Here is a 288,358-nt window from a genome sequence, read left to right on the forward strand (position 1 = left end):
AATGACATAAAAGGGCCACCTCCTATCCCTTAGCCAGGACAATTGCAAGAGTTTTGATATGCTACCCACACTTCTACTAAGTTCTGAAAAATTATAGATGTCTACCTAAAGAAAAACTAGAAATTTTGGGGCATATGTCTAATCCTTAAAGATAAAAATCATAAAGTTTGCTATCAGCTTTGCAAATATAAGAAGAGAGATACATAGCTAAAAAACAGCTAGTAGGAAAAAGATTGGAAGGATTTAGTGGACTGGAAGCTCAATATAAATCAGTGTTGTAAAAGCTAATGAAATCTTAAATGCTTTAATAGAGACATAAAGTTGAAAAATGACTTGATAATACCCAAGTACTATGCTTTGGTCAAACTACATCTGGGATATTATGTTCAGTTATAAGTATCACATTTTTAAAAAGACATTAAAAATTTAGAAAGTACCCAGAGAAAAGTAAACTGAATGTTGAAGGACTTTGAATTCTTAGCCTATAGAGTTTGGTGGGAGGAAATGGGGATGTCTAACCTAGAGAAGAGAAGATCAAGAATGGCCTTCTGGCCTTTGAAGGACTGTGTCTTGGAAGAGGAAATAGATTTGATTCTGTTTGGTCTCAGAGAGTAGAAATAGGCATCATGAGCAATAACTGTATAGAGACAGATTTCAGATTGATAGAAGGAAATACTTTCAGAACCCTTTAAGGGTGGAATGGAACACAGAAATAAAAAAGTGAATGGAAGGTATTAATTTAACATTGAATCCAATAAGTAAATAACCTATTAATTGTAAAATTTTGGTTCTTCTTAGGGTCTTTTCCCCTCGTATTCCATAAATAGTCCCTAATTTATTACCTCAGCTTGTTATTTTCCCATGTGAGATCTAATTAAGTGAGAAATGAAGGAGAACTGCCTAAAACTGCATTGCCACAAGGAGCTTTAAGCTGTCAGAAGCCTTTATTTCCTCAGTTTCTCCACGATATCCTCATTTGTCTTCTCTCTCTATATATATATCTCATTTTGTTGTTCAATTATAAAAATCACTCTAAATGATTCAAGAAAGTAGCCTAGTCTTCCTCTTTGCACATTTTATTTTAGTCACTTATTGGCACCAGTTTTCTTCTCTTGATCTGGTTGTTGAAATGTGGTTATGACTTGCCTTTTAGGACACTGGATTTAGATTCAGGAAGATGAATTTCAAATATCATCTCACACACTGACTATGGGATTCTAGGTAAGTCCCCTAACCTTTTCCTATCTCAGTTTCTCTATTTCTTAAATGAGATGATTAGGACTGGATAGACCTCTAAAATCTTTTCTAGTTCTAAGAATTTGAATCAGTCACACATATACCTATGTGTATACATATATACATATATACCCATATATAAACATATATACATACATATACATATACACACACATACATACACATATATACTATTGCATATACAACTTTTTTTTCACTTTTATTTTTTTAAATAACTTTTTATTGACAGAACTCATGCCAGGGTAGTTTTTTATAGCATTATCCCTTGCACTCATTTCTGTTCCGATTTTTCCCCTCCCTCCCTCCACTCCTTCCTTCAGATGGCAAGCAGTCCTTTACATCTTAAATAGGTTACAGTATATCCTAGATACACTATATGTGTGCAGAACTGAACAGTTCTCTTATTGCACAGGGAGAATTGGATTCAGAAGGTATAAATAACCCGGAAGAAAAACAAAAATGCAAGCAGTTTATATTCATTTCCCAGTGTTCTTTCTTTGGGTGTAGCTGCTTCTGTCCATCCTTGATCAATTGAAACTGAATTAGCTCTCTTTATTGAAGAGATCCACTTCCATCAGAATACATCCTCATACAGTATCGTTGTTGAGGTATATAATGATCTCCTGGTTCTGCTCATTTCACTTAGCATCAGTTCATATAAGTCTCTCCAAGCCTCTCTGTATTCATCCTGCTGGTCATTCCTTACAGAGCAATAATATTCCATAACATTCATATACCATAATTTACTCAACCATTCTCCAATTGATGGGCATCCATTCATTTTCCAGCTTCTAGCCACTACAACCACAAACATTCTTATAGATTAGGGTCAGTTCTCTATATATTTTGGAAATGAGGCCTTTATCAGAACCTTTGATTGTAAAAATGTTTTCCCAGTTTATTGTTTCCCTTCTAATCTTGTTTGCATTTGTTTTGTTTGTATAAAAACTTTTCAGTTTGATATAATCAAAATTTTCTATGTTGTGGTCAATAGTGATCTCTAGTTCTTCTTTGGTCATAAATTCCTCCTTCTTCCACAGGTCTGACAGGTAAACTATCCTATGCTCTTCCAATTTATTTATCATCTCATTCTTTATGCCTAGATCATGAACCCATTTTGACCTTATCTTGATGTACGATGTTAAGTGTAGGTCAATGCCTAGTTTCTGCCATACTAATTTCCAATTTTCCCAGCAATTTTTGTCAAATAATGCGTTCTTATCCCCCAAACTGGGGTCTTTGGGTTTGTCAAACACTAGATTATTAAAGTTATTGGCTGTTTTGTCCTTTGAACCTAACCTATTCCATTGATCAACTAGTCTATTTCTTAGCCAATACCAGATGGTTTTAGTAACTGCTGCTTTATAATATAATTTTAGATCTGGCACAGCTAGGTATTGCATATACAACTGACCAAAACTACCTGATATAATGTTGCTGGTGAACCCTGGCCTCTGAAGCTACTGCTACTCAATTTTTTTTCCCTGTGTACCTTGAATGTCACCTATAAAGATCTGCAGATTTGTGGGTTCATATTATAATTTCATATGGGGAGCTTATCAAATTGTAATGACTCCAAATAGAGAAGAACCCCAGGCCATGAATTTATATCTTCAAATAATGCTTTAGTATAATTAAGATTGGGGAATAATCTCTGCTATAGTGCCCAGCATAGAGTAGGAATTTAATACATTCTTGCTTACTCAATAAACTTAAAAAATGGAAATAGTAGACCTGAAGAATAAGATTTTCTCAATTACATTCAACAATGTGTTAAAGTTCAAGCTGGAAATTTTAGGCTTAACCCTGAGTTTATTGTCTTAGGAGATATAATAGTAGTTCAATTAATAAAAAAAAAAAAAGTAATTATGCCCAGAGCTAGTACTGGGCAATACTTTCTGTGTCATGCCTCTCCTAAAGCAGATGATAAAGGAAGGTAAGAAAATTGAAGACAAGTCATACTGGCCTGTCAAGGGTCCCACCTAATTCCTTATGACGCGTCCTATGCAGGTGACATGTTCTTGAAGGCGTGGATAGGCAGTTAATTTCATGGAGTGTAGGAGGTGTGTTTTGCTTTTTTTTTTTTTTTTTTTTTTTTTTTTAACAGTGAGAACATTATCTGAATGATATTCATTCTCTTTGGAGCCTCACATAATGCAACTCACAGCAACTGAATATTATTCTTGAATGAGCAAAAGCCACTTAAGCCTCTGATTTTGCCTCTTTCTGGAAGAAAAGTCCATTAAGAATTTCTATTGGATGAAAATTCAGCATAAGAAGAGAATAAACCCAGAAGAACAGTACTGTGGATTTCTGTCCTGTCTCCTTGCCCCTAAAGCTATGCCTTGAAGAGGATTCAATCCTGCTGGACACTGCAAGTGGGACAGTGAATCCATTTTATATATCACTTTCCAGGAGTAGTGGAAAAGAAAGGATTGTTTCATTTGATTGTTTGAAAGATGGCTTCACACTTCCATCAACTACGGATTCTGGTGTGGAAAAATTGGCTAGGTGTCAAAAGACAGCCGGTGAGTAGAAGTTGGGGTATTTTATTTTAGTCAATCACAAAACCTATTATCAGGAGGTCCAAAGGAAAAAAAATGTGTGAGGAAAACTCTAAGAAGAGTAGCAAGTTCTTTAGAATTCATTTTTGTATTGCTTTGTAGTCAGTAGAACAAGCCTAAACATGGAAATGGAAAAAAAAAAAAAAGTTTGGCTTTCCATAGACTCAAAGAATTAGCCAATGTATTATCTCAGCAAAGAAAAACATTATTCATTTTATTACTATTTATTATAGTGTAGCTAGAAACCCAGAATGTAGAGCAAGGGATAATTTCTAGTTTCAGGCCAAATGCTTTTGAATATTTTCTTTACAAATTCAGTTAGAATTGAAAACAAATGGAGAATAATATTCAGTGGAGAATTGATAGATAGAAAAATGGGGGTAAAATATAGGCAAATTAAAATCAATACTTTCATAATAGGACATCTGAGGACTTTAAAATCAGGAATTCATTCTAAGGAAATGGCAAATTAAAAAAAAATCAAGATGGTGTTACTGAGTTGTTACCATAGTTATGTCTTCCTCATGATGATTGCAAAATCCTTTTTTGTTCTGACACTAATGTTTTCTTTTCAAATTGTAGAGTAGGCTATTAGATTCTTACCAGATAGTATCCCTGGAGATTGGGAGTGGAAATGACTTATGCTTATTACATGTCATAAATTCAGAAGAGAATTTGAAAACTTGAGAAATTCAAAATGGGAATTTTATGTGCTCTGGTTAAGTACATATTTTAAAAATTTTGTTGAACAGGTAAAATAATAGCTAAATAGTTTATGGAGTATGAAAAGCCAACATTTATGTGTCCCTTTTTTATTTCTAGTTTTTTTTTGTGATAGTCAACATATTACCTAGGAACTTGGACATAAATATGAAATATATCAAGAGAAAGAAGTAACTGTCAATAAGATTATAAATGTAACAATATAAACTCATTAGAAGTTGGGTGACTTCTTTGCAATGGAATAAGCATGAATGAATAATTCCATCAAATAACAGCTAGGTTGAAAGGTTATTTAAGAGCAAGTTTTAATTTTTCAAAGGTGTTGTGACAAGTTATTTAGAACAATTGTGTTTATGTGGGAGTGTGTTTGGAGGGAGGTTTGCATAAAACAAAGTTCTTAAAGAAAAGATGAAATACCTAGGTAAGGGCCTTCTTTAGTTCAATGCCATTGTCTTAATGTTGGACACTGCCATTAATAAACAGATTATAAATCTAGATTCTTTCTTATGACCCAGGGATCCATGAGTATTATCCACTGGTAAGAAAATCCTATAAAAAATTTCTCCTGATTATTGCACTTTTTGTCATTTTAATAAAAATATTCTTCCTTATCTGGGAAGTTATTGCAATCTTTCTTTACTGTAGGACCAACAGTTATTTAGGCAGCGCAGATTGCAGCTTGCCTGATATGATTTCAGCAGTGACCCAAAGGATGAAAGGAGTAAAGGAATCATAGGTGAATAGGAGGGGAGATTGAATTTGGAAACAAGTGGATGTAGTAAGGTTTGGTAGAGAGGTGAGAGGTTCAAGGGGGAAAAAGGGTAAGAGATAGAGAAACAAAATGTATAGTGCTGCTGCCTCCAAATAATTCTCTCATTAATCTACCTCAAATACCTGCCTTAAAGCAGCAGTGTGGTTTTGGGAGAGTCTTTGAAAAATCCAATTACTTAAGAAAGAAAAATACATCAGTATCAGAAATTCATTAGCTTGAATAAGTTTATGTGATGGAATGAGTGTCACATGGAAAGTGTCTTAGGGGAATGTGAGCAGTTTTGATGACAAAAAGGATACTAAGGAAAGACATAAAACATGAAATACTGCCAGTGAAAAAAAGGCCTCCGTGAATCACCTAAGGGAAGGTCCTTAGTGAAATAGGGGACAACAGTAGAGAATTAGGTACTTGAAGGAAGGAGCAGGAATATCTTTCAGAGGAGGAATGCTAAAGGGAGATAACTTTATATTTGAAATTTTAAAAATTTTAATTTGAAAATTAAGGCAAACTGTGCTACAGTGGTATGATCATGATGAATTTATTAGTTAGGCTAATAGGAATTGATTTATTTTTTTGGGTCAGTGGCTTTTTTCAATGACCAAGCACCCAAGTTTAGAACTTACCAGTCTTTTTTAAGATATGAGGGTTTTAAATTTTATTTAATTTTATTTTCAAAAAATTTCCTCAATTGCAATTTTTCATTTTTTAATTAAAGCTTTTTATTTTCAAAACATATGCATAGATAATTTTCAACATTCACCCTTGCAAAACCTTGTATTCTAAATTTTTTCCCTCCCTTCCTCCCACCCTTACAGAGCAAGTAATTCAATATAGGTTAAACAAGTGCAATACTTATATATGTGTGTGTATGTGTGTGTGTGTGTGTATTCACAATTATCATGCTGTACGAGAAAAATCAAATCAAAAAGGAAAAAATGAGAAAGCAAAATGCAAGCAAACAACAACAAAAAGAGTTAAAATACTATATTTTCCCACAGCCCCCTCTCTGGGTATAGATAGTCTCTTCATCACAAGATCATTGGAACTGACCTGAATCATCTCATTGTTGAAACCAGCCATGTGCATCACAATTGATCATTGTATAATCTTGCTGTTGCCATGTACAATGATCTCCTGGTTCTTCTCACTTCACTTAACATCAGTTTATGTAGATCTCTCCAAGCTTCTCCATCATCCTGCTGATAATTTCTTATAGAACAATAATATTTCATAATATTCATATACCATAACTTATTTAGCCATTCTCCAATTGATGGGTATCCACTCAGTTTATGTTTTCTTACCACTACGAAAGGGGCTGCCACAGACATTTTTGCACATGTGGGTCCATTGCTTTCTTTATGATCTCTTTGGACTACAGACCCAGTAGAAACACTGCTGAATCCAAGAGTATGCACAATTTGGTAGCCCATTGGGCATAGTTCCAAATTGCTCTCCAGAATGGTTGAATCAGTTCACAATTCCACCAGCAATGTATTAGAGGATTTATCAGTCTTAATACAGTTTTGGGGAGTACAGAGTTGTGTTGTTGGGGGAGACAATACAATCAGTTATGGGGTAGAAATCTCCATGAGAGTAGATACGTAATTGATTATATCAAAAAAAGTGGGGCTATGATAAGGTTAAATTGTTTCTATTCTTATATAGGAAAATATTTATAAGTTCTAAAAACTTTCTCATTATCAGGACAATTAGAAGGAGATTACCTAGAAAGAAAGTAGAGGTATGAGTTGAATGTGATGGTATGATTATCTAAAACAATGCAATTAAGAAATGAAAAAGAAGAATGTACTTGGGAAAGGGTTAACAGAAAAGTAGAAAGATATAAATTATCTTACTTAGGGGCCTGAAAGAGATTTTAACAATGGAAGAAAAATGGAGAAAGTGGGGAGAGAAACACTTTCTATACCCAACTGAATGTGCATATTATTCTCATTAGAATTAGCTCAAAGTGAGAATAATATGCACATTCAGTTGGGTATAGAAATCTGTCTTACCATGTAGAAAATAAGGAAGAGAAAGAGAGAAAAGAAGGAAAAGATAGAAATATGGGAGAAGTGAAAGTCAGAAGCAAAATATTTTTGAGACCAGACAGGGTAAAAGTAGAGAAAAATAGGTTAGCAGGGGATATAAGATGGATGAAAATACATACTAGGTAATCATTACTGTAGAAAATATGTACAGTGAATTTCTCTGATAAATACTTCATTTTTCAAACATATAAAAAATTGACTCAAATTTATAAAAATGAATCCTTCCTCAGTTGATAAATGGTCAAAAGATCTGAACAGTTTTCAGACAAAATAATCAAAGCTACCTATAATCATATGAAAAAAATACTCTAACTCACTATTCATGAGAAAAATGCAAATTAAAACAGTTCTGAACTACTACCTCACACCTGTCAGATTGGCTAATATGATAGAAAAGGAAAAAAATGATAAATGTTGAAGGGAATGTTGGAAAATCAAAACAGTAATGTAGAATTGGTGATGTTGTATACTTCCAACCACTCTGGAGAGCAATTTGGAACTTAACCCAAAGGATTAAAAAAACCATGCATACTCTTTGACCAAGCAATACCACTACTAGGTCTGTATTCCAAAGAGATTAAAAAAAAAAAAAGAAAGAAAAAGAAAAAGGACTATATGTACAAAAATATTCAGAGCAACTTTTTTGGCAAAGAATTGGAAATAGAAGAGATTTCCATCAGTTCGAGGATGGTTGAACAAATTGTTGTTTATGATTGTGATGGAAAACTATTGTGCTTTAAGGAATGATGAACAGGGTGCTCTCAGAAACCTGGAAAGATTTACATTAATGCAAAGTTAAGTGAGCAGAACCAGGAGAAAACTGTACAGAGTAAAAGCAATATTGTATGATGATCTACTTTGAATAACAGCTATCATCAGTAATATAATAACCCAAGACAGTTTTGTAGGACTTATGATGAAAGGTACTGTCCATCTCCAGAGAAAAATACTGTAGAAACTAAATGAAGATCAAAGATGCTCGTTTTACTTTATTTTTCTTGTGTTTTTTTTTGTCTGAGTTTTTTTTTTTTTGCCAGAATAACATACTTGGACATACAAGTGACTACATATGTATAACCTATGTCAAATTGCTTGCCTATTCAATGTGGGGGAAGGAGGGAGATAGAATTTGGAGATTTCAAAATTTCGAGAGAATTTCAAAAAAATTTTTTATTATAAGCTTTTTATTGACAGAACATATGCATGGGTAATTTTTCAACGTTGACCCTTGCAATCACTTCTGTTTCAACTTCTTCCTTCCATTCCTTCCCTTAGATGGCAGGCAGTCTCATACATATTAAACATGTTAAAGTATATTTTAAATACAATATATGTGTACATATTTATACAGTTTTCATGTCGCACAAGAAAAATCAGATTTAGAAAGAATATAAAAATAACCTGGGAAGAAAAACAAAAATCAAGCAGTCCACACTCATTTTCCAGTGTTCTTTTGCTGGGTATAGCTAGTTCTGTTCATCACTGATCAATTGGAAATGAATTGGATCCTCTCATTGTTGAAGAGAGCCACGTCCATCGGAATCGATCCTCATATAGTATGGTTGCTGAAGTGTGTAATGATCTCCTGGTTCTGCTCATTTCACTTAGCATCACTTCATGTAAGTCTCTCCAGGCCTCTCTATATTCATCATGCTTGTCATTTCTTACAGAACAATAATATTCCATAATATTGATGTACCATAATTTACTCAGCCATTCTCCAATTGATGGGCATCCATTCAATTTCCAGTTTCTAGGCACTACAAACAGGGCTGTCACAAACATTTTTGCACATGTGGGTCCCTTTCCCTTCTTTAGTATCTCTTTGGGGTATAAGCCCAGTAGAAACACTGCTGTATCAAAGGGTATGCACTGTTTGATAAGTTTTTAAGCATAGTTCCAAATTGTTCTCCAGAATGGTTGGATCTATTCACAACTCCATCAACAATGCATCAGTGTTCCAGTTTTCCCTCATCCCCTCCAACAATCATCTTTGTCTTTTCCTGTCATCTTAGCCAATCTGACAGGTATGTAGTGGTATCTCAGAGTTGTCTTAATTTGCATTTCTCTGATCAATAATGATTTGGAACACCTTTTCATATGAGTAGAAATAGTTTCAATTTCATCATCTGAAAATTGTCTTTCATATCCTTTGACCATTTATCAATTGGAGAATGGCTTGACTTCTTATAAATTAGTTAGAGAATTTCAAAATTTGAAAATGAATGTTAAAATTGTTTTTACATGTAGTTGGGAAGAATAAAATATTAAATAAGATTTAAAAATGAAAGTGGGCTAACATACACATTGTGATCACCTCCTCTAACAATTAAGAATTGTTCATTGTTTTATGGGATCCATCAGCATCTTGCAAGCCTTTTTAGTAGACTTAAATTATCAGACTTCCTGATGTTTAGAAGGGTTTATAAGGACAGGCAAGGATAGGCAATATACTGTTTTAAAATATTAACTTTTTACATTTGACTAAATAATAAAATTAACTTGTAATTTTAAACTAACTCAAAGGAAAATTTGCGTTCCTTAACTTAACTCAGGAAGGAGAAATATGGCTTGAATGATTAGACAAAATAGGGCAGTAACACAGAACGGGCAGCCAGTATTATAGTAGACAAATTATTGGACCTAAAATCAAGAAGACTCATCTTCCTGAATTCAAATTTGGTCTCAGACCTTAGCTATATGACTTTGAGTAAGTCACTCAATCATGTTTTCTTCAGTTTCCTCATCTGTAAAATGAGTTGGAGAAAGAAATGGGAAACTATTCCAGTGTCTCTGCCAAGAAGACCCCAATTGGGATCACAAAGAGTTAGACAAGATTAAAGAAACAAACAAGCAAACAAAAAATAACTGAATATAGAATAAGTCTGATTACAGTAGAATCAATACTTAAATGGTACAGAATAATTTTAATTTACTCACTCTATCTTCCTCATGGTCTTAAACTTCATCTTGGAGGATAAAGCATTCTACCATTTTGGTAATATATGTTTATATCTGTTGGATGAGTTATAGGGACTGCTTTATCAATGAGAGAATTGATTACTTATTTTCCAGTTAACAATACTATACAGTCTGGTTCAGTAGTCTTTCCATTGATTCTAGAATCAAAGGAAATTAATTCATATCCATTTTCTGGCTCTAACTATGTGATTATAAGCAAATCATTCAATCTCACGAGTCTCAATGTTCTCATCTGTAAAATGAGGACATTGGACTAAAGATGACTTCTCAGCTTCCTTCGATTTCTACATCTTTGGTCCAGTATCTCCATTTCCCCTCCCCAACACCCCCAAAGACTGATGATTTGGTGCATCTTCTGTGCCAAATTCTATACTTGTTCTTGACACACTTTGGGCTTATAATGAAGGAGCAATAGGACTAAAATATAGAAAAGCATTTTACAAGTTCTCTTCCAGAGACTGGAATGAAATTTAGATACATAGAGGTGAAATAGGATTTTTCTCTTTTCTTGTAAGTTGTAAAGTTGGTCTAGTGGTATATACAAAATCTCCTTTTCTTTTGTATTTGATATCAGAGAATATCAAGTGTTCTTTTAGGATGGTGGGATCAAATGCAAATAGAAAAGATGCCACTATACTAAATATAAGGCTCCCTTTAGGCTGCATATTAACTTAGAAAACCACATTTGTTTTATTGTATTTTTATTTATTTTCTTAAATATTTCCCAATTACAATCTAATATGGTTTGGGCCACATTCAGTACTATTGTAAGATGCCTTGTGTCCTTTAAACCATATGTTTGAAACCTCTTTTCTAAATCTTTGGTCAGATCTATAATATTCAATATGTTGTTTAAGACATATTCCCCATATCTTCCCCATATCTGAATATATAGTGATCCTTGGTGATCAGTGGGAAAGATCAACTAACTAAAACTCTTTCTAGTCTTGTAAGCTGTCAAGCATTGCATGTGGAAGAACATGACAGGAAAATTGGCAACTAGGTCATAGCATCAACCCATCAAGAGTATTTTATTGAGCACCTGCTATGTGCCAGGCACTAGGATTAAAGCTGATCTCTCCTGATCTGAGGGAGTCTAGTGAGAATAAAGGAAAGTCTTGGTGCTGCTATCATGCTTTATAATCTATCAGGTATCATGTTAAAACAAATTAAGCCCTATTCCAGGAGGGTACTGAATTTGTTACTCCAAACTGAATATCAGGGAGCTAATTTTTAGCATCCAAGCAATGATGAATTTGGGCTATAGCTGACAACAAAGAATTATATGTGCTCTTACTTCATTTTCCCATTACAATTCTGTGATTTAGGTATTTGCAGGTACATAAACTGAGGCTTGCCAATAGTTACACTGATAGAAAATGTCAGAGTCAAGATTTGAATCCAGACCTTTCTTGACTCCAGATTCAGTACTTTTTCTACTATGAAATTGTTCATTTTGTCTTAAACGCTGTTATTTTTCAGAGAAGAAAGTTGGAGAAAACACAAAATGCAGGCATAGGGAATATAATCAGGAGGACAAGGAGGGAAAAGAGAGAAAAGGGACCAAACTATTAAAAGAGAGAGAGAAAAAAAAAACATGCCTTCATTGAAACTTCTTGAGGGCAGAAACAGTGTTGTTATTGCTTCTGTATCCCTAATCCCTAGTCTGGCCCCTGATATATGGTAGGAACTTAATTTATGCTAATTAAATTGAATCAACTTCTCCTATTCAATCAACAATTATTGAGCCCAAACTAATTTTTTTAAAGGTAGTCACTCTTAGGTTCTGTACAGATAGAATAAAATATCAAAAGTGAAGAAGCAAATTTAATCATAATAAAAATGTTCCCATAAATTGAGGATGATTAAACTATTGGGCCTGGAATCAGAAGACCAGAGTTCAGATCTGCCTTCAGAAACTTACTAATTGTATGATCCTGGAAAAATCACTTTAAATCCTCAGTTTCCTCATCTGTAAATCACCTACCTCCCATTTTATGATGGAAACATAAAACCCTTTGTATACTTTAAAGTGCCATATTATCACTAGCTATTTTTATTATGTTATATTACAAATACAAATATAATACAAATCTATACTTAGGTATAGCAATAAAGAAAGGATAATAGACATTTATATAGATTGTCAAATAGATGTTCAGTGGTTATATTTGGCTGGTAATATTAGTAGTTCAGGTTTATATAATATATACAATTTAACAAAATGATTTCCTCACAATGACTTTATGGTTTAGATAAATTAGATGTTGTTATCTCTATTTTATAGGAAACCAGGAATCAGAAAAGTTATTCATTTAATTAAGAGATAGGAGCAGGCTTTCTGACTTAGCTCAGGGCTTCCTCCACCATACCATGTCACCAATAAAAAAGAATTGGCCAGATCAAAAGGGCACAAAGATTAGAGAAATATTTACCCTCCAATTCTTCTTTTTTATTATTATAACTTTTTATTTACAAGATATATGCATGGGTAATTTTTCGGCATTGACAATTGCAAAACTGTTTGTTCTAATTTTTCCCCTTCTTCCCCCAATCCCTTCCCTCAGATGGCAAGTTGACCAATACATGTTAAATATGTTAAAGTATAAGTTAAATACAATACATGTATACATGTCCATACAGTTATTTTGCTGCACACACAAAAAAAAAATCAGACTTTGAAATAGTGTACAATTAGCCTGTGAAGGAAATAAAAAATGCAGATGGACAAAAATATAGGGATTGGGAATTCTACATAGTGGTTCATACTCATTTCCCAGAGTTCTTTCTCTGGGTGTAGTTGGTTCAGTTCATTCCTGCTCTATTGGAACTGATTTGGTTCATCTCATTGTTGAAGATGGCCAGGTCCATCAGAATTGATCATTATATAATATTGTTGTTGAAGTGTATAATGATCTCCTGGGCCTGCTCATTTCACTCAGCATCAGCCCAATTCTTCTTAACCAGATGACTTTTTCTTCTTGTGTTAGTCATCAAGGATGTACTTTTACCTGTTGGAAAATCTACAAAGATTACAGTCTGCCAGTATTAGTTGTAAGGGCGATTAATAACTTATGTCACCATTCATTCTAAAATGCTGGTAAAAATGCATCAAACATCAGCAGTATTCTAGAAGCTTTAGAATATCAGTTAGGCACAGCCCCTGTCTGGTTGGAATTAATAGCCAGGCAGAAAAACAATAGGAGAGTAGAAATGCATTCCAGGAGGAGGTGGGTAGCAATAAGGAGGCTTATTTAATGAGGTGCTTATTAAAAACAGGAAACAGTCATGGAGATGGTAGAGTTTGCAAGCTGAAAGACAACAAGAATGAGGCACAAGGTAGTCATCCTTAAGGATGTGGCTTTAAATTGTTTTTGAGTTTTTTACCTGTTCTATATCATCTTTGATAGCTACGATTCTCCCTTGTCTTTTCCTTCAATCTTGGTGATCAATTGGAAAACAAGAGGACCTAGGCCCAGGTTTTTATTGTTGATTGATAAAGGCCTAAACCACAGGGGAGTTAAAATGAATTAGGGTCTTTATATGTAGGGACCCTCTCTTTCTTGTATCGATTATAAGCCTCCACTTCCTTAGCTCCAACTCACTCAGTCTATTAGTACTTTTTAATTACCACCCAAATTTAAATCTACTCCTATGGTGACAAGGAAAAAAATTATGGATGTTGGTTTTTTAGGGAGTGTGCACCAGTTAAGGGTAAATTGTTTAAGTATTTGGGAGAAATTTGATGACTTCATGTGAATCAAAGTAGAGCATATAGTTTCTAGCAATTTAGGATCCTGACTTGTTTTTTAAGCTGGTCATTATGATTGGTAGAAAAAATCAAAGAAAAAAGTCTTAGCTATGCTAGAATGTAATATGAACAAAGGAGTAGAGTAAACTAGAATCCAAAGACCTAGCAGCTACAAATTTTAACGAAACTCCAAACATATTATGCCAAACCTTCATAACTAAATTTTTTTTTGTATCTGATTTTTTTCCCATTCAATTCAACAAAAAAATTTTAAGTATAGGTGATTTATTAAGAATAGGCTATCCCACAGGGTATACAAAGACAAAATGAAATAGTCCCAGCTCTCACAAAGTTTACATTTTACTTAGAGGAAATCAACTAGATCATAAGATGCTATGATCACAAAATATATATCTGGAAGAAATTTGAAAGATCATCTGGTCAAAATACCTCTCATTATAGGTGAGGAAACTGTGAATGAGAGGTGGAATTATTTAGGAGTAATAATATTTATCTTTTCAAAAGTGCTTTAAGATTTTAAAAGAAAACAAATCCAACACTTCACATGTGTTATCTCATTTCATTTTCACAACAACCCTTAGAGGAAGGTAATTTTATTATAAGTTTACAAATAAAATAACTGAGTCTGAGAGAGATTGAATGACTTTCCTAGAGTTACATAGCCAGGTAGTGTGTGAGGTGAGCTTTGAACTCAAGCCTTTCTAATGACAGTCTTACACATAGCACAATTTAGCTATCACCAATAGTGTGGGATAGTAGTAAAAATATTGGTCCAGGAGTTGAGACTTTGTTGTCCATATCACTATGGACTAGTCAGTCAATCTCTAAGGGCCTCCATTTCCTCACCAGTAAAATTTTAGAAAGTAATATTGCTGTTATTGGGAATGAATGGGAAGCATTTATTTATTGGGGGAAAGGCATATTAAGTACACATAATATAAAAGTTGATACGCTTTGTATTTTAAAAATCATTATTTTCTAAGACATACACAGTATGATAAAAGAAAGTTTTAATTTTTTTTAAATAAAAAAAGGGAAAAAGAGGATTGAGCCAGATAATCTTTGAAGTACATTTCAACCAAAAAAGCCTTTGTGATTTCAATTTTTATAATGTAGAGTTTGCATTACATAAATCTTGAAGTATCTTGTTTTCATCTGACAGGGATATCATACCCATAGTTGCCTTTCAAGATGATTTTGTTCAGGGTAAACAAGAGGAAGGCAAAGAAGGAATAAAGAATATATTTCCTATGGGAAACTTTGAACATTTTTTTTCAAAGTATAAATCAAAAGTATTCCTTATCTGTTAGAGGAAGGCAAAAATTGAAGTTTGACAACTTATTATTGTCAATATTGTACTTATTCCATTTTAGGTTATATTAATGGTGGTAGTAGATAAAGAGCTAACCTCAAAGCTAAGAAGATTCAAGTACAACTCTAATACATTCTGGGTAATGGGGCAAGTCAGTCACATAAGTTCTTAGTGTTTCAGATTGGAATTTACAGACTGTAAATTGCTGAGAAGGTACCAGCCTACATTGATAGAGGGAGTTCCCTCATCTGGGAGTTCCTTATAACAATGAAATCATAGGTTCAGTCCATATCCCTCTTAATGAAATATAGTTTCCAGATCAAAGGAGGTTATGTTGTATCCTGTTCTTGCTAGAGCACATCTACAAAATTACATTCAATTTTGAGTATCAAAAATTAAGGAGATGTTGATGGACCCTAGATATCTGAGACATAGAAATTTTCCTTTAGTGATCACTGATGCATTTTGAATTGATAATTTGTGAAATTATGAAATGATGTCATGCATACTAGCTCTTTGGGTACTTGCTGGGAAAGACCATACTGGAAAAATTAAGGGGCAATAATTTTAATTAAGCACAGAAAGTATGGAGGCAAAAAAAAAATCACAGAAAACACAGATAAGCAGGATACTGTGGCAAATGGAGTGGAGACAGGAGGTGGGATGACAAAGAAGGCAGTGTGAGGAAGAGTATAAAAAAGGGAAGAGGTAGAGAGTATCACTTATGTAACCATAGATTAAGTTCATTGGAAACTCACTGGAAAGTAAAGAAATAAGATAAAGGAGTCTAGAAACTGTCATGTGAAGACAAAGGAATTGAGTATATCTATGAAAAAGAGAACATAGGGAGACTATGAGAGTTTTCCAATAATAGAATAAAGGATCTTGTTGAGTGGTGGGCTTCCTACCACTGGAAAGGATACTTTGGAATTTTTGAAGAGAGAAGTTTAATAATGTTGTATTTAAATGAAAATATTAATTTTCCCACAAGAAAAGATTAAGCAGAGGCTGGATGATCAAATATTTTTGAAGGGATATAAACATTGGGGTGGAAATCAGGTTAGTTGATATCTAAGATTCATCACAATTCTAAAATATTATTATTTTAATGAGAAGTAAGATGTATAAACCTTTTACTTTTTAAAATAGTTGGGGAAAGGCATGCATACTAGAATTTATAAATATCAATTGAAATGCATATTCCCATATATTAACCAAAATTTACATCCTGGTAGTATGTGCTGACACACAGAATACAACTAGATTCTTTTGTTAGGGCCTAGACTGTAAATCTCAGACTAGTTCTAGACATCCGTAGTAAGACCAGTAGAACACCAAATTTCATAATTTTGACATGATGTGGTTATGTTAACTTCAAATTTTTACTGAAAAACTTTGAAATGATATGGATATGTTAATGAACTAACTCACCAAATTTTATCAAAATGAGACCTTAAATCCCTATCTTCCCCCACCCCAGGCCCTCTTCCATCTCCATTGGGTCCATGCTGTCTTGTGCTCCCAACTAATACTCTCTACCAATCCCCTTCCCCATTGGGGTTCTTGGTACCACATAGGTTTCCAGGTTGTATGTCAGCTTGTTTGGGGAACAATGCTGCTGCTAGGAAAACATTAATTTTTTTTTAATTTCTCAATTACACATTTAAATTTCTGGCCTTCACATCTGCAAGATCATTATGTGGAGGGCTATATATTTATTATATTCATATATACTCTTCCTCATACTGCCTTCTTTGCCATTCCATCTCTTGTCTCCACTCCATTTGCCACTGTACCTTGCTTATGTCTGTGTTTTTGGTGATTTTTTTTTTTTGCCCAGATTCCTTCTGTGCTTAATTTAAATATTGCCCCTTAGTTTTTTCCAGTTATGGTCTTTCCCAGCAAATATCCAAACACTAATGTGTATGACATTATTTTATAATTTCACAAATTATCAATTTAGAATGTACCAGTCATCACAAAAGAAAAATTTACATGTCTCATATATCCAGAATAATGTCAGGGCAAGGGTCACGATGATTATTTAAGTATACAAATAATATTCCCTTTTAATTTTATAATTGATTGGAAGTTTTCCAACAAACTTGATTGATTAATCTGAATTCTCTTTCTATTTCCCTTTCAAACTCTATTCCCAATCTTGACTCTATTCATGTGTAGTACAATTGCTAAGGCCTAATTGGTAAGTACAGAATAGAAGAATCAGGGAAATTACCGTAGAAAGAACACCTCTGGGGAGACAGCACAATAGATAGGAAAACCATTATACCCAGAGTCTAAGAAACTAGGTTCAAAGCTTGATGCTGAAACTATTGGCTTTGACTTATATATATATATATATAATATATATATATATATATATATATATATATATATATCATAAAATGAAGAGAGTTCATTAAAGTACTTCTAAATATCCTCTCAGGACTAAGTCTATGATTCCATCAGCCTAAGTCACAGAATTCTCTTGATCCTTTTCCAAGTTTAGGTAAGAACAAGAATTCTATGGCTGGCTTAAAATCCCAGTATTGATATCCACACTGTCAAACTCATAGTGCCAATACAATAGGTCGCACTAGGAATTTCTGTGGAAGACTTATTGATCTCATTTTAAAATGTAATGTTATCTAAGTTTTTTTTGTATTTTTTAAACTTTGTTAAATATTTCCTAATTATATTTTAATCTGGTTTGAGCTGTATTCAGTAGTGTTATTGAATGAATGGGCATATTTGACACTTCCAGACTTAAACTTGACCCAAATTACCAAATTGTTGACCTATGGCATTATTGACCCAAAGGTTATCACAATGACTGGAACATTAGAAAGTGCTTAATAAATGTCTATTGATTGGCTGGCTGACTCTTCATAGAAATGAAGTCAGTCAAACTTTATTTTCCCATATCTGGGTAGAGTATACTGGATGATGCCCTAGTGCATTGTTTATCTCCCTAGCTGCTCCTTTTTCAAATCTTTCCCCATATTTTATTCTTCCTTCATTTTCAAAAAAGTGGAGAATCTTTTGAAATGGGACAGGAGGGAACCAAACCTTAGAGAAATAAAAAGATGCAATAGATACTTTTCAAAAAAAATAACAAAATGTTTACACATGCCTTGAAGTTATATGCCAAGGGACTGTGGGTTTGGAAAGTTATATGAGAAATCCCTAGGAGTGATGTGAAAGAATTACTTTTAGTTCAATTATAACATTAATTAACTACTTCCTCCAAAAATTCTGAAGTAACCCTGATTTCAAAAAATTTAATACCAGAGCCTTTATCATCCACAAAATATATCATCCAAACACACAGCTCATAGATTTAATATTTGAATGCCTATAGGGTTCTTGGTACCACATAGGTTTCCAGGTTGTTTATGATTAAGGTCAGCTTGTTTGGGGAACAATGCGGCTGCTAGGAAAACATCAATTTTTTTTTATTTCTAAATTTCACATTTACATTTCTAGCCTTCACATTTGCAAGCACATTATGTGGAGGGCTATATATTTATTATATACATAGCATACTCAGGTATGAACAGGTTCATCTGAACTTACAATCCTAAGGGAAATCTCTCAATGACAAGTTTTAAGAGATTTTTGATGGTTCTTGACATTAACATAGTCCAAAATAAATCAAATCAGTTTAATCGTGAATAATGGTTGATTTTTAAGATAACATCTAAAACGAATTTAGGATTTATCAAAAATGACCAAATTCAGCTCTTTTCGTAGTGGCTAGAAACTGGAAATTGGATGGATGCCCACCAATTGGAGAATAAATTGTGGTATATGAATTTTATGGAATATTATTGTTCTATAAAATATGACCAGCAGGATGAATATAGAGAGGCTTGGACAGACTTACATGAAGTGATGTTAAGTGAAATGAAATCATTATACACTTCAACAACAATATTATATGATGATCAATTTTGATGGATGTGGCTCTCTTCAACAATGAAAGGACCCAAATCTGTAATGAACAGAACCAGCTATACCCAGAGAAAAAAACACTGGGAAATAAGTATGGGCCCAACATAGCATTTCCACTCTTTCTGTTACTGTTTGCTTGCATTTTTGTTTTTTCTTCTCAGGTTATTTTTACCTTCTTTCTAAATCCGATCTTTCTTGTGAAGTAATATAACTGTATATCTTGTATATAACTGTATACATATTTATACATATATTGTATTTAACATACACTTTAATATATTTAACATGTATTGGACTACCTGCCATCTAGGGGAGGGGGCGGAGGGAAGAAGGGGAAAAGTTTAAACAAGTTTTTGCAAGGGTCAGTATTAAAAAATTACCCATGCATATGTTTTGTATATAAAAAGCTATAATAAAAATGTATTAAAAATTTTTTTTTAAATGACCAAATTAACAACCCAAACCAGTCAAAATGATGGCTTAATTGGTGTGTCCTACAAAATTTGGGTCCTGTCTGTATCTGAAACAAAATTTTAGTTGATGTCTAACTGATCTGAATTAACTTTGTTCATTATCAATATGAAGTTATCATTGCTTGGAAAATCAAGGAGAAAATATTAATATTATTAAATGAGTTCCCTGAGAAGTTTAATGAATTGTCCATAATCATGCAGCTAGTCTGTGTCAAAGGACTTGAATCCAGGTTAACATAACTCCCAAAATCAGCTCAATATCCATTAAACTATGTTGCCTCTTAGATTCATTACAGTGAGATCATTGAAACTGTTCAGGCAAGGGTGTTCTTAAATAAAAGGAGATACTATTCATGATAGAAAACTAAAAAAAAATCCCACAACACCCAAGTTAAAAAAAGTTAAACATTTCAATGTTAAAGGAATGACTATATGTCAAACATCCTTGTGGAGTAAGTACAAATTTCTTACTAAAATGGAAGGCAGGCAAGAATGAATGAACAAATGAATGAATGAATGAATGAAGCATTTTGTAATAATTTACTATATGAAAAGAATTGTTCTAAGTGCTGGAGATACAAATAGAAGAGTAAAAGTTCAGTCCCTGCTCTTAAAGAGCTCACATTCCATTGAGGAGACAAAACACGGAAGATTTCATTTGCAGATCAGATGGAAAGATTTTATGTATGCAAAAAATAAAAATGCACAAAAACAAAACAAAGTTTTCATTTATATAAATATTTAAGCATATAATTAATATCCCCATTTCATTTTATAATTGATTGAAAATTTGCTAACAAACTTGACAGATTAGACTGAATTCTTTATTTCCACATTAATATCCCATTTACCCCCAATCCTGACTCTATTTGCCTGTGCTTTCTTTTGTCATTTTCACTGATAAACTCCTCTCCATTTCTGATGTTGAGGCACTTGACATTGGGCTGGAAGCACTGATATTCCAAAGATTCTTTGACCTATCTCCATTGACTGGGCTCTGAGCAGAGATGGTCATCAAGATAATATTATACCTTATAGTTTTCTAGTACTTAAAAACTATGTATTTATTAAGTACCCACAACAGACTAGTAGCTAGGTGGCATAGTGGATAGAGTGTCAGGTCTAAAGTCAGGAAGACATCTTCATCCGTTTGCCTCAGTTTCCTCACCTATAAAATGATATGGAGAGGAAATGGCAAAGTACCCAGTATCTTTGTAAAGTAAACCCCAAATGAGGTCAGAAATAGCTGAATGGCAATAATAATATTCTGGGAACAACACTAGACACTTAAGATGCTTAAGAACCTTGCCTCTCATGGCTTTTCAAGGCTCCTTTCTATATTACATCACATTTTAGCTCTTTGAGAATATTTCTCTTTGAACCTAATTCAGAGTATAACTTTGGTCAAGTGAATTAGAATCAGAGAATGTTATATCTGCAAAGAACTTTGGGTGCTAATTAGCTATTTTTAATCCCTCATTTTATAGATGAAGAAAATGAACCAAGGTTATATAGTTAATTGGTTGTATAACCTAAACTAGAATTAAGTTTTCTTGTTTCTCAGTTGAACCTTCTCACAACCATATAACTTCTATGTCATTAATTATGAAGTAGAAATATTGTGACTCTAAAGATAGTTTGGCACTAGATTGTGGAAGGCCTTGAATGGTAGGATAAGGAATTTTTATTTATTTACTAGGCCATGGATGGTGACTGAAGGATTTTGTATGAGAGAGTAATGTGATCAAAACTATACATTAGAAATATTTCTGAAGAGAAGTATTTGTTGTAGAATAGAGAAAGAGCAGAGGCAGAGAGACCCATTAGCAGATTATTATACTAGTTCAAAATAGTATTTTTTATGGTTCCCCTATGTTTCTATATCTGCTGATGCATTGCAGCTAATCTTTTTGTAAATATATTTTTCTACTCTCCTTGTTTTTAATTTTATAGGTCTATAAAAATCACATGCCATTAGTGTTTTTCTAAGAGAATCTTCTTGGTATGGGGAGAAAAAAATGACTCATCCCCCTTGACTTTGAAGTAATTTTCTCTAGAGAATTTCATTGTCCTAGATAGGATTGTGATCATACACATATCCTTTTTTTTTAAAAAGCATAATTTACATGTATTAGGACCTCCAACTATTTACCATTAATAATTCATTACAGATTGGAGGCAGATAGATGTCTAGCCCATGCTACTATATACCTTTTCTTACTCGGGTTTTGTGCTCAATCGATATAATTAACATATTTAAAATATTATTTTACAGCTTTGGTCACTTGTCCTGATTTTATGGCCTGTCATTATTTTCATAATTTTGGCTATTACCCGGACGAAATTCCCTCCAATAGCAAAACCAACCTGTAAGTATCTCATCTAGATTTTTCTTTTTTATCTTCTGGATTTGATTTCAAATTCTCATGACTTCTATACCATCTTGGTGTATTGTTCTCCAATTGACTTCTTAGGAAATTAATTTTCACTTGAGCCTTTTTTTGTGGTCTTCATTGTGTTATTTCAAATAGAAATTTGCCAAATAGAAAGTTGCCTTAGATTTATTGTTCTGGGGGTAGGAAGAGAGAAAATACAAAGATTCAAGCTGCTTTCTTATTTTTAGTTATAAAATTTTGACTCACTTATTATATATGTGCAATTGAAATTCAACTTGGCCTATACAACATGAATCAGAATTCCTGAGAATTATTCCCTACATTTTGCAGTAAATAACATAATATTTAGAAAGGTTCAGCATTAGATTTCCTCAGTAGCTTCTTGGTTTTGTAGTCATAATTAAGGATACAGTACAAATGGTGAAAATTCAGTGTGTAGGCTGGGAGGAGGAGGTGAAGAGGGATGGGGGTAGCGTGTATACTAATTTGTACTAGAAATATAGACACACTGATTGTTCCTTATACCCTGAGGAGGAAGCAAAGTGATGAGATTGAACCTGCAAGAGGGGTACCATGGAGCTGCAATTCTGGGTGTGTTGGTTTATGGAAGCGTGAAGGACTGGGAGGATAGTTGCATCACATAGTGAGGAATAGTGGAGGACAATAAAATGCAGGTTTGTCAAGCTGAAAGGTGGTTCTGTTGAGCAATTGCCTAAACTCTTCTATGCCAGTGCCCTGAGGCAAAGCTCTGATCACTACATCCTAGTTACATCTCTCTTTGCTGTAAATGAAGTTTTGAGAAGCATAAAATATATTTAAGTTATCAAAGGTCTCAGTTGCCTCATCAGGGCTTTTTCCCTATTTATGGCTGGGTTATAAAGTGGATGATTTATCTGTTCTAGTTCTTTATAAACATTTTAAAAGAAAATATAGAGAAAAAGAATTCATAAAACTGTTAGCTAATGCCAAGAGAAAAATAACATTTTTAAAATAATGTTTACCACTCAGGCTTTTCCTGGTGTTGATCTTCTGTCTTAGATACTTAGTAGTAAAATTCAACCAATTCCCTTATAAGACTTCAAAGAATATAAAGAAAATTGTGCCTTACTTCATATTAACCTAATTATAATTGAGCTATAAGGAAATTTTGGAGATCATCCCGTCCAATCCCCTTATTTTATAGCTAGATTAAGTGACTTACTGAAGATCAAAGTAGTAGCAGATTCAGAATTTGATTTTAAGACTCCAGGTTCTCTATCTTCAAATCAAGGATGCTGTGTAATGTGCCATATGGTCTTTTCAATGGCTGTGACCCCAAAATGTTGTAGAATAAAAACATTGTGAGTAAAGCAAATTGTGTTTCAAATAGACAGAACTTGTAATTTAATGGAATCTCTTTGTCCGATAAATCACCATCTTCTCTGTGTGTGTTTGTGTGTGTGTGTGTGTGTGTGTGTTTGTGTGTATGTGTGAATATATGCAGACTGACCAAGATCATGTTAATATGGAAAGTTCAATGGAATTGGGAATGCATTTTTTAAATTTGTTTTTACTATTTGTCAAGTAAAAAAAAATTGGAATCACCTACTAAGCTATTTCAATGGGATGTGGAAATCAGGACAAAAATCTATGCTATTTTATAACAAATACAGTGCATCTTAGCCATTGTTTACCAAAAATCATTCAAGTTTTTTAATGAAAATATAAATAAGAGGAAACATGTTATGCTGGGAAAAGGCACTGAACTTTGAGTCACAAGTCTTGATTTCAGCTCTTTGTCCTGACACTTATTGGCTCTGTGATTTTGGGTAAATAACTTAAGTTAATGTAGCTTCATTTTCCTCATGTTTAAAGTGAAGGAGCTGGTCTACAAGAACTCTGAGATGTTTTTCTAGATAGAAATATATAATCCTGTGAATCTGTATTTTATTAATGACATCATTTACATAGATTTGAAAATCAATAGCACATATATGTGCAATTCAGAATGCTTGTTTATTTATAGGTTTGTAGGCCCTCTGTTTAGTGCATGGTTCCCTAAAGTTTATAACATATAATTTGGGGCCTAGTTCATTGAACAGTATTAAATAAGATGACTTTTATGTCTCTAAACCCTGAATTTAATAGGCAAGAATATCATTTGCTTCCCCCCCTTTTTTTTTTAAGAATAAAAAGTCCTTATCTTTAGGAATATAAATGAATGGAATTATCATTTGACTTTCTGTATACTTTGGCAAATTGTTGGAAAATATTTTAATACTTAAATGGGTTGGAATTAGCTTGGTTTGTTATGGCAAATAATATAAAACTATTGTCTGTTGTATTTGCTGATTCACTTTTTTTAGCTAATTAGTATCATTGTATACTGCTTGGATTTTAAATACTATGTTGTACTTTTAAATTCACATTAACAATTTAAAATTTGTATTTTCAATATAGGTAACAAATAAACATGGCAAATGATTCCCTTAAATACTATATATATTTACTAATAAGCTAATTTCACAATTTGTTAATTAAATGAAGGCCAAAGGAACTTGAACCAATTTGTTGTTTCTGCTTTTCTTGGTTTTTAGGGAGAATTTTTAATTGTATAGAATTCAGTTTATAAGTCAAAAAAGAAAGATAATATGTGTGAGTGAAGAGTTTAAAATTAGTCTGTCTCATTTAGAAGTTTTGAGAAGTGTGTGGAGAGAAACAGGGAAAGAAAATGATACCTTACTGAAGTAATTACTTTTAGGAATGAAAAAATTGGGTAATATTTTTATAAGACATTGAAGTCCTTCAATTAATATGAATTACCAGTGTATATATACGGCATCTAGAAATGTAAAGAAAATAATCCCCATTTCTCATCATGCAACTTTTATAATCTAGTGATCATCACTTGTGTGGCCATTATTTCTCTTTGAAAGTAGGAAGCTACAAAATTATAAGGTAATCAATCACCAAATGGGACTTGACAATAATCATAAAATACTTTATAAACTTTAAAGCACTAAATAAATGCTAGATATCTTATTATTAATATAAATTATGTTTTGAGTTTGGGACTCATCAAGGAACTCATAAATTAAATGCTAATATGTAGACAATTTTCATTTAATTTTATTACTGGAGATTCTCTTTTGTGGAAGTGCTGGCTAAGGAAGACAACTAGGTGGTATAGTAGATAAGAGTCCTAGGCCTGGGATCATGAAAATTCCTCTTCTAGATTTCAAATGTAGCCTTAGACACTTATTAATTCTGGGACCCTGGGCAAGTCATGTAACCCTATTTGCCTGAATTTCCTCATTTGTAAAATGAATCAGGAGAAAAAAAATGGTCAACCACTCCTTTATCTCTGCCAAGAAAACCTTAAAGGAAATCATGAAGACTTGAACATAACTGAAAATGATTGAACAAAAACCTGGTATGATTCAGAATAATATAGAAAAGCTTTTTTTTTTTTAATCACTAGCTAGGAAAAGGTAATGAAAATGGATCCAGTTTAGATTGAGAAACCCATACTCTGATTCCTAACACCACACTATAGAATCTATTCTATTTACAATTATGGTCTGTAAAATCCAGTGAGATAAGTAATGATTACTCATCTTGTCTAGCTTAAAGTATTACATTATAAAGGTTAAGAACTAAAAATAAGGGATGTAATACCATATTTTTCTCACTGTCTTTATGGTGAAATGACATGAAAGAGGAAAGAGGTATGTCTTTTGGAACTTCACAGAGCTTTGCCAAACTTTGGTATACTTTGCAGGATTCTATTTTATCTTAATTTCTCTTTAAACTGAATATAGCTATAGGACCAAGTGCCTCAATTATAAACTTGGGGTAGTTAAACTAGATTTTGGGGGGAGCCAACTGGGAAAATAGATAAAATGAATACCTTGCATTAATGGCCCAGAAAATGTAAGAAGGGAGAACAATTTATATTCTGTTGCAGAAGTAGCCAGCCTGAAAAGTTATTTTGCATAAATAAAATCTATGACTTATTTTTTCATTGAACATTCTGTGTGCTGATAGTAGAGCTCTTATTTGCATCAGAAGGATATAAATTCAAACATGATGCTTCCTAGGTGACACTGGGCAAGTCCCTTGACCTGTATAGATCTGTTTCTCTGTCTGTAAAATGAAGACTAGATGATCTCTAAGGTCTTTCTAGTTCTTATTCAATGATTTTGGGATCTGAAACAAAAAAATCAGATAGTTGAAGTGTACAGTTGCTGGTTGAAATTATTTCTACTACATGGGATATAGATATTGAACTAGTCAAAGAGATAAAGAGCAGAGACAAGATTTGAACTAAGATTCTCTTACTTTGAAGCTGGTCTTGGCTATCACATTGCCTCCCTTAACTTCTTCTCAGAACAGGATCTTTATTCTGTGTATCCTGTGCTTACTCCCCTCTGGATTATGAGAGATGCTTTGGAAGCTAGTACCAGCAAGCAATAAATCCAAGTCATATATCCATAAATCCATAGCACATCAGCTTTCCAAACCTGGCCAAGCAGGCTTTGAATGCCTGCTTAGGCATAGGGAAGAAATTGGCAGAGTCACTGAGTTTGAAAACGTCCCAACCACATGCGATGACTTGTCAACAATTAAAATCCATACTATAAGAGCTGATACAGCAGGCTAGGGAAGTGGAGGCAGCTACTGCCTTCCTTGAGTCCCAGAATCCTTCTTAGAGTAAAAACAGCAACTTGAGATAAGCTCAGCTACACCCTAAGGCTGGGAGATTTCCCCCAAATTGTACTTATGTCTGAACAACAAGTATGTCCACACAAAAAGGTATTTAAGAAATTCTTAATTATTCAGAGGTTGATAGTCTCTTTGTGGTAGGTTGCCACCCATCCTGGTATGACTCAACAGTTTGGGGAATTGTGAGATTTCCCCATGTTTCTGCCATAACCTTTGCCCCATAATGTTCTGGCCTTTGTTCTTAGGGATTTATGCGATGCAGAAGTTTGGGTACTTATGATGACACTCATGATTTGAGAATTAGTCAGGCTTTTTCTATCCTTTTTTCTCTTTTTCCTGGCAATCTTTGGTTGGTTTCATATTTCATTAAGATGTCCAACCCTGAGTGGGCACCAGGAAGAAGAACTTAATCTATTGATTTTGCTTTTTGTTAGTAGCAAATAAAAAGTGTCAAGTTGAGGGGACAGGAAGGGAGAACCCAACTATTAGCTAACTGGAAGTTTGGGGATCCAAAAAATGTTATCTTGCCCACATCATCATGGATGATTAAAAAGTAGTTACCAACTCTTTTTATATTAAATTAGCTAATGAGGTGCCTACACCTTAATAGGGTTGAGAAAGTTAGAAAAACCACATCAGAGAGGTTGTTTGGCTATGTTATTGCTATGACCTTTTCTGTGCTACTTAGTGATAGAAAAAAAGAGAGGAAGATGGAGATTCATGGAAACCAGTTCCAAAAAGTTCTGACCCCTCTCCTGGCAGATAGTCAACAATTTTTATCTTTATCACTGAAAGTGGAGTAAAGGCAATAGTTTTTTTTTTTAATTTTCAACAATAATAATATTACTGCAATAATGTTATTTTTAATATAATATATTAATATTATATGTAATTAATATAATAATAAGCTGCTACATATATAGTAATATGGCACCTTAAGGTTTGCATAGTGCTTTACAAATATTACAAATATTATCCCATTTGATCCTTACAATAGCCTTGGGAGGTAGTGGATAATCTTATCTACATTTTACAGATGAGAAAACTGAGGCAGAAATAATTAAGAGCTTTACCCAGGGTTACATAGCTAGTAAATATCTGAGATTGGATTCAAATTCAGGTCTTTCTGATTCCAAATTCCACATTATAGCTACTGTATCGTCTAGTTCATAGTAGTTCCCCATCCCCATCCTGTGAATGTTCCCAAGTGGGGGAGAAAACGAGAGAGAGAGAGACAGAGAGACAGAGAGACAGAGAGAGAGAGAGAGAAAGAAACTGCATGCCAGCTTTTACTTTGACTTCTTGAAATTGTAGGGATAAAAGATAGGGAATTGGATTTGAATCTGAGCTCTTGGAGCAAATCATTTTACATCTTTGGATCTCAAATTCCCCATCCTCAAAATGATAAGCATGGACTAGATTGCTGGAGGGAGCTTCCCAAAGCCAATGAATTCACACTGAAATTTTCTGGACTGTATTACTTCTGCAGTCTCATCCAATTCTAAATCTATGATCCTATCACAGGCCTCCTGCTTGTATTTCTGCAATAGCTTCTTAGGACATCTCTTTAGCAATCTTTCTCTGATGTAATCCATCATCTCTATTGTTTTCAGTTTCATTCAACTAGTATTGAATAAATACTTACTATGTGCTTAATAAATATGTGCTTATTAAGCACAGATATGTAGTGACTGCACTTAGTCCTAGGGATAGAAAGAAAAAAAAAATAAGACTAATCTTCCTCAAATGCTTTTTTTTTTTTTTAAATCATGTTATCTACCCTGCTTCAGAATTCAAAAGGGTCACATCTTGCCTACACCAAGGCTTCTTTCTTTCTTTCTTTCTTTCTTTCTTTCTTTCTTTCTTTCTTTCTTTCTTTCTTTTTTTTTTTTACACCAGGGCTTCTTAAACTGTTTTTTTTTTTTTTAAATTCATGATCCTTTTTTTACCTGAGAAATTTTTTCCTGACCCCAGCTATATAGGTATATTAAAAAGGAATACAAATCAAACATTTATTGATGGTAAGTCATAATTTTGCAACCTCCACATTCAACTATTTGACCCCCACATAGGATCACAATCCATAGTTTAAGAAATTTTGGCCTACAGCACCAAATTTAAACTCCCTGGACTGGCTTTTTTAGGCCTTTATACTCTGCATCCAACACACCTATCTATTTTTGTTTCCTACAACTCCTCAGTGTTTACCCTTCAGTTTGACCTGCCTCCTCGATATTCCAAACACATACAATGTTAAGTCTAAACTGTCTTCTTTTCCTCCTGTTACCTCAGCTCTCCTATTTTCTGTTTTTCTAAATCCTAAGTAACCTTTCAGGCAATTCCATGAAGTTTTTCCTAATTATTTTCCTTTCTCCTCCCTCTTTAAATTTGTATTATACTTGGGTGTTCTTATAGTACACATCGAACTATATAATTTTAAGTAGAAGTATTGTTACTTCCATTTTTTAAATAAGGAAATTGAATCAGGTAAAGGGACTTTCCCAGAGCAATTGAGTGAGCTGTCAAGTCTCTTGATCCCAATACCTATGCCCCTTCTACTACACTATGGTTTTTGACATAATATTTTTTGTCCCTCGATTATTTTCTCTTTTATGTTATTCTTCTTCTGATTGTCTTTGACATATCAGTTTCATCTTTTCAAATAGACCATTAGCTTCTTTTTTTAAAAAAAGTATATATTTATTTTAACATTAATTTTTTGAAAGTTTTCAGTTCTAAATTTTATCCTTCCCTCCAACCTCTACCTATCTATTAAGAAGACAAGCAATATAATACTAATTATACATATGATGTTTGTAAAACATAATTCTACATTAACTATGTTGCAAGAATAAAAGTAAGAAAAATAAAGTAAAGGGGGAGAGAAAGTATGTTTCAAATTTGTACTCAGAATTCATCGTGGACTATTATTTTCTTGGCTCACAAAAGATCTAAGTTGAAGCAGCTGGGTGATGTACACTGGATAGAATGCTTGATCTAAATTCATGAAGATCTGACCTCAAATCTGGCCTTAAATAGCTGTGTGATCCAGAGCAAGTGACTTTACCAGTTTACCTTGGCTGCTTTATCTGTAAAATGGTTCTAGAGAATTTACCTTCCAGGCTCAGTGCTCTATCCATTGTCTGCCTGTGAGTACAAAGAATAGCTCAATTAAGTTCTGGTTGTTGATCATTATGGACCATAATTTTGGGGTTCTGATTAGAGTTATGACCATTTCTAGGAACCCACCCAGTAGGTGAGACCTAATCTGGATCTGAGAGAGAGAATGAGCAGAGAGTGAATTGCTGATATTACTTTGGATTCGATCTTTACTTCCTTGATACACATAAAGCCTTACTGTATCTTCTGAGGCCTTTGTGATGTCATTGTGTAAGTAAAGGGAACAGCAAGCAAACCCATTAGGAATTCCTCTTATGAGTATTTGTGCATGCAAGATTTTTGTGTGGGAGAGACTTTACCTTCTGGCTCTTGTCGATGAGAATTCAAAAGACACTTCACTATCTGGGACTCTTGTCTGTGAGAATCCAGAAGATGTTGGAACAGTGGGTTCTAATGGGTAAGATTAGCACATTCTGTCAGCAACAGTGCTGCAGGTAGCAGATTTGGTGCTAATGATACCAGTAGTCTCTTATAATAATATGGAGCTTGTTGAAATCGAGGATAGACAGAGACAGGATCTGTGATTTTATAAGAATAAGAAACTGCCAGCTAAGGAAATTTGCTCTACAATGGCGATTCCTCTTCAACTTTAAGATGTTACAGTTATCTAGTTAAGAAACAAAGCTTTTTAACCCCTACTCCTGTAGTGTGGGGTGTCACATAACTGAATTTGGGAGTTGCTAAAATTTTGTTGACAATAACAGGTTTCTGAATGCAATGACCAAAATTAATTCAAAATCAAACACAACAAATCCAAGGTATTTCTGGCAATGTTGGCCCATATTGCATCATGTGACTTCATTGCAACCTTGGTTTTTAAAACCACGCCATGGACACTTTGCACTGTATATGCATGAATGCTGCCTCAGCTCAGATTTGAGTTGGGTTGCCTAAAAATTTCTTCAGCCATAAAGAGTGGCAAAAATCTGGCTTAGAGCACTAGGCAGGGGTTACATAGTCAAGACATGTCAGAAAATGCCTCATTTCCAGAGATGAAACTTAAAACACTTAAAACTTTCTCCACGTATCCATGAAACAAGGAAGAGTATGGAAACATGGAATGCATGATAGGACCCAAGATATCTAACCATCAATGAAATTGTTTCTGGAAGAGTTACCTTGCCTTGTCCAACAATTGTTTCATTGAAATTCTTGCCTTCGTTTAGATAGTATCACACCCAATATTAGTTGCCAAGTCCAAAAGATTACTCAATTAATGTTCTCCTAAAACCCAATTGAGAATGCAAACTATTTGCATTTTTGTTTTTCTTCCTGGGTTATTTTTACCTTCTGAATCCAATTCTCCCTGTGCAATAAGAGAACTGTTCGGTTCTGCACACATATATTGTACCTAGGATATACAGTAGGATATACTGTAACATATTTAACATATATAGGTCTGCTTGCCATCTAGGGGAGGAGGGTGGAGGGAGGGAGGGAGGGAGGGAAAAATCGGAATAGAAGTGAGTGCAAGGGATAATGTTGTAAAAAATTACCTTGGCATGGGTTCTGTCAATAAAAAGTTATTATAAAATAAATTAATTAATTAAAAAAAAAAACAATTGAATACTAACATCATCACTCAGTTATGTCCAAGAGAAATACATAACTTGATGGGCTGTTATTATTCAGTTGTTCAGTTGTATACAACTCTTTGTGATCCCATTTGGGGTTTTCTTGGCAGAGATAGTAGAATGGTTTACCATTTGCTTCTTCAGCTCATTTTATAGAGGAGAATTCTGAGGCAAACATAATTAAGTTATTTACTCAGGGTCACACAGTTAGGAAGTGTCTGGGGCCAGATTTGAACTCAAGAAGATGAGTTTTCCTGACTTCAGGTCCTCTGTACTGTGGTACCACCTAGCACCTAACTTGAAGGACAATGGTAATGCTAAAGATAAAAAAAAAAAAACAAAACCTTAAGATAAAATTAAGAACTAAGGAGTACAGAATAGTTCATAGGACCATAGATTTAGAGCTGTAAGCTGTAAAGGAATGTAGAAACCATTTACTCTAACCTTTACACTTTACAAATCAGGAAACTGATTTTTGGAGAAGTTAAAGAATTTGTCCAGGGTTACACACATGTAGTAAGCAGAACACAAGCACAGATTTCTGTTTCCAGATCCAATATACTTTCTTTCCCCTTACTCCTGAGACATGTTCATCTCCACTGCTCTCCTTGGCATTTCCTTATTCTGGCTAATGTCTGACAGAGTCCTCAGAAATGGTGGCCTTGATGTTGCTGACCATAGGTGATATGTTTTCATACTTAATGCTGTCAAGATACTGAGTAGGATTCTAGGACATTCTCCGACCTATTTTTCTGTTAACGGATAGAGATTCTTGAAAATACTTATGCTATCTGAAAAGAGGGGGAAATCACATTATGTTAAAAATTTTAGCCTTTCATCTGTGCTTTTGAATATAGGTGTTAATGAATTTTAAAATAAAATAGGTGATAACATAATACACATATCTATCCATCCATCTCTCTCTCTGAACAACATAAAAATCAACAGTAATTTGCAATGTTCTACTAACGCTATTAATGCATTTGTGGAAGAGGGTGATATTTTTCTAGAATCTAGGAGCTTGAGGTTAATGAGAACTCTGTCAGCTTAGGAAACACTCTGATGGTTCTTAGCTGGTTGGAAAAATTTTAAATATGACATAGTGGAAAGAGCATTGTCTTTTGAGTGGGAGTAGTAATCTGTAAATGTGTTTAATGTAAAAACAAAAGATGTGAATAAAACTTTTTTTTTAACCACATCTGTTTTTACTTCAGTTGCCTCAGTTCTTTGCTTCCTTTCAGCTAAGTGATGATCTTTAGAAATAGAGCTCGTTAGCAGATTCTACCAGGTGTGTTGATGATTCCATACTACCAGAAAACGGCATCCTAGAAGAGAGTGGTCAAAATTACCTAGCTTGTCCGTACCAAAGGTTAGTTCCCCCTCTATCCTGGGAAGACATCATGACCATAGTAGACATTCAGGGAAATCTTTTTTCATTTAAGGAAGTTTTCACATTCTTCAGATAAAGATGCAGAAGTGAGTATGTCTCAGCTTAGCTTATTGCATATTTCCCTCAGTTTAATGAAGAAATAGCCAAATTCTTCCTAATTTGAATCACTTGCCAATTTGGAACTTCTGTTCTCAATGAAGAAGGTTGCTACTAGTTTAGTGATTCATTCTTGTGTTTTATAAGTAAATACTAAGTAGTATGGAAATACAGAGAATAACCCTCTTCAGATCTCAAGAAATTTATAATCAATCTTTTTGGATTTATAAGAAAGATACATGTCAAAAATTAAATATTATTGCTTCATGGTTGTATCATTTCAATATTATTGAGCCATTTTGGAACTTAACATTTGAATGTCAGAGATACATACATAAATTATACAGACATCATAAATATAGAGTTAATGAATACAAACATGTACAAAATAGTTAAACACAAATTGGTTTTGTGAGGAGGATATCAATGTTTGGAGGTATCAAAAGACTTCATGCATAACTTTATAAGTAGATACTATTTTGCCGATGAGGAAATAGAAACCTGCAAATGTTAAATGACTTACCTCTGGTAATATAGATTACTACAAAGTATCAACTTAACACAAACTTAATAGAACTTAATACTAAATATCAGAAAAATGATTTGAATTCATATCTTTCATACTTCAAGTCTAAAGCTCTAGTCACCATGCTAAACTGCTTTATAATGAGTTAATATTTACATAAAATACAAAGTATTTTATGGAATGTAAAATGTAATATAAATGTGAGTTATAATGACTTATAACATTGCAGTTCAGTATCCTACTCTCAAACCATTTATCCTGGTAAAAATTTCTGTAAACTTTGAACACCTTCAAGAGAAACTGCTTATCTCCGATGAATCCAATTAGCTCTTATTAGCTACTTTTGAAATAGCTTGCTAAACACATCCACCCCCAAAAAAGCTGTGAAAAATTCAGTTTTGTATAGATAACCAAGCTTAATTCAAGGCATGCAAAAACTTAATGTCTTTACTGATTTATTTTTAGTTTTACGTAGAAAATTGGCATTAAATATCTAATCCAGAAAGTATATGATCTAAGACAGTGAATTTCATAGGCAAATTTCTTGAATTATTGCATGCTCTGTGATAACTCTGAATAATAACACTAACCTCCCAGAATAATGAATAATCAGTTTTTCTTCAATGTTTACATATGGTCTCTAGTAGATTTTACCTCAAGTCCAAAACAAATGAGTAAGATTGAGATTCCAACTACTAGTTTTATGACACCTCAGTTGCTACTTATCTTAAATGATGGATATAAAGCTCTAAAAATAAATTAATTTTATATTACTTTATTTTTTATAGAATATGCCATATAATCTTTTTTTTTTTTGGAGGAAGAAGATAATGTCAAAAGAAAATGCAATATACTATTCCCATAGTTTAGGCATCATTAAATTGGGGGGGGGGGGAAAGGCTGATAAATACTGGGAAATAGAATAACTGATCAATAGATTCCTATTACATATTTTGCAGAATTATTCAGAAGCTTTCATCTTAAGATCTGAAAATAGCAGTTTTTAGGAACATTAGTTTATTAATTTAACACTCAAACATAACTGTTATTTCACACCTAGTGGAGATAGGATTTATTAAACAATGACATGTTGGACTTGTAGCCCAACTGGTACACATCATAAACAGGAAATCCTTACCAACATTCAGTTCTGAGGGACACAGTGTTGACAAGTAGAAAACTCTGTAGGCAGTACCTGGAGCTGAAAATTCAGCAAATATTTTTGCTTGTAGCCAGGGTTCATCATTATGTGTCTGTCTTTAAAGGTCCATATGCACAGACATGCTTTAATCATGGTCATTCATGATGGAGGTTTCATATATCTGAAAGGGACTTTAGAGATCATTTAGACCAAATTTCTTATTTTACAGCTGAAGAACCTGAGACTTAGAAAGAACTGGTTGATACTGGGCCTGAATATTGTAACCACATTTAATATCTTTTCTCATCTTCTTTTGTCTGTATCTTTGAGCTGCATTTGATATTATATACTATTATTCTTTCTCTGTTGGCAATCTCTCCTGCACAGTTTTTTCCTGGTTTTCCTTTTATCTGTTTTTCCCCTCCTTTCCTGTCCTTGAACTGTTGGGGTCCTTTATTGCTCAGTTCTTGACTTTCTCTATTTCTTTCTCTACACTCACTTCCTTGGAGATAGCATTCTTTCTTTCTTTTGATCATCATCCATAATTATTTCTCTGATGCTAACTTTAAGAATTACAATTCTTCATTTTTATTCTCTCATCATCAGAATCAGTGTCCCATTTTTTTCAGTGAAAAACTAAAGGATGTTTCTATTACTTTGAACTCATCATGTTTAAAACCAAACTTTCTTAAAAGAACTGATACCATGATTCTCTTTGTTTTCCAATCTCCAAATTTATGAGGGCATTTTAAAAAATGTTCTTCCTTTCCCATGTTTTCTATATCCAGTAGACCAGAAAATACTCTTATTTCTTCTTTCCCAATATTTATCCCTTCTTTATTCCTACTACATACAATTCAAGTCAGGGCCTTAATCTCCCTAATCCTGTAGTAGCCTTCTAAAATATGGTCTCCATCTTGCTTGTTGCTACTGTATTAGTTTTTCCAAAGATATTGTTTTCATTGTCTATCTCCCTTTTCCTCATTGTCTATCCCATTAAGTCCACATTGCTTAATTTGGTCTTCTACTTTACCTATCCAATCTCTATTGCTCCCTTTTCATATCAGTTGATTTTATCAAACAGAATCCTTGATTTTACTCATATTATTTCTTTTTCTGAATGCCTTTGCTCACCTTTCTGTAAATTCTATTTTCCTGCTTCTTCAAGATTTAACTGAATATCTTTATTCACTATAAAGTTTCCCAAAATTTCCTCAGTCAAAAACATTTTTTTCTTTTCTGAATTTCTATAATATTTATATCCTGTATAGTTGATTAAATAATACATTATGTTGGTCTCTAATTATTCTGGCTATATATAACTTATTTCCCTGTAAATATCTATAAGGTAAGTATCCTCTATTTTATTTCTCCATATTTGACATGTTGTTCAGTCTCCCTAGTTATGACTAAGCAAGTCATAAGTATTTAATTGAATTTATAATGATTGCATGTTCTAGGAAGTATACATGTCTCTGCTTCTGGTTGTCTTGCAGCATTAAAAAATGGATATAGAATATTGGAGTTGGAGTAAGGAACATATGGATTTCACTCCCGCTGTTTTAACTAGCAATATGATCACGAACAAATCTCTAATGCTGTTGGTTCTTGGTTTATTCAGAAATGCAGATACATATAATATCTACCTCACAAGGAGTCATCAGGCTCAGTGAAATGATGTATATAAAGTGCTTTGAAAGCCATAAAGTGCTACATAAATGTCAGTTAATATTTATGTTTTCATGGGAACTGTATTGCATTAAAACCTTTCCCCATTTGTTGCACTCAAGTAACTCTATGATGCTTAACTTTCTAAAGAGGAAAATGGACATGCATTTTGAATTCAAACTCATTTTCCCTAATGAAAAGTAATTCTTTGAGAGACAGCATAGAAATGTGCTACAGCTTTGCTTGTCCCAAGGCTCTAACCCTTCCATCCTCCAACCCATTCTGTTGTCCAACAAAAATATTCTGTTGTGCACTTCTGGTCCTGAATAGAGGATCATAAACTGTTATTGTGCTTATCTTTGGCTCCTTACTAGAGAAAGGCTAACATTTTTAGTGGAGTTTATTGCATGCAATTAAAGTAAAAAAGACATTAATTTTTGTAAATGCTTATTATAAGTCCTTTATAATCTTTCATTCTTCTCTGTCCCAATCTTTCCAGTCTTCTTATACCTTATTATGCCTACCTGCTATAAACTTTTCAATAGAGTGACATTGGCCTCCTTTCTGTTCCACGAACAAGATGCTATATCTCTTAACTCTGGATATTTTCTCTAACTGTCCCCCACGTTTAGAATGTTCACTCTCCTTGTTTCCTCCTTCTAGCTTCTTTCAAGTCTGAACTAAAATCTTAACTTTTACAGAAGACTTTCCCTCTTAATATATAGCTTGTTTGTACATGTTTGTTTGCCTGTTAACTTCTTTTCTGTTATGTTGTGAACTCCTTATGCCTGAATATATATTGACTAATTGACTGGCAGCATTTAAAAAACATACTAGAAAGTATCCCTATTTTCATACATGGCTAAAACTTCTCTCTTTTCATAACTTAGACATATTTATAAATGCTGCTTGTAATAACTAATATTCTCGAACACCAAAGAGCACAGTAATCCACAAGGATGCAATTTTTAAGCTAAATATCAAAGGCAAACTAGGTTCATGTCTATAGTGACCAATTTAAGATGAGAAGCTTATTGAACTAAATTATTCTGGAAAATAATAAAGCAAAGTGAATCATAGATTTAGATCTTTCCAGGAAACTTAGACATGATAGAGTCGAGCCTTTTCATTTTACAGGTGAGAAAACTGAGGCAAAGTAACAAAATTATTTACTCAGGGTCTCATGGGTAGTAAGAGAAAGAGCTGGATTTAAACCTCTTACTTTAGAGAGCCAGCATTTATAATCACTTTAAAGTTTGCTAAACACCTTACAATCACTTTACATATGTTACCTTATTTAATCCTCAAAATAGGTAGGTATTATTATCCCCATTATGCAGATGAGAAAAGTGAGACTGAAAGTTGTTAAATGGTTTATTTAGGGGCTCATAGATAGTGTTTGAAGCAGGTTTCAAATTCAGGTCTTCCTGACTCCAAATTTAACATTCTATCCACAGCAACATTTAACTGATCCAAATATGGCATTTTTTCCCATAGCATTAACCTGGTCTTAACATCACTTTAAAAATAAGTAAATTTCAATTTTTAAAAAGCAGTGTTTTAAGGGCTCCACTGATAGTGACTGAAAGCTAATAGTAGGTGTTTGGACAGAAAGGGTCATAAGAAGCCAAAGGAACAAATGATCACCAATATTGAAGAATGCAAAAGATAAAATGAAGGAAATGTTATAATAGAAAATATTTGAATTTAGTCAAGAGATCATCAGAAATTAGAGGGGAAGAAGTTGTAATGGTTGGGGAAAAAAAGGATCTAGATAATAAGAAATCTAGAACTAAATGAAATTGTTAGATAAAAGCACATTTTAGATCCCTTAAGTCATAGTGTTGTGTGTATGTGTTTGTTGCTTTAATAATATATACAGCTAGGTGATAAGAAAACACAAGTGAAGGGTGATCCTGAAATGATTGTTTTCTGAGCATTTTTGGTGGTTTTTGCTGAGTCAGATACTGGAATTCTCAGGATTATTGCTCCTGGGTTTGTTGAAACACAGTTAATAATGGCTATCATCTAGTTTCTGTTGTTGCATCTATACTCAATATATTCACTGATAATGCACAATCTTGAAAAGAAAGAGCAGTTAGAAAATTAAGAGCTATACAGCACCATGATCCCACATGAAGACTTAGGAAGATATTTTGTTTTTCTGAGGCATATGTCTAGAATGAGAAAGAGAAAAAGAGAGAGAGAGAGAGAGAGAGAGAGAGAGAGAGAGAGAGAGAGAGAGAGAGAGAGAGAGAGAGAGAGAGAGAGAGATTCCTTAAATATATCAGACTTGATAATCTCTATCTACTTCTGGTGATTCATATATGGATGAATGATATTCTAAGGAAACTAAAAACTCATTCATAGGAATTATGAGACCTTTGGCAAGAAATTGAACCTGGTGTTGATTGAAGGAAGGAGGTGTAGAAGGCATACACAAATTTAAGAAGTAAACAGCTAGATAAGAAGATGGAGTCTAAGATTTGGATTTCAGGTCCACAATTTGAAATGTAGAAATAATTGATTTGTGATCGGTGAGTGCATCTCATGATATCTAGCGATGTATATTTTTCTGGAGACACAAATATTGTAAAGAGAGTTTTGAAGTGAGTTAAGAGAGGGAGGGAGAAATGTGCCTATGAATACTGTCAAGCCAGTAATTCTGGATATGATATTCAAGAATATGGGCAATAATAAACCCCAACACTTCATATGTCTAGATGCTATTTTTATAGACTATGGATACTATTATTTCATTTTCGACACAAGGAGGTAAATTTGACCTATTAAGTGTCAGCTTTGTTGCTTCTGCATGACATTGAGGTAGTCCTGAGGCCCTTCACTAGAGGAGATTTGAAGGCCATAAGAGAGAAATGTATTCTTTAAGACTATGCCAGAAAGCTCTGATGAACCTTATCAACTCAGACTGTGAGTAATATGTCATCCAAGGACAAGGTTAGCTGATTTCAAGGATGTTCATCAGCAGATTAAATACTAGATGTTGAAATTTTGATCCATTACAATTCATAAAACTCTCTAGTACATGAAGAAGGGCTGTGAAAGCATTTGAAATAAGGCACCATTGAGATTTTGTGGAATATGACTCATGACTGCAATTTAGTTATGTATCGAAGTGTATCCATTATTCCAAAACAACAGAATCTATCACTATTTCCTCTGATACTGCTACTACTCTAAATAATTGTATTAGGAATATTAAAATTAAATATAAACTAAAGAAAAACAGTAAGGACTAAAGACAATTAAAATGTCAATAAGACTAATATTTCTTTTAAAGAAGAATGGAAGGAAGCAGATAAAAGAGACAAATCAGAACTACATAACTATTATTTGACTTTATTTTTATTTTTATTTTATTTTATTTTATTTTGTTTACCAAAGAAGCAATATTCAAGTCAGGACAAACATGGTTAACAAGCAGTTGAAAATTTAGAAAAATGAGGAGGTGGCAAGTGAGCACATAGCCATCTTCAGGGAAATGAAATCATTAGGCCAATGTGAACTACATCCTCAGGCACTAAAAGTCTTGGTAGATATGATTACTGAGCCACTGAGTCAGTATTCTTTAAATAATCATGAAGAATCTGAGTGATGCCAATGGGCTGACAATAGGGAAAATGCTGCCCTTATTCTCCAAAAAACAAAGCATATGTAATCTCCAAACTATTCAAAATATGGTCCAGTGAGCTTAACCTAAATTTCTGTCAGGATTCTAGAACTAAATGGTGAAGACATGCTTCTTTAATAATTAGAAAGGGATGTAGTAATCACCTGGAGTCATCATGGCCTGTTCAAAAACAGGGAATGACATGTTAAATTCTTTTCCTAGAATTCTGGGTCAGGAAGATATGAGTTCAAATTATACTTCTAACTCTTCATAGCTGTGTGACCATACTTTAAACAACTCTATGGAATATATCCACCAGATTACATACAGTTTATGCTTTTTATTGTCAGAGGGAATTCTAATACCAAGAATTTCCTTTGTGTGTTATTATATTCATTGTATGGTAAATCAGGGAGATGCTATAAACCAGGAAGCCCTACAATCCAAATGTAGCCCTAACCAGATTTATATATAATGGAGAAACATTTAACAAAATAAATAAAAATACAATAAAACATAGATAACATTACCTATTTAAAATACATGAACTGATGTTAAGTGAATTGAGTAGAACCAAGAGAACATTGTACACAGCAACAAGAAGATTAATGGATGTGGCTCTTTCCAATAGTGAAGTGATTCTGGCCAATTCCAATAGATTTGTGATGAATAGATTCATCTGCATCCAGAAAGAGGACTTTGGGGACTGGGTGTGGATCTCAACATAGTATTTTCACCTATTTTGTGGTTTGCTTTTTGTTTTCTTTCTCATTTTATCCTTTTTTGATCTGTTTGTGTGTGTGTGTGCAGCATGATAAATATGGAAAAATGTATAGAAGAATTACACATGCTTAACATATATTGTATTAATTGCTGCCTCCGGGAGGGAATTGGGGGAAAGGAGGAAGAAAAACTTGGAATATGAGATTTTGTAACAGTGAATGTTGAAAACTATTTTTGCATAGATTTTTTTATTATAGCTTTTTATTTACAAGATATATGCATAAGTAATTTTTCAGCATTGACAATTGCAAAATCTTTTGTTCCAATTTTCCCCTCCTTCCCTTCCTCCCCTCCCCCAGATGTCAGGTAGACCAATACATGTTAAATATGTTAAAGTATATATTAAATACAATATATTTTGCATATATTTTGAAAATAAAAAGCTATTATTAAAAAAAGAAGTAGAAAATGCTACAAAGATCAACTACACACATACACACACATACAATTAAGTCAATATGTGACCTGCAGGGATCCTCATGTGAATTAGTCACCCTATTTCTAATTAGGTTTGACGCCTCTGGAGTAGATTTTGTATTTGATTATATTTCAGAAAGGTTCCAAAACAAGTGTTAGCCAAAACAATAATGTCCTTATGAATAAAACAAAAGATAACAATAGCTAACTGGTCTGTGGAACATATGAAAAAAGCACTTTACAAATATAATATTTATATTCTTAACAACCTAGCTAGAATTAGGGGCTATTGTTATTCATTTTTTGGTGAAGAATCTGAGCCACCTATCTCAAGTTAAATGACTTTCCTTCAGTCACCCAGCTAGTACCCAAGGTATATTTGAACTCAAGTCTTTCTAGTTTCTGGGAGTGTGGAAAGGGGAGCAGATACATGACACAATGGATAGAGCATCAGACTAGAGTCAGGAAGATCTAAGTTCAAATTATGAGTCAGACATTTACTAGCATGTGACCCTGGGAAAATCATAACTCCTATTTGCCTCAGTTTCTCATCTGTAAAATGGGGACATATTGGAGAAGGAAAGCCATTCCAGTGTCTTTGCCAATAAAACCCCATGGACAACTACTTGTGGTCATGAAGAGTCAGTTACAACTGAACTATAACAACTTTCTGATTCCAATTGCAGGTTCTAACTATTAGGCCATGTAGATGCCTAGATTAAGCTACTAGATTCCTAAAAACCGTTTTGATTGATATTTCATGATTCTGTGACATTGTGGAGAGATGTATTGTTTTTTATTGGGGGAATGTGGAGGAATCACTAAAAGTCTGGTGGAAGAGTACCCTTGAAGTGTCTTGAAGAAAGACTTTTTTTTTTTTTAAAGAAGTTCACCTGCATAAGGAATTCAATTTGCCTGTAGGCAAATGCCCAAAATTAGGAGACAGCCAGGATACAATGAAGTTTGGGATTGTGCTAGAACTAACTCTAACCTGTTTATATATCTTCAGAATCAGCCTTTATACATCAAAAATCAGCAAACCGAATCATGGCTTGATATTTTGTTTTGTTGATTATCTAGACTTAAGAAAATGATGGTGAAAATATAGATTAAATAAAAATGTGTGATGGATATATTTCTCTTTTTTGGAGAATAAATGGTTAAACATTTACCAGCACACCACTGGAGTAGTTCGATTTGGATGCAAAGAAGAAAATGAAATTAAAGAGTGTGAAGACAGAAAAAGTAGAGTTAGAATAGGATGGACTATGAATGCTTGGAGAAGAAGATTATACTTTAGGAGCATTAGGTGGTGCAGTAGGTAGAGCATGAATTTTGGGGTCAGGAAGACCTGAATTCAAATCTGACCTCAGATATTTACTAGCTGTGTGGGCGTGGGCAAGTCACTTAACCTTGATTGTCTCTAAAAAAACAAAGATTTTTTTTTAATCGTTTAGGCAATGGGAAGTCATTAAATATCTTGGAGTAGGGTAGTGACCTGATCAGAGATATATGTTTTTTTTAAAATTACTTTGGCAATGGTATGGAAGATAGATTTAAGAGGGGAAAGACAAGACTGAGGCAATGAGACCAATAGAGCATCTATTATAATATGTATGTGAACTAATGATAGACTGAATTAGAGTGGTGTTGGTGGGGATGGGAAGGAGTGTCAGAGAGCAGGCATATTCCAGAGATTTAGAATCTGACAACTGACCTGAGGCAGGGTTGGAGAAGTGTGTGCATCAAGAATTCCTGTATTTGCTAGAAATTCCTAATTGTTTCATGCTCTGCAAGAATATTATCCCTTTGATATTTATGTTTATGAGTGTCTGATAACTTTTACTTTCCTCTAACTCCCTAACTTCTCACCTCCCCCTTTTCTGTTTCATTAAATTACTTCTTTGTGTTTCATTTTAATCTTTTTATGAGGGACTAATATTGCTTGGCTTCAGAGGGCAGTCCTGGCTGTAATGGGTAGCTTCATTGCCAAATCCTCCTACTCAACCTATGTGGTTAATTTAAAAATAGTTCTTGCAACTAAAACCTTATTACTCTTCTATACAAAATAAAGCAACCCAAGTGTATTAGCTAGAAAAACAATTAAGGACATGGAGACAATAATGCAGCCTATGTGGGCTTGGTAAAACCTAACGGTGCCATATTGTTCTAAAATAAAGGCACCATATCAAGAACCCTTGATATTATTCTTGAAATATTAGGAGAATATGCTTACTGTATGTTCAATTATCTAGAAATGATATTAGACACCGCTAATATTCATGGATAGTGATTAGAGAACTGTTCTTAGACTTAAGAAAATCTAGGTTCAAGTCCTTTTTTTCTCATATACATTTTCTTTAAGACCACAAGCATGTTATTTAATTTCTCAATTAGTAAATGTTCCTGTATAGTAGTCAGGTAGCACAAAGTTTAAATCTAGTCTTAGATGCATACAATTAGGCAGTTGTATGACTATGGGCAAGTCACTTACCCACTATTTGACTAAGTTTCCTCATCTATAAAATGAGGATAATAATAGCTCCTATCTTCCAGGGTTGTTGTGAGAATCAATTGAGATGATAATTATAAAATGCTTAGCACAGTGACAGCGACATAGTAAGCACTATATAAATCTTAGTGTTAACTATTATTACTAAATATATGTGTGTTGCTGTTGTTGTATGTGTTTGTGTTAAAATAATGATATAGTCTACCATGACTTCCTGGTTCAATAGTCAGCATTTCCCTTATAATGACAAGTAAACATGTTAGACCACTTACTCCCCTGAAGGAATTCTCTGTGAAGCCTTTTCCATCACCCCTGGCTGTTTCTCTCTTGAAATTATGTTGTATGTATTTTGCATTTATTTACTTATGCTTTTGTGTTGCCTTAGTAGAAGGCAAGCTTCTTGAGGGAAGGAACTCGTGCTTATTTATCTTTGCAAGACCAGTATCTATCACAAGGTATATCACAGTGTTTTTATTTTTATTCAATTCGACAAAAATTGACATTGTTCAGTAGTTTCAATTGTCTCTAATCATTCCTGACCCCATTTGGGATTTTCTTGGCAGAAGTGTTGGAGTGTTTTGACATTTTCTCCTCCAGTTCATTTTGCAAATGAGGAAATTGAAGCACATAAGGTTTAATGACTTGCCCAGGATCATACAGCTTGTTTAAGTGTCTGAAGCCATATTTGAACTCCAGAAGATGTCTCACCACTGTCTATCCACTGCACCACCAATTAAAACTAAGATTAGTAATTTAAATACTTGCACAATTCCACCCTTTGGGGTTTGCTAGCTATCTCATGACTCTACTAATGCTCCACTAATATACGTTTTATCCTTATCTCACCAATGAGGTGCTCATACCAAATGAGGAATGCAGGGTGACTCCATTTTTCAAAGCTTAGGTGTTCACCCAACAATTCAGTCTTTTACTTTCTACTCTTCTTTGAACATTTCTGATTTCTTTGTTCTCTCACCATCCCCATCTTCCCTTATGGTTCTTCTGCCTTCCCTCCCAATGTCCTGACTTCTTCCTCTTTTGTAATTAGATCCCATTGCTTTCAACTGCACCAGAGTATGCTCTGATTTTCTTTGCATTGGGTGTCAGCCAATTCACAACTACTCTATAATGCCTTTAGATATAATTAAATCACTTAGGGAAGTTGTTTGGAGCTTTGTTTGGCACTCCAGCTGTATCATAAAGGCCTCATGGAATGGGAGAGATAATATGATAACATAGGGAATAGGTCGATGGGGACAAGTATAATCTAAGACATGTATTTCTTGGGCATTTATAGACTCTTGGTTCAAGTATTTCTTGGTTCACTGTAATTCTAACTAAATATAAAAATTTCCATTCAATGATAACAGCATCAGTCAATCATATTTATTGTGAGCCTGTTTATGAAGAAAAATACATATTCAAATTTGAGCTTACAAACAAACAATTTTTTTGGCAGCATTTCTGTTTTACAGTATCAATCAAACAACAAAGATTTATTGAGAACCTACTGAATTAGGCCCTGAGGGAACAAAGTCAGAAGTCTAACAGGGCCTGTCCTTAAGGAGCTTACAATCTAGTTAGAAGAGACAACATGTACATATACAAATGTATTTAAAATATATACAAGAAGATACAAGATAAATTTGTGGGAAAGACATTAGAAGCTGAAAGACATCTGTAACAGTTTTCTATAGAAGCTGAGCTCTGAAGAAAGCTAAAGATTTTAAGAAATGGTGTAAGGAGGTAACATATTCCAGAAATGAGAGACATCTGTTGCAAAGACGAAGAGTTGGGCATGGAGTATCATGATTGAGGCATTATAACACTATTTTGACTGGATTATCATGTTTATGAAGAGAAATAATAAGTGATAATGTAAGAAATGAAGTTTGGTCCCATGCTGACTAATGCCTAAAAAAAGGAATTTTTTTATTTGACCCTTGAAGCAAATAGGGAGGAATTGGTGTTTATAGAGTTCATAAATGAGATCATTGTTTGATTCTTTGCTTCCCCACTTATTTTGGAAAAATACAGAATGTTACATTAGACAAACTCAATTATCCTCTTAGATGGACCTTAAAGTGCCATAGTTGTTCTAATCACTTAATCTTTGCATCTCTTGTGTCTCTTTTCCCTTTTTCTCCTGTCTCTAACTCCATGTTCTATGAATAATTCTATTATGATGCAAATGAGGAAATAGATGTAGACAGAAAGTCATAGAGCTTTTAATTCTCTGAGACAAGATTTGAATTCTTGTCTTCCTGACTCTTAAGTACAAGATGCTCTCCCTTAGCTCTCTACAGTTATTCGTGTATAAATCTTAATTGCTTGCTTAGGTCAACAGTGCTCAAAAGTCTAATCTAAGAATCCCACAAAGATCTCCATGACTCTTTTAGGGTCAAATTATTTTTATAATAACATTGACATTTAACTTTCAATACAGAAATATTGATAGAATATTTCACATAAATAAAACCTCCAACTCAAGAGGTCTTTAACAATTTTTAAGAGTATAAAGGAGTCTTAAGGCCCCAAAAGTTTGAGAACTGCTGACCTAGATTATGAGCAGTACATTTCTATACATATTAGGCTTTGTAAATATTTATTTAATGAGTAAACAAATGAATAATCCAAAAAATTTTTTTCTTCCCAAGTTTATGACGTGAGAAATACAAAATAATAGCACATGAAAACAAATTCATATTGGTTATATCCTATTGAAACAAATACCATTGAAATGGAAATCTGTATCATAATAAAGATCTAAGTCTAAGCTATAAGTTCACTTATTTCAGCCAATACTTCATAGCATAAGATTTTAGTCTTTACAAAATCTTTGGAATTCCCCTGGAATTTTATGGGATAAAGTTTGATCTTTATAGCACAACTACAGTGCATGAATACTTAGACCCAAGAATACCTGGGCACCATGAGAGTACAGAACATTTATTTGCTATGTGCTATTTATAGAAAGCCTATATTAAATTGGATTCAGGAATGTTCCATTTCATTTATGTGCCAAATTTGATTTAGTCATTTCCCAATTGTGGTCATTTTTGTGTTGTTTTTTTTTTTAATTTCATTTTATTGATATCTTTTGTTTTTACATTACACATGACTTTAGAGATTTGGGGAAGGGATCTCATAAAGTCACCCTATGAGTTTGGACACATTTGTCATGATCTGAAATAGAGCTTCTATTGTTCAGTCTTTGTCACATTTATAACAAAGGGATAGAGACTAAATATGGTATTTCATGAGGATAGGGTACTCTAACAAAAGAAAAAAAGCCAAACAAGCAAGAGGGGAAAAATAGTTCAGCAAACTGACAACCTTCTCAAAAAGTATAATAATAATAGCTAGCAATATATATATATATATATATATATATATATATATGTATATATATATATAATGTATATATGTGTGTGTGTTTGTGTATGTATACATATATATTTATTTGTGTATACATATATATGTATGTGCATTTGTATGCATATATATACATGTGCATCCATATGTGGTTTTAATGTTTATAAATGCTTTATATGTGTGATTTCATTAATTCTCACAATAACCTTTTGAGGAAGGTGCAATTATTATTGCCATTTTATAGAAGGGGAAACTGAAGCTGAGAAATGTCTTTACCTGCCCAGGACCACATAGCTAGTAACTGAGGAAGGATTTGAACTGAGGTGTTCTTGATTCTAAACACAAAGTTCTATCCACCGTCTCTTATTTATGGTATACCACATTTACATTTCCCTATTTCTGCAAAGAAGGAAGGGAGGTGCTGTTTCATATTTCTTTGAGGTCAAACTTGGTTAGTCAGCCAAGAAGCATTTATTAAATGTTTATTATGTACTAGGTACTCTGCTTAGCACTAGGGATACAAAGAAAGGAAAAAAAGAAAATACAATACTTGCCCTTAAGGAGGGCATGCTAATTGGAGAAATAATATATAAAAGACCATGTACATATAAAATATATAAACAGTTCAAACTGGAAAAATATCATTGGGAAAGGGAGGGACAGGAAAGACTTCTTGCATAAGATGTGATTTGACCTGATTCTTGTAAGAAGCCAGAAGGTAGAGATGAGGAAAGAGAGCATTCCAAGCATGGGAAACAGGCAGTGAAAAGGAATAGAGTTGGGAGATTCAATTTAAAAAGCAGCATGGTGACCAATATAAATGATCCTAGGAGATTTTACATATATACATATATATGAAAATCATTTAAAATCATTTAAAAATATATAGGAAGTTAGGAAGAGACCAAATTTGGCTTTTAAAGCCAAAGAGGCTTTTATATTTGGTTCCAGATGTAATGGGAGGCACTGGAGTTTGTTGACTGACGGGATGACACAGTCAGACTTGTACTTGAGGATGATGATTTTGATAGCTGAGTGAAAAATATATTGGAGTGGGGAGAGGCTTGAGTCAAGGACATCAACCACCAGTCTATAACAGCAGTCTATGTGTGAGTAATTAGGATTCACACCAGTGTGACAATTGTGTGAATAGAGTGGGAAAAGAAACATAAAATATTTTTTGAAGGTAGAAATGATGACTTTGCAACAGGTTTGATATGTGGGGTGGGGGTAAGTAAGGTTGCAAGCCTGAGTAGGATTGGTGGTATCCTTAACAGAAATGAAGGATTTTGGAAGATGAGAGGTTTTTGGGGGGAGATAAGGAATTCTGGAAATTTGAATTTGATTCAATTCAAAATATCCAAATGGCATTTGGAGATAGGAGATAGGCAGTCAGGAGAGAGGTTAGGTTTTGATAAGCAGATCTGAGAATTGTCAACATAGAAATAATTGAACCATCATTCAGTTTCAGTTTTGATATTATTGTTTTTGTTTTTCTTTTTACATTGTCATATTCACTGTGTCTATTCTTTTTTTGTATATTTTACTTTGCATCAATTCATATAAATTTCCTTGTTTTTCTCTGTATTTAATTCATCATTTCTTATATCAAGGTAAAACTCCATTACTTTCATATACCACACTTTGTTTAGTCATCCTCCCATTGACACATCTCTATTTTTCATCTGGCCTTTTGCTAATAAACAAACAAATGAATGAATGAATGGATAAATAAAGATTAAATCTGCTACAAATATTTTGGTGTACACAGGGTGCCTTTATTTATTTTTGTAGTCATTTGGTTTCCTTGAAATATATACTTACCAGTGGAATCACTAAATCAAAGTATATGTATATTTTATTCCTTCTCTTTGCCTAATTCCAAATTGATTTTCAGAATGATTAGTCCAATTCAGAGCTCTGCCAACTGGTCATTAGTAGAGCTGTCTTTCTACAACACCCTCCAACATTTAGCCCTTCATCTTTTTTGTTATCATCAATTTTCTATATGGGAGGTAAAACCTCACAGTTCTTTAGATTTTCATTTTCTCATCATTAGTGGTTTGGAGCAGCCTTTCATATGGTTTTAATAGTTCTCACAAGAAATGCAAGTATTTGAATATATATATGTATATATATATTCACACACAATATAATATATATATTCACACACACAAATATTTTACTATTTACTCATTGGCAAATGGTAATTATTCTTATGTATTTATTAGTTACATATATATCTTAAATATAGGTCTAGAGATTTTAGTTATTTGCCAAAGTGGCTAAATCAAACTCAAGGTTTGGTGATTCCAAATTCAAGATTCAAAATTCAGCTCTCTTTCCACTATGCCATATTTGAATTAACAGAAGAAAGAAAATGCAAAGTAATTTCATGGAAGAGTATTAACACCAAGGTCAGGAAAGACCTCATGTAATTGGTAAGAACTAAATTAAATCTTGATGGGAGTTAAAGATGACAAAGGGCAGAGATGAGAAGAGGGAACCCTTCCTATATGAAGAAGAATTGGAAGAAGGAGATGGAGCGTTGTTTATGAGAAGTAGCAATAGAATAGTCTCTTTAGCTATTTGGTTTTGCCTCTTCCCTTTGTCCCTGAAGAAAATGGAAGCCATCATCCATCAGGCTAGCTCCACGGGATAATTAGAAACCACCTGTTCTCATGTAGATCAACAGTTGATAAATTTTATCATGACAATTTTTACGGTGTATGAGCCAGTGTGAATTGTAAATGTGAACCAATGATTCATGTATGATTCATGTGGAAAATTGCAGATTGGTTTCTTGAGGATCCATATGTAGAGAGTGTGGGAAGGGAGAAAAACTATAATTATATATAGGAAAATTACAAAACATCACACAGGGACACAAACATCCAAGAGTCTCACAGGGTGTGGATATAAAAGAACAGGTGAATAAAATGTCCCTACTAGAGAAGTGAGATTGAGGAATGACTACTGCATGGGATGACTATTAATGTCAAAGTGATTGGGTTGTACAGCAGGTTTTTCTCTTCCCTTTTAGAAACAGGGTGGGGAGGATAAAGGAAAAAGCATTTCTGAAGCACCTACTGTATACTATACAATGCTAAGAGCTTTACAAATACAACGTCACATACAGTGCAACCTGAACCTCTCTGCCTCAAAGCCCCTATCTGAGGTCAAGGCACTTTCAGTACTAGAATTAGAATTGGTAGGAAGCAGGAAAAACAAGAGTTTGACATTTCTGGCAACCCAGGGGCTTTCCATAATCAAGACAATATCCAGCTCTTCTGAGAGGTGCTTAAAAGTCCTCATCTTCATTTTAATCAATGCTTCCTGATCATTCAATATCCCTTTCCCTCTCCTTTGGACTTTTCTAAGCCACCCCGGTCAATTTGGTTGCCCCTGGTCTGATGTAGTATAAAGTGCTCTGATATTGTTATCAGAAGACCTCTGTTCAAATCCTGCTTTTTAAGATCTAACAAGACATTCAAATTTCTTGGTCCTCAGTTTCTTCATCTCTATAATAAGAGAGTTGAGCTAGTTGAATTCTGAGATTCTTTTGCACTCTAAAATTAGGTTGAAAGGATTCCTATTTGACAGTCTTAGACAAAGCCCAATGCCCTGATATTTTCCCTATCTTCTTTTCTCATCAGAACTTTATTGTCCCCTGCTTCATTATTTCATTAATGTCTGGTAAGTAATAATAGAAATTAATGACCAAGAATCAATTAACATACATCCCTTCCCCCTGAATTGTTAGGTAGCTAAGGTGTCATAGTACCAAGCAACACTATGCAGTAAATTGGTTCAACTGTATCTGAATCAAGGCAATATAGAGGAAAATATGGACTGGGAGTCTGCAGAATCCTAGATCCACTTTCTTGCTATGTGATCCTAGGTAAGACAGAAATTCTCTAAGCCTCAGTTTCTCCCTTTGTAAAATAAGTTAGCTGGATTATATGACCTTTAAAATCCTTTCTAGAGCACCAGCTCTGAAGTCAGAAGGACTTGAGTTCAAATTCAGTCTCTGATACTTAATACTTCCTGGCTATGTGATCCTGGGCAAGTCATTTAACCCTAATTGTCTCAGCAAAAAAATAAATAAATAAATAAAGTCCTTTCCAGCTTTAGCTTTCTGTGATAGAACTTTAAAAGCTTCTTAAGAAGCCACTGCTATGTTGGAAATTTAAGCTCTATGGCAAGTTAGTAAGGGAGGTATTGTTAATTAGGTAGGCCTTCTAGCAACCTGAAAATCATACCATGGAGACAGGTGTTAACTGTAACTCTTTTCATTATAGTGATGCTGCAATGAAAAATAGCATGGATGGCATATATATTGTGCTCAATTCCAGTAATAGGTTCCAATCTTTCAACAGTTTGCCCAAAGCAAACTGGACTTTTCCTGAGAGTATTGATGTAGGTGATGAGAGCATACTATTGCTCTATTACAGGAAAAACAAGCAAACAAACAAACAAACCCCCAAATTTTCGAGATGCTGTTCTGATTTCAATGAAGGGTAATGTGTTCAGATAGGGGAATTGTAGTTTGGGTACCTAAATTCCAAAAGCAGATGGTTCCCTTAATAAAGCCTTATTATTTTGTTGTAGAAAGTAGAAGGATATAATTCAGGAGGTCCTTGAAGACTGGGTTTAACTGGAGTTTTTGAATCTCAATTAAGGCAATCTTACTTAAAACAGATGCAGAGAAAATGGGAGAACCCTGTCCCCAACAGAAATCTAAACCAGTGAAGATTACTATGGAATACCAAAGATGGATGAGAGATAACTAAGTGATCATTTTCTCTGGTTAAATGGTGAGAGGCAGAGCAATAGGATAGATTTCTTTATTTTAGTATTCATCAAGTCTTTTTAAAGATAAATCTTTTTTTATCTTTAAAGATAAATTTTTTTAAAGATAAATTACCAAATAAATAAATGTGACTTACTAAAGGTAATGGATTTCAATTCCCCTAAAACTAAACATGGTATCTGTGTGAAATCTATTTGGGTGTGAATATTAGGAATGGAAATTCATATTATATATGAAAGAATAGACACTGTAGTAAGAGCAAAATGGAGGCACTGAAGATCAGAGTATGGTCTCCTATAAAAAAAGTTGGTCCTATTTTGGGGTTTGTGTGGCATGTGACCTTGGGCATATCGTCTTATTTTTGTGTCTTTCAGTCTATAAAATGTATATGAATCATTTTTCTTGCTTTCCTGCTCAGGGCAAGTACTGCCCAGACTTAACAATCATTGTGCTTTGAGAGAAAAGTGAATGGAAGCAACTTTATTTTGGATGGGAAAAAGACATTCTCATAAAGTAATTGACATCAACTTTTTTGAGGGGAAGATCAGGAGATTAAAGACTCAAATTTTTTAGGAGCATTTTAAAATTTATTAATATAGCAAAGTAGATGTAGAGCCACAAGAGACTTTAGAAGTCATCTAATCCAACTTATTCATTCTATAGATGAAGAAACTGGGGATGAAAAAGGTTAAGTGATCTAATTCTAGAAATCAAACCATAAATCTACGTATTCTATACTAAACACTATAAAGCAGCAGTCATTAAAACCTTTGTTTAAAATTGAAAAATAAAGCAGAATAAACAAAAGAGAATCAAAAATAGTGGAATTCATTCAATAAACTTGAAAATATAAGTTATTTAGAAAAAATACTCTATTTGATAAATATTGTTATAAAATAGGAAAGCATTCTGGAAGAAATAAAGCTTAGGCCAGCAACTTGCACCCTATTCCAAAATGGATACATGTTAATGATGATGCCATAAAAATTAGAAGAGAAACAGATCATATTTTTTCATAGTTCTAAGTAGGAGATAAATTTATAACCAAAAAAAGGGATAGACACAATTACAAAATATAAATTTGATGACATGAAATTGAAAAACCTTTGTCCAAACAAAATTAATGTAAAAGGAAGTGTTACCGGGGGGAAAGAATTTTTATATCAAATATCTCTAGCAAGAGTTTGCTCTTCTTACTATATAGACAAATAACAAAAATACATAAAAACAAAAGCCATTTTCTAATAAATGAATGGTCAAACCCAAAACCTGGTAAGAAAAATTGCAAACTTTAGACCCCATATGAAAGAATTCTCCAAATCACTAATAATAAGAGAACTATAAATTAAAACAACCTAGAAGTTTCGCTTCTTTTCTGTAAATGATAAAGATAATATGATGGGAATATCAAGGTTGAAAGGCTTGTGTAAAGAGATAAACATGAATGCATTGTTGGTGAAGTTGTGTATTAGGATAACCATTCTGGAAAGCAATTCAGAATTCTGTAAATAAAGTGATTAAAATACTTATTCCCTTTTAGTCCAGAAATTCCACTGTGAAGCACACACCTAAAAACAAAGGCTCCATACACATCAAAACATCACATCAGAAGTGGTAGAATTTGAACCCAAATTTCTCCCAGGTTTAAAACTTGGGGTCCTGACTGAAAATGGAATCTGATGACTGAAAGTGGGGGGATCATAAAATTATGATTTATTACCAACAAATGTTGGATTCATATATCTATTTTATATACTTATAGATCTGAATTCAGAGAATGATACATTCAGATCTTGATCCATTTTGGAATATGGTGTAAATTGCTGGCCTAAGCCTTATTTCTGCCAGAATGCTTTTCTGTTTTCTCAACAGTTTCTATTAAGTAAAGAGTTCTTTCCTAAGTATTTACTGAAGTAAACATTTCTTGGGCAAAAAAGGTTCACAACTTGAAAAAGTTTAAGAAGCCCTGCCAGAGGTAGAGTTTCTCCCAGAGGTTGTTGAGATAAAGCAAAGACTATTCTACTCCTTGATTGATATACTTGGTGGTAAGGGACAGTAGGAATTACATGTGTGAGGGAAGAGTTATGAATTGGCTGAGTTAGATTAATGAACTCAGAGATCTCTTTTTAACTTGTGGATTTTCAGATTTTAGTTCTCCCATCCTCACTACTAGAAAAGTTTTCTCTTATTAAAGAATGTTGCTTAATTGTGGCTGAATGTGAAAGGAGAAAGATATTTAATGAGGATTAAAAAAAATATTACTACATACAAAGTCTCAAACCAAAATAATGCTATTCTAGGCACTGAAGTAATTTCTCTACTTTGACTGTAGGCCAGTGAGATTCAAATTAGAACTAGTGAGACTGAAGCTAACTGGCGGGTTGTTTCTGGAGGCATCCTGTTCCATTTGCTTTTGGTTGTTCAGTTTTTTAAGCTGTGTCAGAATCTTTGTGACTTATTTGGGCGTTTTCTGGGCAAAGAACAGGAGGACTTTGGCATTTCTTTTTCTGGCTCATTTCATAGATAAGAGACTGAGGCAAATAGGGTTCATGACTTTCCCAGGTTCACAAAACTAGTAAGGATCTGAGCCTAGATTTGAACTCAGGAAGATGAGCCTGATTTCAAGTTACTGTGCTACCTAGCTACCCATTTGTTGGAAAGCTCTAATTGAGCTTTAAAAATGATCTTTTTGAGGGGAAGGGAAGGAGGAATATAAAAAAGGAGGAATTCAAAAATCTTGTAAAAAATAAATGATAAAAACTTTCTTGTTATGCATCTGGGGAAAAAATAAAATACTATTATGTTAAAAAATTATCTTTTTGTAACTTCCAGTCATTGGTCCCAGTTGTGCTGTTTGGGTTCAAGAAGCTTTTCTTCCATGTGGCAGATTTTCAAATAAGGAAAAATATCCATTGTTTTCTCCCTCTCTCCCCAACCTTCCTTTTCAGTAGTCTAGGAAACCCCAGTTCCTTCAGTGTACCCTCATCAGTCTGGTCACCCACTTCTGGCCATGTCATCTCTCAGTTTTGGGAAGTATTTTGGGATTCAATCAGCCTTCACTTGTTCCTACTTTTTTATTTAACTTTTGATTCCAATTCTCATGGGGTTTAATTAAGCTTGACTTAATGTTCACATGGCCAAAGACCTGGAAGAAAACTCAGCAGCTACCTAATCCAATCCCCTCATTTTAGCAATGTGAAAATGAGAGTCAATAGGATTAGTTTACTTTTCCTAAATGTTGACAATATTATAGGAATAATTTGAAATCACCAGGTTCTTTGATTCAAGGGCAGGGACTCTTTTCACTATGACACACTGCCTGGATTTCAGATAGATGGCAATCAAAAATCACAACCCATTTTATAGGACAACTTTACTTCAAACAATGTGCTGTGCATGAGGCTGACATGAATATGAACATGAATAGATATTTATTGAGATGTCTTGGTGGGAAAAGCTTGTGATTTATAAAATTGCACAGAGCAAGAAGAAAAAAAGATCATGAAAATTAAAATGAAAAAATGAGCATGGTCACCCTCAATTAAGCTGCTTCTCTTGATCCTTGAAGCAGTCAATCCTAAAGCCAATGAGAGGTCATCATTGAAATTGCAGGTTAGTTTTTAGAGGCTCACCCATGCCTTATTTCCATTATTTACCAATATGCCAAAGTGTTGGCATTAAAGCTTTGTTGATTAATGTTTTAACAAGGCTATATCCCTCATTTACAGGTCAAGATATCTCATAAAAAGTAAGAAGGGGGCAAATATTTTCTCCCCCTGGAACTTAGAATTTCATAGCCCTTAGTTTTAGAGCACCTATACTAGCTAATGTTTAATAGCTATTTTTTGGTTATCTCACTACCCCAGATTTTGTGATACTTTATTATAGTCAGTTGTGATTTTACCTTAAAGAAACCAATTATTTTATATTTTTAAAAAATTTTGTTGCCTTTTTTTTTGTTTTTGCAAACTGGCAAATGACATTGCCATTCCATACCATACTATTTTTTACAAGGAGTATAATCGTGGATAGAAAGCTGACCTCAGAGCTAAGATGACCTAAATTCAAGTCCCATTTCTGACCCATCTTGGCTAATCTTAAGCAAGGCAAATCTCTTAACCCCTCAGTTTCCTAGATAGTGGTGACCTGTATTGGCTGAGGTAATTTTCTTTTCTCCAAGGCCCTTATATCAGTATTTCTTAGACTTTTCCCCCACATGTAACTCTCTTTTGCCTGAGAAATTTTTATGCAAGCCCAGATATATGGCTACATAAAATAAGTATACAAATCAACAATTTACTGATAATAAACCATAATTTCACAATCCTCACATTCAGTTACATGATCCCATGTGGAGTCTTGACCCACAGTTTAAGAAGCATGGCCTTATATTAGTAATATCACAGGTCCAGTTTGATCACCTTCATTTACAAATACATCCCATGTTTCCCTTACTCAGTGAGTTCTTTTGTAACAAAAAAAAAGTTTGACAAAAACTAGGGAACACATTTATGTAATGTTATATGCAATATTCATACTAATTAATAGCCCCCCATCTCTGCTGTGAAGGGAAAATTAGGCAGAAAGCAATCACTTTTTCATGTGTGCTAATAGTTTTATTCTTCCAATTTGGTCTAGGACATGTCAGACACTGAAAAGAAAGAAAATAATAGAGGAGCTAGTGGGAAGATTGTAATTTCAGTTCTTCTCTAGACCTGAAAGCAGAGTATCTAAAACTGATGAATTTCCTTCTTTTACTCTTCATACCATTAGGCTGAGACTCAGAATTCTTGCTTTCCTTAGGTCACCCCAGAGTGCCCAAATAAAAACAAAGTCCATTAAATTTGGAAGAAAAAAGAAAAAGAAAGAAGTCAAATGTACTCAATTTCTCATTTAATCCATTTCCTATCTCTATCCCCACTTTCAGCTCCTCTTAGGTACTAAGTAAGCTACCCAGTGCTGCTTTTCCTGACTGTATTCTCCTGGGAAGTGTAGATGCTGTGGGGCAGCCTCGGGAGATGGGGAATAGAATAATGGTGGTATTGACATAAATTAGATTTTATTCTTAGAATCTCATTAAGGCAGGCACAATGAATTATGCTTTTCTATATTTCTCTATATAATTTTTCATTGGAATGAAAAGAATGCTAGTTTTAAAGGAAAAGACCTTAGGTTAAGGATCCTGAAAATTACTGTGTGACTTTGGGAAAGGACAACTTTGGATAGCCCTCCTGAGCCTCAGTTTCCCCATCTGTATAATGAAGAGCTTGGACTGGATAATCCCTATGGTCCCTGAAGCTTTATTTCTATAATCATCTGATTGTATAAAGCACAAAGTATATACTTAATAAATATCTGGGAAGGAATGAATGAAGAAGCATAATGTATTGGATTTGGAATCAGGCCTTGTTATTGTTCAATCATTTCAGTCTTGTCTGACTTTCTGGAACCCCATTTGGGGTTTTCTTTGCAAAGATACTATATTGATTTGCCATTTCCTTCTCCATGAATCAAGGGATCTGAAATCTAATTCTAGCTTTCCGATTTATGTGAACCTGGTCATATTTCATTGTATCTCCAGATGTTTATTTCCTCATTGTAATTATCATTGGGATGCTAGGTGCTACAGTGCTGGACCTAGAGTCAGGAAGAATCATCTTCCAGATTTGATATCTGACCTTATATTTATGTTTATATATATTTATATGAATATGTACATAATATAAATTTGATTATATTCATGTATTATAAATTTATATATTATGGATTTATTATATTATTATATTATGTATAATATATGCACATGTCATATGTATTTATATATGTAAATGTATATGTTTATATTTAATAGTTGTGACTGGGCAAGTCACAACCCTGTTTGCCTCAATTGCTTATCTATAAAATGAGCTGGAGAAAAAGTGACAAATTATTCTAGCATCTTTGCAAGAAAATCTCAAATGGGGTCACAAAGAATTGGACATGACCTAAAAACAATGAAAAATTATTATTAATAAAACTAATTATAATTAATAAAACATAATTATTAATAGAGAGAAGTTTTTGGCTTTGCGATTTCCAATGCAATTTCTAGGTCTCTATTCTATGATTATGTAAATGGTCTTTGAATTCTTCAATACTAGCCCAAATCAATGATTTGGAATAATCCCCTCTCCATCAAACACATGGGAATAGGAGTAGAGGGCTTATAAAGATTTGAATTTTGAAAAAAAAAAAAAGGAGTACAGGTCTTAAAGACTGAGTAGCCAAATGTGCAATACAGGGACAGCAATGAGACATTTCCAAAGTTGCCAGGAGGCTGCTAAGGGAACATGCAGAGAAAATAAAAACTGAACCCAATGCAGTCACTCCCTGCATCATTAATCTCTGCCCTGTGGGGGAGGGGGAGTTGCTTTGAGATTGCCAATGCAAGTGGGCACAGCAGCAACAGCAGCAGGTATGGGATATTAAAACAGAGAGGTTTTAACAACCAAGGGAAATGAAACTGCAGTGTCTCCCTAAGTGCCACATGGCTGTCGTTTAAAAAAATGACAGAAGGAAGCTGTGGAAAGAAACTGAGCTGCTGATAAAGCCGCGTAATTTCCCATCAATCACCAGCACATCACTAAAGAACTGCCAGCTGGCTAATGGCTAACCAGCCTTTAAAAATGAAGGGAGAGAGATCCTGGGAATTACACAACCAGTTTCTGCAAAACTTTCCCTTAGTACAAGGAAAGGGGAGGGGAAAAAACCCTGTTATCTAGTCATATTTTTAAAAGTGAACAACAATTGTGTCCCTTCTAATCTGACAATTTTTCTTTCTTTTGATTGATGTTTGTCTTAACATTACTCTTATTTCCCTGTATTTTTCTCAGTTTCAAATGTTACTGGTAAAAAGAGAAAAACAGTTATGAAACACGTACCAATAAAACAATACTTTCTAACACTGTACACAAAATTCTGCAACTGTAGTTTCCCATCTCTTTAAGATGTGTTTTCTGGAACCAAAATTATTCATTTTAATTAATTTTAATTCCCTACTGCTGATTTACTCGAAAGTATTACCTAAATATCAATGGTTAGACAAACTGGTGAGTAACATATCTTTGACTGATCTGTTAAGTTTCAGATTTTTAAAAAATCCTACAAGGTAAGTTAGGAGGCAGTATGGTAGAGAGGAATAATATGTATTTGGGGGCCACTAAAATGAAGAAGGGACATAAAGAATAAGTTGACAGGAATACAATAGAAGAAAATGGCAAGAGATTCTTTGGACACAACAAAAGTAGCGCTCTTGTAGTGAAATCTGAATTGGTGGATAGAAAACTTGAGTTCAGGTCCCTATTTTGTGACTTTAAACAAATCACCAATGTCCCTGAGCTTCAATCTTATGAAATATTATGATACTTTACTCTACTTGACTCCCAAGGAAAGTTTTTATAAATGGTATACACACACACATACACACAAACAGTGTAAACTGAGTAATTATTGTTGTTATTAAGGGATTCATAAATGTGTAATGAAAAGTCAAGACCAATAACAGAGTTAAACCCAGTTAAGAATAATAAAAGAAAATGAAAGGTTAGTATTGACTGTGGGACCTAGAAACAAGTATATTAACATATTTATTAATATTTAAGAAGAGATGCAAAGAAATGGTATTTTTTGCCAACAGTACAAAATCATTTAAGTTATTTAAAGCTATGGAGGATTTTGAGGAAACCCACAAAGGACTTAATTAAACCAGGTAATGGAGTAACACAATGGCAGATGATACTCAATGGAGATGAGAGCAAGGTAATATATAATGGAAGACTTTGCGTTTGTGCACATTAATGAGCTCTAAATTGGCTGTGTCTCTCAGGAGAAGAGATCTCATAGTAAACAGTTTAAGGCATACACAAGGTCAAAAAGTTCCAAAGTTTTTGTCAATAAGTTACAGGGAAGTGTCCAAGTCAAAGCCTTTTGGGCTTATCATCCAGAAGATCCTTATGATCATTCTTTATTTAACACATTAGTAAAGTTGTCTTACAGTTAATGGGAGCCCTTTATAATTGTAGTAGCTAAACCCAATGTGTTATAGTGTTTCAGGGAAGAATTTTATATTTGCAGTCATTTCATAGTTATAGTTCTCTCCTCTGTATAAAAATATATAGTCAGATCAGTCATATTTGACTCTTTGAGATCCCATTTAGGGTTTTTTTTTTTTGGCAAAAATACTAGAGTGGTTTGCTATTTCTTTCTCTAACTCATTTTACAGAAAAGGAAACTGTGGCAAATAGTGTTAAGTGACTTACCCAGGTTCACAAGGTAGTAAGTATTTGAGGTCAAATATTAACTCAGGTTCTCCTTACTCTAGGCTAAGTATTAGATCCATTATGCCATCTACCTGCCCTTGGTAACCATTTATCACAATAGATAAATACCAATTCTGTTCTTCACTATCTGTGACTTTGAGCAAGTTACAGTATCATAATATATCTAGAGCTGCCTGAGGCTTCAGTGTCCAAAAAATCCAATCTGCTCATTTTTTTCACTTAAAGAAATTCAGAATAGAATAGGTTAAGTGATTCATCCAAGGTCATACAGCATGTAAGGCAGAGAGGTAGAATCTGAACACCAGCTGACCCCATGTCTACCAGATGGATGAATAAATAAAGTATTTTTAAAGCATTTAATGAATGAATGAAAAAAGTACTTTTAAAGCATTTACCATGTTCCTAGCAGTATACTAAGCATCAGAGATATGAACAGAAAAGACAGTCACTGTTTTCTTAAGTGGCTACTATTAGGTATTTGCTAAGGTCTAAAGACCATCTTAATGCTGGGGGTACAAATAAGAAATTGCTAACAGTCTCTGCTTCAAGCAGCTTGGGTTGTAGGGAGAGATGAAGACTATAGGAGGGTTCACCATCAGAGTGGATGGTAAAACCTGCGGATCTTTCTACTGTACTGCACCCTCATTTTCCTCTCTGAACCTCAGTTTTCTTCTCTGTAAAATAAATAGATGAATCTGAATGAATTCTGAGGTTCCTTCCAGTTTTAGAAATACAAGCCCATGACCTTATGAGCAAGAACCAAGAGAAACTGGTCTTCTACTCAATAGCAGTTGTATGATAACAAGACTCTTGCATTATTTTTTGAATGAAATAATCTTTTCTGGATTGAAGATGTGGAATATTAGGTTTCTTCAAATAATTGCTTACAGATCATCTTGCGATTAGAACTTGAAAAATACCAAGAATGAATTTCCCTTCTGACTGTTCTTTGCATAAGAGAGCAATGGATTTGGAGGAGAGCAGCTTGATGTTGCAGAAGGGAGAGACTACTAGCCTTGGCTGTAAGGCCAGAGGTCACCCAGATTGTCTCTTTATGGTTGGCAGAGGTCTGGGTAATGGAATCTTTTGTCTAGGAGGGAAAATCAAGTCTGACAGGAAGACAGCCTTGCTCCCTATCAGCGGCTCCGTTTGAAAGAAAAGGTTGTGACATACATTTTCTGTTGGCAGGTTGTGACACGCTTCTCTTTGTAGATAGACATCACATGAATACCAAAGACCCGGGGATGATTCAGGCTGTTGAGAAGTGATGGGATCTGGAACCCGACTTCAGGTTTCCCAAGTGAATATGCCATCTGTTGAGTAAAAGAAGTTACTAAGCTCTGACTTCTTGGGAGAGTCTTTAATTTCATCCATAATTCTTAACATTAACTTAAGCTTTATTATTATTTTTTAAACAACAGTAAAAAAAAATCTTCATGGAATTATTTGAGTTGGATATAACTATGTATTTTATAGGATATGATTTATCCTCCTTTTTGAGGTACTAGCTTCATGTTAGATAAATCACCATTATTTTTATGGGATACTTGAGAATGCTAACCACAGTAAAGGGAACAATTTGTCTATGGTTGTATAAGGTAGCATTTGCAAGATGATGATTATATCAATTTTTTGACCATGTCCTTTACTTGATACTGGCAGAATTTTAAACCCTTGTCAATAAGTTATTTCTGGCAGGTAAAAATATAAAGAAAGCCAGTCTGTGAGAAAGCTTGGAAGTGGGAAATTACTGGATTCTTGCTTTGTTCATTAAAGCAAATGAGTTAAATAGAAATTGTAGTACTTTTGTATACATGAATTGTTGCTTTTGCCAAATTCAAACTAGCTCTGTACTATTTCTCTGTCTTTTTTTTTTTTTTAATACTATGATGTTCATTATTAGAATGTAAGCTTCTTGAGAGTAGGGATTATTTGATTCTTTCTACTTAGATCCCCAGCACCTAAGATCATGTCTGTCACATGGTAGGTGATAAACAAATATTGAATGATTGATTAATAAAGTATTGAGGAAGTTTCAACTTGGTAGCATTTCTATTATTTATGTAATGAGAGAGTCTAAAGATTAGCGTATGGACTATATTGGTGCTACTTAAACATTTTTTGTTTATATCAGGAACAACTTTGAACAAAAAGTAGTAGGTAGGTAGTGGTTCATGAATCCTGCTATCTTTCCTATTTAGTAGAGGGATTTTCTCCTAGGGCTTGAGGCTGGACCCTGCTGGAGGTGGAGGTTAAAAGGCTCCAGATGGAAGGTTAAGGGCAAAAGACCTTATTACACAATCTTCTGCTGATGGTCTCCACTGTCATGTAAAACTAGCCCTGGGATGCAAGATCAAGTTCAGTATCAGAAGAGGATACAGGGAATGGAGAGACAAGAGAAAAAGCTGTTGACTACATATCCACTCTTGTTTGTCAGTCAAAATAAAATGTTGCTATGGATAGAAATAATTGGACTGCTTTTAATAAAACATCAGTGAACTATTTTTTTTTTTGAAATTAAGACTTTATTAAAAGGGGCACACATTTATTTATTTTTAAATTTTCCTTTACATACATTTATTAAACATCAATTATGAATATGAAAGACACTATTCAGAGCTGATTATATAAGATGATGCCCACAAGAGCTTATGATCTAATGGGTAGGAAGGGGAAATAATTTTTTGGTTTGTATCTATTATGTAATGGTAGTAGGGAACGCCCATATGTGAAATTCTTTTAACTGATACAGATAAGGAACTGGTCTATAACTTGCAGTCTTACTAAGTTGCCTACTCATTGAGAGTTTTAAGTAACTTTCCTGCAGTCACAATCACTACTTATGAAGAAGTGGTATTGAATCTAGGCTTTCCTGATTTCAAAGCTAGCTCTACTCTTACACCACATTGCCTCTTGTGGATAGGAATACAATATATACACACAGTTTTATTCCACAACATTTCAGAAGGGAAAGATCACTTTTATCTGTGTGGTGGGTAGAAGATGGTAGTGATGGTTGTGATGGTGGTAGTATGTGGCCCAAAATTAGGGAGGATTTCACAGAGAAAATGACAACCTCAGCTGGGTGATGGAGAATTTCAGCGAATATAAATGTAGAGAATGAGTTCCAAGCATGATTAAATGGCTTATTTCAAGGTTAGGTGGTGGGAAATACCCAGGTGAGAGATCAGGAACAAGTAATTTGATTATAATCTAGAGTTCCATTTGGTTGAAATCTGGAATATATAAAGATAAAGTAAAATTGGTCTGGAAAGGCAAATTAATAATCTGATTTAATAATTAAATTAACACTATTTGGGCCTTGGTTCCTAATCTAAGGAATGAAATGATGACTTCTAAGATCCTTTTTTCCTCTGAAATTCTTTTTTTTCCTCTGAAATTCTTAAACTCTAGTTTCCTTCAAATTTCAATTAAAATATAGCCTCATACATGAGGTCTATCCTTCCAACCCTCCCAGCTTTGAGTTCCTTTCCCAAATCACTTTGTATTTTTTGTACATATTTGTATAAAATATGTTGCATATAAGAAAAATAAGTTACAATGAAAGCTTGCTGAAGGCAAGAACTATTTTGTTCTTGTCTTTTTAGCCTCAACATCAAGCACAGTGCACATGATAGGTATTTAATAATAAATATTTGTTCATTGATACCTTAAACATTCATAGTATATAAGGTTGACCCATGGTCTCTAACTGTACTCTGAGACCCATTGGACGAGATAGCATCAAAGGTGTCATTTATCTACATGTTTTACTAACGAGTACTCAGCTTCTGAATTTCCTAATTCTAGGCATGGCCTGTCACAATTTGCAAACTCTTCAGTCATGAATTTGGCTATTTTCCCATGTCTACTTAATTCTGATATTACTCACAAGTTCATCCAATTGTAAGGTCCAATTGATGGGTTCTTTGCAGGAGGGAGGGAGAATTTTTTTCCTAAAGGCAGGGAATCATTTTTCATAAGGTCATCTGACCTTTAGCTGGAAGAAAAGAACTTATAAAAGCTTTCAGAGGAGCCAACTGGGGCTAATGGTAAATGACTTGGTTGACCTGACATGTCACTAAAATTATTTCCCTAATTTAGAAGAAGATTTTTTTTTCTTTTGTGTTCCTACACCATTTGTAAAATGATTCTTCTATTGTAACAGGAAGAATAGGTTCCACCAGCTTACATGATGAAGAATATAGTAAAACCTGTTAGCCTTTGGGGTGTCACAACCGGTATTATAATTACTCAGCACTGATTTGGTGAAGAATAAGGGGTTACCTTTTTTAATCTCCTATTGGGATCTATACAGTTAATCTTCCCATAGTACTTATATAGAAAATGAACAAAGACTAATAGTACATTTGTGTGAGCACTGGTGAACCAGCTGAGTTAGACTTCAATGCAATTCTTCAATTCCTTAGCAGATGGTATGAATTTCAATGACCCAAAAGTTTATAAAATGGTGCTCAACCTTCTAAGATGATGAAAAATGTCTAAATTAGTATTCATATGATAGATATAATCCATCTTCGATTTTGTTAAGGCACAACAGTATTGATATAAAACTGAAAAAGGCTAGAACTACTGACTTCAACCTTTTAATTTTACCAAAAAAATATATTTCCCGGAGACACAGAAAGATTTGGCCAGAGGCATATTGCTAGTAAGTAGTAACAAATTTTGTAGAATGGAAGCTTCTTTAGAGCAATATCTGACTCCTTTTTTTGGTAGTTGTATTCTAGAGCCTTGCAAAGGCACTTAATAAATGCTTATTTGATTAATTGATTGAAAAACCAAGACATATCATTGTCACATCTTTAAACCATCTAGCTTTAACATCTAGGCAGGATGGTTAACTGATACTATTATAAACTTCATAGATGATATGGTTTTTAGCAGTATATATATATATATATTCAATTTCATCAGACATGGTCTTTTTTGTACTGAAAGAACAGTGCAGAGGTAGAGCTATACAACAGAATACATGTAGACCTTAGAAACAGAAGAATGACATTCAAATATTGGCCTTTCCACTTACTGAGTATAACCATCTGCAAGCCACTCTTTGAACCTCAGTTTCCTTATCTGTAAAAAGAAGATGAAAACACTATTTTTTTATCACACAACAAATAGTGAGGTTGATCTATATTTAAATAAATGTATTAATAAATATGATTCCAGTTCAAAACCATTAACTTTACTTCCTTTTTATATTACATTTCAGTTCTTTTCCACTAACTTTTATTTTCCTTGTTATTTTTCTTGTTTCTCCTTCCATTTACTTTTCACCTATACAATTTGTCTTTTTATATTTGTTCTTTCTTCCATTCTCATTTGTTTACCTTTCTCTTTTTGGTCCTTCTCCCCAGAACACAATGACTCTGTTCTTTCATATTTATTGTTCAAGTCTTTTTCAGTTGTGTCTTATTCTGCATGACTCCACTTGGTGGTTTTCTTAGAAAAAATCCTAGAGGGCTTTGCCATTTGCCATTTCCTTCTCCAGCTTATTGTACAGATAAAGAAACAATAGTATACAGAGTTAAGTGACTTGCCCAGAGTCATGCAGTTAGTAAGTATCTAAGGGTGGATAGGAACTTTGGAAAATGAGTCTTCCTGACTCCAGGCCCAACATTCTACCCACTATGCCACCTAGCTGCTCAAAAGTTGATGTGTTAGAAGTATGATATGAACCCATACCTGCAGTTCCCTCTGGACAATCAGTAATTCCTTCAATAAAACTTTTCAATGACCATGTGTTAGGGAAGGATCCATATCTTTATAAAATAAAATTATCATTGCCTTGTGAATTTGGATGTAGATATGATCATCCTACTAATAGTGCCAGAGAGCTGTATATCACTGTAAAGTGCTAGCTTATCAATATTTCTCATTTGATCTGGAAAATTCAGATCCCTATCAAGGAAGATATGTAGTCCTTGAATTCAAAGCCATGAGACCAAGATTCTAGCTATTCAATTCAATTGTTGGCATAATAAATACTGGGCTTAGAGTCTGAAAGAAATGAGTTCAAATTTGACCTCAGAAAATTACTATCTGAGAGCTCTAGCCAAAACATTTAAATTCCACTTATCTCAGTTTCCTCAACTATAAAAGGGGGATAATAACAGCACAACCTCATCATCAGGTTATTTTGAAGATTACATGAAATAATTTGGAAGAGCTTAGTCCAGTGCTTGCCACATAATAAGTGCTACATAAATGTCCTTTCCCCACAACACTGTAAGACTTAAAGTACTTCAGAAATATGAATTAATATTATGATTATTCTCCCTTCCCTCTCTACAAATGAAGGAAGCAATACCCAAAGAAGTCCATGATCATATACCCAGAAAGTCCCAAAGCTAGAACTAAAAACCAGGTCTTTCCTGTCCTCTTTCAATGTTCAATGTATCAACCTCTATGGATATAAAATAAATCAGCTGTCCTACAAATATTAATCTCTTACTATTGCAAAGCATTCTGAGTATACAATAAAATACCCTATATATAAAATCTCACATAAACTGAATAAATACAAATAAAGGAGTAATTTGATCATGGGTAGGTTGAGAGGAGGACAGGAATAGTTGAGGGGATCCCAAAGATATGGAAGATGGTATTTGAGCTGAGTCTCCAAGGAAGAGAGGAAGCAGAAAAATATATTAATATCTTCTAAGCATGGAGGATGAACAGTATAAAAGCATCAATATATGAAGAAGAGAGAAACCCCTTGTTTGATTGGATTACAAAGAGAGGGAAGCAGAATGAGGAAAAATAAGATTGGAAAATTTGTTTAGAGCCACCTTACATAGAGCTTCAAAAGCTAAGCAAAGGAGTTTATTGTTTCTCAGAAATGCAGGGATTCTTGGCCTGGGAATCCATAAAAATTGATTTTTCAAATATATGTATTACATGTATTTTGATAACTGTATTTCAATATGATTGGTTTCCTTTGTAATGCTATGTTTTTGAAAACATTCTTCTGAGAAAAGGTCCTTAGGATTCATTGGATTACCAAGTGGGTCCATGCCTATTCAAAAGGCTAAGTAACTTTAATTCAGGACCTAGAGACAATAAGCTCCTGGAATTGATTGAGGAAGGGAGTCACATGATCAGATCTGCACTTAAAAATAATCACTTTGGTAGCCATGTGTAGAGTGGTCTGGGATGGGAAGATAATTGAGACAAGGAGACTATGAGATTGTGGCAATAATGTAGTTGATATGTGATAAGGAGCTCAATCCTTGTTCAGTGATAGCTTTGTGAGGGTAAAGAAGGGCTTGGTTGTGATATATGTTTGGCAATTGATTGGAAATGTGGAGGGAAGAAGAGAAAGAAGATGAGGAACATATCTAGGTTTGATAATCTGGGAGACTGGAAGGATTTTTTGACAAAAAAAAATTTCAAGTATGGAACAAGAAAGAGTTTAGAAAAAAAGATGAGTTCAATTGTGTACATGTTGAGTTTAAGATGAGAATGCCAGTTGATTGTAGTAGTTCAGTTTGAAAATGAAACATAAAATATATAGTGAGGAATAGTATGAAATAAGGCTAGAAAAAAATTGGAAGACAGATTGTGGAAGACCTTAATAATATCTTACATCCTCACAACAAATCTCTAAGATAGGTAGTGAAATAGTATCTTTGTTTCCAAGATTTGAAAACACAGGCATCAATCAGGGAAAGGATTTGTTCAGGGTCACAAAGCTAGAAAGAATCTGAGTTAGGAAGAAAACCCAGGTATCCTTATTTCACATGCAGTACTCACTGAATTGTGGAAGGGTCTATCTACTACAACCCTACTAACTAAGCATTTTCTCTACAACATACCTGGTCTTTTCTTGAAGAAATCCAGTGACAAGGAACCCATTACTAACTCTCTGCAGCCCATTTCACTTGGGATAGATCTAAGTGTGAAACTTTTTCTTGTTTCAAACCCAAATTTACTTCTTTACAACTTCCTACTTATTACTAGTTTTGCCTCTTGGGGTCAACTCAATTAATTCTAATATTTCATCCATATAACAGTCCTTCAAATTCTTAGAGACAGTTTTCATGGCTGCCCTTTCCCCCTTTTTATTTATTCTTTTCCAGGATAAGTATATTTTATTCTTTCAACTGAATTTCATGGCATTATCTTAAAACCACCTTGAATGCTTTTTTCTGAACATTCTTCAATTAAACAATGTCCTTCCTAAAATGCATTGAAATATCCAAATGTGTCATCACTACTAGATGAGTCTTGGTTTCAGCTTTGCAGCTGGGTCCCCAAGTCATTTATTTCTCAATTTTGGGGACACCAATGCTAGACTGTGTGAAAAAATCAATATCAACTTGACTCATAAGGTCAGACCATCCAACCCCTTCTTTCAAAACAAAGGAATAAATACTGAGACACACAAAGAACAATAGGGGTGGAATGTCAAGCACATTCTTCAATAACAAAGCAACCTTTATAAAAGTTAAAAAGAATAGTCAAAGTCAGTTTGGCCAATCGATAAAATGACCACATTTCTTGGTTTGATTGGGATGGTCCCAGGTTTAGAAGATTTCTATTAAGTAGACAAATGTACCAAATTATATATTCTTGACTGGAATGATGATGACAATTATAATAGCTGACATTTATATTGTGATTTAAGTTTTAGCGAGTACCTTATATATGTGATCTGATTTATTCCTCCAAATAACCCTATGGGTTATTTTTCTTTATTGCTGGAAAGGGAGCTCTAAAGTAATCAAAGTTCTGCAATACCATAGACAAAGGCTGAATTGATCAATGAAGATTGGCTAAAATGACCAAAATGAAATGTTTTGGGGAAAGTTTACAAAATAAGAAATGTTTGCTTTACCATTTAAAGCATCTTTTCCTTGAGTAAAATATGTTCCCACAAGAAAGAATGCTGTTATTGGAGGAAAAGTATCTAGGTTTGAATCCCAGCTCTGCCAATTATTACCCATATGGCCTTGGGCAATTTATGCTACTCCTCATCTATATAATTAGGAAATTGAACCAAATGACCTTTAACTAAGAAACCATATTTACTAGGGAAAATATCAGCTATTTCCAAAGCCTCTAGCTCTTTTTTTAAAAAAAAATTATATATGTAGGAAGCAATGAAAATACCTGGTACCTATATCTATCAATCATAGTAAGAATAAGATCTGGGTACTTTGATGAAGATGGAGACTGATTCTGTTCCCAAACCCTATTGTACAATCAGAAACATGGTTACTGTATTGAAGAGGCTAACTGGCATATATTTAGTGAGCTTCCTCAAAGAAATAAAATGTCCCTTGATGGCTTTTTTTAAAAACAGGAAATCTGCTCTCCTTTGGTCATAATTTTATTTTGGGTCCATTTTTTTCTTCCCTTTGATTGAGTCTTGGAAGAAAAAATATAAAGAGAAAAGGCTGCTGAGTGTAAGAGGGCTATTTGGAATGGCTATAACCTAGCGATTTTTAAAACAGTTGAGATTTTTAGAGCCCATCCCAATCAGATCAGCAAGTCCAAATATTCCCCTAATATGGTACTTTGAGCATATTGAGAATGAAAAAGCTTTGAACATTCATAGAGAGTTGATTAACATAATCTCTCTTTGCCTTCTCTACAATTCACTCAAGAATTGGTTGTTTGCCATACCTGTTACAATTGTGCCTTCTGAGACTTGAGTTAAGCAAATTTATTTAAGACATTAATAGATTAGGTCATGGTCATTTGGAAGGAGCCCAGAGAAGAAATTTTTTTAAACATACAGCAAGGATAAGACTGCTTCTGACTTAGCATCTTTCTTTTAGATAGCAGTAGAACATCACTCTTGACCCTGAGTCAACTCAATTTTGCAATCAACTTACTATGCATGTTTTAGATCACATAGGTCAACTTCAAAGAAACTGAAAAAAAAATTCTGATATACAGTACCACATTCTCCCCATTTTCTCTCATAAATACATCTGCCAAGAGAAAAAGGGAACCAGCAGGAACCCAGCTCTCTTCTTCCTGCTCTCAAGTAACCTTTGATGTACCCAACAAGATATTTCTGATTGTGGGAAGTAGCAGCAGCTATGAGAGAAGCTAAGGAAAAGCACTTGGGATCAAATTGTACTTCCCACACCATCTGTGAGACTTTGGCTGAATTATTTGATCTCCTTGAGTCTCAGTTTCCTTATGTGTAAAATGGGAAAGAATTGGGGTAGACCAGATGGCTGCTTAGATCTCTTCCAGATTTTTTGATTTAATGAGCTTATGATCTTAGGGTCTGAGAATAGACTACATCCATGGTTTTATTGCTATAGGGAACTCCTAAATAAGGAGACTCTTTCTATGAATGCTGATGAGCACCTCAGAGGTAGTTAGGAATTCAGTTCTCACTGCAAACATTGACTAGCTGTGTAAGATTGAGTAAATCACTTTACCTCTGTTTCCTCAACTGTAAAATGGGACTAATAACATCCCACAACTCTTGTGAGGATCAATTGAAATATATATAAAGCACTTAGTACAATGCCCTGGCACATAGTATTTTGTTCCTTTCTTCCTTCTTTCCAACTTACAATCTTAGAGAGTTGCCTAGGCCATTGAAAGGTTGAATAACTAGCCAGTACATGTCAGAGATAAGACTTGAATCCAGTCCTTCCTGACTTTAGTGTCCACGCTCTATTATATTACATTGCCTATGATCCTATGGAATAGAATCTTTGAAATTAGACCTAAATCAACTTACTATATGGCAAGTATTACATTAAGCATTAGGGATTTGGAGATAAAACAAAAATACACTCCCTGTGTTCAAGGAGCTTACATTTGACAAAAATTGAAGAGTTTCTCCTAAGGAGAACAAGGCATTTTCTTATTCTCTACTTTTAGTGACCATTCCACACAAGCACATATAAAGTAAGAAATGTTTGGAAACCCAGACCTCCCGACCCATTGTTTTAAGGATTAGCCACAGGCCCTCATCCCTACCATAAGCAAGATAAGTCTACTTTTTTCATACCTGGGCCGTGAAGCAAGACTTGCTTGTGAAAAATTAGTTGGTTAGTTAGTCACATCACCACACCCAGAGACACACCAAAATTTGAAGGTCTATACTAGTTATGCAGGTGCTAATTATGAATTACTACAGAGAGAAATAGATAACACGCTACTTTTAAATATTCACTGGATGCAGTCACATAGAAGAGACACTAAGAAGACCGGCCAACCCTTGGCTACTGTGTGGTAAATAAGACAAATGATGAAATAAAGAGTATGATTAACACTAATAATTCACATTTCTATTGGACCTTACTTCTTCAGAGTTCATAGTATTTTACAAGCATCATATCATTAATCTTCACAACTTCCTAGGAGGTGGCAAGTGATATCATGCTTAATTTTATAGATGTGGAAATATAGACACAGAGAGGTTAAATGATTTGTCTAGGGTCATTCAGTGAATCAGCAACAAAGAGCAGAGTTAGTGCCAACTCTTTAAATTCTCAGCCAGTATGAGTTCTATCCTTATAAATTGACAAGTACTGAATCTCCCTGTTTCCATTTCTGTTCAGTATGTTTATCTAGGATACTGACAGTATGGTGTAGTATTAGTAAGGATAATTGAATGCCTTGAAGTTAAGACATACCTGAGCTCACATATCTCCCCTTATACTTATTAGCCTGTATGATCAAGGGCAAGTGCTTTGATTTCCTTTTCTATAAAATGGTGATTGCAGTAATCTACTTCACCAGCTTGTTTCATCATATAATATAGGATGTCCTCCAAAACCTCAGTGGTTTTTTTTTTTTTTGTCTTATTATAGGACAGCTAATATATAACAACTAATAGAGACTAGTATAGATTATAAAGTCTACACTATCTATAGTGGTATTATAGTGCACAGAGTGCTAGATCTGGAGTCTGGAAGGCTCATCTTCCTGAGTTCTAAACTGACCTCAGAAACTTAATTGCTATGTGACCCTTGGCAAGTCACTGAACCCTGTTGACCCCATTAGTAAAATGAATTGGAGATGGAAATGGCAAACCTTTTGCCAAGAAAACCTCAAATAGAGTCACAGAGAGATGGATAGAACTGAAACAACTCAACAACAACAATTCTAGTAGCATATAGCTTTTAAAGCTTAAAACTTAACCAAAATTTTTTTTGGTACCATATATATGTAAAGTGCTGTATAAATATAAATTTTTAATATTGCAACACAAAATAAATGGCCTCCCCATTATATGTTAAGCAGAACACAATTCTATTTTCTTTGAAAAGCTGAAGGCATTTAAAAAATGTTATAGGTGAGAATATTCCAATCTTACAAAGATCTACAATCACACCAAATGCTTTTCTACCAATATAACTATATCTTTAAGTCAAGGTTATCTACTGTATACTGTACCATTGCTAGTCATCTTGACTTTCATATTGCCACTGGACTTGGTGATAACAGAAGAAAGGTGATTTTATGTGATTCTGCCTCACTTAAATCTAACTCATGTTCAAGTCAAAATATCACCCTTTGATGTCATTGGTCCTTTTCAAAAGTGAAGGACTACCAATAACAACAGAAACAACAGTCCTTAAATAGATAGTCCTCATCAATTTCTGAAAGGTATCATGGAAGACCAATTTATAATTAGTAAAAGTAAATTATTTTAATAAGAAAAGAAAAGAGACTTTATTTAACTGGAATAGTCCTTGGGTTAGACCCGGTATGAAATTGGAAATAGTATGACACTAGAAGGCAGAGAACTGGGCTTCTAGTGACATTTCTTCCACAAACTTTGTAGATATCTTTGAACAAATTATTTCAACTTTATGATGCATCTGTAAAATAAATAGTCTGTGCTAGATGACTTCTACAGGTTCTTCCCACTCTCATTTTTTAAAATTATTTGTGTCTCTCTGTCTTTACAATTAAATTGTAGAGCCATTACTTCTGATAAGCAATATTCTTCTACCTATCCATAAATGAAGTATTAAAATATGATCTGATCTCATAGATACCATATAAAAATCAGTTTCATTGATTCCTAGTGACTTTCCTTATTTCAGATGAAAGTGAGCTTTTTCTCCTCAAATTCTATCTTGTATCATATATACTTTCATACTTTCCTGAACTTCAATTTCCTTTTCTGGAAAAATATGAAAGATAGACTGGTGGGAGCTCTTCCACCTCTAAATCCAGATCTTATTAACTAATTCCACACCCTAATTCTAAGCTCTTAAGCAATAGGAACTTTGCTATTTTTCATCTCTGTTTCACACACTTTTGTGTGTGAAATTCAAACACAATTTCTGATCCGTAGTTGGTATCCAGTAAGCATTTGTTGAATGGGGAAAAAAATCATGCATGGTATGTAACTGTACCAAATATTATACTGCATTATGCTGTATTAAGGCATTGTCTAAACAAGATCCTACAAATAACTAAATTAATTTCTATTATGGAAATAATGCTAACCTTCATGAATGAGCCCAAATCCCATGGCATCTTTGTTATGTTCAGGTATTCTTCTGATAGAATCCATGGTGAAATCTTTGAAATGATTATCACCAAAGAGCAAAGAGGAAATTGGGCAAAATCAACTAAGGTGTATACTAATTAATCACAAATTAAAATGTGGGAGAAATTAAGTTACATATATTTTTTGTATACTGATATGCAAAAGGGATATACAAGAGGTCACAAAGAGGAGGCTTAATTATTTAATATTATAATTAGTTTTATTACTTTGGATAAATGCAATTGAGAATAATGAAAATTAAACTACTCAATACTTATAAGTAAAATAAAAAGTTATATTTAGTGTCTATATTCTAGGTAATGAAGTAAGAATATTTCTAGTAAATTTAGTAATTTTCTAAGTTATGCATAATCTTTATAAAGTGGTGTGGTATTTATTTTCCCTCAATAGTTGCTTTGCTTTTTAAAGATGAGGTCTACTATTATCATCTTTCTCAATTTACATCATAATTTCCTATCATAATTGTTTCCATGCATTGAAGGTAGGTCTGTCATTCAATTAATCAAGCCCAAATAATTATTCATAGGATTTATTTTTCCACATATTTCAATATGCTTCCAAATTCTACTTTTTAAAAGAAAAATAGAATGCAAAAAATCTGGAACGAATGCAAAAATAATGGTCTTTTTTTTTCTTTTTCAGAATTTCCTTTTCATAATTGATTAGCACAAAGTTAGAGACATTTTTTCCCTAAATATTCTTCTAGGGCAAATAGAAGTATTACCAATAGCTTTGGCCTGCTTTGCTCTAGTAAAAATAAAGAGAAATACAGAATATCAATTCCAGTTTTCTTTATCTTTTATTATTATCAAAGTGCTCAACTCAGAGCTTCCTAATCACATTGGCAGCAAATCGAAGTACATTTATTAATGACAGATCTATGAAGTAGCCTGTGGAGGCTAGAATTCTTGGGACTGTTGCCCCATTTGCGTGTATCAGATCTCATTTAAATTCATTTTAAGGGACTGGTAAGTCTTTGACATGATGGTATTATATGACTATAGAAACTACCCTGTGTCAATGTCTCTTAGAATCATTGTTTCAATTGTTGTTTAGTCATTTTTCAGTAATGTTTGACTCTCCATGACCCCATTTGAGATTTTTTTGGTAAAGACAGTGAAGGGCTTTGCCATTTCCTTCTTCAGCTCATTTTGCAGATGAGAAAACTGAGATCAACAGGGTTAAGTGACTTGCCCAGGATCACACAGCTAGTAAGACCCTGAGATCAAATTTGAACTCAGGAAGATTTCTTTACTCCCACACCTGGCCCTCTATTTATTGTGGCTCACAATCAGTTCTCAACAATTAATTATGTAAGGGGGACAAGATAGCAAGGCAGTTAAAGGGAACTCAAATGACATATTGCTCCAAAAACTAGTTTAAATATTTTGTTGATCTAGCCCAATGTGATTTTCTTTTTCATTAACACCTGAAATTATGGAAAATTCCTTTCTGAATTCTTCAACTAGACAATATTACCAGAAATTTTTATATAAACTCATGTTTATCCTATGAGGTGTGGAAAAGTAAAAAATAAGGATAGAATAGTCTGACTGAGTCTGAAACTTGAGTTGCCTATTTCAGTCATTCATGAAATTAACAAGCATTTATTAAATATCAGCTCTATTCCAGACACTGTACATATGCTTTGGAAATTTTCCTCATAGAAATGATAATTAAATTCATAGATACAGATGAGATCAGTGAGTGAGATAGTGAGATAGTATAGAAATAAAAAGAACCCTTAAGATGTCAGAACTTTGGGAAAGACCCAAGGTTAGTGGGCATGACATGTATTAAGAACCAACAAAGGAGATAGAGAAGATATAAGTGGGTAGGAAAGAGGAAGGTAAGGAAGAAAGATAGATAAAATAAAGGAGAAATATATAAGCACATATTGAATTTAGAGAAGAGAAGAAACAGGAAAAAGAATAGGAGGAAAAAAGAAGGGCAAGAGAAGAAGAAATGAGACAATGGAGGTTAGCACTCTAATTTTTCAGTTTCCTTCATCCCCCTCCCCACTCTAGACCTAATAGTTCCCCAAAAAAATTCCCTTAGCCCACTGAAGAAGCCACCTTTATTGTATTCTATTATTGATATCATACCTTTTCACAGTCAGAATTCCACAGTCATCCTTAATATCCCAGTCATTCCTTTTTTCCTTTTTTTAAAAATTTATTTTATTTGGAAAAAAAAAAACAGTAAGAAAAAAAGAAAAGAAATACAAAACAAAATAAGGCAAAACAAAAGAGAACATTGTCATGTGCCCAGCAAAAGATCAGGAAAGATTCAAAATATATAACTACAAATTACCAGATCAAGGAAGTATGTGTGTATATATATATTAGCAGAAGAAATTCATGAATGTTAATTTTTTCTTTACTTCCTTATAAATTATTCTTTGATTCTCTAGTGTATACATTATATATTTTATTCTTTTTCACCCTTTTATCCCCACTACCCCCAAGCAAGCTACAGTTAAGAAAAGATATATTTATGTAGATATAGACATATATACATTCATACACAAACCACCTACACACATATCTTTTCTATTCCTGCCGCCTCTTTAATTAAATTCTGCTCCATAACTTGCCTTGGTATAACTGAACCTCCTCCCACCCAAAGATTCCTCCCTTGTCTTCTTCCCTCACCCCTTACTTCCTCATCTGTCCAACCCTCCCCCCATTATTTCTTTACAGATTTTGGAGGGTGCTATATTCTTCATGGTATATATATTGAATCCATTCCCAATGTGAGTAGATTTTCAGAACTGTGAGTCCTCTTCCTCCTTTAATGCCTTTGTATCTATTCTTCCTGTGCACCTCATTTGTATGACATGATTATTATTTTTAACTTAATACTGACAACCCTTCTTTTGAGCTAACTTATGTGAATCTTAAACATAAAATATACGCACATAAAAAACATAAATAATTTGTCCATGTTTAAGCAGTTTTTCCATGTTAAGTTCCTTAAAAATGATCTTTCATATTGGCTCTTAAATGTGAAATTTTCTATTATGTTTGGGTTTGGTTGATAGTCCTGAAAGTATGCAAGTTTGTTGAATGTCCATTTTTCTCATTCAAAATTATGGATAAATTATACACTTCGACAACGATATTGTATGAGGACATATTTTGATGGAAGGGGATTTCTTTGACAAAGAGACCTGAGTTTCAATTGATAAATGACGGACAAAAGCAGCTACACCCAAAGAAAGAACACTGGGAAACGAATGTGAACTATCTGCATTTTTGTTTTTCTTCCTGGGTTATTTATACCTTCTGAATCCAATTCTCCCTATGCAACAAGAGAACTGTTCGGTTCTGCAAACATATATTGTATCTAGGATATACTGCAACATATCCAACATATAAAGGACTGCTTGCCATCTAGGGGAGGGGGTGGAGGGAGGAAGGGAAAAAAAATTGGAACAGAAAAAAAAAATATTGGATAATTTTGCTGGATATGATAATTTTGGCCACAGGCCTTCAAAGGAAATAGTTAATCTTCAACTTTGGGGGAATAATATTCTGAGAAAATTTGTGGGAAAGACAAAAATGTGAATGTTGATACATTGAACTAAGTGGGATTATTGAGTTAGGTTCTTGCAACTGCCAAAAACTATAATTTTTTTTTAGAAATTGCTAAAAAATATACTTTTCTGTATACAATTCTTTAACAAAACATTAATTCTGATAATAGACACTTTTCATAACATAGTTAATCATAACATAGCCCATAAAATGCAGTATACAAAATAAAATTGGTAATATGAAAAACATTTTTCTTGCTACTAATTCTCTGGAATTTTGTGACCCTTTGTGCTAACATTTCAATTTTAAAAACTACTAATTACAAACAATTTCCACTTATTATAACACATAAAATCTACAGTACTATAAATATCATATAGCAAAGAAAATTCTTAAAGCTAAGACATTTTTGTGGGAATACTTTAGAAAAACTGCATATGTTTAACCTATATTGGATTACTTGCTGTCCAGGGAAAGGGGAAGGGAGTGAGGAAGGGAGAAAAATTTGGAACACAAGGTTTTGCAAAGAAGTGTAAATGTTGAAAATTATGTTTGCGTGTACTTTGAAAAATATAAAGCTATTATTATTTTAAAAGTTAAAACTATTTTTAACCCGAATTTTACATTCCATTCTGTCAGATGATGGATTTGTATTGTATTTTTTCCTACTTTAAACCTCTCTGTCTTAGCCAGCTTCTAAAAACCAAGGGGAAAAGTCACTGGGACTTTAGTCATACTCTAAGAAGCTTGTCACCTTAGAGCCCATAGAATTTACACTATGTGTTGGGTGCATAATTGCAAAACAAAATTTGAGTTTTAAATAAGATAACCGATGAAAATATCCATTGAATGTACCCAGAGGTCTTGATTCTTAAACAGTAGGATGAACAGATGAGGGAAGCACTTAATAGGATATCAAACATTCCACAAATGTCTTCATTGCACCTGCCATTTTTTTCTTTACTGCAGAAAGCTGTAAATGTGTGATTGCTAAAGCAAAAGCAAAAATGCAGTTACTAAAAAAATCAGACACATGCTTGAAGTCATGAAAGTTAAACACAGAAATGCTGAGAAATGTTGATTATATAATTATGTTGGCTGATAACTCAATTATTTACCAAGCATTTAAAGTTTTAAAGTGCTTGGCCTTAAAATGAACCCTGTTTTAAATTAAAAAAAAAATGGCTCACTTTAGGGTTCAGCAAAGAAAAAAAAATCTAATATTTCAGTTTAGTTTAATTTGCAATTCATCAAATTAATGCAGTTTGTTCCAGTCCATGGTTTATAGTTTGGTTTGGCTCAAGTCCTGAAATAATATTGGACTGTATTGAGTGTTATCCAGGAGGATACTTTGGGAATATGTATGATTTTTGGGGGGTGATGTGGAGGGGTATGTTTTTTTTTCCTTTATTGTATCACTTGTAAACTTAAAGAGAAGTCTAGGATTTGAAGTCTATAGACACAAAAGTTGACTTTTGGCCAGTACAATCTTAAGGCCCAAAGCAAAAGTTTTCAAAAGTCTATCCATGGTCTCATTATGTCAAAACTTTAGAAAAGGAATCAGTGTGAGAAAAAGGACTCTCAACTCCATTTTCCCTTTTGCTGAGAGAAAAGTGGTGTTAATTCTGTTATCATGATGGTTATGTGAGTGTGAATTTTACCTGTAGGATCTCCAAGTTTTATGACAGTTTTGGTTTTCTTGAGAGGAAGAGTAAGGTAACTGACATTGAATGCCAGTAGGTATTGCTGGAGTGTCTGTTCAGATGATGTAGTTAGCTTTTTGTAATCCATAAAAAGAATTCTAACAATAAAGGCAACTTTGAAATAGTTATATACTTTATGAGAGTACCTATAATAGTATGACCCAAGACCCACACAGGCACATTAACTCAGAAACAATAGAATTTTCTTAATAACTTTGTATTCCTTTCTGATCGAGGAGTATAGATTTATAGATTTATAGACTTGCATAGAGTCACTGGTCTTTGTTCCAGAGTACTAGAGTTGGTAGAATTTAACAATAGAACTCAAAATATTTCTTTAGTGTGTTGAATTTAGCACCTAATTTGTTGTTGTTTAGTCATTCAATTGTATCCAATTCTATGTGATCCCATGGACTTTGTCTATAGAATTTTCTTAACAGAGATACTAGAATGAGTAGTTTGCCATTTCCTTCTCCAGTATATTCCTATTTTACACATAAGGAACTGAAGCCAGTAGGAGTTATGTGACTCACTTAGAGTCAAAGAGTTAGTTTGGTCTAAGGCCAAACAAACTCAGATCATCCTAAACCCAGGCCTAGTGCTCTATCCACAGCATCAACTAGCTTCCTTTTGTACCTAATTAATTAAAAAAAATTAAATTAAATAGAAAATTACTGGATGTTGGAGTCAGGATGATTGATGATGATGATGATGATGATGATGATGATAATGATAGCATTTCTATTTTGCAAAGTGCTTTACATTTATTATCTCATTGAATATCGTGAATAGAGTGCTGAATAGGGAGTCATTGCCCAGACTCAAATTCTACCTTAATTATTTAACAAAATTTGTGATCCTGAGCAAGTCATGTAAATCATATGGTTCTCACTTTCTTCATTTGTAAAACTGGAGGTATTTGTCTAGGTAACATTCATAGATTCTTTCAGGTATTAATGTATGATGAGATATTAGACTGAGGTCACAAGATCATAGGAACATAAACTTAGTTCTTATAAATGGCAGAGCCAGCATAAGAATCTAGAGTCTCTGACTTCATATTCACCTTAATTTCCACCATACCCGGTGCTTCACCTTTCTTTACTCTAAGAAAATGACCTTCTTGGACATTGACTTCACATTAAACCTTCCAAAATCTTGGTCTTTTCTTCACTAGCCCACAACTAAGTGCTGTTTCATGTCACTTGCCCTTGGCATAGTTTGTTATATTTGCCCTGAATATCAAAATACCTAGTGGTAGTTCTTTAGGAGAATATCATAAGGATTTGTCTGACTTTCTAATTTTTTTAGAAGCTGTATGCACCTTTGAACTTTCCCCTACCTCCTTTATATCCATATTGGTACCTTAATCCTATAAGAGGTGGACCATCTTTTATGCAGCAGTTGTATTCCTGAAAAGTTCTCTGGAAACCACATTTTTTGTAAATTTTATGACATTTCAAAGGTTTGAGGGCAACTTATTTTTGAAGGGAACACTGAGAAAACTTCTTTGGTAACTCAAGAAGCTATTTGAAATGGAATAATCACCCACTGAAAAAATAATTTTATTTCTCTTTAAAATGATAGTGTTAGACTAGCTGGCTTGTGATGCTCCTTGTAGCCCTTGGGTCCTCTGATCTGTTACATAAATTTAGATTTCTGGAAAAGAGACACATCTATCCTTGCATATACCAAAGAAGACTTCGGAGCTAATTAATCACTTGGAGCAAGTTCTTCTTTAGACACTCCCTATTAATTGTAAGCAGTGCCTGCCTGGACCTGCTACAAATATACCTGCTAGTATGAAGATCCCTGCCTTTTCCTTGGCACTATTCCTTTGACCTAATATTTCTTGTCTGTCTTCTTACTATTACATGTTCCTCTTCAGTTCCTTTGCCCTTCTGTAGTCAGGGATACAAAGGGGGTGCTGATGATGATTCTGATTTATCTCTGCTGCACCTTTATTTTTTACCTTGAAAATTAGAAACAGGTAAGAGGGACACAGTGTGCATTGGAGGGTGGAAACACTATATATACTTTAATTTTTTCCTTCCCAAGACCACACCCAAAGAGAGTGAAACACCAATAATCAAAGTCTTATTACAGTTGCAGTAATCATTGTAGAGAAACCATTATAAAAGGTTTAAATATATTGAACTTTTACCCATATATAGTCTACTGTAGTAGAATTTTGTCATGAAGGGGAAATGTGAGAGGGAGACCAGGAACCTGTCTTATAACTTACAAAGAATTTTGTCAAGATAGAAGAACACAAAAGGGAATTACTCTTGGTCCACTGGGGTTTGGATTTAGATTGGTTATGAGTCAAAAATAAGTTTTGTGCCAAAATTGTTTGGGTGAAGCAGTGATTTTCATGGCATCAGGAGACACTGGTTGCTAAGGTCATCAGGGAATGTGGGGATTTAGTTGCATGGACTTTCTTCTGAGACTGAATTTTAAAACATTCACATTATTATCATTCTTCATTTTTTTCTTATGGTTTTTCTTTTTCCTCTTCATCTCTCCATATCTTATTTCCTTTTATTTCCAGTTTTCACTTTCTGTTACCTAAAGTAATTTTTTTATATCCACATGTATTTATGTTACTTGAATCAGATTTCCTTTTTCTCTTCTCTCATCTGGTATGTTACTCCCCACTAAGCTGTACAATTCTTACTCTTTCCTACTCTTTGTTTTTCTTCAAAGGAAAAGCAGACTTCAGTAATACCTTCAGCAATGGTCTCCACAACTTCAAATCCATAGCATTATTCTGAGGATTTTGTAGAGGGTTTTTTGTTTGTTTTAATTTTCACTTTCCTCATCAATCTGATGTTTCACTCAGTTCTAAAAGCTGCCCTATAGAGAGTTCACTGTTATGATGTCATTCTACACATGATATCAAATAATTGTATAGAGATTGGAATTCTACATTTCACCTCTAACATTATCTTTTATTTAGTCCATTGTTAGGGCCTCTAGGTGGCAAGATAGAATGCTGGGTCTAGAATCAGGAAAATTCTTTTTTGTGAGTTCAAATCTAGCTTCAAACACTCAATAGCTATGTGACTCTAGGCAAGTCACTGAACCCGGTTTGCCTTGATTTCCTCGTATGTAAAATGAATTAGAGAAGGAAATAGCAAACTACTCCAAGAAAAGCCCAAATGGTATCAAGAAAGACTCAAATTAACTGAAAGGACTGAACAAAATCCATTGTTTCTTTGTTATGGCAAATATTATGATTAAGGATATAAAAAACTTAAATTGTAAACCTATTGTTTTCTAACAGCTATAATACTTTTGGAAAAAATTTTTCCTGTCAAACAATTTCTTAGAATTAAGCATAGTAGAGGCTGACTTCTTAATGCACCAAGAAAATCTCTATCAATTGCAAAGAAGTATGTTGGTAGAAGAACTTCCATTCTGGGAGCTTCCTATGTAATTATCATCTATATAGCATTTACTATGTGCCAGTCACTTGTGCTATATTCTCTCTAATTATAATCTTATTTGATAATCACAACAACCCTGGAAGGCTGGTGCTATTGTTATCCTAATTTTACAAATGGGGAAACTGAGGCAAACATTACCGGATTTGGCCAGGATTACAGATTGTTAAGTGTATAAGGCTGGATTTGAATTCACATCTTCCTTATTCCAGGCCTTGAACTTTATCTACTGCACTGCCTAGCTGCCTCACCATGAAATCCCTTGAATGTACAAGTTTTTCTTGTATACATAAGACCAATTAATTAAAAACAAAATACATTAGGTAATCTGATTTCTAATCAGATGAAAGATTAGAGACTTTCTAAATTGGGAGGGGGAGAGTTAACAGGTAGAATTACTTGAATTCAGAAACAGAGGGTATCCCACTCCTCCCAAGTGCTTATAAACAATCAAAGGAACGTGGAAACAATTGCTGAGTGATCAGTACAGGGCTAGTTTTCAGATAACAAATATGGATTGCTTGAGATGTCCAACTGTGAGAAAACTCCTTGCATCAGTCTTTGCACCTAACTGGATTTCTGGTCAGCATAATTTAGAGACCCTTGGTTAAGGGTCTCTTAAACTGAAGGAAGTTTTTTTCACAAGTCAGAAATTGGTCTAGACCCATAATCAATAGAAAGGGAACTGAGTATCTCCAGAATCGAGTCATGAGATGAAGTCAGTATGGTTTACTCAATTCCTACAATTAGCCACTTGCCATCCTAATCTCTTCAATTCCCTCAAAGAGAAAGCAAAAATCAGGAAAAATTAAAGCATAATAGTATACATGTAAACCTGGGTCACACTTTCCTACAAGTGTCTTAAAAGGCAGAGTGGATACTAGTCAACTGATCTCAAGATTATTTGGTAGGGATGGAAGATAGATTTTCCTTTCGTCAAAAGAATAACTTTATTTTAAAAAATCTGACAACTCAAAAATCTTTCCATCTCCTTATCTTTAAGGGAAATATTAATGAGGAAGGATAAGTTACTGAAAGAAATCAGTTTTTTCCTTCCACCAGAAGGTAATGTGTGTGTGGGAGGGAAATATTCTTGTATTGTTTTTTACCTTTCAGAGCATACTTCTCATGCCAGATTAAATAGTGAAACTATTTTTAAAATTCTATGAATTTATTTTCAGGTTACCTTGCACCTCGAAATCTTCCTAGTACTGGCTTTTTCCCATTTCTGCAAACACTACTCTGTGATACGGATACCAAATGCAAGGATACTCCCTATGGACCACAAGATCTACTGCGCAGAAAAGGAATTGATAGCACCTTTTTTAAAGAAAGGTAAGGACATTTCTTAAGTACATTCAGCTAACTTGGAGGCATAGATGTAAGCATCCTGCTACAATATTTCATTTCTATAGGAAGTTTCTATAATTACAAGATGTTTATTTCTCTATATATCACTACTTTTAATGGAGATTCTCATTCTCTTATTAGTAATACTTCTAGCCCTCCTAGAGTTGTGGCTTTTTTTTTAATTGCCAAAACATTTTTGATGGTAGATGTTAATAACATGGTAAAGATAGCCAGAACTTACAGACTTACCTAGACTTATTTAAATTAAAAAGTAAATTTCAAGAATAAAAAATTATCTTTTAAAAATCTCTACTATTCCAGTCTCTACATTTTCTAGTTGATAACAAACATATTTTTATAGCAATGGTTAACAATTTTTAAACTTACTTTTTTTTAAAACTATTTTTCCTTTTTGAGAAACCTATGCTACATTATAGTGGTTTATAAATGTGCCCTAACGCTTCCAGGTCCATTTAGAGGCTTTGTTTTCTAAGATTTTTTTCAATTATATTTATTTGTATATATTTATATATAATTTAAATTTTAAAATTGTTTTCTAAGATTTCAAAAAATCAGGCTATTTTGCTGTAATAGTTTTTCAATTCTTGGTGTCATTTTAAATTTTTGAATATACTCTGAGCTTCACTGTTACTCATCCTATTTCATTGAGGGCTTAAATGAATCTTGAAATGTTTAGTCTTTATATCAACTTCTGGGGACAATATATCTAACAGTCATTGAAGTGTGGTCTTTAAGAGCGACAGACTTTGCCTGCTTCACTGGGAATGTTGTTGTTGTTTGTAGTCATTTTCAGTCATGTCTGACTCGTCATGATTCCTTTTGGGTTTTTCTTGATAAAGATATGAAATGGCTTGCCATTTCCTTCTGGAATTAATTTTACAGCTTAGGAAACTGAAGTAAACAAGGTTAAGTGATTTGCCCAAGGTCTCACAGCTTGTAAGAATGAGTCCACATTTGAATTCAGGTTTTCCTGACTCCAGATATGGTACTCTATTTGTTGTATCCTCTAGCTGCCCCTTCTCTGGAGTAATATTCCTTAAATATCAAAGAGTTACAAACAACAAAAGAGAACAATAAAATTCCATACTCAACTGACAGAGAACTAATAAAAGGAAGTGAAACCAGAACAATATTCTTTTAAATGCTCACATTGAACATTTTGAGTCAGTCTAATATTAGTAGAAGCACAAATGCATGACCACCATGGTTAAAAAATTTAAATGTATCAACATCATTACTTTTTCCAAGTCTTTCCCATACTACTGGAATCAGTCAATAAGCATTTATTAGGTACTTTCTATCTGCCAAACATTATAAGTACTAGAAATACAAAGAAAAAGCAAAAACATAGAATCTGTTCTCAAGAAATTATTATCCTAATTGGAAACACCATATTAAAACAGATATTTTGAAAGTAGATAGAACGTAATATAAAAGGCAACTGTAGTGGGAATAGGTAGTGGGGGTTGTTTGTTTGTCTTTTGTGCTGGAAGGGGACCACAACATCAGAAAGGTGTTGCCAAGACTTGCAAGTGAATTGGATTTAAGTGAGGGAGGACTGTGCAAAGTCACCTGCCTCATTTTCCCCTCCAGAGGCTTCTGGGTCCAAAGGCAAAATGTAGATCAGAATGAATGGAGATGATCCTCAGTGGGATGGTATAAGAAGTAAGGGGAGGGAAGAAGGTTGTTGGGCAAAAAAAGGTAAAGGTTGGGGGAATGGCAGTGCTCTTGACAATAATGTTGTTTGTTTATTGTTCCCAAAGAGGACCATGCGGTGACATGCAAGTGAATTGGATTTAAGTGAGGAAGGGCTGTGCAAAGTCACCAGTCTCACTTTCTCCTCTTTGTTCATGTGGGTTCAGTGGCAAGATCAGGATGACTGGAGATGGCCCTGGATGCAGTGGGAGACCTTGGTTTTTGTAAGATAAGTCTCAGCATGACTGAGGTGATGACCATTCAGTGATTAAGGCTAGGTAAGAAATGAGGCAGAGAAGGATTTTTTATTGTCTGTCTATCTCTCCATCTATGTACATAAACAAATACATGAGCATACACATCTATGTATATAGAAATACACACATACGTACATTTATATGTATATGTATGTTTGTATGTATATATGTAACTCTGGGAGAGGAAGACAAACTACTTTCAGCGTTTCTGGCCAAAACAAAAACAATTGTCATTTATTTTCACTCTGAGCTAATCAAAACCCAAACAATGACCAAGCTAAGGGTTGACCTGAGACCAATTGTTGGCTAATCATTGAGAGCCCGAGTAATTTATGTTTAAGGTATTTTCCTGAAAGAAAAAATCTAGTTTATCAGGATGATTTTAGAGAGGCCTGGAGAGACTTACATGAACTGATGCTAAGTGAAATGAGCCAAACCAGAAGATCAATATACATGGCAACAGCAAGATTATATGACAATCAATTCTGATAGACTTGGCTTTCATCAACAATGAGGTGATTCAGACAAGTTCCAAAGGTCTTGTGATGAAGAAAGCCACCTGCACCCAGAGAGAGGACAGTGGGAACTAAATGTGGACCACAATATAGTATCCCAGAGAGAGGACAGTGGGAACTAAATGTGGACCACAATATAGTATTTTCACTCATTTTGTTGTTGTTTACTTGCATTTTATTTTCTTTCTCTTTTTTTTTCCTTTTGGATCTGATTTCTCTTGTGCAGCATGATATTTGTGGAAATATGTATAGAGGAATTGCACATGTTTAACATATATTAGATCACTTATCGACTGGGGGAAGAAGGGGAAAGGAGGGAAAATAATTAGAACACAGGGTTTTGTAAGAATGAATGTCCATTTCATTATCCATATATATATTTCGAAAATTATCCATATATATATTTTGAAAATTAAAAGCTACAATTTAAAATTTTTTTAAAGAATTAAAAAAAATAGAAATCTAGCCTATTAACCTCAAGATATCTTGTTAGATTTCAGAGATCCATATTTACATTCCTTTGGGCAGAACATGTATAGGTAAGAGCGAAATATTTTATATAGACAGAGAGACAGGATGGAAGAGAAAAATGAAGGAAAGAGGAAATGAAAGGAAAGAAAAAAAGGAAAGGAAGAGAAGGCAAGGCTAGGGAAGGGAAGATCTGTGTTACTCAACTGGCTAATTCCAGTTGTGTCCCCAATAATCTTTAACAAATCTCAGTTTGACTGAGGTATAACCCAAGAAAAATTTGGAAGAGTGGAAGGTCTAAGAAGAACGATAATGAGTTCTGTTTTAGACATGTTGAGTTTAAGATGCCTATAATAAAAGTAAAATTTACCAGAGAATGAAAGATATGCAATCTAGACCTAACTTAACTAAAAGTTCTCTGAGATTCTCAATGTCATTTGCAGTTCTAAAAAGGTCCCCAGGAATCTAGTTTTTTTGTTTTTGTTTTTTGTTTTTTGTTTTTTTTAAGATTAGTAGATAAAATTTTACTTTCCCTATTAAAAAATCCTGGATAAGAAAGTGGAGTGAAGGCAGAAGTCTCCTGAGTTTTCTCAAATTTCCTTCCAAAAATGTTAAAATAATGTCTCAAAACAAATTCTGGAGAGACAGAATGAATGCAAAGCCAGAATAAAATTATTTTTCTGCCTGAAATAATTTAGAAGCTAAACAGGAAACACCTGTCTCACTGGAGTGAGAGTAGAGCATAGTCCATCCTAGGCTGTGCCCTGACAAGCTAGCAGTAGGCCTTGGAAGTAATTGAGTGTTCAAAGGTCACTTCCAGAGCTCTCAACTCAGACAGTAAGGGGGTCAGATAACTGATCAGAAGATGAATACAGAGGATCCTTTGCTTGTATTGGAAGTGGGACTCTGTTATATTGCCTATATGTGATTTTGGATTGCATTACCAAAGCAAAGTGAAGTATTACCAAGAGTAAGGATCTGGGTCACAGTTCTAGAGCAAAAAAGTGCTTGCAGTCACTCAAAGATCAAACTACAAACCACATCTCTCTCCAAATCATACCTACCTTGGAAAAACTAAAATCTTGCAGACTCTAAAGCTAGTTTTGAACACAGCAGCCAAAAAAAAAAAAATCTGGATCAAAACCCAACTGTAACATAACATCAAAAGTCAAGAAATAGTTGTTAGCAAAACAAGAAACAGAAATGAGCAAACAACAACAAAAGACCTGACCAAAGAAAATTACTGACAGGAAAGATCAAAACACAAATTTGGAAGCAATTAAATCAAAGCAGCTACATGCAAAGCTTCAAAGAAAAATGTGAATTAGTTTGAGACTCTAAAAGAGTCCAAAAAGTATTTTTAAACTCAAATGAGTGATGTAGAGGAAAAATTAGGAAAAGAAATGAGACAAACATGAAAAAGAGTCAACAGCTTGGTACAGGAGGCACATCAAAAAACTACTAAAGAAAAAAATCTTCAAACAAATTTCTTAATTGATGCATTTCTGCATCCATTCATTTATTGATGTGTTTATTTTTTACTTCAATTTTATATATATATATATATGTATATATTCCTAGAACTAAGTATTCCATCAAAAATACAGATCTCTAACTCTTTAATCTAGTCTTTGAGAGCTTCTGGAGCCATTTAGTGATTAAGTAACTTGCCCAGTATCAAGAATTTATATCTATCTTGAAGTAATTATATTAGAAATGAAGACAAAAGTAATCTCTTAGAAGAGACATACCTATAACAGCCAATAAGTGATTATTATTATTTTGAATCAGATTTGGTAATATGGGGTCTGACTTTATCATAATTATCACCATATGATATTGTATATTTCCTTTAATCCAGAGCCAATGTAAATTGTATTGTACTAGATTCAAACAGCTCTAGAATTGTTTCAAAAGATGCCTAAGGATAGACTTAGGGATAGAGTTGCTACTTTGTATTGGTTTTGTTACTGTAGTAAATTAATTTAGATTGACTTTTAAACTCTTCTTTCAACACAATTACAATTTTCCAGATATAGAAAATTAATTAGTACTTAAACTAGCACTAGATAGATATCTTAGCAGGCAGGCCATAAAAGAACTGGGACTTTCTTTTGTCTTCCCCTTTGGGAAAGGAAAGGGCAAGGTACAACAAGCATTAATATACCATCTACTATGTACCTGGTATTGTGCTAAGCACTTTATATTATCCCATTTGATTATCATTTCAATCCTGGAAGTTAGGAGCTGCTATTATCCCCATTTTACAGTTGAGAGCACTGAAGTAGATAGAACTTAATTTGGTCTTAAAGTGACTCCAGGACCAGTGCTTTATCTACTATGCTACCCAGCTTGCCTTTGAAGGGCAATAGGTAAGGTTATAACAGGGCATTCACAAATCTGCTCACAAAATCTTTACTATTTATTGACAATGGGTCAGACCCCAAATTAATAACCATTATTGCTCAGAAATCCTCATTCCTATCTCTTCTGAGCAATATGGTTATCCAAGACAATTCCAATAGATTTGGGATGGAAAATGTCATCTGCATACAGAGGAAGAATTGTAGAAACTGAGTGTGGATTGATACGTACAATTTTCATCTTTGTTTATTTGTTAGCTTTTTTCTTCTTTTCCCCCTTTCATTCTAATTTTTCTTTCACAACATGAAAAATGTGTAAATACATTTAAAATAATTGTACGTATATAACCTATATCAGATTGCTTGCTGTCTTGGGGAGAGAGGAGGCATGAGAAGAAAGGAAAATAAATCCAGAACTCAAAATTTTACAAAAATGAATGTTAAAAACTATCTTTACATGTTAGTAAAAAAGTAAAATACTATTAAAGAAAAAGAATTGCCTCCCTTGAGGTTCACAGTATCAAATTTTTTCCATCCAATTCAAATATGGATCTCAAGATCTTCCTGTCTCCTGGAGAAGTGGAGGAGATAATTTGTCAGTAATTACTTTCTAGCTTCAATTCTTGGAATTTTAATGCCACAAAAGATCCCAGAGTCCAACCACAACTGAATCAAAATGCCTTCTACAATATACTTGACAAGTAAGTAGATATCCAGCCCTTGGTAGATGTCAGGAAAAGCCTTGGAGAGGGAATCGACTCCTGATTCAGCCTATTCTTTTTTTGGACAGCTCTAATTATGAAAATGTTTTTCTCAAGCCTAAACTTGCAACTTTTTATCTTCCACCCAATATATTTTGTTTAGCCCTTTGAATCATCTCCTTCTTCCAATGACATTCTTTCATACCCCTCAGCTATCATACTTCCTTCCTTTTCTTTCAAAAGTTTTCTTTCTAAGCTTAACATCACTAGATCTGATCAATATTCAAAAAACATGAAATGGAAACCTCCTTACCATCTTGGTAGCACTATCCTGGATCTGTTCCAACTTATTAATATTCTTCCTGTTGTAAATGTGGTGACCAGAACTGAACAGAGTGATCCACTTGTGGTCTCATCATGATCACAATAAAGTAGGACTATCACTACCTTACTTTTGGATATTATTTCTCTTTACACATAACCTAGGATTACACTTTATTTCTTGCTTGCCATATCCCATTGCTAACCCATCTTGGATAAGCAGTTACCCAACACTCTCAGATCTCTTTTTAAAAGAAACATGACCTAGGCCACCATACACTTGTGAAATTGGAATCTTGAGTCCAGGATAAAACTTTTGAGTTTTAGGATTCAATTCCAGTCTGCTTATGATTCAATTAACAAATATCTACTAAACACCTATATATGCAAATCACTGCCCAAATAGTTGAGAGGCAAAACAAAAAACCCCACAAATTAGATTATAAACTCTCAAGAATTTTATATTTGAAAGGGAGAGCTATCATAAATATATGACTAGGAGGCAAGATATAAGTGAGCCAAAGAAGAAAGTTAGACAAAATGTTCTGGGAACATTTGAGGAGAGAGAAGTCAATATAGATCTGGAGGTAATTTTCAGAGGAAATCAAGAAGGTGGCATTTAATCTGGGACTTGAAGGAGGAGAAAGATTTCAATACAGAAAAGAAGAGGGGGACTTTAACAAATAAGAGGAGGAGGAAGAAATGTGAGATAGTGAATTCTTTCTTTGAAAGATTGTTGAACAAAGATGGGATGACCAATCATTGAATTTGCTGTAATCAAGATCATTGTTCAGGTGAGTTGAACTGGATGGTCTCTGGGATCTCGTTCAACTCAGAAAAAGGTTCTTAGAGATCTGTACATTTCCTCACTCCTCACTCCACATTTTGAGAACTGCTGAACAATAGGGAGCTATCAATAACTGTTGAGAAGAATGACATTAAATGTCCTTTAAATGTCAGAAGATCATTTTGGAGGATGGGAAGATTGGAAGCAGAGACACTATTTCAATGGATTAATCAATCAGTAATTATTTATTAAGCACTTTTGTGCCAGGCACTGAGCCAGATGCTTGGGATTCAAATTTTTAAAAAATGAAAAAATCTTTTCCTTTAAAGAATTTATATTCTACAATGATAAAGATGTTCAAGAGTTTGAGTAAGAATTTGTTTGATGTGTTGGGGGGAGGATATAGTGATTTAGGCCTAGGCCAGTGCACATGTTAGTCTTTTTTCATGATTCTGAGAAGGGGTCTACTGACTTTATCAGACTGTCAAAGGGGACCATGACACAAAAAGAGGTTAAGCTCTATTCTAGACTCACCTGCTGTAATTTATCAGTAACATCCATAACCCAGAGCTGGTTAGTAACTTTGCATCAATTTCCCACTTCTAGCACAGTCAGTATTTTCTGGAAGTAGCAGGTAATTGGAACTTAATTTACAAAATTAACTACAACAATAAAACTGCATTAATGCTATTTCTCACCATGCTATTAACTTTTATGCCTTATATAGCCATGTGGTGAAGCTGGGTCATATAGCTGCTGTTTTAGCAGCTCTGAATTCCCTCTCTTGGATGAATTTGTGAGCTAAACCAGGATATGGTATTATTTCATTTAGAAAGGAAAATGTTTGTTTCTTTTCTGTATTGGAAAGAAGAAAGGAATACTGTCTTTGGCAGTGATGTGAAAGGAAGCCCATGATAGTCATTTCCATGACAAATTCATTGAGAAGCCATAATCACACTCTTCCCCTTTCCTATTGGTCAGTTGCCAAGATTTTTTATGAACCTTGCTGCTCTGGCACCAGATTTCTGTTATTAAGTTCATATTGCTTTGGGCATCAGCTTTGATATGACCTGCCTTTTAATGGATGGCTATAGTTCTCTTCCCATTTCGTATCACTTGCTACTTTGAAAGTAAGAACTATTTAAGTTTTCTCCTTTTTTTGTAACCCTTGATGATCCTGACCTAAATAACTTGCCCCTCCTGTTTTTCCTCCCTTACCCTTTAAGAACATCTCAGAAGTGTTGCATTCTGTAATTGCTCATGTGGTTGACATAAGGGAGGATGCATCTGTGAGTAATCTAGAAGGGTAGGACTATTTTAGTCATTCCTTCTCCCACTCCACCTCTTCTCCTCGCCCCCCCCCCCACTGTCCCCCTACTGATCCCATAAAGGAATTACTGTCAATGGACTAACTACTGCATTTCCATCACTGTGACACTAATCTCAGCCCAACGGATACTAACATCATCATTCTGCCTCTATTGACTTTCCTGCAAAGAAAGTTTGAAACAGTAAGATCTGAGTAATTGAGGAACATCACATCTTTGATTAAGAATCTAGAAGATATCAAGTAGTATTGAGAGGCTATTCTCAACATGTAGCATGGAGGTGTCATTATGTGGCTCAAAAAAAGGTAGGATAGAACTCTTTAGCCTCTTCTTCCCTCATCCTTACCCTCTTCTTCCCTCATCCTTACCTAAAAGAGACTTCCTGTCAAGAAGGAAGACAAAGCAAAGGATGTTAAGGGAAACCACTCTGACCTCAGAGAGAAGGTTTATCAGACTAGGATTATATCTAACTTTCTTTAAATATTGTTAATCTAGGGAATATGATTTGCAGATTTAAGCTAACTTCTAGATGTTATTTTATTAATTGGGGAAAGCAGGATTCCAAATTTTGTAAACGTGTCTTGTCCCCTTTCTAACCAAATAGCAGTTCCACAATGAGCAATTATCAAAGAAACAATTTATCTAAATCATAGCAAAACAGAAATCAGAGAGCATATGACAATATACACCAGACAGTATAGAGTGAAGGAGTTCTCCCATTGGAAATGAGATTATTCAGCCTTTACCAAGATACTACTTTTGGCAGTGATATGAAAGAAGCCCATGATGCTCATTTCCTAGATTTCAAATCCTAGAGAATCCTACATTTCAAAAAATGGAAAGTTTCCCAAAGCCTTCAGTGTAGCAATCTCAACAGAGACTTACAGATTTTCTCAAGTCAGCTTTTTTTCAGAGTCTTTTACTTCAATGACCTGAAATGAGGTTGGCATCTTCCATTTTATTTTTGGAAGCTAAAAAGCCAGAAGTATGTGATTATGAAATAAAAATAGTAGTGAATATGCAAAACGTTAACAAACAGCAATGATTATAGCATGAATAGAACATAGAATACAGTCAAATAAATATAATAGCAGAATAAAGAACAAACATACTCAACTATGTAATACAGAAGTAACATGCAATTATATGCAAAGCATATTTCACATGGGCAATTACTAGTATCATTTCCTGAATATATTCATAATTGTATCCACAGGTTTACCTGTAATATTATAACTTATCCTAGTATCTAGTCCAATATGCCTAGTTCTCCTGTCACAGAACTTCTAAACCAGAACTATTAGTTGCAATAAACTGACCATTAGGATCATTACAGATTTTTGTGTCTACACATGGGAGCCATGTCAAGTTGGCTATTGAGCTCTGAGGGATGAATCTATATTCTGAATCTCTATAGTAGTTTAGAGAAGGAAAGAAGTTGTCTTATAATAATGTAAGTAGTTTCTTTCACTGGGTATATCATTTTCAGCTTCCATATCTTGGTGAGAAAGTCTTTGTACCATAAGTGAACAGTCTCTTTTTCTCAGCCTTTTCCTAGGTGAGTATCCACCTGACTTTTTTTTAATAGTTCTTTGGTAGGCCATAGATGTTTGTATTACTTTTAATAGGATTTCCCTCTATCCTCTGGATCTAGTTTGTAAACTGGCACTTTGTCTACTCTCTCAATTATTTTGTATGGGTTAGCTTTCCATCTGCCAGCTAACTTGTGAATCCCTTGAAAGTTCCATCTCCTTCTCAAAGGTCTTGACAGCACATCTGGTATCATAAAATCTGTCACATATATGAACTGACTCTGTGGCTTATTAGGAGTGTATACAGTGTCATCACTTCCTTCCATGTGAATATGAAGTACCAACCTACAAATCAATAAATCAATGTGTTTTATGCTCAAACATGAGCAAATATGGTATAAAACCTGTAGCATCATTCATAGGGGTATTGTAGGCATGAAAATGAAATGAGTGGTTTTTTTTTCATTCTGGATACAATTTCTTTTTTTTTTTAATAACTTTTTATTGATAGAACGCATGCCAGGGTAATTTTTTACAGCATTATCCCTTGCATTCACTTCTGTTCCGATTTTTCTCCTCCCTCCCTCCACCCCTTCCCCCAGATGGCAAGAGTCCTTTACATGTTGAATGGGTTGCAGTATATCCTAGATACAATATATGTGTGCAGAACCGAACAGTTCTCTTGTTGCACAGGGAGAATTGAATTCAGAAGGTATAAATAATCCGGGAAGAAAAACAAAAATGCAAGCAGTTTATATTCATTTCCCAGTGTTCTTTCTCTGGGTGTAGCTGCTTCTGTCCATCGTTGATCAATTAAGGTTCTCTTTATCGAAGAGGTCCACTTCCATCAGAATATATCCTCAAACAGTATCGTTGTTGAGGTATATAATGATCTCCTGGTTCTGCTCATTTCACTCAGCATCAGTTCATGTAAGTCTCACCAGTCCTCTCTGTATTCATCCTGCTGGTCATTCCTTACAGAACAATAATATTCCATAACATTCATATACCACAATTTACTCAACCATTCTCCAATTGATGGACATCCTTTCATTTTCCAGCTTCTAGCCACTACAAACAGGGCTGCCACAAACATTTTGGCACATACAGGTCCCTTTCCTTTCTTTAGTATCTCTTTGGGGTATAAGCCCAGTAGAAACATTGCTGGATCAAAGGGTATGCACAGTTTGATAACTTTTTGAGCATAGTTCCAAATTGCTCTCCAGAATGGCTGGATGTGTTCACAATTCCACCAACAATGTATCAGTGTCCCTGTTTTCCCACATCCCCTCCAACATTCCCCATTATCTTTCCCTGTCATTCTAGCCAATCTGACAGGTGTGTAGTGGTATCTCAGAGTTGTCTTAATTTGCATTTCTCTGATTAATGATGATTTGGAGCATATTTTCATATGTCTATAAATTGTTTCAATTTCTTCGTCTGAGAATTGTCTGTTCATATCCTTTGACCATTTATCAATTGGAGAATGGTTTGATTGAAAATGAAATGAGTGTTGACCACTGAACCTATTATTCTGGTTACGATATTTCCAGTATTTTTAATAGTGTGATTGAAATGTTCAGGCTTTAGGTCTCCTTGAGGATAGTACCAAAAGCCTAGACTTTTTGGTACTTTTTCAGGTCAACATTTCCTTGAGTACCAGTAGGCTTTGGGACTGGGGTTACAGGAGACATATATATATATATATATATATATATATATATATATATATATATATATATATATATATATATATATATATATATATATTTGGTTACTGGGGTTTTAAAAAGTGAAAAAAGAGAAAGTTGCCATATTTTGGCCAACATTTTCCCATTTATCAATTTCATTTTGCTATTTTCTTTTCAGAGTATTTGACTGGTCAAAGAATTACCCATTTCAGCTTTTATGCAAAGGTGGGGTGAAAAAGTAATTTAGAAATCTCACTTTGTATAAGTAAAAATAGAAAAATGTCTTGACTTTTGTGCAAGCATTTATTTCAGATGTGTGCTACCCAGGACACTCTTCTAGAGACTGGGAGAAAGTGCCTAGATAGGCAAGGGAAGGCTTGGTTCTGCATCTTGAGAAAGGCATTGTTCCTAGAATATATAAGGCAGATTGGTACAGAAAAAGGCTTGGGGCAGGAAATTATTTCAATAATATATAGTATGATGTTGCAATAAGTAGCAAGGTGATTAGTACCCCAAATGGGGTGTCATGTCTAGAAATGGTGGTAGAGACAGTATGATTTTTTTCTTAACTATAAACTTTATTTTAATTTCCGTTGAATCTCTCTCCTGTTCAACAAACAAACAAACAAACTAATCTTCAATTGCTCCTAGGATTAAACAAACATTTTTCAGTATGTATTTAAACTCTTACATTATAACTCCAACATACCTTTCCATTCTTATTTCATATTACCTCCTCACACACATTTTGGGGTACTCTATATTCCCTGAATTTTACATAAAGCTCATTACTATTCCTTCAACTTTACATACCTAAATTTGCTTATCAATTAATCGATGAATTATGAAATTGTGAAATGTTATTGTTTCAATTTCGAAACCATGAAAAATGCTACTAACAAATTTTTGATATGTGTAAGATCTTTTTTCTAATTTTCTAATTTTGAAAGCCTTGGAGAATATTTATTGAGCAACAGGCTCGATTAAAGGTGTCTAAATAGTTTAGTCAGTTTTTCTACATCATTCAAAGGTTTTCTCCCCACAAATGGTTGAATGACTTGACAGCTTTATCAGCAGTATATCAGTAGGCCAATTTTCCCTCCAATATAGATTATTTCCATCTTTTGCCACTTTTACTGAGTTACTGAGCATAACATGAATTCTCATCATTGGTTTACTTTTCATATCTCTAATTATTAGTGATTCAGAATGATTTTTGATATGATTGTGGACAATTTGCTATTATTTTGTGGACTGACTGTTCATATGCATTTAATGCTGTCTTAGATTTTCATTTTATATGTTAACATTATTTATTTTTTATTACCAAAAAAGTTTGAGTTGTTAGATGAAAATGTAGCTTTTAAGGCTCTTCCAAGACAAAATATCTTCACTACATATATTAAGATCAATTAAAATATCCCTTGACAAACCCATCTCTTAAAGACAGCTTTGTTTAATGATCTTATTGTTAAAATCAATTGAAACATAAAATAGGGGAAAATATGCTCACCAGAAGTCTTCTAAAGTGTTATGGAATGTACAGGGTCCAAATGGAAGAGCTATTCCTTTTGAAAGGGGAGGTTTTCCAAATATATTCCTATTTTCATTTGACATCTCTTCATTCTAATTCTAATGTTAGGGCTTTCTTAATGAGACACTCCTATCCACTCAGGAGTAATTGATGCAGTAATCTACAAAGAGGGAAAAATGGATGCAAGATCATAGCATGATATATAAGTGAATAGACAGTCCTTTGAGTTTACAGATAAGCACCTGTATCTTGTACAAGATGGGCAATGAGCTGGCCAACAATTGAATAGGAAAATAGCCTGATTTGCATGTGGGAAATTATTCAGTATTGTCCATGATCACAATTTGCTTCCTTGTACGAAATCTCATTTTTAAACACCAATATTCTTCTGATGATATTATGAGTCTATAAATCATGGAACACCATAATTCTATTAATCTAAACCATGAGTCATTAAAAGAGAAGTTTATGGATTGGTGTAAGTAGACTGTTTTACCAATTGTAATTCTGTGCAAAAAAAAAAAAAAAAAACCGACATAAAAGATATCAAGGACATGAATGACAAGAAAAAGAGAAATGCTAGTTTTGCAGTGAGAGCAAGGGATCACATACTCAATCCAGGATGATACAAGTTCCTCTGCCCTACTAAGACTTACTTAAAGGGTAGACAAATTTATGGAAGGATAGGTATCAAAATCAAACAAGATGAGAAAATATGACTGCACTAGAAAGTATTCACAAGGGAGAAAGTATCCTGAGCCATGAAAGATATTGTAATTAGCTAAATTCAAACCTAGCTAAATAAATTTACAAAATAAATTTGCCAATCATCTAGGAAGTCCCTGAAAGATCTTGGCAAAGAAGATATAAATTTTGATGAGAGTGGGTAAGAGATTAGAGGGAAAGAGATATATCTTATGCATTGATGTTGCATTTGGAAGAAAATCATAGCTTCAGCATGATAGGGGAGTTAGTATAGCCAAAAAGCAAAGGAGATTCCTACAACCCAGGAATTAGTATATATTGAAAAGTGAAAGGAAAGATGGATAAATAAGATGATATTTGGATGGATAGATGGGGAGAATGAGGCAGGAGAGAGGGGAAGAAGAGAAAGGGACACACAGAGAGAGACACAGAGACAGAGAGAGACAGAAACAGAGAGACAGAGACAGAAAGACACACACACACACACACACACACACACACACACACACACACACACAAGCAGAGAGAGAATACTTATTTTAAACACTTACTGTGCATAGAAATGCAAGGAAGCAAGATAATACCTGACCTCAAGGAGATCATATTTTAATGGGGAAGGTAGCAAATAAAGGAGTGCTAGAAAAAGAAGAAAAGAGTGAGACAGGTAAAGCGGAAAAAAGTGGAGAAGTGTTGTGGAGACCTGCACTCTTACACACATACACACATACACACACACACACACACACACACACACACACACATATACATACACACATATTCTCTGAGGAAATCTATATGTGTGTGTGTGTGTGTGTGTGTGTGTGTGTGTGTGTATACTATAAAAGAGTATATATACTAATAAAGAGTTATTTTTACCTCTGAGATGGTTTAGTCCCATCTGGAAGTTAAAAAATGTACTAAATGAATTCTTAAGGTTTTTCTTAAACTTAGGTGTTTTCATTAGCTTTTTTGGTCCCTTATGATGATTTCTTTTCTGTATTCTCACACTTCTCTCTCCTTTCCATTTATCACTAATTTCTATTACTTTCTTTCCTGCCCTCCTATTTTGCTCATCTCAGCCTATGTTATGCTTAATAGGTTTTGGGTTTTTATTCTATTTAATCAATCAATCAAATATTTATTCACTATCAACTATATATGAAGCATTGAAATTATAAATTCAAAGGATGAAACAATTCACACTCTTTTGAGAAACTTAGGTTTTTATTCTTGAGAAAATCTCATGAACACAACTGTTTTATGATTTAAAATTTTTATGGTTTTCTAGTCTTTCTTGAAGTAATCCAAACTGAAAAGTACTGAGAAAATAGCCAAGTTAACTTAAATTTCTCAAACTTTCAAAAACTTCAACTTGAGAAAAGGAAAAAGGTTTAGGTCAGTTCTTATTTTAATCTTGCCTAGTTTTCCCATCCCAAACAGTCAGCAGAAGGAATGAGAAAGGACTTAAGGGAGCAGTATCTAGTCATGAATAATTCACATATACCTTATGAATGAATGCAGGACTTTTGCTGCACCTAGCACATTTTATAGGAAGAGACAGGAAAAACATTAAGGAAGGCAAACAAATGTTACTTTCTCTTTACTGTTTTAAAAATGGCACAGTAAGAAAGGAAATGATCCAAATTTCAAGAAGAAACCAACTAAATTAGAAAATACCTGAGAGTTTGGTTTGAAAATTCTAGTCTGATTTTCAAAGATTAAGTCAATTTAAGGAGAAGAGGTTTTTTTTTTGTTTGTTTGTTTGTTTGTTTTTTTAAATAACTTTTTATTGACAGAACCCATGCCAGGGGTTCCAATTTTTCCCCTCCCCCAGATGGCAAGCAGTCCTTTACATGTTAAATAGGTTATAGTATATTAAGGAGAAGAGTTAAAGGAAATTTTCCTCTTCACTACTGACATGAATCGCTATACATCTTTGCCAAGCTCCTTTATTAAACACAGAGCAGAAATACACACACACACACACACACACTATACTGGTCCAACTCCAGAGATATAGTCGAGATTCTACTTTTTGCAAAGGTTGATTCCTATGAAGATCCAATGATTTATCCAATGGAGTGTACCTGAGCTCAAATCTTGCCTCTAAGACTGATTATCTATGGGACCTTAAACAAATGTCTGGACTTCCATGGACTTCAGTTTCCTCATCTGAAGATGAGAAGGCTAGGTTAGATTCCAGCTTTTTAAACTGTGGGCCATGACCTCATATGGGATCTTGTAATTGAACTTGGGGGAGGGAGGGGAAATTATGATTATTATGATTTATTATCCGTACTTTTTTTTGATTTGTATATATATATTTTATATACCTACATACCTAGGTAAATTTCTTGGACAAAAGAGTCACAAGTGAAAAAACTTTAAGAAGCCCTGGACTAGATGACATCTGAGATCCCCTTTCAAGCCCTCTTCTATCATCTGATGATTCTCTCCCAAATGTTAATCTGATCAAGTCCTGTTCTGGTTCCCTGTAATAGAGTAACCTTATTTGGAAAATGAATTGTCATACAGAAATTGAAAAGTTGTTTATATGAAATGAATTTATTAAATATACTAACACAATACCTTGTCTTCCTTGCAAGAAATGTCTTAGCATTTATCGGTATATGTGATAGAAATGATTCATCTTGTGCCACATTCAAATCTGGTTTTAAATGTCTTTACATAGAAAAATATTTTTTCCTTTCATGGTAAAAAATAAACAGATTTCATGTACCCTTCTCTGCCCTCAAATGATATTTCTGTCTAGTCTCCAGTAAAAGAATAAATTTTCATATAAGCTTTCATATTTCATTATAAAACCTTTCATCTTTTTTGGAAAGCTTAATACAAGGTTAAAACAAAAATAACTTTTCTTAACTATCTTTTGGACCATTTCACATGAATAAAAGTTCACCTTGTAAGAATCTTTATATTGGTCATGTAACTCTTGGTGAGTTCATCCGTTAAAATTCTGGAAAGTAGATTAAGGGAAGAATGAGAGAAAAGTGGTATCACATCCCTGAAATCTTCTATGTAATACATTATTGTAACTGCAGTGGTAAATTAGTATGTGTAAAGTTATAGGATTCTTTCTTATCCCTCTCTAGTGAAATCCAGAGAAAGTCATCCAACCTGAGGAAGGACAGTAATTCATCACCTCGGAGTGTTAAATTTCCAGAAAGAAGGAATACATCATTGGGTAAATGTTCTGTTCTTTTGGTAAAGCAGGTGAAGGTCTAATCTTTTGAAAATCTATTCTCCAAACTTTCCAAACTGAAATGGACTGCCCCAAAAGGTATCCCTAAGAGACTGAAACATGTCTTATAATTGGTTGGGGGAGGCTGTGCTTTTATATTAAACTCTTTAGAATATACATGTACCAAGACCTCCTTTAATTGGCAGAGTCCTTAATGATTATATGAGCAACTTTCACATTTCTCTTGATCATATAAAAATAGGGATCATGTCCAGTTCCTAGAAGCAATGAGGAACTCTCAAAAAAAATAGGAGTAAGGTGTATGAGTGCAAAGAAAATGATCAGAACTTTCTTTCCTGTTACAGTGACTTAGATGTCATCACTGGTTGGCTGCTGTAGAATCCCATAAATTGAGAATATAGTTTTATTGTAGACCGGTTTTTATTGTCATTGAGATATGTCAATTTTGTGTGGTTAAGATATTAAATAAATTCAATAATATATTGAATAATTTAACTGCAATGTTGGTGGAAATATGAATTAATAAATGGAAGAATTTGTGATTTTTGTCAGCACAGAAAATCTTTATTGATCTAGGGGATTGTTTGTGATACAAAAAGGCTAAGTGCCTTGCTTAGGGCAACATAGCTAATGTGTAACAGAAGTAGATCTGAACCAAAATATTTTCTATTCAAATAGAAAGACTAGATGAACAATTGTTAAATATCATGTCTTAGTTCCTTCCAACTATCAGATTCTATGATTTTGTGATTCTTGTTGCTCAGTTCCACATTCTATCTTCTATGTAATTCTGCCTTTTGAATGAGGGAAGCCCTGGGGTTAAGATTAGTCTGTAGTGAACACATAAGCACATATAATCATCTGTGGTTATTTGCTTAGCTCTATTTGTGAAAATACAGATGTAATAAAGCTGGGGTTACATGAGCCAAAGAAACTGATTTCTAGGGTTCTTCTTCATGGCCACAAATAGCATCTCTCACTTCATCAGTGCATAGTCTTGGTTACAAGGGGCATCAGATATAAAGATAAAAAAGATATAAATCCATCGATTTCTTACCACTATTGGAGTAACATTAAAAAAGGAAAATAAAAATAAACCCTCAAAACACACATGCTATTAATGGCTCAGAACATTATTTTGAAATATTGACATTATTTTCACTGTGAAAATGAGATTTTTCAGACTTTAGTTTATAGAAGAGGCTGGCTTGATGTGTATAAATAATAAATATATGAAGTCTGTTCCCCTGAATGGATTCCACAAAGCTAGAGATAGGTATCACATTGGAAATCATACTTCATGAAGTTCTTCTGAATGTTACTTAATGGAAGGAGGGCATTGCTTTCTGGTATGTTAGCCTTTGACTTTAAATGAAAATAGCTAAGATTTTGGGGAAGATAGAATTTGTGTTTTCTTATATCTTTTCCTCTAATTGAATACTTTTAAATATGATCATAAACATTTCATGTTTATTGGCAGATCTTTAAAATAGATGTCTGAAATGATGGACAAAAGAATAGTAATAATAATAATAATAATGTGAACTAGAATTTTCATAGTACTTTACAAATATTATTTCATGTCATCCTTACGACAAACTGGGAAGTAGTTGTTGCTATTTATCCCCATTGTACAGATGAGGAAACTGAAGCAGATAATGGTTAAGTGACTTGTCCATTCAGGGTGTCTGAGATTGGGTTTGAAATAGAAACTTCTTGAGTACAGATTCAGCATTCTATTCACTGTGCTACCTAGAAATTTTAAAAAGGAATAGATAGGATTTGATTAATTGGGCAAAAATAGTAGTAATGAAGTGCAAGCACTTAATCTAGAATCAAAATATCTAAAAGATTGCTCAGGAGTGTTGATGAGGTGAAACAGTCAGAAATTTGTAATCATTGCTGTTTTTTGAGAGAAGATGAAATTATTAAGACAGACGTGTATCAGGCAGTGATTTTGAAGGATATGGTACATGAGGGCCCTCATAATTCCTAATGGGCTAATAGCTATTCTACAATTGTTTTTGCTTGGCATACTAATTCTATCATTATTTTTACAGTCTTTTCCAGCTCAAGACCTGATTTAGAAAACACCATAACAGATTCCATCTCCACATTCAACAGCAGTCAGGTGCTTGCACGGATTCTAAAGTTGGAAAAGGTAATTTTGGTATGCATACCACAATGAACAGATTATCTAGAGAATAGATGGGGTTCAATGAGGTACCCCATATAGGACTTTGGGATGAATATTTCTAGAAGAAGTTATAAAAATTTTCTATCATTACTTAAAGCTTAATACATGGTTAAAGTAAAAATGAAAAATCACCTACTTTAGGGAGTTGTTGTGTGACTCAAAAGAGATAGTGAATGCAAAGGTCTCAGAAAACCTTAAAATATTCTCTAAATGTCAGTCATTACACTTTATGACTATGATTCAGTTCCATTTCTCCTATGTAAAATTTCTTCTCCTTCAATGCATTTTTCTCTCAGTCCTGGAAAGTCAATTTTGTAAAAAAGCAGATGCTAATACATTCCTGGAAACTTTTCATGATAAATACATGACTGTAGTTTTTGATTTCATGGAGAATGTGGTCCTTAAATCCTTTCCACTCTGCAGCCAGGGGCCAGGATGGTCTTTTCCTGAGATGTTCTCACATTAGAAAGTGAATTTAAAGATTCCTATGGGTCTTCTATATTTTTTGCTAGCTCATTCCTAAGTCCCCAGCAGTATCCAAGATCTTATTTGGCAAGAGGGAAAGTATCATATGACAAGATCCTTTAATCCCTTAAAGAGGGAAAGAAAAACAAACCAGGCTAAAATAGCACACCAAACCTGCTGAGTCCTCCATACTATTGTCTCTGGAAATCTGAATGGCAGATTCCTGTTGCAAATGTTTCCCCAAAGAGGAAAATGTTCGATCCTTAATAATATCTTCTGTAAAACTTAACCACAGAATTTCTACTGTTAATCATTTCATATCCATTTACTTACTTTTAAGTTTCACAAGCTGCAAGATCATTGATATAACTTTGGGGACTCTTCAGAAATTCAAGCGTGGGGCATTCAAAAAAAAAAAAAAGAAAACCTATATGGACCAATTTTTTTAATTAAAGCTTTTTATTTTCAAAACATATGCATAGATAATTGTTCAACATTGACCCTTATAAAACTTTGTGTTTCAAATGTTCTCCTCCTTCCCCCCACTCCCTCCCCTAGAAGACAAATAATCCAATAGATGTTAACATGTTAACATTATATATATAAACATCTTAATAACATGTTAAACTATGTTAAATACAATATATGTATACATATTTATACAATTATCTTGCTGCACAAGAAAAATCAGATTAAAAAGGAAAAAAATGAGAAAGAAAACAAAATGAGAAAAAACAACCACAAAAAAAGTAAAAATGCTATGTTCTGATCCACATTCAATTCCCATAGTCCTCTCTTTGGATGTAGATGGCTCTTTCCAACACAAGATCATTGGAACTGGCCTCAACCGTTTCATTATTTAAAATAAAAGTGCTGTTCAAACTGTCCACAGATAATTGAAAGTACAATTAGCTATATGATATTTTTGTTACAAGGTTCAAATGTATAAGGAATGTAATACTAATTTAAGTAAGAGGAAATGCATCTACTAACTGAGTTAGTTGTATCTGAGGCAATGTGACATGGTCAAGGAAATCCTTCATTTAGAATCAGCTATAACTGGATTCAAATCTTTCCTTTGACCCTAACTAGTTGTATAGTCATGGGCAAGCCACTTAGGATCATACATTTAGACCTGGAAGTGACCTTTAGAGGTCATGAAGTCCAACCCCCTCATATTATAAATGAGGAAACTGAGATCTACAGATAGTAAGTAAAATTACTTTTCCTGGATTGTATACCTATAAAGTATCTGAGGTAGGATTTGAACTTTTATATTCCTGATTCCAAGTACAGCCCACCACTCTGAGCCTCCGTTTCTTTACCTGTAGAATGGAGATAATAGCATTAGGTTGTAGTGAGGTCCAAACGAGATAATGTATATAAAACATATTTACAAGTCTTAAAGCATTGAATAAATATCTATTATTATTATTAGGAGGAGGAGGAGGAGGAGAAGGAGTACTAGAATTAGAGGGGGAAAAAAGACATGGGTTTAAACTTTATCTCAAGCAGCATCTCTGTCACCTTTAGCCATTTACTTTACTTTTCTAAACCATTGTTTACTTACTCATCACTAAAATGAGAGTAATAGTGCTTGTCCTAGCGACCACTCAGAATTATAGTGCAGTGATTAATTGCTATTTTTTGAACTTCAGAAAAATACACAGGGTATACAAAATTTCAGTGCAGATTTCAGCAACTTAAACTTTAAACAGTTTACATTTTACTAGCTTAAAAGTGCACTGAAGCACTGTATTTGTCTTTAGACATATTCTGTAATTAAAATCATCAATAAGTGTATGTGTTTATATTAGTCAAGTGTTTGGGGGTAAGTTAACTTTTTGTGTAGCATAAATAGTTCAATAAATATACTCATAAATAAATGGCATATGGAAAGACAAAATAGATATGACATTTTCTGCTCTGTTGCTATTCCAACATAAACTGCCATAGAACAAAATACGCTTATTAATGCTCATCATTGTAAAGGGAGGCAACTGTTAATCATTTAATCTGGTCCAGTCTCTGGAAATCTGAGTTTGAACCAAGCACACTGTGAAGTATCCAATATTTCCTGGATCCTAAAATGGCAACTCAATTCTGTTCTCAAGCTACTTCAAGGACAAGGTGTAAAGTAGGGGAAAATTATATTGTCTCATTTTACTCTCTGCTATGTTGACCTCTGGGAATTCATCTTGCATTATAATTGGATAAATAGCATATAATCTCAAAATACATTGTGTGTATTTGTACAAGATTTTGTACATGTATGTTTATATTCTACATCATTAAAGTGTGAGCTCCTTGAGGACAAGGATGTCTTTTGCCTCTTTTTTTATACTTCAGGTATTGGACACTGTGTCTGGCACACAGTAAATATTAATAAATGTTTATTAACCTAACTGAAACTGACTTAAACCCTTCAATAAAACTATTCAATAGTGATGAAATTCTAAGATTTTCCTAATTTGCAAAAGAAGACATTTGGAATTTGCCCAATAGTGCCCAGTAAATTAAAAAAAAATAATTCCAATAAAAGAATTCATAATAGTTGATATATTTACATTTGTAAAGGCCTTCTCATAGATTATGTAATCGAATTCTCATACTTACCAATTCTGTGAGGTAGGCAATGTAATTATTATTAGTCTCCTATACAGATGAGGAAGTTGAATCTCTAAAAAGCTGAATCAATTGTTCATGGTCATACAACTAGTAAGTAGTAATGAGTTTTGAATATGGGTCTATCTCAAGTCCAAGATCAGTTGTCTTTCTGCTATACTACACAGGTGGTAAAAATTAGAGTAAGGTGTAAAGGAAGAAGGATGTCAACATAGTACCTTTGTAAATAATCTTGACTTTTCCTCTTCTCCCCTTCCTCCATTATGGTTTTTGTTGTTCTTCCAGGAATGATCAGATGAATTAATCCTAGGGACTTGCTCATGTATATCCATGTGAAACAAACATTAGTAGATGGAAAGATGGAAAAGGCACCATTTAGAGTGCTTTTCAGACTAGATGGTTCTGTATTTTCCCATGATATTTGGAGGCAGAAAGGAGACAAAGAATAGTGGTTGAATTTTGTGTTGGTCATGCTCAGGCACTAAATTCTTGAGAATCATAAAAGTTAAGCAAAATGTGCCCCTGGATATGCCTTGTTTAATTGATCATTTTGAATGTGGTCAACTTTTAAGGCTGATAAGAATGGCCCATCAGACTCCCTTCCAGTAAGGCAATCCTTTAGGACCCCTTTAGCAAAACTTTTAGATTGAGAGCATTTGTTAATTACAAGAAACTTGATCTGATTCACAGGTTCTTTCCTGTTTATAACTCCTCTGGTCAAAACTACTCAATTTACAAATAAAGAATATGAATCTTGGAGAAGTGAGGTAAATTGTCCAGTCACACAACTCTAGAGGACTCAATCGTACAGCTCTAGAATCTTTCCACCCTAAACTTCGCTTTTATGAAACTCATATTTTTCATCTGTGAAAAATGAAAGGATTGGATTAAATAATCACTAAAGTTGTTTTTGGCTTCAAAATTCTGTGATCCATAACTCAGTTGAAAGAGAAACATGACAAAGGAGGAATAAGTCAAAATTCAGAATTTACTTATAGATCCTAAAATACATATACTAAGGGTCTTCATTTTTCTGTCCTGTTCAAAGATAGTAACATTTTCGGGATAGTCTCACATATAGGTGTGCCTCCTGAGTCTCTCTGGCTCCCTGCTAAGAAAAAAAGAAAGAAAATTTCATGCTTTAAAAACTTCTTTTGCTGGCAGAGATTTTTAATTCCATGGTACATTTAGATTATTTAGTCAGAGAAGGAAAACTAATTTATTTAAATGTAGCTTATATAAATCCTGGATTTTTATTAATGGTAAGAATTTCCCCAATACTTTCTCCCCTTCTTCTTTCCCTCATCCTTTTCTCCTGTATTTTTCTTTTTCACTTCTCTTTCTTCTCTTTCCCTCCCCTTTTCTCTGTCATACACACATGATTTCATATATGTGTTCATTATGTTCAAAGTATTATTCTAAGTGAAATTATTAAGCACTCACTAAAGACAAGTTAGTTTTAGTAAAGATCATTTCCAGGAACCCTAGAACATTGACTTTTGAATTTTTTATATTGACTGCTATTGTCGGTTCCTTTTTTTCCTAGATGCTAAAGGAAAATTCAACTTCAGAAAACCTAAGAAGAGAAATCTGTGAGAATCATCCATCCTATACAGTGGATGACACTTTTTCGTGGAACACTCTAGGGAAAAATATTTTCAGCCAGTTTTGCCTTTCCAACATTACTCTCTTAGAGTCATCTATCCAAGAACTAAGAAACCAGCTCTCTCAGGTAAGTTGAAAGTGCTTGATTAGCAGAGTCAAACATCACCTGTTTCTCGTCCTTCCTCTGCCATTGAGTCACTCTGAGTCAAAGAGCTGGCATTGACCTAGATCAGTGGTGCAATGCTTGCAGGAATATTTCTCTGCTCTCATAATGTCTATACTTCACTATTGTAGGGGTGTCTCCTCAAGGTTTTCTTGAATTGTTTAATCTTATGCAACATCCTCCCTTGTGTAGGATCACCATTATTTCAATATTGACTCCAAAAGGTTGCAATGCTGTTAAGGCATACCTGTCCCATAGATTATGAGATATAGTTTTGTTTCAGTGTGGATTAGAGTTCACATATGTTGGAGATCATTGTGGGAATGCCTTAAGATGTATGACATGTGAAAGTATATAACAATTTAAAAAATAGTAACATAATCTGAAAGGGGCATTAATAAGGAAAGAATTTGGAAAGAGTATTGAGCTAGGAATTAAGAGATCTGCTTTTTGGACTTGGCTCTGCCACTCTGTTAAATGGAAGGGGACAGTGTCCCACCAGATGATCTCTATGGTCTCTTCCAGCTGTAACATTTCTTGATGGATCATAAGTTGAATCGGGTCAATTTTCCCCTTAAAAATAATACAGAGTATCTTCAAGTGCACTCTCCTGTGGTTCCCAAAGAAACATTAGTAATACAATTCAATTGCTATTTATTAAATGCCAGGGTCTTGTGCTAAGTATTAAGTATACAAAGTGAAATCAAAATTGTCCCTGCCTTCAAGGATTTTATGTTCTAATAATATTACACAAATAAGTAATAAAAAAAGTTTATTCAAAATGATTAGGATGGAGAGGAAGGGCTAAGGGATGGGAAATGTGTTAAAGGAAAAAAAGGGGGAAAAAAGCATAAGGGAAAAAAATCTCATGTAGAAGGTAGCACTTAAGCTGAGCTTTAAATTACAGATCTAAACATGATATTTTATACTTAAGACCATTCCCCCATATCCAAGAAATTAATTTCCTTTCTCCATTCATTCCAGAGACATTAGCAGTCACTATCTAGTTTTAATATTCTTTGTAGAATATAATAATAGTAAAAAAACTTTTTAAAGGTATGTAGATTAACAACAATTTAGTAATTTTCAGTGAAATTGCAGTGATCCAGCCCTAATTTTCCCTACTTAATAGAAAATCCCAATTTTATGGAACATTTATGATCAACCAGTCAATAAGTAAGTCTATTTAAAACATCATACTAGGCCCTGAGAAAACAAAGAGAAAAAACAAAATGCCCCTACTTTCAGGAGATAATAATAATAAACATGTATCCATAAAATAGGTTATAAGTAATTAATTTTGCCTATCCCATTATAAGCATTCCATTATATATAATTCCACATCATGGGGGTTGGGACTTTAACAAATAAAAGATTTTTTAGAAAGAAGTAAGTTCTGAAAAAAATGCTTTCTTTTTTTAAAAACACAGTCACATTTTCCAAATCAGTGAGTGAAGATTAAAACTGTTCTAATATCATTTTTGTTCCTTTGATTTTTTTCTTCAGATCTCAAATAACCCCAACAATCAAATGATAGTCTTCCAAGAATCAGCCAGAGTGCTGGCATTCTTTTCACAACTACAGGATCAAACTGCATTGTGGCGGTTTCTCTCAAGTGTTCCCAGTTTGTTCCAAAATGACACAAAATTAAAGGAATTATTAGATATCCTCCATAAAGCAAACAGGTAAGGTATAGGAGACTTAGGTGGGAAAGGATTGCTTATAAAAGTATGTTTATAAGGTCACCTATGAAGGCCACGAAAAGGTATTTAGTTCATTGAAATGCCAAGCATACAATCCCACACCATGTAATTATAGACATTTGGTATGACAGAGGCAAGGTGAATGAAGGTCAGTTTAGACTATGTCCTGTAGATCTTGTGCCAGAATGTTCTTTACAGGGTGTTTTCAAGTACATAATATGGTTCATTCAGTTTTAAATGTCTGAAATGTAATTACTGTCCTTACATTCCTTTGCAAAATTAGTCTGCTTTCTCAAAAACATGTCATTTTTGTCAGTTTCTCTTCTATTTTACTTCCTTTCAATGTGAAAAAAGCAGATATATTAATAAGAAGAAAATGCATTTTTTCTTAAATATGTAAGGGATAGGAAGAATTGGATCTGTGATTTCATCGATATAGGGAAAAATCTGCAAGAGGGAAGTCCCAATTCAAGTTAGCAATTTCTCTGTAACTTTTGTTCTGAGAGTGTGGTCTGAAGAAATGAGAACTTACTACAAAGCCATTATGTCTTATGTGTCCAGGCTCCAAGGCCAACTCTCTATTCATTATGCCAGAGTTGTCACACACAAAGCCCTTGGGGAGCCTGTAATTCACCACACCCCAGACCAGATTAAAATTAAATTGAAAATATTTAACAAATAAACAAAAATGTAATGCAATATACATAATGTTAATTTATGATTTTCTAAAGTTAATATGCAGCTTCCGAGAGGCTTATGTCTAATTTAGTGGTCCATTATTTCTATTAAAGTTTGAGACCACTGCACTAAGTGATGTCAGTAAGTAAAAGTAGTCAACCTAAGAAAATGAGCTTGGGCTCCAATTTAAAAAAAAAAAAGTAGAATTTTCATATGAATATCCTATGTTATTAATGTGTGAGAATGAAAGACATTGAGATAGTAGGTAGTAGGTTTTTAAGTGAAGAAGATCTGAGTTCTAGTACTGGATGAGTGACCAAGGGGCAAAGGACTTCATCACTCTGTGATCTTGCCAATTCTTTGATATCATTAAGTTACAGAAAACTTGCTGGTTTGCCTTAGTGGAGAGAACTTAAAGTTTTGAAGTTCTTTACACTAATGAAATCACAGGTTTGAATAAACGAATAGACAAACAAACATAAACTCCCCCCCATGTGAATTTCATGTGGAAAAACAAACATTAATTCTATATGCAATATCAGTAGAGTGAAACATGTAGAAAGAGAATTATATTGAGGCAATCAGGTAGCACAGTGCATAAATCACTGGACCTGGAATTAGAAAGCCATAAGTAAAACATAAGTTCAAATTCAATCTATCCACCTCACTTTCCTCATCTGTAAAATGGGAATAAGAATAACTAGTGCCTAGTGTTGTTGTGAGGACCAAGTGAGAATATTTCTAATATACTTTTCAAACTGAAAATTCTGTATAAGTGCTAGCAATTACTGGTATTATTTTTTTTTATTTTATTTGATAGAAAAATGTTGCTTGTTATAATTATTTGGATTACTAGATAATAATTACATAGATAATTCTTGACAAAATTAAAAAAGAAAGAAATAGCAGCTCTTTATTAATTTAAAAAAAAAAAAAAGGTCATTTCATTGTCTTATCTGGTCCTAAACAATTGTCATTCTTTAAGTGGCTACTTAATTGTTCCCAATTTGTAAACCTTTTTCTTTACTTGGGCCTCCTTTAATTAATGTTTCTATACTGGCAAGATGTTCCTTAAAAAGCCATAAGTTCCCTCAAGCTTGACAATATTTATCTCCTAGCTTGTGGCCTCACTGCTCTTGTCCTGGTCTTTAGTGAACAAGTAATAGTCACAAATGAGCCTCATAAATACTCTTCCTCATTTCCTCTAGATTGTTCTGTTCAATGATAAATGGTTCCAAACCCCAAATCACCCAAATCAGATTTCAATAATGTTGCAGTTGTGACACAATTGAGCAAAACCGAGAGTGCTCGAAAGCTATACAAGTAAAGGTCAAAGCTAATTTTGGGCCTAGGCATATATTAACAAGTGTATGATTCTCTACCTTTCATTTTTTTTTTTTTTGCCTTATTCCTATGGATGTTTTAGGGAAATTTTCACTATGAATAGATGAAGAGGAGAAAATTTAGTTTATAGGAGAAAATATTTCAAATCATTATCACCCAGAAAACTAATTATGGGAAGTATTTTTTGTGGGGTGGGAAATGGAACAAGGAAAGAAGGATTTTTTTTTTAAGCCTTAATTTATTCAGAGAAGAAAACATTGACATCCAGGACAGGTAATAGGCTAAAGCTGGGGATAAATCCCAGTGTGGGACCAACAAGTTGGATTTTAAAGTATAATTCAGAAGTCAGGCTCAAGGGATCAAGATATCAAGATGAGATTGGGTTAAATGGCAAATGAAGGTCACCATGGAATTGGAAAGACCTGGTCAAGTCCTATATCTGATACTGGCTAAGTAAGACTAACTTGTCTGAATAATATACTTAATTTCTCACATTGTCCCAAGCAGTCCTCTGCAACGGGGTTGTTAAATTACTTTACTTATTTACACTTAAAGTTTTATTTAAATATGTAAAAATAATTCTTAGTTTTGGCCTCCTATACCAATTCTTGCTCTAAGACATGAAGTTGTATATCAGATGTTGATCTTTATCATTAGAGGAATTTCCTTACCTCAGAGTTCCCTATACCAAATGCCATGGAGAGGAGGATTGTTAGAGTAGAGAAAGACCATTTCTAGGACTTTTAGGATTAACATTCCATGACCCTATTCTCTTTGAATATGAGATCCATTCATTAAAAACATTAAAAGTTAAACCCAAACTCCATTGTCATACATATGGTCTGCCTACATGAATTGGAATATAAGAAAGGAATTATATTTTACATTCCAAATTGCACATATGCACTGAGAAGACTTGGTGTGGGAAAGAAATTTGAAGATTTACTATTGAATTATAAATCACATAGAGTGAACCTGCTCCAGGATTGTCAACCAGCAGTAAACTGCTTAATGATATAAAATAAACTCAAGGTAATTGGAAGCCTTTTTGTGCTTTGAAAAGGGGAATAAGTATTTCTATAGTACTTACTATGTGCCAAGCATTGTGCTAAGCACTTTTACCAATACCATCTCATTTGAGTCTTACAACAGTCATGGAAACATGCTCTTGTTATCTCCTTATTAACATGGAAAAAACAAGGCAGTTAATTCGTCAAATATATGAACTGAAATCTCAGCTTGTTTGCCTAAAGGTGATCATTTGATAAAAAGCCTTTTGTTTTGATTACCACTCTCAGTAAATGAAAATGTTGAATACCTATCTCTTTGATAAGTATTTTTAAATTCCCTACTTGTAAAATGAAAACAAAACTGTACTTGTGCAAATGTATTTTCATTTACAAATTGCTATCATCTCGGGAGAAAATAATTTTCTTATGCCATCCATTGCTTTAAGAAGAAAAAGTAAAACATAAGCATAATGTGTGAATTTGCTAATTAGTCTTCTTTCCTACGAGGTAGTCTTTAGTCCTAGCAGAAGCAACCAGGCCTATGTAAGTGTTGAAAATTAATTAATTAGGCCCTTAATTTTTACTTCTAATCAAGATAGAAGGATTCTTGGTCTAAAGGGATTTCCTTACCTGAGAGCTCCTTATACTAATGAAATTATAGGTCTGGAGGGGAAAAAAAGTCCTTTCTAATCCTACCATCCTTTGGCTGCATGAATAAGTTTAAAAGTACAGTCTGGAATTTATCTAAAATATGAGTGATTTTGAAAAAATATATAGTATTTTAAAATGGCATGATATACTTCAATACTTAGTATTTTTTTCATGGACCCTATCTAAGAACAAAACTGTTGGATTTCATGACCTCCAATATCTATTTTAACTCCAAATTAGTGATTCTATGATTCTGTTATTAAATCTTGGATATGATTTCCAAACTTGTTTCTTTTAAGAAAAAATACCAGTTTTACTCGTCCTCTCCTTTGTAATCTTAACAGCAGAATGTCAAACTAATGTGAACTTTACTTACTTCATTTTTTGGCCTTTTTAAAAAAACAAATGCTATTTTGAGGCTGTGGGTTTTCTGTGAATGTCATGCTCCACTTGGGCTTGAGAACACCATGCTGGGATTTTGTGCATGAATAGGCAAACAAGTAATTAAATTACAAAGGCAGTCTCTTGTCTGTTATGTTATAGGAATAATTTCCTACTCTCCAGCCATTTTCCACTTGAGTAACCTTTTGTTTCTGTCTGTAAACCTTGAAACACAATCTGGTTTAATTGTTTTTCAACTCGTTAGTGCTCTGTTGGTAGTGCAGAAGGTTTCTCCACGTGTCACGAATAACGAAGGATTCAAGACCATCCAGAAGTCTGTTAAGCATCTGCTCTACACTCTGGACTCTTCAGACCAAGGTATTTCACTTCAATGTTCCTATGGTCAAGTGTTATTATATGGTCAAGTTCCAGAATAGCATCAAAGTAGACCAATTAAAAATTATAACATGTAATGTTGGATTTATATGTTGTCTATGGTATAGCTAAAGACTATCCCAAAATGATCTTCAGAATGTGGAGAAACAAAGAGGGAAATAGATTGTGCTTGCTTAGGTTTTTGTTTAACATGGAAATGACCATTATTGGTAAATGAATTTGAACTTTTGGATATAAAATCTAGGATTCCACCTCAGCAAGTCACTTTAATGTGTTGAAGGCAGTAATTAGGAGGGTAATTCTCATTTAATTTAACCAATCATAAGCTTTTTTTAAATCAAAAATCATAAATTCAACTGACCTCTACTTATCTTTGTTACTCTACCATTCCCCCTTTCACTCCTCCATGCACTTCAATCAATAGGTAAAGTTTGGTCATTAGCAGTGACATAATAACCCCTGTTCATCATTCTAAATGGGTATTTTTTTGCTTTAAAGGAGGACAAGTCAAGGATCCAAGGATTACCACAGCTCCACCATCTCTAGTAGTAAAACAAATAAAAAATCTGCCCTTTATTGGTGACTTTTTGGGAGGACAGTATCATATATTTTGGAGGAGGAGAAGGAGAGAATCTGGAATTTGATTAAAATAATTCCTCCTTCAGATATATTCTGGCTCTCATTTATTTTCACTTGTGGATAAATGAAGGAACTGTTCTATGTCATGTGATTTTTTCCATAGATATAATTTCTCACTTAGAAATACTATGTAGTAGTTTTTTTTTTTAATCTTCAAGACAACAATAAAAGCAATATTAATGCTTCTTCCATGGTTCTAATAGGCTTTTTTTTTTATGAACTCTGAACAGTGCTATTATCCTATTTCAATGAAAAACAAGAGGCAAAGGAATTAGGATAATAACCAGTAGAAAGCCTAAATTGAAAAGTTTTATTAGTTTTACAAAATTTTTCTTTCTGTCTGATTATTGTATTAATGACTAATAGGCAAGATTGGTGTGATTGTTTAGTTTGATGTGTCTTTTAATGATCTTAAAAAAGCATCAGCAAAAGAGCCAAAGCAGTCAAAACTTAGGCCTAACATTCAGTGTCAGTTCAGTAATATATTATCACTCTTTTTCTTTGTGCTCTTTCCATTTGTATTTTAAAGTTTCAAGAACCTTTATCAAGTTCCTCCCCACTATCCTCTTTTATCATCAGACTCACACCTTATAATTATAGAGCAAGGTGATAAAGTTGTGAAATTTCACAAAGGACAAAAGTTTCAAAAGCTCTTCAAGTGCTCTTAAAGCCAAAGAAATAAATAGTAGTTGAGATTAGCAGAGATAGCAAAAGTTTTATACACACACACACAACACACACATACAACATGTGTATGTGTGTGTGTTGTGTGTGTGTATATATATATGCAGAAATATATGTGTGAATGTAAATTATAACTCAACTTTTCCCTCAAAATAATCTTATCCAGTCAGCAACCAGGAAACATTCCGTGTGTGTGTGTGTGTGTGTGTGTTGTGTGTGTGTGTGTGTGTGTGTGTAAATTAAGTGAGTTGCTCAGGGTCACATATCTAGGAAGTGTTCAACATCTGAGGCTGGATTTTAACTCAGATCTTCCTGATTTCAGGGCTGGTGCTCTATCCACTGAAACATCTTACTGCCCTTAGGCCTCTTTCCTTATTGTGATAGTGGACTTTCAAAAGTTTCAGGGAAATATCTGTTTTTTTTTTTTAACCTAGAAAGGAGCAAAAAGTATCAAAAAAAAAAAGTTAGTTAAAGTATCTAAGTAAACAACTCATAGTAATTTTGGTATGCTTTGGGTTTTTTAAGTTCTTGAATGTTCATATAGGTAATTAGAATTTTAATATTTGCAATTTGGAACACTGGAGTTCTAAGAGCAAAGTTTACCTTTGTATCTCATTGAAGTCTGCTTTTTAACAAAATGTGAAATTTTCTGTAAGTTAATAAAACAAAATGAAACAAAAAAAATCCCCATAGCCATACCTTCCCTGCTTTGTGGAAGTTATTACTATGCTAGATTTTTATGTATACTCTTTCTAAACATGCCTGATCTCACCAGTGAAAAAGAAGTAAATTCTGACTTGATAGAGGTCCATTAAATTTTACACTTCATTAAGATCTATTTAGTACATCATTTCTTCAAAGATATTTTTAGTCCCTTAGGGACGAGAGACCAAATTTGCTTTCAGAAAGTCAATTTATTCCCATCTTGGCATCAGGGTTGGGGCCAATATTCATATATTAAAAAAATCATTTCTCCTAGTTATTCATTTTATTAATTGAATGAAGAAGAGAAATTCCATTACTTTTTTATACACACAAAGTAAATTTCTTAACATCACATGGGAACCTATTGGTAGATCCAGAGGGAACCCTGGAAAGAGCAATAAAAGCTAATATATAAGCAAAGATCTTTGCAAACTTTAAAGTACTATATAAATGTCAGCTATGATTATTATTAGTAGTATTATAAGAGATCATTGGTTTACCTCACACATTCAAACATGTCTACTGTTCATGACAGACAATTTTCTATCCCAGGCCTCTTCATTCCCAAGCTTTCATTTTAATTGATATTTCCTTTGTCTTTAGAATTAGTTATTATAAGGAAGAAATCATCACTTATATCCTGAAAAGAGCCTGGGCAAGTCTTATCTCATGATCAGTAAGATTTAAACTCTGTAGGAGAGCAGAGATAACCAAATTAAACAATTCTGTGGTACTAAACAATAATACCAGAGGCAAAAACTATGGAAATATGACTAAGCTAACAATTAGAGAAAGAACCTTTTGAAATTGTAGAGCTCTTTTTATTAACACAAAAAGTTAAGTTAGCTACATTGATTGGCAGACTGTACAATAACCCTATATTGTGGCAATAAGAGCTCATAGGCAACATTAGAATACATTAACTGGAGAAAACAAAAAAGATATTAGACCCAATAATAAAACATCCTATTGATAGAGATTGGGTTGAATATAAAAGCTACAATTACTGAGATGTATTAGTTTCTTTATAAAGAATGAAGAACATCTCAAGAGAAGGTGATTGCACTGAGAAGCACAGTGATATCATTTCACCAAATAGGATAGATAAAAGCATCAGTGTAATGCATGGTTTTTTTTATTTATGGTGCAACCATTGAGAACATTTTCCTTTTTAATGTTGATATAATGCTATTGGATATTTATACTTTTACAATATGACTTTCTGCAGGAAGTTGAATTAGCAAAATGTTTAACTTCTAAGGTTAATGCAAGGTGTTGGATTAAATCTTTCAACATTCAATATGATTTGCTCCAGACCGACCATTTTCTCAATGTATCACGGCAATATTTGAGGCTAGCCAAAACAGTTCGGCTAACATGGCCCAATCTGCATTTTCAGCTGCAATCACAATAGATCAGGAATTTGTGTTTAGGAAAGGTCATAGATGCAACGAAGCAATAGACAGTGATGTCAGTAGGCATCTAAGCAAAGCTTGGTTCAGTTGAAGGAAGAACATCTTCAGGTCAAAATCCTAAATATTGGAAGTTATCCTGTTGTTTTGTTTAGCATTTGATCTTGCTTTTATTTTACAATAGCCACCTATGTTTCCAGGCCTAAGGCAGAATAGATACTTTGACTGTAGAGTTTGAGTGAGACTAGAATTTGTTAGTAATATAGGGCTTTGATCTTCAAGGCAAGGTTGTTTAGTATGCAGATGTTTTTATTTTTTTTATAAAATGTTTCTAACAGTTATGAAATCAAAGGTGTCTCATCATTTCTTTAAGGGAAAAAAAAACCCTCAAGATTTTATTCTTGTTTCATTAATTCAAATTAGATCTAGGAAGTTTCTACTTTAAGTTTTATGACAACAAAAAAGCTAATAACATTTTTTTAAAGTTTTAAAGGACAGTCAATATCAATGTTATTTTTCCAGGTGGACCAGGCAATGCAACATCTCATTGGAATGAAGAAGGTGAAGAAAAATTATCTCCAAGCAGTCTGGCTGCCCAGTAAGTGTATATATATATTTCCTCCCTAAATGAACAAGTACTTTACCTGAGCAATCAGAACAATTTATAAAGGTAATGGTCAACATTGATATGTATGGGATTATAAACACTTGACTTTTGCTTTTCAACATTATTAAATATCTTTTACAAGCAAAGTATTCTATTAGGAACTGGGAATAAAAGAGAAACATGGAAAAAATCCTTTCCCTCAAAGATTTTTTATTCTTCATACAACATGCAGATTCGTATGTATAACACAAAGTAATTTGAGGTTAGAAAGAGCACAAAAGCCAAGCCTTTGGAGAAAGTTCCTAGTAGAGGTTTTTTATAATCCCAATATGGCACTTCTATTTAATTGTAACATAATTTAACAAAAATCAAAATATTCATCTCTTACATTTTGTTACAAAGAAGCTGTCACAAAGTCATTAATATTTGTTATATACCCACTGTGTACTGATACATGTGCTGGACATTGTAACAGGTAGAGCTAGGGGAGTACAAAAGATGAGCTCCTCTCTTCACAGAGCTTCTAATTTATCGATGAATAGATAACAGACACATTCACACATATGGACATATATAATTCCAAAAATAATAACAAAAGATTTACACTCGGATTATCTACATATGACAGCTAATTTTTTAAAAGAAATGGGTTTTTTATTAGTATAATTAGTAATTTTGAAGGAAATTTTTAAAGTGTTGATTTCCTTAGGTTTGTTGACCTATGCTAACTACAATTTGTCTTTTTAAAAATTACTTATTGAATTTAATTACATGTATATTTTCAAATTTGATTGTATAGAAATCTCCATAAGAATACATAAAGAAATTTATATTTTATATTTTAATTAAAATATACTTATGAATTAATATGGCATATATAGTAAATATAAATTTGAATGAATCCTAAATTAAGGGAGTAATTCTTTTCTTGGGGTCAATCATAAGACTTTCAGGAAAAAAGTAAACCTAACACAATGACCAAGTTACATGAGTAAGTAATTTATAACAAGGAGTTGGACAAAATGACTTGCAGCTTTAAGATTCTCTAAATGTTTTCATTGGAAAAAGTTAGTCAACATAACAACACAGGGACTAAAAATATTAAGATTTACCTTAACAACAGTTTTAAATCTCTCTGTTGTATATCTTTGTTTTGTGTTTATTATAATTTGGTACATTTTCTAAAATTTTCACAGGCTCCTTATCCTGGAAAACTTTGAAGATGCCCTCTTAAACATTTCTGCTGAGAGTCCTTATGTACCCTACTTGATGTGTGTGAGAAATGTAACTGACAATTTAGCCAATGAATCACCAGGTAATCCTCTTCTTAATGGTTGAAACAGTATTCATAATTTTAGAAACCTTTTTCATACCAAAAAATCTGTCATATCTTTAACCAAAAAAGAAAGCCTTGCTTACTCATGTTCATGAACATATAAAAATAAGTATTAAATATAAGAGATTGTTATTTTCTTAGTATTAATATATTGTTTAATAATAACAACATATGCCAGGTGTGTAGAGATGATAAATATTGTAAACATGACCTTTTGCTACAGCAGCCTCTAATTTCTTTTTTAAAATGAAAAACAAAAATAATGCATATAGATGATTCAGTCACTTTCACAAACTGAGACACAAGTTACCTTGACTGAAGGAGTGACAGTAGTGATGGCATACCATTTTGCTTCTTACCCTCTCTCTCTTTTTCATTTTCAATTTTCTGCTTGCATGGACAACCATGAAGGTTGCATTTAATCAAATGTTCCTTTTCCTCTTCTTTTTTTCCTTTCAAGGATTTTTTTTTTTTTTTTGTATTCTTTCCTAAGAGATATACATTCTGCCTACTGCAAAAAAAAAAAAAAAAAAAAAAAAAAAAAAAAAAAACCAGGACTCACTAGCAAATGAAAAGTCTGGACTGTTTATCAGTCATGAATTAATCAAGGTTGGAAGGACATTTGATTTCTAAGTGATTATGTATCTATTTTTCCAAAAGTATTTCAACTTAATAATGTCCTGTTTTTCCAAAAGTATTTCAACTTAATAATGTACTGAAAGATGTAACAGATAAAAGCATATTATAAAGTAACAAATCCCTCAAGGTAGCTTCTTGCTTGAAAAAGGTTTGTCTCTTCATTGAATATCCAAGAATATCATTAAAGTAAACTAAGTGTGTATTTTCCCAGTTTTAAAGTCATATGTTTCTAACTAATCTCAGCAATATAGTTTTTATATTTTTCAAAATATCTTTATGATAAACCATACTTTAGTGTTTCAAAAGAGTTGTTTTCAAAATGATCCTAAGCTCACTCTATAAATGACATTTTTTTCTTTTTTTTTTAATAGAAAATCTAAAACTTCTACAATCCACCATTCGGTTCAAAAAATCTTTTCATCAAAATGGCTCTTATGAGGACTACTTGCCTCCAGTTTCAGAAATCATAAGATCAAAAGTAAGACTCCAAAAACAAAACGGCAAAAAAAAAATCCCATCATGTTATTTTTCTTCTTTGAAGAAACATCTATTTAGTTCAGGTTTCAAACTGGTAGCATTGCAAATGGATTTCTTGCTGTTCTTTGGTTCAGGAATGTTATGGAGAAGAGAGAAACATGAATACTTTGAATGGCATGTTTTTGTTTTTGAAGGGTTTAGGATGTTTTTGTTTTTGTATGCATGTATGTATGCTTTAACATGTGTCTATTACCTAGGAAAATCAATAGTATGAAATGGCCTATTTCAGCTTCTTCTAAATTGTACCTATTAATCAAGTTGTGCCTAATGATACAGTTATCTCATTAAGGTGGTGAATTCAATTGAATTTAACCAAATGTGTACAAATGATCCTGGTTTTTGAAAGAACCCTGATATTTGGGATCTGAATAACTGAGTTTCAAAACAGATATGATTAGATCTCACAAGTGAAACATATTGATAGATCAAGTCATTTCCTCTTTAGTGCTTTCATACCTAGGGAGTACAGGATACAAAAAAAAAAAAAAAGAAGAAGAAAGAAAAAGCAATTATCATCACAATATTTAAAATGTTGGTAATTTCTGAACTGGCTTCTCTGGATATAACATGATTTATAATATAGGTTATTGTTATTATTCAGTTATTTTAGTTCTTCCTGATCCAGAAGGACCCCATTTGGGATTTTCTTGGAAAGATTTGGCAGTGGTCTGCCATTTCCTTCTGTTCATTTCACAGATAAGGAAACCAAGGCAAACATAGTTAAGTGACTTGCCCACTTATAGCTAGTAATTGTCTACCTGAAACCAGCCTTGAACTCTTGAAGATGGGTCTTCCTGATTCCAACCCAAGTGCTCTATTTACTGTACCACCTAGTTGTCCAATGTTGTTATACATATACCTAATAAGCTATGATATCATGAAGTCTCCCACATCTTATAATTCAAGGTAGTGGATTTTAAGAACAACATTCTTACTAAGGGAGTCAGTAAAATTAAATTTTAAATCCACCATAACCAATATTAATAATGAATATATAATGCTGTAATGACTACTAAGTACTTTGCATACATTATCTCACTTGAATCTCACAACAGCCTTGTGAGCACAGGTATTGTTATCTCACTTTGCAGATGAGAATACTGAGGCTAAGCATGTGCTTATAACCATATAGCTTGTAAATGCCAGATATAGGATTTAGACTAAATTTTCCTAATTCTAATTTCTTCTGGTCATGTTGGCTCTTAATGACCAATATGGCTCTTTCCCATTTAATTTATCTATTGTCCTCATCATATTACTGTGTTAGTTCAAATATAGATTAAAATCTCAAAAATGACATCTGGAAAAATCACTGGATTTGGAGTAAAAAGAAAAAACAACAAAAACTTGTCTTCAAATCCTGGCAATGTCATTCATTCATTCACTGTGTCTATTCTGTGGTGTAACTGTGTAATTTTAAATATGGCACTTCAACTCCCTGGTCTTCAGTTTCCTTATCTGCAAAATGAGAAGTCTAGACCAAGTGATTTCTAAATCCCTCCCTGCTCTCAAATACTGTTTTGTGATCACTTCAAAAGAGAGTTCATGTGTGTGTGTGTGTGTATATATATATATATATATATATATATATATATACATATATATATATATGTATATGTATATGTATAAATAGAGAAGAATTAGACAACATTGCCATATTAAATAAATAGGATTAACTGACTATGCAAGTTGATTGTTTGGACAATTGAGTTGACAAGGCTTTTGGTGGCAACAGTAGTAAAAGTGACATTGGTATCTCTTTATAGACCTGCATCAAGACTCCACACTCAATCCTCTTCATCCCTTATATGAAGACAGAGCAGATAAAAGCCAAAGGCAGTGTGTGGTGATTGGTTGCCTTTTGATTTTGTGTGAATCAGATTTAGGGGCTGGGGAGTAGGCAGAGTAAAGGTGGTGGGGGTTGGGAAGGAAGTACAATCTAAACAACAAATACTGCTGTAGAATTCTAATGCTTCCCTATAATGGTTGTGCTCTTTGATGGGTCCCATAACACTGACAGTAGATTTAATTCCTATTTGAAAGCTCTAAGCCTGGAGCAAGGAGGCTGTCTTTTAGTCCAGCCTGGAAAAAAGATCTATCAAATTCAGTGTGTTGTATGAGAACTCATATTGGTTTTACTTGAATGTACTCTGATCATTAATGTTGCTTATCTTTTTAAAATACATATGCAGCATTTTTCCTCTCCACATTTCACTGAAAGTATTTGTTATATCCTACAATAACCAAATTGGAATTTGAAAATGTTAAGGTAATAGTATGCCTCTCTTTCTCTTTCTTTCAATAATCACTAGAAGATTGGCTATCAGACATTGTAGGGGTAGAGATTTAAATGGCATGGTGAAAAAAATCACTGAACTTGAAATCGAAGAGATTGGGTTCAAGTTGCAAGAAGATGGCATTTGCTTATTTGTTACTGATAAACCTGTAACAAAATGCCAAACTTCCATTATGACAAATGGCCATACCATATGAGAACTACTTCTACAAAATGGAGGTTGTTTAGTCTAGGAAAAGAGAAAAATTAGAGAGACATGGTATCTGTTTTCAATCACTTGAAGAGATTGCCATAGGTAGATGAATTGGACAAATTCTTCTTGACCCTAGAAGGTAAAACAAGAGCAATGAATAGAAGTTGCAAGATCAATTTTGATTTGATGCTTGACATATCATCCTAACAAATTTTTGTTCACTTGTTTCAACTATGTCCAACCCTTTTTGATCTCATTTGGGGTTTTCTAGAGAAAGATACTGGAATGGTTTACTGTTTCCTTCTTTAGCTCATTTTACAAAGAGGGAAACTGAGGAAAACGGGGTTAAGTAATTTACCCAGAGTTACACAGCTAGTAAATATCTGAAGCCAGAATTGAGAAGTCTTCCTGACTCCAGGCACTCTATCCATTGCATCACCTAGCTGTTGTTTGTAAGGAATAGAGTTCTCCAAAAATTGGAATCTGCCTCAAGAAGTGGGGGTTTCTTCTTCATTATATATTATCATAAATGCAATAGAACACTGGCCTTGAACCCACCCTACATAATGATCTATGCATCCACATATTGATTTAGATAACCATATGTTAACATTATCTGTATTCTATTGTACTTTTGTTTAGTTTGGTATATATTTGCCAATTGTATTTTAATCTGGTTCTTGCCTCATTGGGGAGTATTACAATATGCCACTATGTTTGAATCCTTTGTTGTAGAGAAAATTTATATTTATGTATGAGTTGAATTAATTGAATTCTGAGTTCCCTTCTAATTCTAAGATTCTGTGATTTGGTAGCATTTTTAATACCTATATGATAATTTCATAGTGGTAGTTATAAAAGACTGTTATGGCTAGGGGATACTATATAGATCCTTGTAATTATTTTATTCCCTTTGAATCCCTTAATACTTTGAATGATATGAGCTCTTATAGTTAATATGCTGCAGGGATTTCTCAAGTTACATCTGTAGTCATATAACAAGAAAAGCATGTGTTCTTGTCACAATAACATATAATTATATACTATAATTCTATATTATATCAAAGGTCATAAAGACAGTTTTGCCCAATGAATAGAGGGCCTTCCTTGGAGGAGAAGACCTTAGCTGAACTTTTCTTCCAACACCTATGATACGGTGATTTTATTAAGGATTTGATTTTCAGAGTTCCATCTTGGCTGCTTTGCTCTGCATTATTGACAAGATTGTCACATATGGAGACAGAGTCAGAAAGGAAAATGTTTAGTTTCCATATAGCTTACAATGATTCTTTGCTCTCTCTGTTTTCATCACTGTGGATATTCTAGTACAATGCTGTTTTGAACCCACTCCATACCCTGCTAGATAATTTCATGACTTTTGCTACAAAATAAGATAATTGGTCTTCTAGCCAATCTTCTGATAATGAGTTTCCCAATAGGGGAAGCCCCACTAAAATCAATCATTAAGCATTTATGAAACTCTTACTTTTGTACCTGGCTGAAATATGAAGACAGAAATGAACTATTCCCTTTCCTCAAGAAGCTTATATTCCATTGGGGGGAAACAATATGTATACATAAAATTCAATGCAAAAATATTTAAGCAAATATAAGATAATTTTCAGTATGGGGTGGGATGGAGTGAGACACTAACAGCTGGAAATAATCAGGAAAGGCCTCATATAAGAAAAGGTGACTCAAGCTGAGCCTTGAAGGGACTTAGGGAGTTTTAGAGAGTAGGTTGGGAGTACACTTCAGGTATGGTGGGCAGTTTATACAATGACATAGAAACTAAAGATGGAGATGTGACAAGTAAGCCCATTTTGGTTAAACCAAAGAGGATTTCATGTTTAAGAAAGGTAACATGTTACAAGATTGAATGGACAGGAGTCAAATTATAAAGGGCTTCAAATGCCAAACATACGTGTTAGTCACAGGAAGCCATTTGTATTTTTTGAGGAGGTGAATGACATGGTCAGCCTGTGTTTCCATGATATTGCTCAGGTAGCTGATAGAGGATGGATTGGAGAAAGAAGAGGTTTTTAGGAAAGAAGCCCATGAGAAGGCTATTTTAGTTGTTCAGGCTATGAGTGGTGGTGGCAAAGAAGGGATCCATGCAAGAAATGCCGCAGTCTTTCTAGCTTGATTATACTACACTGGTATTTGAGAACCCGGAGTCACCTCTGTACCTTGATGAAGCACTAGAGTAGGGAATTAAAATAGAGGTCATTGTTGTTACAAATGAACAAAATATGGCTTCTGATTGGAAATTGTTCTTAATTCACCACAAAGATCAGCTGAGAATGTTGTAACATTAAGATATAGGCATGAATTACATATAGTTTAAGCTTGAATTACCAAATTAATTCTACTTAACTCAATTCAACAAACATTTACTACAGTACATCATGATAGGAAATGTAATGTAGAATAAGCTATATGTCAAGTACTGTGTGAAGCCCTAGGGATACAGAAACAAAAATGAAATTGTTCCCATCCTTAAAGGGCTTATTTCTACAAATGGGAGGCAACATGCACATAGGAGATAAATGCTAAATATAGAGTCATTTCAGGCCATTGTATGGGTCAATGTTGTCACTGGGAAGATCATTAAAGGCTTCCTGTAAGAGGTGGCACTTGACCTAAGCTTTGTAAGGAGCCATAGGCATCTAATGGGATGCTAATATATTGAAAAACACTAGCCAGTAATGGGAATTTTTAAAATTTACTTTTCTTTGTTTTAGTATCTTTGTTTAAATATGGTTATTTAAGCTTAAACTTTCCCCCAAATATAACCTTCCCTTCTCCTCACCTAGCAAACTATTTCTTGCAACAGATAAGGAAAAAAGAAAGAAAAAAAGTCAATTCAGTACATCAGCAATCTGACAGTATATGTCATATACTACATTGATATTTCCTCACTACTTCAAAGAGAGTACGGAAATACATTTAATGTTAACATTTAAAGCGTCTAATAGGAACAAAGATCATAGAATAATAGATCTGAAACTGAATGGGGCTACCCAGGCATCTATTTCAAACTTCCCATTTTGCAGATGAGGAAATTAAAGGAGCTTAAAGATTTTCCCCAAATCGCTTAATGGATATGATTGAATCCAGGACCTTTAACTCAAAGTGGGAAAACATTCTGCCATGTCCAGACCTTCCATTGGCTGATTGCGCACATAGGTGTGGCGCATAGAAAGAGGCTACAATACTGGATTCTCATGTTTCGTCATAACTTTTGTTGTTGTTTTGAAAAGCTGCTACAACTCCGAAACGTGACCAAACTTCTTTGTGAATCGGAGACCTTCTATTCGATAGAAGAAACCTGCCAGTTTCCTAATATTAGCTTTGGAAAGCTATGTGAAGGGAGTCACTTCCACATGCAATTCCTTGAAGCAGCTGAGCTCGGCACAGAAATTGCAGCAGGCTTACTGAACCATGACAATATCATATCTCAGAAGCTAAAGGATTTGCTTACTGGGGATCCAAACAAAATTAATTTAAACATGGATCGGTAAGTTTTCTCCATTGTCTTTTTTTTTCCCACCCTGGCAGAATCTTTCTAAAATTATTGAAATGCTCAGTTGAATTTCTTATTCTCTTTCTATTTTGTTCCAGGTTCCTAGAACAGGTGTTGCAAATGAATTACTTGGAAAATATCACACAGTTAATACCAGTCGTAGAACCCTTGCTGCATGTCAATAATAGCGCGACTGCTTCTGAAAAACCAGGTGTTTTCCCATCTATATTTGAAAATCTGACTTATTAGCATGCATGTACTTCTTATACTGCAGTTTAAGAAGGGATGAGTCCTTTCAGTTTTTGAAGGAACTTAAACAACTTCCTTGGCTATCATTTCTTACATGTGAAAAACCTAAGGCTAGGAAATATTACCTTACTTACCCAGTCATCTAGTGAGCTCAGGGAGGAGAGTGCACAAAGATTTTAAGCTAAGAGCAAATGATATTTTTAAATTTTACTTATTTATATTATTATTATATTACATATAATTATGTATTGTGTATGATTATATATATTATATTATTATTATAAATTAAATTTATTTACATCTTCTACTTTTTAATTGGCTGTATTAAGAGAAGCACAGTATATGCCAGTTGCTTTTACAGGGATAAAAAATCAGATATAGCTAATTGTCTCATATGTAAAAATCTAAGGAGGAAAAAGCAGTCCTGTCTAAAGACCTCTTATCTAAGACCCTTCCATCAATGTCCTGGCTCCTGAACATTTGTTTCTTGTAATAGAAGGTATGCCTTCTTAGCATATCTCCAGGTTGAAAAGAAAGACATTTAGAATTTTTGTCAACTTGTAGCCAGCTATAAGACTGGATAGAACCAAAGTCCAAAAATAAAAGAAAGCACATTTACATAAGAGAAGCATAATAAAAATAATAAAAACGGTATTTGCAGAGTGGAGATTGTGATCTGCTGAGAAAGGGGAATACAATTGTTATTATTTCATTATGCATGCAATGGGAAGGCAATTATGCCCAAACAAAAGTAATAATTGTAGTCACTACCTTAGAACCATTTTGAATTTTACATATTTCTATTCATATTTTGAATGTGGTAGCTTTGACACATTTTGAGTGTGTGTTCCAAAGACTATGTGGGAAGATAGTATGAAATTATAGGAATTAAGGTTTTAAAAGGAATTTTAGAGGTCAGACCCACATCCCTGCTCAATATATGGTAATGATACAAACTTGGGACATAAAGTAATTTGATTTTCTATGATTTTACAAACCAAGAAATATTTAGCGACTTCCAGTTTTGTCAAGACACTTCTATATTCTGTGAGGAACCAACCACATATTCTCTGGATCACTAATAACTTAATTTTGAACACTGCATAGAAATTCAAATCACAAACCAACTTGTTTCTTTGAGATAATAATAAAAGCTGACATTGATAAAATGCTATGTTTATTTATATACATCCACATGTATAATCACAGTTGATTCTTGTTGCAATCCTGTGATGTAGGTAGTATAAATATCATTATCTCTCTTTCACAGATGAAAAAGTTGCCAGTCAATGAGGTTTCATGGAATTAAGATTTAAACTCAGGTCTTCTAACTAAATCTAGTCCTTTCCACTTCTCTCTCCATGACCCCTTCCCCAGTACTAGAACGCCTTGGGATAATGAGATTTTCATAAGAATTAATTTTAAATGGACAGGTAGAGTTCTTAGCATAGCAAATCATTTGCCAGAAGTGAGAAACATTTTGATCATGGCCCAGGGCATCTATGAAAATATATACTTTACTCTTTAAAAAAATTGTGGAGGGTTCTATAGATTCAGTGGGGCTAAAAAATGAATAAAAGTATGGTATTGTAACCCAAATCCAATGTGTTTTTTTTCCTTAAAGGTCAATTAATAGATATGTTTAAAAATATTGACCAGCTGAAAGTAGATCTCCAGAGAACAACAGGAATGCCCAATACAAGTATTGATACACTCTTGGCAATGCCCATCCCTGAAAACAGAACTGAGGTATACTATGAAAGACTTTGTACCCAATTCCACTGTTTGTAAAGTTGAAGTAATAGTTAGCATTTGTCACATCTGTCACATTCAACATTTGTCACTAATATAACTCTGCCCTATAGGCAGAGATGTATGCAAGGTTTATCTTCTAAGAGATTTTACAGTGCCCTGAAGCAACTCTGTGAACACTGAAGTTCCTATTTCTGTTCCTTTCTCAGTGGATTATATATAGGTTCAGAGCTGGAAGCTGAGGACCAGAGAGAGAAATAAAATGTTGTTTCCTCTCTTTTCTTCTCCTCTTCCTGTTCCTGGGAATCCTTTTGGAATCTCCTGACATATTCTGACATATCTTTAAAGTTCCTTATACAGGACAGATTATTTTATATCTTCATGCTTTTTTTTTTTTTTGTCTTTGACTCCCTTCTTGCCTCTACCTCTTAGAATTCCTAGTTTGCATATACTCAAACTTCAATGCCACCTGAAGCCTTTCCTGATCCTTTCATCTTCTAGTGCCTTCCCCAAATTATCTTTCCTTTTTTTTTTGTACAGACTTTATACACATTTATGTGATGGGTTGATTTAAGGGGTTGAATGGAGTTCAACACATGTCTTGGCTCTTGCCTGAACAGTATGTACCTTGTTAAGGTGACACAATACCTGCTGATTGTCAGAGGTGGAATTTGCATAAGAGATGATTGGTCACAGAGACTGGAGTGGGCAGAACCGCCTGACTTTATGCCAGTTATCATCTAGTCAAAGGCAAAAGCATATTTTCCACTCTAGGGATCACCCTCCTTACACACACACACACACACACACACACACACACACACACACACACATAATGTCTCCCCCAAAAGAATATTAGCTTTTTTGAAGAAAAGTTTCATTTTAGTATTTTTATCCCCACATCTAGCCTAGTGACTGACTTGTAGTAGGACTTAATAAATGTTTATTGATTGTTTCTATATAACTGATGGGACTTTGTACATTGAAGGAGAGTATCTCAATTAAGTCAAAGTCCCTGTGTTCTAGTGACCCAGTTAAGAGAAACAATTATTTTCTATCCCCAATGCAACTTCTTAGAACAAGCAAAAACAAAACGTTTAAAGACTCTTTAAAAATTAAAAATGATGTCATATGTCTCAAAGTTGTAGTTAGAATCAAATTTTGTGATCAGAATATGGTATTTGTGGAAATTTATGTTAGCTCGTGGTGCCATGTTTTAACTGTTTGAGATTAGATGATATATGCTTCAGATTTTTTTTTCTTGCTTCTTTGGTATAAAGTCTGTTAGAAAAATTTAAAAATAAATAAATAAAACAAGAAACAGAGGTACCACAGTTAAAGATTCATTTATAAACATGCCATGAATGGCTTTCTGAAGTCCACTCCCTTGTTGTAGGCCATTGGAAAACCACTGAAGTTGCCTTTGAAAGAATTCTCAATGTACAAAAACACAGACGTTTCCATTTGCTGATTCTCTGCTAATGAGTTCCCTCTAGAAAACTCTAACCCTATAGTCTATATTTTGCTGTCCCTTGCGATAGCAAACACCATCCATTTGGTTTTTCCCCTTGAGTTCTCCTTTGGCTTATGTGAACCTAAGTTCTAATTTCAGTATTGATTTTGCAATCATGTTTTTTGCTTCTGAAAAATAGAATCATTTTGATCTTGTTAAAAAAAAAAACAAGAACACATAGACGGACAGCAAGAGTTCTTATTATTCTCAAAAGCTATGAGGAAATCACTTTCCCAGAGTCCTTATTTTCAAAAACTTTCTTTTTCTTCCTGGTAAAGAAAGGAAAAGGGGAATTCTTCCATATTCCCACTTATAATACTCTCCTCTTTTCACAAAGTTTAATTGTATCAGGTACTTTATTCATCTCTCTGTCTCTCAATGTCTCTGTCTCTCCCTTTCCCCTTTTCTGTCTTTGTCTTTCTCTCTATCTTCTTTCTCTTTCCCTTCCTTTCTCCCTCCCTTTCTCTCTCTGATACTGTCTGTCTGTCTCTTTCCCTTCCTTCCTCCCTCTCTTGTCCTCTCCCTTTCCTTCTCCCTTTTCTTCTCTTTCTTTGTCTCTCTGTCTCTGTCTGTCTGTCTTTGTCTCTGTCTGTCTCTGTCTGTCTCCCTCCATCCATCTCTCCCTCTTTCTCTCTTTTTCTCTCTCTGTCTCTCTGTTTCTATTTCTGTCTCTCTTTCTCTCTCTCTCCCTCTGTCTGTGTGTCTGTCTGTGTGTCTCTGTTTCTTACTCTCTCTTGCCCTCCCTCCCTTTTCCCTTATCATGTGTCATCCCTTGGCTCTCCTCCTATTTGCCTTTCATCTTTTTGATTCCCATAACTCAGTCTACAGAGTCTCTATCTCTAAAAGATATAAAATGGTACATAATTTGGATTAACCCATTATAGAAGCATACTTCTGGTAGTGTAAGATTGCCTCATTTTAACGTTATGGAAATTTCTTGCACATAGCCAACTTGACCAGGAGGTAATTACCTTCCTTGTGACCCCCAGTTCTCCAAGTTGTATCTTGATTTTCTGGTAATGGATCTTGTGTCATCATATGACTTGTATGTTTTTGTGAATGTGTATCCATTATCACACATGTTTTAGGATCAAAGGACAATAGATTTAGAACATTTGTGGTAAAAATAAACTACTCTTCATGATTCACATTTGTGAAAAGTTATGCTGGCCTTCAGAACAATTTTTTAATTGGCTGAAGTTAGATTGTTTGCCTTGTGATGATGATAATTTTTACTTTAGGGGTTTTTGGTTTATTTGTTGTTAGTTTTTAAATAAGATTATCCAGATAAACTCTTCAGGGATTATTTTCTAAGGAAGAAACAGGCCAAGAGAGGAATGAGAACTTCTTAGGTATTTTCTCCCTTTTTTTAGACCTTAGCACTTAGCCTGATTTATAATAAGCATTTAATACAGGTTGCTTGATGTACTAAAATGTCCAATAGAAGTTCACACAGTTAGTAACTGTCAGAGTCAGGCTCTGGTCATTTGATTCAAAATTCAGGTCCTTTTGGCCTTTTTTTTTTTTCTTTTTAACTCAATGCAAATCTATGAACACTGTAGAAATTCCCCTGGGGGTACTTCAGAAGGCTTTATGTTGACATATGCGATAATTGGTTGCATGGCATGGGAGACAGACACAGGACCACCCAGCATGGAGTGCCTTCATCAGAGAAGGTTCTGTGCTCTAGGAGGAAATCGGAATTGAATTAGCTAAGAACTGCAAGATGCCCAAAGTTAGAGAAGCTGCCCTAAATATTCATAGGGACTATTTGTGTCCAGCCTATGGCAGAGCATTCCGAGCTCATATTGGTCTAATCAGCCCCAGTCAGACACTCTATAACTTGACTCTAACATAGTGATGTCATTTTGTTCCTCCTCAGAACAAAGGACAACCACCATCAAACCAACTTCAAATAGTAATTTGTGATACAAAGAAATGTGAAAAGGCTGGTATGAGCAATTGGTCCTACTTCCCTTAACATTCTCAAATAGTCATACATCTCTGCATGTAAAGTTATATGTAAGCAGAAGTGGAATGTAAGATCTTTGAGGGCAAAGACTATTTTTTTCTTGTCTTACTATGTCCATTACCTAACACAGCATCTTAACCAAAATAGAGATGTATATTTTAAAAGCCTGCCTCTCCTCTGCCTACTCTAATAGTATATTAGCTCCAATATATCCTGTATCTATTTTCTTGTTTGTGTGTTTACCTCCCCTTATCAGGTTATAAGCTCCTTGAGGGCAGGGACTATTTTTACCTCTATATCACCAGTCTTAGCAAAGTCCTTGGCATATGATAGGTACTTAATAAATGCTTCTTGTGGAACATAAATCCTTGCTTTGATTCATGGGCAAAGTGACTGGACAAGTCATTCAACTTCAGTTTAAAAAGGAATATGATGACCTTAACCAAGTTACTTAAATTCATTGGGCCTCAGTTTGCCAGTAAAATGAAAGAGCTGGTCTAAATGGACTCCTAGAAACTTCCTACTTCTAAATATATTATTTTAGGGCAATAAGATCATTTCTTCAGTTGTTTTCAGTCATACCCAATTATCTGTGACCCCATTTGGGGTTTTCTTGGAAAATAATGGAGTAGTTTGCCATTTCCAGCTCATTTTACAGATGGGGAAACTGAGGCAAACAGAGGTAAGTTACTTAAGAATCACACAACTAGTAAGTGTTTGAGGTCATATTTGAACTCAGGAAGATGAGTCTTACTGACGCTGAGCCTACAACTCTTATCTATTGCAGCAACTAGCTGCCCATAAAAATACTAGCCCCAACTAATTCAAATGTATGTTGGAAGGAAAGTATTTTGAAAAGCCAAAATACCTTATAAAAATATGAACTATTATTATTATAATTTAACTTTGAGTTAATGCCTGGGTAGAACAATATAGTGAGTCTAAATCAGCCTTGAAATATTGTAAACTTACTAATAAAGAACCCAAAAAATATCTTTACCATATCTTCTAAATCCTGAACTGCCTATATATGTAAAATCAGAGAATTTTTAAATCTTCCCTTTTGTTTTTTTCCCCTCTCTCCATTCTTCCCTAATCTCTTTTCTGTATATTCTTACTCTTCTTTTTTTCCTCTTTACTTCCACTTTGTTTTTCCCTGTTTCAATGCCTAGTCCTTAGGTCTGTCAGTATTACATATGGACACTGCTTAGCTCATGGTACTGAGAACTTTAAAAACAAGAAAAAGGAACCAAAAAAATTAGAAGGGATAAAGGGGAAAAGGAGCAAAGAAAAAGGGTGGGAGAAAGACATTTAGGTTTCTAATGATAAAATATTTGCTGTACTTTAAAGCTGAAATATGATAGCACTCAAAATGGGAGGATGAATGAGTCATATTAAGGCAAGCTAATGAAAAAATATTTTTCCCTCAAAACTACAGATCATTTCTCATATATTCTGGCTGTATTCTTGTGATTCTAATGTCACTGATCTGAAATTGGAAGTCGAAATGATGGAATTCTGCAACCTATCCATTCCAGAGAGGTCCCGTCTATCCTATCTTACAGGAATTACACTTCTGCATTACCTGGACATTTATAACTTTACCTACAAGGTAAATATTGTTTATGTTGTCAGTTAGCTATCTTTTGCTTTTACTTTATTACTATTTAAAAATTCACTAATGTTCTTGACAACAGCAGGAAAGAGGTTCACTTAGGCAACTATGAGATTATTGCTTTGGAAACTTTCAGGATTTTATATCTCAAATGCATCTCCACTCATTCCCAATAGAGAAAAACCATAGCTAAAGCCATTAATTGGTTATTTTGTTTTGCTCCATGTTCAATTGTTTTTAGTCATATCCAATTTTTTGTGACCCCATTTGGGAAAGATACTGGAAAAGATCTTGGCAAAGATGTCGAAGTGACTTGCCATTTCCTTCTCCAGCTGCATTTTTGGGAACCCAAAATTCAGGCTTTGAAAATGCAAATTAGGTCTTTGAAGCAATGAGACTGGAAAAGTTCTATAATGATAACAATGGTTCCTTTATTCTCCTAACTTCCCCTACCCTAGCTCCAGAGACCCATGATTTTCCCCCAGAACAAAGAAAGAACAATTCCTTCTATATCTGTGTGTGTCTAGTAGCTGCAAAAAGAAGGTGAGAAGAAAGGGGAAGTTAAAAAGATTTAATCCTTATAAGATCACAGAATCACAGAATTTTAGAGCTGAAAAGACCATTTCAGTGACCAGTCCAACCTGTACCCAAAAAGTAATCCTCACTCAAATATATACACTCAATAATCCAATCCAATAAATATTTATTAAGTGTTTAGCATTTGCCAGGTACTATGCTAAACTTAGAGAATACAGTTAATAAAAAGATAGTGCTTGCCTTCAGGGAGTTTATAATCTAATGGGAAAGATAATACATAAAGGAGGAAGGAAACTGGGAGTAGGGGAGAGGGGACACCAAGGGGTATCTTTTTACATGAAATTGAAACCTAACAGAGCAACAGGTACAGATTGGAGTGAGTCCCAAAGTCAAGTTTCTGTTCTCTGTAAAGGAAGATGTTGATGGGAGTACCATCCAAGGAAGGACATGGTATCAGTCAAGATTTGAATTAGAAGAATACTGATGAGATTTGAGGACCTTAATTTAGAATGGGCCTCTTATTCCATGGAGTTGAAATCAGGTAGGGCAGCAGATAAAGGGATCAGTAAGTAGTCATTCAACCTTTTTTTTTTTTTTTTTTTGAAGACTTTCAATTAGAGGGAAGACACTCCATTCCATTCTTTGGGATAACTCTAAGCATTAAGAAGTTTTTCCTTACATCAAACCTAAATCTGCTCTTTGTAAACTTCAAATGTTAATGCATCTCCTTGCAAAATTCTGTTTTATTCTAGCATATAGCATCTTATGAGAAGCCAACAAAAAATGGCAGCAGACCATGTCTTTTTGGAGTGGGGGCTGAGAAGGGTGGGGTGGAGTAGCCTATGCTGGATGTCTGGCTTCTGGGATTTGTTAATGCTATCCTAGAACTATCCAAGTAGGATTTTCTAATTGACCCAAATGTTAAAAACTCCAAGACACTCATTACTTGCTCTCTAAAAATCAAGAGTTAGGATCCTGTCTCCCTGGTATTCCCTGGGAATAACCAGCAATAGAATAAGCCTCTGCTGTTTTCTAACAGGGGCTTGGATTATAAATATAAAGCATGGTAGAGTGAAAAAATGTTGGATTTGGAGGCAGAGGGCCTGGGTTTAAATTTCATCTCTAGAATTGTGTAATCTTGGGTAAATCACTCAAACTCTATGGGTTTTAGTTTTCTAATGCTAAAAAGTGAAGTCTGGCTTTGACCTTTGTGCTATCTTTTAGCTCTAAATCTATTACTTGATTTTGCAAAATATATGGTGAAGATACATGAATAGATAAATGCATGTTGAAAAAGAATGGCAAATCTTTATCATTCTAGGGCTGGAATTTTTCAACAATTAGTATACTATACACTTAGAAGATATGAAATACATATTTATGTAGTGAACGGAAATATGAAAATTGCAAGACAAATAGGCAAACTCAACACCAAAAAAACTATCTTCACTCTATCTTCCAAATTCTGAAATATATATATATATATATATATATATATATATACATATATATATATATGAAATGTAATCCCTTTGAGGATAGGGACTGTTTCATTTTATTAATCTTTGTATCTTTAGCCTAGTAAGTATGCTTAACTTAGTAAGCCCCATGTACACAGCAAGCACTCTTTAATGCTGATAGAATTAAATTGATTAGAACAATAATACTGAGCAATCATGTTACTATGAATTTCCATTTCATAGATTCATAAACTGTGTAGCATAGGGAACCATCCTCAGAACCAGGCAACTGGGCTTCTAGTTCTGCCTCTAAACCTTTACCTATTTGTGCCCTTTTACTGCCCTCTCAGAGAAGTTGTCCACAATGGGCCAAACTACATTGGTAAAGGAAGTTCTCATCTGGGGGGTTCTCTCTATCAGTGAAATCATAGGTCCATCATAGAAATCATAGATCCCCATCCTTTGTTTTTAGTGTTCTCCCCACCCTCAAACACATACACACACAGAGAAAGAAATAAGACAAAGAGACAGAGGCAGACAGACACACATACACACATGCACACTGATAGAGACAGAGACAGAGAGACAGACATTGACATACACACATATTTATGCATAAACATAGTGAGAGATTTGGGAAAAAAATGGGTTCTTGAAAACAGTTGGGATTTATAGGCCTAAATCTGATGGGCTGTTTTGGGGGCAATATAACACTAAGAATGATAATGTTTTGGTTTCCTATTTCTAATGATTTATAGCTAAAAACATTTTGTACAAAGTGCAATCCAAGACACACAGGAAGCAAAGCTGTTTTCTTCATTCCATCATATTTATTTCATTCACTTACATTTCCATTTCCTTCTGTGAAATGCTCCTGCAGAGCAGAAACCAGATATGGTATTTCTTGTGGGAATCCAGTAATTAAGCAGCTCTCTAATTTTTCCTAGCAGATAAAGCCTGGCTAAGGTGGTAATCATATTCCTATGGGAAAATCCCAATGTAGAATTGATGACTATGTGTTTGACAAATGGAGGATCACTATTTAATGCTTCAAAGATACTGACTAGAAAAGAAAATTAGCCTCTGGCTTTATAAAAAAGAATTTATTCATATCAACCTAGAAACACATAATGTTTCATATGAAGTGGTGAATGTTTCATATCAAGTGGTGAAATAAATTGATTGTGGTTTAGAAAAATTATGTAGGAATCAATAGGCGACATTCCAAAATAATTGTGATTCCTCTTATTTAAATATAAACAATAGTTAAATTTGATCAGTTTACAATAAGGTGGGTTACAAGTGGTTTTAATTATCTGGTCATCTATTTAAAAATCCAAATTAACACCTGATGGTCAAGGAATCTCTGCCAGTTATAAAGCATGATATAATTGCATGATTTCTTCTTTTAGTACCACACAAACAAAATGTTAGGAAATTGCCTGAATGAGGTGAATTGGGTACATTAGTTGAAGTATATGAGATTTTCTGCTTTCTTGGTGCGTAGTGTATGATTATGAATGACAGGATAGATAGTGAATTACATAGCTGGCCAGAACTTTATAGACTTTTTCAAATCATTTGTTTTGTTTCCATTTTTGTTAGGTATTTTTCCCTAGAGAAGATCAAGAGCCAGTAGATAAAGTGATAGAACTCATTATAAAACTGAAAGTCTTTCTCAATCAAATGGTTACTGGCACCCAACCACTGTTCGACAAAATGAGGTCACTGAAACAAATACACCTGTCTCGAAGTGTACCATTATCCCAGGTATGAATAGGACTAACAATAATACTCTTTCTATAAAATCTCTTTAGAAATATTACCAGTTGTGTATTGATAAGTGTTTAATAAATGTCTTCCTGGCAAAAAACAATTATCTCACACTTCCATTTAATCTGAATTATTAAACGTTTTCTCCATCACTTTCTTAAATCTAGACAATCAAAAAACCAACAAAATCAAGTCCTGATTTGTTCTGTTTGCTGATTCCTAAGGTGTAGATACTCACGCTGAAAATTTAACAATTGTATCTCATAAACAAATTTGAGCTGGCTCTATTATATCATTAAATCATAGCCACTGAGCTATACCCAGCATCTGCTAATAATTATATATATTATTATATAATAAAGAGATAAAATCTCCTAATAGGAATGAGGTAGCTAAGCAGCATAATATGTAGTGAGCTGGACTGGACTTAGGAAGATCTGAAGTCCACTTGCTAGCTTTATGACCATTGGCAAGACACTTAACTTCTATCTACCTCAGTTTTCTCAACTGTAAAATGGGAATAATAATAGTACCTATATCTCACAGAGTTGTGAAGATGAAATATTTATATCTATATCTATATATATATGTATATAATATGTAGTTATATGTATGAAATATTTGTTAATGTTTGTAAAATGCTTAGCATAGTGCCTGGCACACAGTAGCTACTTTAAATGCTTGTTCTGTTCCTTTTACCCTCAGTCCCTAAGTAATAGAATCTCTTAGACTGATCATATAGAAACCTAAATTGGTGAGTACTATGTGTCTCACATGTGTGATGGTAAGGAATATAGTAGCAAAGAAAGGAACTGAAAATAGATAGATAATAGATAGATAGATAGATAGATAGATAGATGCATGGATGCATGGATGGGTGCATGTATATGCATATATATACACATACACATGCATCCATCCATCTATCACTTATACACACTTATATGTATACATACACACACAAGTATATTGTGTCTATGAATTATAGTTATTTGCAGAGCTCAAAACTATAAACTATAATTTTAAACTATAAAATGTAATATGTAATTTTTGTTCTTGGTATTTGGTCTGGATCTGAGATTTCATTGACACAGACAACCACAGCTAAGAAAGCTTCCTCTATAAATTTAGATGGGCAACTCTTATAACTCATAATTTTAAACAATTGCCTAAGTCCTTTTTTGTAGTGGCAAGAAACTGGAAATTAAGTAGATGGCCTTCAATTGGGGAATGACTGAATAAGTTATGGTATATGAATGTTATGGAATATTATTGTTCTGTAAGAAATAATCAGGAGGATGATTTCAGAAAGGCCTGGAGAGAGTTACATGAACTGATGTTGAGTGAAATAAATAGAACCAGGAGATTATTGTATATGGCAACAAGATTATACGATGATCAATTCTGATGGATGTGGCTCTTTTCAACAATGAGGTGATTCAGGCAAGTTCCAATGGTCTTATGATGAAGAGAGCCATCTACACCCACAGAAAGGATTGTGGAAACTGAGTGTGGATTATTACAACATAGCATTTTCACAAGAAATTTTTTGTTGTTGTTTGCTTGCATTTTCTTTTCTTTCTCATTTTTTTCTGGTTTGATTTTATTTTTCTTGTGCAGCAAGATAATTGAATGAATATGTATGCATATATCAGATTTAACCTATAACGCTACCATGTTTAATAAATATTGGACTACCTGCCATCTAGGGAAGAGAGTGGGAGAAGGCAGGGAGAGAAATTGGGACATAAGGTTTTGCAAAGATTAATGTTGAAGAATTATCCATGCAAATGTTTTGAAAAATAAAAAAGCTTTAATAAAAAAAAAAAAAGAATTGCCTGCAGATAATAAAAGATTAAATGGTCACAATGACAGTTCTTCCTATTTCTAATTCCCACTCTATAGTCCCACTACACCACACTGTCTGCTTATGATTATTTTTCATCTTGTCCTCATATTTTCGAGGAAAATTCAGGTTAAAATTGTCCTAAATCAAGCCATTATCTTATTACTATTTGTTTTTAATGTTTAATGTTCTTTGAACTTACTCCTTTGTTAGATAAAATAAGTGTCTTTTATACTTGAATAAAAGCATTGAGATGTAAGCCGTTCTTCTACAGAACGTAGCAAACTTCTGATATTGATTTCTTGCCCCCAGGGCATGTCTTGCTAGTTATTCAGTAGGTGTTAATTTTTTTTTTAACTGACAGTGATGTGTTGAACAGTATTGACTGTTTCCATGTATAACTTGCATTGATCAATAAGTCCAGGCCTCTTAAAGAGAACCCTTCTCTAATTTCTGGTGGCAATAACCTGGTCTTGAACTGTCATTATAAAGCTCTCTCTCTTTTTTTTTTTATCAATAAATCCGTCTGATTCAATCATTTGTCTAATACTTCTTTGTCAACATCTTACTGGTTGAGTTCATATAGATGTAGCCCATGCAAGGCCTTTTGATTCCATGTTGAAACTTAACTGTTCCATAGTTCTCATCTGATTGGAAATCTTATTTAGTTATATTCAGCAAATCCAATGCCATGTCCCTATTTTGAAGGGCATTTAGGTTAAACTGTGCATAAAGTGCTGAACTTAAGCATCAGAAAAAGCTGGAGTTCAAATTCTCAGACATTGACTAGTAATATAATTGTTAGTAATTCTCAGTTTTCTCATCTTTAAACTGCAGATAATTGTAGTAATTCACAGGGTTGTTGTGAGGTTTAATTGTTATACCATGTAACTTATTTTGCAAACCTTACAGCACAATATAAATATTATTTATCATTGTTATTTTTGTTATTTTAATTTGTATGTATTATTGTTATAATGAACATTATTTGATGAATGTATGTTATTTGATGAAACTCATCGAAATCTAGGGAGCTGAGTTTTTTTTTTTTTTAATGCAGCTGGGCCTTTTTCAAGTGATTTATTTTAATTAATATGCCTCTGATTTTTCTCCCACAGGCAATATATAGAAACCATCATGTTAACGGCCCTGAAGGATCATTTAGCACCATCTCTCAAGCCCTGTGCTCTCAAGGAATCACTACTGACTACTTAACAGCCATGTTGCCCTCTTCACAGAAGCCCAAAGGGGGCAACCACACTAAAGACCCTTTGACCTACAACTTGAGCAAAAAACAAATAGCTTTAAAATATGGAATTCCCCTGACTGCAAGTAAGTGGGCTTGAAATGAGCACCACAAAAATGCCATTTTCAAGAAGATTTGTTAGGTTAGGGTTTCTCACTTGTTTCAGAGTGTATTCTAAATGTATTGGAAGTCAAGGTATTTTCTAAATAGTAGCCAAGCAAATCACACAACAGAAAAGAACCATTTACCCCTTAAAATATAGAGCCTGGATTTTTCAGTTATAGCACTCTGGGCTAATTTGTAATCAAAAAACTATTTAAAGTACATGCATTTAATTATTTATTTTATTTCTCCTTGCAGCACCATTTTGCTTCTCCCTTTATAAAGATATCGTTAATATGCCTGCTGGACCTGTAATTTGGGCCTTCTTGAAACCATTGTTATTGGGAAAGATTATGTATGCACCGTATACCCCAACCACAAAGGCAATTATGGAAAAGGTTTGGACATGTACCTAACTGATATTTTCCTATTTGAATAGCATGAATTTATAAATCAATTTGTAAGCCTAGGCCATTAAGAGTTACTCCAATAGCATCCTCCTTCTTCATATGCTATATATAATATCTTGAGAATCACAAGAATAATTTCCATCATTAACACTGTCTGTAGAAAAGCAGTATAATTAATCCTTTGGAAAAATATAAACCATGTCAATATACCACTGTCAAAATGAAGTTATTGCAAGCGAAAAGACCTCAAAATTTTCAAGAAATTGAGAGTCAGAAAGTTTGTATATCAACAGTACTTAATATAAAAACAAAATAAGAAAAGTAGGCATTATAGTAAAAATAAAATAGTAAAAAATAAAAATAATAGCATTTGTAATGATGTGGAATATTCTATATCATTATAAATGCTATTATTTTATATATTATATATATCATTTATATATTTTATATTAATATATTATTTATATATAATAGCTAGCACTTTAATATTTGTAAAATACATGTAATATATGTTATTTCATTTGATTCTCATTCCAACTCTGAGATCAGTGCTATTATTATCCCAATTTTACAGTTGAGGAAACAGGCTGAGACTTCAAATGATTCACTTGAAGTTCACATGGAGTGTCTGAGGGAAGACTTGAACTTGAGTCTTCCTGACTTTAAATCTGACGTCTATATTTCTTCTAAAAACTAGTCTGTAACATAAATGCTTCCTATATTACTGAATCTTCACTTTATGTAAATTTTAAAACATTAAGAGACCTTGGAAACCATCCAATACGATCTTATCCTTTTATAGGACTGAATGCCCAACAGGTTAAAAGGACTTGATCACATCCACATAGGTATAATTATAAAGTAGAAAAGTAAGACTCTCCTCTGGCAGGCTGAAAACAAACTTCTATAGTTTAAATCAGATTAAAATGGAATTGAGAAATTGTTGACAAAATAAATAAAAATACAATACAACATAGATAATCTTAAAATGTAGTTTTCCAGATCAATATACTGCCTGTTTTTATTTGAATTTGACACCATTGTTGTAATTACCAGAGCCAGAAATTGATCCAGGGTTATCAGGACCCCTTTCTCTGCCAAATTGCTTCTGAATTTTGAAAACTGGCTTCTTATGTTAACAAATGAGTCAACATATAAATTTGAAGAACTGAAAAATAAGAGATGAGGAAAGAGAAAGAAAACAAAGAATTAATGGAACTATCCAGTTCCAAAATTATGACATTTTAAATACATTTTTGAAGTTGAACAGAAAAGCCACACTATGTGCTAAACTAATGCTTTGAAAAAATTACACCTGAATGTCCCTAAATTAAACTAACTTATCACAAAAAATACTCTATATGTCTCAGTAATCTTTCTTTAGACTGATGCACAAATTCTTTGAAAATCATTTGTTTCTGAAATACTTGTAGATTATCACAGGAAAATTTATTATTTACAAAGAATCCTAATGCAACTTGATGTCTGCTTTCTACACTGGGAGTAACAGTATATTTATGAAACCCCCAGAAAAGACATGTAAAGATCATTCATCACGCTAGTACATTAAAGAAATCCTTAGGAAAAGTTCTTGCTATATTGGAGCCTGAGATTCTAGGTCTGAATTCCAGATATGATTCAAACCCATATTGAGATTTTCTCATTGTTTCTCGATCTGTAAAGTGATGTAGTAGGCTAAGCTTGGACTAGCTTTAAATATATAATTCTAAAAGCCTTCAAAATTTTCATGAAGAATACTTAGCTAGTTTAAAGAAACTTAAAACATTGACAATAAAGGGAATTTTTTTCACTTTAATTTCACTTTTTTGATTAGGAATTCTTAATCTTTTTTTTTTTTAATCTCATGGCACCATTTGGAAATCTGGTGAAACTTGTAGACACTCCTCAGAATAATGCATAAAATAAAAAACACAGGATTATAAGAGAAACTAACTTCATTGAAACATAGTTTTCAAAATATCTTTTAAAACAACTTTGCAGACTTCTGGTTAAAAATAACTGATTTAGACCAATAAAAGTGATTAATAGATAACATGTTAATATAGAAAATCCCTAACAGATTATTTTTTTCTTCTTTGTTTTTTAGTCTAATGTAACACTGAGACAACTGGCAGAGTTGAGAGAAAAATCTCAAGAATGGATGGATAAGTCACCACTGTTCATGAATTCATTCCATCTGTTAAACCAAACCATCCCCATGCTTCAGGTACTCTTGTATGATTCTATCATCCACCTTAATAAGCATGACAACTATGTGAGATGTTAATAATTATATAAATAAGTGGATGGTACCCAGGCAAAATTTATGGCTACATTGGATAGATTAAAATGAGCAGGATTAGAAGAAAAAAACAGAATCTCAGAGTTAAAAGAAAGCTCAAAGATTATCTAGTGTTACCCAGAGGGCACAGAAATTTTCTCTATGCCATATCTAACAAATAATGGTCCAACCAGGTGAAGAGAAGCCAATTACTTCCCAAGGGAGCCAATTTCCTTCTATAACACATCTCATTGTAGAAAACATTCTTTAAAGGAGGCCCTGAAATCCATCTCCCTTCAACATCTCCTTATTTATTTTATTAATTCTGATAGACAATATGGGACCATTGTAAGGATCCTAAAAACTCAAAATTTTTTCTGCTATTATGTATTTGTTGCTTGTAACCAACATCTTAGTAAGAAATATTAGTTTCTTTATATAATTTCCCAGTAAGAACAATGACTTACCCTGCAAGGAATTTATGAGAAAAGAAGTGGCCAGTATCTTCTTACAATTAGAAAATGCTATGTAAATCAAATAAAAAAAAGATTATTAGGCACTGTGCTAAACTATAGAAATAGAAAAACAAAAAGATCAATAATCTTTGCCTTCAAGAACCTTACTTTTTAATGGGGGAAGACAACATATAAAAAGAAGCAAGAAATTAATGGATGTGGGGAGGACATAATGGAAAAAAAAAAAAGAGCCAGAAAATCAGGAGTAAATCCCTGAGAAGAATAAAAAGTGAACATGGTTGGGCTGGGCAGTTGCCTTAAATTGGATCTTTGGGGAGAAGCTTGACCAATCAAAGGAAGGAACCTTAAGTTTGAAGAGATCTTCCAGGATTTCAGGGAGAATCCTTAAAGAACAACTACTATATTTTACCTTGCTCCCAATTGTGTTTTCCTCTTGCAACTAAAGGAAAGCTTTCAACATCATTAAGCTAACAACAATTTGAAAACCATACTTGATTTTTGGAGTATCTCAGGTTGGTATTATGTGCCAGTTGCACCAGTACATTAAGAATTTGATATGAAAGTCAAATATATTTTTCCACTTTTATTCTCAAGTGTTATATAGCCTCTGGCATCTCAGTTAACATTTTTTGATTTACCTAAAGAATCCCCAATTTTCTTAAGAGGAAGATTAACTAGTTTTCTGTTATAAGCCAATCTCACAGATTCAGAGATTAGAAGACTCACTAGGGGCCATCTGGTCTGACCTATACCTGATCAGGAATTCCCTCTTGCAGCATCTGCAATGTGTGATCATTTTTTTTTTTGAAGATCTCCAGTAATTTCTCATTAAACTTTTCTTAGTCAAATTGGCAATGGACATATTCTATGACATAGCATGCTTGGAAAACAAACTATAACCATGTTCATCTAAGAATTATTAATTGATAGAAGAACTATTGCTATACTCTAGGCCAAAATAAATCATTTACCTACATATCCATTTTCACTTCCTGAGAGAATAAGAATAGTTTTACCAAACCCAGTAGAGTAATACCTTATTGCTTATTCTATTTCTATAGAATATGAATGTTAGGAAAATAGAAACTGGTTCTCTTTTGATAGATGAGTGTATTCCTATGATGCCAGGAGGAATGAGACAGAAGAGAAGCCAGCAGTGCATTCTAAAATCTGCCCCAAGCAAGTCCTGAAAACTCCCATGAGGTAGACTGCTTGGATTCCTCCACTGTATGCTGTACTCTGATTAGAACCAAAAGAAACCATTTTCATCACTACCTCTTGTTGAACTCTCAAGCCAGACTTAAGTCCCATTATGACGCACATATAATTAGTTTTGTAACCTTTTAAAAAATAAAACTTGAAAAGATTTGAAAAAATAGCTAGATATAGCAACTAATGCAATGTATTGCCCACAGAGATACTTAACACACACTGAGTCAGACTTTCCCTTTTAGGGGATGAATGCCTTCTAAGTAGAAAACCTTTTTTTTCCCACTATGGTAATATTAGCCATGAATGCAGAGGAAATACTGTGCAGGTGCTCTCTGTACATATGGCCAACTGATAACATAGCACATTCATTCTGTTCCCAAATGTGTATTTTGAGAATATCATTCTATCTTACTACCCATGGGGACAAAAGAAACAAAACAAAATAATTAAAGAAAGATAGAATTTTGTTCACTGAAGGAAAAGTATCCTAAGTCTAGCAAGCTGTGTCTCAGGTGTTGAACTAAGCACTGGTGATACAAAAATAGAGGTATATATAACCACTTCTGCCCTCAAGGAACTTACATTCTAATTGGGAGACAACATATATAGATCTATAAAATGAATATCAAGTGGTTATAGGTGGCAAAGCAGTAGCATCAGAGGTCAATGTACCTCGCTGGATCACTTAAACTATTTACATGAAATAACAAGCACCAGGAAAAAGAATAACAAAGGTGTTTGATCTCTAGTTTTCTATAAGGTTGGACTACCGCTATAGAATCAGATAAGCAAACTTCAGTGATGATTTGCACATATTCCAGGCACACCATACCATCAGTCTCTTCTTCTTTCATGTATAAAGATGTCTATTCAGAGAAATAAAATCTCATTCCTTGTATGTTCTATGTATTTTAAGCTAACTATTCTAATTTTGGTTTAACAGCTTTTTTTATTTTACAATAAGTGATATACCATAAGCTCCCTCACTAGCTGTGACCAATCCTTACAATATATTTTCTTTCAAGAGTTTTGCAGCCACTTTTCATTGCTAATTGCTTTCTTTCCACAATGTATTTTTAAGTATAAATACTCATCTGATTTTAGAGAATGATTAGAAAGCCATTTCCACTGACAATCAATAATTGAGCAGTAGAAGATTTTCAAGCAAAGTAAGTAGAGGGTCTTCTTTAGTTACTGCAATTACTTTTACTTATTTAGCCAGAAATTCCAAGTTTTTCTAAACCAGGTAAGATTTTTTTTTTTAATTAGCTAAACTGGCTCATGTCTTCCTAGACATGCTTTGTCTAGGAAATTTCTTGGTGTGAGAGAAGAGTTTCCAACTGTGATTTTTGAAACTAGATGTAAAAATCTGGGAGATTAATGATACAGACTAACTTCTGAAGCTTGGGAAACCAAAATACTCAGAGTTGAAATTCAAAAGTTATAACCTATAGCCAAAAATATGACTATTTTAGTGAATAAATCCCAAAGCTAGACACTCCAATAATTCCATCCATTTTCCATTTATTTATCTACTATACCCTAACAATTCTCTTAAACTCCAGCAGCATTTTTCCTATATAATTTCTCACAATCATTTTATAATTTTCTTCTTTCTCTACATTTCTCCTTGGCCCTTCTACATTTCTCCTTGGCCCTTCTTTATTTCACCCTTTAGCAAGAAGGAAAAAGAAAAGTAGCTTGAAATGCTTATCTAAGGCTTTCTTAGGTCATTGCAACATATTATTATTAGTCTAGCTCTACATATGTAAAGAAGAATTTCCCATTTCATCACACACACACACACAAATCATAGCATTCATTGTAGAGAGAATAGAGGAAGGTTAAAGTGAATACAATTCCCAAGTCTTGCATGTCATAATCATATTTAGCAACATTGGGATGCCATCCAATGAATGATGCCTGCATTTTGAAGTTTGCTTCCTTATAGGACTAATTAAACAAAGACCCAACTTTTCATTACCAGCAGCACACGTACTATCTTCCTTTGTCAGGGATTTGAATGTAAGCCTTTGTAAAATGATGCATTGGTAATGCACAGTAGCTGTTAACGCCTCTCACTGTGGGTGTTATTAGGGAGACAATGATTAAACTTGTTTTGTTCTTGCATTTAAACTAATTCTCTATTATTATTGTTTGTTAGAATACTCTGAGGAATCCTTTTGTGCAAGTTTTTATAAAATTCTCTGTGGGATTGGATGCGGTTGAACTCCTGAAACAGATAAATGAGCTTGGTAAGTCACTGTTAGATTATGCAGTTTCGTGGGACCTTTTATTCCCAGATCCTGTCAGGGCGGGGAAAAATGCCACCCTGCACCAGAACTCTTTTCCATTTTGTATTCTGCATTGTTTCTCACTAGGTTCTGGTTATTCCATTACTCTAAAGGAAATAAATCCTCTGCCACGTTTTCTATCACCTGCCTCCTCAGTTAGTTGTACACTTATTATTCGGTTGTTTTTCAGTTGTTTCCTACTCTTTATGACCCTAGTTGGGGTTTTCTTGACAAAGATACTAGAGGTAGTTGCCATTTCTTTCTCCAGCTCATTTTACAGATCAAGAAACTGAGGCATTCAAAATTAAATGACTTACATACATACATCTAGTTACGTGTCAGAGGCCAGATGTGAATTCAAGACAAAGGATCCTCTTGACTAGAGACTTAGCACTCATTCACATGGACATGTAAATTTACACATGGGATTTACAAATTAATTTATAAGGGATACCAAATTCTTCTTTGATGATTAACTTTTCAGATAGCCTTTCTCATTATGGATGACACTAAGCACTCAGAAATAGTAATGATACAAAAATAAACCCTTCAGTTCAGTTTCTGCTTTAATGATCACAGATGACTTTCAAGTTCCTAATATAAAGCATTGTTTTTCATTACACAAAGTTCTTAACCCAAAACATATTCTTAATTTTAATGCATGCTGACATCATGATAAGTTGGCTAGGGATGAGGGCAAAATAATTCATTAGTAACACTGACTTTTAACATTTTATGCCCATTGTTGAGCCATAGCTAACACACAAGTGGAGTATATGCATCAGGCTATGAGTTAAAAGACAAAGGTGATGTATTGTCTTGTAATGAAAATAAACTAATAGCTAGCAAAGCAGGAATGGGTTCTTCTCTTTCAAGGTCATTTAAAAGGATGTATGAAGAGGATGCAAAGGAGCTGAGAGAACTTAGGTATTCCTTCTGCCACATCCCCACCTTCAACCCAGAGGATGCAAGTCATCTCATTCAGTCTATGTCTGATGTGCTGTTGCTATGCAACCCTTGGTATAAGAGCTTTGATATTAGAAAGAGGTGGAATGAAAGAAAGCACATCCTCATACTAGGTAGTATCCTTGCTTTGGGGGCTGCTTCATTGGTGGTATAGGTTACAAACCACTGGAAAGTAACTATATCTATGTATAGCCTCCAAATAATATCTGGGACACAAGAGAATCAATAATAAAGGATTTTCTGTCTTTAAAAAAATCACTTAAACTATCATTTCTGTTAAGAAATATTTTGAGTCAAAGGATCAAGGATAAAATGATTTTCAGTTCTGAAAATTTTTGGAGCATATAGAGATAAGGTTTAAAATATGAGGCTGATAATATTTTAACTCTAAGACTTATGGTCATGTAATTATTAGGTAGTTTAAAGTTTGTAGTGGTAAGATCAAAGAGAAAATTATCCATTTGGAATGGAATAGAGGTAAAGAGAAATTTGCTATTTTCCATTTGTCCCCATTGTATTTTAAATTCCAATTAAATATCCTTCAAAATTGCAAGAGAATCTCTGCCTTAGATTACATTGTATTGATTTCCTATGGCCACTGGAGGCCACTGTTCAACCATAATTTCCCCCCTCCCCCACCATTTTCCACACCAAAAGCCATTCACTTTAAATTCTAGTGCAACATGCTTTTCAAAGAAGTTAAAAAAGATTTGGGGGACATTTGGTTAGTGAAGAAGAACTCAAAATATTTAGTATATTTTTGTTCATGACAATCGAGTCAGGAGTTGAAAATTCAACCAACCATAATGTTATATTCATGTTTGTTTTCATATAAATCATTGATAACAATAGATAATTAGGAGGATGCTACAAAATCAAAGAAAAAGTAGCTCTTCCTTTTTTCATAGTGGAGTGGTTGTTTAAAACAAATCTATCCACCCATCCATGCATCCATGCCATAAATTCTAAGTTATTTAATCTAAGTTAATACCAAGGAAACTCATATAACCCTTAAATAATTTAAGTGTCTATATCTATATCTTTGTCATATAATTAGTCATTTTCTTTAAGAAATGTTTCCATAGAGACAGCTAGATGGCACAAAAAATTAAAAAAAAAAAAAAAACTGGTCCTAGAGCCAGAAAGGCCTGAATTCAAATGTGATCTCAGACACTTAACCCTTATTATCTGTGTGATCCTGGGCTAGTCATTTAACCCTGACTGCTTTACAAAAAAAAAGGGAGGTGGGGGGAGAGAACTTTACAATACAATGTTTCACATAACTTTACATGTAGTTTCTTAATGGAGGCTGGAGTGAGGATAAGGGAGAGAATCTAAAACTGAAAAATTTTTAAAACAAATGTAAAAAAAATTGTTTTAAATGTAACTTGGAGAAAATGTTAAATAAAAATTTTAAAAAGAAATATTTCCATACCCTATTTCATTTGCCAATTACTGTTATTATTCTCATATTCTAGCTATAATTTCCTTTGCTCAGCTTTTCTCCATATTCCCATATGCAACTGTTTAGCTAATTTTAATTCATCCTTCATTTCCTGTTTTGTAATTTGCCCTCTAATAACTGATAGATAATAATAGCTAGCATTTATTTAGCACTTTAAGATTTGCAAAGAACTTTACATATGTAATAGAATTTAATCCTGGGATATACATGTTATTATTATCTCCATTTTATAGATGAGGAGATTTAGATACAGAGAGGTTAAGTGATTTTTGCCTATAGTCACACAGGTAATAAGTATTTGAGTTAGTATTTTGAACTAAGGTATTCCTGCCTTCAAGTTCCATGTTTTATCCACTTAGCCATTTAGCTCATTGTTCTTTCCTATCCTGTGAGTGCTTCCCAGAAGGAAAGAAGATGTATGCTGGATAGTGCTGTTAAACTACTGAAGGCTGTAGGAATAGGAAATAGGAATAACTGATATAGAGAATTATGAGGTAGTATAAATTTAGAACTGGGAAGGACCTTAGAGACCTCTAGTCCTCCCCTACTGTCTTTTACAGATAAAGAAACTGAGCCCAGGAAAAGCTGTGCTTTTTTTTTTTTTTTTTTTGAAGTCACATAGTTAGAAGTAGAAAAAGAAAGATTTAATTGTATCCTCTATTTGCAAATCGAGAGCTCTTTGCACTGTATCATACTGCATTATGGTAACAATTAGCTTCTTGATCTTGATCTTAAATATTACAACATGTAAGTTTTTAAAATTGTCTTTAACTTGATCTTGGCGTTGTTATTTTTAATGTCAACTGCATAAAAATTCTCTGTTGAATATTTGTACTACAGAACAAATTTTGCCTGATGCTTCTTTGAATTTTTCCATATTAAAGCACATTTCCCCCATGTCTTTAATTTTCTAGAGCTTCCTTTTATGTGTAATATTTAGTGGTAAATCAGTGCTTTTGGTACATCATTATGAGAATCAGGATTGTGATGTTTTCTTTTTTTTTCCCCTGTTGGTTTTTGTTTTGCTTCAATACTCCAGATATTCTAAGGCTAAAATTACAGAACAACATCGGTCTCATTGATCAGCTTAATACACTGTCTTCCTTGACAGTCAACATTTCCTCCTGTGTATTATATGATCGCATTCAGCCAGCAAAAACAATAGCTGAAATGGAGATGGAAGCTCAAAAGCTATACAAGAACAATGAACTCTTTGGAAGTAAGTTCAACTCTGCTTTTGTTTGAACCATTCCACTGGCAACATAGAGATTCATCCCAATCAGATTCTCAAGATGCTTTCCATATTTTCTATGCCTGAGACCTCAGGCAACTGAACAACACAGCCTTGTACACAAGAACTCTATTTTCATCCCTGGCACAATTATATCCAAAAGATAGCATGCTTATAGTCAGAAAGAGAAATAAATCCTTTGCAGTTGTGCTATACCACTCCAGCAAAATGAGAGAAAGGCAGAATGTATAAGTTGGAAGAATCTCTGAAAGATGACCTGAAAATCTCTATATGCTCTGCATCATATTTGAATATCCAGCTTTTATTTAGAGACCTCTAATGAGAGGGAGCTCATTTGCTTTGACCCTTATGTTTGTGCGTGTGCTTTCCTATTTTCTGTGTTTTACCTAATAGCGGGTATAGGGTGTCTTGTGCAATTGGACTGTTTCTGGTTGTAGTAATGGAAAATAAGGAGTGAACCTGTGATTACATTGATGTTGGTAGTTCCCACAAGTGACCTTCCATTACCATGATAGAGTGACCCATCATATAGAAAGATACCACTTGTCCAAGGACACATCAGAGACAGAACACAAATCCAGATCTTCCTGGTTCTAAGGATACCTCTTTGTGACCTGAGATTATAAAAATGGAAGAAAATAGGAGGAATTTGCCTGAGTTAAATTAATGTCACAAGATCAGCAAAAGTAATGCTTATAAGAATTTCTGAGTCATCCTTTTCTCCCTCAGGATATCTTAATGTTAGAGGTCACAAGATTGACAATTTTTTGGTCAAATTAATTACATAATTGTAATAATTTTGATATTTTTATAAATAGTGGGTAATGACTTTAATCTACTATTGAGTTTAATATTATATTTTCAGAAACTGAAAATTTCACAAGTTACACCTTGATTAAAAAGTGCTATTCCTCCCCCTCTTCTCTCCTGATAAATCAAGAGTCCTGGATCTCTTGCCTTATCATTAACCCAGATGGGGAAATGTTTGACCTCCCTCTTATGTAGGCCTCCAAACTATAGCAAGTAACCTTTTCCATTAAATGATTTTTCTTTTTTTCTTTCATCATTTTCATTATAGGTGTTATTTTCAAGCTTCCTTCTAATAGAACCAGGCAGAGAAAAGACAATCTTGATGGCAGCTCCCTTCCTCCACTAATAGAATATACCATCCGAATGAGTCTCAAGACAGCACAAACAACCAGCAGCCTTCGGAACAAGCTCTGGGCTCCTGGTCCACATAATTCTCCATCACAAAACCAGATCTATGGCAGAGCATTCATCTACTTACAGGATAGCATTGAAAGAGCTATAATTGAATTGCAGACTGGGAGGAATTCACAGGAAATAGCAGTTCAAGTTCAAGCAATCCCCTACCCCTGTTTCATGAAGGACAAGTGAGTCTCTATGCTTTAAGTTACCTAATTAAGTGCAGCTTCCATGAGCATCTTTTAATATCTTTTCAAATATGGTCATTGGAATCAAATGCTTGGTACAAACCTTCATTAAAGGGGTTTTCTTGTAAGGTTTTCTTGGCAAGGTTACAGGAATGGTTTGCTATTCCTTCTCTGGCTCACTTTACAGATAAAGAAACTGAGACAAACAGGATTAAGTGACTTGTCCAGGGTCACACAACTAGTAAGTGAGGCCTTATTTGAACTCAGAAGATGAGTTTTCCGGGCCTCCATGGGGATCATCCTCCATCTTGAAGGATGCTCCATTATGACAATGCCTTGTCTTAATAGATTAGAGGTGCTAAGTAAAGGAGAAAGACCAATGGTTCAAACCATAACAAACAGGAATAAATTGAGTGCTACCTCTTTCCAGCCCTTAGTTTTTTCCTGAAAGTAAATGGGAAACTTGATAGAGAAATCAGAAAATAGAGAGAAAAAGAATCTTTGTCTGACTTGTTACTGTGTGATGAGCATTCTAAGAAGCATGTTAATGTTCCAAGAAAAATCTGGGATGACTTTATGAAATAGTAGTACCTTTGTCAAGGACTCTTGCAACATCTCAAATGGCTTTGCAAATGAATCTTTTACAATTAAAGATAACTTTTTTCAGGCAGTAAATTTTAATGTTCATTAAGTCTGCCAGTCTGCTAGAGCAAAATGACTCCTACTCCAATAACAGTTTAAAAAAAAAAGAGAGAGAGAGAAAGAGAGATGTGCTTTGAGTCCATCCACCTACACAGGACTTAGAGACATGTGAATATTACTCTAAAGTAACAAAACTTATTATTCAACCTGCCCTTGGAGTTTTTGCATCATTTTGGGGCTGTTCTGTTTTTCTGTTGATGCTTCACTCTCACCTCCTTGGCTGCTTCAAGAAGTCTAGATGAGATGAGGTTGTAACCCTTTGCTGAATAATAAGGGAAGACAGATGAGAATTCTTTCTTGTGGGTTGTCAAGGTTAGCTGCTTCTATTATGTAGAGCTGCTAGGACTTTGGTTGCATGAACTGTGTGTGAACTTCAGTGGCTAGCCTGAATAGTAAAAAGATCTGAGAGAGACTTGTGAGGTAAATTAAATTAAAATTCCCATCTGATTTCTGACCATTCCCTACTCATTCCTTCTTCTTGGATTTGGCTACATTCTTTGAATTCTGATACAGTTATAGCCAGCACCCTATCTGGGTTACAAATCAATCCCTTGGATTAAAGAATATAGATTTCATTATTAAATGAAAAGAGTAATAGAATTGGTTTTGATGATAATTAGGAGCACTACTACTAACTCTGGGCAAAATCAAAAAGTAAGAAATTACTCTGGGCTGTGAGTGTGGATCACAACATAGTATTTTCATTCTTTTTATTTGTTTGCTTGTATTTTGTTTTCTTTCTATTTTTTTTTCCTTTTTGATCAGATTTTTCTTGTGCACCCTAATAGTGTGGAAACATGTATAGAAGAATTGCGTGTTTAACATATATTGCTGTTATGGGGAGGTTGGGGGGGGAAGGGAGGCAAAAAATTTGGAACACTAGGTTTTGTAAGGGTGAATGTTGAAAATTATCTATGCATGTGTTTTGAAAATAAAAACCTTTAATAATAAAAAGAACTCTAAAAGAAAAGAAAAAAAAAAAGAGTCCTTTAAAAAAACTACTCTGGATGTTATTTCCATTCCATGAGCATGCACATTTTGTGTAATAAATATGTTAATTGTACAATATCATCATGAGTAATGATGATTTTAAAGAATCACATACATTTTCATTATATAAGCTCTTTAGAAGCTAAACCTTAGTTCCAAAAAAGGAATAAGAATGGTGGGAACTTTAGTCATTATGACAGGCATGTAGAATATATATTCTGGGGATAGGTGGCTTTTTTTGGTCTTCCTTAGGTTATAGCTGCATATGGGCAAACTAGCCCCATTTTACTGTAGTGTGAATTCTGAGGACCTTTCTTACAGTGTTCATCAAATTGCCCCTAAGTGGTTTACCTAAATGTTTACCCCAGGATGTTCATGGTTATAAATTTCAATTGAAACAGTACTAGCTAATTGCTTCCTAAGAGTAAAAAATCATTCTTTTGAATAGATGAATCATTTAGTGAAACAAATGGAATACTAGGAACTTTTTCTCCATTCTATTCAATTTTGTATCAGCCAATGAAATCTTGATTCTTAAGATTATGTCAACTTTCTTGCCAAAACTACTCAAAACCAATCTCTAAAACATAACACTACCTATCTGGAATTTCAGATTATATTGAGAGCAAGGAATTTTGCTTCATTAATATCAGATTAACAGAAAGGAAACATGGAATATCAAATGAGGGCTGATCTTGAAATCAGGAAAATTGGAATTCAGATTCTCTTTTGCCCTATGTCATTAATTTTTTTTCTTTCTTTTTGGATTCAATCGGAATTAAGTGATTTGTCCAGGGTTACACAGCTAGTAAATGTCTAAGAATGAATTTGAACTCAGGTTTTCCTGACTCAAGGAGCCAGTGCTCTGTTTATTGTATCAGCTGGCTTCCCTTCCCTTCTCAGGTGATTGATTCATCTGTGTTTGGAAGAGTTTCTCAAACAAGTCTTCCTGATATTATAGAATCATACATAAGTCTAGACATTACAAAATGGTTACTTTTGTTTTCAAAACATGCATATATTTTCATTGTGAGGGAAAGGATATTTATAATGTTATATTGTCCAACTCTGCCATTATCCATTTTGGTAAGTGTTATCTTTATTTTTTTCCTCAGCTTCTTAACCAGTGTTTCTTATTCACTTCCAATCGTGCTTATGGTAGCCTGGGTTGTATTTATAGCTGCCTTTGTGAAAAAACTTGTTTATGAGAAAGACCTGCGGCTCCATGAGGTAGGTTGAGAATTCTTATGGTACCCTAAAATTTTAAATAAGTTCATTTCTTATTAAAATTAGTTGCTGTGATTTCATTTAGACCAGCATGAACATGAAAAGCTTAACCACACAGTGTGAATTAGCTCTAAGGGAAAACCCTTTGAGAATCATAATGAAAATGGATAAGCCTTTTCTAAACAAACTCACAACCCCTTGCTTTCCTCCTCCATCATACACAAAAAACTAAGTCCATTAAGCATTTATTAAATGTCTACCATATGCAAAGCCTAGTGTTAGGCAAGGGGGATACAGACAAAAACAAAATAATACATGCCATCAAGAAATTTGCATTCAACTAGAAAGTATACAATATGGAAACAGAACATAATGTAAATGAGGAGGGGAAAGTCCTACAAACTTGGGGAAATAGGATATAGAATGTTCTTTGTGGAGTTTTAATATATCTAGCAATATAAATAAATAATGATAGTATTATCATAAATGCAACTGTTGCTCAAAAATAACTCTATTATAATTTGGATAATGGAAGTGTAAATAGTAACTCCCAGAACTGGAGGATTATTTGCATAATAACAAAGTGGAATCCAAAAAAGCTTCCACAGCCATCTTGTGTGTGTGTGTGTGTATGTGTGTGTGTGTGTGTTCACATTGTATGCAATGCCTTCTAAAATACCTTGGAAATAATTCCCCATCTTAGAAATTCCTTTTCCATCAATCACTGTCTTTTTCCTCTGCCATATATATACCTAATATCGCTGTAGAAAAACAGATTTGGGGCATATTGGAATATACTATGTTTTCCTGTTTTTTTTAATATGGAAGAAATGAATGAAAAATATTTTTAAGAATTTATTTCATGTAAATCTCTGAGGATACAAGTAATTGGAGATAACCCTTGTTTTCAATGAGATCACATTTCAGTGGTGAAAATGTAGATGGTTTTAGCTGAAAATTGGATGAAAAGACCTAGTCATTTTTGGAGGGCTGTGGCATAGTAATGTATCTCCTATAGCATCATTGCTATGGATAACAATATCCATTTCTGACATGGAGCCACTTGACTTCAAGGTGAAAACTTTCTTTTCTGGATTGGTGTTCAAGATGCCAACCTCTTCTCCCCAAGAATTGTCTCTCTTAATCATGGTTCCAAGAATCAGGTTGGAAGAAGAGCCAGTGGGCTAGGGCAATAGTTGGGAAGGGATGCTGCTATTATGAGGGGCTCTTGATTTCAGGATCCTGTGCTGGGTGGGGTAGTGATCAAAGTGAAAATAGTACATTATTTTAAAGATGTAATTCAATGTCGTCCAATGTTGAAATTCTGTTAGAATGCCAAGAATGCTGTGAACATTTCCATATTAATGAGGGAATTCAAATTCCTAAGAGGGGAAAGAAAAGAAGAATTATCTCAAGAAAGCTAGGGTGAACATATTGAACATATGCAAGGGAATTTTATTAGAGTCAGTTCTATAGGGTCTAGATGGATGACAAGAGAGACCTGATGACTATAAAAAGGTTTTGCAGACTAGCTTCCCTGTGCATGCCAGTGATTGGTCAGCTTTCTCTGTAAGAGCTAAAGAGCCTCCCATCTTTATTAGGAAAACATCATTCTTCTTGCCTTACCCAGGGTATAGACTCATAATGATGATACCACAGACAGTCTCTGGGAGTATCTGGGTATTATAAAAAATAGCAAAGCATGATTTGCAGACTTTTCTAAATTGAAACTATGAAAGGGAGCATGGCTCTGCTCTGCAATTTTGCTTCTCAGAATGCAGAATTATACATTGAATCTCAAAGCAAGCAATCTTGTATCAGATTTTTGTAAACCCCAATGCTTGGTCTTCTGGGCTATGTTTTCCAATAGATAATGTTTGGATGGAGTTCGATGTTACATTGTCACTAGACTAAAAAAAAAAAAAAAAAAAAAAAACTCTCAAAGGTCATGTGATCTAATCCATTTCCAATTTATTATTCATCACATTGTTGGATGGGGTGCTTCCTCCCAAACAAAATCAATAACATCTTTCAGCTTGGTGTGATGGATAAAATTGGCACGTTGTCTCATATTGGTTTATTTTCTCATAATAGTTAAACTACTAATCTTAAATATCATAAATTCAGGTGATTTGGAGATTATTTTAATCTCCTTATTTTGTAGGTGGAGAAAACAAGACTTCTAAAGGGGGTGAATTGCCCTTGTTCAAGTGCTTGGTTAATTAATGGCAGAACCAACACTAGCATTCCTACCTCACCTTTACATACCATTGCCTCAGTTAGCACTCTTTTCCAAATAATGCTGTCCCCTTGTCTCCTTACCTTTGTTACTTGTGCATTTTATAGCATAGACATCAATACCCAACAGTTCCTGAATTATCAGCAAAGGGCTTTTCATAATGATCACAGCCTATTAAGTTGAAAGAGTTTTTTCAGAGGCCCAGAATAATTTACTAACATTTGCTTCTAGTTCTCTGGACTACTGCTATGCAAATACAGTATTGTCCTATTTATGAATAGCCAGATTTCCAGGAATCTCTGCCAATCCAGCCTCTGCTTTTTCCCCTCAATGCAGGACAAGGTTATAACATTGTTATTAAGTTAGTACCTTAATGTAGCTGCTAGTATCCCATTCTCTGCCTTTTCTAGGAATCCTGCTTCACCAGACTTTCTAATGAAATTAGAGCACACATTAGCACAAGATAAGATTCTTTACAGAAGCAAACAAGTCAGCCAGTTTTAAACCTTTTTTTTTAAATTTCTGGAAAATCTGCTATTTGTGTCTTCCTCCTTGTAACCTTTTAAAACACAACTAAAATAAAACAATTAAAATAAATATTTTATGAATACTTTTTATATTACTATCATTTTCCATAAAACCATCCTCCATAAAATACTTTTACATAACAAAGAAAAGCAGGTAAGCAAAATAAAACAAATCCAATGAGATTTGTTTCAGAAAGCATAGGCGATAATAGACATCACAGTCCACAAAAGCCTCTCTAGAAAGAAAAGTGTTTCATCTTGATATCCCTAGAACTTCTTTTTAATTCTGTGCTACTAAAAAAAAAAGTATTATAGACATTATGTGACAATTAAATTCTGGTCTCTTTTAGAACTGCTTCTCAGATACATTTTTGTAGTCATTATTTCTATTGTGCCCTTTGCTTTGTTTTCTCCAGCCTCATTCTCTTCTTGCAATCTCTTCTTTATCAAATCTTTCCCTGAATTCCTTGCTTTTTTCTTTGTAGTACCATATATTACATGGCATTCAGATGATACAAGTTGTTCAGCCCTTTCTGCAGTGGATGTTTTGTTTCTAATGTTGGGCTGCTACAATGTTGCTATGAAAATTTTATTAATTACGGAATTTTGTCATTGTCCTTTGTCACGGACCTTTTTGAAAGTTCCATAGTAGCATCACTGGGCCAAAAGGTGTAAAGAATTTAATCATTTTTCTTTCAGCAGAGGGGATCTTTTAGATTTTAAAAACACATACCTTTTACCTGCATATCTCTTGGGCATAATTATTCTTAGTTATATGTTTCTGTCAATTCTTTATATTCCGAATATCAAACTTCCATCAGAGAAAAATTTACCACTTGCTTTATCTTCATTTTAAATTCCTAGCCACATTTGTTTTGTTCATGCAAAATTTTTTTTTGCATTTTAAAATTTTATTAACATTCATTAAAAAAAATTGAGATTCAAATTTTTTCTTTCTGCCCCAAGATGATATCAATTATACATGTGAAGTCATGCAAAACATATTTCCATTTTAATCATGCTAAAAAAAAAAAAGCAAGAAAAAGAAAAGGAAAAAAGATATGCTTCAATCTTCACTCAGAGTTCATCTGGAGGTAGATAGCATTTTTTTATCATTGGTCTTTTGGAACTGTCTTAGATCATTGTATTGATCAGAGTCCCTAAATCTTTCACACTTGATCATCGTTACAATATAATAGTTTATGGTGTGCAATGTGCTTCTTGTTATATTCATGTCACTTTTATGCAAAATGTTTTAAACTTTACATAATCAAAACTTACCACAAGTGGATCTTTCTATCATACTGGGTCCTTCCTTGATTTTTTCTGACATCATGAAGATGCCAGTAGAACAGTTGGCCTACCCACTCTTTTCCTTATATCACATGATTATTTTAAAAATCACATATTTCTTTGAGGACATCCTGTAACCAAGTTGTCCATGGTTCTTTTTTTTTGTTGTTGTTGTTATTTGCTGCCAATCATGCTCATGCCCATCATACATCATTTCATTGCCCTTTAATTGATACTCATGATTATTATATCACACTAGATATATGACTTGGAATCATACAGAAACTTCTATGATGAACTTATGAGATGATTTGAGAAAAATCACATTATATGACTTGAGATTTAAATTTGTGGTGAGGGGAACATCATCTATGAGATCACAGATCATTTACACATAAGATGATTATATGTAAATATAATATGTATATAAATATAATATATGATCCAGTCTTTTCTGAGTTCTCCTTAATTTTATTTGATGTTAAATTCTCCTCACCATCAGTCTCTCAACATTTTTGTCACTGCCCAAGCTTAAAATTTCCATGGCAATTGCTGTGTCAATCTGATCTTGATTGGACTATCCTCTTCATCTTATTTTATCTTCAATAGGGTACAGCACTACTGATAGCAATAGACCACATGTAAGTTTGAGAAGCAGATCTATCATTACTTTTGGCAGGTTTGGGAAACACAAAACAAGGCTGTTTGTGAAGCTGATTCCAGAACAGAAGACTTATACAAAGCAAAGTATAGCCAACGTCTTTTTTTGTGAGCCATTCTTCACCAGCGTGATGGATTCTGCCTTATTATTACAGTGATTTTGGCTGTGTATGCAAACAAACTGCTGCATGCTGGGATGGCCCCTTTTCTTTTTGGACAACTACTGTGCTCCTTGTTAGCATTCTGATGCAGCATCAGTTCCTAAAAAGAAGATATAACTATCCAAACCTATTTTCCAATAACTGTCCATAGCACCAAAATAACTGGGTTCTTGTGAAGATCAGTGGTCAAGACTCTCTTTAGCTAAGTCTAGAAAATGATGCTCTGATCTTGAGTCTTTAAAGTTAACAAACCAGATTTAAGTGGGTTTGAGTCTATTCTTCAGATTTGCCGAATTATCTTCTGACAAGTCAGTAAACAAAGGGACTTTCAATATATAAAAGGGTCATACTACAAATGTCAGTGTCAAGAAAAAAAAAACATACAAGATGTTTATATCAAAAATCAGCTGTATTTCATGACTAATAATAGTCTAGAGATTTTATACTCAAGTTAATGAAATTGTTGACATATCTACAACTATCATATGCTAACTTTAAAAAGAAGACTCTTTCCTGGTGGTGAATATCGAAGCATATCTATTAATTTCATATTTATGTGATATTTATTTAGTAAGTGAACCATTTTAGAAATTTCTAACTATCTATAAACCAAGGCATACACATTCAAGTCAATTATTAGAACATCCTGACACAGTTGCATGTTAAATTGAATATAGCCATCTTAAATCTTCAAGCACAAGACATGAAACTTCTGTTTCATTTAAGTTTTTAAATGTTTAATTGATATTATTCGTTTTTATGACCACCACTTCCCATGGGATACACTTCCCTCTCCAAACTGCATTCCAAAACATAGAAACCTATATGTAACAAAGAAGTAGAAATAATAAACACACACACACACACACACACACACACACAAATAACCATTGGTTTGTACCTATACACTATCACTTCTTTGCTGAGAGGAAGAAGATATATTTCATTATTAGTTCAGAGGTGAAAACCTGAATTGTGATTGTCAAAAAAAAAATGAAATGCCCTTTTGTTAAACCAAAGTCAGGCTTCATATAACTCCACATTTATTATCTGCCCTGTAAGTATCATGCAGTATCTCATACCTAGTAGGAACTCAATAAATTTGATGAAGTGAATTAAATTAATAAAAACCTTAAATTGCCCTTTGGGATCATTAAAAATTACAATTTCTCTGCAAATGAAATGAAAAACAAAGATGTTTGTGCTAATGATTTGTCTTAAAAGAACACTAAAATCCTGTTTTCTTTTCCAGGCTGGAATTGGGGACAGAGGGGAAGTGTTTTTAATAGTGGCGTGCTCCATTAGATTTGAGAATATGAAGTTTGAAGTGATGATTTCATTTATCTCAGTCTTTATTTTGCTTGATAAAGCAGTTTCAGTAAAACTCCAAAAATACAAACATTGGGAAAGAAAGAAAAAATTCACCTAAAGTATCTCTGCACATATATCGTTAACTGATGTCCAATGTTAACACCAATCAGTCATCATGAATAAAATAGGGACAGGAGAGTAAGATTATGGTATATTTACTGTACCAAAATGGAAAGTGCCCTGAATTTGTTGTGAAAGGACTCAGCTATGAAATTCAAATTCTTATGCCTGCTATCCATGAGATCTCAGGTTCATTATTTTCCTTCTTTTGGCCTCAGTTTCCCCATTTATAAAATGACAAGATTGAACAAGATGATCTTGAAGATCTCTTCCAGTAATAGAGTCTGTAGATATCCATGAAGGCTTCCATATAAACATTTTACTTTCAATGACATTATACTTGGTAGATGAGAGAAACTTGTGACCTCAATCTGTCACTTTAAATCAGGAAGCTTTGTTTTCATTCCTATGGAGACTAAGATTGGACTTCCATTGCATTGTTTACAAGACCATGGAAAAAGAGGATGAAAATGAAAGTGAAGTTGAGGAAAGCTCACAAGTTTTGTGGTTGTTGTTATTTGTCTGTTTGTTTTGTGGGGGGAAGGGGTTGTTTTTAACCCAGGGATGATTACCTTATAGCCTGCAGCTTAGGCTGTTGGCAGTCAGGTATCTGTTTCTATGGGAACAAGAGGAGCAGCAGAGTTATCAAAATGTGATAAGTTGCAAAGAATAAAGATTCACTATTGCAGTGGTAGACCAAAAGATCCAATGAGCTCCCTATTATTTTCCCCCTTGGCAAAATTGAAAAGAAAGAAAATACTTGAAGTATCTTGGTTTTGCAAAAGGAATGGATTTTATAAATGTTTATAGAGGGGTTTTTTGTTGTAGTAGGGAAAATAGGGGGAATGAAATAGGCCTAGAGATGTAATATGTTTTGAAAACTATTGCAAATTCCTAAAGAAAGGGTCTTGTTACTTTTCTTCCATCACCAGTTCCCCCACAATATATACATACCCTTCCATGAGAGATAACACACAATTGGAAGGGAGATCATGATGAATTTATTTTTCTTCCTGGGGAACTCTGGGTTGATCACTCAACTGGGTTGATTCCTTGTATACAATAAGGGCTCAATTGGTTGTGTAATTGGATCGAATTAATTTGCCAAAGAATATCAATGAAGAGAGAGATTTAGAGGTTGCTCAGTTACACTACAAACTTACCCTGAACCATCAATAAATTTCAAGGAAAACTGAAGAAAAGAGGAATACTATTCCTAATAAAGCTTTTATGTTTTACTTCTTTAAAATATGACCTATTCCATTTTTTCATATTTTATTGAAATTAGACTTTGTATTCATGAATATTTAGTATAACAATTGAGTTATTATATGAGCATCAATTCTAATGTCAACTCCACACGAGACATAATTTCTGTGAATTATTTATGACAGCATGCATTTTTGTGACATATTATAAATTTTATTGTAAAATTCTATATGACATAGAATTGATTTAAAGTTTTATCTAATGATTCAAGCCTGTTCCAAGGTCTTGTAATGAAGAGAACCATCTGCACCCAGAGAGAGGACTGTGGGGATTGAGGGTGGATCACAACATAGTATTTTCACTCTTTTTGTTGTTGTTAGCTTGCATTTTCTTTTTCTCATTTTTTTTTTCCCTTTTGGAAAAAGATGCAGCACGATAATTGTGAAAATATGTTTAGAAGACTCCCACATGTTTAACATATATTGGATTACTTGCCATCTGGGGGAGGGGTGGCAGAAGGAAAGGAAAAAAATTTGTAACACAAGGTTTTTCAAGGGTGAATATTGAAAATTATCTATGCATATGTTTTGAAAGTAAAAAGCTTTAATAATAAAAAGAAAATTTTTATCTAAAATCAATAGTTTAATCAATAAGGGTTGTCAGGCTAGATTTCAACAGATTTACCTTCAAGTTCCAGATCTAAATATTAAAAGATTGTGTCCCCTTGGTCACATCATTTCCATTTTCTGGTCTCAGCTTCTCTGTAAAATGATGGGGTTAGACAATGTAATGTTAAGATCCTTTCTAGTTCTAACACTCCATGGTTCTATTTACATCCTAGATATAGGATAGAATTAATACCAATTAGTTAACTGTCACCAAGGTAATTGATTACAGATTGTACTCCTGAAGAACATAATCTAAGACAGGTAAGTCTGGTGTTGACAATTTACTCAACTAATATGATATTTACATAAATTAATAAAATGCATAGATGACCAATCATGGGATCTAAGAGATTAATCCCTATTGACCAAGGTCATGTGAAATGGTTTAATAGTAGCTTTGTTGCCTTATGTTTGAACAGTTTGAAAATCAGGCACCCCTTTTCTTTCTTCCTAACAGTACATGAAGATGATGGGTGTGAATTCCTGCAGCCATTTTTTTGCCTGGCTCTTGGAAAGCATTGGATTCCTGCTTGTTACTATCATTATTCTTATTATCATACTCAAGTTTGGGAATATCCTCCCCAAAACAAATGGATTCATCTTATTCCTATATTTTTCGGACTATAGCTTCTCTGTTATTGCCATGAGCTACCTCATCAGTGTCTTCTTCAACAACACTAATATTGCTGCCCTGATTGGAAGTCTCATCTACATCATTGCCTTTTTCCCCTTCATTGTTCTAATTACAGTTGAGAGTGAATTGAGCTTTATAGTCAAGACATTCATGGTGAGTCTATTGTGGAAATTACCAGGGTGTGACAAGTGGATCATTTTTGTTCTTAGACACCAATTAAAAGTTTGCTTTTCTAAATTTAAAGCTGAGGTGGCAGGAAAACATACCCAGTCTTTAGTTTTATCCTACATTTTTATATATTTATATGTCCAAAATGGCATATGACTTTGTGAAGACAATTTTGAAGATAGCTTCAAAAACTATTTGAACATCTTTTTCTCATCTTTTTCAATGATGAATTAATTGTCTTTATTTTATGGTAATGATTATCAGCATCCTTAAGAAAAATAGTATAACTTGTGTAACATGAAAAATATGGAAAAATGTTTAGAAGAATTGTATAAGTTTAGCCTATATTAGATTGTTTGCTGTCTAGGGGAGGAGAAGAAAAGGAGGAAGGAGAAAAATTTGGAACATAATGTTTTGTAAAAGTGAATTTTGAAAACTATCTTTTCATGTATTTGAAAAAATAAAAAGCTATTAAAAATGAAAATAAAAATATACTGCCCTAAAAAAAAGGAATAGTATCAATGCCATGTATCATTAGATGGCTGTTTCATGGATAGCCCAATGCTTAAAGGCCTAAAATATTCCTGTAATCATGGTACACAATATAAGTCAGAGGGACATCTATGCCCAAAAATATAGAAGTGTTGTACATATATGCTGAGATATGTAGTTTAAGGAAACTCTTCTTCATTTACATGACACTTCCTGTATGACTTCTAATTCTAATTCTAAAACATTGGGCTTATTTGTAAATTTCTAAATTTTTGAATGGCTATTCTATGTGAAATAAATTCTTATATTGAATTTTTCTCTTTATCAATTACATTTTCTTGATGATAGTTAAGCTTATCATTTTTCAGGCATGTCATCATGTCTCAGTCTTCATGACTCTATGTGGGGTTTTCTTGGCCAAGATACTGGAGTGGTTTGCCATTTACTTCTCCAGCTCATTTTTTACAGATGGAGAAATTGAGGCAAACAAGGCTAAGTAACTTACCCAGGGTCACAAAGCTAGTAAATGTATGAGGCCTGATTTGAACTCAAGTTTTCTTAACTCCATCTCTGATACTCTAACCACCATCCCCACCCCCCACCCCCAGCTGCCTTTATTTAAACTTACCACTGTAGTAGGAGAGAGATGTCTACACCTGTGGTTTCATTTGTGTGGGCAAAGCTAGTAAAAAAAAAAAATCCCTCCTTTTGAGGCAAATTGGCAACTCATCAGTAATTTATAGTCTTAGAGAGTTCCCATTTAGTAACTATTGAGAGATTTAGTGACTTGTCAATGGTGAGCGAGTACATGATAAAAACAATCCTTTAACCAGTTATCCTTAACTCTATATACTGCACTTTGCTTTCTGTCAAAACATACATTAGGAATCTAACAATTTTCAGAGCATAAGAGACAACCTGTGGTTATTTATAATATACATTCTTGGGCAGCACAAAGAATAATGATGTTTTTCCTATTCGTATTCCTCAGAATTTTTTTTAAATCTATCAAAATGTTATCCTTTATTCCCTAGTTTCTTGGTTGGGTGCATGGTGGTGATGGCAGTGCTGCTGGTGGTAACAGGGTGCTATTTAAGGAATATTTCCATATTTCCAAGTATACTTAGAGAATGTCATTTTTCTATATACCAATGTCTAACTTTTAAGTATTTTAAGGTCCCTTTGGGTAAAATACATGTTGACTAGATGAAATATCATTGCTATTTGTTTTTCTCACAGAGTCTACTGTCCCCGACTGCATTCAGTTATGCCAGTCAGTACATTGCCCAATATGAGGAACAGGGCATTGGTAGGTTCGCTTTCTTTAAAATTGGATTTTCATCTTTCACAGTCATAATATGTTTCACTGAACATTATCTGTATTTATTTTGTAGGTCTTCAATGGGAAAATATGTACAGTTCTCCCGTCCATGATGATACCACCTCATTTGGCTGGTTATGTTGCCTAATTCTTATTGATTCTGTCATTTACTTTCTTATTGCGTGGTATGTTAGGAATGTTTTCCCAGGTGAGAACACGATTCTAGCAAATAATCTGATGTTGTAACGATATAAAATATAATGCTGAATGGGCTGGAATAGTTAACATTAGTAGACATAGCCACATCATATCACTGATCTATTGGAGTTTTAAGGCCTTTTATGCACATCAGTTCTGAGTATTTTGCAAACATTTACATGACTAGATGGAAGAGATAGTCTTTCAGACCATGTATGAATATATTTATATAATGCATGTTCCCATACATATATACATATATGTGTTTGTATTTTAAAATGTGTGTATATTATATATATAGTGTAATATATTATGTATATGTGTATATATTATATATATATGTATCTATATAGTGTATCATTATATATATATATACATATATATATATGCACATATATATATATATATGTAAGGAATGGTAGGGAAAGTTTAGACTTGGAATTTCATTGGTGTACATAGTTCCCCATAAAGAAATTTCTTCTATCCATGCAAATCAGTAGCTGTTCTGAACCTTGTAATCTCATGATTAAGTGTCTTATATGAAGTCACACAGCTAATATGTCAGAAGCAGAAATTCTTGCTGATTCTGAATCACACTCTATCCACTATGACATTCTGCCTTTCAAACGTATGTAATACTACACTGGAGGGGGAAGAGAGTGCACAGAAAGCCTGCTAAATGTCACTTCTAAAATTAAAAACCATTCTAAGAAGAAATCACATTTTAGCCTATTATTCTCATATTATTTCCTAACCTAGAGAATCTCAAGGAACATGAAACAAAATCAAATCAATTCAGGCCTTCTGTATTTCTTAGAAATTAGACGATTTGAATGATTATTAATTACTTAACCTGAACATATGAGACCCTTTATAGAAGAGGGTGATTTAGAACCCTTATTTCACTATGGGTCTCAAGTGATAGGTTATATATCTGTGATGACATTTATTAATTTATTATTTATCCAGATTTAAAAACATAGCAGATGATTCAATGATGATATTATTGTAGTAAAAGAATCAGTATAGTATCATGATTAGAATGCTAGACTTAGGTTAAAATCCTGCCTTTGACACTTAGTAGTTGCTTGGCCATGGTCAAATCACTTCTACTTTCTGAACCTCCATTTCCATTTCTGTAAAATGGGAATGATATTATCAATAGTACCTTCTTCACAAGGCTGATGTAACATGCTCAAATAAGATAATATGTGTATTGTGATTTACAAAACTTTAAAGTTCGCTATAAATGTCAGTTTGTTATATAGCTTCAAGAGAAGAGATCTTACAAAACAATGTCATAATATTTCTTCCTTTTTGGCATTCTTCACTTTTACTTGGTAGTTTTTATGAATATCAGATAACATGATGACAGAAGCCTTAAGGATATGCTTTCCTTTCACACCAGCTAAACCAAGGGGTCTTAACCTTCATGTGTCACAGACCCTTCTGGCAATAGGTCTGGTAAAGCTAGTGAGTCTCTTCTCAGAATCACATTTTTAAATTCATAAAAGAAAATAGGTAAAACAACGAAAGAAAACATATTGAAATATTTATCAATTTAAGTTTACATATTCTAAGTTAAGAATTTCTGAGTTTTAGCAAGACAGCATACACCACAATAGTATCAAATACTACTTCCCCTTACTTTCTAAAATTCCCTAAACACCAGAATCTCTCTAGGGGAAAGACCTCAGTGGATCCCTGCCCTCCACCCACTTTTATGTGACCCACTAATAATGCACCATGTTGTTAGTATTTTAATAAGATTTACCAAAAAACATTACAAAAGATCATTTAGTAGGATGAGTGATAATGGACAGAGAGGGAGACATGGTTTTAGTAATAATTAAAGGGAGTGGCAGTAATCCAAAGTTACATGTCATTAATCCAAGTGTCTTGCTCCTCAACAACCTTTCTAGGTTGCTTTTCTTCTTTTCTCCCTTATCTACACCCAATTTCATCTTGCCTAGGCTTGGATTTGCTGTTAACTGAGTTCTAGTCATATTTTTATGAATTTAGTCATCCTGGACTAATACGTCACAGTCCTCTCAAGTCTCCTTCTCCTACAATTAGGAGAATGTAGAAGTTGAAAAGGATTTGCCTAAACTTGCTACATTGCCCCCAGTTTGGTTTTTCTTGGTTTAGCTCTCTCTGACCAACTGGCCATGGACTGGGAAATTAACACTTCATCCCCCAAAACTACCAACAAGAAAGGATTTTTTCCTCCTGTCTCGTCCAAAGCAACCTCTCCTCCATTTAGGGATTTGACCTTAAGTCATATCAACTTTCCCACAGGATTTGAACATTTTATTTTCTTTGAAAACTACTCTCTTTTACCTTACATTACTCTCTATCCAAAGCTTCTCTCTTTAATAATGAATTGCCTAAAGTGTTGAAAAGTTATAGGAACTGCCCAAGATCACACAGGTAGTATTTATCAGAGGTGAGATTTGAACTCAGGTCTTCCTGCCTTCAATGCTAGTTCTCTATACCAAAGCTTTTAAATCATGGATCACGACCCCACATGGGGTCACATAACTAAATGGAAGATTGTGATTTGATTGATTTGTTAATTGAATGATGATTTATCAGTAAATGTTTGATTTGTACACCTATTTGATACATCTATATCTTCAGATATACATAAAAATTTTTCAGGTGAAAAAGGATCATTCACAAGTGAAAAAATTTAAAAAGCCTTGTTCTATACATAACTATATCATAATGACTCTCACTTTTTACTTTTGACAATAAAATACAAATAACTTTGAAAATAAAATACAAAAAAATCTTATACAATGTAGTTTCTTTTCCCCCTTGATGCTATGCAGGTGAAAAAATGAAAATTGGTTAGCATTTTTAATTTGACATTTAGTTGTATTTATATGTTAAAAAAGCAAAATGGACTCAGTGACATGGACTATCAAGTTGGAGGTGACTTTATAATTCATCTGATCAAACTCCTTTATAAATTTATGAATACATTTTGTTCATTTTTGAATGTTGCTCATTAATAGTTAATAATCATCATTCTTTATTTTGATTTCAGGGACTTATGGTGTGGCTTCTCCCTGGTATTTTCCAGTTCTTCCTTCCTACTGGAAGGAGCACTTTGGATGTTCAGAAGTAAAGCAAGAAAAAGGCGATAGCTTCCTCTTCACCAATATTATGATGCAGACCACCAACATATCTGGCAGTAAGACAAGTAAGTTAATAAAATGTTTTATTGAAGGACTGCTTCAAAAAGGAATCATGTGACTGATGCTTTTCATTATGTTTCTCCAAACTGTAAAATTATTATCCTATTAGTCATGGATGGTTATACCTACACATATGTATATGGACTCTTATGGGGATTAAATTATGACTTGGACTAGGCTCATTAATTCAGGGAATTAGCATGTGATTCTGATCAAGGTAAGATTTCAGAACCACTTCTGGACCTAGTTAGCCTTACAGAGAAAAGAGCTTATTTTCTTCAATCAAGTAATCAATAAGCATTTATTAAACACCTAATATATGCCAGGCCCTATGTGAACTGTTGAAGTTACAAACACAAACGATAAAATAATCACTACTCATAAGCCTTATAAAGAATTAATTGCTAATTCTAGCCAACTTTCTTTTGTCAAAGAGTACCAAGACAAAAAGAAAAGAGTATGAAAAAATTGGCATGACCCACTTATTATGCATTCAAATTGTCTTTTTCTAATAGAATATAAGCCCCTCAAGGAAAGACTTTTTCATTTTTGCCTTTGTATCACCAATACCTAGCACATAGTAGGCATTTCTTAAATATTTATTGATTCATTTGCTTAATTGGAAAAAATAATTCATGGTCAAGTCCTACTGAACATCCACATTTAAAAAAATGGTATGTATATTGCAAATTAGAATAGAAAGAGCACCAAACTTGACTAGTGGAGTCTAGCTCATTTTGACAGTTACATGTATCAATTATTAGCTGGACGCTAATGGTTAGCTCATCTGGTATCACAGGTTTTGAGGAGAGTGTCTTATAAAGCACAGAATACTAAATAAAACTTTACATTTTTAATGGTGACCTTATTGTTATTAATTATAATTATAATACACAAATTATGTTCCAGTGCATATACAGGCTTGACTATAGAGTAATGAGATGGTTTCAATAGGCTTCACATAAAATCTGCCACATTACTTTCTGATAATGTTTGCATTTGTTTTTTTTCACATATTGAGATCATCCTCTCTTTTTGGTTAATTAAAAAAAAATTCACTTTTGTCTTCCCTAGCAAAGAATGGCCGTTCTCATATTTGAGAGTAATTAAATAAGTGAGAAATCATAATTTTCATATGGCATTCAGGGACACCTTTCTTCAAGCAGATAAAAAAGACATAAAACTTTGAGAATAGTATGGATTATTGGGCTCTTTTCTTATTCATTTTTAAACTAGATGAAAAGGCCAAAGGCTATAATAGAGATGATTCAAATGGTTATCTGCTGACAAATATTTTTTCAAATATAATTTAAAACCTGCAGTTGTATTTCCATGATATTAAAAAAAAATAATAAATCAATTTTGTATACTGATGATTTTTCTCTGGTTTATCCAGGTCCTGAGTATATTTTTCCTCCTAATCTGGAGCCTGAACCAAAAGATCTCACAGTTGGAGTTGCTCTCCATGGTCTCACCAAAATGTATGGCTCCAAAGTTGCAGTGGATAATCTCAATCTGAATTTTTATGAAGGGCATATCACCTCATTGCTGGGACCTAATGGAGCTGGGAAAACCACTACCATGTAAGTTTTTGAAGGGCATATTCTTATCAAGAGAACCTACAACATGTTATTTAAGATGTTCTCATCTTAACACATCCTCATCTTCAAATATAGAAAGACATTAGTTATTCCCTACTCTACATATAAAAGAAAGATGAGCCACTTCATGGACCATCTATTGCCTACCGTCATGAGGAATTAATCTCTTGGAAACTACCATAGACCCAACTAGCATAACCTGAAGCAATAAGGGAAAAATCTGTTTATGCTTACCTTGATTCTTGAACTACTGTTGCTGTGAATGATTGTAATACTATACAGTATATATCCAGTTGTCTATTGGAAGATAGAATCCCAAGCAAATGGAAATAAGGGTGCACAGGTTATTTCTTTTCCTCTTTAATCTTACCTTATATTTTCTTATGTAAAGAAGGATCACATTCTTGACAGTTTTTTCCTCCTAAATTCTAGTGACTTACCTTTAATATGCCACATTACATGTAGTTGACAAGTAACATTTTTGATACCATGGGAATATATTAACCAGAATTGTACAAGATATGCAGGCATGGATGAATTTTTCCTTGCCTCATTTTTTAAAAGATTGAGTCTCTCTATGCAAAAGAAGAAGAAGAGGAGAGGAGGAGGAGGAGAAAGAAGAAGAAGGGGAGGAGGAGGAGGAGGAAGAGAAGAAAAAAGAAGAAGAAGGAAGAAAAAAGAAGGAAGGAAGGAAGGAAGGAAGGAAGGAAGAAGAAGAAGAAGAAGAAGAAGAAGAAGAAGAAGAAGAAGAAGAAGAAGAAGAAGAAGAAGAAGAAGAAGAAGAAGACGACGACGACGACGACGACGACGACGACCACCACCACCACCACCACCACCACCACCACCACCACCACCACCACCACCACCACCACCTCTGGGCAACTAGGTAGCAGAGTGTAGTGAGAGTATCTGAAGTCAGAAAGACCCATTCTCATGAGTTCAAATCTGGCTTCAGACACTTTCTAGTTGTGTGACCCTGAACAAGTCACTTAACCCTGTTTGTGTCAGTTTTGTCATTAGTAAAATGAATTGGAGAAGGAAAAGGCAAACAACATCTGAAACTTGGCAAAGAAAATCAAATAAGATCATGAAAAACTGAAATGACTGAACAAATCCCTGTCTCTCTCAGGCTGGAAGTGAAGGGGCAACTCATAGCCCCAAATGTTTTTCTATTTGGTATGGAAGCCTAAAACAACTGGAACTCATTTGCCCCTCATTAGGTCATTTATGAAACCTCTATTCCCAATAGAATCGCCATATCAATGCAGATACCCACCTTGCAGCTCAGAATTCCTGAGCTAATGAAATCCATCATCACTAGCCACCATCACTGCAACAGGGAGTACAGACAGATGTGATACCACATTTGACTCTGATCTGAATGAATGAAATTCCCTTGAATGAAACTCTCAAGTAGATGAGGCCACACATGCAATTGTTTTTTTTTTTTTTCATGTTTTATTTTGTAGCTAGGTTTTCCCATTTACTCTTTTAAAGTTAGTATGGTCAAATACAATTTGCAAATAGACTGGCAAGTTTAGCAAGATAAGTTCAGTTTAATCACTTGATTCATGTCTAATTACTCTTTTGATTTATTTCCAGTTCCATGTTGACTGGGTTATTTAGTGCCACAACAGGCACAATATTTATTTATGGAAAGGACACTAGAACTGATCTGGATCTTATCCGAAAGAATATGGGTGTCTGCATGCAGCATGATGTCTTATTCAGTTATCTCACAACAAAGGAACACCTTCTTCTCTATGGCTCCATCAAGGTTCCTCACTGGAACAAAAAACAACTACATGAGGAAGTAAAAAGGTATGGAATGTGGCAAGGTAATGTAACCCACAGCAAACTATATCTCTCATGTTATCCAATTTTTTATAGGAAAAAATTTTAAATATTTTTAATCTTTCTGATGCTGCCACCTGTTTACAAATCTTTTTCTCTGAGTTCTTCATCAAGGAGAGATTATATTGGATTATTCTCTTTCCTTGAGTTTAGTGACATTAAAACCATCTTGTTTTTCTATTTAGGATTATGATCATAATAATAGCTGGCATTTATATATCACCTACTATGGCCAGGCACTATGCTAAGTACTTTACAAATAATATCTCATCTATCTAAACTCTCTTCGTAGTTCTTACCCAACAATGGCTTTGACTATCAACTTTATGCTGATTAACTAAATACAAATATGTACAGTCCCATGCTCTGAACTGAACTTGAAATGTTGAGTGGATAGTTTGGAAATACAAGGCCAAAGTTAAATTAAGAAGACAGGACTAGAGACATCTTCAGTGTCATTTGTCAATGGTCAGTATAGGGTTGATCATTAAAGCCATCAATGAATGAGATCTATAGGATGGAGAGAGAGAAGAGAGAATATGATAGAGTAAGCCTTAGGAAAAGTTCACACCGGGCAGTAAAAGATAAAGATGATCCAGTGAGGGAAACCAAGAATGGAAAGTCAAAGGTCATATTATGCAGTGGAAAGAACTCTGTATTTAGATTCAAAATTGTTTTACTTTCACTTCAAATTCAAAACCTCTAAAACTAGTTACCTCTCAGAACTTTTCTGTTTTTATCAATGAGAACACCATTTTCCTCTACCTGGGTTAAATCTTTGATTTATCCCTTGTCATCAATAATTAAGTTCTACTCTTTTTTTTTTTTTTTTTGGTGAGGCAATTGGAGTTAAGTGACTTGCCCAAGATCACACCAGCGAGGAAGTGTTAAGTGTCTGAGGTCAGATAAGAACTCAGGTCCTTATGACTTCAGGGCTGGTGTTCTTTCCACTATACTACCTAGCTACCCCAGTTCTACTAATTTTTATGTGTCTTATATTCATACTTTCCTTTTTATTTCTAATACTACTCCTTTTCTAAGCTTTCCTCATCCATCTGGATAACTGAAATTAAGTTACTTGAATAAACTTCCCATATTCTGTTCTATTTTCCTCTTCTGATGTACTATTTAGATGATATTTATATAGTTTTTCAAAGTTTTAAGAGTCTTTTTTTTTTTGAGATAACAAATGTTATCTCAACTAATCAACTCTCTGAGGTTGGTGCTATTGTATTACTGACTTTATAGATGAGGAAATAGGCAAACAGAGGTTAGATGGCTTGCCCAAGGGTCACACAGCTAATAAGTGCCTAAGACAGAATACAAACTCAGATCTCCCTGATTCCCTGTCCACTATGTTCTCCACCATGCCAGCTAGCTAATTCTTATACATTCCAATTTTCTATTAATACTACTTTCTGTCACTTCTTTGTTCCAAAACCTTCAAGGGGTTCCAGTTTCATAGAGTACCTAGTTAGAACTCCTCTTCCTAGTACTCAAGGTTCTCCAAAATCTTAGTTTTTCCTGTTCCCTTATTTCTGACTACTTCTCCAAATTTATCCTTCACTTAAGTTATAATTGTCTTCTCCTTTGACCTTAAGTATACCATATGCATTTTCAACTTTGCTTTGGATCATGTTATCTCCCTCATCTGGAATGCCCTTTTCTTTCCATTTTACCTATCCAAGTCTTCTGTATCCTTCAAAGCCCAAATCAAATCAGCTTTTCTAGAAAGTTTTCCTCAACCAATTCAGTTTTCATTGACTTTCCCTTTCTCCCTCTTCTCTAAATTCATACCACATTTATAGTCTGTAACACATGATTTAGCATTTCAATGTATGCTCTACTGTATGAGATAATATTATTTTATGGAGGCTAATGTTTTAACATTGATAGATGATTGCATTTAGATTGTAAGTCTAAAGGGACCATGAGTCATACTTTCTTTACTCATAGTCCCACAGTATCTGGAGTCTTGAAAATAAACTTTAGACAGAAAAACTTGTTTTAATCCTGGATTTTCTTGAACAAGTAACTTTAATTCCTTAGATCTAGTTTTCTCCACCATTACATGGGAGTAATAATACTTAACAAGACAACATTATGTGATTGCTATGACAAAAGCGATTTGTAAATTAAAATAAAAAAATTTGTAAATAAAAATAAAATTAAATAAAAATTAAAAATCTGTAATAAAATTAAAATTAAAAATAAAATAAAATATAAATGTGAGTCAAAGTAGATGCTTAATGAATTCTTAAAGATAGGTTAATATGTATATTTTTAATTTAAAATTCTTTATTAATATCTTTTATATTTATATTTATATCTGTCATTTTTAAAAAACCTCTTTTTACTCCTTTTAGAATCAAATTCTTTCTTGTAACAAAAAAATGATTAACAATAACCTGTATGTGTTCTTATCTGAAAATGAAAATAACATTCTCTCCTAGTGATCTCCCCAACTCTCTGTTTAGAGAGGAGTTTTAATTTATTATTTGTTCCCCAGGATTATTATTGGTTTTTCAGTTTCTCTAGGTTCTTACAGAGAGAAAGAATTTGTATTGCTTTAGTCATGTATATGTTTATTTAACTGCATCAGTTCATATAAATCTCCCTATGTTTCTCTATATTCCTCATGTTTACAATTCCTTACTGTATAATAATATTCTCTTAAATAAGTATGTATAAGTATACATACATATTTGTTTATATATGTAGATATACCACTTTCCATATATTCTTCCAGAATCTCCAAATTTTTATTTCTAAATATTATGTTGTTTTTGAAGGACTCTAAAAGATACTGGTCTGTATAATCATCGGCACAAAAGAGTTGGGACATTATCAGGAGGAATGAAGAGAAAATTGTCCATTTCCATTGCCTTATTGGTGGATCAAGGGTTGTAATTTTAGATGAACCTTCTACTGGAGTTGACCCGTGTTCACGTCGAAGTATATGGGAAGTCATCACAAAGAATAAAACAGGTATGAAACTCTTGGCTTTTAGAGGTAAAACTCTAAGAGAAAAAATACCTTTAAATAAAAGCCTTTTCTGGCAACAAGTAAACTCAATAGTTTAGAATGGAAAATTTGAAGCTATAGATAAAACTCCTCAGCAACATTTATTAAGTGTTCATTATAAACTGAAAGCTCAACTAGACTTTTGGAGGCATGTAAATGAAACCAAAGACACTTTGCCCTAGATGAACTTGGAATCCAATTAGAGATATAAAATATACACAAATGAAAATATACTGAAAACATACTAAATAAGTGCTAACAGGATGTGAAGCAATCAAAGTGGAGTGGAATTAATCAGGGAAGAATATTCACAAACCTTAAAAATATTTTCATATTGTGGAAAATAGTAATAATGGAAAGTGGAGCTAAGTAACCAAGGCTGAGACAGATATATTGGTAAGTGTTTTGTTATCTACCTTGTTGCCTACATTACCTATGTTCTGTGAAACAGAATAAGAGAGAAGTGGACAAGATATAAATCATAATCAACACTTCATTTTTTTCAATTTTATATTAATTCAAGAGATTTTTATTTTTTAGTGATCACTTTAGATCTACTTAGAGATTTGTAATCAATTGGTTTTGTTTTAGGAAAAAAAAACACCTTTTCCTCTTTAAATTCCTGGTTTGATACCTAATTCTCCATTTCACATAATAAACTGTCTTTGTATGTTTTTTAGCAAGAACAATAATTCTCTCTACACATCATTTGGATGAAGCTGAAGTGCTCAGTGACAGAATTGCCTTTTTGGAGCATGGAGGCCTTAGGTGCTGTGGGTCACCCTTTTTCCTCAAGGAAGCCTTCGGTGATGGCTACCATCTCATTCTCACTAAAAAAAAGGTCTGTTATATTTGATTGGGCTACAAAAGGAATTTCACTAATTCACCTGGGAAATTTAAGTGACTTCTTGTTGTTGTTTGAATTGAATTAATTTCAAAATATAACACTAAAGCCTTTATGCCTTGTTGATAAAATTCATTATGTTCTAGAAGAACCAATGTATCAAATCTCTAAGGGAGTGACTGAGGGCTTTCTACTAGCTTTTCATACTTTAATGTCTTCTAACTTTTAAGAAATAACTCCAGAGTGAGGCTTTTAGGTCAGAAAGAGAAAAATGTGAAAGACTACATTATAGACTTGTTGCTTTATCCCAAAGAAAGAAATATAGAATCATTTAAGAAATTTCAATTTACTGCCTATTGAAATTAAGGTATGTAAAGTTTTTACAGAGAGGAAAAATGGAATTACAATGCCATCCCAATAATGTCTTTATATAAATTGAAAATTTGATTATGTTGACTAAAGATAGACCTTTAATTAGCCAAAAGAGCATTAGGCTTTCCAAGCTTGTGTGTTTTCATAATTTTAGTCTAGTTATGTCTCTTCTTAGAAATTTCTAGAAATTTTGATGTGGGACAGTGAAGGAGTGCAGTGGTTTGAATATTAAGCCTTGTGTGAGAAAGACCTGAGTTCAAATCCAATCTCAGTTCCTTACTGGCTATATGATTCTGCATAAGTTACTAAATCTCTAACTGGGTCATATTCTTTACTGCAAAGCGAGGATGATAAAATCTTCTACCTCCTAAGGTTATTGTGAACATCAAATGAGATAATAATTGCAAAGTGCTTAGCAGACTGCCTGGCATGTATAAATGTCATCTTTTATTATTAATTATTATTATTATTAGACCTCATAAATTTAAAAACCATACAATTTTTTTTCTAGATTAATTGGAAGTTATGTTCTAAAGAAAGACAGTAATATACTGAAATCCAATTCTTATTGATTTAGGATCCTTTTATGCAATGTTGAACACTTATATGTAGATATATGTCTATATAATTATATATAACATATATGTGTATTTATATATATGCATATGTGTATTATATATAATGTGTATATATAATACATACATGTGTATGGATATATAATTATTTCAATTGTTTTGTCTTTTCCAGAGTCCAAATCTACATTCAAGTAAAATATGTAACACATTGGCAGTAACCTCCATGATCCAATCACACCTACCTGAAGCTTATCTCAAGGAGGATATTGGTGGAGAACTTGTCTATGTGCTACCCCCATTCAACACCAAAGTTTCCGGAGCCTATCTCTCTCTCCTAAGAGCTCTTGACAGCGGCATGAGTGATCTTAACATTGGCTGCTATGGGATTTCTGATACTACTGTGGAAGAGGTATGAACTTACATCCATTTATTGCTGAAAGCTAGGATAAACTTCAGGAAACATCACGGAAAATACTCATTTTTTTTAAAGAGGAAGAGCATTTAAAGTTATGTTTCACAAAATCATCTTGTCTTAAGAAATAGGTTTTCAGGTTCTTCCTCCAAGTAAAAGTCACATGAGAGAATAAACATATTGATGTGACCAGGAAGCCTATTTTTTCATTCCTAAAATAAAACTTTTGCCCTACAAAAATGGAAAATATCTGTTCCAACACATGTAGGACTCATGCAAAGTCAAAATCATACCTCCTGGGAAAAGAAATGTTTGCTATTCCACTTATGAAGTAATTGGGATTGTTTTGTAGGTGTTTTTGAAACTGACTAAAGACACACAGAAAGATGGAGAGATGAGTACAGAACAATTTGCAACAAAGAAAACTGGAGTTACTAAAAATGGCATGATGACCCCTGATGATCTTTCTATGAGTAGCAGCAGCATCACCACTGAAAGAGATGGTACACATTTAATTTTGGTTTTGCCCTTAAGTTCAATAAGTGAAATGAATGGAACTATCTGGAGACACATTCTTTATATATTACTAAAAGAGACTTTGAGACATTAATTCTATGGTTTGCTATTAATAATTACAAATTATTTTTAAAATCCTTCCTGCCTCCCTACTTCCCTACATCCCTCCTTTCTTCCTTTCCTTCCTTCCTTCCTTCCTATATACCTTCTTCCTATCTTCCTTCCTTCTTTTCTTCATTGTTTAACCCTATTAGAAATAAATTTATCAAAAGTTTTATGAGAAGATAATATGAAAGATTCTCCTTATTGATATAGAGCAAGGATCCCTAGCCTCTTGGGGTCACAGGCATCAGACTTTGGCAGTCTGTTGAAGCTTATAGACTTTGGGCACAGTAACAGCAACATTGTATAATGATCAACTATGATAGGTTTAGTTCTTCTTAGCATTACAGTGATCCAAGACAATCCGAAAAGAATTATGATGGAAAATGCTATCCATATCTAAAGAAAGAATGATGGGATCTGAATACAGAATAATCATACTATTTTCACTTTTTGATTTTTTTTCTTCCTCATGAATTTTTCCTTTGTTTTAAATTCTTCTTTTATAATATTACTAATGAGAAATAGATTTATCATGAGTCTACACATATAACCTATATCAGCTTGCTTGCTGTCTTAGGAAATGGGAAGGAGAGTAAGAGAGAAAAATTTGGAACTCAAAAATCTTATAAAAATGAATTTTGAATACTATGTAAAGACATGTAATTGGGAAAAATATTAGTAAGTAGGGGAAAAAAACATATGATGAAAAGGGGGAAAAAGGAACTTAAGCTCTTTAAAAAGATGAGTTATAATTCTAAAGGTAAGATGTCACATAAGGACAATAAATTCCCAGATGGAGTAGCTTTGGTTGGAATTATAGGAAGTTTGATTCATTATATTCAAATGTCTTTATATATCCCTTCAAACTTTCTAAAGAGTCTATAATTTCTATGGTGCTAGGTTCTTTACCAAAGGCAAGCCTATGAACTAGTCTATAGTATTTTATCAAGAATTTCAGCACTGGGGCCATTTTAGAAGCAAGTATAAATTGAATTTTTAAAATATGAGTATATTAAAATAATGTAGGAGTGTAAAGAGAGAGAGAGAAAGAGAGAGAGAGAGAGAGAAAGAGAGGGAGAGAGAGAGAAGAGAGAGAGAGAGAGAGAGATGGAAATTGCTGAGATCAAGAAACATTCCTGGAAGCAAAACTTTTAATTAACCTTCTAGAGTTACTAAGAAACTTTTAAAAGATAATCGCTGGTTTTTATACATTTCTGCAACTTCAATCTCATTTGGCCCCTGCCATATTACTCATTTGTAATCTTTTGGGGGATTATAGTCGTAAAGTCAATGGAATTTAATACTTTGATTAGCAAATGACTGACTACTTCAGAGAGTCAATGTTATATATTTGCCTTTGCATTTGTTTCACAGTTCAGAACTATTCTTCAGTCAAAATGTTCCCTTCATTGACATTATCTTTTAGAAAGCACATTTACCCTATTTGATACACCTGTAAGTCATCCACATGTAATTTCTCAAGAAACAGAAAAGCATACTAATTAACTTAAAATATTCAGCTCCTTATACTATTCCCTTTTGAGAAGATAGGAGTTTGCATTTTAAACTTGTTCACTCTTTTTAATTGGAACCCATTTTAAATTACCCAGCTTTGTATTTCCCTTATCAGCTAAATGAAGATCATGATTTCTGCATGGCATAATTTATGATATAAAATTTAAAATATCCACAGCATTGTCATCTTCTCACATGTTAAGTGCCTTGCTACAAGTTTTTGAGAAACTGTCATATTTGAACCTACTGGGAGAAGGAATATAGAAATCAGCTAGAAAAGACCTATTCAAGAAGTAATTTTTTTATAGTTTTATAAATATTCTTAACTGTTAGCAGCCATGGAAAATTTCTCAGCACATGTGTAGTGCTTGAGAGTCATGAGAAAGAAATTTTGAACTAACAAGTTATTTCATTTTCTCATAGTAGAGTAAGGATTGAGCTTTGAATACTGTAGACATATGTCTTAACTCTAGAGAAAGGTGAGTGAACTCATATTTCTTGAGATAAAACAGATTTTAACTTTAACTAGTTTCCAATAAATGTAACTGACCACACTTCACCATTCAGACTTAATAGTTGGTTAACTCTCAACAGAGAAGATGACTCCACACTTTAGGAATTTTAGGAAGTTCCTAAGAGTGACTTCATGTACTAGTTCCCTCTTACCATTTATGAGCTCTGTTCCTAAATTGGGCTCGTGCTCTAACTTCCTTTTAGCATTTATGAACTCTATTCCCATTTGATCTAATACACATTGAGCCTACATAAAATTATCTTAGTCTTTGGGGACTATCAGGCATAACCTGCCTAATGTTATTAATTGGTTTTAGAGAAACGTGACATTAAGAGAAACAACATTACAGAGGGAAGTTAATAGGAGCAATGGCATAAATATGGAGTGAGGTCAAAAATGTAATGAGAGTGCATTCAGCTAAATGGCATCACTGTAGAGTTTGGTTATAATGTATTAACAATTTTATTGTAAAATGAGATTGATCAGGGCAATGTTAGTCTGCTTGTGCAGTTTTCATATTAATGCTGAAAATGCTAATGTGAATATAAAAAAAATTTCCTGCATAACTTGATGTGTGATGCAGAGTTTGCATCTTTTACAGCTTTTATACATATTCTTGGAAGATGTATTTCCTAATTTGACCAACAGATGATCATCTCTGTTTCTCTCAAATAGACAAAGTCTTGACAAGAGCAGAGAGACTAGATGGGGTGGGACTTTTGCTGAAGAAGATCGTGGCCATTCTCATTAAGCGGTTCCACCATACTCGTCGAAACTGGAAAGGTCTCATCGCTCAGATTATCCTCCCGGTTGTCTTTGTAACAACAGCAATGGGTCTTGGTACGCTGAGAAATGTTGGCACGGTTTATCCTGAGATACAGCTTTCTCCATCCCTTTACGGCACCTATGACCAGACAGCTTTCTTTGGGTAAGTTTTTTTCTAAAATAAAGTAACATTTCTTTCCAATTTCAGCCAATCAACTACCTCTTAGTATATATTAAGTGTAATGTACATATCAAGCACTGGAGATTAGGAAGAAAGAAAAAGTCAACCCTTAGGGCAGCTAGATGGTGCAATATATAGAGCACCAGCCCTGAAGTCAAGACCTGAGTTCAAATGTGGTCTCACACACTTAACACTTCCTAGCTGTACGTTCCTAGACAAGTCACTTAACCCCAATTGCCTTAGGAAAAAAAAAAGCCAACCCTTCTCCTCAAAACTTATATTTTAATGGGAGGAAATGTCAGTGATTAGATATGTATAGAGAAGATGTAAGGTAGCCTTAGAAGCAAAGGCTTCATATGTTGAATCACATGCAAGAGAAACAATATAAAACAATACTGAGAAGCGATACAATTTAATCTTGTTAAGAGCAATAATTCTAGCATAAACCAGGTAGACACTTGTAATGATAGAAACACTTTAACCCTTGGAGATAATGGAGCTAGAGTTACATGTATCTTTGCCCATTGAATTATCAACACTATGATCCCCCAAAATAAAAATAAAAAAAAAAAGAAAGATAGCAATTTGTGTAATATCACTGGATAAGGAATCAAGGAACTTATTAAATCTTGGCTCCATTACTAATTGTTCATTGATTGAGTGACCTTAGGTAATGATTTTAACCTAAAGTCTGTATGAAGTCTATGTTGATAGTTCTTAAAATATTAATAATAATAGGATTATATAAAATAATATTTAAATTATTTTATAGGATTAGGATTGCAATTCTATATAATAATTTTATATATAAAACAATAATAATAGGATTATATCTAAATATGATGCTTTGGGCAGACTAATCCATTGATTTAGACAGTTATACATCAGCAGAATTCTGACTGTTTGAAGGCAAGACAAAAATGCATATTATATAGCCATCTATAGAATGCACAGTACTAACACATATCCATATCTGTGACATAAAGTTTTGAGAACAGATTGTTTCTTATAAATTTATGTATAATATGCACAGCCTCTTTGAAGCGTGTGTGTGTGTGTGTGTGTGTGTGTGTGTGTGTGTGAAGTCAAGAAATAATGGAAGAATCATAATATATTTTTTCATTTTTTAGGAACTCTCACCCAAGCACAGAACCATTAGTCTCTGCAATGCTTACTTTCCCTGGAATAGATACCATATGTTTGAACACCAGTGATACGTAAGATCTTTTTTCTTTTCCATTTTCTTTTCTTCCCATCATGTTTTATTTTCCTAATCTGAAGAAAACATATTGGAAAAAAGAAATTTGTAGAAGTCTCTCTTCAATACTATTCATCATTTTCCTAAATCTTCTCTAGTTCATTTTGTTGCTTGTGCCTCCAAATAAATTTCTAAGATACTACAAAGTTCATAATAACTTGGCTTAGTGCTTCTTAAACAGTTAAAAGCTCCCCTTGCTTATCCTCCAAATTTTGGGGTATATAGAGCTATATGATGTTCATTTTAGAAAAATTCACAAATCAATTCTGGGATTAGTTTATCTGAATCAACATTATGATATCTATCTTTATCAGGAGAAAAAAATTGCAACATACCTCTTATTTATTCTCACTTACAGGAGATGTTTAAAGAAAGGTACTTTGGGTCAATGGAATACAAGTGGAGAACCCATCACTAACTTTGGTGTCTGCTCCTGTTCAGAAAATATCCAGGTATTTATGAATAAGATTTCAGGGAAATGAATTGTTTGAAGCATGCAAGAGATATGTAGGTTACAAGGTTGTTGTTGTTGTTGTTGTTGTTGCTTCTACTGCCACTTAAATACAGGAAACAAATAAGTCAATAAGATTGATTTGGGGTATATGAAGATATTGATTTTTACCTTCAGAGTCTTTTTCAACAGGTCATTGGTTTTACTCCATCTTGGGTCATATATTTAAAGGGAGGAAAATTTATGATGGCTTTTGTTCACAACTAACAAAAAATGAATTTTTGGTCTCAGTTCAGCTCTATCTAGAAAATTCTGTGTGACACAACAACATGTCAGCATAACTGTCACACTTGAAAATACAGCAACTCAGTTCCTGTAAAGCTCAGCTGAAAAGATAGCTAGGGCTAAAACAGAGCCCTGTATGTTTCTTGGTAACACCTCCAGACTGTAATAAAAGCACATTTACTGAAAGAGGCAGAAAACATTACTCTGCCTTCACTTCTCCTGCCCCTATTCCATAGATAAGCACTTTGGTTTCCAGGCATATCAATTCAGCACCTTTTAAGAGTCTCAAATTCACTGGGGAAATTAAAGATGGTTAGGGAGAAGAGACATGTTATTTTCTGAGATTCACTATATTGTCAACTTACCTTCCCTTGGGGGAAGAGATCTAAATATATTTTCTTCCAAATGGCATATAATCACATCCTGCAACCAGGATGGTTATCTATTGTATTGCAAAAGAAAAATGCTTTCCATAAATACAATTTATTAGTGACATCACTCTGTGGAGGTTGTTGCTGATGGTAATAGGCAGGATTCAGCAATGATTCCTTGATTATTAAACAAAGGAATATTTGTGGTCAACATTAGAAATGGTCTCTTATAGAGTCAAAATGTAATCAGAATAAGCATTTTAAAAATCCTCCTTGTTTAACAGTGATCACACATTTATCTACTTTTAAAACTTTCACCTAAATTCATTTTGTATCTCTTTCAATATACCCAACTCTGTATAATTACATGTATCCAATTTAATTACTAAAAGACCATAATGCACAAATCACACTATTCAGAAGTAAAGCCAATCTTATGCATGAATGTTAGGATTGAAAGTGACCTTTGAGATCCCCTACTTCAACCTCCTTTTTCAGATTTGGAAACCCAGGTCACATATGTAAGCAAATAGTAGAGATAGGGCTAGAATCTATTTCTTCTGATGCTCCTCAATGACAATCTCCAGCCTGATATTCTTTCCACTATAACACACATTTTTTTTGTACTAAGATTCTCTGGAGGGAGTGCTAATAGATAAGAGAAATACTCTTACTTTAAGTATTAAAATACTTGAGTCTATTTCAACACATTTACTCATATGTATATGTACAATTAATACACTGATCAATGAAATTTAGGGGTTTTTTTCTTGTAATAGACACCCACATTTAATTGGAAGTTTTATATCAAAAGGAAAGAATATATGATTTAAAGACCTATGGTTGCAGGATCTATCCTAACTAAATTTGTTAATTCTGCTGCAATTACAAAGTAGCTTTAGTTATCTTTGCTCTGATGGATTGGGATTTTGACATGAAAACAACTAGGAAAATAGTCAAGAGTAATTTTCTTATTACTTTCTAATAAGTAATATATTTGATAAGCATGCTGAAATTTTCACATTTAGAATTCTATGCTGTGTCTATCAGAGCTATTGTTTGGGGTGTTTTATTTTTGCATTTCTTAAGTCAATGGTTCCCAAAATATTTTTGCTAGTTTTATATCACACTTTAGCCAAATTCAAGAGATGCAAAACTGGGATAGATTCTCTTTTCTACTCAATTCATTTTGTCTATTGATTTCTCTGTGGTATTTGAGTAATAGGAAATGGAGAGTATGTAGATCGCATATACCTAACATGTAACTCTGAGTCAAGAAGTAAGATTGTTATTTTGGCATTCTTGACCATAGTCCATCACCTCTTTACCAGAAAGAATATAGAATATGTTCCAACAATATCATACATCTGAAAAGAACAGTAGCCATTGCATTTGATCTGAATTCTATTAATTTTTTCATGCTATCTTCATATACATTGTTGTGATTGCTAGAAACATTGTTCTCTGCTTCTTATTTCTTTGCTCCATGTAGATCATATAAGCCTTCCCACGCTACCTATTTTGAATCTTCATATTTATCATTCTACAAAGCATAATAATATTCCATTCTATTCCTACACCAAAATTAATTCAACCATTACCCAATATTAGAATTTTGCATTCAAGGACCTGGAAATACAGAAAATTAAATCCACAAATGTCTCTTGCATCTGAATCTGTCATCTAAAACTGTAAATGTTATTTTTTTTCCAATCCCTGACAATGAGTCTTGGGTAACTTATTGAAACTAATGTTTTTCTTTTATTTTGGCAACCTTTTCTTTCTTCCCATGTATTACCAAGGGAGTTTGAAATCACTCTAGTGTTTGTTTGTTATTTACACTGCAACCATATCAAGCTTGTCAGCATAGTTCAAGGGATGTCACATACTAGTTAACCTGTGTCCCTCCTGCTGGCTGTACGACAAATCAGAAATAAAGTGCATTCTACATAAATAATAGCTATTTGTCCTAATTTCTTGGCACAGATGAGTTGACTTCTTTCCAAGCTCTTTAGTCAGGAGACGTTCTTATCTCATTAGAACACTTGCAATGGAAGACAAACCATTAGAGAGAAGCTTCTTGACACTAGTCTGTTTGATTTGTTTGGTTTTTATCAGAAGTAACTTTTCTTTCTTTCTTTCTTTCTTTTTTTTAATTTACTCTTTCAGGAATGTCCCAACTTTAACTACTCCCCACCTCACCGAACAACATATTCTTCTCAAGTCCTTTATAACCTCAGTGGGCATCACATGGAAAATTACCTCATTTCAACAGCTAATGAATTCACCCAAAGAAGGTAAAAATAAACAGTTACTTGAACAATGTTATAATAAAGTTTTAACGTTAATTTTTTAGTCCATAATATGTCTTAAGTGATTGGTTTTTTTTTTTTTTTTGGAAATACTTGCTGCTTTCTCCATGCAACATAATAATGTTTATTTATTGATCAAGGAGAAAGGGATTACTTTTGATAATTTATATGGTTCCATTTTCTTTTCATTTTAATCTAAATCTCCAATACCTTTACAGAAAAAAATAGTGGAAGTACAAGCTGTAAACATCATTTTTAAAACTTCATTTTGACAAAATATAAATTAAATTGTTTTTAGGAGCATGTTTAATATCTGAAGTAGATTGAGAACATAGGGCAGAGTCTTATAATGAAAACAACACTCAGTAAAGGAAAGGAGGACCCAAGTCCTAATTACAGCTCAGCTACTTATTACTTATGTTAAATCAAAGAAGTCACATTACCCCTTGGAGCCTCAGTTTGCCCATCTGTGAAATGAAGAGATTAAATTAGTTGATTGCTGAGGTTATCTACATCCCTAAAGTTTCTGTCCCAAGGTTAGTGTTAAGTTCAAATATAATTGCTTGGAGTATTGATATTGCTTTGGAGTTCCAAAGAACTCTTGATATACTATCAACCTTAAGTTTATATGAAAGTGTTTGCTAATAATTGGTCCTCACCATGATTCCAGAGGACTGATAATAATCTTTACTACTTACTTCCTGATAGAAAAGTGATAGATTCACAATACAAAATGAGATATATTTTGAGACATTTTTTAAAACATAAAGTCGGAATTTATTTTCCTTGACTATGTAGATACATTGCAAGGATTTTGTTTTACTTTTATTGTTATTTTTAATTGGAAAGGGGAAAGATTGGATTGAGAGAAAATAAATGCTTCTTTGTTGAAAAATAAAATGAAATGACAAACTAATAGCTGATCCAATACAAACACATCAATTATATAGAAAACATGTTAATTAAGCTCATGCCTTCTATTATATCAGTAGCCAGGCTATATGGGACTGTGATTACAGTATGACAAGCCTAGGCAGAAACTATTTGTATAAATCTGGAAAAGCTGATTACATCTTAATAACATTCTTGGGATTGTTGATTACTATCCAAGATTAAAACACTGATAAAAAACAATGATATCAATGGGCAGTCAACCTAAAAAAATTAATCAAAAGGCTTTCTTGAGTCCAGATCCTATGAGATGAAGATCCATTCATTGTATAATGTCTATGACTTTGTTTTTCCTCCTTCTTCCAATAGGGATGGGGTGGGAAAGAGAGAAAGAGAGATAAGGTGAAATGAAGGAAGGAAGGAAGGAAGGAAGGAAGGAAGGAAGGAAGGAAGGAAGGAAGGAAGGAAGGAAGGAAGGAAGGAAGGAAGGAAGGGAAGGAAGGAAGGAAGGAAGGAAGGAAGGAAGGGGAGGGAAGGAAGGAAGGGGAAGGAAGGAAGGAAAGAAAGAAGGAAGGGAAGGAAGGAAGGGGAAGGAAGGAAGGAAGGAAGAAGGAAGGAAGGAAGGAAGGAAGGAAGGAAGGAAGGAAGGAAGGAAGAAAAGGAAGGAAGGAAGAAAAGGGAAGGAAGGAAGGAAGGGAAGGAAGAAAAGGAAGAAGGAAGAAGGGAAAGAGGAAGGAAGGGAAGGAGGAAGGAGATAAGGAAAGGAGAAAGGGAGGGAAAAAGAAGAGAGGGAAGTCTATGAGCTTTGTTTTTTGTCCTTTTTTAACTGTAGCAAAAAAGAAGAGAAGGAAGTTCAGAAAGAAGCATAGACAAGCAGGACAGCTTTTAAAGCTACAAAACTGTTCTTGTACATTAAAAAGAAAAATAAACTAGATTAATAGAGACCTGCAGCTTCATGTAGAATCCTACTTTTTATTCTACTATATATGTGGAAATGCCCATTTTATTTATGTTCAGAATAAAATATTTTTTTAAAAAGGTGACCTCAAAATGAATAAAGCTATATCAAAGAAGGGTTAGTGAGTTTGATCAGTGATATATACTAGCATTTTTTATTCCTTCTAGGCAGAAAATGTGAAGTTGGAGATCATTTATTCCCACACCCTCATATCATAGAAGATGAAATAGAATATGTGATTTTTTTTAGTGTCACATAAGTAGTTCTTTTTTTTAATTATAGCTTTTTAGTTACAAGATATATGCATGGGTAATTTTTCAGCATTGACAATTGCAAAATCTTTTGTTCCAATTTTCCCCTCCTTCCCCCCACCCCCTCCCCAGATGGCAGGTTGACCAATACATGTCAAATATGTTAAAGTATATGTTATATACAATATATGTATACATGTCCATACAGTTATTTTGCTGTACAAAAAAAATCAGACTTTGAAATAGTGTACAATTAGCCTGTGAAGGAAATAAAAAATGCAGATGGACAAAAATAGAGGAATTGGGAATTCTAAGTAGTGGTTCATACTTATTTCCCAGAGTTCTTTCCCTGGGTGTAACTGGTTCAATTCATTACTACTCTTTTAGAACTGACTTGGTTCATCTCATTGTTGAAGAAAACCACAACCATCAGAATTAATCATCATATCGTATTGTTGTTGAAGTATATAATGATCTCCTGGTCCTGCTCATTTCACTCAGTATCGGTTCATGTAATTCTCTCCAGGCCTTTCTGAAATCATCCTGTTGGTCATTTCTTACAGAACAATAATATTCCATAACATTCATATACTACAATTTATTCAGCTAATCTCCAGTTGGTGGGCATCACTCAGTTTCTAGTTTCTGGCCACTACAAACAGGGCTGCCACAAACATTTTGGCACATACAGGTCCCTTTCCTTTCTTTAGTATCTCTTTGGGATATAAGCCCAGTAGTAACACCGCTGGATCAAAGGGTATGCACAGTTTGATAACTTTTTGGGCATAGTTCCAAATCATTCTCCAGAATGGTTGGATGTATTCACAATTCCACCAACAATGTATCAATGTCCCAGTTTTCCCACATCCCCTCCAACATTCTGCCAAATAAGTAGTTCTTGACAAAATTAGTATTTAAAACTGATTTTGTTGGCCTGGGGCAAGAAAATAGTAAAGAGATTAGAATTATAAAACAGAAGTCAAGAAGAGTTAAGAATTTGACATTATTTGGCTTAAAGAAAAAAATGTTAAAATATAAAATGTACTCTAAGCTTTTTAAGACTATAGAATCTGAGTGGACACATTCTTACCTATTGGCATAGCCCAGCACTGTCAGATCCACTTCGGTCAACCTGAGTGTGAAAGACTTACAAAAGTTAAAGTAAAAGTCTCTTCAGGTAGCCCATTTAAAATATAAATAAAGTAGTATTAGCATATGACAACTGTCAAGAAAGGAGCAGAGTCAGAGCTGTTAGCATAGCGTAATTCTTTTACTATAAGTTGATGTGTATATCAAGAGGAGGGGAGAACCCTGCTCTTCTCATGAAGCACTAAGAATGAAAAATCAAGATGAAAACATCAATCAGTTAGCCAAGGAGTCTTGAAAAACAAAACAGAACACTACATATTCAATGGAATAAGGATAGAGTCTATGCAAATAGCTGAGTTTTCCCCTAAAAGTCAACAACTTGCTTCTAGCCTAATGTTTATGGAGAGAAATGGTTAACAGAGCTTTAAAAAAAGTATTTTTAAAAGGCATAAAGGTGATTTTTTTAAGTTTATAGTACTACAGATTTGAAAGGAACTATGAAGATCATATTATCCAACACAAGGAATTATTAACTAGTCCAAACTTAGAAAACACAAGCATGAATTCCCACTTATGCTATCTAGAATGAAAGAAAATATAACCCTTTTTCCATTAAAATAAATATTAACTTGTTTTTTTTTTCTTATAGGTATGGAGGATGGAGTTTTGGATTACCTCTGACTAAGGATCTTCAATTTGATATAACAACCATTCCTGAAAACAGAACACTTGCCAAGGTACTTTCTATCCATTGCTTCACACTTTACAAACAATTCAAAATATTAAAATTTGCAAGGTGATTGCAGAAGTTTTTTTAAGAATATAGATGTGATTCCATTTGCATAATTTGTGTTTCTGAAAAGTTTGCCCATAAGTGCAGTTTTATAAATTGAATCATAAAAATCTCCAAGATATTTTGACTTCTAATTCATCTTCAAGAGGCATTTTAATTTTTAATTTCTTCCCTGTCACAAGGTCTTCAAAATTCAACAAAATGACAAATCAGCAAATGAACCAGAGAATAACTCACTACTTTAAATAATAATAAACCCTAATCTGTATTTTTAAGATGTTGAGTTTCTAAAGTTGAGACACACTTGCCCTTTAAAGCCTGGGGTCTTTTATACAGATTGATATGATAATTCATTAAATTGTTGAAGCTCAGATAGGAATAATACATCAATTAATGGAGGAAGATCAGACAGGGAAGTAAGGTGTCTTTTATATTAAAATAAACACTGATTCACAAGAAATGACAACTTTGTTTATTATTTTTGTTTGTTTCATCAACATAGTTATATGAGAAATATTACTGGAAAGCAGTTTTTAGTTCTAGGTTCAGCATTGCCAATGACCCTTCATGGAAAGGATGATACTTCCCTAATTTTTACTTCAAACTTGTAACCTAAGTCAACACCATTCCATTATATATGCTTTCAGACTCCCTGTATTGAGACAAATGGAGGTAGCTGTATCTTGTACTCTGAGCCACAACTCAAAATGTCATAAACTTCCAAATTGGATTTTTAAATATATTAGGAATTTTCTTACACTGTGTGACAGTTAAACATGATGCTTTCTTGGGTAATTCTTAGGGTGATGTTGATTTTGTTTTGTCTCGGAATTGCAATAGGTATGGTATGATCCTGAAGGTTATCACTCCCTTCCTGCTTACCTCAACAGCTTCAACAACTTCCTTCTTCGAATTAACATGTCAGATTATGATGCTGCCAGACATGGTAGGTTTCTAGCAGGCAAGCCCTAGTATTGAGACTTCTTGAATGAAACCTTCTATTCTTTCCACATGAAAAAGACTCTGTTTCTTTATTGATTATCTTGAGCCTACTCTATACACACACATAATACAGAAACACATATACCCATACACATGTATGTGTATGTGATATGTGTATATATGTATACTTATATACAAGATCCTATATATGTACATGTGTATAGGTATATGCAAAAATACCTATCTCTGTGTTACATGTATTATACACATAAATATACATGCACATGTAAATATATACAATATGGATATTTTTACATATATGTCCTGTTTGTACATAATTGTTTTTATATTGGCTTCTCTATTAGAATCTGAACTCCTTAAGAGTAGGGGTTTTAGCTTTCTTTATATACCCTGTGCTTTGCATAGTGCCTTGAATGTAGTAAATGCTTAATACAGACTTGCCAACTCATTTTTATCATGGCTTGACAGATATTTTTCATCTTCTAAATCACAATTGAGAAGAAATGTGAACGCATGAATAGAAAATGTGGTTGGCAAATGCTTTATCTAGTAGATGAAATGGCAGACATACTGATGACAGAAAAATATGCTTTTACTTTGACAGTTACCTAACATAGCTATGAGTTAGTAACTAACATATTATTTGTGCAAAAATAGGAAATCAAGCTATGATATTATAGAAAATGAAGAATTTTCCTTCTACTTCAAGAAGAATGGACTTGTGGTTCCTTTTTGTTTTATGTGTAGGAATTTACTGAAAAAAAAATTGAAGGGTTAATATTTGCAAGTTGAAATGCTATTCGTGAATATCTTCACTTCAGTGTACTTTATTTAGGGTGTTTAACATGGGGAAGAGAAGACTATATAGCTGGGCATGTCTCAAATATTTCAAAGACTTTTATAGAATTGGGAGCAGCTAGGTGACCCAAAGGATAGAGAGAGCACCAGGCCTAGAGTCAGGAGGACTCCCAACCTGAATTCAAATCTGGGCTCGGACACTAATTAACTGTCTGATTCTGGATGACTCTCTTAATCCTATTTGCCTCAGTTTATTCATCTGTAAAATGAGCTAGAAAAGGAAAGCACAAATCACTCCAGTATTCTTGCCAAGAAAACCCCCAATGGGGTCAGGAAGAGTTAGACATTGTTGAAAAATGACTGAACAAAGTATATAAATGGAAGGAATATCTAAAATGTCTCTATAGGGCAGGATGGAGTCAGATTGTGTAGAGCTTTAGATCCCAAACCAAGGACTTTGTATTTTAGTCTAGAAGCAGTAAGGAGCTTCTGGATGTTCTTGAGAAAAACTTTTGATTTGCTTTATAATAGTTACATGAAAGATGGATTGGAAAGGGAAGAAAACAGATATAAAAAGCCCTAATAGGAATTTGTACCAATGATTTTTTTTTCTTCTTGCTAAGAATTATCCATATTATTCTCAAATTATTGAAAAATATAATTATAAATATGCTTCTGCATTTAGAATAAAGGTGTAGGGCATTTAGCTGGTTTTACTAGTCACTAGTTTCATGAAGTGCCACATCATTTTCAAATTAGATTGAAAGAGACTAATTTTACCAATGCAATTACTGCTCATCCAACCATTCTCTCTTCTTCTCTGTACTTTCTCTGATTACTTTCCCTTACCCATCCAAGGATTAAAATGGAGGAGAAACTAAAGGTAACACAGTTATTTATCAATATTGAATTTTTAAATGAATAAATATTTTGAGCAGAAGGAAATGATAAAATATATTCAGAAATATTAATATTCACCGTATTTCCCCTGAATTCCAGTATTGAGTTCTGATTAGGGTGTGCCAAATTAATAGTGGTAATTTTTAGAAGCAGTCCATGGAATCAAATATTTATTCAAACATCTAACTGGTTTGCTCTCAAAAAATAGTAATTTTCCCACCTGAATTAGCTCTTTCCAAGCAGGAGAAACCATGAAGAAAATCATGTGATTGATAGTCCTTAGATCTAGAACATCAATAAAAGGCATAGGCAAAAGTGGTAAATTAAATTAAATAGGGACCAAAATCAAGTGGGCTTGATACAGCATGGCTTGAAATACAGTTGAATAATTGATTTTCAGGAGGATGTCTTACTTAAAGCAAAAACTATTTGTTGCTTGAGCAAATAATGACAGAATATATAAGAACCTCAGAAATGATGAGATAAAAAAATATAGCAGGCAGGACTGAAGCCCTGTGAATGTGAGATTGATCTTGCTTTTGATATTGGAACAAGGCCTTTACTGAAGCACACAAGGGATAACCCTCATATCAGAGCTCTTTATCCTACAGTGAGAAAATATCTGTAAAACTAGATTTAAATATGCAGATTTCTGCATTGTGAGTTGGACAGGTTGGATGATTAATACTTTAAAAAAAACAAAAAAAAATTGTTTTTTCATACTCTTCAAAACTATCTTTCAACATTTTTTCCTAAAAAGTCTTTGGTTTACATAGCTAACAGATTTGCAATATTTTACATAAAAGGAAAATTAGATTTTATTCAAAATTGAAAATCTGTTAGCCTTCAATGCATTTCTATTGTTTTATAGTCTATAGAGAACCTAATATGGTAATATTAATATCTTTAAGAATCTAACTAATTATATTTTCCTTTTCCATAATGTACTTGTTCTTAACTCATCTTTATTATATTCTGTATGAAGTGGGAATCTCATTTAGCCTGAAAAAATTGATTTTCTTTGAATTCTCTAGTGCTTATAAAAATACTTTAATTAGCTTTGCTTAGCCATGTCAATACCTATTATATACATGTGGTTCCCTCTAGTGGTTAATTTGACATAAAAATTCTTTTTTTTACCTTCATTGGTAAAGAGACATGGTAGAGACTTACTGCATTACTGAAGACCAAACAATTAAGGTTTTCCTAAAGAATGCTTACAGATTGCCTGTTATATTTTAGTGTTTTTCTTTTGGTCAATAATTAGTTTGCTCTTTGGAGATATTAATAGGACCATTGTAACCTTGGCTTATAGATTGCAAAACAGTAAAACTGTGCCAAGGACAAAGGGATTTCTTTCTTTGCATACAGGCAAACCATTCCCAGTTGATTAAGAATTATTACCATTTTCACAAGTAATTAGAAAAAAATTATGTTTATGACTAAAATACTAGAAAGCTGGCTAGTGCTTAGAGGCTTCAAGGCATCATAAGACCTGGTCCTGAGAGATGCTAACAGGGTAACCATGAGCAATCAATTTAAATTCTCAGTATCCTAACTTGTGTCCCATTTTAACACTGTACATGACAGATGAGTTAATGATTTGCATTTATAGAAAAAGATTCCCTCACATTTTTTTTTTTTTTTTGGTACACAGGCCTGGTTGAAAAATTAAAAACTGGGGGAAAAAAGGAATGGGAAGGAAATGTTGCATATCTATTATCTCAGAAATTAGATTAGATAATAAATTTATAGAAGAGCCAAGAAAAATGGTTGAGTGACTATCTTCAGCTCTGTTCAATATCATTGTCAACAGGATTGGAGAAGGTGGATAGTAGGAATGATCTAAAATTAGAAAATGGCAGTTTGAAGGGAGCCAAGAGATTCAAGAATATAGGGTAGTATATAGCTGAACTCATCAATTAAATTCAATTAACATTCATTTAGTACATACTGTGAGGAAAGCTACATTGCATAGTGGATAGTTAACTGGGCTTAGAATCAGAAAGACTCATCTTCATAAGCTCAAAGTTATCCTCAAACACTTTCTGGGCAAGTCAAATAATCCTATTTGCTTCAGTTCATTTATAAAATGAGTGGGAGAAGGAAATGGCAAACCATTCTAGTGTATTTGCTAAGAAAACCCTAAATAGATTCACAAAGAGTTAGACATAACTACAATGACTGAACAACAACAATGGATCAGGCATTGTATTAAGTATACACAATGATAGCCTATGATCTCAAGTTTATAATGTAGGTTATAGAATTAACTGTACTATTAAGATTGGAAAAATAAGGAAGTGAATTGAGCTTCAAAATTCATTCATGCAACTTAATGCTTATATTACTTTGAGCAAACCACTTGACCTCCTCTATGGGATTCAGTTTCCTCATCTATAAACATGGTGTCTTCTAAATTGTTGATTTTTTTTTAGTTGGAAATCTATAAACTTAGGAAACAGAGTAGGAATAGTGGTGAAATGGAAGTCATGGTGAGGGCAAAAATAGGTTTGAGAAGCATTTGGCATAAGAAAAAATGGAAAGATAGAAGGCTGTGATTAAATAAATGAATTTCAGATCAGGAGTGTGTAATACTTGCATAAGATGACAAGATCAAGGGTACAATTATCTCTGTGTATAAGTGAGATGGAATGGAGGAGTAGGTCACAGAAAATATGATTGAATTTGTTCATATTCATACACCTTTCCATGTCAGAGGATGGACTTGACTTACCTCCAAGTCATTGAGTTTAAAAAATAGCTATTTAAATAACAGAGAAGCAAAAACAGATTCTTGGGTGACTGGAGACATTACTCCAAATTAATTTACTAATTCCTTAAATGACTATATTTTGAGTGAATAATTTAACCAGTGGCAAATTTACCTAACTGTACTATAATCTCCAGGGGTCCTCAAGCTTTTTTAAATAGGAGGCCAGTTCACTGGCCCTCCGACTGTTGGAAGGCTGGACTATAGTAAAAACAAAAACTTTGTTTTGTGAGCCTTTAAATAAAGAAACTTCATAGCCCTGGGTGAGGGGGATAAACATCCTCAGCTGCCACATCTGGCCCGCCAGCCGTAGTTTGAGGACCTCTGCAATCTTTCATCTTCTGTACAAGAACAGCATGCAGGGACAGCTAAGTGGCAGAGCATCAGCCCTGAAGTCAGGAGGAAAAGAAAGAAGGAAAGAAAGAAGAAAGAAAGAAAGAAAGAAAGAAAGAAAGAAAGAAAGAAAGAAAGAAAGAAAGAAAGAAAGAAAGAAAGAAAGAAAGAAAGAAAGAAAGAAAGAAAGAAAGAAAGAAAAAGAAAGAAAGAAGAAGGAAGAAAAAGCAAGAGCGTGCTGGGAGGGAAGAAGGGAGGGAGGAAAGAAGGGAGGGAGGAAGGAAGGAAGGGAAGAAAGAATAGCATGTAAAACTTACTCAAATACTTAGTTTAAATTTAATTACATTATCAATTTAGTAACTTTATTATTTTAAGTTTGATTTCTGGAATCCCTAATAAGCCATGGAATACAATATTTGTTATTTTCACCCCACATGTGAATACTGAAGTTAAGTGGTACTGGACTTATGGAAAATATTTTTCTTACCAAACATGACCATGAAACCAAAGAAAGTCAAGTTTTTAGCTGGTCAGATAAGAAAAATTACATTATTCTTTAGTTAGGAATGAGGAACAAACATGTCACCATCATGTGACATCTGTTTTTTTTTTTTTTAAGGTATTGTCATGTATAGCCACCCATACCCAGGCGTACAAGACCAAGAACAAGCTACGTAAGTTGATAAACTTGTCACTATTTCCCTTTGTTGTAATAGATATCTGATAGAAGAGAAAGTTCCATCCTTTGAACTCACTGTCACATATAAATGAAGGTCAGTCTGATAGAGGTAATGAAGAGCCTCCCCTTCTTGGTCATAAAAACACTTTCTCTGCAAGGATGCAGAGAAAGATTGCAAAGAGGAACTTCTTGATAGCAGACCAAAAGAATCTTTGTTAGTATAGTTCTTAAATGCCTTTCACCTTTCCTCTAACGCTCTAAGGACTTTGTCTTTTTGAGAAGGATGTGCCCTCTGCATACATGCTGTAATCCAGGGAGCCTGAGCTCTTTTCCACCTCACATTTACTAAGATAATCTTCAATCACCTTTATTTCAGAGTTATAGCATGTTCAGGTAATATATATTATTCTGGTTACCTTGCTTCCAGTCTTTTTAGTGACTTAGCCAGATATCCAAGCTGTTTTTTCAATAGTTTTAGGCATGAATCTTTTTTTTTTTCTTATTTTGGAAGAAAATGAGCTTCCCAAACTGATCCTTGTTCCTTTCTCCACCTTCTTCCTGGCATAGGATTAGCAGTTTAATTGATATTTTAGTGGCTCTCTCCATCCTGATGGGCTACTCTGTCACCACAGCCAGCTTTGTGACCTATGTTGTAAGGGAACATCAGACCAAAGCCAAACAACTCCAGCACATCTCAGGCATAGGCGTGACATGCTACTGGATCACAAACTTCATTTATGATATGGTAAGTGGCTCAAAAAGAGTCAAAGTCTGCATGACAAGAGGGATCCAGGGGAACATCATTGCTTATTTTCATTTTAAGACTCATTATTCTAGTTCATGAAAATTACAGCCACAAACTTCTGGGCTCTTTTGGTATCTACATAACACTGAAAGAAGTAGAGTTGGAGTTCCTAATCTGGGATCCATGAACTAATACATTTACATGTATATCTAAACATATCACACACACACACACACACACATATAAATATAAATATATATATATATATATACCTCCCTAGATGTACACATATTTACATATATATATATATTGATTGATAGATGGACAAAAAAATAGGTAGATAGACAGAACCTGTGTGCAGACAGACATAGATAGAGAGATAGATAGAAATGTGACCATATGTATAGAAGACAAAAAATATGTAGATAGTTAATGTGTTTGCATATAGAGAAAGATAGATGATAGGTAGAGATAATACCCACATATAGATGGGTAAAAATAAAATAGTTAACTATACTTCAATTGGTTTCCTTTGTAACTTTATGTATTATATTTTATGCACTTAAAAGCATTCTGAAGTGACATCCATATGCTTATCCAGACTGCCAGTAGTGTCTATGACATGCAAAAAAAGTTTAAAAAACCCCTGAGCTCCAACTCCAAAACAACAGAGTATTGAGGAGAGTGCACTGGATTTGGACTGCAAAAGATATGTCCTCAAGATCCCCTCAGAATTAGTTTTTTATTTCCATTTTCTTATATGTAAAATGAAAGACTTTGAATCAAATGACTTCTCTTTAGTTTAATTTTAATCTTAAACTTAAAGTAGGGTCCTTAATGGTCTGAGTAATAAAGAGAGTTAAAGGAGAGACAGACAGACAGAGACAGAGAGACAAAGAGAGATGGTCAGAGACAGAGACAGAGACAGAGAGAGAGAGAGAGAGAGAGAGAGAGAGAGAGAGAGAGAGAGAGAGAGAGAGAGAGAGAGAGAGAGAGAGAGAGAGAGAGATTATTTCTTCAAATAATCTTAGAACTGTACTGAATGTTAGAGGTCATTTGACCCAATCCTCTTATTGTACCAAGGAAAATGAAGTCAAAATGTAACTGAAATCAGGTCTCTTGATTCACTGCCTGCCTAGATAGAGGCAAAGAAACTACCATTTGATAATATCACCTAATTAATAGAGCAATTTAAATTTGCTTAAATGTATCATCAACTAATAAGGAAAATTCAAGATATGGCTCATGTTTGATTATGGTTTCAAATGTAGTAGGGGCAGTAAGGATGCATTTTCATTGGTAGCAAAAGATGATTCTCATTGTAAGAGGTATTCTTGATTTTAACCATATATACTATTGGCCAGAAGTCTGGGAAGTGCTTGTGCTTACCTGATGATCATAATAAGATTGGGTGGGCAGCTCACTATAAAGATCATTGGCTTAAAGTGCTTGAGAGTAATTAAGTGCATATCCATTTTGTAAATGTGCCCAGCGGGGTTTGAAATGTGTACATTTTATAAGTCAAAACTAAAAGAATGGTGATGGCTTTTTTAGCCTTGATAGTATCGTTAATGTGTGATAACTATTAAGAACATTTAAACCATAGGCGTTTGCACAAGTTGACTCATAGCTTACAGATTCTACCATTATCAATTGTGTCCTTATTTTCATTCAGAAAACTTCTCCCCTAAATTAAATTGCAGCCTCTTCCAATGGTGTGCATCTTGTGGCAAACTACTTTTCAGCATTTAATACCTTTCTCTTGCTGAGAAAATACTAAGTCTTTGTTAATATACCTGTGATTCTAAGAAAATTTGGACCTCAGTCTCCAGCTGTTTTGTCATGGAGTGATTCACTCTAACAGCTAGAAATTGTCAAACAACTACCTAAAAGAATTCCAATGTTCAAAATAAAATCAATTATTTTGAAGATTGAAATCTAATACCAAGACACTTAAATGGCTTAACATTTTTAGTGAAATACTGTCATCAAATAGCCTCTAGTTCTCTAATTTAGAGACAGAACTATTTGGGACTACTCACAGAGTTTGCAAAGTTGAAGACTAATTTTACCTAATATTGGAAGAGATCAATTCTAAAGTGGAAGCAATATGCATGTGAGAAAAGGCAACACTTCAACTGAAATATATTTGTACTTTATATACATATCTGTATATGTGTCTATATCCATACATACATGCACACACACTCTCACACAAACAACCACACTTGCTTTAGACCAAAAAAGCTCCTATCTTTATATATCATTCTGCATTCTTAGGCTATGTAGGATATTGAATTAAAAATAAATCTTTTCCATTCGTTGCACATCATGCTTTACATCTTCCCACAGGTTTTCTATCTGGTACCTGTTGCAATGTCAATTGGAGTTATTGCAGCTTTCAAGTTACCTGCTTTTTCCAGTGAAAATAATTTAGGGGCAGTATCTCTCCTCCTTCTGCTCTTTGGGTAAGTGTCCTTCCCATGACTGAAAGAAGAATCTGTTGAATGAATGGAAATGCTGGAGAGGATTAAAAATGAGATTTAAAGGTCTTTATCCAATCTGTGATTTACTAAAAGTTGAGTTCTCTGATCAGTATCTAAAACAGCATGTTATTCTTATATAACCTTGTTTAAGCCAAGTTTTAAAATAATAGTACAAATTACTCCTTAAGAGCCTGAGGGAGTCTGTTTTATTACTTCCTTGATGCAATTGGTAAAATAAGAAAGAGTAGAATATTTGAAAATAATTAAAACCATATGTGCATTTTTGTGTGTGATACTCTGTATGGTGTCTAAATAATATTATAACTTGGAGGGGAAAAAAACTCATACACATTGATATGATACTGTTTTCTGTTTTGAAGTTTGGTTGAAATCACCAAGGTTTGACTAACTGCTCTTCCTATGAATTCATGAGTCTTTAAGGAGCAGCTATAGTTATGGATGATCAATCTCTGTTCTGCATTTGTCAAATAGGGACAAAGTTTATTCCATTGTTTTTGCAATGAGCTACATAATTTTAGAAAATATAAGATTTATTCCATCTATTACATTCCATTATAAATAACTAACTCTTCCTTTATATGTATGTGTGTGTGTTAACATCTCTAAGTAACATAGCACGACATAAAATTTATGTCTTTATATAATTTGATCTCTTGGTTATATATTTAATTATTTAGGGAGAATATCACTGTCATTAAAAAGTATTCATTGCAGGCTAAGATTGTTATCCTTATTATTTCTTATATTGGTCTTGAATAAGGAACACTTGTCAGCATCAACCTGATATTAAAATCAGATAGAATTTGTTTCTTTAAAATATAAACTTTTGTGTCATTAAAGAAAAAATATTTAACATTCTTAGACTTTTTTTTCTGTAATAAGAACTGTTGGGATCCAACTATGAAACATGGCAGCCATTGTTTTGCACCATATTATTTTAATATTGAAAAATTTTTATAGAAGTTAAATATTAAGAATGTTATGGAATATTATTGTTCTGTAAGAAATGATTAGCAGGCTAATTTTAGAGGAGACTTACATGAATGGATGCTAAGTGAAATGAGCAGAATCAGAAGATCATTGTACACAGAAACAATAAAATTACATGACGATCAATTCTGATGGACTTGGCTCTTTCCAACAATGAGATGATTAATGCCAGTTCCAATAATCTTGTGATCAAGAGAGCCATCTATACCTAGAGAGAGAATTGTAGGAATCAAGTGTGGACCACACTTGTGGAATATGTGATAGCATTTTCACACTTTTTGTTGTTGTTTGCTTGCATTTCGTTTTCTTTCTCAGATTTTTTTCCTCCTTGATCTGATTTTTCTTGTGCAGCAAAATAACTGTATAAATATGCATATATGTATTGGATTTAACATATATATTTTTTAACATATTTAACATGTATTGGACTACCTGCCATCTAGGGGAGAGAGTTGGGGGGATAGAGAGGATAATTTGGAACAGGTTTTGCAAGGGTCAATGTTGAAAAATTACCCATATGTATGTTTTATAAATAAAAAGCTTTAATTAAAAAAAAAGTTAAATATTAAGACATAACTTCAAAATTCTATTTTATAAGATTGGTCTGTCTGGGGAAGGGAGGAGAGGGGACATATAGAATGATATAAAAATATGACAATAACAATTGATTTGATTAAAAGATACAATTTTAATTTTTATTATTGCTGACCTACAGGTATGCAACATTTTCTTGGATGTACTTGTTAGCGGGACTTTTCCATGAGACTGGAATGGCCTTCATCACTTACGTTTGCATCAACTTGTTCTTTGGCATCAATTCAATTGTTTCACTGTCAGTGGTATATTTTCTTTCCAAGGAAAAGCCTAATGATCCGGTGAGATCCTTTATTAGTCTCTTAAATTTCAGTGAATATATCAAAAGGTTCAATGTTCACAAGCCTAAATTGGAAGAGTTTTTCATATTCTGAGACCTTGGGATAGAGAAGGAAAATATTTTTGAGAGCATGCTGTTTGGGAAGAAGGATAAATTCAAGTTTTTTGAAATGCTTTTTAAGGCTTACTTCTTACAAAAATCATAGCTTTCTACACAGTGGAAATTCTGGTTTAAAAAATATTCAACATACTAAAATTTTTCATATCGTCATGTATAAGCAACCAACCAGTCAGTTTGCCTGAATGGAAATGTTTGTTTTTCTTCTATGAGAGGGTTGGAATAAATATCTCACGAGGCTGCTTACAGCTCTACATCCATAATATAGATATAGATAGATATGAAGAGCAGAAATAATAGTATAATAACAATAATAACTTGCATTTATATAATACTTTAAATTCTTCCCCTATCATAACTGTCTAGCTCTTTGGCCTATCTACAATAGATAATTAATAAATATATTTTGCTTGCTGAGTAATACACAAATAACTAACTAACTTTACAAATAAAGAAACTGAGTCCTTGAGGTAACAAAATTGCTCAAGTGATCACATAGTTAATTAGCCCCAGAAGTTTAAGGTTTTTTGGTGATTTGTATATATTCCAATAAGCAGAAAAGAAATCAGTGCACTGGAAATGGTTTTCTGAAACAATGAATAATGCAAAAATGAAGTATTTTCTTCCCATCAAAATGTAGTATATTCATCATCTCATATAATGATCGACTCATAGAATGGAAAAGATTTCAGAGACATGAAGTTGCTACTCAGGATCACACAATTCATTTATACACTTTGCATTGCACATTCACATGCTTCCTTTTCCCTGCTTCCTCATTACCAAACAGGAATCAATCACTTTGGATCTTCCAAATATTATGAAGTTTCTAATGGTAGACAACTGCCACCATCTAATATAAAGGCAGATATTCTTTAAAAGATAGGGTTGTAAGTGAATATCTGCAATATTGTCCTTTCTTCACAAGTGCCTACACCAGACCCAGACTTCTGAATTGATCCCAATTGCCAGACTGCATTCATTCTGATTAAAGGCCTGATGATTGTTAGGAATATCTCAATCTCTTCCTAAGATGACAAGTAATTGTTTCAGAATATATGCAGATAGATAGTGCAGTGGATAGAGCACCAGCCCTGAGGTCAGGAGAACCTGAGTTCAAATCTGGTCTCAGACACTTAACACTTCCTAATTGTATGACCCTGGGGGCAAGTCATTTAACCCCAACTGCCTCAGCAAAAAAAAAAAAAAAAGATATATGAAGATTATAAAGGTTGAGTCTAAACTCTAAAACAATTTGGCTGTGAAATGTGATTAGTGGCTGATCTGGATGAATTTGTTTCAGTTTTGGACTACTGTATCAGAATAAAATGTAGAATAGTAATCATTGTTTCAGTAATTAATAATTTTAAGGGAAGGTAGGGTCACCTGGATGGGTGTTTCTTCTTCTGAAGAGTAGTATAACCCTTTTATAACTTGGAGAATAGGTTTTGAGAATTGGTGCAGTGAATAAACCACCACTGGCATCAGGAAGACCTGGGTTCAAATTTTACTTGAGACATTTACTAGCTATGTGACCCTGGGCAAATCACTTAACCCTGTTTGCCTCAGTTTCCTCATCTATAAAATGAACTGGAAAAGGAAATGACAAACATTCCAAAATCTTTGCCAAGAAAACCTGAAATCTCACTAAGTGTCAAATACAAATGAAATGACTGAATGAGAAAGACAAGGATAAAAAAAATCATTATCCCATGGTTAGCCTGGTGATTAGGACTTAACTACTCTGATCATAAGAAAGGGGGGGGGGAAAGGAACATATGCCATTATTGGATTCATATTCAGCTTGGTAGAATTGCCAGAATTTGTGATTCATTGGCATATTATCAAAATAAGATATTGGAGGAAGACAGTGACGAATAAGAAATTATCTCAGAACTTCATAGAAATAAAGTAGTAAATGTTAGTCTTACTTTCTCATACAAAATTAACCAGCACCAAGTTTTTAATCTTTGCCATTCTTTTCTCAGAAGCAAAATCCTAAGTTCATTTAATATTTTTTTTTCTTTCAGACTTTGGAACTTATCTCTGAAACCCTTAAACGGATTTTCCTGATTTTCCCACAATTCTGTTTTGGCTATGGTTTGATTGAACTATCTCAACAACAATCTGTCTTAGACTTTCTAAAAGCATATGGAGTGGAATATCCCAATGAAACTTTTGAGATGAATAAATTAGGCGCAATGTTTGTTGCCTTGGTTGTTCAAGGCACTGTATTCTTTTTCTTACGACTCCTGATCAATGAATGGCTGATTAAAAAAATCAGGTAAAGTACCATGAAATAGCTGATATTTAGAAGCCATGAGGGAACAGGAGGCAGAATGGATTGGGAGGGATCAATGTTCCAGTCTTTGTTCATAAGCTGTAGGCAACTTATTAATTTAAGAAACTTTTAAAAAATGATTCTGTGTCTGAAAGAATGATTGTGCCATTAAACCAAATGGGGAAGTCAAAAGAAGGATCTTATTTTACATTGAGGGGCAATTAATTGGAGGGTAAAATAAGCTCAGTTTTAGGTATGACAAACTTGAGATTTTAGCATTCCTGCATTGAAAATAGGAAATTGAGACTCAAATTGGTGATAATTGAAACAAGGAGAAAGAATAAATAAAATAATGTTTGCTGTGATTAGAAATTGTGCTGTTTGGACTGACAATAGAAACTCTGAAGGCCTTCCCATGAACTATATTAGAATTAATGGTCCTAACAATGATAGCAAATATGTATTATAATATATATATATATATAATTATTATCACAGTTCCACTGGGATTACAAACATTTCATTACCATATCTCCCAGTAAATTTGTAGTAGAATCCAAATGTCTGTTCTTACAGTTTTTAGATCACCTAATAAATAGATTTAGGAGGAAATGGCAATTTGTATTTGATAATGTTCTTTTCAGGAAAAGAGACTCTTTTAAAAGAAATTTTAAATGGGTGTTGTTCTTTAAAAAGCCATTGATACAAGTTCATCATTGCCTCTGTTTAGAATCTTACTCAGAGATATGAATTCATCATCTATGCTGGAGAACATAGAGGAAGATGAAGATGTTCGAGCAGAAAGGATAAGGGTGGAAACTGGAGGAGCCGAATTCGACTTGGTACAACTCCAGCGTCTCACAAAAACCTACCAACTTATCCACAAAAAGATCATAGCTGTAAACAATATAAGCATAGGAATACCAGCTGGAGAGGTAAGTTATTAAACCTCTCTCAGAAAGGAACAATATTTTCATTTTCTTTACTTAATCTTTCTTTTTTACTTACTTTTTACTTTCATTTCTTAATCTGTAAACTGAAGGGGGTTAACTAGAATCAATGAATTTTTTGTCATAAGACCCTTTGGCAATTTGGTGAAGCCAATGAACCCTTCTCAAAATAACATTTTAAATGTATAAAACAATTAGTATTACCGAGGAAACCAATTGTATTGGAATACTTATTAAAATTTTTTTTAATTTTCTGGACCCACGTTAGCCCACACATTAGGTGATTTCTAATCTTCTAACTTCCAATTCTAAAACTATATGAGTAACTGTATTATCCACATATTTGGGGAAATTAACATATATGAAATGAAAGCTTGGAATAATGGATCTGAAGTCTAAAGGACTGGAAGACCTAAATTCAAAACCTATCTTTACCTTTAAAAGCAATAAAACTACTTTCATTACCCCAGGCAGCTCTCTAAAACTGTAAATACCTGGAAAGTTGTAAATATGTGCTGATAAAGGGTATTTTCATTTTATGTCAGAATGATCAGCTTTTTGTTCCATGGGGTGGAGTTTTCCGTATCAATGAAATCACAGGTTTGAAACATCCCCACTCTCATTATGCAAGACATAACCAAAAGGAATAAGTTTAAGGTTCCCATTGATTAATAGCAGAGCTAGAAAAGGCTGGAAAAGCCTGCAAAGAACCATTAGTAATAATGGTAGGTTCTGGGATAAGTCATCAAAAAAGAGGACAATCATATATCAAGTGCCATTTTATACTATGAACTTAACAATCTTCTCTAATAGCACAGGGTGGTAAGAGTTGGCAGTGACTCTGCTCATCATCTAAGCATTTGGAATAACTGAACTAGAGATTATCTTCTGCCTTGGATTTATGACTCTCCAAAGCAAACAAAATGATTAGTTCAACATCAGAGTCTATTTCATTTTCAACTGGCAGTGGCAGGCGAAATCCTTGCCTGTCTTGACTATTAGATTAGAAGTCCATCAGTGAAATTTATTGAACCCTTTTCAATACAAAATACTGCACCTTTTCTAAAAGGGAATATGGAGATATGAGAGAGAGAGACAGAGAGACAGAGACAAAGACAGATTCAGAGACACAAAGATGGAGAGACATACAGAGAGACAATAAGCTTTCTGTATGTGTGTGTGTGTGTGTCTCACTGTCTTTCTGTATCTTTCTGTTTCTCCCTGTGTCTCTCACTGTCTTTCTGTCTCGCTGTATGTCTCTCTATCTTTGAATACTGGTATAAAATCCTTTTTCCTTGTTTCTTCCCTATGAATAAAATGTTAGAATGTAACTAAGATGTTTATAAAATGTTGGGGAAAACAAAAACATTTGGTAGAAAATCATTCTTTATCCTGATTGTGTTATTGTTCAACCATTAATATGTGAGTAGAATAACATAGAATTGCTCTATATGCTTCTTTTATCTCCAATGAAATAAGAGCATATTTTAAAAGAAAAATATGGGTATTCCTGCTTACTTTCTTCTGTTATTTCTACCTAGGTGTTTTTTGTTATAAACTAAATGTGTTTGAAGTAAACACCTACATTTATGGAATTTAAAGAACAGTCAATCAACAAGTACTTATTAAACATTTATTATGTAGTATAGACTGTATGTAGAGCAATTAGGTGGTAGAGCTGACAGAATGCTTGAGCTAGACTCAGGAAAACTTGAGTTCAAATTTGCCCTCAGATACTTCCAAACCATATGATATTTGATAAGTCATCTAAACCATTATATGCCTCAGTTTCCTCAATTATACAATGGGGACCAAAATAGCATCTACCTCAAAGGGTCATTGTAAAGATCAAATGAAATAATATCTGTAAAATGCTTGGCATACTAATAGCTAAATAAATGCTTGTTCCTATCTCCTATCCTGAGCCCAAAAATTAGGGATACAAAGAAATCCAATACCAGTCCTTGTCCTCATGGAACTTAAATTCTAAATAAATGGCACAAACAGAATACAGACCAGGTAGATGGATGACTTGAAGGGAAAAGTATAGTAGTATAGAGAAATTGCTAGAGTGAGCCATTCAGAAAAATGATTCTTTTATCAATGGGAGACAACCTGTAAATCTTCATTAATTTTATTCAGGTCAGCAAATCTTTTTTGTGGTACACTTTCAAACGAGGCGTTAGAACATAACTTTCTAGTTATGTTCTAACTAGTATTTCCTCATCTTCATGATGTGGAATTTTCATGGCAAGGATATTGGAATGGTTTGTCATTCCTTCTCCAGCTCATTTTACTGATGAAGAAACTGAGGTAAACAGGATTAAATGATTTGTCCAGAGTCACACAGCTAGTGAGTGTCTGAGGCTGGATTTGAACTGAGGAAAATGAATCTTTTCTGACTTCAGACCTGGTGCTCTATCGTGTAGCTGTACCTTAACATAATATATTAAAGCAGTATATCTTAAGTGTATATGAAAATGTTTGGATAATTAAAATGAAGAAAGAGCTAGCTATAATGTTTATATCTTTTGATAGTCTCTATCTCATGTCACCTCATATACCTTTGGAGATTGAGTTTCCTTGCCAAGTAAATTAAGCATAATTGTTCCACCCTTTGGTAGATTTGCCTAAAAACTGTCAATGATATGATATATAACTCAGTATCAGGTTAAACAGAACAAGTAATACATGATGACAGGCATATTTATCCCAAACCAGGACCAAGTGCCTTAGGTAGATAACCCTTCCTTCCTATTTTGGAAGCTAGTTTGGATAGGGTCTAATAGCTGATGCTGTCATTTGGTTCTTGAGTTAATAGTAAACACATGCATGATATTTTAAAGTATTATATATATATATATGGAATGAGTAAATGTCACATGCCCAATCATTTATCTTGAAATATAAATCTTAAAACTATGAAAAAAGAGCCAGAATTTTACATCAATCATTAATGTTATCACAATTCTTTAAAGTTAATAGACAACTTTCCCACAATAACCCTGTGACATATGTGGTATAAAAATTATCACCCCCATTTTATATATCAAGGAACTGAGACTAGGAGAGATGTTTTGTCCATTTATCACATAATTAGTATCAGAGCTGAGATACAACTTGAGAAACTATTTTTCATCATCCAAAAGTAATTCTATTAGCATTTATTTTTCCAATAACTGATTGTCAAAATGAAAAAGAAAGAAGGAATATCATTTCATTATATTCTGTAAATTCTTCATGACTGTATAAATCTTTTTCTCAAACCAGTGTTTTGGTCTCCTGGGAGTGAATGGAGCAGGGAAGACCACTATCTTCAAAATGTTGACTGGAGACATCATCGCAACAAGTGGAAAAATTCTCATCAGAAATCAAACTGGGTAGGAAAAACTGTATTCTAAGTAACAAAACACCACCCTGATTCCCTATTTGGCTTTACTGATGGCTTTAAAAGATTTAGATGAGGAGCATTAAAGTAAAGAAAAATATATTCAATTATTTTAATAATGAGGTTGTAGGCTTTTTTGAGAAAACTGGACTTCCACTGGAATCACTGGAAGTTAGCAATAACTGAGTTCAAATCCAGGCTAACTGTGTTACTCTGGGAAAGTTATTAAAAAAAAAAAAAAAAAACCTGCCATCTACCTTGGTTTCCTCATTTGTAAAGTGGGGATAACGATACCCACCAGAGTCATTGTGATAATAAATTATAATAATTATAAGCACTCTTTGCAAATCTTAAGGAAATATATAAATATTATTATTATTCAATAAGCTAGCCACCAACTTATATAAAAACACATTTCTTCCTTTTAGCCTATGTAAGCTACCAAAGTTGTATGCCTAAATATTTAACTCTCTCTCTCTCTCTCTCTCTCTCTCTCTCTCTCTCTCTCTCTCTCTTTCTCTATCTGTCTTTCTCTGTGTCTGTATATCTATCTGCATGTATGTTTCTGTCTCTCTATATGTATGTATATATGTGTGTACATTTGGCTGTCTGTTTCTGTCTTTATCTCTGTCTCTTCCATTGATTCTCATGATTCAGAACCCTTGGTCGAGTTGACACACACTATTCATCAATTGGCTACTGCCCACAGGAAGATGCCTTAGATGATCTGGTGACTGTAGAAGAGCATCTGTACTTTTATGCCAGAATCCATGGAATTCCAGAGAAAGACATTAAGGAAGTGAGTATGTGATTGAAAAGCTGAGCTCATTGGAAAAAAACATTATTCTTCCTGTTTCACATCCCCACCAATTTGACAAATGAAAACTATTGTATTTGCCAATGTAATGAGAAGCCAGGCTTTAGCAATGCCCTGTAGTTTTACGACATTACATCATCTGGAATTTGTTCTGAATGTGCCTGCTGAACATTTGCATTCCAAATTTTAGAAGTAAAATGAGTGAAGGGTCAAAGGTGCCAAAGTATAGACTTCATATGGGCTTTAAATATTTTGCAAGAGCTATATGGAAAGAGGAAATGAGCATCATCTTCCAGGTTGTAGATTTCAAATTTGAAAACTCTCTGAAAAGTCTCTTCTTTCTCAAATGCCAAATGAGGGATCACATACCTACAGGGGGCTTTAGCTGGAGTTTGCCTTGGTACCTATGTATAATTTAGTACTCAGATCAGCTACAACTGATTTTGAGACCTTTGAATTAGCCTTAAGATTTCTAGCTCGTGTTCACTACTGATTAGGTCTCTGGGGAAACTCACTGTAACTCAGTTTCAAAAAAATAAAAAATAAAAACAAACCAATAATTTTCTTGGTACCAAAATTATTGATCAGTCCTTTAAAGATAGAAGTGATTATGAAAATAAAGCTTAGGTATATTCAGAATGGGCAATCATTTCACTAAGCAGTTAAACCATATGGGAAGGGAATTTCAAGGCATAATTTGAAATTTTGGTCAAATAGAGCAGCTTCCATTTTGATTTGATCAACTACAGCTCTTTACTTATTAAAGATTGAATTGATTAGTTTATAGACATGTTTAAGGCTCTAGGGTTTGTACCTTTTTTCAGCTTGGATCCTCTTTGCTAGCAGAATTTTACAACAGAAATAACTCCAAGAGCATCCCTTGAGTACATATCACAGTATAGGCAAGGGTTGGATTATATGACTTCAAAGGTTTCTTCTACTCTCTGTCTATGATATAATTCTATGCTCAAAATGCATAAAGAAATCCAAGCTTACAAGAACAGAATACTTTTACGAAGATAACATACATATATATGTATGTATGTATGTATAAATTGTCTACCATAGCTAAATGTTCAAGGGTTTTTCTTTTCATTTTACTAATTCCTAAAATACAATATATTCCTCAAGAAAAAATGTTTTTTAGTCCCTCACTAGAAAAGGGAGTCACCAGCTTTTACATGTAGATGCAAATTCTCATTAAGAATATCAGGATTTTCATCTAATATTAACTTGTGAGGTTGTTATTAGATTCTGTCAGGATTTATTTATGTTGTATCTATTAGCTATTTTCAATATTCCATATTTTATGTATAGTTAACTTTTTCAAAACATTGTTCATATCTTTCTTTTTAATTATTTGTGGTGAGCTTCAACAGTTTCCAAATTGTGTCCCTAAGATTTTAGATAGGTTGAAAAATTTCTGAAGGTACACTCCACTGAAAGGATAAATGCCAAATGGAAAAGGCACATTGGATTTCATAGTGCCACTATTAACAGAGACTTCAACATATTTTATAGGCATGGCTGCTGTTGCAGTTTGATAAAGTGTCAATAGCCCTAGTTCATTTTCTAAAAGAAACACCTAGGATTGAATGGGTATATATTTTCTGATCATTGGTCTTGAATCCTAAAATGAATATTGAAAGATTCTTGGAATGAAATATTAAAAATAAGGCAAGTGAAGGGTCAACACTAAAATAGTGTAGTCTGGACTGTATTTAAGCTTGAAATATGGGAGCTGGGTCATATGGAAGGACATGCTCTAAATATCTGAGTCAATCAAAAGAAAATGACACTGAAGGAAGTCTCTGGACATATTTACCAATCATCTCAAGAAGCATTATTGAAATTTCTAAGCTGAAGAGTGATTAAATAGACAAGATTTTGTTTACAACAATAAATACTCTTTTTAAAAATGGCAATATTACATTTTCTGTTCAACAAGGCAGGTTTGCAAAGGCAATAGGCAGAAAGATACAATTGATGGAAAATTTACCTCAAAATAAAGAAGATGAGATATCAAATTCTATCCTTTTATTGGAGTCAACTTGGCTCCATGTCACTTAAGTATTCAATGCCTAGGAGACTCTCTATGAATATAAGCTATAGAGAAAATGCCAATCTACATTGGTAGAGAGAGCTTCCTCCTTAAAAATTCCTTTATCAATGAAGTCACAAGTGTAGTCTCTATTTCATCTCCTTATCCTATTTTGTTGTTCCTTTCTTATTTAGTTGAAGACCTTTATTTCAAACATAGAATTTTGTGGAGAGGGTGGTTATAGGAAAGAAAAAGGAAGGGAAGGGAACAAACATTTATAAAGTGCCTACTTTGTGTCAGACATTGTGCTAACTGCTTTATAAATATTATCTCATCTGGAAAGAAAAAATTTCACATGCTAATATTATTGTACTTTTGAAAGGAATAACAAGTTGTACATAGAAGATTTGCAGTTTCATGTACAATCATCTTTTTTACTGTATTATGTTTAAAAATGCTTATTTTATTCTATAAATTAAGAAACAAATATCTCACATGATTATTTTTAAAAAACACTTTGTGTTTCTGCTTTAAACTTCATCATTTGTTTTAAGTTCCCTACTCTGGGGGACAGCTAGATGATTCAGTGGATAGAATATCACCTCTGGAGTAGAGAGGACCAAGGTTCAAATCCTCAGATACTTAATATTTACTAGCTATATGGTTCTGGACAAGTCACTTAACCCCAACTGCCTGACAAAAAAAAAAGAAAAAATTTTATTTTCTAGTAATCTTAGTTTTATTGAGGTGATTAAGATCATAAAATCATAGACAGAGAATTAGAAGGAATCCTAGAGATAATCTCATTCAACTCCTTCTAAATCATGGCATCTTTTTATGATAGCTCTTGATGAAGCTTTCAAGCAATGGATAATTCCCTTTGGGACAACTCTACTGTGGGGAAGTTTCTTATTATTATTGACCCCCCCCCCCTTTATCTCCCTTTAAAATCCAATCATCCCGTATAGTTCTCTGTTCCTAAAGACAAATTCTTTTTTTTTTCTACTTTTTTTTTTTTTTGTAAGGTATACATGTGTATGTACAATTCTAATTTATTGCTGTTGTTTTTTCCACAGACTGTTTATAAACTTCTTTGGAGACTTCAACTGATGCCCTATAAAGAAAAATCAACATGTATGTGCAGCTATGGCACAAAAAGAAAATTATCAACTGCAATAGCTTTGATTGGGAAGCCATCACTTCTACTATTGGTAAGTGAATAGTTTATAGCAAAGCTGCTAAGCTTTAGAGAAAGCAGATCACATTTTCACAAATTCACACAGATCATACTTTTCTGTCTATGTGTTTCATCTAAATCAATTAATATCAGAGATCAATTTTGTACTCAAGCAAGATGCCAGAAAATGATGCTTCCTTTTGAAAGTTTAGAACTCTGTGTGGATTTCAGTAGAGTAATAAGATGTGTCATGAATAATTCCTGGGAATTCCAACTTAATTCCAACTGGAATTGCAGATTATAAAAGTTTTTATAGTTTATAATCTTCCACCAGCTACAGATATATTCTACTTTTTTAGTAAAGTCCTGCCTAATTTCTTTGATGCTAACCCAGTTTCTGTTTCAATGTAAAAATCGACTACCTTGAGCTGCCATTCCATAGCCTTTGGGAATCTTTTTTTTTTTCCAGACTTCAGAGTCTAATCATCAGAAAGGACTTCTTGTTTTCCTGATCCCATCTACTTCATTCAGTCCATCTGGCTCACTAGTTATGAAGTCTATTCTTCACTCTTCAATTCTCAGTAATAAATCCCCCCCCCCCCAAAAAAAAAAATCTGGACCTTAAAGGTTATGTTCTGTAAATTTCCAGCTTTCATATCATTATGTTTTGTAAATCTGCATTCTCTGGTTCTTTAGGTAGTGCTTGCCTTCTCACCTCACCTGAATCCCTTGTCCTGCTTACCTCAGTGAAGCAGTTTCTATAATCTTGATCTTTTTGGATAGTTCATCCCCCTGGATGAACAAAATCACGGCTAACTAATCTATATAGGTTGCAGTCAAGAGTCTTCATTTCATCACTGCTTATTTTAGGCTATTTTTCCTTTACTCTAAAAAAAATGACAGGAAATGAGACTAACTTAGAAACATTCCACCAGAATTTTCTAACAAAGAAAAGACATTTTAATTTTTTTCTGAATAACATTTTATTTTTCCAATTATATGTAAAGATAGTTTTCCACATTCATTTTTGTAAGACTTTGGGTTCCAAATTTTTCCTCCTTTCCTTCCTTACCTCCCCATTCTCCAAGATAGCAAGCAATTGGATATAGATTATACATGTACAATCATTTTAAACATATTTCCATATTAGTAATGTCATAAAAGAAAAACAAGAATTAAAGGGAAAAACCGCAAGAAAGAAAAAGCAAACAAAAAAAGTGAAAACAATGCTCGATTTACATTCAGTCTCTCTAGTTCTTTCTCTGAATGTGGATAGCATTTTCCATTCCAAGTGTATTGGAACTGTTTTAGATCACTGTACTGCTGAGAAAACCTAAGTCTGTCATAGGTGATCATCACACAATGTTCCTGTTACTGTGTACAATGTTCTCCTGGTTTTGCTCACTTCATTGAGCATCAGTTCGCGCAAATCTTTCCAGGCTTTTTCTGAAATTAGCTGGCTCATCATTTCTTATAGAACAATAATATTCCATTATATTCATATACTATAACTTATTCAGCCATTCTGCAATTGATGGGCATCCAGTCAATTTCCAATTCTTAGTCAACAAAAAAAAAGACTGTTACAAATATTTTTGCACATGTGGTCCCAAAAGGTCATTTTTAAAAAGAAAATATTCACTATCTGACTTTGTGAACTGTTCACATTCACCTTGTGCTGCACCACTACCTTCTGATTGATATTCTAGTATTCCATAATTTATAGCCACATAACATCAATAGAATATTTTATTTAAAAGAATAACCCTTATTTCAGGGAAACATTAAATATTATTTTAAAATTTTGCAGTTTCATTTGCTTTAATTCTCTTTAACGAATTACCTTTTGATATTGCAGAACTCTTAAATGGTCTCTGTGCCTGAAATCTCTCTATTCACTAATCCATACTCTAAACATCTATCAATTCACTTGCTGTTCCCTAAGCATATATCTAATCATGTCACTAAAACTCTCATTTAATAGATTCCATTGACTCCTTAGTACAACTAAGATCAAAGACAAACTTATGTTTGGAATATAACTTCTCAAGATGGTTCCAATCTACCTTTCAAGGCTTATTTTACACTGTTCCCCTTCACAATTTATGGTTAACTAAAAGTTGACTTAAAATGACTTTTTGTTGTTTCTCCCACACAACATTCAATCTCCTATATCCATGCCTTTCCACGGGCTGATGTATTCCTATTTAACCTCTGCCTCTATAAATGTCATGCTTCCTTCAAAATTCTTAACAGCTTAAAGGCCTTAGGGCTTTTCTTGAGTTCCCCAGCTGCTAGTCCTTTCTCTCATAAGTGACCATGTATGACTTTTGTATATTCTTACATGAATATATATTTTCTTCCCTAATCAAATTTAATGATGGCAGGACTTGTTTAATGTTGTGTTTGTATTCCCAGAGCACTTAATAAATACTTGTTATTTGATTGGATTCAACTTTCCCATTTACAATGTCTCTTCAACATATATATTGATGGACAGATAGATACAGGTAGATATAGCCAAATGGATATATAGAGATATGTGTGTGTGTGTGTATATATATATATATATATATTTGTACTTATCCATTGTACATATATGTACATATTTATGTAAATATGCTATGTGCATGTTTGTTATATAGGATGTATATTTTATATTTATTACATATATTTTATATATATACATACATACATATATAACATATGTATCCACTTAGTATTATAAGACAAAAAGAATATAGGTTCCTTAAGGGCACATTTATCTTTTGTACATTTTCTTTGGCTTATACCACCAACCTGGTTCAGTAAGAGGCATCATGGCATAGAAAGAACACTGGATATAGAAATGCTGAAGTTCAAGCTCTTTCATTGCCAACTGGCAGTTTTGACCATGGACAAGTTCTTAATATCTCTGAAGCAAATGTTCCTCATTTTAAAATAAAGGTAATATTTTAAACTGCCTGGCACACTACAATAATAATAATACTTATTTTATCTATCTCAAAAGGGGCATTTTAAAATAAATGCTGTCTAAATTCTAAATCACTAAATAAATGTATGCTGCTTTTATCAAAATTATCACCGTTCAATAAATAATGCATAATTTTAAAAATATCTTCCCAGATTGTGACTATGAACCACTAGCTAATGTCATCCCAAAGTTTCTTTACCATTCCAAGCACTCTCACGTGTCATCCCATTTCTTTCTGTTGCAACTAGAGAGAATATTCTCAGCAACAATAATAAATAGCTCTACATTCAAAAGTGGACTGACAATTTGGCTCAGGCCATGTGAGATGGGGACAAAGCCTAGCATTCCGGCCTCAGATCTGGACCTGACCATGCAGAGAGAAAAGTGCCAACCTTATTTTCTCAGACGATGAAGTAGAAATTCAACCAAAAAAACACAGAAGAGGCAGGTGTAAAATAACAAGGTGTCATTTTGCATAGTCACTTTGGGGAATGGAACGACAATTTAAAATGATTAATCTTGGTGCTTTTTGACAGCTGCAAAAACAAGCCTCTGGAACCTAAAATGAGTCAGTCATAGGACCTCGTTAAGGGAGTTCAGGTCTAGGGAAGCCAGATGTGGTGATGATTCATGTAAGGCATCTCATCCAAAAATTAATTAATTTGATTAATTACTTTTTCTTGTGATTTTTTTTATTAAGGATGAGCCAAGCTCTGGAATGGATCCTAAATCTAAACGACATCTCTGGAAGATCATTTCAGAAGAAGTACAAAACAAATGCTCAGTGATACTTACTTCTCACAGGTAAAGTGAATTACAGAAACTTGGAGATCTAAGAATACAAACTCTGAAATATATCTTCATGATGATATTCAGGAAAACAATCAGTTATAATATTTGCAATTCATTAAAACAATAAAGATTTATTGATTACCTTTCATATATACATAGCAATGTTCTAGGAAACAAGTGGTGGCAGATTCAAGAATACAGACTTAAGTCACCTTGAAGATATAGGATGCAAGCCATCATCTATCTAAATTTAATTATATATTTGTTTAGTCAAACTATCTGTTTAAACTTAATCTTTGTTTAATAGTTTCTAATTAAGTATATAGCATATCCTAAGCATACATTTAAAGATTAGATTAGAGAGGATGTGGATAACATATTCTTTAATACAAAGTAATTATATGCTAGGATTATTCTCATAAACTTTAAAACTATAAAGAAGACTATTTAGAGGAATCATGAAAAAGAAAATAGAGAACTGGCCTTAAAATCAGGAACACCTGGATTGAAATCTTGCTTCTGAGATATGGTTTTTTTCCGGCACACCCCACTTAACTTCAGAATGCATCAGCCAACTGTCTAGGACTGGAAGTTGCAAAACAATTGCTGATCTGCTTTAATGTGTGGAATATCCTATTCAGAAGTTTTTTAAGCAATAAAATCACCTATCTATTCTCCAAAACCCCCATGTGCTTTTGGCCCATATTCCATGATCTGCTAACCAGTGTTAAATCTAGGAATTTGTACAAATAGGATCCCTCTCTTCCAATAGTTATTTTATTCTTTTTAAGGGATAGTGCTGAAACTTAGGGAAGGAAACCAGTATTTTTCCATGTCATTGAGTAGATGAGCTATCCCTCAGCACCAGAGCAGTCAACATGAATTGGCCATGGAATAAAGGAATACAACTCTAAATGTCTTTTCTTCTCCCTTATGGATTGAACAAAAGAAGATACTCCTGGTCTAAGTGAATAGAGCTTGACATAGAATCAAGAAGACCAGGTTCAAGTCTGGCCTAGGCTGTGTAACTCAGGGGAAGTCATCTAATCTCACCTGCCTCAATTCTCTCATCTGTAAAATGGGAATAAGCTGTGCCCAGTGTTATGTGAAGCTAAAGTGAGATAACATTTGTAAGGAGCTTTGTAAACCTTAAAGCTCTATATAAATGCTAATTATTATTACTATTATTATAATTATAATTAATTTGAGAATACAAGTAATCACTATTGCTTCAGAAATGTTAGAAAAGTCATTTTCTTTATTGAACTGTGAGGCTGCTGTTTGGGGCCTCCTCCTGTGTCCTTGATAATTACTAGATAGAAGATAGTTCTATTTAGGAACTAAGCATCTCTAACTAGGCAAATACCTCCCTAGATCTCAGTGTTCCTATGGTTTTCTTGTGGATTTTCACCTGGTAAATTCAACCCCAAAATCCTTCTAAATTAAAAGATTTTTAAAACAAAAGGAGGATCATATGATCATTAGATCTGAACTGAAAGTGACCTTGGAGTACTCGTCTTACAGATGAGGAACTAAGCACAGATTTAATAATTTGCCCAAGGTCATACAGATGATCAAGTATTTGAACCCAACTCTTTTGATTCCAGGGACAATGATCTTAGACTTATGATGGAAGATGGGACAGAAAGCTGAAACAGTGGGGAAAGAAATCCCTTTCAGCATCAAGGACAGATTCCATGTCTTGCTAAGCAGGGCAACTTTATAACTCTAGTCCTAGCCCACCCTAGCCTCCAGCTTTTGGAACATTCTAAGCCTTTATCACCCTAAAAATATCATTTACCTTTACTATCTTTTATTCTGGTACTTCCACTGGTGACTCAAGATTGCTATCCTAATATAGACTTTATTCACTTCTACTCCTAAACAAAGCACCCTAGATCTTGTGACAGAAATCCCCATTACTTTCTTTAATATAAGATCTCTTAATAAAGATCTGTTTCCTCTTCTGCATATTCATACTCACTTCCTTGGGAACCAAGAATTTGTAGGACATGGGAAGACCCTGATCCCTCTGAGATTTAGGAGTCATAGATATCTTCTCAAAGGAAATCAAGAAATTATAGTTCCTTCAGCTAAATTGGGAAGACAAAAGTTAGAGGAGAAATAGACAAATTCTTTAGGGAAAATTTTGAAAAGATAAATTGGGATGTGTTGAAAGAACTAATAGATTTATGTGGAGAATCAAGGACAGATTCTATTTGGAAGTGATGATAGCAGCAAAAGCACAAAGGTAAGAACAAGTAAGATAATGGGCTAAGAGGGAGGTGATCATCATAGCAAGAAGAATCATCACAATTACAAAAGTCCAGTAATGAAGTCATTATTTTTAGTTCATTAAAAGACACACATAATCAAAGTTGAGCACTTAATTATAATCCTGTTATAGAATACTGAAGATTTTTCCACTTTATTTTTCAGCATGGAAGAATGTGAAGCTCTCTGTACCAGATTGGCCATTATGGTGAATGGAAGGTTCCAATGCATTGGTTCTTTACAGCACATAAAAAGCAGGTTAATAACCAATAGATTGTTTCTTAAATGGATCTAGATATGTGCGGGGCTCTGCTTCAAAGATCATTTCAGTTGTCTGTTATACAATGAATTGAGAAAATGGAGTGGGGAGGCCAATCATTAGAACGAAATTAATATCTTCCCCTTAAAATTTTAAAAAAATATTTACTTTGGGTTTATTTTACTTTTAAAACCTAACAATAGGAAACATCTAAAGCTTACTAAGGCTGGTTTTTCTCATGATGTGTTTGATGGAAAAATTATATACACATATATATGTTATATATATATACATAGAGAGAGAGCGAGAGAGAGGACGTAGACTAAGGCATTTATACTATTATTTTGTAATTCAGGTTGAGTTGAACTTTGACAAATACATTAAATTCTAGACTTGACAGTAAGCTAATTACCATTTTCCTAGTTCTTCCACAAATTGCTTTATAGTTTTACTACTTTGGAAGCCTGTAAGGTGTGTGTATATATGGAGGGGAGGAATCTCATGTATAGAAATAAACACATAAATAATTTTATTAATACTGATTTATACTAGAATTGATAACCTAGAATTACCAAAGCCTCTCTCAAGATAGAGATATATATTTATATATAAACATATTTCTATATCTATATCAAGAGAGAGAGAGAGAGAGAGAGAGAGAGAGGGAGGCGGGAGGGAGGAGTGGGCTGGAAGCTAAGTAGTTCCATAGCATATAGAGTGCTTGGTCTGGAGTCAGAAAATATGAATTCAAATTTGGGCTCAGATTCTTAAAAACTATTCAATCTTAAGCAAGGCCCTGAAATTCTGTTTACCTCAGTTTCCTCAGCTATTGAATGGGGATAATAATAATCCCTCAGGGATGAAAATAAAATGACATGATCTCTGTAAACTGTTTTATAAGTTTTAAGAGACTTATTTATATAATCCCTTATAAAGAGATATTATATAGTTATATAAATATCACCTACTATTATTATATATATATATATGTTCATATATATATATATATATACATATAATGTGGTCAGTTTGCACACAATTAAATCAGTGATTTTCATCTAGTTTTCCAGTGAAACAACTTTACTACAGCATTGCTCACATCACATTTTCAATTTTTCCTTCTAGATTTGGAAGAGGATTTACTGTAAAGGTTCATTTTAAAAACAGTAAAGCAAATATGGAAGTTCTGACACAGTTCATGCAACTACACTTCCCAAAAACATATCTAAAGGTAAATATGTGATTGAAAAAAAAGGTGATTTCAAATGGAATATAGACTTGGAGGATGATTGAATAATCACAATATGAGCATGGATTTAGAATCAGAAGTCCTGGCTTTGGTATTTACTAGTTGTATTACTCTGGGTAAGCCACTTAATCTTAGCTTCCACATTTGTAAAATGGGAATAATGATACTTGACTTTACAGAGTTATTATGAATAGAACATGTTATAAAGTTAAATAAAATCCTAAGATTACAAACTATCAGCATTATTATTTATATTATCTACTAAATATTTTCACAAATGTATAGAGACCAGAGTTTTCAGGATGTAGTAAAAATTAATATTAATCCTTAACTGGAGGCAGAGGGAAGATATCAGGAAATGGATAGTGATTGTTGCTTTAGTTTGTTGTATATATATAATATTGATCTAGCTATTGAATATTTACGTATATATATATATATGTTTAGTTATATGTATATGTATATATATATGGAGGCAGAGAGGTGGCTCAGTGATTAGAACACTAAGGTTGGAGAAAGGAAGAACTAAGTTCAAATACAGCCTCAAACACATACTACCTGTGTGAACTTGAATAAATTATTTAACCTCTATTTACCTTAATGCACTGGAGGAGAAAATGGCAAACCACTCCAGTATGTTTACCAAGAAACCCCAAATGGGATCATGAAGAGTCAAGCTGAATAATCAAATCACAACAACAGAATACACATATGTGTATGTATATGACATGTGCATATAAACACATTCTATATGTGTATATATATATAATATTTGCTAAGTACATATATTCAAATATATCATATATGCAAAGCATATGTTGTTGTTATTATTGTTTAGTTATTTTTCAATTGTGTCTGACTTTACAATCTCATTTGGGATTTTCTTACCAAAGATACTGGAATGTTTTGCCTTTCTTTCTCTAGCTCACTTTATAGATGAGGAAATTGAGGCAAACAGGGTTAAGCGGCTTGCTCAAGAGCACACAGCTAGTAAATGTCTGAGGCTGGATTGGAGCTCTGGGAGATGAGTCTTCCTGATTTCAATTCTGGCACCCTACTACACTATCTAAATGCCTATACTATAGAGATATATATTATACTAATATACTATATTTAGGTACATATATAATATAATATATGATATACATACATATATATGTGCATACCTGTACATGATAAATACACACATACATGTATAAATACACATATACACATGTATATAGTCTTAGGAAGCATACTTCAGATAATCATCCCAGTTTCATTACTTGCAAGAGCTCTTCAAAGTGGTCTGGCTATATCCTTATTAACGTATACATCTTAAAAATGAATAAATACTTAGTCATCTGAAAAAAGATTCATCAGTTATAAAAATGAAAATGTCCTAGCATTCTGAGAATATAAGAAATTGGACTTGGCCATAAGTGTTGAAAGTAATACAGACAGGAGGAAATGTAGTATTGTCCATGCATAAAAGAAGTAAGACAGCTTTTACAGGAGAATGATGAATTTAGGATATTTCTCTTGTTGGTTTCTTGATGCAATTCTGTCATATGATTTAAGATAACTGCAAAGAAAAATCCAGTATTATGGAAAGAAAGCTTGGTTATAGTGGAAAGAGCCCAGGACGGTGAACTATGATTCTGGTCTGGGAAGATACTAAATGCTGGAAAGGTCCCCTTTTGCCCCACAGGTCTCAATTTTATTTATTTCTTCAATTAGGATAAAGCACTTGTCCTACCTAACTAGAGTAGGTATCCTGCTCTAAACTTTAAAAAATCTAGTGTTGACAGATATAAAAAGAAGGCAGTGTGAAATTTCCAATTTTCAGTAACTTTGAGCAATTCTCATAGAAAGTTATTAATCCTCACAGTGATGTCTATAGGATCTTGGAATAAATGTTTAGATAAAGTTAATAGAGCGTACTTGATTATTTTCATTAGCTTTTCATGTTGCTTTCTATCTTTTAGATTTTGTGAAAATGTTCATTTCATCTTTGCAAACTGTTATTTTACAATGTAGTCAATATTTACTCTGCAACATCATTTACTGAGGGAAAATGTCTTCAGTTTCCTTAGTCCTCACTAATGTTATGTCTAGACAAGTCAATACTACCTGACATCCCAAAATACATTGTATTCTTTGATTCTCACAGGACCAACATCTTAGTATGCTGGAGTATCATGTGCCAGTCACAGCGGGAGGAGTAGCAAATATATTTGATCTACTAGAAACAAACAAGGCAGCCTTAAATATCACAAACTTTTTAGTGAGTCAGACAACTCTTGAAGAGGTAAGAGAAATGTTGTGATTTATCCCTAAAACTTTACATGCTGTTGAATATGAATGTTCCATCTTTTTTTTTTTTTTTTTTTTCCTGAGGCAATTGGGGTTAAGTGACTTGCCCAGGCGACACAGATATAGGAAGTGTCATGTATCTGAGACTAGATTTGAACTCAGGTCCTCCTGACTTCAGGGCTGGTGCTCTATTCACTGCACCACCTAGCTAGTCCCATTTATATCTTTTTAATGACATAGAATTTGCCTTTAATTAGAGCAGTATTTTTGTGTGTAACCACAAATCCCAGCATAGCTTTTGATGAATTTATATTTGAGTTTGAGAGTAAAATTATTAGTGGATTTTTTAACCGTATGAAAGCAATTATTTCTTTAATGAGCAACTGATGATTTTCAGTTCTAGTATTGGCTAGGATGTCTCCTATGTCTGGAATATTTACCACCCCTTCTCTTTTTTTATCTCTGCTCATTCATACTGTCCTTGCTCATCAAGGTCCAGTTTAAATGCCGTCTCTTTTATGAAACTTTCTTGATTCCCCCCAGCTGGAAATGATCTGTCACCACATCTTATAATTCTTCCTTTGAACTTACAATCTAATTTGAATGATAATTAACATTCATATATTCAAACATGTTTTATATTTGTGTTCAATTATATAGTTTTTGAGAACAAAAAAACATTTTTATCATTTTACAATAAAACAAATATTTGTTGAATAAATGAATTAATGATGAGTGAGCAGATATCTGTACAAAACAATAAGAAGTTTGTATTCAATTCAACAAGTGAACTTACAATTAATGCTTTACTTAAGTTTCTACTTGATAGAATTCCAAAGTAAATGATTTTATCAATCACCTTTATGGAGCAGAATCCAGTCAATAGTGTAGGCAGATATATTGAAATAGAATCTTTATCCAAATTTAGATAGCTTGACAAGATTGAATCAATTGGGCTTTTGCAAAGAGTGTTCTCTAATGACATTTCTATCATCTAACTTGGTATAAATAAGGGCTTCAAAAATCAGCCTCTAACACAGTTGTTCCATTTTAACTTAGTACAAATTGCCAAACTCAGTGCTATGGAAAATCTTCAGTGTATCCATCATAAAAATGGGAGTGGAAAATGAACTTTTAATTTTCAAGCATCATACCTGTTTTTATGAGTATATATATTTCTGAGTGAGTTATATAGAAATAGGAATGTATTTATGAGTGATATCTTTGTGAATTATATAGGAGGCATTAAGGAAACATTTTTTTTAAACTTGAATTGAGCCAAAACTCTTGTAGTTACTTTATTTCTATTTATTTATTTATTTATTTTTACAATTTTTGGCTTTCCCTTTATCCTTATTGCATACAGAAAATTGCAGGAGGTTCCATTTATCTTTTCATATTATAGAAGATTTAATTTGTGTCTTTTCTTCTGAGACCTTCAATACTTTCCTCAGCATCCACATCCTCCCCATTCCCCTCAAAAAAAAGGCTTAGCCAGCTTAATGAGATGTTTAAAAAAACTATAAAAGACTTGATTTTGCTTAATAGATGTCATTTGATTGACTGAAGAAAAAAGTTGTATTGAAATGTTTAGATATAAACTGACCCATGCCCCTGGTAAAATTTCCATCAGGGATATAAACATATGGGAAGATAAAGCCAGGGTCTCTTACCTCATTTTGGCAGGCAATCATTTTAGAAAATTCAAATTTAATTAATTAATTAGTCTGTTATATAAAAATTACATGCTATATTGGGAACTTGGACAGGTCCCATATGGTGCCTCCTTCAGTTGCTGATTTCCTTTTAATTGACATCCTTTTAATTCTAGTTTTATGTGCTTTTAAACTTACAATATTAATTTTAATAGGATGTTTATGATTAGCAAATACCTATTGCATTTTAAACAAGAAAACCTAAAATCTGATGGACCAGGCCATGTTTTAGGCAGAGCCTATAATATGTTCATAATTATTTTATTACTAATTAAGATAAACATTTTTAAATTAAGTATTTTTCACATGTGTTGGTGCATCTCTGAGTTTTCTTGGAGAAGCACCATGTCTCACTTCTTGTGTATGTGCACTTCTGTAAGCATCCCTTCTACACCCCTGTGTTTTGATCTAATTTGACTTAGTAATAACTGTTTGCTTTCCTTTGAAATATCAGGTTTTCATTGACTTTGCCAAAGACCAAAAAGCCCATGTGAACTTGGAAACAAGCAGCCAAGGTTCCAGCATCAGTGGCGACTCTCAGGATGAGCAACCTGAGTCTTAGCACTGGGTGACTCACTCCCACCTGCTCATTGCCAAAACATTCATGGTGAAAAGGAACCACCGGAGATGCCATTTCATCATTGTATCTTAGTTTTAAATTATTCTGTTGCATGAAAACTTAGAATTGTGTGAGACTAGCAAGGTAACTGAACTGTAGAGCCTGAGGAACAACATGTATCGTCACTATTGAAAAGAACATACACATGCAGGACTCTTAAGAAGAGTAACATGTTTTTGGTGAGGTTTCTCAAAGAAAATGCAAAGCTGCTTGAGAGTGGATGGCAACATCTTCCCTTATTCCTTTAAATGTTTAAAATAAAACATGAGATGTAGTTACTATGAGTCCAAAAATCAGAGTGAAGACGAAAACTTGAGGAAATGGGAGATATAGAAATGTTATGCAAAGACTGCAAAAGTAAGAAAACAACAGGATAAGCATCTTCTCCAAAAGAATGCACCCACTGTTAGCCATACTGAGTGAGGATCAGATTCATATCAATGTCAAATGGATGCATGACACTGAGTCCTGATAGGTAGCCCGTGGACCTGTTTATCAATGGGAATATATTGTCTTCCATCACCCAAAAGAAAGTACATTTCTATAAGAATGTGGCATAGAACAGTTTACCCTGGTGGTAAGGAGAATATATGCCCATTTCTGACCTGTCATTCCTGACAATAAGGGGACTTAGGGATAAAAAAAAAATACCATTTCAGGGAAAAGATGGCTCTGTCAACCAGGCAGATATTGAGCCTGGGAAACTGGGAAAGAAATCATGTGCTGCAGGCAGGCAGTTTTCTTCAGCTGTTGATGAAGCCATTTGGCACACCTCTGCCCAGGGAGTAACTTTGGGGAAAGAGGACACCTTCAAAGATTACTTTTAGCCAAAATGCACAAGCTAAGTCAGACTACATGGGTGGCTGTGGGACAGGATCCTTGATAATAGCTATTAGGGTGTTTTCTATATATGTTTTGCTCAGTGTAACATTTTGTATATATATATATATATATATATATATAAAATGATGCCAGTGTTGGCACAATTGTTTCAATGTTGAAAATCAATAAACATGAAGTGAAAAAACAAAACAAAATCAGACTTATAAGGTGTTTCAATTAGCTCAAGGTTTACAAAGGAACCAAAAGCAAAATAGTAACCAGCACTGTCAGGAGGAAGGCTCTGCTTGAAAGCTATGACATCAATCTTAAAAAATTTCAGCATGCATTCCTGGAAGATATTCTACTGTAGTGCGGTAGAAAGCATTCTGGGCTTGGAGAAAAAGTATCCGAGTTCAAATCTTATCACTACCATTTGCTACCAATGTGACTTTGCCCTCTCTTGATTGCTTTTCTCATATGTAAAATAGAGATAGTAGACTAGATGACTTCCAATGTCCCTCCAGCTCTGAACTTTGGGTCCTAAGACTGAGGTTTTAGAGAAATGAAAGATGTGGTTTTGAGTCTTGGTGTCATTTATTAGCTATGTGACAAAAGGCAAAGGGTTTCATTTCTCTGGGTCTTGATTGCTTGCTTTTGCAAAAGTATATGAGAGTCTTTCAACCACATCTTCCCAAAATCAGTACATTACCTGAGAAGCATTCAGTGTGTCTGGTTTGTGAGAGGAAGAATGAGAGAGACACAGCAAGGTAGAAAAGGAGAGAAGAAAAAAGAAAGAAGAAAGGAAAGAAAAAAGAGGAAAGGAAAGAAAGGAGGCAAGAGGGAAAGCAAGTTGGAAAGTAAGAGAGGGAAGGGAGGGAAGAGAAAAAAAAAGGAGGGAGGGAAGGGAAAGGAAGGAGGGAAGAGAGAGCGGGAAGGGCACAAAGGGAGGAAGGGGACAGAGGAAGGGAAAGGAAGGGAGGCAGAGGAGGGAAGGAGGAAAGGAGAGGGAAGAAAAGGGAGGGAGGGAGAAAAAGGAGGGAGAGAAGAACAGAAAGAGGAGAGGAGGGAGAGTGAGGAGGGGAAGTGAAGGAGGGAAGGGAATGGAGAAAAGATGGAAAGAAGGAAGAAAATGAAAGAATGAAGAAAAGAAAAAAGAAAAAGAAAGGAAGAAAGAAGAGAGAAAGAAAGAAGGAAGGGAATAAGGAAAAAAGGAAGAGAGGAAGAAAAGGAGGGAAGAAGAAAGAAAAGAAGGAAGGAAAGGGAGGAGGGAGGGGAGGAAGGAAGGAAGAAAAAAGAGAGAGGGAGGGAGGAAGGAAGGGAAGGAAGGAAGAAAGAAACCTGCATAGACATGATGCAGTCTGAAAACCAGGTGCCAGAACAAGAGAGAGGAGCAAAGAATGAGGAGCATCTATGTAATGCCAGTACCATATTATCAATTATTTCTTCTGAGTTATATCTAAGGATATCTAAGGATCTTAGGGGTCCTTGTTCAGGCCAAGTCAAGAGACAGTTTCCTTTTCCCTTGATTTCCAAGAAGAATCAACAAGGGCTCTTCAATGCTTTAGCATTGATATAAAGAAAAGCAGCACCTCCCAAATATTGAGTCTTCAGCATTCCTGTGGCATCTGGATCTACTCTGCAATTGAAATGGCATTGTTTTACTTATGTTGTCATTGCTGCTATATTGAATACTACATATTTAAAAATCACTGTGCTATACAAAATCACCAAATTAAAACCATGGGTACTATGAGGAAAATAAAATTAAGGGCACAACACTGAAAAACTCCATTATTATTTCAGCAAAAACTTCATCAGATGTAAAAAAAAAAATTATGGGAATCTACTAAATAAAACAGTAGCACAGTTTTATACATGAAAAATATTTGAAAATACACAAATGGCTTTTGGATTCTATTTGGTCTGCAACCAGATTTCCACATGTGATAATAGTTAGCAAAATCAACAGCTATGGAGAGATGGAAGCCTCTGTAATGGTGGAAGATAGGGAGCATGGTGTGCATGAAGAGGGACCAATCTTCCTCTACCCAAAGCTCCTAGTAATCAAGAAGATATGCAATAAATAGAGTATTTTATTTGGAAAAAGACCTGAACTTTCCAAAGGGTTGCAGCTTGTGAGTTTTAGTGAAATAATAGCGTTTTCTTCATTCTTACTGTTTCTCCTAGCAAATAAACTCAAAATGCAAAGTCTTGAGTTATGCTCAAATTTTCCCCAAATATATCAGGAGCATTTGTGCATCTTCAAACAAATATTTGAGTAAAACTATCCCCTATTTGAATCTCCTATTTGATGTAGTTCTTTGCTTTACATCGGGATATATCACAATATTTTTACTACACATTTTTTTAATAATCAAGGCTTATTAACATACATTGACACTATTTTAGGTTATTCTTATTTATTTATTTATTTCCCCCCAGTTACATGTAAAAACAATGTTTTGCATGATATTTAGTCAGACAAAACATTTCCATAATGAAAGAAAGCAGAGCAAAAAAAAATCCTTAAGAAAAATTAAAAAGTTTTTTTAAAAAAGTATGTGCCAATCTATTTTCAGACACCATAATTTCTTTCTCTTGGTATTGATAGTGTTTTTCATCAAAAGTTCAACAGAGTTGTCTTGTATCATTGTATTGCTGAGAAAAGTTAAGTTGTTCAAAGCTGATCATCTTACAATACTGCTATTATTTTGTACACAAGACATTTCACTTTGCATCAGTTTATGCAAGTCTTTCCAAGTTTTTCTGAAACTTGTTCATCATTTCTTATAGCATAATTTATTCCATCATAATCATAAACCATAATTTGTTCAGTCATTCTCCAATTTCAATTCATTGTCCACAGAAAAGACCTGCTATAAATATTTTCGTATAAATATGTCATTTCATTTTTGTTTTTATTTTCTCTTTGGGGATTCAGATCAATTAGCAGTAGAGCTAAGTCAAAGGGTATGCATGATTTTATAGCCCTTTATGCATATACAAATTGCTCTACAGAATGCTTGAATCAGTTCACAATTCCAACAATACTTTCTCTATATTCCCTCTAACATTTGTCATTTTCCTTTTCTGGCCTATTAACCAATCTAATAGGCCTGAGATAGTATCTTAGAAATGTTTTAATTTGCATTTCTTTTGTCAATAATGATTTAGAGTATTTTCTCATATGCCCATACATAGCATTGATTATTTCATCTGAAAACTATTCATATCTTTTGGTCATTTATCAACTGAGGGATGGCTCTTATTTTTTTTTTTTATAAATTTGACTCAGTTCTCAATATATTTGAGAAAGAAGGCCTTTATATAAGAAACTTGCTTCAACATTTTTTTTTTCATAATTACTATCGCTAACTGTATCTCCTCCACTCCCCTTTATTCTATTCTCTTTTTTTTACTGTCCCTCCTCAAGTGTTTTGCTTCTGACTTCTCCCTCCTCCAATCTCCCCTCTTTTCTGTCACCCCACCCTTCTCTTTGCTGCTGACCTTCCAAGTTCTCTTGGGCCAGAAAATTGTTTAATTCCTATTTTGTGGGTTCTGTCACTCTAGAAATTATTTAAAGTCATTATTTGAAGGTTTTGAATGAATTTGGGAAGAGCTCAGATGAATCCTTGTTTTTACTCTGTCATCTTGGGTATGCTTCCTATTAAAAATATCTGGGGAGTATTCAGATCTTGTATAGAATTCTGAGTCTACCTCTCTAAGGTATTTACAGTGATTTAAGATACCATAATTCTCCAAACAAATATATCCAGTGTAGACAATGCTAAAGGAATTGCTCGATTTGAATTACCCTCTTTGCTTGTAAAGATGTATCCAATTTTGTTTCTGCTGTGGAAATCTGCTCTTAAAGTAGTAACCTCCTTACAATAGAAAACAAAATTTCAAAAGTAGGGAAACAAATCTATTATGATTTACTCCAATATATGATTCTCCATTTCCTCTACTTCCTTCCAAGGAATATACCTATCTTCTCACTTTGTTTGAGATAACCCACTGATGATCAAAAAAAATTGATGCCAAGAGGTCATCAACAAAAAATAAATGCTCCACACATACACTAAAATATTTACAGCAGCACTTTTTTGGATAGCAAAAACCAGAAACAAAAAAGTCAATTCTTCTGAAAAGTATTATTAAGATTAATTACTAAAATTAACCATTAATTATTTAATATAAATTACTATTTTCATAAATTATTGCAAAAGAATATTATTGTCCAGGAAAAAATATTTTAAGTAGAAAGGATAGGATGTACATGAATTGATACAAACTGAAGTAAACAGAACTAAATAACAGAATAACTACAATAATGTAAATGGAAAGAACAACTGACAGAAAACAATCAAAATTATGTTGCAAAAATATAATGAACAAACATCCCAAAAACAGACCAATAAGAAGCTATTTTCCCCCTTTTTTCCAGAATTAAGGAGAGAGGTGAGGAGAAGGTTCATGGATATGGAATGTTATATGTAATATCCATTTTTAATATTAATTTTGTTAACTTCCCCCCTTTCTCTTTTTAAAAAAAAAAGTCATTGTTAAGAGTAATGGTACTTTGGAAAGAAGGAGACAAAAGAACATAGAAGAAATCAAAATGATATAGAAACAAAAAATATCAATAAAAATTTTAACTGATTATACTTTCTAAGGCTATGAGAAAGAGGTTATATTTGCTTTCTCTGTTTTTTTTTTCTTTTTGAGGAGGGAGGAGGTACAATAGAAATGGTGCAATAGAAAAAAATGTTGGATTTAAAGTAAGGGGAATTTGAGTTAAATCTCAGTTCTGCGGCATACTACTTATATATTAAGGCAAGTCATTTGACTATTTTGGGTTTCAGGGGTCTCATGTATAAAATGAGAGAGGGAGTGTTATATGATCTCTGAGATGTCTTCCATCTCTAAATCTATGGTCTTCAGCTCCTGCCCTAGAATAACAGAAGAATGTTAATTTAAACATTTCAATAAACATCATCAGATTGAGTACTCCTTCCACTGGGGGAAAATTTTAGATATCAATAGTCAAGATTTTCATCCTGCCCAGACAGGACATTTGTCATATTTTTCTGTAAATTGTCCATAACAATACAATCCTACAATAAAGGACTAGATATTACTTATGCTTGTTCATCTGTCAACTCTCACTTTCACTATAGGGAGAGCCATATATAAGATCCAAGATTTAATGCTGAAAGAGATTTCATAAGACCTATACTTCATCCCCTCCCCGCCTTCTTTAATAGATGTGGAAAATGAGGCATTATAACTTGCTTAAGATCACACTGTTAATACATGTCTGAGGTAGGATTTGAACTCATTTCTCTTACTTCAGCTAGCATATCTTCCACTTTGCCAAATAGCCTCTTGCCATGTGTATCCTTGATATTACTTTTCCTGTATTTTCTTTGACCCATATCATCATAGGTAAGATGCTTCCACTTATTAAATTATCACCATACCCAGGCAATTAGGTGGCACAATGGATAGAGCACCAACCCTGAAGTCAGGAGGACCTGAGTTCAAATCTGGTCTCAGACATTTAACACTTCCTAGCTGTGTGACTCTGGGCAAGTCACTTAACCCCAATTGCCTTAGCAAAAAAAAAAAAAAAAAAATCACCATGTGTCCTTCTATTGTCTCTGTGTCACCTGAATTTGTGATTCTTACATCCATTTCCCAAAATAAGTAGGAAAGAGAGGGAAAAAGAAAAAATACATAAACATCCCAAGAGAGTATGATATTATTTTTACAACACTATTTGATACTATGGCTATTTTTTATTGTAGTCTGGTGTTGATTTAGAAATTTATCTAATAATTTTGTTTTAACATTTCATGAGATTATACTCATTTGAGAAAGCTAGAAATTAAGACTTTCTAGGATAAAGTTAATTGCTGCGAGGGAAAAATGTGCTGGTGGCCAACAGTTTAATTTAAAATGTTACTGCTCCATGATAAGATGCACATCATTAAAAATGCTGTGCATTTGGGACTGCTATTAATTTTCGTAATGGCAGTGCTTCATAGAGGGATTTTTCTCAAGGAATTTAAGTAGATTTCATTCATTCCACATGAAATAACCTTTGCCTGCTAAAAAAAAAGAGAGAGAGAGAGAGAGAGAGAGAGAGAGAGAGAGAGAGAGACAGAATGAATGATACCCATTTTTTAAGTGGGAAAACTGAGACAAATAATGTGACAACAGCAAAAACCATAACTTGAATATGATAGTAACACACAGTTATATGGAATTTCAAGGAGTTTTCTGCACAACTCTGGGAGGCAGGCAACCTAAGTTATTATTGTTCTCATTTTTAAATGATGAAATAGAGGCTGAGTGATTAGGGAATTTGAGAGGCAGAAAATTATAGTAGAAAAAATATTGGCTCTGAAGTTGGAGAATGTAGTGATGGAAGGGCTTGCAATAGAACCCATGATTTAACAGATGAGAAACTAAAGCCCAGGGAGTTTGTGACCTTTTCATATTCACACAGGTAGTGAGTAACAGAGACAAGATTTGAAACCACTAGTTAACTACAAATCCTTCATTCTTTCCATTGCACCTTACTGTTTACCAGCCTAGGTTCAAAACCAGCTTCTGATGCACTGATGTGCTCTGAATAAATCACTTTTTCTTCCTAGTTTTCAATCTTCTCATCCTCATGAGGGAGCGAAGTGGCACAATGGATAGAGTTAGGAAGACCCAAGTTCAAATCCAGGCTCAGATATTTACCAGCTATCAGATCCTGAGAAAGTCACTTAATCACTATCTGCCTCAGTTATCTCAAAATGGAAGAAAAAAATACCTGCTTCATAGGATTGTTGTGAGAAATAAATGACAAAATGTATATAGTTCTTAACATGGCCTGAGACATTGTAGGTTCTTAATGAATGCTTGCAGCTAAGATGACTTGGAGTCAAGAAGATCTGAGTTCAAATCCTGCCTCACTTACTGGGAAGTCACTTAATCCTATTTGCCTCAGTTTCCTCATCTGTAAAATGAGTTAGAGAAGGAAATGGTAAACCATTCCAGTGTCTTTGTGAAGAAAACCTCAACTGAATCAGACCCAATTAAAATGACTAAACAAATCAAGTAATAAATGCAAATAAAGTAATAAAACAATAAAAATTGTTCCCTTCCTTTTCTGCCCCCATCTATAAAATGAGGAGAAAGAAGTTTGATTGGATAATTTTGATTGGATAATCAGTTACAAGTTATTAAGTACCTGCTATGTGGCAGGCACTATGCTAAGTGTCCTTTAAGGAGCTCACTCTATTGGGAAAGATAACAAGCAAACAAATACATATAGACAAATTATCTACAGGAAAAGGGAAACACTAGAATTAAGCAGGATTGGGAAAAGCTAAGGGGCAGTTAGATGATTCAACATTGGACCTGAAATCAGGAAGATTCAGCTTCATGAGCTCACATCTGGTTTCAAATACTTACTAATACTGAGCAAGCCACTTAACCCTGTTTGCCTCAGTTTCCTCATCTGTAAAATGAGCTGCAGGAGAAAATGGCAAAACACTCCAGTATCTTTGCCAAGAAAAATAAAATGGGATCATGAAGGATTGGACACAATTAGGGGAGAAAAAGATGACTGCACAAGGCTGGAGAGAATAGATTTTGGTTGGGACTTGAAGGAAGGAAAATATTCTAGGCATAGGTAATTAGAGAAAAGGATGGGAGCAAGAGATAAAGGGGTCTTGGTCATAGAACAACTAAAAGGCAAGTATTACTGGATTGAAAAGTATGTCTTAGGAAGTAAGAATGACAAGCTACTCCCCAATTGATGAACAGTCAAAGAATATGAACAGATAATTTTCAAATGAAGAGATTAAAACCATTTCTAGTCATATTTTTTTAAAATGCTCTTAATCACTATTGATTAGAGAAGTGCAAATTAAGGCAACTCTGAGATACTACCTCACACCTCTCGTATTGGCTAAGATGACAGGAAAAGAAAATGATAAATGTTGGAGGGATGTAGAAAAACTGGAACACTAATGTATTGTGAGTGGAGTTGTGAACTGATCCAACCATTTCTGGAGACTAATCTGGAACTATGCCCAAAGGGCTATCAAACTGTACACCCTTTTATCCAGCAGTATCTCTACTAGGTCTATTATCTCAAAGAGATCCTAAAAAGGTATAAGGTGCAAAAATATTTGTAGCAGCCCTTTTAGTAGTGTCAAGGAATTAGAAAATGAGTAGATGTCCTTCAGTTGGACAATAGCTGAATAAATTATGGTACATGAAGGTGATGGAATATTATTGTTCTATAAGAAACAATCAGCAGGATGATTTCAAACTTACATAAACTCATACTAAATGAAGTGAGTAGAACCAAGAGACAGAAACAAAAGTATACAGTGATCAATTATGAGAGACTTGGCTCTTTTCAACAATAAGGTGATTCAGACCATTTCCAATAGATTGCAATGTAAAGAGTCATCTGCATCCAGAGAGAGAACTATGGAGACTGAATATGCATCAAAGCATAGCATTTTCACCTTGTTTTTGTTGGTGATGTTATTTGCTTTTTTTTCTCATTTTTTTTCCTTTCACCTCTTGATCTGATTTTTCTTGTGTAGCATGATGAATATAGAAATATATTTAGAAGAATTGCACACATTTAATCTACATTAAATTGTTTGCTGTCTGTGGGAAAGGATGGGAGAAAGAAAGGAAGAAAAAGTTGGAACATAAGGTTTTGCAAAGGTGAATGTTAAAAACTATCTTTACATGTATTTGGTAAAATAAAAAGCTATTAAAAATGAAGATAAATAAATAAAAGGAAATAGGTATGAGAAGATTGGAAATGCAGAAGGCAGTAGATTATGAAGGGCTCTGAAAGACAAATAGAAAATTTTGTATTTTATCTGGGAGGTGACAGGTAGTATTGGAATTTAACAATAAATGGATGGAAAAGTGAATGAGGAGATTCAAAATATAAAATACCTACTCTGTCAGATATTATGCTAAGCTCCTTACAAATCACTTCTTTTATCCTCATAGCAACACTTGCAGGTAAGTTTTATTATTTTCTCATTTTACAGTTTAAGAAAACTAAGAAGTTAAATGGCTCACCCAAGATCACAGATAGAGGGTGTCTGAGACTGGATTTGAAATCAGGTCTTACCATATCTAGAATCATCACCCTAATGAGCCAATGGGGTCTCTTTTATCTCTTGAGACATAATCTTTTCCTTTGCTCAGGGTTATGAAATCAACTCATGGTAGAGCTTTATCTGAGTCCAGTGCTCTCTTCTCCACCTCATGTGGTGTCTCTCTACTACATTTGAAATGTATTCTTAGCTTAGTGGTGAGGCTTGCCAACCTAGATGGGACAATCATTGGGAGCATTCTGTTGTTATCCTAACCAGGTGGTTACGTACCAAAATAGTTTCCAAAATATTCATTCCATCTGCTTCTGTCATAATTGCTCTACCCTTTCTTGTTTTCATGATACATAGTGCAGACTATTATTTAATGTTGAATTTTCCTTTCGGGAGAAGCTTTGTCTCAGCTCTATCCGAGAACCATTTAAATCCTACCTAACATTTCAATTAAATGCATTATGCTACTGTATCCATGAACAAGAACTGCCAGAAAGAATTGGGTTTCCATAGTAAATTGATTACTTACAAGGAAATGGTAGCACAAAAGTATATTCTCATTCCTGTAGTTGTTGCCAGCAGAAAAGTAAATGGTTCATTACAATATTTCAGCAAATTATAATTTGGAAATTGACACCCAATTTGTTGGAAAGAAAACAGCTTTTATTTCTTTTTCTGTAAACAAAAGAGAAAGTGTTAAAATATACTCCTTGAGTACAGTATCATGAGTTCATGGATTCAGACTTGTCTATGACTAAATCATGTCTGCTGAGAGATACAATAAGTATAGGCAATAAAAGCTTATCATAATCTGGTTACACTATATAACACAGGGATGAATCCTCTCTCTTGCAAAGGTGTTTTAAAGGGGCTTCCTAAGCCTCATTAATTTGAACTCCATTAATTTTAAAGTTCAGTAAAGTCCTCTTCTGAAGTATCAAGCTAATATGGAGGTGACCCTGGGCTTTTGAAAGCTGCACCTACTGAGTACAAGACCTAGCAACCTAGAAAGTTTGTGGAGAGACTTTGGGAAGGCAAGGTGGTATGGCAGCAAGAACACTGGTTCTAGAGATATTTGGTATCTATATTACCTTGGGATGATAATAGTAATAGCTAGCATTTATACAGTGACTTCAAGCTTGAAAAATATTTTTGCAGATTTTAATCTCATTTTATTCTTACAAGAAGGATATTATCATCCCAGTTTTACAAGTGAAGAAACTGAGGCAGGGAGAAATTAATTGACTTGCTCAGTGTCTGGGGACGGATTTGAACTCAAGTGTTCTTGACTCCAGAACTAGGGACCACTACGCAACCTAGCTGTCACCAAAACAAACAAATAGTTTGATTTTAACCATATTTAATCCAATTAAAGAAATTAATACAGACATTATTCATTCATAAATTAAATTTGTTAACCAAAGGCAGGAAGACCTGAATTCAAGTCTTGCTTGTAACCCTGTGCAAATCACTTAAATTACTGTCTTCCCTCAGTCCTCAGTTATAAAATGGGGATAACAATAGCACCTATATTCCAGGGTTATTATGAAGAACAAAAGAATATTTGTAAAATATTTAGCAAAATGATTAGCTCATAGTAGGTACTAAAGAGAGACTTGTTTCCTTCCTCCCTTCCTTCTTTACTCTCTTCCTCCCTCCCTCCTTCCTTCCTCTCTCCCTTCTTTCCTTCCTTCCTTTCTTCTTTCCCTCCTTCCTTCCTTCCTTCCTGCCTGCCTTCCTGCCTTCCTGTCTTCTTGCCTTCCTGACTTTCCTTTTGTCCCCCTTTTTTCCTGCTTTCCTTCTCCTCTTCCTTAAGGGTCAGTTAGGTGGCCCAATGGATAAAGTACTGAGTCTGAAATCAAGTTCAAATCTGGCTTGAGACACATTTACTAGCTAGGCGATCTTGGTCAAATCATTTAAACTGTGCTTCTGTTTCTTCAGCTATAAAATGGGGATAATAATACTTAGCACGGTGCTAGTAACAACCTGCAAAGAGGAGGGTTGTGGTGAGAGTTACATGAGATAATATTTATAAAGCACTTAGCACATGGTAGGTGCTTTACAAATATTTTATTCTTTCTGAAGTAGTGAGATAATATATTGGGAGATCATTTTTTTTTAAATCAGAGAAACCATTAACCTCCCATTGGGTTTACTGCCCCCAAATTAACTTGCCAAGAAAGAAATTACAGGAAATCAATATTATTTGATAGCACGAAACCAGACAACATGACCTACCCTCCCTCATCTTCACAATTGATTTTCTAGCTTCATATGTCCTATTAAAAACAAAGAGCTTTTGCATCTAAGACAGTTTGGGTAAGCAGAATGAATAATCAAAATTTAGAATAAAACACTGTGCAGAAGATCTTCTATGTTCTGATTTTGGGGTGGAGGAAGATTTGTTCAGTGAATCAATTGTAGAAAACAAGGAAATGTTTTCAAGTACTTTGAAGACATTAGCAGAACAAAACAATTATTCTGTTAAATGAAAAATTATTCACATCAAGTTATTGAAGGAAGTACAAGACAACCTCTTGGCAAGACATCAGAAGCAGTTAGTTCATACCATCATATGTACTTAAAATCAATTGATCTGTATTTCTTTAGCAAGATTTCATTATTCATTTTTTTTTTTTTTTGCTAATTCCTTCTGGCCTTCCTTCCCAACAATTATTCCAATAGTTTGCTTTTGTCCTATACTTGCAAATAGATACAAAGAGTGATTAAGAGTAAAGTTTTAGAATGTGGCAGAATAAAAGCAGGGTTTCACCTGAGCTCTCCCAAATTCCCTTCCAGACAATTTTAAAAATAATGCCTCAAAACTAATTCCGGGTGGCAGAACCCAAGAAAAGACAGGGGAAATAATTTTCTACTCCAACACAACTTAGAAGGTCAGCAGGAAATGTCTATTTCACTGGGGTGAGAGTGTTACACAGTGCGATGCAGGCTGTGCCACTGAAAGCCACACACTGGTAAATCAGCAGCAGGCCTTGAAGTTAACTAAATCAGCAGCTGTGGCTTTCAGAGCTTTCAACCCACAGATGGTAAAGGGATCAGACAACTGATCAGAAGGAGATTACAGAGTACCCTTTGCTGGCACTGGGAGCAGGATTCTGTTGCATTGCTCCTAAATAGTTTTGGATCACAGTCCCAGGAAGAAAACTAATACCAGCAGGAGCAAGGACCTAGGCCATAGTTCCTGGGCAAAAAAAGAGTTCAGACCAGAGCACAAGCCAGGAGAGCAGTGATCATAGTGGCAGATCTTTGAAGAACTGAAAACTTAAAGATCCCCAGAATTAGTCTTGAAAGTAGCAGTACAAAATACGTGAAGTTTGGGACAATGCACCCTTCAATCTGAGAGCAAAGCCCAACTATATAACATAAGGTTAAAGACGAGAAATAGACTGGAAAAATGATTGGAAAAAATCAAAACATTTTTGAGGAGGGACAAAGTTAAAGGAGAGGGGGGAAAGGAAAAGCCAGAGGAAAAGTTAGTTGGAGGAAAATATCAAGTAATCATAACTTTGAGTGTGAATGAGATGGACTCACCTATAAAATGAAAGTGGGTAGCAAAGTGAGTAAACAGCAAAAAAAATAAACTGACAAATAAAAAGTTACTATGGTGAAAGTGGAGATCAAAACACAGACTCAGAAGACAATAATGCCAAAATAGCCATATGCAAAGCCTCAAAATGTAATTTAAGTTGAACTCAACCTCCCCACTCCTCCCCCTCATCAAATTAATTCCTAGAAGAGGTCAAAAGGAGTTTGAAAAATTATATAAGAAAGGTAGAGAGAAAATTTTCAAGAGAAATGAGAGTGATGCAAGAAAATCATGAGAAAATAATCGAGCTTATTTAAAGGAGGCACAAAAAGTATTGAAGAAATTAATACCTTAAAAATATAATAGGCCAAATGGTTAAAAAAATCAGAAGAGAACTCATTTAAAAGCATAATGCATCAAGTAGAAAAGGAGGTACAAAACCACCCTGAAAAAATTCTTTAAAAATTTGAATTGGGCAAATGAAAACTAATGAATTTATGAACCACTAAGAAACAATAAAATAAAAATAGAAAAAAGTATGAAACATTTCATTGGAAAAAATAAATGACCTGAAAAATAGATCAAGAAGAGATAATTTAAGAATCATTGTACTGCATGAAAGCCATAATTAAAAAAGAGAATCTAGATATCATCATTCAAGAAATTAGCAAGGAAAATTGATGTGACATCCTAGAACCAGAGGGTAAAATAGAAATCCACTGAATACATCTTGAAAGAAACCCCAAAATGAAAACTTTCAGAAATATTATTATAGCCAAATTCTAGGATTCCCAGGTAAAGGAAAAAAATATTGCAAACAACCAGAAACAATTCAAATATTATGAAACCATAATCAACATAACACATGAGTTAGAAGTTTCTACCTTAAAATATTGGTAGGTTTGGAGTATGATATTCAGAGCGCCAAAGAGCTAGGATTACAACCAAGAACAACCTATCCTGCAAAACTTACTATAATCCTTCAAGGGAAAAATGAATATTTAATGAAGTAAAGGACTTTCAAGTATTCCTGTTGAAAAGACTAGCGATGAATAGAAAATTTGACTTTTAAATATGACTTAAGAAAAGAATAAAAAAGTAAATGGAAAAGAAAATCATAAGGAATTCAATAATATTAAACTGCTTGCATTTTTATATGAGAAGATAATGCTTGTAATTCCTAAAAACTATCATTTTTATGGCAAGTAGAAGGAGTCTACATAGATAGAGTACATAGATGTGAATTAACTGAGGTGGAATGATATATAAAAAAATAAAATTAAGGAGAAGGAAGGATACACTGGAATAAGGGAAAAGAAGAGGTAGAATGAGGTGAATTCTTTCACATAAGAGGCACAAAAGTACTTTTATAGTAGAGGAGAAGGTGATCAACACTTGAATCTTATTCTCATTGGAAGTGATTCAAAGAGAGAATAACATACAGACTATAGAGAATTAGGAAGAGAGAGAAAAGAAGGGGAAGGGGAAAGACATATAAAAAAGAGATAGATTGGGGAAGGTGATGGTTTGAAGCAAAACACTTTTGAGGAGGGACAAAGTTAAAGGAGAGAGGGGAAAGGAAAAGCAAGAGGAAAAGTTAGTTGGAGGGAATAACTTTGAATGTGAATAAAATGGACTCACCTATACAATGAAAGTGGTAGCAAACCAGAATCCCACAATATGTTGTTTACATGAAACATATTTGAAGTAGACATACATAGAATAAAGGAAGAGGTTAAAACAGAAGTATTAAGCAGGTAAACAAATTTTACTAAAAAGGTACCATAGACAATGAAATAATATCAATATTAAACCCATATGTACCAAATGGCATCACATCCAAATTCTTAAAGAAAAAGTTAAATGAGTTATAAGAAGAAATAAATAGTAAAAATATATTAGAGGGGAGCTCAACTTTCCCCACTCGGAAACAAATCTAACCAAAATATATATATAATATAAGAAAAAAAGATGAGATAAATAAAAAAAAATTAATGTCAGCTTTAAAAGGCCTCTAGAAAAGATTAACAGTACATGTCACCTACCCCAAAATTGGCCATGTATTAGAGCATAAAACTTGATAACTAAATGCAGAAAACAGAAATGGCAATGCCAAAAGTCTCTCCTTCCCCTTCCTTTTCCACTCCCCTGCCTCCACCCATCAAAATCGTCATTTCCTATACAACACATCAGGACTTGCACAAAGAGTTGGGGGGGCGGGGCATTCTTTCTCCAAGCTTATATATTAATAGAGTATGGTCTAATTACTATTTAGCCTCATGTGCTTGGGACCTCAGTGCATCAACTCAAGCCTCAGCCCATTACATCAATGCATTCTTTCTCAGATAATAATGCAATAAAATTTTCTTCAATAAAGGGCCATGGAAACATAGATTAAAAAACTAATTGGAAAGTAAATTATCTAATCATAAAGAATGAAAGGCAAAGAACAAATTATAGGAACAATCAACAATTTCATTAAAGAGAATGACAACAATGAGACAATATATCAAAATTCATAGAATGAATCCAAAGCATTGCTTAGGGAGAAATTTACATCTCTAAACATCTCAGAAAATAAGAAGGAAGAAATCAATGGATTGAGCATGGAATTAAAAAAAAAACTAGAAAAAGATCAAATTAAAAATTCCGAATTAAACAACAAATGGAAATATTGAAAATCAATGGAGATATTAATAAAGTTGAAAATAAGAAAACATTGAGTTAAAAAATAAAATTAGAAGGTTTTTTTTGAAAAAACAATAAAATAAACCATTGGTTAATTTGCTATAAAAAAGAAAAGAAAAGAAAGAAGAAAATCAGACTATCAGTATCAAAAATGAAAAGGATGAATTCAAAACAGTACAAAACTAGCTGAGAAATAAAATGGTGGTTCAGTAATAGATTAAGTGTACAATACACAGTAATAAATGACCACCCTTATCTAATGTTTGATAAATGCAAAGATCAAAGCTTTAGGGGCATAAATTCAATATTTGACAAAAACTGCTGAGAAATCCGGAAAGCAGTTTGGCAGAAGCTAGTATAAATCACCATCTCATACTATCTACCAAGATAACTCAAAATAGATTAGATCTAAGGATAAGATCTGCCAGAGACCACTCTTGAGGATATGCCAAGAGACCATGTCCTTGAACATTGCCATGTCCTTGGACGCAGGAGACAAAGAGCTAAGATTAGCATACACCCTAAATTCCTGAAGATTAGATAATGTGTGTCCCAAGAAATCGGTCATCTCCGCCCAAAATCTAGATAACAGTATACTCTAGGATTTCCGCCACACCTATGGTCCGACATTCTTCTCATTGTAACCCCCCACTCTGAAATCCTATTTAATTAAACTCTCTTCATTCATTAAACAGAGACATTCACCATCTTAAATCTTGAGTTGCCTCTCTGTCTCTCCGATCCTGTCCCCAAGCCGTAGGCTTTACAGACTGATTGTCTTACAGCACCTTTGCTCCCCTTCAGCCCTGGCTCCACTCGATGACCCACTGTTATTGTCCTGCCGGACAGGACAACTGGCGCCCAACGTGGGCCTCTAAGTGGACCTCGGCCCGACATCGCCCCCGAGCATTCCGGGAGAGAATTCACGGTCTCTACGGAACCCCCGTAAGGGTAGAGGTAAGTTTTCGCGATTGTCGATACTATGGGATCGTATTTATCTAAAGAACAAATATTCCTTAAAGATCTTAAAGGAAATCTTAAGGAAAGAGGCATAAAAGTAAAAAAGAAGGACCTTATAAAATTCTTTATATACATAGATAAGGTCCATCCTTGGTTTATTATAAATGGCCCTGAAATACACCCCGGGAAATGGCAGAAGGTTGGCCGAGACCTAAAACGAGAAGGGCCAAACGTTGTAAATGTTTTCCCCCTCTGGGCATTAATTAATGAAGTCATTGAAGGAGCCTCTAACAAAGGCAAGGTTCGGCAATTACCCCCGGGTCCTCAGAAAACTTGGGAAGACGCTGAGGGAAATACGGGCACTGTCTGCCCTTACATAGTTCCTAATCTACCTATTAACCTATGGGGAAGAGATATTCTCTCACAAATGGGTACTATTATGTGCAGCCCCAATTCTGTAGTCACAAAACAAATGCTAAACCAGGGTTTTCTCCCTCAACAAGGATTAGGGAAAAATAACCAAGGTATCAATCAGCCTTTACAAGTACAGCCGTACCCTGGCCGTGCTGGCCTTGGTTTTCAGAACCATTTTTTATAAGGGCCACTGGTCCGCCCAGCCTGCAGGCGGACAAGATCAAAACACTCCAGTCTGGTTTGACCAGTGGCCCCTTTCCAAAGAAAATATGTTGCGCCGTCCATAGATCCTTTTCGCTTGAAATACCCCAAACCTGCCACTAGACCTTAACCCTAATTTCATTTAGGTACCCCAAAGCTAGACCTCAACATTTGCTTCCCTGACGAAACAAACACCGGAAGCTAGATAATTTGGCGATCAAACTGGACCCCGACCTTTTCGGGGCACACTCAGAACCAATCTGGGTTTTGAGCTGTTCAGGCAGTATTCTTCCGGGAAGAATCTGCGTTCTTTCTTTGGTCTCACTCTATCTCTAAAGGTAGTGGGGAGAATATCTGTGTTCCGTCTCACCCTACTTCCATTTCAGGTGAAAGGGCTTCTTTGATCTAGACACTCCCCTGCCTCTAAAGTCTTTCCTGGAGCAGATGCTTTCTTGAACAAACTCCCACTGACCAAACCCTTTGGAGAGAGAAAGGCCCTTCCTTTGCATCTCAATGCATTTCTAATCTTTTTTTCCTGTCACCAGATAGTCCTGCTCTCCAGCAGGAACTGTTGAGACACGAGAGGAAGTGTCTCTTTAACACCACCCCAGACCAAAGAGTGGTCATGTGGCCGTTCTGGGGACCTTACCCTTCTCTGGGGTCCCAGGCCAGCGCTCTCTTTGATCTGTTCTGGGGAGATAGCCGGAGAAACGTAAGAGGAGCTGTGTTTGAGCCCTTCTCCCACGCCACTGTTAAATGCAATGGAGTCTCTAATGGTCAGGCTGTAGCCACGAGGAGAAAGGTCACTAAATTGGGGTGAGTTTAGAGAATGTCTCTGCCCACGACAGCTACTCCCTGGACAGGGGTAAGCAGTCTTCCCTTCAGGTTTTGCTCTCCCAGTAAGATTTGGGGACTTAGATGAGCTGCCCCGCCTTCAAGTTCCAGCGTGGAATCACCAGAGGAGCCCTCGCCATTCAAGACGCACTGCGCTGGGTAAGATGGCATCTCTTCCTCCCCCACCCTGGCTCTGGCCTTTCCTCCCCCTTCTTCCATGGAGTGGGGAGTGTAGAACTCAAGGCCTGGTTCGGACCTCTCCCATGTGGCTTGGCAACCTGCCATTTAAATGCTCCTATCCTGTCCCCTTCTTGGGGTTACTGTACAGTGGGGAGATTGGGGACTCAATCTAAATCTTCTCAAATCTCCGGAAAGGTTGTCACCAACTTTTAAAATAGAAGTTTGCTAGCAATTTAGACAAGTGGGCCGTGCCCCTTCCAGACCTTTACCTGGCTCTTAAAGCCGCAGCTTCTAGCCCTCGGGACGTGTGCTCGTCCTATACATTTAAACGGGACTCAGTTTCCCTGATTTGGTCATCTTGTGTTAATTGTAGAAGCCTCAGAATTATGCTTTCGCATGCTCACAAGGCTGTCTACAAAGATGGGATTTTAAACTGCTCTCGGTTTTTTTTTCTTAGCTTCAGGGCACTACTTAAAACTTTCTTAGCTGCTTATGGAGAGATAATCTAGGTAAGCCAGGCTAGGTCTGTTTATCTCACACTTTCCTACCTAACCCTACAGGTGGGAACTCTTTTGCTCCTAATTTTCTTAGTCCTAAGACCTTTTGCTCTTAGCACACTTGGTTCTATTCTTTTCTGGATTGGCATTCTATGTCCCTGCCAACAAAGGATTTTTTCCTGGGCTCCAACCCTGGCCAGGTTGCAGCTTCAAGAAAGACCTTTGGAATGATGGCTGGGAATGAAATTTTAGGTCAAGGCAAATTAAATTCTTTAAAAGATGGCTTTTTATTTCCTTTCTCTCCTCATTCCTTGACTGCAGCAAGAAATGAGTAAATGAGAGAAACTGAAGCCATTTAAGAATTCGGTGAATACCCTTAGGAAAGAAGTCTGCCTTTCCTGTGTGCTTTTCTATGTTCTCTAGACTTGTTCCCTGTTTTCCCTCCTCCATTCTTTGAGACGCTGAGGGACTAAGATGGGATAGTTTACCTTCCTACTTAGATGGTGTGTTTTCTAGAGGTATTGGGTAATTTGTAACTGAGTTATGCCTTAAAATTTGTCATCTCTGTTGGGCAATAAGTTATATGAAGTTTGGTTAAGATCTGTGTAATGTTAAATTTAAAACTGTCTACTTAGATAAGAAAGATAGTTGTATAAGCTGTAAACCCTTTACTGTGATTCTTGAACTAGATTTTATCTGAAGTCCTAGATTAATGATAACTGATGTAGAAGATAAAATCCTTTGGGACTGCAGCTAATATTTGCTGGGAGTTTTGAGTTCAGGTGTGATTGCATAGACCAGAAGTAGAACTGCCTTAAATAACTATTTTAATTTGTGGCCACACTATGATTGTTGCTAAGCTTTTTCCTGGGGCTAGAGTTTCTTTATCTAAAGGTTTACTTCGCCCAAGTACTTGGGGCCACTCCCACCTTGCCTTTTGAGAAAGATGACCGGCCTTTTACACTGTATGTTGATGGAAGGCAGGGCTAGGCCCCTGACTTGCGGCTCAAATGCCCGGGCTAATTTGAGCTCGCTAGGAAACTCTTGCAGTCTTGGGGGGATTTGTCACTCATAGGACTCTGTGAGGCCCTGAGTCTTAAACTCTAGGTCTCTGGACAGGTAGGCTTGGCTAGGCCTTCTAGGGTGACTGGAGTCAATTGGTGACAATTGGCGTGTTTGGGTGTTTTTGGAATTTAGATTCTGTCCAAATCCAATGGGTGTGGCCCAGTCCCAGCCAGCCCTCGCGGAGAGAAATGAGAAAAATGATCAGAGAATACCGGTAGATAGTCCCTTGGGAAACAAATTAAGTAATTGGAACAAACTGCCAAAATATAAAGGAAAAAGCAAGAAAAAGATAAGGTATTGCTGCTTTGTCTGGGGTGACAAAGACATTGGTGGAGGCACTATTTGGCCTAAATTTGGCTCCCTTGAAGATTGGGTGTGCCAAATACTGAATTTGTGTGTTAATAACAAAGAACCTGTTAATCCAGAGGAGGTTCTATATGCAGGACTATGGCTTTCCGGGGCTTCTATAATGTTGAGTAAGAGTCCAAGTGTAAAGGACACGAAGGAGGAAACTTTAAAGACCCAGCAATGGGACCCATTGTTATCTCTCCCTCCTCCATACTTATCCCCACCCCCAGAAGAAGCCATGGTTTTTGGAAAGGGAAGGTGAGGACTTAATCCCATCAGCTCCTCCGGGGCCCCTCAAGGCATGGGAGGATTTAATTCGATTGACCCCACCTGGACTCCAAAAAAGAGTCATTCTCCTCTTTAAGGAAGGAATTAGATCAAATTCAGAGATATCCGAAATTATCCTTTGCCGGGAACTAAAACCCCAAGTCCTAAATTATATCCCTTAAGAGAGGTTCCTTCGGCCCAAGGAGGTATAGGATTTGTGAACGCTCCCCTGAGCACCACAGAAGTCAGGGCCTTTTAGAAGGAAATGAGGTCCTTGATAGAAGACCCCACTGGGCTAACAGAACAGTTTGATCAATTCATTGGAATTTGTCTCCTAGGACCTAACATGCTTCCTCCCAAACAGCTTGAAGGCAACATGCTTCCTCCCAAACAGTTTGAAGGCGTTTGCAACCACACCATACCTGTCAACCTGACGTGGCAATATGTGGCCGCTCCTGATGGCTCTTATTTTGCCTGCTCTGCTGGCCTTACTACATTTCTGGATGCCCGATCTTTTATCAAAAAACGCGATTACTGCGTTTCTGTCTTTCTCTTCCCTCATATTAATATACACCAGGCCGATGATTTCCTTGATATCTGGGAAAGAAAAAGTACTGGCAATTTCAGGACCAGGAGGGAACCCCTTACTGCATTAACCCTGACCGTCCTCCTTGGCCTAGGAGCGGTAGGAACGGGGACGGGTATAGCCTCCCTCATACAAAATGATAAACAATATTCCCAATTGAGCGCTGCTATAGATAAGGATTTACAGGAATTGCAAGCAGGACCTAAACACCTTAAAGACTCAGTAGCATCCTTAGCTGAAGTCGTCCTGCAAAACAGAAGAGGCTTAGACCTTCTCTTCTTACAACAAGGAGGTCTTTGTGCAGCCCTCAAGGAGGAATGCTGCTTTTATTCAGATAAACTTGGCCTTGTTGAAAACAGTCTACCAAAAGTTAGAGACAGTCTGGAAAAAAGAAAACAGGAAAGAGTAAAAAATGAATCCTGGCATAAGAACTGGTTCTCCACTTCCCCCTTGCTATCCACTTTTCTCCCTAGTATTCTCGGCCCTCTTGTGGGACTCCTTCTCCTCCTTTCTTTTGGCCCTTGGGCCTTTAATAAACTAACCACTTTCGTTAAATATCAAGTAGATTCTGCGATCACAAAAAGACACATCTTTTATCATCAGTTACGAGACCAAGACACCTTGGAACCTGAAGAGAAGATCGAACCACTCAAATTCACTGAACAGCTCCTGAAACAGACAGGGTGTCAACGATTGAGAAAATTGTTGTTCTCATGTTTTAAAAAAAAAAAAAAAAAAAAAAAAAAAAAAAAAAAAAAAAAAAAAAAAAAAAAAAAAATCTTGAATGTCATGGAATCTGTATAACTGTGTAGTCTGTCATATATGTTCCATGTTCTGTGTGGTTTATCTGTTATGTTGTTGTTTGGAAAACAACGTTGCAACTGTACATAGTAAATTGGAGCTCCATGTTTGTTTGTGTGTGTCTGTGTTAAAAGTTAAAATAAGCTTGTAAGAGATAAGGATTCAGCCTCTGTGTTGCAGACTTAGAAAATATCAAGAAGTTTGAAAAATCTTTCTCTCTCTCTTTCTCTCTCTCTCTCTGTCTCTGGCTGACTGCAGCAGCCTGTGAGAAAAAGGGAGAGAAAAGAAAAAAATATATATATAGATTGAAAGGGATTTGAAAGTTTGGAAAGTTAATATACAGCAGTATGCTAACATTTAAAGGAAAGACGTTTGAATAGAATATCTAGGCATTCTCTGTGAAGGCAGAGTAAAACACTAAATGGGCTTCCTTGGAAATTCACGGAAGCCGCTTTGGATTTTGGAATGGGAAAAGGGAATTCAAGGTGAAACATACTTCTCTCTGAGGGTGGGGAATCCTGGAAATAGCCCCTAATCTGTTTTTGCTGATTTAAAAGCTTTGTTAAGTTTTAAGAACAATGATTAAGGATAATTTGCATGTCTTTAAGGAAAAGCCTGCTAGAGTAAAGAACTATAAAATTCAAGCTTAGCCTGGCCTAGGCAATAAATAGCTCTAGAGATAAGATGCTAATCGCTGTTAAAGAAAGGTGGTAGAAAAACTTTGCTGTATTACTTTGATTCAGTTTGTTATCTTCTGAAATTTGTTAACACAAGTTAATACTTTAAAACCAGCTCTGCTAGACATGTGTGGATTTTTGGAGGTTTATTATTCACTATAGGGTTGAATCTTACAGGTTTTTGATGGGAAAAGGAAAGAGGAATGCAGGTGAGTTAGGAAGGACTGATTTGCAAGGGAAATTAAAGGTTCGATTAGTATCAGAAGGGTGAAAGAAAGACTTTTGGGAGTAGGTGAAGAGGTGGGGGAAGGAGTCACCCACCCCCACTGCCTTCTGCTACTTCACCAAAGGAGTATCTGGGAAGGAAAGTTCTTTAAGGAGATTGTTTAAGTATGTAGTCAGAAGGAAAGAGAAAGTTGGAAATGGGTGGATTTGGGAAGAAACCTGATATTGGGAAACTGATGGGTTAAATCTTGAAAAGGATCCCCATGTAGGAAATTGAGTGGGGAACCTGAGGGAAGTTTTTCTAGGGGGTCAGGAGTGGGGAAAGGATGGCCATATGGAATCTTCTCCGCCCCTCACCCCCCTGAGTATGTTCCTGCCGCTTTTTTTCTTATCTGATTGCGGCAGTGCAGCAAAGTGTGATTTTTAAGGACATGCCTATGTTTCTTCATAAAGGTTTTCTTGGTTAAGAGATATGGTCATAAATGTGATCCATACTTTGGTCCGAGTATTTCTAAAAGTTTAATCGCTATGTTCTTGAATTCTTTTATGTGGAATTGGGTTTTTTGTATAAGTTTAAATTGATTGTATTGGGTTATCCTGAGGTTATTTAAAGGGCCTCTGGACATAAGTTTTTTCCTTTGTCCTTTTGAAAATGTTTGTTATGGACAATATGCAATTTGGGATGTTTTTCTATGTATTGGGTATTTTAAAAGCAAAATGATTTGTATGTATAATGTTCACTCATGTAACATCTACCTAGATATGATAATTATTCTAAGTTGTGAACTTACTGAGGTGAAATTTCTTTCTGTTATGACATCTGTTATTGGAGTTTTTGGGCTTAGAGTTAATTAGTTAATGCTATTTGGGAGTTTTAAAGCTCCACCCTCTGACAGTACTGGGACAATTGATAAGCTGTTAAAACTCAACTGCTTATGTTATGTTATAGTTATGTTCTTGAATTTTTCCTTCTGTAACTGATCTCTCTGATCAGAGCAGTGGTCAATAGAACTGTTAATGCAATTCAATTATGTCATGCTTTGCTATTTTCAGTCTGGTTATATGTAATCATTGTATCCTAAATGCTTGGGCAACTATTTCGCCTAGTCATCTGTCTGTTACTGGATATTTGTGTTTTGTTTCTTTAAAGTTTCTACATGATAAGTGGACAATTAACAGGGGTCTGTAAGACTGCAGCTGTTTGCTTGGCCTGTAAAGCAAACTCGTCTCTTCACACAGGAAACTGCTGGCCAATCCATTTTGGCCTCCTCGTATTTTGCAACAGTCTGGGGAACTGAGTTTATCTGAGACTGATCCAATCTTTATTTGTTAGATTTGTGTTTTTGTTCTAGATTTTGGTCAAATTACAGATATTGACTTGCTTCTGGAACCTGGATCAGCTTTGATCAGCTTTGATTGCCAGCATGACACACCCACTCTACAAGGAATGAGAGCCTCCTATCACTTCACAGCCTGAAGCAGCAGTTTTAAAAATGAGACCATGGACTGGACCCTGCATCGAGTGTACTTTGGACTGATATGAGGGACCTTGGGAATGGTTGATGACTGACTGTTAAACCTTATCTGGATCATCTATTACTGTGTGTTTTTAAGATTTGGGATGGGATTTGTTAAAACTATGTAATTATTGCTGTTATGTTTGAGGGCTTTTAAGGAAATGCTACTGTATTAGTCTGTTATGTATAGGGATTTTGATTTGCTCTTGGGATTTATATTGGGAATGGTCATTTGAAAAGGGGAGGTAGAGATAGAACATTGGGGAAACTGGTATATTTTTTCAATATACCTGAAAGAATGGGAACTCTTAGCTCCTATTCACTTTGCCTTAAGCACTTTTGCCCCACCTCCTCCTCATATCCATACAAGGTCTGGTCTCAGGTATTGCCCCCTCGCATTCGGTAGTTAAGCTGTGGGTGAGCCAATGACGGGATTATTGTGGCCCCATATTTCAGGATCATCATACCCTCTGGCTGCAGGAACACCCAATGACGGGATTATTGTGGGCCCGTTTTCCAGAAGCACACCCCGGAAGTTTGATGCTGGGGTGCTGGGACGGATGCCGCCCACATAGCCTAAGACAGGGGTCCTGCCCTTTTCTGGCCTTTTAAGGTCGGATTACTTGGGTACTGAATATGGATGCCGGCCACATAGCCTAAGACAGGCCTCCCGCCCTTAAATAATAAAGAAAGGAGGATATGCCAGAGACCACTCTTGAGGATATGCCAAGAGACCATGTCCTTGAACATTGCCATGTCCTTGGACGCAGGAGACAAAGAGCTAAGATTAGCATACACCCTAAATTCCTGAAGATTAGATAATGTGTGTCCCAAGAAATCGGTCATCTCCGCCCAAAATCTAGATAACAGTATACTCTAGGATTTCCGCCACACCTATGGTCCGACATTCTTCTCATTGTAACCCCCCACTCTGAAATCCTATTTAATTAAACTCTCTTCATTCATTAAACAGAGACATTCACCATCTTAAATCTTGAGTTGCCTCTCTGTCTCTCCGATCCTGTCCCCAAGCCGTAGGCTTTACAGACTGATTGTCTTACAGCACCTTTGCTCCCCTTCAGCCCTGGCTCCACTCGATGACCCACTGTTATTGTCCTGCCGGACAGGACAAAGATCCATGGATAAGAAAGGAACATATGATCAAACAATAGATGGAGAGCATTATAGAATGTAAAATGGATGGTTTCAATTACATCAGATTTAAAAGGCTCTGCACAAACAAAACCAATGCAACCAAGGTTACTTGGGAAAATAAAAAACTAGGGGGAAATTTTTTTACATCAGGACTGAAAAAGTCCTAATTTCTCAAATATAAAGATAACTGAGTTAAATTTACATAGATTTAACTCGTTCTAAAATTTATAAATGGTCAAAGACTATGAATAGGCACTTTTCAAAGGAAGAAACCAAAGCCATCTCATGAAAAAAAATGCTTTAAATCACTATTGATTAGAGAAATGCAAATTAAAACTTTACCACCTCACACCTATCAGATTTGTCAATATGACATAAAAAAGGAAATGAAAAATATTTGAGGGGATGTGGGAAAATTGAGACACTAATCCATGATTGGTAGAGTCATGAACTGATCCAATCATTCTGGTGAGCATTATAGAACTATGCACAAAAGCCATAAAACTGTGTATATTCTTTAACCCAGCAATACATACTCAGCCTATATGCCGAAGAGATTTTCTTTAGAAAGGAAAAGGACCTATTTGTACAAAAATACTTGTAACAGTTCTTTTTGTGATGGCAAATAATTAGAAATTGAAAGGATGTCAATGGAATGGCTGAACCAGCAAATGGTTGAACAAGTCATGATATGATTGTGATGAAATACTATTATGCTATTAGAAATAATGGACAGAATGCCCTTCAGAAAAACATAGAAAGACATATATGAAGTGAAACAAAATGAAATAAACAAAAGCAGAACATTATACATAATATCAGCAATATTGTACAATTGTGAATCACTTAGCTATGCAGCAGTGAAAGCAAAGATCTAAGATAATTCTGAAGGACCTTATGATGAAAAATTCTATCTATCTTCAGAGAAAGAACTGATGAAGTCTGAATTCAGATCAAAGCATACTTAAAAAAACAATAGCACTCTTTTTTTTCTTTCACAATATGTCTAAAACAGACATCTGTTTTGTTTGACTTTACATGTAGAATCTATATCAAATAGCTTGCATTTTCAATGATAGGGAAAAAGAAGGAGGGGAAAAGAAAAAGAATGTAGAATTCAAATTTTAAAAACACAAATTTTAAAAGATGTTTTTACATTTGATTGGAAAAAATAAAATATTTTTAAAAGATTATACCTTTATTAACTTCACTAAAAAATCAAATGGATGAAAGACACCTATTATTCAGACTATGTAATTATGTAATTACATAATGGTATGTATGTAATTAATTGAATCACCCAAAAAAGATGGACCATCCATATTTATATTGTAGGCAGTGATATTGCAAATAGATAACAGATGCTTACTATGCACACTATGCTATGGTCTTGGGGTATAGGGGAAAAAAACAAAGCAACAATACCTGCCCTCAAAGAGTTTAAATTATCTTCTTGATGATACTATATATTCATCCTTTAGAAGTGATTTTTTTCTACTTCTGACCCCTTGCTCTTTCTTGCTCTTACTGAATCTATCCAATCAGTTCCCAAACTTATTTGATCCTTCCTCTGTAGCATTTCTCCCATTATCTCCCTTTCCCTATTCTCTCAACCACCACTATAGTCCAGATCTTTATCTTCATTTAACTGAAACATTGCAATCTTGTTCTCCTTGCCTCTGACCTCCAGCTTCCCCAGCCATCCTCCATACAGCTACCAAAGTGATATTCTTAAAACAAAGAGTCAAATCCCTCTTCCACTTAACAAACACCAGGGGCTCCCTGTTAGCTTTATTTATCAAACACAAATTCTTCTGTCTAGAATTTAAAGGCCTTCTTAGCTTGGCTCCAACTTACCACTCCAGCATTACTGCAATAATAATTACTTTCCTTTCACATTATGTGGTTCAGGAAAATCCTTCACATTTAATTCTCCATCTTCTATTTTGATATTGATTATCTCCTCCTTGGACTATATTCTTTGGAATATACTCGTTGCTCAACTCTGCTTCTTAATATCTCTGGTTTCCTTCAAAATTTAGCTTACTACAATCATCTGCATGAAGTCTTTCTTGATCCCCATTGATTTTAGAGCTTTTCTCCCCCAAATTACCTTTATTTTTTAATATGTTTTGCATATATCTTTCTATATGTATCAACATCCCCAATAGAATGTAAACTTGTGGACAAGGACTATTTCATTTTTAACTTGGGACCCCTATTGCCTATCACTGTTTGACACATAGCAAGTAATAAATAATGCTTGTTGATTGTTCCCCAGTTGATGTCATAATTTAAAATAACACATTATGAACATATAATTTACATTTCTCTGAGAGACACTCTTTCTTATTTCCTGCATTGGAATCAGCCCTTGGAAAGTCCTGTTCTTTGCTCCAGCTCATGACTATATTTATCCCTTAACCATTATAACAGGCAAGATTCCAGGAAATAGTCAAGAAGTGATGGGATTAAGTCAGAAATATCAGATTTCACATATGACCTCAGATACTTCCTAATTATGTGACATTAAGTAAGTTAACTTAATTTTTCAGTCACAATTTCCTTGTCTGTAAAATGGGAACAATAACAGCATTCTCTCATCTGGTTGAGATGAGAATTGAATGAAATAAGCCATAAAAGATTGTATAAATTCTAACTATAATTATTTGCACCAGAACTATTGAGGAAGGCACATGCTCAACTTGATAAAACTAGTTTTGTCTTAAAAGAATATGTGACTATAAAATAATGAGTGGTCCCAAACAACAAACCTAAACTTACCAACCCAAATGACTACTAGCCATTTAGAGAAAGTCTTTTGGAAAATCCTACATTATTTGCAACCATAAGGTGAAACAATGGAAGACCTGACTTAAAATTCAGCTTCAGACACTTAATACTTATTAGCTGTGTGATCCTGGCAAGCCACTTAATCCCAATTGTCTCACAAAAACAAAACAATAAAACTCTTATTTAAAACCTTTGCAGAGTGGGGAGGAGAAATCAATTTATGAACCAATGCTATATCCCTTTGAATTCTTTGATTCATTTCAGGTCATGGATAGTATGGGTGATCAAACGGAAACAGCTTTTGGGGTCTGTGATGAGATGTGCCTGTATAAGACTTAGAGCAGACTTACTTATAGTAAGGAATTACTCTGATACTCATGAATAAATGTACTTAAGTGGAGGTAGTAAGGCAAAGAAGGAGAAGGACAATGGAGGAGGGAGGAAGAGAGAAACCTTGTTAATCAATCTTAAGGACAAACCATGCTGTGGTTTCAGAGGAAATTGAGATTCCAGGTTTCTTTTCTGTGAGTAGAAGGAATTCCCAATTGTCCCCCATGAAAGGTCCCTATTGACTAGAATGGTTTACCCCAAGTGAGCATAATCATACTCAGAGAGGAAGTAACCCCAGATAGTGTATGGGAGTGTGAAGGCTATGCACAACTGCTAACAGGAAGAAAACTCAGACCTCTGGTATCTGGCAAAGTATTCCAAGTAAATATAGCATTAATCATAAGAATTCTCATTGAGAAGTTCTAACAATGTTCAAAACAATGGCTACATCATTAGAATAGTATTTAATGTCCAAAAACATGAAGGACCACACTAATTTGGGCAGTAAGCTGTGGTTGATAAAAAGTAAAAACAAAATTAGGTTTCATTATTAGATAGTTATACTTCATATGAAAATGATAGCAGTCTTTTTCCTAGATTATAAATCCTTTTAAAAATCTGAAACATTATTATATAATAGTATACAATTTGAAAAGTATTCATTTAAGTTCCTTTGAAGTGACAAGGACACAAATACAGAAAAAGAAACAGTCCATTCTTGAAGAAAGTATACTCCATTAAATGCTTCTATAATGTTTAAGGACATTCTAAAGCAGGTTATTTTCTTAATCAAATTAAATATTGCCCCTATAAATTTTGTTTATATAAGTCCAATATGAATTCACTCTTGGCTTTACAAAGTTCCAAATTCTCTGAATGTATTTCACATTATTTGTCACATTTTAGTTTCAAACAGAAATATTTTATAGAAAGGACTTTCTATAGCCCAGTATGTCTCTAAAGGTAAAAATAATAGAAAAGTCAAGACTCATCATTCAAGAACAGATGATTTCTTTCTTCAATTTAGCAGGAAGAAAACTTTGTGAGGGTAATTCTTTCCTCACTAGATCAATTTGATGTATTTTAACCTCTTCAAACTATATCATGGTCATGGAGGTTTTAGAAAAAGAAAGAAATTGGCTATGGGCAACTTCTAAGTTCATGGCATTTGTGGCATAAATATGCTAATTAAACAGCATGTTCCTCCTCTCAGTATAAGATAAATACTGGGAATTATACATAGAAGTGACAAACAATTAAACAAAATCTCTAAAAACAGCTAAGGTTATGAATTCATTTTTGCAATTGGCTTCAAGTCTCACACTGATAATTGATAGCTCCATTTGCGAATTCTTGTTAAATTTTCATACGTTAGTTGTCTATTCAGGAGAGTTTTCTTCACCTATACTTGCCCAATATCACCTTTTTTTCTTCGCAGCTGGGGGAATTCTCCAGGAAAGGAAGAACCATGCAAAAAACTGTCTATTGTCATTTGAAAATTATTAGACTTGAATGGTACTTATTATTTCATTTATTTAAATGAATTACAAGTGTAAAAAATTAATTTTCACATCAGAAGCAATTCATATCAGATACTTTTTTACCCAACTGTTTTGTTCAGTCATTACTTTCAATAAAATATTCCTTTTGTCCACATATTTTCAAATGTAATTTATTCATTGACAGTGACTTTTATCAAATTGGGCACATTCGAGAATTAGACTAAAAATGTAAAAATACTGGGTCAAACATCTCAGAAATAAATAACCATCTGGTTAGGGAAGTGAGGCTTGGGGGCAAAATATGTACTTAATTATAGGTAACTCATGTGGAAGTATTTTTTAATGCAAAACATTTTGAAAAGCAAGACAGTTTTTGTTTGTTTTGTTTTGGATTATTTTAAAAATAGTTTCTATGCTGCAGGGTATTGAAGCTCACATATAGGCAGAGACAGCAACTATTACTGTTCAGGTGAAAAAAAAAAAGCCTCAACATTTTAAAACTGGATTTATTTTCCTATAATTTATATCCATGAAAGAAAAAAACCAACTAAGGTAATTGTAGAGTGTGTGGAAATGACTTAGATACTAATGAAGAACATTAGAAACAACTGGATCTTGACATTGGCTTAATGGTTTGCCTTCTCACAAATTCTGCCATCCAGAATGAGAGCCCACAAGCTACTAGGAATGGTGTACCTGAAATATCTGTGCACTTACAATCTTGGCTGATAGTCATTTTTTTATTGCCTTGGCTCAGAATGGCAGCTGGACAGAAAAATAAGTGTTATTTGGCTTTTCTTTTTCAGCTTTAAAAGGGATCAATGAAGGCATTTAATTTCATCAACATAATATTTTAAATCTTGAAGTAAAACAAAATACATCGTAATAACTGCCAATTTTTTTTTTCCTTGAATGGATCAACTTGGATTGGGAGTTGTAGTGAGGAAGAGGAAGAGGAATAAAACTGACTGAGACAATGAAGATGAATCTAGGGGGTTCAGGACTTATAATGAAAACTTGTGATCCACTTCAAAGGACCCTAATAATCATCAATGTATATGTCCATCTTCCTAATTATAGAACCACAGGATAATAGAATTAGATGAGACCCAAGAAGTTGGATGTGCAGATAGGATATTATCAGGAAGGTCATCAGGAAGACCTAAGTCCAAACTGTGGCTCTGAACTTACTATGTGAACTTCTATACATTATTTAACTTTTTCTGAGCCTTACAGATTATTTCCTAATCTGTAAAAGGAAATAATAGTAGCATCTAACACAGAGAATTGCTATAAGGACCAAATGAGATTATGTATGTAAATTTTTGCAAATCTTAAAGTATTATATAAATGTTTAATATTTTTATTATTGTCATTTAGTTCAATCCATACCTGAAGTATGAATCCCATCTACATATGCCTGAAAATTCATCATCCCCTTTCCTGAAGCTTTACAATGACTCACTACCTCCTAAGGCACACATTCAGACATCTCTAGTTCTTGAGATTTTTATTTATCCCATGCATTGGTACTGTGTACTATGTTTTTTAAAATATATGAAATAGGTGATCATGATCAATTTGGTGTGTTTTGATGGGCTCTAGGGAAGACTTCCTTACCTCCAAATATCACCTGGAATGCCTACATTACTCATTCAAATAAAATGTGATGTTCTAGAAGGAGGTGGGGGGGATTCATTAAGCCACAATTTATTCATAGATTAAATTAATTTTCTTTTTTTTAAAATAACCTTTTATTGACAGAACCTATGCCAGGGTAATTTTTTACAACATTATCCCTTGCACTCACTTCTGTTCCGATTTTTCCCCTCCCTCCCTCCACCCCCTCCCCCAGATGGCAAGCAGTCCTTTACATGTTGAATAGGTTACAGTATATCCTAGATACAATATATGTGTGCAGAACTGAACAGTTCTCTTGTTGCACAGGGAGAATTGGATTCAGAAGATATAAATAACCCGGGAAGAAAAACAAAAATGCAAGAAGTTTATATTCATTTCCCAGTGTTCTTTCTCTGGGTGTAGCTGCTTCTGTCCAATGATCAATTGAAACTGAGTTAGATCTCTTTGTCGAAGAGATCCACTTCCATCAGAATATATCCTCAAACAGTATCATTATTAAAGTATATAATTGTGATGACCACATATTTAAAATCAGCTGGAGTCAGGAATTCCGATTAAGGGAAAAATCTTCAATCTTTATTCTCAGTAGAGGTAAAGAAGGATTGTGATAGCAATATGGGCAGCTGTGACAGGAAGCCAGCTAGCAGAGGGGGATCGGAGTGTAATGCCGGAGAAACTGAGGCAGGAGAGAGATTAGAGAGTTTTAATATTTTTATTAATGGGAGAGTAAGATTGACTGGACAGGACTCTTGTCTCAGATTATCCAGTCAGACAGAGATAAGTATACTGGGACCAGTTCAAAATACCTGAAAGAATGGGAACCCTTAGCTCCTATTCATTTTGCCTTAGGCATTTCTGCCCCACCCCCTATCTCACTTAGTTCAGATTGAATTTGGATGCTTTAGTTTTAGAATCCCTTATTTTGTTAAAATTTCCCTGGCAGACTCAGTTTTTGGGATTATTTTTTTAGAAAAGTTTTAGAAATCAGACACCTGTCGTGACACTGGCAGTCTCTCTGATCGGTTTTTCCATTCCTGTAACCCCAGTTCATTAAGTATTTCAGCATTTCAAAGGACCTTGAAGTTTGGCTTGAGGCACCTAAAAAGTTTGGAGTTTGCCTGCCTTGATGGTCTAACTGTGCATAATCTGTTCAGAAATCTGTATTCTAATAGCAGTCCTGTTTCTCTGGGTGGGGATGGGTGGAGTACTACAAGCCTCATCCTTCCCCCATGGAGAGGGCTGCCTCTCTGACTGGGCCTTGGACCCTGCTGCTTTGTAAGCAGAGACGGAGTTAAGTGCACAAATGACCACAGACCTAACTGTCCATCTCAAACTGGATTCTCTGGCTGAGGTGGTGCTCCAGAACTGGAGAGGGCCTGACATGCTTTGCAACAAGGGAGCCTTTGTACAGCTGTTAACTCTGGGTTTATCAGGGAGAGACTTGCTCTTGCCATATAAGTCCTTACATTTTTCTAGTTTTATTTTTGGCTCATTTGCTTTACATAAGGTGGGTCAAAGACCTCCTGGGTATCTAGAGGAAGGTGCTAAGATTCAAAGGTTTGAATATTTAGGAGAAAGAGTGTGGAATGTTATGCCACAGTTTTCTTTAACTGTCCTGACTCAGTTTCCCTGTCTCAGTTACCTTAACTGTTCTGTCTCTGACCCAGTAAAACTAAGGATTATTCGCTCTTGGGTTATGAATTAGCAAGATAAAAGAGTAGATCTCCTGATTCTTTTATGGATTTACAATATTCCTTTAGAATATTCCAAGACCAACCCATGATATCTTTACTTCTTTGTCTCTGGAATTTTTAGGTTTTATGGCTTCCCCTCCCTGATAAAAAAAAAAACTTTCCCTCCCTTTCTCTTCTTTGTCTCCAAAAAGGTATTTAAGAAGTTGGGGTTCCTCCATTCATGGCTGGAGAATGGCATCTGGCAGCTGTATGCTGGACACTGGATTCTTTGGGTCCTCCAGCCCTGGGACCAATATGGATTCCTTGGTCCCAGTATACTTATCTCTGTCTGACTGGATAATCTGAGACAAGAGTCCTGTCCAGTCAATCTTACTCTCCCATTAATAAAAATATTAAAACTCTCTAATCTCTCTCCTGCCTCAGTTTCTCCGGCATTACAATTGGTGAAGAGCCTCCGGGATAGCAATGTGAGCAGCTGTGACAAAACGCCAGCCAGCAGTCTCTCCTTCTGCTTCCCTTTCCACTCCCCTGCCCCCACCCACCAAAAAAGTCATTTCCTATACAACACATCAGGACTTGCACAAAGAGTGGGTGGGGGCCATTCTTTCTCCAAGCATATATATTAATAGAGTATGGTCCAATTACTAGTTAGCCTCACGTGCTTGGGACCTCAGTGCATCAACTCAAGCCTCAGCCCATTACATATAATGATCTCCTGGTTCTGCTCATTTCACTCAGCATCAGTTCATGTAAGTCTCGCCAGTCCTCTCTGTATTCATCCCACTGGTCATTCCTTACAGAACAATAATATTCCATAACGTTCATATACCACAATTTACTCAACCATTCTCCAACTGATGGGCATCCATTCATTTTCCAGTTTCTAGCCACTACAAACAGGGCTGCCACAAACATTTTGGCACATACAGGTCCCTTTCCCTTCTTTAGTATCTCTTTGGGGTATAAGCCCAGTAGAAACACTGCTGGATCAAAGGGTATGCACAGTTTGATAACTTTTTGGGCATAATTCCAGATTGCTCTCCAGAATGGCTAGATGTGTTCACAACTCCACCACCAATGCATCAGTGTCCCAGTTTTCCCCACAAACCCTCCAACATTTATCATTATCTTTTCCTGTCAGTTTAGCCAGTCTAACAGGTAGGTAGTGGTATCTCAGAGTTGTCTTAATTTGCATTTCTCTGATCAAGAGTGATTTGGAACATTCTTTCATATGAGTGGAAACAGTTTCATAAATTAATTTTCTAAATAGAGTTTGCATCATAGAAAAGAAAAGGATCTTGAAGAAATGGAAGGTTAGTTTTGATGAGGTTGAAGGAGATTATCTGGTTTAGGAGGCCTTGGATTAGGAAGGGAATGGTTGCAGGCAAGAACACAATAATAAGTACCAATATTGGGGGTCTCTAGGTGGTGCAGTGGATAGAGTACCAGACTTGAAGTCAGGAGGACCTGAGTTCAAATCTAGTCTCAGACACATAACACTTCCTATACCTGTGTGACCCTGGGCAAGTAACTTAACCTTAATTGCCTCAGCAAAAAATAAATAAATAATAATAAATAAAATACTAATATTAATGCAGTACTTACTATATGCTGGATATAGTATTCTAAGTACTTTACAAATATTATGTCATTTGATCCTTATACCAACCCTGCAAGGTAAGTCTATTATTATTCCCATTTTAGAGATGAAGTAACTGAGACAAACAGAGCCTAAATGGCTTTCTCAGTGTCACACAGCCAGTGTGCATCAGAGGGCAGATTGAACTCAGGTCTTCCTGACTCAATGCTTGGTGCTCTATCTACCATGCCAGTAGCTGCTCCAATACAGTGGAGTACTCTAAGCAACAGAAAAGTAGCATGAAGGCACTGAGTGCCGGTTCTGGACCTAGCAGTACCTAAGAGGATAACAAAAATATTTAGCAAAATGCTGAAAATAAATTCCATTTGTCAATTCTGCCAAAACTATCAAAGATGCTGTGTTGGTGACATGTTTCAAATGTGACTCTTCATGACTTCATTTGAGGTTTTCTTGGCAAAGATATTGCAGGAGTTTGCATTTCCTTCTCCAGCTTATTTTACAAATAAGGAAACTGAGGCAAATAGGGCTAAAGTGGCTTGTGTAGGATCAGACAGTAAGTGTCTAAGACCTGAACTCGTGAAGATGATTTTTCCTCATGCCTAGAATTATCATCCTTTTCCTTCCATCTCTTGCTGTCTATGACTCCCTTCAAATTCCAGATAAAATCCCACATTTGAATTTTGCTAATTCTCATTACAATTAGTTCCTTCTCTCAAGTGATTATTCATAATTTGTTTTGTATATATATCTTGTTTGGATGTAATTATTTGCATGTTGTCTTTCCATTAGTTTGTGAATTCCTTAAGAGTAGGGATTAATTTTCTTTTTTCTTTCTTTCTCCAGTACTTTGGACAGTGTCTGATACACAGGAGGAATTTAATAAATGTTTGTTGACTAATTGACTCACTTTCTAGCAACTCTTGAATTTAATTTAGCAAGCATTCTTTAAATATCTATCATGTGAAAGTCACTGTGCAGAGCTTAGAAATCTTTTCGCAAAAAAACAAAACAAAACAAAAAACAAGGGACAGCTCGGTAGTGCAGTGGATAGAACACCAGCCCTGAAGTCGGGAGGACCTGAGTTCAAATCTAACCTCCAGACACTAAACACTTTCTAGGTGTGACCTAAGCAAGTCACTTAACCTCAATTGCCTCAGCCAAAAAAAAAAAAAGAAAGAAAGAAAGAAAAACAAATAGCCCTATGGGAAAACATTGGGGAGTGGAAGGAGTTGAGTTAAGAAATGTGAGTCACTTTTATCCCTGTATCTCCAGTACCTATGACAACACTTGGCACAAAACTAGGTACTGAAATGTTTCTTTATTGATGCAATTTTCCATTAAAATCCTTCTAGGTCATTTGCTGTCTCTGATGGATCTGGAAAAACAAACAATAACAATCTTCCTTTCCTATGAGATTCATGGCTCACCCACCCTCTTATCAATCAGAAGAAGCTGGAGAGGAGAGAGTTAAATTATCCAAAGCCTGACTTTCCAGACTGAAGTAGGCTGCAGGAGCAATTTCTGCATGTCTGGAAGCAAAAGCCATTTGTTGCTCTGACAGTGACAGTTTAAGCCCGTTGAAATGGCCAGATAAAAGTGAATCCTGTTCCAGCAATTTGAATGAGATGCCAATCCTGTTTTTCAGAGTTAAGTTAGGCTCCATACATATTTTTTTTTTAAAGACACATAAAAGGGCTCTTTAACCTGTCACTAAAGCAAATCTTAATAAATTTAAACTTAGGTATTCATTTATTCCTCCTTTCACCTCCTCTTAAACATATTCTATTGAAATGGAGATTTTGACTTTTAGAAGAATAGAGAGTACAAAAAAGCCTTTATAAAGGAAATTAGCAGATTAATGAAATGGTATCTCTCTATTTTCATCAGAAGGATGTATTTTTAAATGTTTCAAGCCAAATTGTAGTGCACTTGTTTTCATTAGTAATGCAGCTTATCTCTTGGGGATTGTTCCTTTAAAAAAATGCCTTAATTATTTTATTCTCTATTAATCACTAATTAATTACAGTCATAATTGTATGATTCTTGAACTCAAGAGAAACTTTGAAGCTTTCCTTTGTCTTGGGCTAAAACAGAGTTGGCACTGGGGTTCTGTTCTTTTAAATAGGTCTATTCCTTGACTCCATTTTCCAGGTCTATCAGCTACTTTTTTATCTATAAAATAAGGAAAACACATAATTAGCTGTGTAAATTCAGAACTCTTTGTTTAACTAGTGTATCACAAATCCTTCTGACATTGTGAGAGAAATGTTTCCCTTCTTGCGATTCTATGACTAGAAAATCCTAAGAAGTAAATGATTTCATTAGTCTTCTGAAATAAGATTTTTCTGACTATCTCTGAGTATAGAGTTCTGGGTCTTCCTTTGAAGATGTTCCCAGGGTCTCATTCCCAAAAGGCAACATGGTGCCCTTGTTATGTCTTTATCACAGTCCCCAGTTTTGCAGGTTTCATTCATACATGAGCTTTGGTCAACTGATTTGTTTAAAGGAAATTCAAAGACAATGGTGGTTAGCTTCATGACCCAAATTCCCCTAATTGCCAAATTGCCAAATAAATTTTAATATAAATCCATTTTTTCAGCCTCACGTGAAAATTGTAATGCTAACGAAAATGAGAGGTTTTTCTCTGTCTTTTCTTGTACCTAGCATTCCTACTCTAGAAAAGCAATGTACCTTCCCAGGAAGGAATTATACAATGTAAGTTACAAAAAATTCATGCTCTTTGACTCTGCAAATTCATTTGTAGATTTATATTTTATGGAAGTTACTAACAAGAAAAAGACCCATTTGAACAAAAATATTCATGGTAATGCTAAATATATAAAATATACATAGTAATAATAATAATAATATGCATGTAATAGCTCCCAAAAGAGAAACTACATACTCAGTGACTGGAATATCATTGAGTAAGCGAACTGTCAAAAATAAATGTGATTAAATGTTATTATGCTCTAAGGAAATGCAAAATGAAAAATACAGAGAAATATAGGAAGGTTTAGAAATATAGGAAGCAGAGGGGAAGGTAGAATTAGACAAACTAAAAAAACTATGGTTTTTTTGGAGTCAGAGGATCTGGGTACAAATCATATCTCTGTAACATACAATTCAAGTAACCTTGATTAAGTGATTTCACTTAGCCTTCTTGGGAGTCAAGTTCTTCACATAAAATGAGGTCATTGGAATAAATAGTTTCTGAAGTACTTTTCAGCTCAAGATATTGATAGATAGAGGGATACTTACATGCATGCATTTATCAAGCATTTATGTGCCAAATATACAATTTTGGGCCTACAAATGCCAGAAAGCAATATGGTTCCTAAAGGAAGTGGGGGCTTGAAAAGAGTACCTATATTGAAGTAAGGCTGGTGGTAAGAAAGTAGAGCAATCTGGAGAGTGAGTTGATTTGGGCATGAGTGACTGGGGTCTCCCATGAAATGGAAATCCCAGCCAGGAAATCAAGCCCTCTAGTTGAGTCATTTCAAGTTGGGCAGATCTGTGATACTAAGTAATTGTGGAGGGAGCAAGTTGGAAAGGGGTGTCAGAACCAAAAGAGTAATACAAATCTTGACTTGTTGCATGTATATGATGATGACATCAGCCAGCAACAAAACATTCAGGAAATACAACTGACAGCTTTGTACTACTCTGTTAAATTGAGTCTTGTCCATATTTTTAGAGATGTTATATACTGGTAGAAATTAAAATAGAAGTTATCAATAACAATTATTTTTTTTAAAAAAAAGGAAATCTGAGATGCCTTCTCAATGAAACAAGTTCAGTGAGAAGCCCTGCTTTACTGTCACCCTCTGCTTCTCAAACTAAATGCAGTCTAGTTTTGCTTTGAACAAAACAGGTGCACCAGCTTTTCTGTTATACATCTGTTGTGGAACATAATTGTAGCATCTGATGTCGATTTAATCTGATTGGTTTCCATTGTAAAATTGGCTGTACTCATCAGAGATTTGGTCCCTAATTATTTTACTAGTCAGTCAACCCTGCTCCATTTTAGTGACAAAAGTTTGCTTTATTTTCTCCCTTCCTTAGTTATGAGATGACATAACACTTCTCTATAATTTCTTTCTATTTTGTGATAAAAAGAGGACTAATTTTTTTTCTCGATTTAGTTGAAACTCAGAAGGTATAATTGGGGTTAATCTGTCAGTCTCTTTTTAGAGTATCTCAAATGGAACCAGTTTCCTAAACCAAAAATAATATGAAGAAATTATAATTGGAAATAAAATTACAGTTAGTTTCAGTGACCCTTTTTTTTTTTTTTAAACAATGACATTGCTAGAGAAAAGTCATTTGAATGACTGGTATGTAATTTGGTAATTGTAACATACTTGTACTACTATGCCAGGTCCTGCCCCTATGAATAAGAGAAAAATTCCATTGATAGGCACTTCTTGAGTATAAATGAACCATTTCTAGTATAAATGAAAAAGTATGCCATTGGGTTGAGAGGTTTTGAAACCATAATTTCATTCTAGCAATAAGATCCCCAAAACATTAAAAGACCAGAGATATGTAAATCTAACAGTTTAGATAGGAAACTAGGGATCTCTCCACGACCAGAAGAAAACCTCAAGGATTTCAAGTTAAATACAGTGGAGAAAAAAACAATCAGACAGTGGGATGGGGGTGAATTACATAGAAATTCTGGGAAGAGATAGAATGTTGGGAGCAACATAGAGACATCAAGGATCAATGAGTGGGATTCAGAAAGATTTAGCCTCATGCTCACAGACCTCAAGACCAATGCTACTCTAGGGTAGTAGGTAGAATAGGAAATCTTGTTACCCATAGCAGTCAGCTGAAAAAATATAGCTGTGGAGTTTGTTTGGGTCAGGCTGAGCAGAGAGAAAAAATGAGCAAGATAGGGTCATAGTGATAATATTAATATCACCCAAGGATGAGGGAAGCAGAATCACAAAATTACAGGCTCTTCTTGACTTGGAGAGACTTCTAAGGCCATCTAGTAATTAGTCCAGCTAGTATAAAAACACCTCTTGGACAATAAAGCTGACAAATGGACTTCCAGTCTTTGAACAAACATCTCAAGTGAGGGAGAATGCACTATTTCCCAGGATAACCCATTATACTCTCAGATAATTCTAATTGGTAGAAAGTAATTTCATTCTTTCTGACCTAAATTTGTCTTTTTGCAACCTCCACACATTGCTTCTAATTCGGTGTCCTGTTGCTTGAGAGGATGAAGATAGCTGCTGAGTCCCCATTAAGTCCTCTCTACTCCAGACTAAACATCTTATTCCCTTCAATTGCCTCTTGGCATGAACTCAAAATCCTTCACCATCATGATTACCCTTCTTCAGATTCTCAATATCCTTTTATATGTCAGAATGCTGGAAGCTCAAGGGCAGAGAACTTGCAAGACCAGATGGAAAAGAGTCTTACCAAGAGAAACAAGAAGCAATAACAGGGCTTCTCTAAACTAGTTGCTAGTGAATTTAAGGATGAGATAAACACTGACAAATATGGATAGAATGCCTGAAGTCCAGAAGAAAGAACTTGTCTATTTGACAATCCTAGAAGGTAAGTGGTTACTTACTCTTACATCCTGGTTGTCCACATGTGAATCTAAAGATGGGGGAGACATCTGTGAAAATGAGGCATCAAACTTACTTCCCAGATTGAATAAACCAATGAAAGAACAATACATGATTTAATTTGAAAAAGATCTGGTAGAAAAGGCTTAATCAAAAAGAAAGAGTATTGAGAAAGAAAAGTTCTCTTCAGTTGGCATATAGAACCAAGATTGATTCCGAGAACATTAGGAAGCTTATAATTTTCTTGTTTTGTTCATAAATCTTCCTTAATAGACATTCTTATAATTTGCAAAATCTCAAGAGAAAGGAAGAAAGCGAGAGAGAGAGAGAGAGAGAGAGAGAGAGAGGAGAGAGAGAGAGAGAGAGAGAGAAAAGAAAGAAAGAAAGAAAGAAAGAAAGAAAGAAAGAAAGAAAGAAAGAAAGAAAGAAAGAAAGAAAGAAAGAAAGAAAGAAAGAAAGAAAGAAGAAAGAATTTCTTGCTATTCAGTTAGTCAACAAATATGTTAAGTGCCTGAAATGTGTAAGGCACTGTCCTACCTGCTAAAGGTAACATGTAGTCCCCACCTTCAAAATCATTAAATACTATGGAAAGAGGAGAGAGGAAAGGCACAAAGAATCCAAACACAAAGGAAAATGGCATAAAGAAAGGTCCAGGGGAAAAGGGTTTAAGAATTTGAAGAGGAGGTTATTACTCTCACCAAAGGAAAGGGATCAGAGTGGGTGAGAAGAAATTGGTTAGGGAAAGTTTTGTGACAGACAGTATTTGAGTTGGACCTTGAAAAAAGGAAAGTGGAGTTTCCTCAAGCTTTTTAAATAGGGGGCCAGTTCACTGTCCCTCAGACTGTTGGAGGGCTGGACTATAGTAAAAACAAAAACTTTGTTTTGTGGGTCTTTAAATAAAGAAACTTCATAGCCCTGGGTGAGGGGGATAATCATCCTCAGCTGCCCCGTCTGGCTTGTGGACCCCTGTCATAGATGGTGAAGCAAGGAAATCTATTCCAGGAATGAGAAAAAAGGTGATAAGAGACCTTCTTCTTCTTCTCAGTGAAAACCTCTTGTTATTTCTCTGCCAGGACCTTGCCACTGAGGAAATCAGTCTTCCTAACAAAGCTGGCTTCTAGTGCCGACAGAATAAAGCTTCCCTTTTGCCATATTTTTTGGGTTCATGAATTCTTTCATGTTGAACCTGTGCCAACCAGAAGGGTATTCTCATACCACAACTCTCTTTACTACCACTAACCCTATCATTTGGTCCTCTGACCGGGAAATCCCCCCAAATCTGGACAAGATAAAGCCTTTTCTTGTTGTTTTATTCTGTAGCTGGACACTCAAATACCAGGGAAGATTTGATCATAGGAGCCCCAGACTCCAGAAGAATTCTCTCAGGGACACCTGAATGAGAATAGCTGCATTCTCTGACAAAAAGGCCCCCTTATTCAGAGAGCATTTTGTCATCTCTTCATCTCTAGAGGGAAACTAAGGCTTTTTGGCAAAATGGGACAAAACACCTCTGTTTCTAAAGATACTTTCTTAGGCAGAAACAAATTCTGCTTGAAAGATGTCAAACCTAAAAAGTTTAAATTAAAACAACGTTGTAGGGTGCTGCTTAAATTTGTTGGAAGGAAATCAAACTCCCTCCTTCCAGCCCCTCTAGGGACAAGGGAGCTCCCCTCTGCATCTCTATGCAATCCATATCAGGAGGCTTCTAAATCTTTTCAGAACAGGAGCTTATGTCCAGTAATATCTCTTTAACTCTATTTTTCTCACCTGAACTAAATCCTGGGACTTCCAGCTTTTTTTCTCCTCCTCAAGATTCTGATTCTAATCCCTCCGAGGCTGAAGAGAAACTTGGCCATTACTCTGAGGACCCCAACCAGCTTTTTAAGGGATCCAAGGCCAATGCCCTCCTTGATCCGTCCTGGGAAATGTTAAACAATGTTTAATGTTAAACAATCTGCCTCAGATATATGGAGGAAGCTGCAGAAGCCAGATTTGGTCCCTCAAATTTCTCCCTTAAAAACAGCTGTTAAAGTCTTTAATGATAGGAATCAGGCTATAATTGAGGAGAGAGACCACAGAATTAGACTGAGATTTGGAGAAAAGTCCCTACTCTTGGCTGCTATTTCCAGGAACCAGAGAAGTCTGTGCTTTAAACTCCCCAGTCCTTATCCTGAGTTTAAGCAGGAGGAGCACTGGAGGAAGGACTGCCTACAGGGGACAAGCTGCACACCCCCACCTCTCACCCCCTATGCCCTGCCCTTCAGCAAGAGACTGGGGCTTGGTCAAGTTTTCCCTCATTCCACCATGACAGCATCAGTGGCTTGGTGGGAGGATTAATAGATATCTGGAGGCTTAACAGATATCTGACTAGAGCTTTGGAACAGAGGAAGGGAATGAGAGTGATCTCCATCCTTTCTCCCTCTGGCTGGTTTCAAATGTCCTCAGACCAAGCACTATTGGTCTTGCACTCTAGGCTACTTAAGTGCTCCATTCACTGTATACAATGCCAACACCTCAAACACAGCCCCCACCCCTTCAAGGAGGCAAAAGCGGGGATTTGTGGGAAATGTTCTTTAGTTCTTAAAAGCACAGTAATGCTAGCCCCCTGGGCAGGATACTTGGAACATGAGGATATCCTTTCCAACCTTGTTGCCACAATCAGTCAGCTGTCCAATGAAACTGCTTTCAATTTTATTCACACTTTTACTAAGGACAAGAACTTTTTGCTCCTAGAATTTTCTCTCCTACTGCCAGTAATTAATTCCTTAGCATTCTACAGTTGTGCCAGCAGCTAGGGAGCTCCATGGGCAGTGGGGGCATTCAGAATTATTAGATGGGCCATCATCATCCTTAAGGCAGCCCACAGATGAGACCTGATGCATTTTTTGCAAAAAGGTCCCATTCCCAAGCATCACCATCTCAACCTTGGATAACACCCCACTTTTAATCTGCTCCTGAGATATGTTTTCTCTAGGCTTCAAGCTCCTCCAGCCTGGAGATCATGAGATGACTGATTGGGACACACAACACCCCTTAGATACCCTGCTGCTGTTTTCAGATCTCACACCTCCCCTCCTGGCATGAACCCCCAAGTGAATTCAAGGATATCTCTATGACTTGTCCCAGTTTGAAGCAATTACAGAAAAAGAGACTTTTGCCCTTTACCCCAAATGAATTTGGGGGTGACTACTTGAAAGGGGGGAAATGATGGGGGAACCCTGAAATTGTCATCCTTGAGGGGATGGAGCCATGGGGATGAACGGGAGAAACTCTCCTCTGGGAGAATCTGAGAGATTCCTCAAGGAATCAATATAAAGTACCTTCATTCTGTTATCTTGGTGGGACTAGTTGCACCCTCTGTTGAGTTGAAAATTAGTCCAGGACCACTTCTACTTAACTCAAACTTAAGTGGTCTTATTCAACTGGAGGCAGTGATAACATTGAAGGAATCTTATTCAATTGATCTCTTATAAAAAGGGCAATTTTAAACTCATTTCTTTGCAGAAGTCCGAAGCAGCATTATGTCTTGTCAAGGAACCTTTTTCCTTGGCACAGTTGCCTGCCAGGACTCCTGCCCACTATAAAGAGACCCTCTTCTCAATAAAAACCTTTTGTTATTTCTCTGCCAGGACCTTGCCACTGAGGAAGTCAGTCTTCCTAGCAAAGCTGGCTTCTGCAGTGCCAACAATAAAACTTCCCTTTTGCCAGTCAAACTTTTCAGGTTCGTGAATTCTTTCACCTTGGGCCTGTGCTAACCAGAAGGAGATTTTCACACCTCAACTCTCTGCACTGCCTACTAACCACATCAGGATGATTTACAGCAAGGGACAAAGAAGAAGGATATGGGGAGCCTTTAAGAAGTACAAAACTAAATGATGTCAATACATTTTTATATTTAAAAATGACATCAATATAGTAGTGTTCTGCAAATGTTTCCATATACCAAAATTATCTTTGCCTCCTAATCTGCAACAATATTTGGTGGAATGATGTTTAATATGTTTGCAGGTATCATAAAACTTCTACTAATTCTGAGATAGATATTAGTGTCAACAATTATCCTGTTTTGTTCCTTGATTTTTTGTTTTCTCTTTTTCTATAATGCATAGCCCCTAAACTAATTTTAATGAGATTTTATCTCCCAATCCATGGTACCAACTACTTGACTAGAGCTTCTATGTGGAGTGATTTGGGGCTTCCTATCATTTGGCTCAGATATGGCTCAGAACTGGAAACTTCAAGCACATTAGATTTCAAGCACATTAATTTTTATTTTTTAATTCAAGGATATGACTATCTAAACTGCACATGCCCACAATAACAAAGCATGCTGCAAGTTACTGGTGAAACTTGGGTCTTCAGATTTTTCTTTATATATTCATTTGAATACAACATTCTTTCTGAACAAAAAAGAAAAAGATGCTGTAGTTGTTTTTTTGTGATCTTTGCCATATATTCTGCAAAGACAGGCTTCCTCTTATGAGCTAATACAGCGGACAGCTGAATAATTTATAAACCTAGCAAACCCTGCCAACATTCCACAGTAACTGAGTTTCCTGATTCCTATAAAGCAAAAAGGTCAGAAGACAGATACAAGTAACCTGCAGGTAATTTGGCTGAAAAGAGTTTGGCTGGTAGAAGAAAGTAAACAACTCTTCTGCTAATGTACACCATTGGCTGATCGCTTAGATAAATTTAACATGTGAGTTGAGTCGAAGAAATGGGAGGAGGATTAATGTTGAGAAAGAAACATGATTTTCACATTAAAAAGATTAGGGAAATCCCAACCTTTATTATAAAATACCCGTGAACCTATAAAGATGATTTATATTACTGGAAAAGTCTTAGCTATTGCTTTTGGCTAATGCTCATGGGAGCCTCTGAAAACATAATCCAATTTACAAGGGGTGTACAAAAGAAACATGTTTTAAAATAATTGCTATTTAAAACTGTAACTTTCAGGGGGCTATTGGCATCTCACCACAATAGAAGGATTAACACAAATTGTAAAAATGCTACTTGTCTTTGATGGTATTTCTGTATCTAGTCTTCCATAGCCTATGGCATAAAATGAAAAACCAATAGAGTAAAATAATTTTTTCAACTAATGCCCAAATTATAGTGAGGCTGAATCACCACAGTGGGGAAAAAAACAAATGTGAAATCATAGAGTACCTAAATTATTAATTAAACTTTCTGAAATCTTTGAACTGACATTCTCAGAAAAACAAACTGAACAGCATACACAATTTTAGGTTTCTTGTAAGCATGGTTTTTCTCTTTGGCATTTAAGGATCCTGAGGAAATTTGGAGGCACTAGGGTCCCAGGATTAATTTTAGGACCATAGTAGAGCAATATGGGAGATGTATTTACCTGTCTGGCTCCTCAGACAGTCTTATTTATCTCTTAAGCAGTGGGATCACAGGTTTCTTGGAGGCTTTTTTAAGCTATGAATTATGTTTTAGGGAGAAAAGAGCTCCCTGGAATTTGACTTACATCTGCTTTACTTCTAACTTATTATTAGCCCAAGGGATATTTTCTTTTTTATCAATGGCTGCCCAGATAACTTCCCAGTCCAGAACATTTGATTTACATGATAAAGAAGGATCATAAGACCATAGATTTAAGAGCTGGAAGAATCTTAGAGGTCAATGTGTCCAAATCTCTCCTATTGTAATATTTTGTTGAGGAAACTAAATCCCAGGTTGGAGTCAGGTCATTGGTAAATGTCTCACTCTTGGTAGGATGGGCTTTTTCATATCTAATTAAAAGTACAATCACACAAGTGGCCTGTGAGATCATTGCAGCTATGATGTTTACCAAGAGAGAATACCATCACGATTAAATCAGAGTATTCAAGAGTTAGTAGGGACCTTTAGAGGTCACCTAGTCCATCCTCCTCATGAATTGGAGAGGAAATTAAAGTCTCCAAAGATTACATGGTTTGCCCAATGTCATACAACTAGCAAGAGGAACTCATGTCTGGGTTCATTGACCCACTGCCCAATGCTCTTTGGTTTATATATCCAAACAAGCTATCTCACAGCCAGAAAATCTGCCAAGCATTCATCTGTTGCTAATTGTTCCAAAATTCAATAACATCTAATTTCATTGGGGAGGGTTCTCCCCCCTACAGATACAGATCTCAACTTAGAAGTCGTTAAAAATTTCAGTGAGTTAAAAAAGAAAAAAAAAATCACCATCCTAAGAATAATCTGTTAAGAAGAATCAATGAATTTAACTACACTAGGTTTTGGTGGGCAGATGTATAATCCTTCAGAGAATCTGTACCTCAGGGTCTTTCATAGTTAGTAGCACCTGCAAGAGCCCATTCTGCTTGCATAGCTCAGGTCAGCTCTATACCACAGGTTGCCACAGAATTAGAATGTAATGGCATGGATATTCATTAAAGGCAATTAGGTTGTTCAGTGGATAGATGGTTGACCTGGAGTCGGGAAGACCTGCCCCAAATTCTAGTTATATGCCTTTGGACAAATTATGCTCACATCCTCATTTTCCTCATCTGTAAAATAAGGGTGATAATAGCAACTACTTTCCAGGATTATTGTGAGGATCAAATGAGATATCATATAAAAAGCATTTGGGGAATGTTAGATCTCTCAATCATTATGATTTTTATCATTAAAACATTGTTATTTCTAATGACATTTTAATACAACTGATATAAGTAGATTCAAATGCAAATTTACTGAGACGGCTGACCTCAATAGACTTCCTGACTCAAACTAATAGCCAGATTGGGGAATATAATGGAACCTAGATAGGAACTAGGAATATGGAAAGCATTGAAGAATCGTAGAGTGAAGTGATGAAGTCCTTGGACCCATGTAACTAGAAGGGCACTAGGGAGGGGCAGTGACTAGAGAGAGTCTGAATGACTGTACACTATCTCTGGAAACCAAACTACTCCCTGAGGCAAACTACTCCCTGAGGGAGGAGCACTGACAGGATTCTCTCTTAAATGGGCCTTTTGTTCTTAAGTAGATCTTTTTTTCCTTGTTGAATTCCTTGCATTGAAAGTTCCACAGTTACACTATCCAATCAGAAGACAAAGTTATGATGGCAAGCCACAGATTATTTTTTTTCCCTATAAAAGAGGCTACTGGTACCATAATCACTAAACTAAGTTTTAGGAGTTTATTATCTCCTCTTGGAGAACTTAATCTACCTAATGACATCTTTCCCCTTGCATTTCCCCCAGTTAGTGGCTAAAATTCCCTTTTGAAATTAAGCCTACCAGTCAATAGTGTGATAATAAATTCTTTGTCTCTTATTTTGGAGATGTGTTAACCTACAAGTTCTTCTGAGATACCTGACCACAACTTGCTGAAATCTCAATAGATTTTTGAGGTCCAAAATCTCCTTTCCCCAACATTTGGTGGACTATAATAGGCAGAGAGTACTGAAACCCTGACATATCTTGGGGGGGTCCAATGTTTCTGTACCCCCATGTCCCATCATTGGGATTTGAGACTCAGGAGTCCTGTGTTCAAATCTCAGCTGACTTTTACTGTGTTACCATGCATATATTAACGTCTCTCAGTTTTCTAGCATAAAATGAGGTTAATAATTTTTTATATTGTTGACCTCAAAGGATAATTGCAAGGTTCAAGTGAAATACTATATTTAAAGCACTTTGCAAATCATTGAGCAAAATATAAATGTGCGCTTTAATTATTATTAACAATATGACACAAGTCTCAGGTCACAAAGTTTGAAGTCAAGGATTATTTTATTTGTCTTTGCCTGAATGTAAGTCATTCCAGAGAACTGGATATCTGCTCATGAAAAATGATGAAAAGAACAAGTTCAAGCCAGGAGAAGAGAAAGTTAAAGATAGCTTAATATTCTTATCCACCTAATTATCCAGAATCAGGAGACCTGGTTCAGATTTAAAATTTAAGACAAAATTTCCTGTGTGAGCTTAGACAAATTATTTCACTTCCTCCAGCTAGTTTTCTTGATTTTAAAATGAGAGATTTGGACTAGATAGAGTCTAAGGGTACTTCCAGCAAGAATTCACTGTATTGGTAATGCCAAAGAAACTGAGACAAGACAGAGACTGATTTTTAATTTTTTAATGTGGAGAGTTTAATAAGCTAGTTGACCAATGGGACTACCAAATCATTCAATCCAGAATGACTGAGGAACAGCATTTATATAGGATTGTAACTAGCAAAGCAAGCAGGTGATACAGAAGCAAAAAGAATACTTAGGTCATCAGGCAGCTGTTAAACAAAAAAAAATTCTTGTTCTCACACCCCAAAGCAATAACCAAATGCATACAATGATGGGAATGGGCTTGGGATGTATACAATAATGGGAAGGGGCTTGAGGGACCTTCCAGGGTCAGTAATTTCAGAGAACAAGAACTAATCTTATCTGTACAAAGACCTCAAAGGTATAATGCCCAATTAAGCAGAAGAACAGAAATAGGCAAGGTAACTCTATGGTCATGTCACTTTGATCTAGCATGTGAAGTTCAGTTTAGGTTGTCATGAGAAACTTACATGGTCCTTTTTGGTTAGCAGTCCTTGGAGATCTTTAGGAGAAGAAGGAGACTATCCATCTAGGAGAGTTTAAATGTTCATCTTGCAAAGACTGGAGAATTGATAAGAGAGAATGATCTACCTCTAGCCTCCTGACTAGTTATTTCTTAAGGTTTTGGCATGTGTTTTCTATGTTCCATCCTGAAGAGAAAGCACATTTTTATGTCTTCACAAACTAATCCTTCTGGGACCCAGGAATCCAAGGCACTGAAGTTCAGAAGATCAAGAATGTGACTTAAAAGTAATTGAAAGTTAAGCCTGATTGAATTCTGCAAGAAGGAGCTAAGTTAAGAGAGATGATTTCTTAAAGTGCATATTTCTGATTAAACCATTTTTTTTTTACTTTTTTTTTGCCAACCTCTATTATGTACCAGCCAGAAAGATTCACCTGGGGATAAGAGGAAGCTTTACAATGCCCCAAAGCTTTGGAAGTTTGAAATCCCTTATCTATGGAATGGCCGAATGGATACTCCCATGTTTCATCAAATAGAAAATGTAATTGGCCATCATCACCCATATGCATATAATTTGCTGCTGATATGTTCTTTCTCCCTTGGAGAAAAAAAAAAATTGAGGATTGCATTAAACTTGATCCTCTCTCTCTCTCTCTCTCTCTCTCTCTCTCTCTCTCTCTCTCTCTCTCTCTCTCTCTCTTCTCTCTCTCTCTCTGTCTCTCTCTGTCTCTCTCTCTGTCTCTCTTTGTCTCTCTCTTTCTCTCTGTCTCTCTGACTCTCTGTCTCTGTTTCTCTCTCTCTCTCTCTCTCTCTCTCTCTCTCTCTGTCTTTCTCTCTCTGTCTCTTTCTTTGTTTCTGTGTGTGTCTCTGTCTCTCTGTCTCTCTGTCTGTCTCTCTGTCTCTGTCTCTGTCTCTCTCTGTGTGGGTGTCTCTCTCTCTCTCTCTGTGTGTGTGTGTGTGTGTGTCTGTCTGTCTGTCTGTCTGTCTCTCTCTCTGTCTCTCTCCTTTCAAAGTGCTGCATTGTTTCTGCCCACAACTTCAGTCACAGAACAATTTCCCTGAGCTTAAATGGGAAAAATCTTAAAGAAAACCCTACAATGTTCTAGCTGGGCACTCCAAGTCACTTTCACAAAGCTGGGAGACCTTCTGGCTTGAAAAAGCTTCCAAGTTTATTACATTCATTCTATCTCTGGCTTTGCTTAATTCAGCTTAGACTGATTTAAATGTATTTTCTGGGACATTTACTTGGAGGAACATTTTGAAATTTATTTCTATACTGTCTGGAAACTTGGACATTTGTGGAATGAGATCTTATAAGGAGGCGGATAGTTGTGCTGGGCAATTTAGACATTCAGTTGTATAAAGGTAGGGTGTGTACCACCAGATGATTTCAGAAAGTCCCTTCTAAATCTATAATGCTGCAATTTAGTCAGCTAACTAAACAAAAACAGTTGATTTCTGAGCTGGATGCTTCAATATAAAGAAGCTTAGGAAATTTTTTTCAGGCATATCCATTGGTGAAAGAAAGTTCATCCCAATACCTGGCCAACTTTTTCCCATTTCCTTAGTTTAAAATTGATTAAAACCTTTGACGAAAATAGAACTGTTTAAAAAAAAATCATCACTACTACCCTTGAAAAAGTCTAAAATGCATTTTCAGTTTTAGGATTATTGTCTTTTAATTATTAATCAAATTCTCTCCTTTTGATTATTACTGATTTTAATATAAAAGGCTATGTAATCAGAAAAGTTTAATAGCAGAAAAATTATTAAATACCCTAAATATTTCCGTTGCTAAGATACACTGGTACTTCCTAGTATGTGCCAAAGACATGTAAGGCTTTAAATCAAAATTAAAGACATGGCGTAATTCAGTCTTTTAAAAAATGACAAAATGGTAAAACAAATTTCAAGTGTTATTAAAATCTTTTATTCTAAAATTGTGATGGAATATACTATTGTGCTATAAAAAATGATGAGCTCCAAAGAGAAAAAAACATACATATTCAACATGGGTATAGAAATGTATCTTTAACCTGCAGAAAAATAGAAGGGGGATAGAATGGGAGTATGATGATAAGAGAGAGAGAATATTGGTATATAGTGATTAGTATCAAAACACTTTTGAGGATGGACAGGGCGAAAGGAGAGGGAAAAATTAAGTGGGGGATGGGAATATAATTAGCATTTTTTTTAAACTTTGAAGCAAGTTTCTCTGATAAGTCCTCATTTCTCAAACAGAGAAAACTGAGACAAATTTATGAAAAAAAAAAATAGCCATGCTTCAATTGATAAATGATCAAAAGATATGCAAAAGATATGATCTATGCCCAAAAGACTATAAAATCACTCATATCCTTTTACCTAACAACATCACTATTAAATGTGAATACCAAAAGAGATTTTAAAAAAAAAAAAAAAAAAGGAAAATGGCCTATATGTGCCAAAAATATTCATAGCAGCTCTCTTTTCAGGGCAAAAAATTGGAAACTGAGTTTTGCCCAGTAATTGGGAAATGGCACAATCAAGTGTGATGAGTGTTTGTGATGGAATATTATTGTTCTGTGGGAAATGATGAGTAGAGTACTCTCAGAAAGAAAAAACAAGCAAACCTAGAAAGTCCTCCATGAACTCAAGCAAAGTGAAATGTACTGTATACAAAGTAACAGCAATGCTCTAGTATGACCTGCTGAAAATTACTGTTATTCTCCATAGTACAATGATCCATGACTACTCCAAAGTACTATCCATATACAAAGAAGGAACTGATCGTGTCTGAATACAGATTGAAGCATTCTCTCTTTCTCTCTTTTTTTTTAAACTTAATTTTTCACAGAAATGTTTTGCAAAACTTCAAGTGTGGTTTCTTTATTGTGAGGAGAAGGACAAGGAAGAGAACGTAGAACTCAAAAATTTTAAAAGCAAATGTAAAAATAATTGAATATAACTGGAGGAAAATATAAAATAAAATAAAATAAAATGAGACAAATAAGCAAAAAAAAAAGTGAGCTCAATGATCTTAGAAAAACATGGGAAGTCTTGCAGGAAATAAAGACGAGTGAAATGAACAGAACCAAGAAAACATTTTATACAGCAATATTATTTTAAAAAACTCATTTTTTATTATTATACACAAATTAGCTATAAAGAATATATAAAGAAAGATACTGCCTACATTCAGAGAAAAAAACTGATAAAGTATATATAGAATAACTTTACACATATATGCATATTTGTATCTAATGGTACCTATTTCTAGGTAGAGGAAGGAAAAATTTACCTAATTTATTATATATTTAAAAGGAATAGCAAGCTGTACATAGTGGACTTGCAGTTTAATGTGCAATCGTCTTTTTAAATTATATTATGGTATGGAAATGCTTGTTTTGCCTTATGAATTTTATATATATATGTATGTGTATACATATACACATACATATATATATAAATTATATATATATATAAAACATAAGCTGTCCATTGAAATGCAAAAGACATGGTAAAGTTTACCTTTTTAGAGAAGTCAATAAGATTATTGCTGAGGAATGAAATAATTGTTCTACATAGGGGAATTTTCCAGATAATAGAAGTCCCTACATAGTGAATGAACTTTTTCTTTTGTTTTCTTTCTTTTTTATCTTTGCTTCCTTCCCTTTTTCTTTCCTTCCCTCATTCCTTCCCCTCCTTCCTTCCCCTCCTTCCTTCCTTCCTTCCTTCCTTCTTTCCTTCCTTCCTTCCTTCCTTCCTTTCTTCCTTCCTTTCTTCCTTCCTTCCTTCCTTCCTCCCTTCCTTCCTTCCGTCCTTCCTCACTTCCTCCCTCCTTCCCCTCCTTCTCTCTCTCTCTCTCTCTCTCTCTTTCTTTCTTTCTTTCTTTCTTTCTTTCTTTCTTTCTTTCTTTCTTTCTTTCTTCCTTCCTTCCTTCCTTCCTTCTTCCTTCCTTCCTTCCTTCCTTCCTTTCTTTCTTTTTCTTTTTTCATCTTTTGAACATCATACAGATGTAATACAGTGATACCTAGTGAGGGAAATACAGCTATTTGTCTCATTAATTGTCCCCAAAGCCACTGGGCTTTTAAAGTTCTCTGTGGGACTTTAAAAAAGTTTTTCCTTTTTTTTTCCTCTCTGTTAGCTGCCATTTTGAGTTGGAGAAAAAATACAAAGATGAACTTTTCAAAATCATATGGAAGTTAAAATTAAATTCCCCAAATGAAGCTGTAAGGGTATTCTACCAGTAAAAAGTCCGAGCTTTATTTTCTGATTTGCAAATACTAGATATTTAATAGATGTTTGCTAACAGTGCATATTGCTTAGCCGTGGCTAGGCACTTAAAAATGTTTACTTAATGAACTAATAAAATCTCTTCTTGCTTAGAGTCTTGGGTTTGGGTTGGTTTTTGTTTGTTTTTTAAATTAATTGTTTCTGGCTTACTTTTTGAATTCTGGCTGTATTCCATGTAGATGAGGTTGCCAGATAAGTGGTATTCTTTTTTAATTTATAAAGCACTTTCAATTTAATAATCTCAGAGTACCTTACAGACAGAGATATATAGGCCCATAAACCCTTGCACACCACTCCACTCTCCAACATAATAACAAAAATGGGTTTGTTTTTCAGATTGGAAAACAGAGGCATGGAAAAGCTAAATGACTGTCTAACCGGCAAGACCAATTTATCCAAAAATGCATATGAATTGAGGGTAGCCAAAAGCAAGCAGCTGCTTGACAGTGGGGAGGTTCCAGTAGAGGTAATGTGGCCTACAGTTCCACTAATTAAGGCTATGTCCTTGCTGAGAGCACAGCTACGCTTGGCTACCACTTCTCTACACTGTTGAAACTAGCTAAATGTCCATCAATAATAGGGATGAGGATTTTATTCAAATTTCGCAGGGACCAAAAAGTTACACCTTTCCTTCTCCCTCCCCATCCACATAATTTGGATTAAGATTCTTCCAGAGATCTCTAAAGCCTTATCTCTACCCTCCAATCTATCTTGCATCTCTCTTGTATGTATATAATAGTCTGCATGTTGTTTCTCTCATCAGAATGTGAACTTCTTGATGACAAGAATTCTTGCTTTTCTTTGCATTTCCAGAGTTTAACATAAAATTGGCATATAGCAAGTGCTTAATTAATATTTATTGATCTAATCTGACTTGCCTTGCCTGAGGATGTTCAAATTACGAAAGGAGACAATTCTCAAACCTTGGGGGAAAACCCAGCATTCAATACTATGCAGAGTCCTTTCTTTTGAATTATGTCAACTTGTGTTGATTACTAGTTTTTAAAAGCCAATTACTATGTCCATTCCTTGATGGCATAGGAAGCTATAAAGAATATTCTTTTTGTGACTTTGCTAAACTGCTTGTTGGGGATTGAGTTACCACCTCTGAAATCAGCAGATATTTTCCAGGGAGCGGATTTGTGGACTGGTATTCTCCCAGTTTATGTTGTAATTCATCTTATGCACACATTCAATTACTTATCAGAGAAAAGGTTCCAGAAAATTCATAGAAGGCCAGAAACAAAGCTGTGAATTTAGAAAATACATACACCATGGTTTTGTTCATTTTCTTTTTAAATTGAGTGATAGAGGAAGAAAAGCTCAGCAATGCGACAATAAGCATATTTGTTCAGGTTTTAAGGACATTTGTATAATCACATTTTTTTTTTTTTATGTCAAGCATTGGTCTTAATATCTTTATCCCACATTTGTGGAACTGAATAATAACTACAGGGAAAATATTTTTTTGTGTAAAGAAATCATTGAATGTCAGAGTTGAAAAGGAACTAGCAATCAAAAGATAGGTCAATCTATTTTACAACAACAACAATCTTCATGAAGACTGAGAATAAATAGAAACCCAGATGAAATTATTTATCCAAGGTCACACATTTACCAAGTGGTAATTGTCCTTCCAATGTCACTTTAATATATTATTTTGCTGACAATTGCCTACCAAAAAAATGTGCTGATTTTGGACAAAGCAGTCAAAGGTTATGTCAGGGACCCATGAAGAATGAATTACCATTTCCTAGTAAGTGGGGGAACAGGTTTTAGGCTAGAATAATATACTATAGATTATTATAGAGGTTAGCAGTCTATTTAGGCCTAAGTATCAGTAGCAATATAACAAACAGGTTGAAGGAAGAAGGAATGAGAAAAGAAGATTTCCAAAAGGTTGGGAAGGACAAAAAAAAAGGGAAATAGGAGGAGATGGTGAGATATTATAGAAAAAGATAGCTTCATGTATTTTAGATTTTAGGGTTGAAGGTTCATGTAGCAGAGAGAGCCATATAGCTCAATAGATAGAACATGTCCAGGTCTTGAATCAGAAATATTTGTGTTCAAATATGGGTGCAGATAATTATGAATCTGAGCAAATCACTTAATCCTGTTTGCCTCAGTTTCCTCAATTGTAAAATAGGGATAATAGCAGCACCTATCTTGAAAGGTTGATGAAAGGATGAGATGAGACAATACTTTTAAAGCACTTAGTGCTGGCACATAATAGGAACTATATATAAATGCTCATTTCCCCTATGACCCTCTTAGTACAACTATACTGAGCCTTTCAAAATGATCAATGTGTAAGTTGGATGTTGTCCTATAATGCTGCTTGACACTATCAAAATATCATTGGAACTCCTTGTCTATTGCTTTCTGAATGTATAGCATATTTTGTGAAATATCAGTAGATCAAATCAGTTATCTTCTAGAATGCTTTGTAATTTACTACTTTGTATTTATTCTGCATATATGTATATATGTTGTTTTTCTCCTGTTGGATGATAAATTCCCCAGGGGTAGGGATTATTTCATTCTTTGTCTTTGTATATCTAGTATGTAGTATGGTTCCTGGCATATGGTACTTTATAAATGAATGGTGGATTAATTGATTAATTGATTTGGGTGATTTCTGGAAATAGCCAAAAATAAATTTGTGCCAATGATTGATGAAGAAGATGGTACCAAGCATGGATTGGGTTGAGAATATTAAAACAGTATAAGGATGTTATAATATATTCAACTATAATATAGATTGTTAATATACATAATATTTATTTATATATTTACATTAAATACATTTATATTAACTATAATTACATTTATTACATATTTCATATAATATATTTAATAATGATATTAAATATAATGTATTATATGCATTAAATATATTATACAATACATAACACATATTCATAATATAATATTTTAAACAGCTTAACTGTAAAATAATGAGAGTGGTTTTCCCAAATCAGTTATAACTTTTCTCTGAAGTCAATTATTACAAAGTAAGAATTCTGAAAACATTGCTCAACTTTCTTGTCACTAAAATAAAAGCGTTGAACCAGATGATCTCTAAAATTCTTTCCAACTCTAAGGTGCTATTCTCTAAAAGAAAGAGTAGGGACACAATGGTGGTGAGAGATGCTTTAATGAAAAAGTGACCTAAGTCAATTAAGCAGAATGGAGAGAGATAGGGAGGCTAGAATTAAAAATAAAGAAAAACCTGTGGTTTAAAAAAAAAAAATCAAGTGGATAGTAGAGGCTTAACTATGAAGCAGTTTATCTGAAAATGATCTGGGGGGTTGAGTGATCTTTAATTTAAATATTAGTCCACAGATGATATGGCAGCAAAAGAGAGTTAATAAGAATCCATTTTAATTGAGTTGTTGAATTCAGTGCCAGAGAGGTGGTAGATAGATCCACTGAACTCTGACCTTATCAGGTGTCTGGAGTGTTATGTTCAGTACATAGTATTATAGATTTGAAAGTACAGAATCCCAAAGATGAATCAAATGATGAAAAACATCTGCTATGGTTTCTAAATCTCTTCTCATGACTGAGCCTTAGTCAGCAGTGCCAGGAACTAGTTATTAAACAATCTGTTTTCTAGATGTTTTTATATTAACCCTGATAGAGTACAGGTTCTGTCAGTAACTCATTTTTCTTTGCTAATTTCTCCATAAAATCAAAGATGAGATTGGAGGGAATGACGACCCTATTTTTCTATTTGTGGGGCATTTTGACATACTACCAAATATCAGCAGTCTTCTGATAAGTAATTAATTTAGTTCACATATACCAAAAACTAAAGCAAAAGCAAAAAGAGCAACCAAAAAACCACCCTTCTATAACCTTCAGAAATACTTCCAAGGCATATCATTCTTATTTACAGAGGATATTCTTTGTGATGAAAAACTATAAATACATGAATAAAAGAAGACACATAGTAATTGAAAATTGTCCAATGGTTTCATTACATGTTTTCACAGGTAATGATCAAAAGCATAAACTCTAGAATACCAATTAGAAAAGAAGGATTATTCAGAAACTAAATTTCAAGTGGATAAGTTAACAAGTCAATAAGTCTGTGCCATTAGTCAATGGCTAAATTCAACTAAGTTTGAATGGGAGTGATCACCATGTTGGCTTCAGGATGATGAATTTTTAAAAATCAATTACTAAGTCATAGAAAAGTGTGATCAATGGAGGAAGTAGTCATAAAGTAAAACGTTATGGAATATTATTGTTCTGTAAGGAATGACCAGCAGGATGAATACAGAGAGGACTGGCCAGACTTAGATGAACTGATGCTAAGTGAAATGAGCAGAACCAGGAGATCATTATATACCTCAATAACGATACTGTTTGAGGATGTATTCTGATGGAAGTGGATCTCTTCGATAAAGAGAGCTTTAATTGATCAAAGATAGACAGAAGCAGCTACACCCAGAGAAAGAACACTGGGAAATGAATATAAACTGCTTGCATTTTCATTTTTCTTCCTGGGTTATTTCTACCTTCTGAATTCAATTCTTCCTGTGCAACAAGAAAACTGTTAGGTTCTGCACACATATATTGTATCTAGAATATACTGTAACCTATTCAACATGTAAAGGACTGCTTGCCATCTGAGGGAGGGGGTGGAGGGAGGGAGGGGAAAAATCGGAACAGAAGTGAATGCAAGGGATAATGCTGTAAAAAATTATCCTGGCATGCGTTCTATCAATAAAAAGTTATTAAAAAAAAAAGAGAGAAATATAATTTCTCCTCAGGGGTTGACATCATAACTTGGCTTTCTGATTGGATACAGTAACTGTAGAACTCTGATGATTTTGTCAAATCAAAGAATTCAGCTAAAAATTCAACTTGGGATGGGATTGTAATAACAAAAGACTCAATTTAGATCAAAAGGTCAAGTATGCCCAATAGTTGGAGAATGGCTGAATAAGTTATGGTATATGAATGTTATGGAATATTATTGTTCTATAAGAAATGGCCAGCAGGATGAATACAGAAAGGCCTGGAGAGACTTACATGAACTGATGCTGAGTGAAATGAGCAGAATCCAGAGATCATTGTACATGGCAACAGCAAGATTATATGAAGATCAATTCTGATGGATGTAGCTCCTTTCAATAGATTGAGGCCAGTTCCAATGATCTTGTGAATTTGTGATGATCTTTTATTTTCTTTCTCATTTTTTCCTTTTTGATTTGATTTTTCTTGTGCATCAAGATAATTATATAAATCTGTATGCATATATTGAATTTAACATATATTTTTGGCATGTTTAACATATATTTGGATTACTTGCCATCTAGGGGAAGGGGTGGAGGGAATCAAAACACAAGATTTTGCAAGGGCTAATATTGAAAAATTATCCATGCATATGTTTTGAAAATAAAAAACTTTAACCAAAAAAAAAAAAAAATCAAAGAGTCAAAATAATCACTGCTCCTTCCTGCTGTAAAATTCAGGCTTTCTAGTGCCATGGCTTGCTATAAAGGACTTGCCCAACTAGGACTAGATCTAGGGTCTTCTCCACCCTCATCAGTTAACCTTTGAGATAAAGACTCTTAGCATTTAGGGACTGGGAAATACCTCTTTTAAGAGTTGTTATTTAAGCTGAGTTTTGAAGGAAACAAAGCACTGTGGCCATAGGAGATGATTAGTGTAAAAGCATGGAAATAGGAGTTTGAATTGTCCTGTTCAGGTAACAGCAAAAAGGCCATCATAGCTGGATGATAGGGTATGTAAAGAGGAAGTGTAAGAAGATTGGAAAAGTAGGAAGGGGCCAGGTTGTGAAGAGCCTGAAATTGTTTTTCCTTTATTTTTTTTTTGGAGGGGGGGCGAAGGGGGGGACTGCAATCAAGGTTAAGCGATTTGTCCAGGATCACACAGATAGTAAATGTCTGAAGCTGGATTTGAATTTAGGTCCTCCTGACTCCAAGGCTGGTGTCCTCTGTACCATCTAGCTGCCTCTATTCTTATATTTGATTCCAGAAGCAATTGGAAGCCACTGAAGTTTTTTGAGTAGATATCCAGTAGTCACTTCCAAGTCTCAGAATCAATAGTAATTGCTTCTCTTCTCTCTTCCATTAGCCTCTATGTGGTATTAGGCAAGTTATTTAATCTGTCTGAGATTTAATTTCCTCTTTGAGAGTGGCAGAAATGGGCAGGTGATATATCTTTTAGCCTTTTTTGTCCTAATTTGCAAATCAGAATTCGTGGTCAAACTACAAAATCAACATATTCTCATCTTCTTTTTTTACCCTACCCTAATAATAACTGAATGGGTCATTTTATGACAAAGATGCTAATTATTCTTATTATGAAGCCATAGCAGAAAGAGTAGAAACTAGAGAGAAAGAATAGAAATGGGATATAAATCAGGGGAAGAAGCAATAGCTTCCCACCTTCTAATTCACAACAATCCACTACATCCATTGATCCAAGAAATATTTAATATCCCTTTGACTGAAGGAAACTAGCATGTTTCTGAGCAAAAATTTCATTTGGTGAACTAGGTTATCTCTATACTGGGCTCCATAAAAATCCTAGCTATGAAAAATGGGTCCAGTATACTCCTCTGAGATAGTCTGATCCTGAGCATACACGACATTAAAATTGGAAAGTGACCTGAAAAACATCTTTGCTTAGGAATTTTTGTGTGCTGTATTTGTTTGCCATGAGTTGGGTGACTGTGAATGGAATTCAAATCCCCTTAAGTAGCAGACTAGATACTGAATCTCCCAGACTACAGGTCTGTAGCCCTGCAGCAAAAATAATCATAAAAAGAGTCAAAGATTCTGTTGACATTTCTAATTATAAAAATACACAACTGAATTATAAAATTTTTTAAAGTACTGAATCCTAGGCAAGAAAATTATTATTGGATGATCTTATGTATAATAATAATAATAAATCATAGAGGGTAATGTCAGAGATCTTATATTTATTGAAAGAGTTGGTTGGGTTTTTTTTTTTTAAATCTTCCCTCCCCCTCCCTACAAAAAAAGGCCTTTTAAATTTTGATTATTATTTTAATTCTGTTTGGATCCAACAGTTATTGGTAGGATAAGCGATTAGAGAGAAAGCAGGAGAGTGGAGGTGAACAGAATAGAAGGTTTAATGATGTCTAAACCTTAGCCTAAAAGAATGACTTTGTTCTTTGTATCTGCTCAAGAATATTTCCTTTCTTTGACTAGACACAAATAGATACACATTTTCCTTTTTGAGTGACTTAATATAATAGAAACTTATAGGCAAGAATAAATGTTTCTTTCTGCTTTATTTCACCTTGCTATATTCCTTGTATGAAATTGCTACTTCTTGTCTAAATGCTCAATTTGTGACTGAAATCTGAATAAGAGCAAAGGCATTTTGGACTGCATAATAATAAAATTATCTCCATTTTGTATGGCATTTTATAATTTTCAAAGCTCTCTTATACATCTCATTCCTCTAAAAAACCAATACTATGAGAAAGTTATAATTATCTCCATTTGACAGGTGAGGAAAGACAGCCAGAGAGAGATTAAGTGATGTCTCAAGGGTCACACTGAGCTAGTGAGAAGGTAGAGACCATTACCAAGGTCTCTTAATTCACAATCCCATTCTCTTTCCACTCTTGCAAACTAGCAGCATAATGAAAAAAAAAAAAAAAAAAAAAAAAAGGAATGGCTCTCTGGGAGGAGAAGAATACAAGGAAAAATTTAAGTAAAAACAAAAGATATCCATAAAAATATTTTTAAAAGTAAAAAGAAAAAGGGAATAATGTCATATCCTCTGCTTCTACAGCAGAGGAAGGATGAGGAATCTCTTGAGCTAAGAAGTTATTAAGGTTCTGAAAGCAACTAAAATAAACTATTAAAGTACTAAATAAATGCAAGCTATTTTACTAGCAATGTGAAATGTTACCTTTTTTAAGGGAAAAAAGGGAATTTTGAAAAGGAAAGATTCAAAGGAATGATAAGGTCCTGAGTAAATGGATGCATTTGGCAAAGAGGAACTGGAGTATTGATGGAATTATTCTCTGGAGTAGACAGGGAAGGACACTTGCTGATAGGGAACAGTTTAGCCTCATAGCCACCTAGCTATGACTGGTCAGAAATCAGAGTTATATCAAATTCCTGAGGTTAAATTTCCCCTAAAATCCATCCATGGCTTATAACATCTTTGCTGAACCCCTTTCGGGGTACAGCCCACAACATTCTACCTCATGGTGTCTTTCCCCTCACATCTCCCCCATATCATATAGTAACTCTCTTCTCACCCCCCTACTGTGCCTTATGTTATCTCTTCACTTATCCCACCATGCCCAATGATGTCTTTCTCCTTCTTATAGCTAACTCTTTTAGGGTGCTAAACTCTTTTATAGATTTAGCTTACCAACTAAGGGCTGCTTCCTCCTCACAGAGTATTCCCTTTCTCCTGGCTAATTGTGAGTTCCACTAGGGAACAAATCTTTTCCATCATTAATTGTTAAAAACAACTCCTCCCCCCCCAAAAAAAAAAACCCTTTCCTTGCTAACTATATGCTCTCCTATTTCATATTTACTACTTTTGTTGTCTATTATATTATATCTCTTTATCTGTAACCTCTTCTAAATAAACTTACCTTTTGCCAAAGAGAATGGCTATTGTGAATTCTTCACATGACCAAACTCCAATATTTGGTGCCTACAATCTCATCATATGGTACTAAATCCCAAACACATAATTTGGAACTATTGCTCTTCTGTACCACATCAGGAATGTGATTCAGATACAAATTTGTGAACATTTTGATAATGCCAAGTAAAGGAGACTAGTTAAAACATTAAAATTTAATTTTAATAAATAAATAGTATTATAAATATCATATATTTAAAACATTAACAGCCATCTCCAGGGAGGAAGAAAGAAAAAAGGGGAAAAGAAAAATTTACACGATAACTTTATCATGTATTTAAAACAATAGCAAGTTGTACATAATAGATTTTTAAAATTATATTATGTGGAATAAATGCTTGTTTTATTCCATAAATTAAAAATTAAATAAATAAGAATTGAAAAAAAAATCTACCATAATTTTACCACCAGAATTTTTTATCTTCTATAGTATTTTTCATTTTAATCCCATCTCTTTGCTCATCAAGACATTCCAGTCACAGAAACAGGGATATGCTTTGCTTAAACTACCAGTCTCATCAGTTGCAGAA

General features: G+C 34.3%; 1 protein-coding gene across 1 annotated transcript; it reads left to right on the forward strand.

Moving 5' to 3' along the window:
- The first annotated feature begins 3,716 nt into the window (after positions 1-3,716).
- On the forward strand, positions 3,717-226,308 carry ABCA12 (ATP binding cassette subfamily A member 12). The gene is given in 54 exon segments (XM_051983610.1): positions 3,717-3,785; positions 22,139-22,232; positions 83,785-83,938; positions 100,985-101,082; positions 103,155-103,255; positions 107,928-108,113; positions 109,656-109,834; positions 114,182-114,294; positions 118,275-118,350; positions 119,556-119,674; positions 120,706-120,812; positions 126,624-126,880; positions 126,985-127,097; positions 128,760-128,884; positions 133,811-133,984; positions 137,590-137,754; positions 140,722-140,935; positions 141,210-141,349; positions 143,469-143,588; positions 147,495-147,585; positions 151,095-151,274; positions 152,386-152,701; positions 155,509-155,623; positions 164,266-164,595; positions 166,342-166,411; positions 166,497-166,631; positions 169,674-169,820; positions 171,221-171,407; positions 173,028-173,246; positions 176,072-176,160; positions 176,163-176,267; positions 176,984-177,144; positions 178,267-178,503; positions 178,859-179,009; positions 181,832-182,084; positions 183,233-183,319; positions 183,719-183,812; positions 186,637-186,764; positions 190,618-190,705; positions 191,602-191,707; positions 197,148-197,202; positions 197,775-197,952; positions 200,305-200,420; positions 202,165-202,324; positions 204,471-204,724; positions 205,452-205,656; positions 208,942-209,051; positions 209,717-209,858; positions 212,994-213,128; positions 216,769-216,872; positions 219,300-219,392; positions 220,519-220,624; positions 222,795-222,932; positions 225,107-226,308. Coding segments are annotated over 54 exon segments (7,797 nt in total). The 3' UTR covers positions 225,215-226,308.
- Positions 226,309-288,358: the final 62,050 nt, after the last annotated feature.

Source organism: Antechinus flavipes, chromosome 3 (assembly GCF_016432865.1).
Source record: "Antechinus flavipes isolate AdamAnt ecotype Samford, QLD, Australia chromosome 3, AdamAnt_v2, whole genome shotgun sequence".
NCBI lineage: Eukaryota > Metazoa > Chordata > Mammalia > Dasyuromorphia > Dasyuridae > Antechinus > Antechinus flavipes.